This window comes from Rana temporaria, chromosome 6 (assembly GCF_905171775.1).
Source record: "Rana temporaria chromosome 6, aRanTem1.1, whole genome shotgun sequence".
In the NCBI taxonomy this organism is placed as follows: domain Eukaryota; kingdom Metazoa; phylum Chordata; class Amphibia; order Anura; family Ranidae; genus Rana; species Rana temporaria.
In genome coordinates this window covers 197,031,947-197,299,742 of record NC_053494.1, presented here as the reverse complement: position 1 = coordinate 197,299,742, position 267,796 = coordinate 197,031,947, and the positions used below count along the sequence as shown (strand labels likewise).

Sequence of the window (267,796 nt, the reverse complement as noted above, 5' to 3'; positions counted from 1 at the left end):
ACTCTAGACATCAGAGCTGCCCTAGGCTCTGGAAGGATCCCAACTATATTGGGATCCACACAGATGCCGGTGTGTCAGCTGACTTGGCCTCTCTGCTTGCAGTTTAGAGCTGGAGCCATATTGTTCCACTTCCTATGCGCTCCAGTGAGTGGTGGAGGGGCAAAGAAGAGAGCAGTAACTAAGTCACCACTAAGCGATCAATGGTTATGTGATCGCTCAGTTCTCAGGCTAAGAGTTGGTGGGGAACAGCTGCAGCATTGAGGAGTGTGTGTGTGTGTTTTTTTCTCCCTTTAACTCAAACTTCTTTTGAGGATCCCACTGTTGAGAGACCTGAAGCTAATTTTAGGGCAGCTTTCTCTTTAGTAGGTTCCACCTTGCAGCTAGAGCTGCCGTTGGTTTTATTTTGTCAAACTATGGCTGAATGGGTTAAATCCCTTAAACATGAACTGACAAATGCTGACGTTGACCCGCATATTGATCAGATGTCTTTAAATTTGAGCTGTTATTGCTTGCTGGAAACCTCCCACTTGCTGTCTTGCAATGGTTTCCTGCCAGTGCAATTGTGCAGGGCTCTGTAGTTAAAGTGCTTGACTGCAGAACCTCCTTCAATGAAGTGCCTATTCTGCCTTGCCTTCGAAGGACATCTTTGGGTCACTACTAATGGCGGCGATCAGCGATTTTTTTTTTTTTTTTTTTTTTTTTTTTTTTTTTTTTTTGTGACTGCGACATTATGGCGGACACTTCGGACAATTTTGACACATTTTTGGGACCATTGTCATTTTCACAGCAAAAATGCATTTAAAATGCATTGTTTATTGTGAAAATGACAATTGCAGTTTGGGAGTTAACCACAGGGGGCGCTGATGTGGTTTTCAACTGTAGGGGGGTGTGGCTGTAGGTGTGACGTCATCGATTGTGTCCCCCTATAAAAGGGTTTACACAATCGATGATGCCACCACAGTGAAGAACGGGGAAGCTGTGTTTACATACGGCTCTCCCCGTTAGTCAGCTCCGGGGACCGATCGCGGGACTCCAGCGGCGATCGGGTCCTCGAGACCCGCGGTCACGGAGCTTCAGACCGGGTCGCGGGAGCGCGCCCGCGACCCCACGGCTGGGCTTAAAGAACGTACATATACGTTGATGTGTCCAGCCGTGCCATTCTGCCGACGTATATCGGCGTGCAGTGGTGTTTAAGAGACACAGGTTCCACCCCTGTTTTAAGATCAGGTCCTTTGTACTGCTTTTGGTGCTTAACGGAGGCATGCTGGTTGTAAAGAGGGGGTCATCCTAGTGTTGTCTTGTGTTTGCTGGTGTCCAGTCTTCTAGTAGGAGACATTATAACCCTAGGGTTTGTCTTTTTGGATTCCACAAAAATGAATTTGCAGTGAATACACAGCAATCATGTTTTAAATAGAACTAGTATAATTATCTCATTATGCCTTTTTTTTTTTTTTTTTTTTTTTTATAGTAGACTTGGCACAGACACTCAAATTGTAACAGTAAGGGGCAGCACTCAGCAGTGTTGTCAGTCTAACATTTAAAAGTAAGCTTTCAGGATGTGAGATCATATGGGTAACTTTATTGGTGTGCTGCTTCCTCGTTCTCCAATCTTCAGTTTGGGATTGGGTCCTTAACCAAGTCATACGTATTGCTCAGGTGCAGTACAGAGAACTACATTTGGCAGGGTATCTTGGTTAGATATCACCCAGCAGGTAAAACAATACACAGTTCTGAGATTGCTTGCCTAGAGCTATTATAGTGTAGGAAGTGCGCTGGCAGAGTCTGCATCAATATCTACAGAACAGAAACAGACTTGGATGCTAAAAGTGTACTGAGTTTGTCTTAATGGATTTTTTTGTAGTTTCTGTTTAATCTGAATTTGCCAGATGAATAGTAAAGGGAAAGCCCTGACATGTGCAAGAGGATTCTGTGTTTTGTGGAAAACCACCATGAAATGCATAAAGCTGAACTCCAGCCAGGAAAAATACTTTTTTTTTTTTTCCCCCTCAACTGTTTCAGCAAGAGTTTTTTTTTATATGTATGTGTTTTTTTTTCCATCTAATCATTTAAAGACCTTCATTGACGTATCTTAATCCACATTCTCATGATCTTCCACTGCACCAGTTTTATTTAATGTGTTACCAAGTCCAAACTGTAAAATTAGTCTGTATATGCACTAAAGCATGCTTGTTATACTCGCTTTGCAACCTAATGCCGCGTACACACGATCGTTTTTTGTGATGAAATAAAACAACGTTTTAAAAAAAAGTCATTTAAAATGATCGTGTGTGGGCTTTACGTCGTTTTTTGTCTTCTAAAAAACGACCAAAAAAAAATTCGAACATGATTACATTTTTTGTGTCGTTTTTCAAAATGTAGTTTTTTGTGTCATAAAAAATGATCATGTGTGGGCTAAAACGACGTTTTTAAACACGCACATGCTCAGAAGCAAGTTATGACGCGAGCTTGAATGGAACAGAGTGCCGTCGTACGTAACTTCGCTACAGCATTTTGAAAAACCGATGGTGTGTAGGCAATGTTGTTTTTTTTAAATTAAGTTTGAATAACTTCGTTTTTTTTTTCATGAGAAAAAAAACAACGTTTTTTTACAAGATAAAAAAACGACCGTGTGTACGCAGCATTGGGGGTTAAGCCTCCACATTGTGTAAAAGGCTGTTTAAACCTGTCTTCTCAGGTACTCCAGATCTGATATGACAGAGCCTTTGGAGTCATTTTGCACACACTCAGTTTGGGGTGTATTGCTAGAGAGTTTTTTTTTTTGGTTCTTGGGAGGGTGCATATGATGAGCACAGGGCTAATTGCCACTGTCCAGACAGAGGGTCAGGGGTCATGCAGCTTTAAAGGACAGTCAGAGTAGATTGAAAATTCCGCCTACAAGCCTTAATTAGACACTGATAGAAGTCACGGGACTGCTGATGAGAAAAGGTATTTAGCAATTTATATCTACTAAAACAATTGCATTGCCGTGTACTGTGGAATACCAAATATAGTGAATGCAGGCTCCTAGGTTTAGTAAAACTTTAATGCAGTTTGTATCTGAATTTGATGTCATGCTTGCACTGTAATCCTTACTGGATAAACTGTGTGAGTGGCTGTTGGCTGAGAAAAGAGCAGCATCCATGTCCTCAGGATTGGAACTTGGGCACTGCCTGAATTCTCTTCCCACTGTGGTGAAGACTTAAGAAAACCAATGAGTCTTATGCCCCGTACACACGATCGGAATTTCTGATGGACTTTTTTCCCATCGGATTTTCCGATCGTGTGTAGCTCCATCGAAAATTCCAATTAATTCCATCGGAGTTTAGATATATTTAGATCGCTTTTGGCCGGGCAAAAGCCTGATCGCGTGTACGCGGCATTAGAAATTATTTTAAAGCAGTTATTCATTGCTTGGGAGCATATGAAGGGGCAAATATATTTTCTTGATCACCTAAGCTTAGCTTTAAATTGCATACAATAATCAGTAAAGAAAGGCTGAGTCCAAGACTGATCTTTAGAGGTCCGATCAAAATTAATTCAAGAAGGATCATGGGACAACTTTATTTTTTAACAGACTATGGTTATGTTCCCACACATTTCAAGGGTAATGCTCGTCTGTCTTTAGGGCTAATCAGAAGAAATCAAGTTGCGTATCTAAAAAATACAGATGCTGGGGCGGTAGTACAAGAAGGAACTGCTAGAATAGTTGTAAATGGCTTAAAGTGCACCTAGCCTTCAAGAGACTTTTGTCACATCAAAGTTGCCTAAAGTAAAAATCTGACTTGACGAGGGAAATATTTTTGCTGTTTGCCATTGACTTCATTCTAATTGTGATTTACTTTATTGTAAAGGTAGTTTAGCACCCTTCTTTCAGTAAGCCTGCAGTAATAAAATAACTGAAAATGAAGATTCACAATAATCATTCTATTTCATATTGCTGAGAAATACTTGAAACGTGGTTAAAAACTATATTTTCATCGTCTTTTATTCTTGACTTGAAAGAGCATTTTGTAGCAAAAAATAAATAAAAAAAAACATGTCAAACACTGTGTTGTATGTAAATGTATAATTATAGAGTCCAGCTACATTTATGAAATGCAAAAATATTATTTACTTGTAAAGTAACATTTGAAGTCTTCTGTTGACTGTTTGAAAAATGTAAATGTGTTGTTGTCCTTTGCCCTTTATGTACTGTCATTCATTCTTTTCCTGGTTGAAATTGTTATTTTTATTTCAAAATGAAAGCTATAATTGATGGTAAAGCATTTTTATTTTTTTATTAGCGTCAGTTGTGAGGCATTAAAAATGAAGCCATATTTACAATGTGTACTCGGCAGCATGCAGATTATGCTGCCACAATTCTCAATCCCAGGCTCCACATTTGCTTACTACACCACCTACCTTTTGAAATCTGACGCTTTAGATAAAATGTGATGGAATACCGTTTTAATGTTCAAAAATTTACTCCTTCAACCAGGAGTATAGAGCTGAAAGAAGCCTCTATATTTTTATACCCAGGTACAGTATGTGATACAGATTGTGGCTACAAGGAAAGGGGACCTTTGGTGCCAGATCTGGCCACAGAGACTCCTACGCGTAACCGAAACTCTTCTAGCCTCAACCAAAACTACTTTTTATAGTAGCCATGTTGGTGGTAGGGTCAGAGGTGAAGGTTAGGACATTGTCAACAAAGAGAGCTGTGCATATCTCCAGCCTGCCTATATGGACACCGCAAGGGTACTGCCTCAGACAGATATGTAAAGGTTCCAGTTCTAGATTGAACAATAGAGGGGATAATCGGCACCCTTCTCTAGTCCTTTTTAAAAAAGCCAGGTGTTCTCCAACAGCAAACCAGCAACAACAACCTTGTCCATCGGAGAAGAATACATGCTGTTAAGGTGAAGAAAAAGCCATCTTACTGAGGATCAAAGGGAGCCACTCAAAGCTAACATTATCATAGTTTTTTTTTTTGTCCAGGGTTATAATCGCATAATCCCACAACAGATTTGATTTGGCAGTTTATAGAAACATGAGGTTGATCAGATTAAAGTCAGCTGCAAAAAGCAATTTTATGACTGGGCAGCTCTTGTCATTTATGAGGAAAGTTGGAATGTAGAGGGGTGGCAGCCAGATTTAGTTGTCAGATATTACATTTGTATGTGTGTCTGGGGTGCTGGACATATACAGTACACATGCACAATATTTTTGAATCCACTTTAACCGGCTGTCAAAAATCCAGTGACATGGGGGGGGGGGGGGAGGCTGCTTTGTGGGCAGGTGCTTTGCGCCCCGCAGCACCTTGTCCCCATGTTGATTGGGACAAAGGCCTCTTCCTGACAAGCCTGGGCGGTGGTCTGCGGGCAGGGGCTTATCAGAATCTGGAAGCCCCCTTTAACAAGGCCCCTAGATCCCCCCCCCCCCCCCCAATGTGAATGAGTATGGTAAACATTGTACCCCTACTCATTCACTCAAAAATAAATGCAGTACAGTCCAAGTCCTTTATTAAAAATGAAGCATGTCCCCAGTCGTCCCTCTGGTGGTTCTCCCTCTGCTGATATCTTCTCCCGATGCTATCTCCTGCTGTTGTGTTAGCGCTGGTGTGTGCCATTTCTTATATAGCCATGCGGTGTGTCCATTTGGTGATGTCACAAGGGATGTCACCGTCCGGAGCATGATGGGACGGTGACGTCACAAGGGGTCAGGGTCTCTGCATGATGTCACTGGATGGCCATGCCTTATGTCTATATAAGAAGTGGTACACACAGGAGCTAATACAACAGCGGAAGCTAGCATCTGAAGAAGAACCTGAGGGAGAAGACCTAACCACAGAAAGACATGTTGGTGCTACGACGGGGGACATTCTTTTAAAAAAAAAAAAGGACTTTGTCAAAAACCTGTGTACTGTGTTTTTTATAAAAAAAAATTGACACATTTTTGGGTGAATGAGTAGGGGTACAATGTACCCCTACTCCTTCACATAGGGTGGGGGGCTGGGATGCCACTTGTTGAAGGTGGCTTCCAGATTCCAATAAGCCCCCTGCCCGCAGATCCTGATAACCACTGCCCAGGGTTGTCGGGAAGAGATCTTTGTCTCCATCAACATGGGGACAAGGTGCTTTGGGGTGGCGGGCGCAGAGCCCCCCCCCCCCCCTGCCCCAAAGCACTCACCTCCCCATGTTGAGAGCATGTGGCCTGTTATGGTTTAGGGGGAGGGCTGGGCTGCATGTTCGGATTGGTATGGAGTTTTGGGGGGAGGGGGGTTGCCCACACCATTTTTTTTTCTTGGCAGGTTTCCTTTCTCACAGCACAAATCACATTCCACAAGTCGGATCAGTTAAGATGATACAAGTTGGATGTGACTTATATTCAAATCTGTGGGCTGAAATCTTGTCCAAGTGCAGGTACAAGTCATATGGGTCTCATAGGGAACCATTGATTTATACATGTCATGTGACACGTGCTTCTAATGTCAGAGTGTGTGTTGCATTAGTTTGGAACTGGACAGGACAGTACAACCCCCCCCCCCCCCCCCCCAAATGATCTCTTTTTGGAAAGTAGACATTCCAAGGTATCTAGTAAGAGGCAGGGTGAGTTTTTTTTTAAGTTATTTTTTCACACAATTCTTTGCAATGTTCAACATGTCATTTTTTTTACACAAGTTTTTGTAAAATGTGGAATGAAAATAATTTTTTTAACACTTTTTGTACACATTTTTACGTCACTGACGCATGCTGATGAGGATCCACTGATAGGGTGGCACTGGTGAGCACTAATAGGGCACTGTAGTAGCACTGATGAGCATTGTAGGGCACTGATGTGGAACTGATGGGATTGTAGTGGCACTGATGAGCACTGTGGCCACTCCAAATCCAAGCCACTTGCGCTGATGCACTCCCTCCTCTCCTCACATGCTGTATCAGTGTGAAGAGAGGAGAGAGCTGAACTGGACACTACACCAATTTATTGACAAAGTGATTGCTCTCATTGGACGGAGTGATCAGATGGTAAAGGGCCATTGTGATTGGCCCTTTACCCTGATCTGTGATGCGTCTGCGGGACCCAGCCATCGCAGACACTTTTGGATGTATGACCCAGGGGGTGCGCGAGAAGTGGATGCACAGGAGGGCGTCAAAATCCAGATAAACCGCCTCCACAGGTCTACCTTTTATCTAGATCGCAGCTCTTTTCCTTGTAGAATGTTAACAGATTGGTTTGGCAAGAGTCCAGTCAGCTCTTTACTGTTGGTTGACAACGCTGCCTTTGTAATCCCAAGAAAGCATGATCAGCCCTATGAGTTCTGGACTACAGAACTCCTATCAATTGAATTTATAATAGGCTTACCTGTAGGTACAAGATAGGTTAGCAGCCAAAATGCTAACACCGAAATGTATAACTCATGAAATAACCGCACAGCCACAATAAGGAGATAATTGCCTCCCTCGGTTTCATTTTGTAGTGTTTTGAGCCCAAACGTCATTACCCTGGGATTACCAGGAACAGAACCTACCCAATTCCTCTGCTAGGCGTACTGAGCATCTGAGACCTATCATATTCATATCCATTTTAAAGCTAATTTCATTCTGGATGGTCATATGCATGTTGGCAGACTGTAACCTGTAGGTATTCAGATATATTAATACTTATAGAAAACTGTACCTGGGATACAGTATTATACACAGTGACATCTCAGGGCCACTCCTCTGCCACTTCATTGGTCAGATGGTCTCTGTCAACACCCCCTTGATACCAAAAGAAAAGTGGACGGCAAACACATTGGACAGCTCTTGTGGAACATCTGTCAAGTCATATGAGAGCCAATATATCACCTTGTTCATGAACTGAAGTCTTCTGAAACCAGGAAATGCAAGTACATTTTTTATCATTTTCAACTCCCCCTTTTCTTTATCGTACATCACGGGACACAGAGCGGCATATTCATTACTATATGGGTTATATGGAGTACCTTCAGGTGTTGACACTGGCAATCTTCAAACAGGAAATGCCCCTCCCTATATAACCCCCTCCCATAGGAGGAGTACCTCAGTTTTTACGCCAGTGTCTTAGGTGTTAGTCATGGTTTAGCTTGCCTCCGCATCCTTGGGATTAGGTGAGCTAACCGGTTCTGTCCAAAAAAGCCTCAGCGCTAAAGTGGTCAGTAACCGGACCCCAAACCCTTGGGGTATAGCCCATAATGCTTTTCTTTTTAGAGAGCTGGACCCTGGGCCCAGAACTTAGAAACCTTTGGGTGCCTAATGTTTCTGTTGCCAGAGTGCTATATGGGCCCAGGACAGTGGATCCTTCATAGGAACCCAGGGCCTGAAGGTCTAGACATCCCCACCGAGATGGGGGAAGATTGGGCCTCTTGCTTGGCAAAGTCCTGCGGCATGGAGCAGGTAAGTGAGGGGAAAACTTGCGGAACTTGGTTCTTAGCAGGTTTTTTCTGGGGGGTCACAGGGGACATGCCTAAAGTTATGCAGTGCATCTGGCAAACTAGTCACATATCATAAAGATAGGATGGCTCTATATGTATTATTCCCCATAATATGTGACCTCCCTTGTAGTGTTGGAAAAGCATTGAGTGGGGCCTGTGTGATATAAAAGTATATGTGTGTGTCAGAGAGCTATGCTTACCTGCAAGCCTCCAGGCGATGCTCCATTCAGTCTTCCTCCTCACGGCCTGCAAAGCAGGCAAAACGCTGATCTCCTCGTGGTTCCAGGCTGCAGTTTGCTGGAGCAGAGAGGTCCCTTCCTCCCAACCCCACCCCCCCCCTGTCGGGAGGGGCATTTCCTGTTTGAGATTGCTGGGGGGGAAGGGCGGGTCAGTGGCTTAAGGAAGGGGCGGCCCTTCCTTGTTTGTTCCATATAGCTCATTCAATACTTTGGAACAGGGGGAGGAAAGACCAGAACGGCAAGCACGGGGCGCCGAGGACACACAGTGGCCAGAAAGAATATTGCAGTCTTCAGAAAGACTGTTTTCAAGCCTAGGAATAGGCTGTTTCTTTTCCATCTCATAGTTTTTCTTGCAATACTACTCAGGGGGACAGAATGTTTTTTCTTTCCTAGATTTGAAAAAAAAAAAAAAAAAAAAAGGTGTCATCTAGGGGAGAGGAAGCATTTTTTATCCCCCAAACAGGTGTTTGGGCATTTAACTATTTATAAGTCCCAGGTACCAATAAGTAGCAGGTGCACCTCGGTATTGTACCATGGCATCAAAAAACAAGGGTACAAGAGGTGGGGATTTCCCCAGAGAGTCTGAGGTCTCGGACAAAGCTATGCCGCTGCTTTCCCCACAGGGAGCCTTGGGGCCATCGGGATCTGGGGCTGGAGCTGACGCGAGTCAGTCCAACCCTAAGATGGTCACGGAGAAGGTATTACTCACCTCTTTAAAAGAGATGCAGAAAAGCATGGGAAAAATGATAGCCGCAGCTATGCGGGGCAGTAAGCGGAATAGATCTCCGTCGCCCGAGCGCGGACCCTCAGAGGAGGAGGTCCTTTCCTCAGGGGAATTGGACGACCTCTTGGACAAGGACCAAGTAGGTTCAGGGATCGAGGATCCGGATACAGAGGAGTCTGGGGCAGTCTCCCTGAGGGAGAGCTGGTGGATTCAAGGATTGTCGGACTTGGTCCATAAGGCATTCAACTTGCCAGTACCAGATCTCCAGGTATCGACGGTTTCAGCTTTGGGCTCACTGAGGGCGCCTCAAAGCAATGCTGTGTTTCCGATCCATCCTCTATTAGAGGGAGTTTTTGTTCCAAGATTGGAACAAGCCAGATAAGATCTTCTTACCACCTAAAAGATTCTCTGTCCTATATCCTATGGAAGATAAATTTTCCAAAAGATGGGCTACTCCTGCAGTGGACGCAGCCATCTCATGTGTTAACAAATCGTTAACATGCCCTGTAGAAAACATACAGGTGTTCAAGGATCCAGTTGATAAGCGCTTGGAAGCACTACTTAACAACTCCTTCACTGCTGCAGGGGCAGTAGTACAGCCAGTTGTGGCCGCGATTGGGGTTGCTCAAGCATTATCGGATCAATTTAAGCAGATGCTTAAACTTATTCCTGCTCAGCAGGCAGAAGAATTTTCGGATGTCCCTAAGGCCATATGTTTTACGGTAGACGCAATCAAAGATTCTATCCAGCAAGCGTCACGTTTATCGTTATCCCTTATCCATATGAGAAAACTCTTATGGTTAAAAAGCTGGGAGGCTGAGCCCCCATGCAAGAAGCTCCTGGTAGGGTTCCCCTTCCATGGAGGACGACTCTTCGGAGAAGACCTAGATAAATACATTCAGACCATTTCAAACGGCAAGAGTACTCTCTTGCCAACTAAGAAGAAGGTTCAGGGGCCTGCGTTTAAACGACAGTATTCCCCTGGGCAGGGGCCCTCTAATACTAAGCAGTATCGACGGCCTCCTGCAAAAGCAAGCTTCGGCTTCAACAGCAGATCACAAGGACAGGCTGTTAGAGGCAAAAGGCAGTGGTTTCGCAAACCAGCAAAACCAGCCCCCAAGCCAACCTTATGAAGGGGCGCCCCCACCCACGAAGGTGGGGGGAAGGCTGCGACTCTTTTCAGAGATTTGGGAAGCCAGCATTCCCGACGAGTGGGTACGGTCTTCCGTGGCCACAGGCTACAAACTAGATTTCCTAAGGTTTCCTCCTCCTCATTTCCAGGAGTCGAGGATTCCAAACGATCCGGAGAAGGGAGCCGCATTAAGATCGGCATTAGATCATCTACTTTCCCAGGAAGTAATAGTAGAGGTACCAGTCCTGGAACAGGGGCTAGGTTTCTACTCCAACCTATTCATCATCCCGAAGTCCAATGGAGATGTCAGGCCAATTTTGGACCTAAAGATGGTAAATACATACCTAAAGATCCGCTCATTTCGGATGGAATCCGTGCGGTCAGCAGCTACCACACTCCAAAAGGACGACTTCATGGCGTCCATAGACATAAAGGATGCCTACCTTCATCTTCCAATTTATCAGCCACATCAAAGATATCTACGCTTCATGGTGGCTTCGCGTCACTTCCAATTCGTGGCGCTTCCCTTCGGGTTGGCTACGGCCCCCCGGGTGTTCACGAAGGTCCTAGCTCCAATCCTAGCCAAACTAAGGATCCAAGGGGTCACGATCCTAGCATACCTGGACGACCTCCTAGTCATAGATCACTCGTCTCCTGGCTTGGAGCGAGCAGTGGCCCTCACGGTCCAATACCTCGAGAGGTTCGGCTGGGTCCTAAATCGAGAAAAGTCAGCTTTCCTGCCCACAAGGCAGTTGGAATATCTCGGCATGAGATTAGACACAGAACAACAAAGAGTGTTTCTACCTCTGAGGAAGGTCAAAGCCATCAAGGAATTAATCCTACTGGTTCTAAGCAAGAAGGAACCGACTATTCGCTTATGTATGAGGTTACTAGGCAAGATGGTGGCCACATTCGAGGCGGTACCATACGCCCAGAGCCACACTCGCATCCTGCAGGCAGCCATCCTGTCAGCATGGAGCAGAAGGCCACAGGCCTTGGATATCCCGTTGCCGCTCTCATCAAGAGTCCGACAAAGTCTGTGTTGGTGGTTAGACCCTCAGAATCTACTGAAGGGGAAGTCTTTCAGCCCAGTGGCTTGGAAGATAGTGACCACAGACGCCAGCCTGACGGGCTGGGGAGCAATTTTGGATGGTTGCACTCGCCAAAGTACTTGGGCAACGCCAGAGAAGCAGTTGCCCATCAACATCTTGGAGCTCAGAGCTGTTCGACTAGCCCTCAGGGCTTGGACGTCAAAATTGCAGGGGTTCCCGGTGAGAATTCAATCAGACAATGCCACGGCCGTGGCATACATAAATCACCAAGGGGGAACCAGGAGTCAAGCCGCTCAGAGAGAGGTGAGCTTGATTCTCCTATGGGCAGAGGCTCATGTGCCCTGCATATCGGCAATATTCATTCCAGGAGTGGACAACTTTCAGGCGGACTTCTTAAGCCGCCAGACTCTATTGCCGGGGGAATGGTCTCTGCATCCACAAACCTTTCAAGCACTCTGCCAAAGATGGGGAGTGCCGGACGTGGATATCATGGCATCGAGACTCAACAAGAAGCTAAACAGGTTCATGTCCCGCTCAAGGGATCCGATGGCCTGCGGAACCGATGCGTTGGTTTGCCCTTGGCATCAGTTCAAACTTCTTTATGCGTTTCCCCCGCTCCAGTTACTACCCCGCCTGCTGCGCAGGATCCGGGTGGAGCACATACCAGTCATCCTGGTAGCTCCAGCATGGCCCAGAAGGGCATGGTACTCACTAATCTTAAGGATGGTAGTGGGAGACCCTTGGAATCTTCCTCTACGGCCAGACCTGCTATCGCAAGGTCCGATCCTCCACCCTGCCTTACGGCATCTAAATTTGACGGCCTGGAAGCTAAATCCCTGATTCTCAGGGGTAGAGGTCTGTCTCAGAAAGTAATCTCTACCCTAATCAGAGCCAGGAAACCGGTCTCTAGGGTGATTTATTACAGGGTCTGGAAGGCCTATGTAGGCTGGTGTGAGTCCAAGCGATGGCTTTCTCGCAAATTCACCATTGATAGAGTTTTAAGTTTTCTCCAGCTAGGAGTGGATAAAGGATTGGCATTAAGCACAATCAAAGGACAGATTTCTGCTCTGTCAGTGTGGTTTCAGCGGCCGCTGGCCACCCACTCGCTGGTTAAGACCTTCCTTCAAGGGGTCTTACGTATTAAACCTCCAGTTAAATCCCCGCTTTGCCCGTGGGATTTAAACCTTGTTCTGTCAAGTTTACAGAAACAACCGTTTGAGCCGTTGGCTGAAATTCCTTTGGTTTTACTGACAAGGAAGTTAGTATTTTTGGTCGCCATAGTTTCCGCAAGAAGAGTATCGGAACTGGCGGCCTTATCCTGTAAGGAACCATATCTTATTTTTCACAAGGACAGGGTCGTTCTCCGCCCTCATCCTTCCTTCCTACCGAAGGTTGTATCCAGTTTTCATTTGAACCAGGATTTGGTATTACCATCCTTCTTCCCTAAACCTACTTCCAGAAAGGAAGGGTTGCTGCATACCTTGGATATCGTCAGGGCCATGAAGGCCTATCTTAAAGCTACAAAGAAGATCCGGAAAACAGATGTGCTGTTCATATTACCGGATGGGCCCAAGAAGGGGCAGGCAGCTGCAAAGTCCACCATTTCTAGGTGGATTAAGCAATTAATCACTCAGGCCTACGGCTTGAAAGGGTTGCCTCCTCCAGTATCATTAAAGGCTCATTCTACTAGGGCCATGGGCGCCTCCTGGGCAGCACACCACCAGATCTCTATGGCTCAAGTTTGCAAGGCGGCAACCTGGTCTTCTGTCCACACGTTTACAAAATTCTACCAGTTGGACGTAAGAAGGAGGTCTGATACAGCCTTTGGGCAGGCAGTGCTGCAGGCTGCAGTTTGAGACCCTCGGATTCCGGGGGCTCCTCTTTTTTGAGTTAAATTTAAAATTTAAGATTATTTTTCTCAACTAAGTTGGATTTATTATGATTTGAGTATTTCTCTAAATTAAATCCTTTTGTCTTGGAGATGTTCTCCCTCCCCTCATTGTGAGCATTGCTTTGGGACATCCCATATAGTAATGAATATGCCGCTCTGTGTCCCGTGATGTACGATAAAGAAAAAGGGATTTTTAATACAGCTTACCTGTAAAATCCTTTTCTTGGAGTACATCACGGGACACAGAGCTCCCACCCCTCTTTTTTGGGGACCATTTTGGGAGGCATACTGCTTGCTACAAAACTGAGGTACTCCTCCTATGGGAGGGGGTTATATAGGGAGGGGCATTTCCTGTTTGAAGATTGCCAGTGTCAACACCTGAAGGTACTCCATATAACCCATATAGTAATGAATATGCCGCTCTGTGTCCCGTGATGTACTCCAAGAAAAGGATTTTACAGGTAAGCTGTATTAAAAATCCCTTTTTTTTTCCTCTGTTGTTTTATTGTCTCTTTTTGCTTCTTTGTAAAACCATTTTTCTGTAAATATTTTATTTTGCGCCATGTTTTACCTTTTTCATTATTAAACTATATTTTGAAGTGTTAAACTGTCTCTGCTGTCTCTATTGCCCTAACGTTAATTCAAAGAATCACAGTCTCTTGAAGAGTACAACTGTTGTATAAATCTGTGGTGACCGTTTGTGTTATAGACATTCATTTTAAAGTCCTAAGTTGCTATTAATACAAAAAAAGTACAGCGCTAAAAATATATGTAATCACCAAAAAAATATTGAAAAAATTAGTGAAAAAATGAATGAATAGTGAAAAGAGAACAATAGTTCAATAAAAGTCCAAAAAGATCATGTATTGAATAGTGATGTTGAAAGTAGAAATCCTCCACCATAAAGGACACCCGATAAATAAAGATGTAGTCTCCTTACCAGATGATAAGACCAGTATTGCAGCGGTCTTATAGGGCCCAGTGATATTTAAAAGTCCTCCCAAAGGACTAACTCAGATGCTGGAATAAATCTCATAAGCTAAGTGCGTGCCTCCAAGCATAGTCCCTTCAAGCTCCCATGTAATAAAAGACAATGTAAATCCGTAAACTATGCAGGGTTTAATAAGATGAAAAAGGCGCACTTACAGTGAGTAGAACACAAAACAGCGTGTGGACTAAATGGTTTTCGGAGTGGCGTCTCCTCTGTATTTTCCTCCGTCTGCTCACACTCCGTCGCTGTGTGTCTCCGGGTAGTGCGTGATGACGTCACAAGCTAGGCCACGCCTACGCGTTTCGTCACATACAGGACGTCGTCTGGGATTTTATATGGTAGCGCAGTGTTTTTTTCTCTACCACTAGTGGTCGAAAAAAATTGTTTCTAAGTTGCTATTGCTAATATTTGTGAAAGTTTCCTACTTCTCTGTATAAAAGTAGGTGGTCATCCAAACAAAAAAAACGAAAAATGTGTACACCCAACTGGCTACCTTCTCAAATTTATTTAGACATCAAAAATATATAAAAACGGCACATATACAAAAGTTCCAGTCACAGCTAATCCCATCTCCCCCTCACCCACCCACCAATTCCCCTACCCCCTAAACTAATGGATCGACTCGCCCGAACCTCCCCGAGGAGCTGACACCATGCAGCTGTACCGCTGACCCTTCACAAAGATGGAGATGCCCTAGTGACTACACTTGCAAAAATGGGTATGTTGAGCAGTGGGGACTCCAGTATCCACACAGGTGCCTGAATGGAGAGCGCTACACATTGGAAATGCTGTGGGTGAATGCAGTGCAACCTTCCAAACAGTTGAGCCTGGCAGATGAATCCACAATTAAATTAATGAGTTGAAGTCCCAGGGTGGCACCACCCATTAATTACCACTTCAGGTTCCCAGATTTTTTCGTTTTCTTTATTATAAAAGTAAGTGGTGGCAGTTTCAAGGGTTAAATGCTTAGTTAAATTAAAGGAACACTAAAGGTTCGTTTTTTATTAGATCAATTGATTGCTGTAAGCTAGAGCATTTAAATATCACTTACCTCATTTTTCCTTTTGACCTCCAAAATACAGTAATCCAGGTTTGAAAATGCCATTTCCTGTCTCTCCTCTTCTTGCTTTCCACCAGCATCTGAGCTGTTTTGCATGGTGGAAAGCAGAATGTGCTCACTCCCTCCCTATGACTACAGCCCTGCGTGAAGATGCTCTCTTATCCCTCACAGGCATGGAGGCTAAGCACAATGGGAACTGTAGTTCCCATTAGGCCGTGATGTAGCAAGAATGAATGCGCACCGCAAACCAGGAAGTCAGTGAGAAAAATTAATTCAGGAGTGACGGAGGTGAATAAAACAGCTCGATTTCAACAGGTATCAAACTAGTTATAGTGCAAAACATTACTTTTTACTTTATCAGCTACTGTCAGACTTTAAGAGAAAAATATTTTTGTCTTTACAACCCCTTTAAGCCGGCGATAATCGCTCTCAGACTGCTGGCACTTAGTGTCCCCGCGAGCTGTAACATCGTTGTGCAGGCTGAGGCTGAGTGTATCATTGTTGCATATTCACTGACATCATGGTGTGAGGTTGACCGGTCCTTTGTCACAAGTTGATGAGAAGAGCAAGGGTCTGACACTGCGTCCGCCGCATTCACCAATGCATTCACCAATGCTTGAATTACAAGGCACCATTTTCACATTTCCAAGGGTTTTTATTTTACCTTTATTTTCCTTGATTATTGGCCACCACACCATTATTTATTGGATGCTCTTTAGTTTCTCATTCCTAAAACTGGTATTCAGGGATAAATAAATGCCCCTGTTGAAGTGCATTGGGACAAAACGTGTCGACATTCGCTTTTCACCTCCCCACATTGCTTTTAGTTTGTGATCACATATTTTGTTTACATTTATGGATTGATGTTGGTATTTTAAATAAAACCCATCCATTTGGATCTACACCATATGGAGGCATCTTTTTATTTCCATATTCCTTTGGATGAGAGTGTCTGGCTTTTGGTGTTTACCACCATTCGAGTTCCAGCTTCATCTCTATCCGTGTGAGTTCCAGTGTTCGTTATTGGAGTTCAATGTTCTGGAACTCTATGCAAGATTGATTCACTGTCGCTGACATGTCCACATTTGGTATTTACCCCTTATATTTGGTGGAGGTCGCATCATCCCTGGTGCTATGTGTGCTGTCATTGCTGGTTCATCTTACCTCTGAATACCAATTCAATCATAAGGAGGGACTATTCCCATGTTCTAGCTTGTTTTGAACTTACTTCACAATACAGTAGAACCTCGGATTACGAGCATAATCCGTTCCAGGAGAATGCTCGTAATCCAAAGTACTCGCATATCAAAGCGAGTTTCCCCATTGAAGTCAATGGAAACGAAAATAATTTGTTCCGCATTAACTTCAATAGCATGCAATACCGCATGCGGTCAGAGGCGGGCACCGGAGAGCCTCGGAAATGTCCAAAAAGGCCAGAGGACACTTCAGCTGACCTCGTCAAACCTCGGAAAGACTTTGTTCCCTAGATTTGTCGAGCCTTTCCGTGCATTTCTGAACAGCGCCGATCGGCGGCGTTCGGCTCTGCTCACCGATTTGGCCTGAATCGTGCTCGTTTTGCAAGACAACACTCGCAAACCGAGTTACGTTTTTTTTTAAATACAGTGCTCGTATTGCGAAACGCTCGTTAATCGCGTTACTCGCAATCCGAGGTTCCACTGTATAATCCATCGTAGGATCAGACCTATGGTACTCTTAATTTAATTTTTTTATATTTTCCTTTTTTTTTTATATTCCTATTATCATTTGAATAGCACTATATCATTCCTCATACATGTTTTTCACTACTGCATGTTGTATCACATTATTATATACCGTATTTATCGCGGTATAACGCGCTCCCGCGTATACCGCGCACCCCTAAAGTGGCCCCCAATCCTGTGGAAAAAAAGTTTTTTTGTTTTTTTGTACTTACAGTTTTGGTGTCTTGCGCGGCATCCATCGGCGGCCTCGTCTGGTCCGGCGTCCTTCTGCGGCTTCGGGGGTCCTCTTCGGCGGGTCCGGCGTCCTTCTGCGGCGGGTCCGGTGTCCTCTTCGGCGGGTCCGGCGTCCTTCTGCGGCATCCTCGCGTCCTTCCCGCCACTAGTTTGAATACTGTGCCGGCATATACCGAGCGCAGTACACTCGTGAATCTTCGGGCAGGCTCGGCAACTGTCGCGCTGACGTCCTGTACGTACAGGACGTCAGTGCGAGAGGCGCCGAGACTGCCCGAAGATTCAAGAGTGTACTGCGCTCGGTATATCCCGGCGCAGTATTCAAACTCGTGGCGGGAAAGCGGGTATCGGCGTATATCGCGCACCCACGATTTTGCCCTGATTTTCAGGGCAAAATAGTGCGCGGTATTCGCCGATAAATACGGTAGTTCATCACCGTATGACATTTTTCCCTTTATATGGTTTATCACTTTAGCGCTGCATTTTGTTATACATCCTCTTCAAAAAAAAATTAAAAAAATTGGTTGGCTGCTTTTATCACTATTTGGGTTAGTGCAGTAATTTCATATTATTATGAATAAAAATAGAAAAGTAACCTTTCCCTCTCCAAACCCCTCTACCTGATTTTATATAAAAAAAAAATCTACCCAGAACACCAATTGCTTACCTGAAACTGCAGTTACATGACAAGCCGGATCCCAAGCCTTATGCCGCGTACACACGACCGTTATTCATGTCATGGAAAAAAACGACAGTTTCCTCTACGTGATTCCTTTCAAGCCTGCCTTGCATACACACATTCGTGAAAAAAAATGCTTGAGCAAAGCGCGGTGATGTACAACACATACGACCGGAACTATAAATGGGAAGTTCCATTCGAATGGCGCCACCCTTTGGGCTGCTTTTGCTGATTTCGTGTTACCGCGTGTTAGTAAAAGTTTGGTGAGAGACGATTCACGCTTTTCAGTCTGTTACAGCGTGACGAATGTCCTATCTCCATTACAAGCGCTAGTTTTACCAGAACAAGCGCTCCCGTCTCATAACTTGCTTCTGAGCATGCACGTTTTTTCCCCCCCTCGTTAAAGCGTACACACGCCCGTTTTTCACAACGAGAAAAAATAGAGCAGGTTCTAAGGGCCAGATTCAGGTACCTGCGCTGCGGCGTAACGTATCTCGTTTACGTTACATCGCCGCAAGTTTTCAGCGCAAGTGCTTGATTCACAAAGCACTTGCCTGTAAACTTGCGGCGGTGTAACGTAAATGCGTTCGACGCAAGCTCGCCTAATGTACCATTTAAATTAGGCGCGTTCCTGCACCAAACGTTCTGCGCATGCTCCGTTAGGAAATTTCCCGCCGTGCTTTGCGCGAAATTACGGCGCCCCGACGTGTTTTTTGAACACCGACGTGCGTTACGTCCTTTCGTATTCCCGGACGTCTTACGCAAAAAAAAATTATTTAAAATTCGACGCGGGAACGACGGCCATACTTTAACATGGCTGGTCTAAATCTAAGCCATGAAATATCAGGCGTAAGTTTGCGACGGGAAAAACCGACTAGCGACGACGTAAGAGAATGCGACGAACGCGCGTATCTTCGTGGATCGCCGTAAACAGCTAATTTGCATACCCATAAAACGACGCAAACTCCACCCAGCGGTCGCCGAAGTATTGCATCCTAAGATACGAAGCCGTACGCCTGTCGGATTTTAGCCAAATGCCGTCGTATCTTTGTTTGTGAATTACAAATAAAGATACGACGCGGCAAATTTGAAAGTACGCCGGAGTATCAGCAGATCGGCGTACTTTTTCTGTGAATCTGGCCCTAAATTTTTTACGACCATTTTTCTCGTCGAGAAAAATGCTCTGGAGCCTACACACGACCGTTTTTCACCACCAATTAAAAAAAATTGCATTTTTCTCGTCATGAAAAACGGTCATGTGTCATGCTGTTTTCTGGTCACGTGGACAATGCGCATTGGCTATTGGGAATCACGTGACAGCAGCATCTCATGAGTTTTTCTGGTTTCTAGAGGCATTTTGTTTAAAAGAGAAAAAAAACACAGATTGGTTGGGTGTTAACTTGTTTTGTCTTTTTTTTTTTTTTCTTTTAATTGAAGCTTTCACAGCAATATAGTGCATCTTCATTTACAGTATGTTTCTATATTATCACACGTCTTTAATTTAAAAACAAATTAGATTTCATTTGCTGGGGATATTACAAAATGTGTTTACCAGCAGAGCCAAGTGCTGGCTGCTTTTGTAAGGCTGTCATAAGATAATTGAAACCTTCTAAACGTTAATTAAAGCTGAGCTCCAGCCTGTAAGCTGGCTCTAGTCCATGCATAGACTTTAAAGTTGAACTCCAGCCTTGGCTTTAGTATTTCAGTGCTACAGGTTCCTTTCTTGTACCGAAATTATTTACTCTAATTTCACTGCACGCGTGAGCTTCTCACAATGTAGTCATATAGGGCCAGATTCATGTACATCCGCGGCGGCGTAACGTATCGTCTTTACGTTACACCGCCGCAAGTTTTCCTCGTAAGTGCTTGATTCACAAAGCACTTGAGTGTAAACTTGTGGCGGAGTAACGTAAAGACGTCCGGCGCAAGCCCGCCTAATTCAAATGGGGCGGGAACCATTTAAATTAGGCGCGCTCCCGCGCCGAACGTTCTGCGCATGCTCCGTTTGGAAATTTCCCGCCGTGCTTTGCGCGAAATTACGGTGCCCCGACGTGTTTTTTGAACGGCGACGTGCGTAACGTATTCCCGGACGTCATAGGAAAAAAATAATTGAAATTCGACGCGGGAACGACGGCCATACTTTAACATGGCTGGTCTAAAGTTAAGCCATGAAAAAGCAGGCTTAACTTTGCGACGGTAAAAAACGACTTGCGACGACGTAGCGCACGCGAGTACCTTCGTGGATCGCCGTAAAAGCTAATTTGCATACCCGACGCTGGAAAACGGCACAAACTCCACCCAGCGGCGGCCGAAGTATTGCAGCCTAAGATCCGAAGGCGTACGAAGCCGTAAGCCTGTCGGATCTTAGCCAAATGTCGTTGTATCTTGTTTGTGAATTACAAATAAAGATACGACGCGGCAAATTTGAAAATACGCCGGAGTATCAGTAGATACTCCGGCGTATTTCTTCTGTGAATCTGGCCCATAGAGCCTTTCTCCCCAATTTTTCTGTTTCTGGCCTTTTATTTGGATTTTAGTTTTTAACCACTTGACATCAAGTTACTGTAACTGACAATTGCACGTTTGTGTGACACTATACCCAAATAAAATGTCCATATTAGGTGATTTCATAAATAAATGGTATTGTCCCACCTAGGTGAAACCTATGTGAACACAGAAAAACCTGTAGGTATGCCCATAGATGGGGTGGACTCTGTGGTTGGTGTATGCAGAAGGTCTTGCATATCAGGGCCCCACAGGAAATCCATGTACTGAGGGATCACTACGTGTTTCGCTTACAGCTTCCTCAGGGGATCCTATTGGTACTAACAAATACAATGTGTCAGTACATATGTAGGTTATGCATCAAAAGCACAAACAATGTATATTGTATGTGTTCTTCATTGGACAATAGAGTTAATAAGGGTATTTGTATTAATGACATGGATACTTGCCCAGATTGCAGTAAAAAAAAACATGGAATGCCCAAACCCATGCCACAAGGAGAGACAGAGGAACAGCGCACAGACAGCTCCAGAACTATTTATTTCCCCCACCTATAGAGCTTTCTTTTGGTGGTATTCAGGGGCGGACTTGACAACTCATGGGGCCCCTGGGCAATAGAAGATAATGGGGCCCCTGGGCTTACAGATGGCTACCACGCCAGGAGGCAGTGCAGAGGTGGGGCAGCCTAAATCGCTGAATTTTCACATTAAAAGCATGTCGGTTTCGGACATATCAGGGACAGATGTAAAAAAAACATCCCTAGTTTTACTGAGCCTGGCAACCCTGATGGGGCCACCTAGTGGCATGGGGCCCTCGGGCAGTGCCCGAGTGACTCAATGATCAGTCCGCCCCTGGTGGTATTTGATCACCTCTGTGGTTTTTATTTTTTGTGCTAAAAACAAAAAGACTGACAATTTAAAAAAATATATATATACTTTCTGCTATAAAACATACAATTAAAAAATCAAATGTCTTCATCAATTTGATTCCAATATGTATTCTGCTACATATGTTTGGTAAAAAAATTACAATAAGCGTAATATCGATTGGTTTGCACAAACTATGGGATATATTTATGACATTTATATTTATATTTACTAGTAATGGCGGCAATCAGCAACTTCTTGCAGGACTCCAATATTTTGCGTTGGAAAATCAGACACTAACTGACACGTTTAACACTTTTTAGGGAACCAGTGACACTAATACAGTGATCAGTGCTAAAAAATATACACTGTCACTGTACTAATGACACTGGCTGGGAAGCGGATAACATCAGGGGCAATCAAAAGGTTTACTGTGTGCCTAGCCAGTGTTTTATTACAGTGTGGGGTGTGCTTTTACTAAGGGAAGTCATGGATCCATGTCCTTGCTTTGCATAGACACAGGATCCATGCCTTCCCTTCTGTCAGAACGGCAATCTGCCTTGTTTGCATAGGCAGACCGCCATTCTGCCTCTCTGCAGGATGAGCGAATGGTGCCGGCAGACATCGAGTTTGCCCGCCGATTGGTTCCCATTGTGTATAATTAGTGGAAATGAGCTACCGGCAGTGCGCATTTGTGCCCCCTACCTGAAAGTGCAGAATTGTGTGTGTGTGTGTGTGTGTATATATATTGTAAGGGGTTAGCTCGGTATCGGGATGTGTGACCCCGGGGATGGGTTCACTACACACTGAATTTATACAGAAAGGCAGTCAAAGACGGTTGAAAACAAAGATTTTGGTTTATTCTTCCATCTTGCTGGAAACAAGTGCAAGCATCCAAACAGCATAAACAAATCAAACCTATCTATGGAGTCTGGCACAGCCTAGTGCTGGGCAGACACTGCTGGTCCTACAGCAGAAAATAATAGTCTCTTTTTGATTTTTATCACACAGAAAAATCAACAGCACCTCACCTCTTCAGAAGTATTTGGCTCACTGCTCTCCTTCACTCAGAAAGCCTCAGGATGCAGCAATCAGTAGTAATCCTCTGGATTACTTATAGAGGCCTTAATTGTCTCATTCTGAACAGCTGAAGTTTTCCAACGCCTTTAAACCTTTCTGGCTACTTCTGCAGCCGACACCCGATAATAATTGGTGTATTGTCCAAACAAGGCAGAAATGTATCTCCCATCTGTGACAACACCCACGGACTTACCTGACTTCCTGTCACAATATTTAGCTTTTTTTTTTTCAAGGAATATCATTCTATTCATGATATTTATTCACCTTCAGGTTGTTTTTCTTTTTTTTGTTTTTGCTATTTAAACAGCATATATAAAAGATTTTCTTAGCTTTTCTTATAAAATGTTAAACTTTTTAAATAAATTTAGGCCAAAATGTATTCTGCTACATTTCTTTAGTAAAAATAACCCAAATTAGTGTATATCATTTAGTCTGTGTGAAACTTAGTCTACAAACTATGGTACTGTATATATATTTTAAAATTGATTAATCCTGATATAGTGATGACCTATTTCATTTCTTGAGGCCCTAAAATGCCAAGCCAGTACAACATACCTCCAAATTACCCCTTTTTAGACGGTATGTAGTAAGACTGGTGTGGAGGTGAGTTTTTTGAAGTTGCAATTTATTTGTCACATTTTATGGAAAATTAAGTAAAATGTGCTTTTTACAAAGTTGTCATTTGAACAAATTATTTCTTGCACACAGTATAGGCATTATCATAATTACACTCCAAAGCACAATATGCCTCCCGAGTATGGGGATACCACATGTGTAGACTTTTTCACAGCCTAGGTTCATAGAGGGGTCGAAAAATGAAGGGGCACCTTTGGGCTTTCAAGGAGCATAAATTGTGCATCTAATTTCTGGACTACCTATCACATTTTTGGAGGCCCTGGAGCACCAGGACAGTGGAACCTCCAACAAAATGACCCAATTTTGGAAAGCAAACACTCCAAGCTATTTTCTGAAAGGCATAATGAGTTTTTTGAAAACGTCATATTTTTTGCCACAAGTTATATAGTATATAAGTTGTAAACTGTTATACAAGAAATATACTCCTTAACTCTGTTTATTAAAGTGGAGGTTCACCCAAAAAAAATTTTCTAAGATTACATTCAGCATACTAATGACATGTAAAGTATGCTGGTATTTTTTTTTTCTCCGTACATACCGTGTAATTGTTATTTTCGCCAGGCTTCCGGGTTCTGATTACCGTATTTATCGCGGTATAACACGCTCCCATGTATACCGCGCACCCCTAAAGTTGCGCGGTATACGTGGGAGCTTACAGTTTTGGTGTCTTGCGCGGCGTCCATCGGCGGCCTCGTCGGGTCCGGCGTCCGTCTGAGGCTTCGGGTGTCCTCTTCGTCGTGTCCGGCGCCCTTCTGCGGCGTCCTCGCGTCCTCCCCGCTCGTTTCCCGAGGCGAGTTTGAATACACATACTGACATATACAGAGCGCAGTACACTCGTGTATTGTCGGGCAGGCTCGGCAGCTCTCGCGCCGACATCCTGTACGTCCAGGACGTGAGCGCGGAAGGAGCCGAGACTGCCCGACTATACCCGAGTGTACTGCGCTCGGTATATGTCGGCGCAGTATTCAAACTCGGCGCGGGAAAGCGGGTATAGGCGTATACCGCGCACCCACGATTTTGCCCTGATTTTCAGGGCAAAAAAGTGTGCGGTATACGCCGATAAATACGGTACTGCGGGACTGGGCGTTCCTATTGAAAGCTTAGCTGATTGACGTCTGGTGAAAATCTTCCCATGTCGCATACACCGCGCCTCACCAGTTTTCCGTAAATAGCCGACATGCGAGCCGGCGCTATACGGCGCCTGCGCCCGCAGTGTAGAGCTGACTGCGCAGGCGCCATATAGAGCCGACTCGCAGGTCGGCTATTTACGGAAAACTGGTGACACGTGGTGTATGCGACATGGGAAGATTTTCACCAGACGTCAATCAGCTAAGCTTTCAATAGGAACGCCCAGTCCTGCAGTAATCAGAACCCGGAAGCCTGGCGAAAATAACAATTACACGGTATGTACAGAGAAAAAAAAATACCAGCATACTTTCATGTCATTAGTATGCTGGATGTAATCTTAGAATTTCTTTTTTGGGTGAACCCCTGCTTTATGTGAAATATCACTCACATGAATCGGCAAAAAAAAAAGAAGCTTGGTAAATCAATGTTTCAAACCAGTAAGATGGCCGCACTCCGGGATGTAATGACTCGCATGTCAATGCTTTACCCTACATGTTTCGTCATCATAAAACGTCATCTGGTGTTTTCACTCCCCTGATGATGGCACAATGCATAGGGTGGAGCATTGTGGTGTGACATCATGTACCGGAGTAGAGCGTGGCAATTGTAGTGGTACCACAATGTTTTTATGCTGAGTGATATTTTACATAATAAACCGAGTTGACCAATTTTTCTACACTATGAGAGGGCCTTGCTTATTCCTTTGATTTATATTGTTTGGAGATTCACTGCCTCGTGTCATTCGATTGTCTTAATGCAGAGGCATCTAGAGTTGATGGTTTATGCTGTTGGATCGGGTCCTCTGAGAACCATTACCTTCTTTGGAGTATAACTTTGTGTTTTGACCACTTGTAATTAGGTGGTCAAAACCATCTGGTAAGAGGCTGTGTGTGCTTCCCTAAATGGTGGAGGATCTTTTTCCTGGCTATACCTGTATACATCATACTACTCACCAGTCACCACATGTGGATTGAGAACTGACTTTTTAGATATTTTATTCACTTTGGTGTGATTTCCTCATTTTATAATGTTTCATTAAGGAGCGCTACACCTTTCTTGTATAATAAAATATAAAGATGTAGAAATGTCTGCTCACCTGCTTACTCCTCAAGATACTAATATGGATTATAAAAGCTTTATTCTCCTTACATTAGTCCCCAGATTATGGTAACACAGAGGCAGGTCAGTTCTGATTCGTGGGTCACGGTTCTAATGGTAAACCTGCAACAGAAACAAGGCTTGGCTAAATATTTACTGCACTTGAGCAAGGTACAGACGGGGAGAAGAACGGGCAGAAGTCCAGCGTGCATGGGATGCAGAAGACAATAGTTTGGATTGTGGCGGTTGCTCCCGGAAAGGAGAATATGAATAAACACAGAAAATAAAAGAAACATGCAATGGGGCTTAAATTTGCTGCACACTTGTTTACAATTATTTACTATAACTATTCAGCTGAGGAAGGTTGGAGTTTTCTACCACTTTAAGCTGTACCGATTGTTTTGGCTGTACGGAAATGTAAACTATAAAATACCTCTGAGGCCCCGTACACACGTCCGAGGAACTCGACGGGCAAAACTCATCGTTTTGCTTGTCGAGTTCTGTGTAAAGCCGCTGAGGATCTCGGCGAGCCAACTTTCCTCATTGAACAACGAGGAAATAGAGAACATGTTCTCTATTTGGCTCGACGAGGAACTCGTCGGCTTCCTCGGCCGAAAGTGTACACACGGCCGGGTTTCTCGGCAGAATTCAGCTCCGATCGAGTTTCTGGCTGAATTTTGCCGAGAAACTCGGTCTTGTGTACGGGGCCTGACTTCTGCAATAGACTACTTAAGTGGCAAGGTGCATCAGTGCCGCTGAAAAGGAGCCTCTGCCATGGTTGCCTTCCTCTGTGGTCGAAACTGGAATCTGGTTGCTGCTCTTCCAACTCAACGTTGGGGTATAATTTTGAAGCCCTTGACTTGTTTTTCATTGCAGTCTGTGTTGTGTTTGCTGAAACTCTGTGTGGTCATCGGGACATGATATAAAGAGAAACCTCTGCAAAGGGGACACAGACAAATATATAAATGAATATGAAATTTGCTGTCAGGTTTTATGTTTGAGTGGGGTTCCAGCCGGGGAGATTTCCCATCATTTTCCACATGGTCACACAATAATCAAACAGATTCTCAACTTTCGGCTTTTCTATTTCTGTCCCCATGAGAAAACTAAAAGATAGGGGAAATATGGGGATGAATGCAATGAATACATTTTTTTTTTAGCTTGAGTTTGATTATATTCATCCATCTCCGCATCCATTTTACTGTGAATGTTCATAAGGTGCTAATACTGAAAACTGTGACATCAAGGCTTCCTGACCCTTTTCAACTTTTGTCCAGTTGCTCATTTTAATGACCTTGTATAACTTGAAAACTGTGAACTTGTTAATTCAGCAGATCTCATTAACGCTTTTCAAGTGGACACAAGAGCACCACAGTGACCCCGGTATGAGTATAAGTGCTGAACATGAGAGCTTTCAGCGCTTGTAGGCCAAATATGTATATTAATGAAGTATCATCACAGGTTACAGAGTTCCTTATTTTGGTTAATTATGTATCATCAAGCGGGACTGTACGAAAGTGTTTAACACTTTTCTTTCCAGGTACTGCCTCCAATTTTGCACCTTAGTCTACTATTTTTTCTATTTTTTACATGCACATTGCAGGCTTGAAACCTAGTAACCCCCCCCCCACAAACTCTGGGCATATGGAATTAAAAAAAATGATCTCTTTGTGCTGTACGTACCATCATAGTTGCATGAATGCTTATGCAAAAAGGTACCTTAAAATCATTATTGGTCCACCCCAACAAAACATAATGTCAAAAGATAAAAAATAAGACGAGGGAAGTGCTACCTAAGTGCAGTATTAATAGATGATAGTTTATTCGCAACAGATAAAAAACACAGGATACAAGGTATAAAATTGCTCGCCATGAAAGGCAGTATTCAATACGCGGGGCGTGTCCGCGGTGTCGCCGCGTCGATGACGCGGTGTCGCCGCGACAATGACGCAGCGACGTGGGCGGCCCGCCTTTAAAATGCTTCCACGCATGCGTCGAAGTCATTCGACGCATGCGAGGGACGGCGGGCGCCTGGACATGTACGGTAGGTCTGTACTGACGACCGTACATGTCCGAGCGGGCAGGATTCCAGCGGACTGTTTTAAAACAAGTCCAGGAATATTTGTCTGCTGGGAAAAGGCCCGGCGGGCAAATGTTTGCTGGAATTCGGCCCGCTCGCGCCCACACACGACCGAACATGTCTGCTGAAACTGGCCCGCGGACCAGTTTCAGCAGACATGTTTGGTCGTGAGTATGGGGCCTAAGAGGCCTCTAGAAGGAGACGGTTGCTCCAAGCTCGTAGTCTGACATTTTCAGCCCTCTTTCCTTTTCCAGTGACGTCACATCTGCCAGTGCATTCCATGCTTGTTTCCCTGGACTTCCTGGTCTCTACAGGGTGTCCAATCCACGTACATGATCTAGACTCCAGCAGTTCGAATCCCTTGTGGTGCCTGCAGGACAGAGCGGCCATTATTGCCTTTCATGATGAGTGATCTTATACCTTGTATCCTGTGAGTGTTTTTATCTGTTGGGAAAAAACTGTCTTCTATTAATACTGCTCTTAGGTGGCGGTTTCCCTTTTCTTCTTTTTTGTTTAACTCAGAGCTGGCCAAACTCTGAGGATAGTGGCTGCCGGGGCATTATGCTACATGCTACATTCTATAAGCACTATGGACTATGGGTATTATGTGTATCATGGACTTTAGGAACTAATACAGTCCGAGCTTTATGTACATCTTTTACAACTACCTTGACCACATACCCTCCGTGCGCCAAAATACTAGACATGGGCAGATTGGCAAAATTTCTTATGTTTCGGATAAATTTGTTATGTTACTAATTTTGTTTCGTCGACTTTGTTTAGTTTAGTTTTGTTTAATTTATTTTGCTGATTAATGTTTTCAGAAATTCCAAATTTTCTGAACTATTCTAAATAGGATCGGTTGCAAAAATTATCGACCGTTTTCAAGGCTTATTATGTAAATTAGTATGGGGAACATGGTACCCCTACCTATTCACCAAAAAAGTGAATAGACAGCACACAAGTTTTTGACAATTCTTTTATTTAAAAAAAACAAAACAATGTCCCCCAATGTAGATCCGTCTTCAATCATGTCGCCGGCTGCACCACTGTAATATATATATATATATATATATATATATATATATATATATATATATATATATATATATATATATATAGATATATATATATATAGATATATATATATATAGATATATATATATAGATATATATATATATATATAGATAAGTAAATTATAGAGCATACACATCTATGCAGTTATGTCCAATTGCATCTATATCCCTACATGAAGTTATAAAGAAGAATCCCCGAAACCGGGGATATATATATATATATATATATATATATATATATATATATTTGAACCATACCAGGCCACTTGCCCTCAACATGAGGAGGGTGCCCCCCAAAGCACCTTGTCCCCATGTTGATGGGGGCAAAAGCCTCTTCCCGACAACCCTGGCTATTGATTGTTGGGGTCTGTGGGCAGAGGGCATATCGGAATCTGGAAGCCCCCCTTAACAATGTGGCAAAGACTTTACAGTCATATACTCCTAGCTGATTCTCCTCTAGTTTTTCCTATGATGGGCACTGATAGGTGGCACTAATGGGCACTGACAGGCGGAACTGATTGGTGGCACTGATGGGCAGCACTGATGATGAGGTACTGACAGGTTTTACTGCTGGGCACTGACTGGCACTGTGGTGGGCACTAATTGGCACTGATATGGGCACTTATTGGCACTGTGATGGGCACTGTCATCCGTTTATTTGTGGGGCACTGACTGGCAGCTTATGGACACTTTTTAACAGGCAGGAAATGGTTAATAATGTTTGCATGTTCGCTAGAACTTTTTGCCAGTGTTCTGGTGCAAACTGAACCGGGGTGGGGGGTGTTGGGACTATCCCTACATTCACCCCTAGGGAGCAGCAGATGACATCTGCTTTTATCCGAGTCGATCTTGTCCGCAAAATCCAGATAGATGGAGTTCCTTTTTGGCATCCGTCCGTCCGGCGGATCGGATGAAAACGGCCGGGCGGACCATTTTTATTCAATCTCCCCATAGAAGAGAGCAGGACTGGGTTTGTCAACGTTCTGCTCAGTAAGCATAGACTGACCTCAATGGGGATCAGCGGAGATCTCCCCTGCTGCGCAAGCGTATCCCTCAGAATGGAGGGGCCTAAATGTTATGCAATGATTGCACAGACTTCATCCCTAGGTTTTGTTACTTTGTGAATGGTTTTCCAAATCTGGAAGACTGTAGGCCGTGTGTTCATATCAAAGGCAGGTCAGCAAATTTCCATTGACTTCAACAGAATAGTTTAGAACAGTAGTTCTCAACCCTGTCCTGAAGTACCCCCAGCAGGCCATGTTTTGGGAATTTCTCTTAGATAAAATAGCTGTCCAAAATACCAAGCCACTGACTCTGATTTAACCACTTAAGGACCGGACCAATATGCTGCTACATGACCCAAGGGGTTTTTACAATTCGGCACTGCGTCGCTTTAACAGACAATTGCGCGGTCGTGCGACGTGGCTCCCAAACAAAATTGGCGTCCTTTTTTCCCCACAAATAGAGCTTTCTTTTGGTGGTATTTGATCACCTCTGCGGTTTTTATTTTTTGCGCTATAAACAAAAATAGAGCGACAATTTTGAAAAAAATGCAATATTTTTTACTTTTTGCTATAATAAATATCCCCCAAAAACATATATAAATTTTTTTTTTTCCTCAGTTTAGGCCGATACGTATTCTTCTACCTATTTTTGGTAAAAAAATCGCAATAAGCTTTTATCGATTGGTTTGTGCAAAATTTATAGCGTTTACAAAATAGGGGATAGTTTAATTGCATTTTTATTAATTTTTTTTTTTACTACTAATGGCGGCGATCAGCGATTTTTTTTCGTGACTGCGACATTATGGCGGACACTTCGGACAATTTTGACACATTTTTGGGACAATTGTCATTTTCACAGCAAAAAATGCATTTAAATTGCATTGTTTATTGTGAAAATGACAGTTGCAGTTTGGGAGTTAACCACAGGGGGCGCTGTAGGATTTAGTTTTCACCTAGTGTGTGTTTACAACTGTAGGGGGGTGTGGCTGTAGGTCTGACGTCATCGATCTAGTCTCCCTATATAAGGGATCACTCGATCGATGCAGCGCCACAGTGAAGCACGGGGAAGCCGTGTTTACATACGGCTCTCCCCGTTCTTCAGCTCCGGGGAGAGATCGCGACGGAGCGGCTATAAACGAATAGCCGCGCCGTCGTCCCGGATCGCTCCCCGAGGGAATCCGACCGCCGCATTTAGCGGGCGGTGTCCCGATCGGACCCCCCACCCGCTAGAAGGCAGGGACGTACAGGTACGCCAATGTGCCTGTACGTGCCATTCTGCCGACGTATATATACATGCGGCGGTCGGGAAGGGGTTAAAGCCCCTGTGCAAGATAAAGGAAAACCTGCAAACATGACCTGTTGGGGGTACTTGAGGACAGGGTTGAGAACCCCTGGTTTAGAGGACAGTTTAGAGGCTCCTTTAGACTTCTGCTTTGTGATGCGTTGTATTTCTTTGGATGAAGCTTGTTTTATTGAAGTTCCTTTATATCGCAAGCAAAGCTCATCAAACAGCCTTTCCAAGTCAAAACGCTACATGAGCTTGGGGGATTTTCACTGTAGGTCTACTTTGCATTTCTGGGAGTGACAAATGTGTGTTTATCATAAGCACTGTCCTAGCCTTTCATACCCCTGCTCTTAGGCTGCCATTCCATGTGTCACTTGCTTATTAAAAGTCATTCATAGTGAAGAGCTGAGCATGGCCCGGCAGCCATGTTAACATGTGGCATTATGCACTTGTCCGACCAATAAAACAGCCCTTGGGTCTTAAATCTGTGCAGGAAATAAAGCAAGATGTCAAATTAACTGCACTAAAATAATGAGTTAGCATTAAATGCTCATTAAACATTGATGATAGTCATACTTTCAATTATCTTCATAAATAGTCTGAGTATTTGCATACATTTTAGTGCCTTGTACGAAAAAAAAATGTGCCTTTTTAGATTAGAAATGTGAATAAATATTTTAATGATGCGTGCATTGTAGTCTCTCACAAAACGGTTAGCGTAAAAAATGTTTAAAAACAGTGGGCTAGATTCAGGTAGGGGCACGCAATCTAACGGCGGCACAGCGTATCGTATATACGCTACGCCGCCGCAACTTACAGGAGCAAGTGCAGTATTCACAAAGCACTTGCTCCGTAAGTTGCGGCGGCGTAGCGTAAATGGGGCCGGCGTAAGCGCGCGTAATTCAAATGTGTAAGGGGGGGCGTGTTTTATGTTAATGTGTGTTGACCTGACGTGATTGACGTTTTGTACGAACGGCGCATGCGCCGTCCGTGTACATATCCCAGTGTGCATTGCTCCAAATGACGTCGCAAGGACGTCATTGGTTTCGACTTGAACGTAAATTACGTCCAGCCCTATTCGCGAACGATTAACGCAAACGACGTAAAAAATTCAAAAAACCAAGCGGGAACGACGTCCTTACTTAACATTGAGTGCGCCTCATAGAAGCAGGCACAACGTTACGCCGAAAAAGCCTTACGCAAACGACGTAAAAAATGAACGCCGGGTGCACGTACGTTTGTGAATCAGCGTATCTAGGTAATTTGCATACTCTCCGCCAAAAACTACGGGAGCGCCACCTAGCGGCCAGCGTGAGAATGCACCCTAAGATACGACGGTGTAAGAGACTTATGCCAGTCGTATCTTAGGCTAATGTCGGCGTATCTAGCTTTCTGAATACAGAAAGTAGATACACCGGCGCAGCTTAGAATTTACGCGGCGTATCTATGGATATGCCGGCGTAATTCTTTGCTGAATCTAGCCCAGTGACTTATTTATTCCTATAAGGAAGATGCATAATGGATAGATTCAGCTACATAAACTGGTAAACACCAGAGATCGGCCATGATCTTGAAAATCAATTTTTTCTCTTTTTTATAAACGGGCACCTTAGGCACCAAGCACAGCATTCCTGGAAGTGAGGAGGAGTGTAAACACACATGTAGATGTAGCACCCTGGTGTTTAGGCAGAGTTGATAATACATGTAATTTGTCAGGTATTAATCATCCTGGCTGATTGTTAGAAGATCCACTGATTCCTTCTCTAACTCTGGATTGCTGTACCTTTTTCTCTTCTGTCACTAGGTGGTGCTTGCTGGTGATATTAGATTGACAAGGGTGTAGCAACGTCAGACTATGTATGGATGGGGTGTCTCAGCCCCAGGAGGGGGTTTCTTTGGGGGTTTCTTTGGTCTGCTGGGAGAGCCTATTTATTTGGGTGGAGTCAGGTGATTGGGGTTCTGTGCCACCTGGACAGCTATCTGGGTGGACGTGTGTTATGTCTCACCGGGGCTGCTAGGCCAGAAGCCTGAGGCCTATCCCAGGGAAACCTGGCTGCTAGACTGCCTGAGGCCTATCCAGGGGCAAGAGAAGCAGCGTAGGGTTGGGATTGCAGGATTGGAGTCCAACCGAGTTGTGAAGGTTCCACTGGATGGGGGAACCAGTTGTGGTCGGAGGTAGAGGGGAAGCTGTCGCCACTAAGGGACCATCCACCTTACTACAGTGAGTAAGCTGGAGCCAGTACCAGAGCAGTCTTCTCACCAGCCGGGAGCGGTGAAGAAGGGGGAAATCTTCAGCAAGTGCCAAGCCAGGGACCCAGCAGGATAGCGGGGGTGACGCTTGAGGAGTATACAGCGTGCTAGCTTTGGAAGAGCTCAGGAGATTCAGTGGTGATTGGATCTGGAAGTCTAGTGAGAGACTGTGAGCTCAGTGAGTAAAAATCTACAGTGAGAGACTGTAGTGTAAGAGAAGAACTATTCTGTGTTGCCAAGAGTTTAATACAACTACCGTTAGTGAATGTTATACTATTTGTTGCCATAGGAGACGGCCAGGGCCGGACTTACCATTGGCCTTGACTGGGCTCAAGCCCAGGGGCCCCACCCAATAGGGGGCCCCCTTTAAAAAAAAAAAAAAAAATTTTTAGGGGTCCGGAGGTCCCCAGGGGCCCGGGGGCCCCCAGGGCCCTGGACAGCAACCCCCCCTTTTTTTATTTATTTTTTGTAAAAAAATGTTTTTTTTATATATTTTTTATTTATATATATATATATATATATATATAATATATATATATATATATGTGTATATATATATATATATGTGTGTATGTATATATATATATATATATATATATATATATATATATATATATATATATATATATATATATATATATATATATATATATATATATATATATATATATATTTTATTATTATTATTAAAGGGCCCAGGGGTCTCCAGGGCCCCCGGATGGCAACCCACCTTTTTTATTTTTTTATAAAAAAAATTACATTTTTTTTTATATATATATATATATATATTTTTTATTAAAGGGCTCAGAGGTCCCCAGGGCCCCATGTGGCAACCCCCCCTTTTTTATTTTTTTTATAAATGTTTATTTTTTTATTTTTGTTTATTTTTTTATTTTTTATTAAAAGGCCCAGAGGTCCCCAGGGCCCCGGATGGCTACATATATTTATATATATTTGTTTTCTTCTTTATTTCTTCTTTTTTTTGTAAAGGCCCCCCCGCTTCTCAATTTGCGGCAGCCCCCACGCTTCTCAATTTCAGGCGGCAGCACCCCCACCCCCCCTAGGTTCTCTGCTTCAGGGGGCCCATGCCTTAAGCTGTGCAAGGGGCCCCAAAATTCCTGATGGCGGCCCTGCGCATACCTCCCAACACGCACGGATTCTGTGGGACTTTCCCGCACAGACAGCTTCTTCCCGCAGTCCCGCAAAAGGGTTAAATTTCCCGCACTGCAAGAGGAGGCAGCACGGAAGCAGGAGGAACCGGAGCGGTGTGTGGAGGACTATGGCTGCTGAAGGGAAGAAAGCCGACAGCCGGGCTAATGACAGTCTGTGGCCCCGGCTGTTGGCACAGGTGAGAGGCACTCCCCCCTCAACAACTGCAAAATCCCCCCCCGCTCAACAACTTTAATGCGCTCCCCCCCGCTCAACAACTTCAATTCGCCCCCCCCCCCGCTCAACCAACTTCGATCCCCCCCAATTCTCGGCTCCAGGGGGCCCCTTCAACACTCAAGCCCAGGGGCCCCCACCACCCTAAGTCCTGCCCTGGAGACGGCGGTCCTACGTATACAGAACTAGTACCCTGGTATCCGGCTGGAGGCCTTCCCCTGTATAGCTGTTTACCTATAGAAGTCTCTGAGTCTGCCAATTATCATTGCATCTACTTAAAGTGGATCTCCCATGCCAAAACGTTTTTTTTTGAGGGGGGTAGTTAAACAGTTATTCTTAATGCATACATTAACTCACGTTTTGCGTGTTCATGGTCCGTCTATATGTGCTGCTGTCTCTAATAATAACTTATATTACGTCTCTTCAGCCGTTGCCATCTTCACTGTGGGCATTATGAATCCCACTAGCAGAGACTTCCTGGATGCGGTGATGCTGTAATCCCAGCATTAACCGCTCGATCTGTCCTGTAATGGAGAGATTTCAAATGCCCGCCCTCCTTCCATTGTTTACATTGCGCGTCACTTCCTGCTGGACGAAGTCGCGTGATGTTTCCTCTAACACGGGCCAAATATGATAACAAGGGAGCTATGACACAAGCTCCCAGAAGACACTGAGCGGGACAGGAAAGAACGGAAAACCCGTCGGAAACCCGATGTCTGCAGACCGGAAGCCTATCTTGTTTATAAGGTACAGTAAACGTTTTTTTTTAGATGCAAATATCGGATTAAGCATTGTTCAGGAGCATTATTAAGATTGAGATTATGTTTTATTTAGGGTGGAGCTCCGCTTTAAGGATGTCCTGGCCTTAAAGGGGTTGTAAAGGAAAAAAATGTTTTCATACTGGGAAATGTAGTTCTTACATGAATGAGTGATGAAAACCAGGAAGTGAATGAGAGAACAGAAACTAGAATGCCAGATGTGATATAGATGAAGGAATTTAATAGGTATTTACTCTTTTTTTAACAGAATCATTACACTATTCTGTCTGTCTACCTTGCAGACATTAATTTTAGGCAAAACATTTTTTTCCTTTACAACTCCTTTAACCCTCTCTCCCACAGTTTTGTTGAGAGACAATAAATCTCTTTTGCATTCAAAAAGTGTCTGGCGCCCATCACTCCATCTTGCATCACACCCACCATGCCTGGTAACCCACTCTGGAAAGACGGATGTTAGCTATCCCTAACTCTGGAGGTCACCATTGGGCCTTTAGAGGTACAGGACCTTTCTACATACTGTATATATCATGGATCTGCCTCAGCAGCAGTGGGAGTCAAGTATTATCTATGCCAAGAGGCCACCACCCCAAAAAAAAAGGATCAAAATCAAAGAGAAAAATCAGGGGGTGTTCAAGGGTGGCCTCTTGTTATTGACTTACACTCATAAAGTACATCAAAGCATTTTAAAAAGTATATCGAAATTGTATTATACAAAATTAAAAACATATGCAGTACATGGATAAATTCATCAAAGCATACGTGTATAGGTTCAATAATGCGTTTCGCGATAGAACACACGCTACAAATTTAGTATTCAGTTAGGTCAAAGTTCTTCATTCCAGGTGCTGTCATCAAAAGGCTAAGGTCAATAACATCCATAATAGTGGTCAGCTAGATAGACTTTTTAGTCTCTAACCCAGTGGTTCTCAACCTCACTAGCGCCGTGACCCTTGATACAATTTCCCAAGTTGTGGGGACCCCTAAAAGTAAAATTATTTGCGTGGCAAGACAAGTAATTTGTGCCCCTTAACCCACAGACATTTAGCGCTCCATAAGTCCCTTCCACTCATACAGTGTTAAAACCCCTTATGGTACATTTTAGGATGTACCACTCTTTCTCTTTGTTCTCCTTTCTTTCCCTTGCATCTCTCTCTCTCATAATTTCTCCCCCCCCCAATTCCTCTCTCTAGCCATCTTTCTTATTATTTCTCTCATTCTTTCTCTCCCTTCTATCTTGGTTCCTCCCCCTTTTTTTCTCTCCCTTCCATATATTCTCTATTTTTATTCCTTCTCTTACTTCTTGGTAGGGGGATGGGATGAGTGGCAATGCTGGGGGGTGTCTCGTAACAGTGACACCTATGCCGCAATCAGAGGATTGGGTCTCCTCCAGCCCCACCCACTTCACATTCCTCATCAGTCAGCTGACCTCTAGTCTCTGCCCCCCACCCATGCTGTGAACTGAATGGGCGGCTGCGAAGAGGCTGAGTGGGCGGCCGCAGGCTCCAGGAGCAGCCCAGCTGTGCAGTTACAAAAGGCTGGGAGAGTAGTGCGGGCTTCAGGAACAGCCCAGGATTCCGTGACCCCTGGAAAATCATCATTCGACCCCCGAGGGGGTCCCGACCCCCAGGTTGAGAACCACTGATCTAACCTGACGTTCAGTTAACTGGTGATGTATGAGGATAAGACCTGACGGGCAAAGCTCGGCCCTTGTGAGGGGAAGCGTAAGTGCGGATTTCCTATCCCTTGGATGATCTATCTAGCAGAACCATTTTGTGGATGTTATTGACCTTAACCTTTTGATGACACCACCTGGAATAAGGAATTTTGACCTAACTGGATACTAACCCGGTGGCAGGTGTTTAGTGTCTTAGCCTATTGGTGAGCTGTGTAGACCGACCCTTTCTTCCCCCGCTCTCTGATGCCTCCAGCCTGGTATGATTGGACTTCCTCCCTTGACTCCACTTGTTTTTAATTATGAGATCCTCTACTGGATAGCTGTTACAAGTGAACATGGCAATCTGAAGAAGCGGTGTTCAACCGTGAAACACATTATTGAACCTATGCACTTTATAGTAACTCTGTATGCTTTGATCAATTTATCCATGTAACAAGAGTTTCAATCACACAAGCAGGGAATTATATTAATATGGAAGATCTGTTTACCATCTGTGACCAGAAGACCTGCATGTTGCCATATTGCAATGAATTTTACCGAAAAGTACAGTGGCTGCAGCTTACAATATGGCTTGTGTAGTAATTGTGTATATATATTTTTTCTTATATATTTTTTCTTAAGTAACACCCTCTAGTGTGCGCTGCTAGAAGTGGGAGTAGGTAAAAGCATTTTTCTGGCCAGGGATAAACCTGAGTCATTAAATTGGATCAGGGTTATTAGAGGCCAGGGCTGGATGACTCATCCTGGCAGCTCTCTGGTGCCTCCTCCTTGTGTCTGGAATATTGGAGCATGTTCTGAAACTAGTGGGCGGAGGTGAGGATGAGCTGGTTGGGGGCCTAGCAGGGAGCTAAATAGACATGGGCCATGCCAGCAGGGGAGTTTGGGTTGAAGATGGAGGGAGGCTGTAGGCAACCCTTGAGGGACCCTTGCCGGGGAGGGGTTTTATCTTGGGCTGGGAGCTCAGGAAAGCTGTCCTGGAGGGATCCTACTACAGGAGGCAGTTGGAAGGATTTGTGCCGAAGAAACAGTGAGAAGGAGCAAGCAGAGACAGTGGGCCAGATTCATCAAGAGATATGACGGCGGATCTTGTTTATAGCGCAAAAAATAAAAATCGCAGAGATGATCAGATACCACAAAAAAAGCTCTATTTGTGGGAAAAAAAAATGCTAAAAATATAATTTGGGTACAGTGCTGTATGACCGCGCAATTGTCATTCAAAATGCGTCAGCGCTGAAAGCTGAAAATTGGTCTGGGCACGAAGGGGGATTAAGTGCCCAGTAATGAAGTGGTTAATAAATTATCTTGGCATAATGCACAAGGCTGGTGTGCCGTCATCTTTTTATCTTTATTGTGACTACCAGGATATCCTCTATCCAGGAGGGCAGCAAGGCCAAAGACACTATCCCTTGAGTCATTGGGAAAAAATTCATGAGATATATTGGAAAGTATCGGGAGTAGAGAGGAATCTAAATATAGAAATGTCAATATTTTCTTTGATTTCAGACTCAATAAAGAGTATAAAGAAGGATATTTTTCATCACATGACAACGGCTGCCAGAACAATAATAGCTCGTAAGTGTAGAGAGAATAAAAGCCCAAATATAGCAGATTGGATATGTGAAATTTACGAAATACAATATATGGAAAAAAACAGATGTAGCACTACCCTCGAAGGAGCTGCTGGTTGTTTTGGGTGGCACATTTACCTCATGGTCCCCCTGAATTCCTAGGGGTGAATGATGCGTATTGCATTAGGTAGAAGTAAAAGGAATGTCCGCAACAGGTGCTCTTTGCTGTGCTCTTTATTACCCAGCCAAGTAAAAAACAATAAACTTGTGGTGAGGAAAGTAAAGTTGATAAGAGAGAAGAACAGCAGATTCAGGCGTGATAATGGGGAAACAGTCCTGCTCCCAGGCGTAACACTTCTCTGCGCCACTCCTGCCTGAGTGGGTTTAGTGTACCCGGACATGCCTCTCTCACTGACCTGGCAGCCGGAGTATCACTCGGACATTTGTAGGATAAAGTCTCTGCCACAGACCCTCCTTGGTGAACTTGAACTTGAGGAAAAGTCTCTGCCACAGACCCTCCTTGGTGAACCTCAGGGAGACACTTCTGCCACAGACCCTCCTTGGTGAACCTCAGGGAGACACCTCTGCCACAGGCCCTCTCTGACTTGTAGTTACGGAGATGATCCTTCTTAGATAAATGACGCCTGGATCTCCTTCAACTTGTCGCCCAGGTACAGACTAACAGGTGATCAATCCTTCAGTGTCCGGCTACCTTGATCCCCGGTGGTTTGTCGAGGCCCTATTGGATCGCCAGCCTCTCAATGGCGCTCCTCAGACGGACTCCCCACCGAACAGCAATACAGCTTGGGATCCTCAAAGGTGGGAACCCAGTCGCTCACTGGGTTCCCGTCGCTGTTCAGATGCTTCGGGCCAACATGGTCCCTGAACCAGGAACACTGCGTGTCACGCACACCCCGGCCAGGTAGGCCATAACGCCAGGGTGCCGTGATGTGGTCACCCTAAAGGTGGGCGCCACACTCGAAGAAGAAGACCCAGAACCAATGGCGTCTGCCCCATAAATACCCCTCCCAGCATGTAAAGCAAGGCCAAACCCTCCCCATTGGCCGCTGGGAAAGAGCACCCAAACCTTGACCCCACCGCTGCCACCCGCAGCACCGGGGCTGGAAGAACACCTCAATGCAACAGAATAGCCTACAGCACAGCCAAGCCGAGACAGAGACCCTGTTTTGCACTTAACAATTTGGATCAGAGTTTAGCTACACTCTGATCTCCCCTAAACTCAACTAGCACCGGTACTATAAAGTACCCAGGCGCTACACAGATAAGAGAAGAAGGATATATAAAGAGTCAAATGCCAGAAATGTGGCAAAAATGGGAGGAGTTCCAGCTCTCAGAAGGAATACAAGAATATATATAAATGAAAATCAGGAGAAATACGAAATGTAAATGAAGTGGAAAATGGGAGAAAAATAAGGTGGAGTGGGGGAGGATTTTTTTTTTTTTTTTTCGGGGAGAGGATGAATGGAAATGGAAGATAATAGGAGTATATGCAGATAAATGATGAAAATTATTTTTGTATTAAGGATAAAGTAACTGGCAGATACTCATCAAGATTCTGTATATTGAATAACCAATGGGAACAATGTAAATTTTAAAGGAATTATGTATAAATGTAAAAGTTTTTGTATTTGGCAAAAAATCAATAAAAGTAATTTGAAAACAGGAGGGCAGCAAGGTCAAAGTCATTGATCACCCGGTCATCACACAAATGCGCAAGAGTGTTTGTTTGCTATTACTAAACTCCAGCTCACAGCCTGTGATTGACAGTCTCAGCTCTGTTTCTGTGTGCTGTGTGAAGGGGGGTGTGTCCCTTCCCTCCAATCAGCTCTCAGAGCTCTCCTCATCGAGCTCTGCAGAGTGGAATTTCAGCTCTCCGTCCCCTTTTTCCTGACAGCTCAGACAAGCTTTACAGGTTGCCTATTTCAACATGGCGAAGGTCATAATGGCGACCAGGACTGACTAAAGTGAAATAAACTGTATTGTGGTTAATTAACACAGATGACAGCCAACTGACACTGGTGACAGATCTCTGATCTTCATTTGAAAACTGGAATGTGTTCGAGGAGCTGTAGGAAGTGGGATTTGGTGCGAGATGTCAAGAAGCAATTTCCAATTGTCTTTATTTTTTGTGCAGAAAACTTGTTTTTGCTACAGTTTTTATTACTTTCATCCAAGTGGTAAAATATAAGCAAGCATCCATTGTTACCCCTGCTAGGACAGGAGGGCACCGGGCAGAATGACCGTTCCTGTAGTTCAGGACTTGTCGAATATCCTTGTTCTGTAATCTGCTGAGCTACGCAAATCTCCAGAAATGAACATAACTCATTCATTAAACATGCAATTAATATGGATTCCATCTTCTCATTGACTTTAACACCATACCATATTATCACACATCATTTACCTCCATCACTGAGCTGACAGATCCTTCTTTTGTTAAAATATATTATATCCGCTGTTCAGATCAAAGCGGATGAATGGTCAGTCATCAGCCTGGAATGATGGAGAATCTGAAGCGTGTTGTTATTACATTTAAAGAGTCATTGCACCCAAAAGGGTCATTATGGCCCTTGGGCTTCCCCAGTGGCGATACTCCTGCCATTGTTCCCATTCTTTATTTTTTATTTTTGGACACTTGTGTGTCCCTGCCTATCTTAAAGGGGTTGTAAAGGTTTGTTTTTTATTTTCTAAATAGGTTTCTTTAAAGTGGAGTTCCACCCATAAATATAACATTACATCAGTAGTTTTAAAAAAATTTCATTAGTCCTTTAAGAAAAATATTTTTTTTTTTAGATGCCTTCAAAGTGTTGTTGCTAGGCAGAATAGTTAATCTTCCCTCTTCCTGCACCTAGGTGCTTAAGCTTCCTAACCTACACCGCACAGACTCCTGGGAATGCAGTGGGTGTAACTTTCCAGGAGTCTGTGCACTCCCCAGTCTCGAAGAATCATGTGACTTGGACAGTACAGGTGCTGAAACCTGATCTGAAACCTATTACACTGCTTGTGCAGCACTGAGCATGTGCGAGATCTGCAAGGCTGAAATCCAGGAAGTCATACAGTCTGGCTTCATGATGCCCACACTTAAGATGGCCCCAGTCAATTTCTATTTTATAAAGTGTCTAAATGCTGTAACAACCTAACAAAACGGACCTTAGTTTACAGACTAACTTTACTAGGATACATTAAGCTTGTGTATTACAGGGGTATTTATATTTAAAAAGTGAAATTGTGGGCGGAACTCCGCTTTAAGCTAGTGCATTGTTGGTTCACTTACCTTTTCCTTCCATTTCCCTTCTAAATGTTTTTTTTTTCTTTGTCTGAATGTCCCACTTCCTGTTCCTCCTCAGTAAGCTTGCCCCCATTATCCGAGCCGTTCTGGCTGGGGGTTAGTCAGCATGCTCGCCCCCTCTACATCCCTGTGTTCACAGCATCTCCCTGCAGGGATGTAGTCCCAAGGGAGGGGGCGAGCACGCTAACCAACCCCCAGCCAGAACGGCTCGGATGATGGGGGCAAGCTTACCGAGGTGGAACAGGAAATGAGAAATTCAGACAAAGAAAAAAAAAAACATTTAGAAGGGAAATGGAAGGAAAAGGTAAGTGAACCTACAATGCACTAGCTTAAAGAAACCTATTTAGAAAATAAAAAAACGAACCTTTACAACCCCTTAAAGCTGTTCCTGCTTCTTCTGTTGCATTCTTCATAATTCAAAGTACACATCCAAAGGAGGCAGTGAGACCCAGGGCCGTCTTAATAGCATCTTGGGCCCCTGGGCAAAGTAATGCTCTGGGGCCCCTACAATGGAGACAGTGCAGGTAAACAGACATCAAGTAGGTAGAAGGTAGGGGATATCTAGGGTGAAGAGGGGTCAGAGTGCTGGGGGGATATCTGGGATGTAGAGGGGCAGACCGGGCTGCCCCAAAATTTTGGGGCAGCTCGGGCTCAAGGACCAGCTGCTTTGTGGAAAGGGCAGAGGCCCCCCATGCAGCTGGGGCCCCTGGGCAGTGCCCAGGTGTGCCCTCTCATTAAGACAGCCCTGGTAAGACCCATCCGTAATGACAGCAGATGAGCAGACCTGAGGACGCAAGCACAAAAATCTCGCCACCAGATACCCAAGAAGTGGAGTGGCTCATCTACGCATTGCTTTACATGTGTAAATACGCCCAACGTGCCAGATTCTCGTCCATCGGTGTATCTCTGCGGTGGCGTAACGTATCCGTTTTACGCTACGCCGCCGCAACTTAGACGGGCAAGTGCTGTATTCTGAAAGCACTTGCTCCGTAAGTTGCGGCGGCGTAGCGTAAATCGGCCGGTGTAAGCCCGCCTAATTCAAATTTGGATCAGGGGGGCGTGTTTTATGTAAATGTACTGTGTCCCGACGTGATTGAAGTTTTTCCTGAACGCGCATGCGCCGTCCGTGGAATTTCCCAGTGTGCATTGCTCCAAAGTACGCCGCAAGGACGTCATTGGTTTCGACGTGAACGTAAATGACGTCCAGCCCCATTCACGGACGACTTACGCAAACGACGTAACTTTTTCATATTTTGACACGGGAACGACGGCCATACTTAACATTGTTACGCCACACTTACGCCACCATATAGCAGGGGTAACTATACGCCGGGAAAAGCCTAATGTAAACGGCGTAACTTTACTGCGTCGGCCGGGCGTACGTTCGGGAATTTGCGTATCTAGCTAATTTGCATACTCGACGCGGAATTCGATGGAAGCGCCACCTAGCGGCCAGCGTAAATATGCAGTTACGATCCGATGGCGTAAGAGACTTAAGCCTGTCGGATCTAACTGATATCTATGCGTAACTGATTCTAAGAATCAGGCGCATAGATACGACGGCGCAACGCAGAGATACGACGGCATATCTGGAGATACGCCGTCGTATCTCGACTGAGAATCTGGCCCAACATGTCTAAATAAACGCTAGACGCATTTAGCATATATTCCAATTGTCAGAATAGATTCATATTGGCAATGGCCAATGGAATCCATGAATGCTCAAACGCAATTAAACACTTGTGCAACATGCGACTTTAGGTGTGCTTTTTAAGCTTTTTCTTGCCAGGAGTTAGGCTGCATTCACACCTGAGCGTTTTCAGCTCATAAAACGCTTGTAAAACGCCCAAAAAACACAAGCAAAATCCCATTCATTTCAAGGGCACCTGTTCACATCTAAGCGTTTTGTCACCTGAAGCAAAACGCCTGAAAACCGTCCTAATCTCACAAAAGAACATCATCTACTTTGGGGCAGATTACAGGTGTTTTTCTGCCTTTTACATTGGTGAGCTGAACAAAATCACGGCAAAAAAGCGGTAAAAACTCAAAACGCTCAGGTGTGAATGCAGCCTAAGGCTCCATGCACACTGAAGCTGATAAACTGCAGTTTATTGGCGTTTTGGCTTGTTTTTTTAAAGCCCATAAACTGAACTCTATGTTAGCCTATGTGCCCATGCACACCTGGGCGTTTTTTAGTGTTAATGAGCTTTGGAGTTTATTGGCTTTTTTCTGAACGCCTGAAATTTGCGTTCAAAGTGCCGTTTTTTGGCGGAAAAAAACGCTCAAAAATGCAAAACGCAGAAAAACGCTTAAAAACAAAGCTTTTATCAGCTTCAGTGTGCATGGAGCCTTAAAGCGGAGGTTCACCCAAAAATCCACTTTTTGACATTAGCTGTAGCATACTGCTAACATCTGCAGTATGCTGTTTTTTTTTTTTTTTTACTTGTACTTATCGTTATATGAGCCCTTGTTTTCCGGCTCCGAGCGGGGAATCCTGCGGGGAATGGGCGTTTCTAAGCGAAGAGGAGTTGATTGACGGCTGCTAAGGCACGTCTTGGCCTCTGTTTAATCTTCAACTGCCATGATGCTGCACATGTGATCAGTTATGACACCAGCCATTGGATGGTTTGACAGTTTGGTTGAGAGCACAACCAATGTGACAGTTAGCATTCCCGGCATGCCAGGAATGTAACTGCTTTTTCAAACTGTTAAATTGATGGGTTTACTTCCGCTTTAAGGATGCTGGAAAGTTCATTTTGAGGGTGAACCTCCGCTTTAAAGTCATTCAGAGGGGAAATTCAAACGCCCTGCATGCATGAGGCCTAAGGCTGCATTCACACTATAACGCAGCGTATTTTGCCGCGATTTGTAAACTTTTTTTTTTTTTACAAAACATTTACATTGATGTCTATGCCGAACGCCGAAAGCCGCCTGAAAAAAAGGGTCCGGGACTTGTTTTCAGGCATTCGGCGTTCGGCGTTCGGCGTGAGATGTGAACCATCTCATAGACATCAATGTAAATTCGCCCCTCCAGCGGCACGAGCGCCGGGCGTAAATACGCCTAGGTGTGAATGCAGCCTAAAAGTTCTGCGATTTTGTTTCTTTACCTTTTGTTTTGTTTTTGAAAATAACAATAATAATGATAATAATAATAATAATAATAATAATAATAATAATAATAATAATTTAATCACCCTTCATAATTAGACATTACAGTCTCTGAGTTTATATAATTATTACGATTTCTTGTGCATATATTTCTTGAAGCTGTACAGTGATGAAGACAAGTGAACAAACAGCTAAACAATACAGGGACATACAATGAAATAAAATGGAAAAGAAAAGGGCCCTGTAGGCATATAGGCGCAGAGCTTGGAGCGCTTCTCAGAAATGTTTCCCCATTTAACTGCTGATGAATTTATTCTGGATTCGTTACTCTCAAAGTGCAGATGTGCATATACCAACCAATCAGAACTTCGCTTTTTATTATCTATCAGGTACTCATAGACATTGGATGATCACTGTCTTTTAAGACCGTTGCGGAAATACGGTGTGACATAAAGTGCAATGACCGCCATTTTATTCTCTAGGGCAGTGATGGCGAACCTTGGCACCCCAGAGATTTTGGAACTACATTTCCCATGTAGCTCATTCACTCTGCAGTGTAGTTGAGCATCATGGGATAGTTCCAAACAGGGCGTCTTTAATGTTAATTGGACCCTGGACGAAAAATTTCTTGGGCCCCCCCCATGCAATTTTGCTCTCCACCTGCTCTGAGACATTCACAAAATATCAGCTAGACTTAAAATCAGTTTACTGTATCAGATCAGGCATTGATTGTATTTAGTTGCCACCAGAGGTTACAGCATATCATTACCACTTACTGACTGGTTGCTAAAGGTTACAGCACACATTACGGCTCACTGATTAGTTGCTAGAGGTTACAGCGCATGATTTCTTGTTGATTGGTTGCTAGAGTTTACTGTACTGTTTACTGTTAACATGATAGGTTAACCAGAGGACAACGGTCTGATGGACCGCTTTCATCAGTCAAAACCAATCGTGTGTGGGCCCCATAGGTTATTTAACCACTTGAGACCCGCGCTATTGACAAAAGACGTCAACAGCGCGGTTCTCAGGTGCCAACTGGACGTCTTTGGACGTCATTTGAAAGCATTACTCGCGCGCGCCACTGGGGGGCGCGCGGCGGGTAACCACTGTGCCGCCGCATCGCTGGGGAGCCGATGCGTGTACCTGGTGGCCGCGATATCCGCCGGGTACACGCGATCGTCGGTGACACAGCCGGTAACAGCAGGGACGTGGAGCTCTGTGTGTAAACACAGAGCTCCACGTGCTGTTAGAGGAGAGGAGACCGATCTGTGTCCCTTGTACATAGGGACACAGCATCGGTCACCTCCCCCAGTCACCCCCTCCCCCCACACAGTTAGAACTCACCCAGGCTACACATTTAACCCCTTCCTCACCCCCTAGTGTTAACCCCTTCCCTGCCAGTCACATTTATACAGTAATTAGTGCATTTTTATAGCACTGATCGCTGTATAAATGTGAATGGTCCCAAAAGTCGAAAGTGTCCGATACGTCCGCCGCAATATCGCAGTCCCAATAAAAATCGCAGATCGCCGCCATTACTAGTAAAAAAAAAAATAATGAAAAAAAATCATAATCCTGTTCCCCATTTTGTAGGCGCTATAACTTTTGCGCAAACCAGTCGCTTATTGCAATTTTTTTTTTTTTTACAAAAATACGTTGAACAATATGTATCGGCCTTAACTGAGAAAAAAAATAGTTTTTTTTAAAAAAAAATTGGGATATTTATTATAGCAACAAGTAAAAAAAAAATATATATTTTTTTTAAATTGTCGCTCTTTTTTTGTTTATAGCGCAAAAAATAAAAACCGCAGAGGTGATCAAATACCACCAAAATAAAGCTCTATTTGTGGGGAAAAAAGGACGCCAATTTTGTTTGGGAGCCACGTCGCACGACCGCGCAAATGTCAGTTAAAGCAACGCAGTGCTGGAAGCTGAAATTTTGCCTGGGCACGAAGGGGGTTTAGGTGCCCAGTAAGCAAGTGGTTAACCATCGGTTAAAAAAAAGCCAACTTGCTTTAAAATGAACCTATGGATTCCTAACCGATAGGTCAAAACCGATCGTTAGTAGGCATGTCCATCGGTTAAAAATCCACGCATGCTCAGAATCAAGTCGACGCATGCCTGTAAGCATTGAACTTCATTTTTTTCAGCACGTCGTTGTGTTTTACGTCACCGCGTTCTGACACGATCGGTTATTTAACCTGTAGGTGTGTAGGCGTGACGGACTATCAGTCAGCTTTATCGGTTAACCTATGACAATGGTCCTTCAGACCGTTCTCATCGGATGGACTGATTGTGTGTACAAGACTTTATACTGCTCACTGTTTGGTTGCTAGAGGTTACAGCACATCATCTCTTTACTGCATGATATACATATGAATGCCGCCTTTATTTAAATATGAATGCCGCCAGACTCAGCTATTTACATATGAATGATCCTGTTATTTACATATGAATGGGGGATATTTACATGTAAATACAGGTTTTTCAGGTGAGTCATCTGTACACAACAATAGGGAATTTCAAGGGAATTTAAAGGGAATTTAAACTGGGATAGTTGGAAAGTATGAGGCAGCTGCTTTGGGCCCCACAACAATGACAGGGCCCAGGGCAGCTTCCCCTTTTGCCTTGCCTTAAAGACGGCCCGGGTTCCAAAACATCTGGGGTGCCAAGGTTCGCCATCACTGCTCTAGGGTGTCTGAAAATGATATATATAATGTTTGGGGGTTCTAAGTAATTTTCTATCGAAAAAAAAAGAAGGAAATTATTTTAACTTGTAAACAACAAATCTCAAAAAGAGGCTCGGTCCAGAAGTGGTTAAATAAAAGAATAGAGGTGAGCACGCACTATGCCTCCTCTACAATAAAGGATTCCTATCTGCCTGCTTGCAATCTTTGTGACAATACAGAAAAAAAGCCTCATTACAAGATAATGGGACTTCAAAGGTGCCAGCAATGCAAAACACATAAAAATACTTAAAAGATACTTTATTGCTACATGTATCATTCATTAAAATCTGTCATAAAAGAACAATTACTCCCAACACTTCATATACATTTTATTGGAGCTTGGAGTCGGTGGACACCATTGAAGCAATTTTTGCTGATTGTGCAGGCGCCCTCCTCTGTAATTCATATCACGTCTCCTCTTGTTCATATCTATATCATGGTTACCAACTGCCAGTAAATTTACTGACAGTTTTAAAAAATCAATGATTTTTTTTACAACTGCCAGTAAATATGAGGGTCTGATAATTTCATGCCGTGTTGACTTTTTAAGTATAAATCATGCAAATTACAGTAAAACCTTGGTTTGAGAGTAACTTGGTTTGAGAGCGTTTTGCTAGATAAGCAAAATGTTTAAATAAAATTTGCCTTGATATACAAGCGATGTCTTGATATAAGAGTAGCGTCATGTCACAACTGAGTATAAAAAAGAAGAGAGGAGCCTCTCAGGCCTTGTACACACGATCGGACAAAACCGATGAGAATGGTCCGACGGACCGTTTTCATCGGTTCACCGCTGAAGTGGCCTGATGGTCTGATGTGCATACACACCCTCGTTCCAAAATCCGATCGGGTCAGAACGCGGTGACGTCAAACACACGACGTGCTGAATAAAATGAAGTTCAATGCTTCCAAGCATGCGTCGACTTGATTCTGAGCATGCGTGGGTTTTGAACCGATGCTTTCTGTACTAACCATCGGTTTGGACCGATCGGCAGCGGTCCATCGGTTCGGTTTTGAAGCATGTTTTAAAATTTTGGACCGAAGGAAAACAGACCGATGAGCTATACACACGGTCGGTTTGGTCCGATGAAACTGAACCTCTGTCCATTCTCATCGGTTTTGTCCGACCGTGTGTACGGGGCCTTAGTGTAGCAATATGGTTACAGTTAACCACTTAACCCCCGGACCATATTGCTGCCCAAAGACCAGAGCACTTTTTGCGATTCAGGACTGCGTCGCTTTAACTGACAATTGCACGGTCATGCATTGTTGTTCCTAAACAAAATTGGTGTCCTTTTTTCCCCACAAATAGAGCTTTCTTTTGGTGGTATTTGATCACCTCTGCGGTTTTTAGTTTTTGCGCTATAAACAAAAAAAGAGCGACAATTTTGAAAAAAATGAATATTTTTTACTTTTTGCTATAATAAATATCCCCCAAAAGTATATAAAAAAACATATTTTTTCCTCAGTTTAGGCCGATACGTATTCTTCTACATATTTTTCGGGGGAAAAAAATCGCAATAAGCGTTTATTGATTGGTTTGCGCAAAAGTTATAGCGTTTACAAAATAGGGGGTAATTTTATTGCAGTTTTATTAATATTTTTTTTTTACTAGTAATGGCGGCGATCAGCGGTTTTTTTTTCGGTACTGCGACATTATGGCGGACACTTCGGACACTTTTGACACATTTTTGGGACCATTGGCATTTTTATAGCGATCAGTGCTATAAAAATGCATTGAAATACTATAAAAATACCACTGACAGTGAAGGGGTTAACACTAGGGGGCGGGGAAGGGGTTAAGTATGTTCCCTGGGTGTGTTCTAACTGTAGGGGGGGTGGCCTCACTAGGGGAAACACTGATCTTCTGTTCATACATTGTATGTACAGAAGATCAGCATTTCTCCCCCTGACAGGACCGGGAGCTGTGTGTTTACACACACAGCTCCCGGTCCCCGCTCTGTAACGAGCGATCGCGTGTGCCCGGCGGCGATCGGGCATGCGCAGGGAGTCGGGGGCGAGCGGGGGGAGGCGCGCGCGCCCCTAGTGGCCTGCGCAAGAGCCGACGTTATATTACGTGCTCTCGCGCAGGGGAGCCGACTTCCGCCGTAAAACGACGGTGGGCGGTCGGCAAGCAGTTAATGAAGGTACAACATTTAGCAACTTATTGCTACACTTAGAGGCGCCTCTCTTCTCTTCTATACCCTGTAAAAAAATGCTTTGATATACAAGTGCTTTGGATTACAAGCATGTTTCTGAAACAAATTATGCTCGCAAACCAAGGTTTTACTGTACTTTGTTATAGGTGTTGTCAGTGTTTCCATATCATGTTCATACTGTTCAAATATTCACTGTGTTAGTTTTCAATAGGAGTTCTGTAATTTCTCAGGTTGTCAGTAAAAAAAAGTGTTCCGCCGGTAAATTTCCCATGTTTTGTCAGTAAAATAGGCTGCGGGAGGTTGGCAACCCTGATCTATATTGTTTTTTAAAAGTGGGTGAATCTCCCCCTTTGTCGCTTCCTGCAGTACACTTGTAGGTAGGTTACCTACAGGTACGCTAGTATAGTTGGTGGCTGGCCCAGGCTGGGGGGAAAGAGTTAACATTGGGCAACAGTGTGTAGAGACACGAGGCAACACTTTTCAGAGGGACTCTACTTTTATTACTACACACAGTGTCACGGCTCATCCCTAAGTCGAGGAACTGCCCTAATGTTCGATTCTCACATGACTGCAATCCCTGCCTGGCCCTGAGGTTTGATGAGTGCATGCACAGCGAAAAGGTACCCTCACGTGCTGGGCGAGTGGCCCTGTCCACACATTAGGGCCCCCTCTGCATTTTGTAAAAGGCTCTTCTAGGCTTGTGATCATTGACCCAGGGGGTGTCCCTGAATGGCAGTTTGTAAATGTGGTCACCCTAGCTACCAGTGACACGACAGTGATCACTGCTTCTGATGACAGGGAGCAGTAGATCAGTGTCCTGTCACTAGGCAGAACAGGGAAATGCCTTGTTTACACAGGCATCTCCCTGTTCTGCATCTCCGTGACACGATCACGGGACTCCAGTGGACATCGAGTCCGCGGGCACGGTCATGGAACTTGCGGTGGGGGCGCGCGCGCCCACTAGGCGGCAGATTTAAAGCAACACACCTGTACGTTGCTTTGCCTGCCCGCACCATTCTGCCAACGTACAGTACATCTACGTTGAGCATTCGGCAAGTGGTTAAAGAAACTGCATACCAACTCTCTCCGTTTATGGAGAATATGCACTGGATTGTTATGTCAAATGATACAGGTTATACTGTGCAAGCAACAAATGTGTGGGAGTAATTATCACCCCGTTCTTTTTACGATGATGGATTATAATGAATGATACATGTATCAATAAAGCATCTTTTAAGTATTGTGATATTTTTTGCATTGCTTGAAAGTCCTTTTATCTGTAATAAGTTTTTTTTTGTGTGTATACTCTGTTGGGGATGTGGTGTCCAAATCAGTCCTCATGTATAACTAATTCAAATCTTTGTGACAAGGCAGCTCATCAGCATACAATTTTTGCATCTACCGGGATGAATGAACTCAGAAGAAGACCAGGTGAAGATGTTGGTTCAAGCAAAGTTGCTTGCAGACATTGCATCGTTGGAGGAGAGGTGTGTATAGTTTTAATTTTCTGTTATATTTGTCCTCCCCTTAGACTCCAATGCACTTCACAGAAATGGCAAAATTTCACAGAAGTCTCCTGAAATTCGTAGGAATTTGGGGAAAGTGAAAACTTGGGTTGCTTCATCCTTAACCACTTGCTTACTGGGCACATAAACCCCCTTTGTTCCCAGGCGAAATTTCAGCTTTCGGCACTGCGTCGCTTTAACTGACATTTGCGCGGTCGTGCGACGTGGCTCCCAAATAAAATTGACGTCCTTTTTCCCCCACAAATAGAGCTTTATTTTGGTGGTATTTGATCACCTCTGCGGTTTTTATTTTTTGCGCTATAAACAAAAAAAGAGCGACAATTTTAAAAATATATATATATATTTTTTACTTGTTGCTATAATAAATATCCAATTTTTAAAAAAAAAAAAACGATTTTTTTTCTCAGTTAAGGCCGATACGTATTTTTCGACGTATTTTTGACTGGTTTGCGCAAAAGTTATAGCGCCTACAAAATGGGGAAAAGAATTATGATTTTTTTTTATTATTTTTTTTTACTAGTAATGGCGGCGATCTGCGATTTTTATTGAGCCTGCGATATTGCGGCGGACGTATCGGACACTTTTGACACAAATTTGGGACCATTCACATTTATACAGCGATCAGTGCTATAAAAATGCACTAATTACTGTATAAATGTGACTGGCAGGGAAGGGGTTAACACTAGGGGATGAGGACGGGGTTAAATGTGTATCCTGGGTGTGCTCTAACTGTGTGGGGGAGGGGGACTGACTGGGGGAGGTGACCGATGCTGTGTCCCTATGTACAAGAGATACAGATCGGTCTCCTCTCCTCTGACAGCACGTGGAGCTCTGTGTTTACACACAGAGCTCCACGTCCCTGCTGTGTTACCGACGATCGCGTGTACCCGACGGACATCGTGGCCGCCAGGTACACGCATCGGCTCTTCGGCGATGCGCCGGGACAGTGTTTACCTGCTGCGCGCCCCCCAGTGGCGCGCGTGGGTAATGCACATAAAAGGATGTCTAAAGACGTCCACTCGGCACTTGAGAACCGCGCTGTGGACGTCTTTTGTCTATAGCGCGGGTCTCAAAAGGGTTAAGGGGGTTGTAAAGGAATTTTTTTTTTTTTCATAATAAGCATCCTTTACCTGCAGACATTCCTCTTTTCACTTCCTCATTGTTTGTTTTTGCTCAGAAGTTGCTCTATTTCTTCTCTGTTCTGTTCACTTCCTGCTTGTCTGATTTTTACTGACCATCGTGATGGGAGGCTTTACTGCGGTGGTCAGTGATGTGCTCGCCCCCTCCTGGAAACTACATCTGTGCGGCAGGACGCTCTCTACGCGTGAGGCCGTGTACACACGACCGGTCCATCCGATGAGAATGGTCCGACGGAGCGTTTTCATCGGATCACCGCTGAAGCAGACTGATGGTCTGATGTGCGTACAAAAACCAATCGGGTCAGAACGCGGTGACGTAAAACACACGACGTGCTGAAAAAAACGAAGTTCAATGCTTCCAAGCATGCGTCGACTTGATTCTGAGAATGCGTGGGTTTTGAACCGATGCTTTTGTGTACTTTTGTGTACTAATCATCGGTTTTGACCGATGGTCAGCCGTCCATCGGTTCGATTTTAAAGCAAGTTCTCTCATTTTTGTCCGAAGGATAACAGACCGATGGGCCGTTCAGTCCGTTTTCATCCGTTTGGACCGGTCGTGTGTACGCGGCCTCAGAGACTTCAAGGAGGTGTGAATTACTGGGTGTGCCGCAATGCATACTGGGAAATGTAGTTTGTAACGGAACTATGTATTCTGCCTGGACATCTATAATCATCATGCAGTGAGGCATACAAAAGGTTAATTGAATTCTATTGATAAAGGAATGTGTCTGATCAGGTCATGTTAAATGTGGTTCGGGGCCGAAATGTCTAGATACTGATTAAGTGATTAACTCAAGGGGATGTCATCATTATTTTAAAGTATCTATTGAAGCCCCCCCCCCCCACTGTGTGAGGAGGGGGGGCGGAGAGTTTCATTGTTCCTGTAACAGCTTGTAACTAGATATAAACCAGCAGAATGTACCATTAAAGACAGTCTACTTGACCCTTCAAAACGTAGCCCCGTCTGGTTCTTGAAAGGGGATTCTATGGGACTATTATTCTGCTCCTTTTACAGCTGAACCGGACTCTCTCTCTCTGGATCTCGTGGATGGGGATATACCGGCGGTACTTGCATATCGCAACTTGCCAGGGAAAAGGACGTCTCCAACGGCTGATACCCTCTCACTACTTGGGTAGCCGTTACATAGTTCTTACATGAACGAGCACCGCAAACCAGGAAGTGAATGAGAGAACAGAAACTAGAATGCCGGAGGTGATATAGATGAAGAAATTTAATAGGTATTTACTTGTTTTTTTTAACAGAATCATTACACTATTCTGTCTGTCTACCTTGCAGACATTAATTTTAGGCAAAACATTTTTTTCCTTTACAACTCCTTTAAAGAACATGGGTCTCCAAAGTACGACCTGCTACAAGATTTTATCTGGCCCACAACTGATGTGCACAGTCTCAGTGGACTCTGCTAAAAAGGACTCAGATGAGAACTCTGATGTAAGGGGGTACAGTGATTGGGACCGTGATGTGAGGGGGACTCTGATGTAAGTGGGGATTCTGTTGGTGACCCTAATGTAAGAGGGGACTCTGTTTGGGGCCCTGATGTAAGGGGGACTTTAATAGGGACCCTGATGTAAGTGGGGACTCTGTTTGGAACCCGAATGTAAGGGGGAATTTAATGGAGACCCTGATGTAAGGGGGGCTGTAATGGGGACCCTGATTTAAAGGGGGGAATCTGTTTGGGGCCCTGATGTAAGGGGGACTGTAATGGGGACCCTTATGTAAAGGTGGGACTCCGTTGGGGACCCTGATATAAGGGGGGACTCTTTTGGGGACCCAGATCTAAGGGGGGTTGTAATGGGGACCCTAATGTAAAGGGGAGGGGGCTTCCATGAAAAAGGTGCAGACCAAATTTATATTTGTTGGCCCTTTTTTAATGGCTCAAGTTTTTTTGGAAGGTATTTGCTTTGTTTTACTGAAGTTCTTTCAGTTCTTTTCTTTTATTCTGGATCAAATAATGCTGATTACAAAAAATCTCCAAGCAAAACATAATAATTAGTCTATAAAAATGAATATTTTAAAAATATGTAATGTGGCCCTCATACTGAAAATTTGGAGACCCCTGTTATAGAAGAATGACCAATATCCAATGTCTTTGTGTACCACAACTTTTATTTGTTTAGTTGAGGCTATCTGCTGATCATTCAGTAGCATTTATAAATTATTTAACCTAAATAATTTTTTACTGTCTGGCTTTCAAAATTATTATGTCCCCGCTTCCCTTAAAAGCAATTATTATAAATAAGTAAGACTAATTTTTAAACATTAACCATTGATTATATTAGATAAGAGATACTTTCATTAGAACACCAAAGTATAAAGGAATTTCCATTTGCATCAGGCAAGTGATCATTGTCTGTGTTTTAGTCTTTTCATATATTTCTGTAAGCTTTATCACAACTTTAAGCACAAGTGCTCAATCCATGGGTCAGTACCCCAATCAGGGCTCCACAATCTGTTGTTTCAGGTGCCAGATTTGCAAAACCCTTAACTAACATATTTGGGTCCAGATCCACGTACCTCGGCGCATCTGTAAGTCCGGAGTAGCGTAGCTCAGATACACTACGCCGCCGTAACTTACAGCGTATTTTATGGCGGCGTAGTGTAACTGTGTCGGCGTAAGGGCACGCAATTCAAATGGATGAGATGGGGGCGTGTTTTATGGTAATTCCTATTGACCCCACGTAATTGACGTTTTTTTTGAACGGCGTCCGTGGGGGTATCCCAGTGCGCATGCTCGAAATTAACCCGCAACAAGCCAATGCTTTCGACGTGAACGTAATTCTACGCAAAGCGCCTATTCGCGAACGTTTTACACAAACGACGTACACAACGGAAAATTCTACGCTGGCCCGACGTCAATACTTAACATTGTGTACGCCTCATAGACCCAGGGGTAACGTTACCCCGAAAAAAGCCTTACGGAAACAACGTAAAAAAATACGTACGTTTGTGGATCGCCGTATCTAGCTCATTTGCAAACTCTACGCGGAAATCAACGGAAGTGCCACCTAGCGGCCAGCGTAAATATGCACCTAAGATCCGACGGCGTACTAAGACGTACGCCAGTCGGATCGAGCCCACCTTCAGTCATATCTTGTTTTGTGGATACAAAACAAAGATACGACGGGCATCGTAGAAATTACGCGGCGTATCAATAGATACGCCGGCGTAATTTCTTTGTGGATCTGGGCCTTGGGGTCTTGGAAATATGGCCACATTACCTAAATATTAGACATGTGCATTCGTTTTCGCCCGAATTTCAGGGATTTTCACGTTAATTTTAACAAACGATAACGAATGCGCAGAATCTGAAATCCAAAAGATCCGACATAAAAACGCTTTATTTTTGTTCGATATAGATAGAAGATTCGACATGACGGTGACAATAGTGATCTGTGTCTATCGAATCTGTGGTCAAATGTGCCTAACCTAACTATATTAGTCCAAGATTATTTGACATAGAGAAAAAAGATTCAACCTTATAGAGACATGAAGATTTGACGAAGCAGCTAAAAACATACGATCGCCGCGAGTGGACATTTATGGTCAAATGCTCCCCCCCAAGGCTATAGAAGAATTTTAATGTTGGTTGACTAGTAATAATAATTAATAAATATAATTATTACTAGTTATACAACATTAGAATTCTACTATAGCTTGTGGGCGGAGCATTCGACCGGAAATGTACGATTGCGGCGTCGTACAGTTTAGTTGCTTCGTCAAATCTTCTTAGAACATTCAACAGACACCATAAGCCTTCAATTAACAGATTCGACCTTAATTTAATATTACACACATTAGAGCCAGCATAGTAAGGGCATTTACATTCGGCATTTTTTTTTTTCTTTTCTCTGTACATACCTTTATATTCTAGAAAAAAGAGGATCACCGCTCCAGGTGGGTCGCTATGTAGAGTAGACTGACTCAGGATACCGTGGGTGCTGGCAATGCACTGACCATGCATGAGATACGAAGAGAGGAAATGGATAGCCGCACTCCAATAACCAAAAAGGTTGTCTTTTTATTCAAACGAACAACCAACGAACCACTAACCATGATTAAGCACTAGCTCAGTGCGAAACGCGTCAGGCTGTTCCCCTGTTCCTTTGCTGTGACCTTGTGAAGTGATGTATTTGCTGTTCGTTTGAATAAAAAGACAACCTTTTTGGTTATTGGAGTGCGGCTATCCATTTCCTCTCTTTGTATCTCACCTTTATATTCTGTTTTTGTCCAGGGCTTCCGATGACTACGGGACTGGGCGTTCCTATCCTTCCGTTGGATGATTGACGGCTTGTGAAACAGGTGACCTGTCGCACAATGCGCGTCACAAGATGTCGGGAAATAGCCGAGCTGCAAGTCGGCACTATACGGCGCCTGCGCAGTCAGCTCTACGCGGCAGGCGCCGTATAGTGTCGACTCGCAGCCTGGCTATTTCCGGAAATCTGGTGACGCGCGTTGTGCGACAGGGGACCTGTTTCACAAGCCGTCAATCATCGAACCGAAGGATAGGAACGCCCAGTCCCGGAGTCATCGCAACCCTGAGGCTGGGATAGGAACGCCCAGTCCCGCAGTCATCAGAACGTGGAAGCCCTGGACCAAATCAGAATATAAAGGTAAGTACGGAGAAAAAAAAACTGCCAAAAGTATATGCCCTTACTATGCTGCCTAAAAAATCGTTTTTAGGGTGAACCTCCACTTTAATTTGGATTTTTGGACGAATGCATTTTTTAACGAAACAAAATGAATAAAAACGAATTTCGGGAGTAACTAAAACTGAAATTCCGAAACAAAATATTTCAGTGTGCACATGTCTACTAAATATATTGCAGAAACTGACACGCCGTTTGGCTGCCCAACTTCCGAAAGATTGACTACCACCCAAAAGACTGACCACTGTGGCTTTTGTAGAAGCCTCTGCTCTCTGCACTGAATTGTGTTCCCTACATCAAAACTACAAAAACAATTCAACGTTACTAAACCAAAATGTATTATGCAATTCTAACACGGGTTACATGGACTCCGGGAAAAGAAAGATTATTTGTTGAAGCACAAAGTTTGTTTTATACATAAAGTCTTCCCTGACAATTGTTGATAGGGTACTCTAGTTTTATCAACACAAGTTCTTCAACCAGATGACAAATAGGGTGTCTCGCTATGGTAATTATAATCAGGACAAACTTTTTGCACAAGTTTATAGTCAATGCTGAAGAAAGCAATATATATGCAAATAACTTTAAAGGGCTTGGAACACAACCAGGATACGTGGCTCTGGGTTTGTTCTTGGTAACAGATTTTAGAAGGATCAAAGTTGCACAAAGCTGTCTTCTTGGCCCTGTCCGTTTTCTCATACTCAATCCGGCAATTGAAGGACTTGGCGTCTTTGCTCTCTAGGGTAGACTGAGCAGAAGGTTCAAACTCCACCACCTTGGAGGGTGGAACGAGACTCACAGAAACATTTCCGAGCCCTGTGGAGTTATGGCGAAAGTAAACGCTGAAGGTGCCATTTCCATGGTCTACGATTTTGCCCGTGATGAGCAGGTTCAACTTGACAGTTTTAATATTGGAGTGAAAATCCCCCCAGCCAAACATTTTTTTAAACTTTCCAGTTTTAACTATAGGCCTCCGTTTAGTTCGTACTAGGGACTCTTGGGCGTCGGTGATGTTGGCGAGCCAGTTCCAGAAGTGCTCTGTGGTGTCAAAGTAGGAGAGCTGGCCTTGCCGTTGGAGAGCCGATTGCTTGACAAACAGACGTAGAGGGCTGTGGACCCTGCTGTGGGCCACATTGTTTTCCAGATTCTCGGAAGTTCCCTTCTCCGACCACTTTAGTGCATCTGTTGCTTGCAGTATTTCTTTGTCACAAAGAATCTAATAATAATAATAAAAAAAAATGAAAAAATATTAAAAACATTAAAATGAAATTACAGCTTACATCGCCATTTTGAAACACGTATGTTGTAAGTGAAGCTAAAGTTATAAAAAAAAGGCACATTCACTCATATGTATGTATCATCAAACAAACGTTGATTGAATTTTTTTTTTTTCCGACATTGACTTATATTGCCAATTTGGCCATGGGTTTACAAGCCAAAAAGGGCACCTGACTTACTTTTTACAATGCACCACAGGGAAGGCATATGTGTAGCTCGAGACAAAACCAAAGAAAATTCCCAGCTCAATTGGTCAGCCAATCTCCTACCAACCAAATTATATTGTGATAAAAACAGGGATTTAGTTGGCACACGTTTGAAATACATGCGTACGCTGCAGAGCCGCTCCACTGGCACCCCCAATATGTCTTCAGTCCTACATTTATGAAAGCCTCCATAGTAGAAGCACATGCATTCTAATGGATGGATAGAGGGCAGGTGAGCCTGGAGGAAGCCCAACCCTCCTTAACCACTTCAGCCCCAGAAGGTTTCACCCCCTTAATGACCAGGCCATTTTTTGTGATATGGCACTGCATCACTTTAACCCCTTCCCGACCGCCGCATGTACATATACGTCGACAGAATGGCACGTACAGGCACATTGGCGTACCTGTACGTCCCTGCCTAGACGTGGGTCGGGGGTCCGATCGGGGCCCCTCCCGCGACTTGCGGCGGTCGGGTCCCCTTGGGGAGCGATCCGGGACGACGGCGCGGCTATTTGTTTATAGCCGCTCCGTCGCGATCGCTCCCCGGAGCTGAAGAACGGGGAGAGCTGTGTGTAAACACGGCTTCCCCGTGCTTCACTATGGCGCTGCATCGATCGAGTGATCCCTTTTATAGGGAGACTCGATCGATGACGTCATTCCTACAGCCACACCCCCCTACAGTTGTAAACACACACACAGTGTACACCAAATCCTACAGTGCCACCTGTGGTTAACTCCCAAACTGCAACTGTCATTTTCACAATAAAGAATTCAATTTAAATGCATTTTTTGCTGTGAAAATGACAATGGTCCCAAAAATGTGTCAAAATTGTCCAAAGTGTCCGCCATAATGTCGCAGTCACGAAAAAAATCACTGATCGCTGCCATTAGTAGTAAAAAAAAAAAAAAATTAATAAAAATGCAATAAAACTATCCCCTATTTTGTAAACGCTATAAATTTTGCGCAAACCAATCGATAAACGCTTATTGCGATTTTTTTTACCAAAAATAGGTGCAAGAATACGTATCGCCCTAAACTGAGGAAAACATTTTTTTTTATATATGTTTTTGGGGGATATTTATTACAGCAAAAAGTAAAAAAATATTGCATTTTTTTCAAAATTGTCGCTCTATTTTTGTTTATAGCGCAAAAAATAAAAACCGCCGAGGTGATCAAATACCACCAAAAGAAAGCTCTATTTGTGGGGAATAAAAGGACGCCAATTTTGTTTGGGAGCCACGTCGCACGACCGCGCAATTGTCTGTTAAAGCGACGCAGTCCCGAACTGTAAAAACACCTTGGGTCTTTAGGCAGCAATATGGTCCAGGGCTTAAGTGGTTAACTTAAAATTGCAATAAACGTATATTGATTGGTTTGCGCAAAAAAGTTATCAACGCAATAACTTTTTCGCAAACCAATCAATGGTAAACTATGGGAAAGATTAATTAGATTTTTTATGTTTTTACAGGGTAATGGCAGCGATTTGCGATATGTAGCGCGACGCCGACATTGCAGTGGACAAATCTGGCCCTAAGTGACACTTTTTGGGGACCAGTGACATTATTACACTGATCAATGTATAAATGACACTGGCAGGGAAGGGGTTAACACTAGGGGGCGATCAAGAGATTAACTGTGTTCCCTCAGTGTGTTCTAACTGTGTGGGGGCTCACTGGAACACCACAGAGATCGCTGTTCACAGTTTATTTGCCTATAGTAAATCTACCCCATTGTGTCAGTATGTTGTATTGTGCCATAGCATTAGCAATTGACACAGCTTGCGGAGTACACACTATGCTATTAATTTTTATTGGTACCCCATTGCATAAAAACACACACACACCTGACCCTCAGTGCACCACAACATATACAGTACATACTGTTTTTGTAATTGATACATACATTTACTGTATTATTTTTATGGATTTTGTGGGATATTGATGCTTTGTAATTGGTGGAAATAAAATCCTGTGTTTCACGATACTTTAAAAATGGGTGATTTTTGGGATGCCAGCATAATTTCCCAACAATAAAATAATTTTGTCTCATCAATTTAAAGGTCTTTAGTAAACCCAGAACCTGTAATCACTGCCAAGTCTTTGTCAGTAGAACCAACTTCCTCAAGAAGACAGTAAAAGCTTTCATTCATCATGTTATGCTTTCCCATCTAGAACGCTGCAAACCAATTTTTTTTTCCTTTTCCAGCCCCCCACCCAGGTAATTGCATATCTTCATGTCTATGTATTCAAAATGCCACAGTCAGGTGCTGCTTATCCTCTTTGTAATTCACAATTGGCTGTTATTTCTCCTTATAATGACTATGTACATGAACAACGGATTAAAGCTTAACTCCAGGTAAGAAGCTTGATTCACAGTTGCCGTTGCAGTGCATATACTGTATATGAACTGTGCCAAAGGATTTGCAATTCTGTTCAGCTAGTCTTAGAATTCAGACACCCCTGCCAGACAGCACAGCCAAGTCCTCAACCATCTGTCAGGGCTGGGCTCAGCCCTAGCTTCTCTGAGCTGGCTGCTCAGCTGTCGGCTAATTGCCAGCTCCTATCTCTCCACAGGGACTCACCTGTTGATGCTATCCTGCTCATCAGTCCTACCTACTTGAGGCTGGGTTCACACTAAATACTACACTACTTTCATCCTACTTTGCTCTGTGTTCAATGTTTCCCTATGAGAGCTGTCTTACTGGTCCTACACAAGTCGGTCCGACTTTGAAAATGCTCCCTGTACTACTTTTGGTCCTACATTGATCCTACTTCAGCCCATTGAATGTCATTGAAGTCGGACCAAAGTAGTATCCTGTTCATGAAAGTAGGATGGATGTAGGACCAATGTATGATAAATGTAGGACCAATGTAGCAGAGCAAAGTAGGATGAAAGTAGTGTAGTAGTGTGAACCCAGCCTCAGGCCCCATTCACATGAGGCGGACTCTGTCGCTACGGAGTCCACCTGCTCCCACCAGATCGGCGGGAGATCAGTCCGCAGATCTCCGCTGAGCCGGCAGATGACAAGCTCTTCTCTGCTCACTGAGCGGGGAGGGGCTTGTGCAGCGCCGCTGATTCCTATGGAGCGATCTGATGAAAACGGACAGCATGTCCGTTTTCATCAGATCTCACCCGATTCGATATGGATGGATATGGACGTTTTGCCTTACGTCTGATTTTGGCGGATCGGGTCGGATGTCAGCGGACATGTCTCCGCGGGCATGGAACGGCCGTTCAGGTCCGCCGTCAAAACTGACAGGCGGACCTGAATGGCCCGTCTGTGTGAATGGGGCCTAAGCCGTCCAGCTCAGATGATCTCTGCCTTGGTCAACATGAATGAATAACTTGTATAGCGCTACAAATGCAAACTAAATTGCCTCAACATCACAGAGACTATCTCCTGTGTCCCTGTTAAAGACTTGCTTGGCTGACATCCCTTCTGGCTCCTGATCCTGCTTGCTTTTCTACTACGTTCTTCTCTGGCTCCCTGAAGTTTGGCTTGTCTGACTATCCAGTCCGGTTCCTTAAGAGCCGGTTCACACAGGGGCGGCATGACTTCTGGGGCGACTCGGCCAGGCGACCTGAAGACGACTTCCAAGGCGACTTGCAAAATGACTTCTGTATAGAAGTCAATGCAAATCGCCCAGAGTCGCCCCCAAAGTAGTACAAGAACCTTTTTCTAAGTCGGAGCGACTTGCGTCGCTCCTATTAGAACGGTTCTATTCACTACAATGGGACGTGACTTGTCAGGCGGCTGCGTCGCCTGACGAGTCGCCCCAGTGTGAACCGGGTCTCACTCTGGCTATGTTTTGACTATGTTTACTCTGTTTATCTTTGTATTATTATTAACCCCTTCCATACAGGGCATTTTCACCCCCTTCCTGCCCAGACCAATTTTTTGTTTTCAGCGCTGTTGCACTTTGAATGACAATTGCGCGGTCATGCAACACTGTATCCAAATGAAATCTTCCCCCCCACAAATAGAGCTTTCGTTTGGTGGTATTTGATCATCTCTGCGTTTTTTTATTTTTTGCGCTATAAACAAAAGAAGAACGACAATTAAAAAAACAAAAAAAAAACACAAATATTTTTTTAATTTTTAAATAAAAAAATACCAATTTTTTTTTATTTTTTTTTTTCTTTAGTTTAGACCGATACATATTCTTCTACACATTTTTGGTAAAAAAAATCGCAATAAGTGTATATTGATTGGTTTGCGCAAAAGTTATAACATCTACAAAATAGGGAATAGATTTCTGGCATTTTTATTTATTATTTTTTTTTTTTACTAGTAATGGCAGCGATCTGCGATTTTTATTGTGACCGTGACATTGCGGCGGACACATGGGACACTTTTGACACGTTTTTGGTACCATTCACATTTATACAGTGATTAGTGCTATAAAACTGAATTGATTATTGTGTAAATGTGACTGGCAGGGTAGGGGTTAACACTAGGGGGGCGCTGAAAGGGGTTAATATGTTCCCTAAAATGTGTTCTAACTGTAGGGGGAGGGGACTCACAAGGGGAGGAGACCGATTTGTGTTCCTCTGTACTGGGAACACAGCATCGGTTTCCTCACCTCTGACAGGAGGTGGATCTGTGTGTTTACACACACAGATCCACACTTCTGCAGTGATCACCGGCAATCGCAGGTGCCCGGCGGACATTGCGGCCACCGGGCACGCGCGGCGGGTCACGGGCGGTGCCGCGCGCACGTCCTAGATTGCCGGGAAGAAAGGACGTCATATGATGTCCACCCGGATCGAGGGAGGGTTCCTGCCGGCGTCATTTTACAATGGCCTGGTAAGGAAGAGGTTAAACAAGTGTGATTTAACTGTACTTCTGTCTCGGTCTGATTCATGGTTTCTGACACCATCACTGCTGAAAGCCGATCTTCAGTGCGTCTGAGGCTGCGCCATAAACCAAAGACACTATTTACTCAATTTTTAATATTCAAAGCAAACTCACCCATCCATTCATGTCTCCAATCTCCATGCTTTATTTTGTTGAGAAATTACTTTGAACCCCCCCCCCCCCCCCCCTAGCATTTCTGGCTGTGGCCATCTTGAGTAAAGGCAAATGATTAATGTAGCATTAAAATTCCTGGAATCCATCGCCTTTAGATCAAGCTTTAATGCAGGAGAGTGTCCTAAGCTGAGAAAACCCCTCCCCCACTCCTCCCCTCCTGAAGACTCCGGGGATGTATGACATCATTTGCCTAGGCCTAGGTGTGTTTTCTTGGATGAAGGGTGTGAGTCCTTGGTAGGGTTGCCACCTCATCCCTTTAAAACTGAACACATATGAATTACACATGTTCTGTGGCTGATTAAGGTGGTTGTAAACCCTTTACAACCACTTTATATTACAGGTAAGCCTATATTAAGACTTACCTGTAGCTACCCCCAGATATCTTCTAAACCTACACAGTTTAGGAGATATCCCCTGTCCCCTGCATATGCCAAAGTCATCGGAAAATGCGCACTGGGGCAAACTAAAGCATATGCCGTTGCTTCATGCCGTGTGCCGTTACGTCATCACAATGCCGGAGCCTCAATACCTGGAAGTCACCCCCGGGAGAGATGTCGCCGCCGGAAGGGGGGACAATGACTGCTGCGAAGGGCTTTGAGGCTTCGTGCTCTCTATCTACAACGTAGAGATCTTCCTGACTCCCCTGTAGTCCAAGGGAGGGGGCGAGCACGACACTCCGCACCAGGAGTTACAGACAGAAGAACAGGAAGTGAGGATTTCTCAGAAGAAATAAGGACATTTAAAAGCAAAATGGAAGGATGAGGTAAGTGAAGGAGGATTGCACTAAGGTAAAGGTAGCTATTTAGGAAAAAAAATTGTACTTTTACAACCCCTTTAACCCAGTGGCGGCCCGTCCATAGGGACGCACGGGCGCCGCCCCCCCTCCCACAGTCACAAAAAAATAAAATAAAAAAGCGGGCCCTTTAAGAACTTTTATTCGGCTAAAATGTCATTTTGACATTTTAGCCGCAGTTCTGGCGGCCGTCTATAGAGGTCGCTGCAGCGCCACCCCCTCTCGCAAATAACACACATTCGTGCATAAATGCACAAATGTATGTTATTGTTGGTTGCCAGCGCTGCCTGGTCTATTCAGATAACCGGATGCGGGACGCCGGTTACCCGAATAGCGGCAGCTGGTTGGCTGAGGGGAACTGCCTATCAAAGCCAGCGGCTCTGATAGGCTTTTCTCCGGCTCTCAGCTGTCTATACTCTGAGCGCAGGCAATCTGCGCTCATTGTATAAGACAAACAGCCGTTTCAGCCAATCAGGTTCCCGGATTCTGGTTATCAGGAACCTGATTGGCTGAAGCTTCACCACAGCGGCAGAAGACATCGAGGGAGCACATGGAATCCTCAGGTAAGTGCTTTTTACAGGGAAAGGGGCACAGTGACATCATGGGGCACAGTGGTGACAAAGGGCACAGAGGTGACAATTGGCACAGTGGCATCATGGGGCACAGTTGTGAGTGAGAATGGGCACAGTGGCATCATGGGGCACAGTGGTGACAATGGGCACAGTGGCATCATGGGGCACAGTGGTGACAATTAAAGGGCACAGTGGTGACAATTGGCACAGTGGCAACAGTTGAGGGGCACAGTGGCTGCGTTTGATGGCATGGCACAGTGGTGACAATTGATGGCACTGTCACTGCGTTTGATGGTATGGCACAGTGGTGACAATTGATGGCACAGTTGCTGTGTTGCATGGCACAGTGGTGACAATTGATGGCACAGTGGCTGCGTTTGATGGCATGGCACAGTGGTGACAATTGATGGCACAGTGGTTGCGTTTGATGGCATGGCATAGTGGTGACAATTGATGGCACAGTGGCTGCGTTTGATGGCATGGCACAGTGGTGACAATTGATGGCACAGTGGCTGCGTTTGATGGCATGGCACAGTGGTGACAATTGATGGCACAGTTGCTGTTTGATGGCATGGCACAGTGGTGACAATTGATGGCACAGTTGCTGTGTTTGATGGCATGGCACAGTGGTGACAATTGATGGCACAGTTGCTGTGTTTGATGGCATGGCACAGTGGTGACAATTGATGGCACAGTGGCTGCGTTTGATGGCATGGCACAGTGGTGACAATTGATGGCACAGTGGCTGCGTTTGATGGCATGGCACAGTGGTGACAATTGATGGCACAGTTGCTGTTTGATGGCATGGCACAGTGGTGACAATTGATGGCACAGTGGCTGCGTTTGATGGCATGGCACAGTGGTGACAATTGATGGCACAGTTGCTGTGTTTGATGGCATTGCACAGTGGTGACAATTGATGGCACAGTGGCTGCATTTGGTGGCATGGCACAGTGGCTGTGTTTGATGGCACAGTGGCTGTATGTGATGGGCACAGTGAGGCTGCAATTTTTTTTTTTTTCGTTTGCGCCCCCCCAAAAATTTTGAGCACCAGCCGCCACTGCTTTAACCACTTAACCCCGGACCATATTGCTGGTCAAAGACCAGAGCACTTTTTGCGATTCGGCACTGCGTCGCTTTAACTGACAATTGCGCGGTCGGCTCCCAAACAAAATTGGCGTCCTTTTTTCCTCACAAATAGAGCTTTCTTTTGGTGGTATTTGATCACCTCTGCGGTTTTTAGTTTTTGCGATATAAACAAAAATAGAGCGACAATTTTGAAAAAAAATGATTTTTTACTTTTTGCTATAATAAATATCCCCCAAAAATATATAAAAAAAACTTTTTTTTCCTCAGTTTAGGCCGATACGTATTCTTCTACATATTTTTCGTAAAAAAAAAATCGCAATAATCGTTTTTTGATTGGTTTGCGCAAAAGTTTTAGCGTTTACAAAATAGGGGGTATTTTTATGTCATTTTTATTAATATTTTTTTTTACTAGTAATGACGGCGATCAGCGATTTCTTTTTTCCAGTACTGCGACATTATGGCGGACACTTCGGACACTTTTGACACATTTTTGGGACCATTGTCATTTTTATAGCGATCAGTGCTATAAAAATGCATTGGATTACTATAAAAATGCCACCGGCAGGGAAGGGGTTAACACTAGGGGGCGGGGAAGGGGTTAAGTATGTTCCCTGGGTGTGTTCTAACTGTAGGGGGGGTGGCCTCACTAGGGGAAATGACTGATCTTCTGTTTATACATTGTATGAACAGAAGATCAGGCATTTCTCCCCTGACAGGACCGGGAGCTGTGTGTTTACACACACAGCTCCCGGTCCCCGCTCTGTAACGAGCGATCGCGTGTGCCCAGCGGCGATCGTACCCGCCGGGGCATGCGCATGGGAGTCGGTCGCGCCCCTAGTGGCCTGCGCGAGAGCCGACGTATAGCTACGGGCTCTCGCGCAGTGGAGCCGACCTGCCGCCGTGTTGAATGTTGATCAGGGAAGAGGGGGGACAAAGGAAGATATTATATTCATACACTTTGTGTACATTAGAATTGACTATTATAAAAAAGCAGGGAGGCCATATCATGTGATACACCATTTGAGAAATAACCAGGATACCGTATTTGCCGTTGTATAAGACGACTGGGCGTATAAGACGACCCCCTATTTTTCCAGGAAAAATGTTGGTTTTGGGATATACTTGCCATATAAGACTACCCCCTTCCTACTAGTCTTTCTGGAAGCTGAGGGGTAGCCGGAACAGGCTTTTTACAAATCTCACTGTGCCATTACATTACATGCCCCCACTGTGCCATCACTTGCCCCCACTGTGCCATCACTTGCCTACACTGTGCCATCACTTGCCCCCACTGTGCCATCACTTGCCTCCACTGTGCCATCAATTGCCCCCACTGTGCCATCACTTGCCTACACTGTGCCATCACTTGCCCCCACTGTGCCATCACTTGCCCCCACTGTGCCATCACTTGCCTACACTGTGCCATCACTTGCCCCCACTGTGCCATCACTTGCCTCCACTGTGCCATCACTTGCCCCCACTGTACCATCACTTGCCTACACTGTGCCATCACTTGCCTACACTGTGCCATCACTTGCCCCCACTGTGCCATCACTTGCCCCCACTGTGCCATCACTTCCCCCCACTGTGCCATCACTTGCCCCCACTGTGCCGATCGGTCTCCTCTCCAGAGACAGGACGCTGTCTCTGTGTAAAACGGCAATGAGAGATGATCTCATATGTTTACATATGAGATCATCTCTCATTGGCCGCACAGATCGCATCGCAAACGGCCACTCTGATTGGCCGTTCGCGGTGATCTGTAATTGGCTCTGTCCAAGGGACACGGCCAACACAGAGTGTTCCCGCTGCGCGCTCTGGAGCGCGCGTGGGGAACGCGCAAAGGGGCGGACGTCAATTGACGTCCACTTGGATTTTCGGATCCGCGCTGTAGCCGTCATTTGACTATAGCGCGGATCCCAAGCGGTTAAATCATGGACGCTCGCAGCTCGGAGACTGTCACCGGCGTATAAGACGACCCCCGACTTTGGATGCATTTTTTTTGCATCCAAAAAGTCGTCTTATACGCCGGAAAATACGGTACTTACAACTGATCCAAATCTTTCGCAATTTTTTTTGGACTGCATAGAACAGGGAATTTTCCTTTAAGCACCGTTTTTCCTAAAACTATTAATGGCATTAACAGGGACAAAAAAAAAAAAAAAATGCTTTAGAAAGAAAAATGGCAGCACTTAATCTGTCCGAGCTGGCGAATCTCAAAGCATTCATCAAGACTTGAGTAATTTGTATCTTGGCCGAGCTTATGAATTTCACAAAAGCATCTACAGCCGCTAGATTCCCCGATATTATTGTCCCGCTGAATGTGCCGTCCTGCAAGATTAATAACATGAATTTGTTTTACATCAATTAAAGGGAGGAATTGACATTCTTTTGTTGGAGAAGGCTGGCAGATCTAACAATACACGTCGCGGCAGTTGAGACGCCAAAAAATAAAACATTAAACATTTTTTTTTTTTTTTGGTATTTCTTTCTTCTGTGAAGTTTTGATTATATTGATTTATTTTTTCCAGAATGATGGACATGTGCTGAGCTTGTGGTAATAAGGAAGGTTTTTTCAGTTTTCTAGATTTGTTTGCTGAGAACATTATATTGTGTGTTTTGTGTACGAGAATAGAACGTTCTACATCAATCTACTAATGACCGACTCATTAGTAGAATAGGGTGTCTGCTGTTCCTTAATCACTTCAATACCAGCCACTTTCCCCCCTCCTGCCCAGGACAATTTTCAGCTTTCAGCGCTGTTGCACTTTGAATGACAATTGCGCGGTAATGCTACACTGTACGCAAACTACATTTTTATAATTTTCTTCCCACAAATAGAGCTTTATTTTGGTGGTATTTGATCATTTGCGGTTTTAATCTTTTGCTAAACAAACTAAAAAAAGACCGTAATTTTTTCTTCTTTTCTGTTATAAAATGTTGTTTTCTCCTTCACTGACGGACACTGATGAGGAGGCACTAATATGCAGCACTGATAGGCAGCACTGATATGCAGAAATGATGGGCACTGATAGGTGGCACTGATGGGCACTGATAGGCGGCACTAATAGGTGGCACTGATAGGCAGCACTGATGGGCACTCATAGGTGGCACCGAGAGATGGCAGTGGATAGGCAGCACTGATGAGGAGCCACTGACAGGCATTACTGATGGGGCACTAATTGGCACTGTGGGCACTGACAGGTGTTACTGATGGGGCAAAGACTGGCAGCTGATGGGCACTGATTGGCAGCTGATGGGCACCTCTCATGGGGGCTGCGCTGATAATCAATGTGCTTATCAGTGCAGACTCCCCCTTTGATAGGAAGAGCTGCCGATTGGCTCTCCCTGTCAGCGTGAACCGAGGAAAGACGTTTAGCAGCAATTCGTCAATCATCGAACCGAAGGATAGGAACGCCCAGTCCCGCAGTCATTGGAACCCGGAAGCCCTGGACAAAATCAGGATATAAAGGTATGTACAGAGAAAAAAAAAATTACCTGGCAAAAGTAAATGTACTTAGTATCATTAGTATGCTACATCTGATTTAAAAAAAAAATTTTTTGGGTGAACCCCCGCTTTAATAACATGTCACAGGATGTACCCTTGTGGCTAACAGAGACCAGAGTGAAGGAAATACTAAATAAGCTTAACACAAATAAATCACCAGGACCAGATGGTTTACACCAAAGGCCCCGTACACACGAGAGGATTATCCGCTGGAAACGGTCCGTTCCCGCGGATAAATCCTCTGGCGGATTTTGATCTGATGGTTGTACTAACCATCAGATCGAAATCCGCCGCGGAATCCATCCGCGGTGACGTGTCGCGCCGTCGCCGCGATGATGACGCGGCGACATGCACGACGCTGGAAGATAAAGACTTCCACGCATGCGTCGAATCATTACGACGCTTGCGAGGGAGAGGAGCGGACGGATTGATCCGGTGAGTCTGTACAGACCACCGGATCAATCCGCTGGACAGGATTCCAGCGCATAGATTTCTTAGCATGCTAAGAAATTTATATCCGCTGGAAATCTGTCGGCTGGATTTTTTTCCGCCGATAAATGTCCGCTCGGACGTACACACCACCGGATCTATCCGCTGGAACTGATCCGGGGATAAATCCCAGCGGATAGATCCGGTGGTGTACACGAGGCCTTAGAGTTCTCAAAGAACTCAGTCGGGTTATAGCTAGACCATTGTTCCTAATCTCTGCAGACCGCATACTGACAGGAATTGTACCAGCTGATTGGAGAAGAGCCAATGTGGTACCAATACTCAAAAAAGGGCAGAGACATATTGCTGGAGATTTCAGGAATGTCAGCCTAACATCAATAGTAGGTAAATTATTGGAGGGGATGATAAGGAACGATATCCAATACATTTCTGAACAGCACAGCCATGCTGATCTCATTCGATCGTATGAGCGAGAGAGGAGCTTTTTAGATCTACGCTCCTGGCCCTTCTTTGTCGGCTTCCGTAAGCCCTGATTTGCCGCTCACAGCCGTTTGGTCTGATCCTGCCATGCCTGCACTTGTAAACTCTAATGCCCTGTACACACGATCGGTTCGTCTGATGAAAAACGGTTCATCGGTCCGTTTTCATCAGATGAACCGATCGTGTGTACAGGGCATTAGAGATACTAGTGATACCTCCACAATTGAATTCAGGAGGTGAATCCTTCCATCTTTGTAAACCATTGTTGAAGTTGGTGTCTGGCTTATCTGGGAATCCCCTCGCTCGTTTCTGCATTGATGCTGTGTACTATGACTTTTTAAAGGAACATTTACTTAATTAACTTATCAGCATGCTTTTTTTTTATTTAAACCCAAGAAGAAGGAATTACAGCTCTTCTTTGAAGTGCAGTGCGTTGACCAATCAGTAGCAGCTGTGTTTCTAGGTCGTTGTTCCACCTATTGTTTTATAAAATGTTATTGTGTTTTGACATTTTCTTTATGGAATAAAAACTATATATATTTTTTACTTTTCTGCTTCTTTCCTAACATCCTGTTTGTCTCTTACCTATATCATCCCTGGGGCATTCCCTTTGTACGGATAAAGGAATATTCATGAACTTTGTTTTATCTCATGGTTACTGTGAAATTGTGTGAATGCATCAATGCAGTGCATGTTATCTCAGTTTGCAGAGCTTGAATTTATTGAATGAGTTTACCAAAAATGTTTACCAAAAATGTAAATATTACAAAATATACGGCATCATGCTACATAACTAAGCTCCATTTCATGCTGAATAAACTAAATGATAAATGTATCTTAAATAGAAATCTTTAGATTGATTTTTACTCCAAAAGCATTTTATTAATAAAAATCTAAAAACATTGATTTAATAAAAAAAAAACGTATTTATCGGCGTATAAAATGCAATTTTCCCCCCTGAAAATATGGGGAAAATCGCGGGTGCGTGTTATACGCCAATAGTGCACCTTGGAAGGTAAGAAGGGGGATAACCACAGCCAGAATTCACGAGCCTCCATCTCCTGTTCGGCTCTCACGTCACACACACAGTCCCGCCTCCGCACTGGCATTGGACCAGTGTTCTGTCTATCACAGGAGCTGGTCCAATGCCGATGTTGGAGGCGGGACTGTGTGTGTCTGTGTGACTGCCAGTGCTGAGTGAGAGCCGAACAGGAGATGACGGCTCTGTGATTTCATGCTCTGTCCAGGCTGCATTGATGGCGAGGTTGCATTGAGGCTAAAAAGGGGCATTGATAAGCAGGGGTCAAGTCCTGGCGAAAAAGTGTGGGAACTCCCACCCAAGATCCACTCCCCCACCAAAAAAAAAAATGATACGCTCATATGCATAATTACTAAACCGCATGTTTCGTTTTTTCCGATCCACTGTACCTTAGTAATGCTTTGTTATTGACCACTTCCTGTATATGGATTCATCGGGTAGTGTGTGGGTATTCCGTCACTTCCTTGATGCCGCAATGTCTCCTGGGAGCTTTTGTCATTGCTCCCAGGAGACATTGCGGAGGTCTGCCGCGAGTTATCGCGGGATTTAGAAGGAAGCAAGTTCTTTCTAAATCCCGCGATAACTTGCGGCAGACCTCCGCATTGTCTCCTGGGAACAATGACAAAAGCTCCCAGGAGACATTGTGGCATCGAGGAAGTGACGGAATACCCGCCCACTACCCGATGAATCCATATACAGGAAGAAGCCAGTAACAAAGTATTACTAAGGTTCGCCTGCCCCTTACATTGACTCGAGCTGGGCATCGCCGCTTAGTGAAGGATTGGCTCAGGCCGCTCGGCTGCTCTCAGCTGCTCTAGTCCTGCAAAGGGAACTGAGGGCCAGATCCTCAAAAGAGATACACAGGCGGATCTGCTGTTCCGCCTGCGTATCCCTGTTTCTATCCTTGGAACTGATCCATAGAATAAGTTTCCAAGAGACAGAAGATCCGGCAGGTGTAATAGTTTTACACTGCCGGATCTTAAGATGCAGTACCGCGACTGCCGCTGGGGGCATTCATCGTCGAAATTACGTGTCGGGTATGCTAATGAGGAGTTACGTCGATCCTCAAAGCTTTTTCGCGTTCGCTACGTCGCCGCTACGTTAGTTTCCCGTCGCTTAGTTACACTTTTGTAAAGCAGCCCTACTTTTACACAGCAGGCGTACTGCTGTGTCAAGTATGGCCGTCCTTCCCGCGTCAAATTTTTACATTTTACGTCGATTGCGTAAGCCGTACGGGAATACGGAAATACGCTACACGCCGATCAAAAAATGACGTCACGTCGCGCAAAGCACATCAGGAAATTTGCGTCACAAGCATGCGCAGTACATCCGGCGCGGGAGCGCGCCTAATTTAAATGGGACTCGCCCCATTAGATTAGGAACGCCTTGCGCCGGACGGATTTGAGTTACACCGCCGCAAATTTCCAGGTAAGTGTGTTGTGGATCGATACCTAACTTAGGAAATTTGCGGCAGTGTAACTTAAATCTGTTAAGTTACGTTGCGCTGCGGGGCTGTGGATCTGGCCCTGAGTTCCCGCTGTGAAAAAAGTGCAGGAACTCCGTTCCCACGCGTTCCCGCAGGACTTGAGCCCTGTTGATAAGGCTGCATGATGAGATGGGCATTGATCAGGCCACATTGATCAGGCTGCATTGGTGAAATGTGCTGCAGATGGGCATTGATCAGGCTGCAGATGGGCACTGACCCTTATTTTAATTCAAAGTTGTTTAGTTAAAAAAGTTTTTTTACTGAAACTTCCCTCTTAAAATGTAGGTGCGTGTTATACGCCGATAAATACGGTAAATTAAAAAAATAAAAAATGTATTGATTTTTATCCACCCTGCCTTGCACGTGATTGGGCATTCTTTGCAAAGTGAAGGTTTCCTCATTTACTAAGCTCTGGAGCAAGTATATGCTCCAGTAAATGAACTCCAATGATGCCAGTGCTACTTGGACTCAAAGCAGCATACAAATTAATTCATAACCACTGCTATCAAATCTAAGACAAGAAAGAAAAAAAAACAACAACACTTGAACAGGATTAAATCTGAAATTTTATCCGCCACAGTGAAAGATATTGACCTTCCGGAAGGAAATCAAATTAATTAAAATTTCTCAGGAGCGGCCCCTGGTCTTTGCACCTGCATGGAAACGATCACATTTGCCTACTTTACAACTGGCTAATGATATTACTTCCCCGGCTCTGTCATTTGTGGTAAATAAATTTCCAGTGACAGGTTGCTTCAGCAAATAAGCCCAGGAATGATCGAAGCTTGCAAGCCGTTACATTTAGTGCTTGTGAATTAATCTCCAATGAAAGCCCTATCTCCGTACTTATTTAATAGTATTACTTGTCTTGCTGACAAAAGTGAATCACGGTATCTGCTGACGGCAGAATAGATTGCCGCTCGTGATTAGTGATGCAGTCTGCCCCGCAGTCATCTTGTTCCTGACCCTGCACCGTAACGCCGATCAATACAATTTTAAAATGACACAAGAGCTATGAAAGATGATGGAGGCAAAACATCTATCATAGTGTTAAAACTAAGTAATAATGTTTCCAGGTAGAAACTGACCAAAAAAAAACTTGAGGCAACAAACAAGTAAAATTAAAGTGGGCTTTTCACTGGAGGGGGACATTTTGGAAATTGGCATCCCCGGGCAGGAAGGGAAGCACGGTGGCTGAGCCGGATCGATCGTTTTCAATTCTGGAATATCGACGATTTTTGATGCAGTACTGTTTTGACTATACAGTTTCTGCACCAGAAAAGGTTAGTATGCTGGAGAAAGGGTTAAACTAAATGTATATTCTCTCTTGAGAAGAGGAGATTAAAGGGGGGATGTGATGGACATGTGTAATGATTCTGTTAAAAAAATAATAAATACCTATTAAATTCCTTTATCTATATCACCTCCGGCATTCTAGTTTCTGTTCTCTCATTCACTTCCTGGTTTGCGGCGCTCGTTCATGTAAGAACTACATTTTCCAGTATGCATTGCGGCACGCCCAGTAAATCACACCTCCTTGAAGTCTCTAAGGCCTCGTACACACGGACGGACTGTCCGCTGAAATTGGTCCGCCGGACCGTTTTCAGCGGACATGTCCGCCCGGAGGTTTCTGTCTGATGGTTGTACACACCATCAGACAGAAATCCGCGCGGACAGACAGCGCGGTGACGTGGCCGTGCCGTCGTTGCGACGATGACGCGGCGACGTGCGTGACCCTGGAAGGTCAATGCTTCCACGCATGCGTCGAATCACTTCGACGCATGCGAGGGATGGCGGCCGATCGGACATGCCCGGTGAGTCTGTACAGACAACCGAACATGTCCGACGGACAGGCTTCCAGCGGACATGTTTCTTAGCATGCTAAGAAACATTTGTCCGCTGGAAAACGGTCGGCTGGACAAATGTCCGCTGGAAACCTGTCCGGTCGGCCGTACACACGACTGAACATGTCTGCTGAAACTGGTCCGCGGACCAGTTTCAGCAGACATGTTCGGTCGTGTGTACGGGGCCTAACATGTAGAGAGCGTCCTGCCGCACAGATGTAGTTTCCAGGAGGGGGTGAGCACGTTACTGACCACCGCAGTAAAGCCTCCTGTTACGGTGGTCAGTAACAATCAGACAAGCAGGAAGTGAACAGAGAAGAAATAGAGCAACTTCTGAGCAAAAACGAACAATGAGGAAGTGAAAAGAGGAATGTCTGCAAGTAAAGGATGCTTATTATGAAAAAAAATGTTTTCCTTTACAACCCCTTTAAAGTGGATGTACAGTAAACCCACTCTCATCCTTTCTAAACTACTTCTAGTGCTGATCTATAAGGATATAGATGCCTCCTGCATGTATCCTTACCTGTCAAATGTCTCCCCTCTGTCTGTTATAAGAACCTGAAAAACTGCAGATTCTGTGGGTGGATCTGTTGTCTGGAGCTCGGTGGGTGGAGTTGTGATGTCAGTAGACTCCCGCCCACCTCTACACTCCCCTTGTCAACATGCACTAAACACAACACTAAATTCTGCTGTGATCACTAACATCCAGTCAAAATCCAGAAAAGTAACCACATGACTTCAAAAAAGGAGTGGGGGTGGGAATTAAAAAATAATGCATGTCTCCAGGCTAGTGCATGAGATATGTAAATAACCTGTCACTCACAGCAAGGGGGCGGAACAGACTAAGGGTTTTCTCTGTAAGTCAGTTTTATTTCACTGAACAATAAAAGAGGATTGCTCAGAGCTGGATTAACTCTGTGTAGCAAGACTGGGCACAGATGATAGGAAATCTTATACTGTACACTGTGACATAAAAAAAATATCTAACATTTTGGGTTTACATCCACTTTAACCACTTAAGGACTGGAAGAATTTCCCCCTTAATGACCAGGCCATTTTTTGCGATACGGGACTGCGTCGTTTTAACTGACAAATGCGCGGGTGTGCGACGTTGTACCCAAACAAGATTGGTGTCCTTTTTTTCCCCACAAATAGAGCATTCTTTTGGTGGTATTTGATCACCTCTGCGGTTTTTATTTTTTTCGCTATAAACAAAAAAAGAGCGACAATTTTGAAAAAAATAATAATGATATTTTATACTATTTGCTATAATAAATATCCCCCCCAAAAAAGTAAACAAATACATTTCATCATCAGTTTGGGCTGATATATATTCTTCTACATATTTTTGGTAAAAAAAAACGCAATAAGAGTATATTAATTGGTTTGGGCAAAAGTTATAGCGTCTACAAAATAGGAAATAGGGCATTTTTATTATTTATTTATTTTTGTACTAGCAATGGCGACGGTCTGCACATTTTTAGTGGGACTGCGACATTGCGGGAGACAGATCGGAGACACTTTCGACACATTTTTGGGACCATTGACATTTATACAGGGATCGGTGCTATAAAAATGCACTGATTACTGTGTAAATGTCACTGGTAGAGAAGGGGTTAACACTAGAAGGCTGGGTAACTGTAGCAGCCAGGAAATGAAAGCTCTAAAACCATAAGTGATAAAATCATGGTTGTTTCCAGGTTCCCAATGTTCACTGTATCTTGCTATTCTGGGCATTTACTGTGGAAGCTGGGGGATGGACATCCCTTATCACTACAGTAAAAGTGATTGGTTGGCTGTAGGGCCGCCAAAATCACTTTTACTATACAGCCGATCGCTGGCTCTAAAAAATGATACCAAGTTGCAGCATTTAGCTACTTGAATCCAGGACATTTGTATACGTTCTATGGACAGCAAGTGGTTAATCAGATAAATGTTATATATTACGGGGCAGATCCACATACATCTGCGCCGGGCGGAGCGTATCTGAGATACGCTACGCCGCCGTAACTTATCTTTTTTAGTTTGAATCCACAACGAATCCGCGCCATAAGTTATGGCGGTGTAGTGTATCTCTCGCGGCGTAAGGGCGCGGAATTCAAATGGCTGTGATGGGGGCGTGTTTTATGTTAATACATCGTGACCCGACGTAAACAAAGTTTTTTTTTAACTGCGCATGCGCCGCCCCTGGGGGTATCCCAGTGCGCATGCTCAAAATTAAACCGGAAACCAGCCAATGCTTACGACGGTGACGTCATTCTACGCAAATTCCTATTCACGAACGACTTACGCAAATGACGCAAAAAATTCTAAATTGTACGCGGGAAGGACGGCCATACTTAACATTGAGTACGCCACCATATAGCAGCTTTAACTATACGCCGGAAAAAGCTGAACGCAAACAACGGAAAAAAATGCGCCGGGCCGACATACGTTCGTGGATCGCCGTAAATAGCTAATTTGCATACTCAACGAGGATTTCGACGGAAAAGCCACCTGGCGGCCGCCGAAAAATTGCATCTAAGATCCAACGGCGTACGAAGACGTACGCCTGTTGGACCTAGCCGAGATGCCGTCGTATCTTGATTTGAGGATTCAAAACAAAGATACGCCGCGGGAATTTTGAAATTACGCCGGCGTATCAATAGAATTTCTTTGTGGATCTGCCCCTACATATTTACCATGTGCAGCCTGGAGCTGGTGCTGTAAAGTCTGCTGTTTGCAAGTGTCCTTGCTTTTATATTTAAAAGAGAGTGACATTTTATCCCTCTCTATTCAGAACACACAGTTGAATAATTGGTGCTGAGGCACACCCCCTCTGTATGAAATATCAATTAGAGAGAGAAAGCCTATAAGCAAGCAGTTTCTGCTGGGCTGTCCTAATAGCAGACCTAGAATACTACATGAAGACTGAGTCAAAAGAAGGAACCTAGGGCCAAATCCTCAAAAGAGATACGACGGAGTAACTGCTGTTCAACTTCAATTACACATGTCGGATCTTCGTCCTAACTATGGGAAACTGATTCTGTGGATCAGTTCCATAGTTAGGACCAGGGATACGACGGAGTAACAGCAGTTACTCCGTCGTATCCCTGGTCCTAACTATGGAACTGATCCACAGAATCAGTTTCCCATAGTTAGGCAGAAGATCCGACATGTGTAATTGAATTACACTGTCGGATCTTAGGATGCAGTACTGCATCCGCCGCTGGGGGCATTTCGCGTCGAAATGCCGCCTCGGGTATGCAAATTAGGACTTACGGAGATCCACAAAGCTTTTCAGCTTCGTTTTTTCTCCGTAAGTTTTATTTTGCATACGCAAAATTAGGGCTGCTTTTACAAGGTGTAAACTGTTTACACCTTGTAAAAACAGACCTTTCTTGCTCGCATCGCGATTTTTTTTAAATTAAATTTTTTTTTTTTGGCGCCGTATCTTTTTTTTACCCGACGCAACTTTATTGTCCCGTCGCAATCCACAAAGCCCGACGTAATGTAATTTCGCGCTATGCACGTCGGGAAAATTACGTCACGAGCATGCGCAGTACGGCCGGCGTGGGAGCGCGCCTCATTTAAATGGTAATCGCCCCCTGGAGAAGAGGAACGCCTTGCGCCGGCCGGATTTAAGTTACACCGCTCAAAATTTCTAGGTAAGTGCTTTGTGGATCGGGCACTTAGTTAGAGATTTTGCGGCGGTGTAACTAAAATGGAAAAATTTACGTTGCGCCAGGTTTTTGAGGATTAGGCCCCTTGTGTCAATATATATTTTTTAGACTATAATGATCTTATAAAATTGAGGTGCATATACTAGACAGCTGGAAACCTAAATGCACTTCCGGCGCCAATGGGCAGTAAATTACTTGACCCCAAGTGAGGAAAAGGATGTGAAATCAAGGGTGGTGGGATTATCAAAAGTGATTAAAATTGATAAAAATCCAGAGAAGCAGCTATTATAAAAATGGGTGAAGAACCCAAATAAAGATATAAAACAAAGTATCAGAATAGTTATGGAACCGTGGTTCAATGATATAAACAGCGCTATGAGATTGATAGTATCTAGCCCAAAATAAGAGCTTTAAATGAGAATGTAGGTGGTGTGCTAGGTGACCAAAAAGAGACCAGGTGTTAGTGCACCCTACACCCTATCTCTAGATTCACCAAGTAATGTGATGGCATCCCCCTCTGGGATGTGACCTTACCACAATATACAAGAGGACTGGCGTGTTAATGTCAGTACTCTCAGGCACACATTCCTCTATTCTCAGAGTCAGTCACGGTCATTCCATTGCAGGCACATAAAACAAAAAGAAAGTACTATATGGTGAAGTACCGCTTTAAGCAATGACCCACAGATAGTAAAGGAGAGTAAACCCCCTATGCAAATGCCCGTACAGAAATAACAAAGTAAATGAACCAAAAATGCAAGCCTGTGAACTCCTGCTGTCACCGCCGTTCTTTAGGCACAAGAGGCCGCCCAAGTGCTGGTAACGCTGGGGAACTGATGGTCAGCTGTGGAGCGCAGTAAGACTTCCGTGTTGCGCCGATGTAGCCACGCCCTGACGCGTTTCGTCACTTCCGACTTCGACTGAGGGCGTGGCTACATAGCGCCGTCATTATTCCTTTATTCCCCGACAACGACAGCTATTGGTTTTAAGAGCACACGCCCTCCGGCCACGATAGGTGCAACCGGACCGGGAGGAGGTGTTAATGCCGAGCTGTGCTGTTTGGGGCTAGTAGGGAAACGTAGACTCGATCGCTGCACATAGTTTAATTGAGCACTGTGTCTCCAAAAATTAAAGTTAAAAACTGGATGCATTGGCCATAAAATAGCCGGCAGAATCATCTGTAAATGATCCAAGCATTCCAAAGTACAATATAAAAAGCGTATGCAAAATGCAAACGAGTGAATTTAGACAAAACTGGGGAATTAGACACTGACAGCCAATCGTAGATAACCTGGGCGGGTGTTATGCAAATCAAACTACGGGCTGTCTTAAGGGTATCTAGAGACCGTGCTCCCTTCAGCCAATACACAAAGACTAGGGAGGGTCAGATTGATCAGCAGCATATTATTGCAAGCTCAAATCAACAATGCTATAAGACCCGGAGGTCCAGATACTCCGCCAAAGTAAAAAATTGAATGATTAATCTCACAGGTGGTCCTAGGGGATAATCATATTATCAATAAACAAACTATTATTATTAACGGACCAGAAGTGAGATGAAGTGAAAAAACGCTCAATATCTTTCACTGGAGCCTAAATTAACATGATAGCTGTATTATGCTAGACCCCGTAGAGCGTGCACCCATCATTAAGTTAATTTAATTCTCATATAGACAAAGCCATATTTATAAGTCCCGCGCTTAATTTTGTGAAAAAAGAGAGACTGTGAGCGTACTATGACTTCCATAATAATAGGTAATATGTGCGTGGATGATTCCATGATCAATTATCACACGTGTGACATGCATACTACCTAAACCATTAAACAATGGTTGACTTTATGGGGTCAATAAATAATTAATGATAAAATCATTGGATATGATATGGTAGTGATGGAATAGCTATGGATAATATAGCTGTAATAAAAATTGTAATAAAAATCACTATAGAATGAGATAAGATAGGTATAGCAGTGGGGACATACTGCAACAATGTATCAAATAAAATGTAATTGATAAAAAGTAATAAAAATTGTCAATTAAAAACTATCAACTAAAAATTAATAATTAATAGTTTAAAATGGCTAAAAGAGTGAGGGATGACGAAGCGGGTGTTAGTCAAAAACAGGCACTTTCTTGAAGCAGAAAAAACAGGACCAAACGGATAAGTAGTAAGGATATATCAATTACTATTGATAAAATATAAATAAAATATAAATAAAATATAATGTCGTTAAACGAGAGAGAGGAGGGGGGGAAAAAGAAAGCGAGCGAAGCAATCAACTTTCAAGATGCCCCTAGTAAAATTAATAGTATAGACGTCCCTATAAGATCTAGGAGTCGCTGATAAAACAGTTTATATCGAGTTCGACGTTCAGGCCTTTTGGCAATAGTGTTTCGGCAATGTAGATCCACTCCGTTTCTCGTTTTGAGAGTTCCCTAACTAAATTAGAGCCTCTCCAAGATGGCCTAATGTGGTCCACACCCCAAAATTTAAGGCCGGCTGGGTTTTGGTCATGATATTGTTTAAAGTGAAGAGAAACACTGTGATCCTTGTACCCCAACTTGATATTAGCGACGTGCTCAGCAATTCGCACCTTCAAGGCTCGTTTTGTTCTTCCAATGTACATCAACTTACATGGGCATTCTAACATGTAGACCACATGTGTGGTGTTGCAGGTAATAAAATCTTTTACACTGAATGTCATTCCATTTGATGTAGATATGAATGTTTCGATGGGGCCTCTGGATCTGTCAGCCTCTCTGCAGGGAAGACATTTTCGGCATGGGAAAAAACAGTCCTTATCCCAAAAGGAGGGGGGTTTCTTTGGAGCGTCAAGCACTTTCTTCACAATTTTATCGCCGATACTGACAGCTTTTCTATAAATAAACCCAGGGTTCGTGGGTAGGACTGTATTTAAAATCCTATCTAAGAACAAGACATGCCAATGGGTTTTAAAAATTCTCTCCACTTCTTTATATTGGCTGTGGTATCCTGAAATGAAACTCCACTCATGCACATTAATAGTATTCTTAGGCCTAGTAGTGAGAAGGCAGTTTGCTCTGGGTATCAGAGATAGATCTTTAATGATATTATTCAACTGAGTATCTTTGTAGCCTTTTTCCACGAATTTCTCTTTAAGAACCATAGCCTGGGAGATAAAATCAATATCGTTAGTGCAATTACGTTTCACCCTCATAAGTTGACCTTTCGGTATATTTCTGAGCCACATGGGGTGATGTCCACTATGTGTCGGGAGATAGCTGTTAGCATCAGTTGGTTTGAAATATACCTTTGTTCCTAATTTATTACCACTCCTAAAAATATTCAAGTCTAAAAAGTGAATGTCCTGTTGGTTATATTCACTAGTTAAAACTATATTACAGGTATTGGTATTAAGATACTTTAAAAACGTCTCCAACGTTAAAAGAGAGCCCCCCCATATAAAAAACAAATCGTCGATGTATCTTCGATAAAACAGTAACTCCTTGGGTCTTTTACTAAAAATAGTCTTATCCTCACATTCTGCCATGAATAGGTTAGCTATACTGGGGGCAAATTTGGCCCCCATGGCAACACCATTCTTCTGGGAGTAGAAACCTCCATCGTACCAAAAATAGTTGTGGCTTAAGCAAAAATCAAGGCAGTTACGTAGAAATATTTTTAAAGTATGTGTAATATCATCTCTGACACAAAGTGCCCAATTAAGCGCTAGAAGTGCGTCATCATGCTGTATCACTGTATATAGGGAAGACACATCCGCTGTAACTAAAAACACATCGTTTTGCTCCGACAACACTATTTCATCTAATTGAATGAGAAGGTCCTTTGTATCTTTAAGGTAAGCCTTAGTGACAATAACGCTTTTTTGTAGATAGTGATCCAAAAATTGGCCCAGACGTGACGTAACAGAGCCAATCCCATTTACTATGGGTCTACCAGGTGGGTTTTCTATGTCTTTGTGTATCTTAGGAAGCGTATAAATGGTAGGTATCCTACTGCTGCTAGGCAATAGATATTTTCTCTCTTTATTAGAAATGGCGTGTGAATGATGTCCAGCCTGTACTAAAATCTGTAGATTTCTTTCGTATTGTGTTGTAGGATCACTCTTTAATTTTGTGTAAGTGTCTGTATCTGACAACATCCCCATCATTTGATTATGATAAAAGTCTTTGGATAAGATCACTATGCCTCCACCTTTATCCGCTGGTCTAATTATGATATCATTCTTCATTTCCAATAGCTCAATTCCATCTCTTACATATCTTGGGTTAACATTCTTTCTAGGTTTTATGGGTTCTAGATCACGTAAGAGTAATCCCTTAAAAACTTCCAATGGTTGATTTGAGCCAAGGAGAGGGTTAAAAAGCGATTTATTCTTTAGACCGCTATCTGTTGGTGGTGCCGTTATTTTGCTATTAACCCAAGATATGTAAGAGATGGAATTGAGCTATTGGAAATGAAGAATGATATCATAATTAGACCAGCGGATAAAGGTGGAGGCATAGTGATCTTATCCAAAGACTTTTATCATAATCAAATGATGGGGATGTTGTCAGATACAGACACTTACACAAAATTAAAGAGTGATCCTACAACACAATACGAAAGAAATCTACAGATTTTAGTACAGGCTGGACATCATTCACACGCCATTTCTAATAAAGAGAGAAAATATCTATTGCCTAGCAGCAGTAGGATACCTACCATTTATACGCTTCCTAAGATACACAAAGACATAGAAAACCCACCTGGTAGACCCATAGTAAATGGGATTGGCTCTGTTACGTCACGTCTGGGCCAATTTTTGGATCACTATCTACAAAAAAGCGTTATTGTCACTAAGGCTTACCTTAAAGATACAAAGGACCTTCTCATTCAATTAGATGAAATAGTGTTGTCGGAGCAAAACGATGTGTTTTTAGTTACAGCGGATGTGTCTTCCCTATATACAGTGATACAGCATGATGACGCACTTCTAGCGCTTAATTGGGCACTTTGTGTCAGAGATGATATTACACATACTTTAAAAATATTTCTACGTAACTGCCTTGATTTTTGCTTAAGCCACAACTATTTTTGGTACGATGGAGGTTTCTACTCCCAGAAGAATGGTGTTGCCATGGGGGCCAAATTTGCCCCCAGTATAGCTAACCTATTCATGGCAGAATGGGAGGATAAGACTATTTTTAGTAAAAGACCCAAGGAGTTACTGTTTTATCGAAGATACATCGACGATTTGTTTTTTATATGGGGGGGCTCTCTTTTAACGTTGGAGACGTTTTTAAAGTATCTTAATACCAATACCTGTAATATAGTTTTAACTAGTGAATATAACCAACAGGACATTCACTTTTTAGACTTGAATATTTTTAGGAGTGGTAATAAATTAGGAACAAAGGTATATTTCAAACCAACTGATGCTAACAGCTATCTCCCGACACATAGTGGACATCACCCCATGTGGCTCAGAAATATACCGAAAGGTCAACTTATGAGGGTGAAACGTAATTGCACTAACGATATTGATTTTATCTCCCAGGCTATGGTTCTTAAAGAGAAATTCGTGGAAAAAGGCTACAAAGATACTCAGTTGAATAATATCATTAAAGATCTATCTCTGATACCCAGAGCAAACTGCCTTCTCACTACTAGGCCTAAGAATACTATTAATGTGCATGAGTGGAGTTTCATTTCAGGATACCACAGCCAATATAAAGAAGTGGAGAGAATTTTTAAAACCCATTGGCATGTCTTGTTCTTAGATAGGATTTTAAATACAGTCCTACCCACGAACCCTGGGTTTATTTATAGAAAAGCTGTCAGTATCGGCGATAAAATTGTGAAGAAAGTGCTTGACGCTCCAAAGAAACCCCCCTCCTTTTGGGATAAGGACTGTTTTTTCCCATGCCGAAAATGTCTTCCCTGCAGAGAGGCTGACAGATCCAGAGGCCCCATCGAAACATTCATATCTACATCAAATGGAATGACATTCAGTGTAAAAGATTTTATTACCTGCAACACCACACATGTGGTCTACATGTTAGAATGCCCATGTAAGTTGATGTACATTGGAAGAACAAAACGAGCCTTGAAGGTGCGAATTGCTGAGCACGTCGCTAATATCAAGTTGGGGTACAAGGATCACAGTGTTTCTCTTCACTTTAAACAATATCATGACCAAAACCCAGCCGGCCTTAAATTTTGGGGTGTGGACCACATTAGGCCATCTTGGAGAGGCTCTAATTTAGTTAGGGAACTCTCAAAACGAGAAACGGAGTGGATCTACATTGCCGAAACACTATTGCCAAAAGGCCTGAACGTCGAACTCGATATAAACTGTTTTATCAGCGACTCCTAGATCTTATAGGGACGTCTATACTATTAATTTTACTAGGGGCATCTTGAAAGTTGATTGCTTCGCTCGCTTTCTTTTTCCCCCCCTCCTCTCTCTCGTTTAACGACATTATATTTTATTTATATTTTATTTATATTTTATCAATAGTAATTGATATATCCTTACTACTTATCCGTTTGGTCCTGTTTTTTCTGCTTCAAGAAAGTGCCTGTTTTTGACTAACACCCGCTTCGTCATCCCTCACTCTTTTAGCCATTTTAAACTATTAATTATTAATTTTTAGTTGATAGTTTTTAATTGACAATTTTTATTACTTTTTATCAATTACATTTTATTTGATACATTGTTGCAGTATGTCCCCACTGCTATACCTATCTTATCTCATTCTATAGTGATTTTTATTACAATTTTTATTACAGCTATATTATCCATAGCTATTCCATCACTACCATATCATATCCAATGATTTTATCATTAATTATTTATTGACCCCATAAAGTCAACCATTGTTTAATGGTTTAGGTAGTATGCATGTCACACGTGTGATAATTGATCATGGAATCATCCACGCACATATTACCTATTATTATGGAAGTCATAGTACGCTCACAGTCTCTCTTTTTTCACAAAATTAAGCGCGGGACTTATAAATATGGCTTTGTCTATATGAGAATTAAATTAACTTAATGATGGGTGCACGCTCTACGGGGTCTAGCATAATACAGCTATCATGTTAATTTAGGCTCCAGTGAAAGATATTGAGCGTTTTTTCACTTCATCTCACTTCTGGTCCGTTAATAATAATAGTTTGTTTATTGATAATATGATTATCCCCTAGGACCACCTGTGAGATTAATCATTCAATTTTTTACTTTGGCGGAGTATCTGGACCTCCGGGTCTTATAGCATTGTTGATTTGAGCTTGCAATAATATGCTGCTGATCAATCTGACCCTCCCTAGTCTTTGTGTATTGGCTGAAGGGAGCACGGTCTCTAGATACCCTTAAGACAGCCCGTAGTTTGATTTGCATAACACCCGCCCAGGTTATCTACGATTGGCTGTCAGTGTCTAATTCCCCAGTTTTGTCTAAATTCACTCGTTTGCATTTTGCATACGCTTTTTATATTGTACTTTGGAATGCTTGGATCATTTACAGATGATTCTGCCGGCTATTTTATGGCCAATGCATCCAGTTTTTAACTTTAATTTTTGGAGACACAGTGCTCAATTAAACTATGTGCAGCGATCGAGTCTACGTTTCCCTACTAGCCCCAAACAGCACAGCTCGGCATTAACACCTCCTCCCGGTCCGGTTGCACCTATCGTGGCCGGAGGGCGTGTGCTCTTAAAACCAATAGCTGTCGTTGTCGGGGAATAAAGGAATAATGACGGCGCTATGTAGCCACGCCCTCAGTCGAAGTCGGAAGTGACGAAACGCGTCAGGGCGTGGCTACATCGGCGCAACACGGAAGTCTTACTGCGCTCCACAGCTGACCATCAGTTCCCCAGCGTTACCAGCACTTGGGCGGCCTCTTGTGCCTAAAGAACGGCGGTGACAGCAGGAGTTCACAGGCTTGCATTTTTGGTTCATTTACTTTGTTATTTCTGTACGGGCATTTGCATAGGGGGTTTACTCTCCTTTACTATCTGTGGGTCATTGCTTAAAGCGGTACTTCACCATATAGTACTTTCTTTTTGTTTTATGTGCCTGCAATGGAATGACCGTGACTGACTCTGAGAATAGAGGAATGTGTGCCTGAGAGTACTGACATTAACACGCCAGTCCTCTTGTATATTGTGGTAAGGTCACATCCCAGAGGGGGATGCCATCACATTACTTGGTGAATCTAGAGATAGGGTGTAGGGTGCACTAACACCTGGTCTCTTTTTGGTCACCTAGCACACCACCTACATTCTCATTTAAAGCTCTTATTTTGGGCTAGATACTATCAATCTCATAGCGCTGTTTATATCATTGAACCACGGTTCCATAACTATTCTGATACTTTGTTTTATATAATGATCTTATACAAATATTTACAAGAAGTAAAAAAAAAAAAATGTTAAAATAAAAAAGTCCAAAAAACAATTATAGTTTTTCTCAAGTCTATTTTTTAATACTAACTTGCTCCCTTGTAAACTAGCAGCAGTGTTGTCAGCCTGCCATTGGGGAGCCTTTTAAGTCTTTATCCCAACTGCAGTGTTATGGAGCCCAGAAAGTAGGTTGACAACGATGCTGTTAATTGTGAGATAGTGGCAAAGTGTTGAAAAGCCTTCAACAGGACGTGTTGTTACTGGCAGGTTTAAAATAAAAACTGATTTACAAAAAAAACAACTTGCCTAAGAACTCTGTATACAGTAAGGCATGATGTCAAAAATACTGTAAAATAGATTTTGGGTTACATACACTTTAAGGCAGTGTTACAGATTAGGATACGGTAGAGTTAGGGTCAGTGAAAGAAGGATAAAGGAAACCTGTATTGACAGAGATACACAGGCTGAATACAGAATAAAGTGCTAACTCCTACTTTAGATACCGGTATATACTGGAGTATAAGCCGACCCGACTATAAGCCGAGGCACCTAATTTTACCACAAAAAACTGGGAAAACGTATTGACTCGAGTATAAGCCTAGGGTGTCCATCTGCATGCCTCAATGTGCCTCATTTTGCCTCACTGTGTCCATGTCCATGCCTCACTGTGCCCATGCCTCACTGTGCCCATGCCTTACTGTGTCCATGACTAGACTGATGTTTAACATGGGGATCTATGGAAGGGGCGCCCGGATTTGAAAAATCGGTGCTCCCCAGCTGTAGGTCCCCCAGACAACAAACATTGCACACTTGTAGAGGAGAAATTGGGCTACATGTGTGCAAAGTGCCGGGTCCAGAAAATCTACAACCGGCCGGTACTGGGTCCCCAAAATTACCAGAGAAATTACTATTTAACATGGGAGTCTATGGAAGGGGTGCCCGGCTTTGAAAAATCGGTGATCCCCGACCGTAGGTCTCACGGACAACAAACTTTGCACACTTGTAGAGTTAGGCCTCGTACACACGATAGGTTAACCACAGGACAACGGTCTGATGGACCGTTTTCATCGGTCAAAACCGATCGTGTGTGGGCCCCATAGGTTATTTAACCATCAGTTAAAAAAAAAACAACTTGCTTTAAATTTAACCGATGGATTCCTAACCGATAGGAAAACCGATCGTTAGTAGGCACAACCATCGGTTAAAAATCCACGCATGCTCAGAATCAAGTCAACGCATGCTTGGAAGCATTGAACTTCATTTTTTTCAGCACGTCGTTGTGTTTTACGTCACTGCGTTCTGACACGATCGTTTCTTTAACCGATGGTCTGTAGGCGCGACGGACCGTCAGTCAGCTTCATCGGTTAACCGATGAAACCGATCTATTGGTCCGTTCTCATCGGATGGACTGATCGTGTGTACCAGGCTTAAGTGTGGGGCTGCATGTGTGCCAAGATTGGGATCCAGGGGACCTCTGGCCTGCTGGTATCGGGTCACAAAAATCTTGGAGATCAGGCGCAAAACAGTGACTCGAGGATAAGCCGAGGGGGGCATTTTCAGCACAAAAAAAGTGCTGAAAAACTCGGCTTATACTCAAGTATATACGGTACTTGTTACAGGTCAGTGAAAGTACTTACAATATATTGTAATACATTTCCATGACACTGTAATTATGAGAATGTATTTTTCCATAGATGTTCTTGGTTGACTCCTCCTAAAGAAGCGGCATTGGCGACAAAACTTGTCGAGGACTACGTCTGTCCCTACATCACTGTGTCTCTACATATCTGTGGGGCTTCAATATGTTTTTAAGTGTCAAACTAATATGAAATTTTTGCAACAATTACAATCCTGTTATAATTACCTTGTCTACTGTCCGGATACCAAGATAGTCCTTAACATCATTGGCGTCTGAGGGCAACATTTGGAGTAGCCCTTGAGTAATTGCTAATCCCCCTGGATTTTTTCCTGACCAAATACCTCTTCTATTGTACCAATGTCCAGTCTGTATATGTATGTTATACGTTAAAATAAAAACCTTTTGAAATAAAAAGAGTTAACGCCCAACTATAAGTTTGACACAACTCCTCCCCCTAGCTCTTCTGTTCCCCTTTCCGTTGGCTCTTTTTTCAGTATACATACCTATTTTTCTAGGTTTCTTCTTTCTGGTCTTATACTTCTCCTCCTTCTGGTGGTGGGTGATGCTTACTTCGGCACAAAATGGTGCTCATTTCGTGATTTGTGAGCACTGTTCTCTACAGGGGTACTATGAGTCTAGGCTTTTGTGATGATGCACCCCCAGAGGGTGTGCCCATGACATTCTGGGCTCATAGGAATGGGTTGAATGACATTGGCCAGTGGCAACAGCAATAGAGAACATAAAAAAAAAAGATCTGAATCTTAAAGCTGATCTTTTGGCAGCCCATGAAATGGTAGTAGTTTGTTCCTGTTGGAGATGTGGCTCGGCAGAGGGAAGCTATCTACACATTTGGTGGGTCTGTAAGGCCATACAGCCCCTCTGTTCGCAAGTCTTTGCCATATACAGTAGCCTATATGATCGGCCACTGACACCCTCCCCAGAGATAGCCTTACTGTCCATGCTTCCCGACTCCATAGCCTCCCAAAAATGCACCTTACTGTGCTTCTTCCTATCAGCCGCCAGATAAACTACTACCACCCTTATGGGTCAGTGGTCAATGACATCATGTGCATGCAAGAGATGCTGGCCCTTGATAATGACACCTTAGACAAATTTAAGATCCTATGGCTCACCTGGATCGATTATTCTACCTAGGACTCCCTGAAAACGTTGTTGGCACCCCATGGTCAACCCGGACACGCCTCCTGATTCCATCATGCAGGTTTGTTGCCCCAGGTCTGCCCAGTCCCCCTCTAACCCTGTCTCTTCCTCCCCTTTCTCCTCTCTTCTCTATTTTTCTTTCTTTCCCCTTCTCCCCATGTCTATATCTTTTCACCCCACAATCAGATGTTTTACTCCCCAATTCTATTGGTTCTCGCTGCTACATGTATAGTTTTTCACCGTCTGACCCTGGGAGACAGCGTGTGTTAGTACTTGCGCTGGAAATGTTTCCTACAGTGTACTGAGAGTGTGATTTTCATTGTATTGCCCTCTGTATTGAACATCTGAACGTTACTTATATTACCTTATTCTGTTAAATGCAATAAAAATATGTTTGACTCTAAATGTAGGTGATATGTACATTGTGCAGTCAGAGAGGCTGCGATTGTACAGCCCTTGAAGGAGAGCATCTTTGTGAGATTTCTGCTTATTCCTAACCCTCTAAATCAGGGTTACTGTGATGGGGGCAAATCTATTAATATTTTATTTTTTTGACTGAAGCTCAGGTTTAAAGTAAGGCCTCGTACACACGATAGGTTAAACAGAGGACAGCGGTCTGATGGACCGTTTTCATCGGTCAAAAACGATTGTGTGTGGGCCCCATAGGTTATTTAACGGTCGGTAAAAAAAAAAGCCAACTTGCTTTTAAATTTAACCGATGGATTCCTAACCGATAGGTCAAAACCGATCGTTAGTAGGCACAACCATCGGTTAAAAATCCATGCATGCTCAGAATCAAGTCGACGCATGCTTGGAAGCATTGAACTTCATTTTTTTCAGCACGTCGTTGTGTTTTACGTCACCGCGTTCTGACACGATCGTTTTTTTAACCAATGGTGTGTAGGCGTGACAGACCATCAGTCAGCTTCATCGGTTAACCGATAAAAACGGTCCATCAGACCGTTCTCATCGGATGGACTGATCGCGTGTACGCGGCTTAAAGGTAAATAAGGGAAAAGTGCACAGAACTCAATGTCTGGAAATGCGCTGATCCTCATCCTCACTACCTATTGTGCTGTTGTGTTTAGAATCTGGAATAAAGTAATTAACGTTTCTTCCGAAACTGGCAACGTGTGATCAAGAACACCCAAAATAACCATATAGACTCGAGTGATATGAAATAAAAGAAAAGATGGTCACTGTGCCAGCTATATTATCTCTCCAGATATGCTAACTGCGCGGAGACTCATTTTCATGCATAAAAAGCCACAAAATCTTCTGAACATATTGGGCTTAATGCACTAAAGAGCAAACAGCCTGAAATTGTGAAACTTTGGGGAATTCGGCAAAGTTTGAAGCATTAAAGCTGCGAGTTAAGTATAAAAGCCACTCATGGAGAGTTTACAGATGGCATCTGCTATTTTTAGATTTTTCAAACCAAAGGGTTTTTAGACCTACAATATAGTAAGGGAGAATGACACAAGATCTGTATCAAAAAGCTTATTCTTCTTTTTCATTCCCTCTCTATCTCCCCTTTGGCCTCCCTATTCTCCTCTATGGGGGTCATTTACTGCAGCAATTATTATCGCTCTTGGTAAAGTGAAGGTGTGTCTACTTCAGACGTACAGCTATGCACAGGACAGGTTCCTGGTTTTCTTTCCTGTCTTATAAGTGTTGAAATTAATATAATGTAGGTTTACTACATCAAAAGTGAAATTAATGCTTTAATAAATCAACCACTTTTGGTCTCTTCTTCCCTTCACTCCTTTCTTCATCTTCTCTACTTTCCTTTCTTCTCATGTTTCCTCCACTTCTCTCTCCCTCCTTTCCCCTTGCTTCTCATCTTCCATTTCCGTTCCCCTTTCCTTTCTCCTCTGCTTCTCTGTCCCCTTTCTGCTTTCTTCCCCTCTCTTCTTTACCCCCTCTTCTCCTTTGTTCTCTCCTTGGCTCTCTACTTTTCACTATTCTCTACGCCGGTATCTCTTACCACTCTACGTTCCACTATTCTCCCTTCCCCTTGCCTCCCTTTGGCTCTCCTCTTTTCCTTCCTTCCCTCTTCCCTCATCTCCATGCTCCACTCTTTTACCTCCTCTCCCCTTCTCCCCACCTACTGTCATCTACTTTGCCCTCCCTTCTCTCTCTCCCTCTTTCGCCTTGCTTCTCCTCTTGCCTCTCCTTTCTCCTCTGCTTTCATTCTACTCTTCTCTCCCCACTCTTGTCCCTTCTCCCCTCCTTGGTTCTCTTCTTTCCACTATTTTCCACCTCATCTCTTACCACTCTAGCTTCCACTTTTCTCCCGTCCCCACACTTGCCTTGGTCTCATTTATTTATTTTCTTCCCTTTTATCTAATCTTCATGATCCGCTCTTGTTTTCTTTTTGTCTTTCCCTCTCACCACCTACTGTCATCTACTTTGCCCTCCTCTTTCCTCTCCCCCCTGCTATCCCATCATCTCCCTGGTTCCCCCCCCCCCTTCTTCTACTCCTCTTTCGCCTCTTTCCCCCCTCTCTTCTCCTCCCCAATGCCCTATTCGTTCCTCTACTCTGCTCGTTCTTCTCTTCTTTCTCCTCTCTTTTTCTCTCCTTTCTCCTCTCTGGTCTCTTATCCTCTCCCATCTCCTCTCTCTTCTCTTCCCGTCTCCTCTCTCTTCCCCTCTCTCATCTCCTCTCTTCCCATTCCTCTTCCCTTCTCCTCTCTCGTCTATTCTCCTCTCTCTTCTCTTCTCCTCTACCGTCTCCTCTCTCTTCTCTTCCCCTCTCTCATCTCCTCTCTCTTCTCTTCCCATCTCTCTTCTCTTCTCCTCTCTCTTCTCTTCTCCTCTCTCGTCTCTTCCCCTCTCCTCTCTCTTCTCTTCTCTCTTCTCCTCACTCTTCTCTTCTCCTCACTCTTCTCTTCTCCTCTCTCTTCCCTTCTCTCTTCCCTTCTCCTCTCTATTCTTCAATTAAGAAAATCCTGGCTGCTCCCTATGCTGCAGTAATGCCAGAGACGACATGCAGGTGTCTCATTTTTCCTCTCTTCCCAATGATTATTTTTAGTCAATTTAAGTCAATAAACCCAGTTCGGTAAAATTTACACTTGTAATCTCTGCGTGTGCATTTTTTAAACACGTGCATAATTTCAAAGTGTGAAGACAGATGTAAGAATTAAAAAAGAAAATGCAGACAGTGCAAAAGTGCAGCATAAATCATCATTTTATCAGGGTTAATTAAATGTGATAACTTCCAATAAAAATGACACTTTTTAGCACTTCAACTATCAGACCTAGCTATAAACATCAAACTTACTTTTGCCAAGAAAGTGTAATAATGGTTGCATATTGTTACTAGCGCTGACTCCACAGTAAGCACAGAGGCTGCCGAGAATTTTTACTATCTGATAGGAGTTCTAGACACTGGCTCGTGTATACTTCCAGACAAAGAACCCCTTCTGACAAGTTCCAGAACTGCCAGACACCGCTGAGTGCAGTTTTTGCACATTTGCATTATTAAAAGGTAACTGTGAGTAAAGAAATATAGGAGCTGCCATTGGGAACTTGACTAGGAGCAAGCATGCTCACATCAGGTCTCAGGACAGTTGTTATTTGCTTTCTTGTTTCGTATCAGTGACTTAACAAAAAGCAGAGCAATTGAAGTGACAGCCCTGGAGCATGTACAAGATGACAGCCCTGGAGCATATACCTTTAAAAACAAGAAAGCAATTGCAAAATAATTTAAAGCAAACCTGTAGCCAGGCTATTGACTTGAATTATTAACATATACTTAAGAAGCAATAAATACATTTTAATAGAAATAATTGTGGACCTCTGTAGCTACAGGCACTATGGAGCAATTTGTCATGGATATGTAGTATGTCTGGCAGCTTACCTTTCTCTCCATGTGTTCATTAGGCCAGACTCTCTTATCTGGCTGCCTTTATCATCTCTCCTCCCTTTATGGCTCCACCCCAGGCCATCCCAGGAACTCTATATTAACCAGTTTACTGCAGGTCTGCTTTGCTGATCAACATTGTTTGTTAGCTTTGTGTTCCTGCTTGCCGTGTGCTACGTTATTTCTGTGTACCGATTTTGGCTTGTCTCAGACTACTCCTGTTTTCCTGTGACCCTGACCCTTGGCTTGTCCCTTGGTTATCCACGTCTGCCTGTTGCCCCGACCTCGGCTTATCCCTCACTATCTCTTGTGTCCTGAGTGGCTGCTTCCCCTCTCTCCCTACAAAGTGTGACCTAGGGGACTCCGGGGGCCAGGACCTGGATCCAGTTGCAGCGAAGGCCATCCTCACCACTAGAGGCTCTGGTGAACACCAGCTGGATCTTAGACTCCACGCCCTGGGGAATCTTGGGCTCAAGCCTCCTGTAGGGTCCCTGTTTGTGCCCCAGTGAACCTCTCTTCCATATCCTCTCTGTGGTCCATCCGCAGCAGTCTGCTATAGGGTTCACTACCTTGTGGTGCACCCCTGACTCCAATGGGGTGCACTTGTCATCTGGCCACAGGTGACCTGACACAATTGTTACCAAATTATTGTGGGATGTAATATGTTTGTTGATTATCTTACTGTTTAATTAGATTACTGTTAGTTGTTAGTTGGTAATTGGACTGGTATTTGAAGCTTGCATTGTAATGCTAATATCCTCATGAGGGGAATGTTCTCCTGTGTGGTATAAAGTATGTGTCTGAGTTTCAATAAAGTCACATACTTTGGTTCTATCCCAATATCTTGTTTGTGTACGATGCTTGGGGAAAAAGGGCTGGTATTAGCCCTCGGTCTGCCCGGAATGATTTGGAGGGCAAGAGGCACTGGTGTGGCGGAAGGAAGCACCCAAGCGGGGTGCCAAAGTGGTTCCGCCACACCAGTTTACCGCGACTTACCGATGGCTGCCTGCTTTAGCACTCAACATCACTCCGGTTACCCTTAGCAATGGCAACATAGCCTTTCCTCCTTCCATTACAGGTTCAACCTTTGTAATGCCTCTTCACTAACTTCTCTTCATCCCCATTCCAAGCCATGTTCTTTGATACACCATGCATGCACAACTTTATAAGAACTTTAGACCAGGCACTTCGTTGAAACTTCAGAACATTTCATTGAGCACTTCTGCAGTTACAAATCAGTATTTAACAGAGTCCCTTAACACATGACTCTAGTTCATTCTAACTTCAGGCTGCCCAGATTACACCTCATAAATAATGTGAAGTCTACTGAATAAAATCCATGAATTTGACTTCAGTACCCAAACTGGGTACCCATCAAGGGGGAAGTCCCCAAAAGTGAGAAAATAGTAACATGTGGCAGCAATCCTCCATACAATCTCCTATCCAAGGACCCAGCTACAGTATCTCACAAAAGTGAGTACACCCCTCACATTTTTATAAATATTTTTTTATATCTTTTCATGTGACAACACTGAAGAAATTACACTGTGCTACAATGTAAAGTAGTGAGTATACAGCTTGCATAACAGTGTAAACCGCTGGCAACAAAAGTGAGTACACCCCTAAGTGAAAATGTCCAAATTGGGCCCAAAGTGTCAATATTTTGTGTGGCCACCATAATTTTCCAGCACTGCCTTAACCCTCTAGGGCATGGAGTACACCAGAGCTTCACAGGTTGCCACTAGAGTTGGTGGACATTAGCAAAGTGTAATTTCTTCAGTGTTGTCACAGTGGTGTAGTGGCTAGCACTTTCACCTAGCAGCAATACTGGTCACTTGGTCAAATCCCGACCATCACACCATCTGTCTGGAGTTTGCATGTTCTCACTGTACCTGCATGGGTTTCCTCTGGATACCCCAGTTCCTTCCCACACTCCAAACACATGCTGATAGGTTCATCAGATCCTGTCTATAAATTGGCCCTAGTATGTGTATGTGTTTGTAAGCATGTTGGGATCCTACGGGGTAAATGGCCATGCTGTATCAAGATGGAACTCGGCACTCAAAATGAAAAGGTATAATAAAATGTGAGGGGTGTACTCACTTTTGTGAGATATTGTAGGTTGCCTCCCCTTGATTTTATAATCCACCAAAAGGGGGCAGGGCCACGGACACCCAGGAGTTAGCACATTAACCCCTTCTTGGATTCCGGGCAGCCAACTAGACAAACACTGAACATGTTAAATCAGTAAAAACAGTACAAAACTGACAACATGAAGTAGAACATGGTAAAGTATGAAGGCACCAGCCTACACACACAGCCATTCACTTCTATGGCCGGCTCTATATCCCCCCTGGCGGTATTCCCGAGTCTGGCTCAGGGTAAGATTTCTGTACCAAAAGCGGTATCCCCGAGCCAGACTTGGGATCGCCTCACAGCAGCCACAGACAAAGTTACTTACCTTGTCCCTGGATCCTGCGATGCCTCCCCGCTGTGTGAGCGAGCGGAGTCCTCGCTCAATTCACACAGTGTCCCTGTGTGCCGCCGATCTCCGTTCCCGCACGGGGGCGGAGATCGGCGCCAAATTCAAAAAAGTAAATAAACACATTACATACAGTATACTGTAATCTTATAGATTACAGTACTGTATGATATAAATACACACCCCCTTGTCCCTAGTGGTCTGCCCAGTGCCCTACATGTTCTTTTATATAATAAAAACTGTTCTTTCTCCCTGCAAACTGTAGATTGTCCATAGCAACCAAAAGTGTCCCTTTATGTCAAAAATGGTTTTAGAGCAGCTAGAAAACAGCGATAATAAATTATAATCACTTGCAGAATTGAGCGATAGCGATTTGTGGGGAAATTCGTCATAAAAAAATAAAAGCAATGACAGCGACAATTCTGCAACTGAGCAAATTTCAGTGATTTTGAGTTGATTACATTATTGAATAATTTTTATTGTAATTATATTATTATTTGTTATAATTATTTATAATTATTTATTATATTATAATTTATGATTTTGTTTTTCAAACTTTTTCATACCCGGGATGCCTACTAGACTCTTGTTTGGTCAGATTTAAGTGAGTTATTCCTAGGGATTACAGGCCTACAATAGAAAACGCCAAATTTCCATGCAAAATAATTGTACCGCTTTCAGCACCTAAAATCTGAAATAATCATACCGCCAGGGAGGATATTCCACCTATTGGTGCCTGTGCGAGGGTAAATACCAGGGAATTTTACACTTGGGCACTGTTGAGCTCCATGTCTATGAGGCCTTAGGAAGCATAGGTTCTCATAAAAGTGACTACTGTAGATGGTCAGGGTCAGAGGTCAAGTCCTGGGGATAAAAGTGTGGGAACTGCCACCCAAGATCCACTCCCCCACCCAAAAAAGAAAAAAATGATACGCTCATATGCATAATTACTAAACCGCATGTTTGTTTGTTTTTTCGATCCACTGTACCTTAGTAAGTTCTTTCTAAATCCGGGGATAACTTGCGGCAGACCTCCGCAATGTCTCCTGGGAACAATGACAAAAGCTCCCAGGAGACATTGCGGCATCGAGGAAGTGACGGAATACCCGCACACTACCCGATGAATCCATATACAGGAAGCGGCCAGTAACATAAAGGATTACTAAGGTTCGCCTGCCCCTGACAGTGACTCGAGCTGGGCATCGCCGCTTAGTGAAGGATTGGCTCGGGCGGCTTGGCTGCTCTCGGCTGCTCTAGTCCTGCAAATGGAACTGAGTTCCCGCTGTGAAAAAAGTGCAGGAACTCCGTTCCCACGCATTCCCGCAGGACTTGAGCCCTGGTCAGGGTGCACTACAACCATACCTGGACTGAAAACTTGGCAGCTAGGCTATGAATCCTAAAATTTCCTTTTCGATTGTAACTCGACGTAAAGTTCACACTCTTCCAACATCTCTTATATGCTACACGTTTCACAAACAAATTTGTACTAAAATGTCTATAAAATACGTTACGATCAGAGGCATATTTGTTCTGGTTTTAGTGATATTCAGTTCTGATATCAATGGCAAAAATGTGATAAAATAATTAATAATGTAATACATGAAACACAATAAAAAAATGAAGCCTTTGGTGAGCGCGGTCTGGGAATTCATTCAGCACAATAGCGGCGTAACAGCTGCAGACCGATAACTGCCAGGTAACTTGGAACGATGCAGCGCCACTTTATCTTCTAAGCTAATGTAAAAATAAGAGCTCCTGAGAGCAGGACGTCTGTACGCCGGCATGGATTGCCACTTAAGACCATTTTTTAAATAATGTCCTTCTGAAACTTTTGCCACCACTATAGTGTCTGATCATGGTTAAAGCTGAACATATAAAAAACAAACAATAATGCAGCTTTGTATTTATTAATAATTCTATAAATGTTCTTCTTGAATGCAATCAGTGTAAGCGCATGGATTTAACTTGATATTAGCCCTTTTGCAGTTCCTGCAGGGACTTTTAACCACTTAAGCCCCGGACCATATTGCTGGTCAAAGACCAGAGCACTTTTTGCGATTTGGCACTGCGTCGCTTTAACTGACAATTGTGCGGTCGTGCGACGTAGCTCCCAAACAAAATTGGCGTCCTTTTTTTCCCACAAATAGAGCTTTCTTCTGGTGGTATTTGATCACCTCCGCGGTTTTTAGTTTTTGCGCTATAAACAAAAATAGAGCGGCAATTTTGAAAAAAAAAGAATATTTTTTACTTTTTGCTATAATAAATTTCCCCCAAAAATATATAAACAATGTTTTTCCTCAGTTTAGACCGATACGTATTCTTCTACATATTTTTCGTAAAAAAAAAATCGCAATAAGCGTTTATTGATTGGTTTGCGCAAAAGTTATAGCGTTTACAAAATAGGGGGTATTTTTATGGCATTTTTATTAATATTTTTTTTTTACTAGTAATGGCGGCGATCAGCAAATTTTTTTTTCGGTACTGCGACATTATGGCGGACACTTCGGACACTTTTGACACAGTCCTAAAATGTTACTTTTTTCTTGTGTTTTAATTTACATAGGTGACAAAAGTGGCAGCTGGGGGTTGGGAGGAGGCAGGGAAGAGGGAGAGTGGGATAGGGGCCAAGCCGCTCCACCATGGGCCTCTGGCTTGTACTTGCCCCCTGGGCCAAAAGTTGCCAGTCAACCCCTGCTAGACAGCTGGGTTAATAGCAGCAGCAAATGTGACAGTTAGCATTCCCACCATGCCTTAAATTTAACAGTTTTTTTAAACTTAAATCAATGGGTTTAGTTCTGTTTTAAAGCCATAAAATCAGTGAGACAGACAGCCAACTAGGATCTTAAAGCAGAGTTCCACCCAAAAATGGAACTTACGCTTTTTGGAACCCTCCCCCCCTTTGGTGTCACATTTGACACCTTCCAGGGGGGAGGGGGAGCAGATACCTGTGTAATGCAGGTATTTTTCTCCCACTTCCGGGCATAGATACCCAAGCCACCCGCAGTTATCTACTCCACTTCCGCCCGCTGTTTTCTGGGAGACACACAGGTCCCAGAAGACAGCAGGGACCAGTGGGAAATCGGAGCGCGAGTTGCGCATGCGCTGCAGGGAACCAGGAAGTGATGCCCCAAGGCTTCACTTCCTGATTCCCTTACCTAAGATGGCGGCGCCACCACCTCAGAGCCGAGAGAGAGATCGGCTTCGGGTACAGACATTGGGGGCGTCCTGGACAGGTAGGGGTCCTTATTTTAAAAGTCAGCAGCTGCAGTATTTGTAGCTGCTGACTTTCAAAAAAATCCAGGGAGCTCCGCTTTAATAGAAGAGCTCATCTAATGGAAGCCTACATACAGTATATTTTTCTGTACTTGTCTCTAAAATGATGTGTGCTTCTTTTTATCAAAGTATTGCTGAGGCTTATTTAAGGTTCAGTAGATTTCAAGCCAGTGGTGGCCCGCCCATTAGGGGCACTCGAGCGCTGCCCCTCTCTATCCATGGCCACCACCCCCATGCTCTATCCACCGGCGCTATTTTAACAGAACTCCGCCACCGCCTATTCATGTGTCCGGCCCGTTTCAGGATCCCGGGCGCATAAATTACAACGGCGGGGGTGTTTTTTTTAAGCACCTGATTAGAGCACCTGATAGTGCGGACTCATGGTGCAGAGCACTGCGCCAGGAGCCCATCCAGGTGTTACAACAGCGAATGAATATTCATTATTGAAACACCGATCCTCAATCCAGGCCAATCAGAAGCAAGTCTGAGACCCGTTTTCTGATTGGCCGGAAAGAGAAGAGTCCCAACTGGCTGCCGAGGAGGATGAGGAGGGAGGAAACGAAAGCCGCCGCAATGCCCATGGAGAGCAGGGGAAGGGAAAGCAGTTGCTGCCGCCAAACAAGGGAAGCTGCCAGTGAAGCCCAGGAGGAGCGCTGCCCACCATGGGGTAAGTGCACCAGACTGACTGACTGGGGGGGTGTTACTGTTTGCTGCCCCCTAAAAAAAAAATTACCACCGACCTTTACTGTTTTAAACCTCCAAAGTCTATTGCCGCGTACACAGGGTCGTTTTTTGTGATGAAAAAAAACGACATTTTTAAAAACGTAATTTGTATGTCTTCTGAAAAACGACAAAAAAAAAATTCGAACATGCTTCAATTTTTTATGTAGTTTTTCAAAACGTCGTTTTTTGTGTCATAAAAAATGACCGTGTGTGGGCTAAAACGACGTTTAAAACGACCTTTTTTAAACCCGCGCATGCTCAGAAGCAAGTTATGACGCGAGCTTGAATGGAACAGAGTGCCGCCGTACGTGCTGAGCGTAACCGCGCTTTGCTAGAGCATTTTGAAAAAAACGATGGTGTGTAGGCAACATCGTTTTTTAAAATGAAAAAAAAATAAAAAATAGGGGAGCTGCGGTGGCTCAACGCGATTGGCACTGCGCTGACAAGCCATTCACCTCTGCAGCTAGAGGTTCGGATCCCGGTCTCGGCTACATGTGAATTGAGTTTGATGGTCTCAGCCCGGCTCCCGGTGGGTGTGCTATGCGAGGTAAGCCTGCGCTTAGTACGCCCACCCCCCTCCCACAAAAACCACCACACTTACACGCACTTGAAATTGGGTTAACATGCACGCACTTTGACCACGCGGTCTCTAAAAAAGAGAGGCGAAGGACTAACGGGGCTGGTTGAGCGGGCAAATCCTCTCACTCCCTTATAGGGAGTCCCTCTGCTCCGTTGGGCTTCAAAGCGGAGCAGGTAGGGCGGGCTGTGTGGGAGGACCCCCTCACACACCCGCCATTGCCACCCGGGGCATGGAGAAAGGTGGCAGATTGCCTCTGGGGGAGGCCTGCCTACTCCCAACTCCTACAGTCCGGCTCCTCTCTCGAGTACACACACAAAATACACAAATAAAGAAAAAAATCTTTAAAAAAAATAAAAAAAGTTTGAAATACGTCGTTTTTTTTTCATGAGAAAAAACTAAGTTTTTTTACAAGACTAAAAACGACCGTGTGTAACACTATTTTGGTGATGTAGCACTGCAATCAGAAAGCGTTTGCGATGTAACAATTCATTTTTTATGCTGATTACCTTCCTGTTTATCTGTAGTGGCTTTAGAATTGTCTCTAATTGCGGAAGAGTTGATCGCCGATGCCGGCCGCGGAGTTCACGCCTGTTCTTTGTCCGGCGGATTATTATTTGTAAAGTACGAGTCTTAAGGTCAGTCCTGAGGAAACCTTTCGAACAAATGCATAATAATAAGCTGTTATCTGCCAACAGATAATGATATCTTTTATGCAGCGTCTCCGCTCGCCTCCATTACAAGCCCTGACAGTGGGGGAATTTATTAGCACAAATATTATATCTGACAAAAATGGGCAAATGCAGCCATGCAGAGACAATACAAATTAGAGAACCAAGTTTGATTTGGCCTCCCAGATCTACGGGGAAAAAAAAGTTAAGTTGTGTATGTGTTTTAACCACTTAAGACCCGGACCAATATGCAGGTAAAGGACCAGGCCCCTTTTTGAGATTCGGCACTGCGTCGCTTTAACTGACAATTGCGCGGTCGTGCGACGTGGCTCCCAAATAAAATTGGCGTCCTTTTTTTCCCACAAATAGAGCTTTCTTTTGGTGGTATTTGATCACCTCTGCGTTTTTTTTTTTTTTTGCGCTATAAACAAAAATAGAGTGACATTTTTTAAAAAAATGCAATATTTTTTACTTTTTGCTATAATAAATATCCCCAAAAAAGATATAAAACATTTTTTTTCCCTCAGTTTAGGCCGATACGTAATCTTCTACCTATTTTTGGTAAAGAAAATCGCAATAAGCGTGTAATGATTAGTTTGCGCAAAATCTATAGCGTTTACAAAATAGGGGATAGTTTTATGGCATTTTTTTTAATATTTTTTTTTTTTACTACTAATGGCGGCGATCAGCAATTTTTTTTTCGTGACTGCGACATTATGGCTGACACATCGGACAATTTTGACACATTTTTGGGACCATTGTCATTTTCACAGCAAAAAGTGCTATACAAATGCATTGATTATTGTGAAAATGACAATTGCAGTTTAGGAGTTAACCACTAGGGGGCGCTGTAGGGGTTAAGTGTGACCTCATGGGTGTTTCTAACCGTAGGGGGCAGGGCTGGACTTGTGACATCACTGATCGTCTTTCCCTATATCAGGGAACAGACGATCAGTGACACTGCCACTGTGAAGAACGGGGAAGGTGTGTTTACACACACCTCTCCCCGTTCTTCAGCTCCTGTGACTGATTGCGGGACTCCGGCGGCGATCGGGTCCGCGGGTCTCGTGGCGGTGGTCACGGAGCTTCGGACCAGGTCGCGGGCGCGTGCCTGCGACGCGCATGTGCGACCCATGGCTGGGCACTTAAAGAGGACGTACAGGTACGTGATTGTGCCCAGCCGTGCCATTCTGCCAACATATATCGGTGTTAGGCGGTCCTTAAGTGGTTAAAAAGAATTAAAGTGGTAATAAAACCAAAAATAAAAATGTAATATATTGCAGCTTACCAATCATTAGATGTGATGGCTGCATTTATTAGCCTTTTTTTCTCCTTTATTTTTACTTGTTGGTCTGGCCACAAATAGCTGGATTCACGTAGGGCGGCGTATGTTTCAGCCGGCGTAGCGTATCGTATTTACGCTACGCCGCCGTAAGTTAGAGAGGCAAGTGCTGTATTCACAAAGCACTTGCGTCCTAAGTTACGGTGGCGTATCGTTAATGTGCCGGCCTAAGCCCGCCTAATTCAAATGAGGAACAGGGGCGTGTTTTATGCTAATGAATCGTGACCCGATGTGATTGACGTTTTTAACGAACGGCGCATGCGCCGTCCGTGGACATATCCCAGTGTGCATTGCTCCAAAGTACGCCGCAAGGACTTATTGGTTTTGACGTGAACATAAATTACGTCCAGCCCCATTCACGGACAACTAACGCAAACAACGTAAAATTTTCAAAATTCGACGCGGGAACGACGTCCATACTTAACATTGGCTAGGCCAGCTTTTTGGTGGAATAACTTTACGCCTGAAAACGCCTTACGTAAACGGCGTATCTTTACTGCGACGGGCAAGCGTACGTTCTTGAATAGGCGTATCTCGCTGATTTACGCATTCAAGGCGTAAATCAGCGTTCACGCCTCTAGCGGGCGGACAGACTAGAACTAGACAGCTAAGATACGACGGTGCAGGCAGTCGTATCTTAGCTACATTTAAGTGTATCTCAATATGAGAATACACTTAAATGTACGACGGCGCAGATTCAGAGTTACGACGGCGTATCTACTGATACGCCGGCTTAACTCTTCTGAATCTAGCTAAAAATCTTTTATATTTCAACGTCCTTTAACAGACCAAGCTTTCCAGCAAAAGTGGCAGTTAATAGAGTTGAAACTGTCAGGAAAGGGAAAAATTTGGGACTTTAGATGAGATGCGTGTTAGAAAAAAACAAATGGATTATACGACCATATAAATATGCATGGGACATGGTACATAGCAGATATGACGAGCTGATAGGCATACAATAGACATGTAGAAATTCCATTATTGCACATGCTTAATAAAATCCAGGGAAAAATGTATACAAACATGATTGAATAAAAAACTGCATTAATAAGCTTGACGCGTTTCGTGGATTTGGTTCCACTTCTTCAGAAGCAAATGCAGAATTCATGTCTATAAAAAATACATGCAAAATTACTCCAATGAATTAAATAAGGATGCAAGGAAAGGACACAACCAAAGCACCCCACAATTACTTACTTTACAGCTCTAAAAATGGTCATGGAATGCTAAAGCCTGATGGCTAAGGAGGCTGGAAAATACCCCCGCCGGGAGCTGAGGGGCGTAAAACTGCAGGCAGCCAAGGCGGAGAAAACCACGCTCAAGGATAGCAATGAAAAGCTGTCCAGCAAAAGTGGCAGTTAATAGAGTTGAAACTGTTGCTGTAACTGCTTTAACCACTTCCTGCCTGCCCCATTGCAGATTGATGTCCGCAATGTGGCTCAGTTATCCAGACAGGACCTCATATGACGTCCAGCAGGATAAGCCACGGGGGGCGTGCAGAGCAGCGATCGGTGGTGTGGTGTCACTCTGACACACTTCATCTCCCATCGTGGTAAAGAGCCTATGATGTAGGTGCCCTATGGGGCCTCTGTGTCATTTACCTGACCCTGAAAACGGGGGATCTCCTTGTGGCGGAGTGCCAGGTGTCCCTGAAGGTAGAAACAGGAAACATGAAGCCCAAATAAGCAGGGATTGCCGGCTGTGCCACAGATGAGATATGCAGGTGTGGAGATCTCTCTGCAGGTGGATACCAGCAGGCCCGGATTTCCCACAAGGCCACCGAGGCCAGGCCTCGGGGGGCGGCAGGGCACCAAGGGGCGGCAGTGGCATGGAGTACCCCGATGCCCGGAACATACAGTTAAGGGCGGTAAGTTGCTTTCTAGCAGGACTAAATGTAGTGTGGGGGAATCTGCTTGCTCCTTAACAAGTGATTGCTGCGATGTCGCCAAAATCACTTCTAAAATGTGTGCTGCCATCCATTCCCCCCACACACACATACCTCTCTCTGCTGGCTCTGTCTTCGGGAATCCGTCCTCCCCCGGCTGCCGAGTCTGTCTTCTGTCCCTGCCGCCGATGTACACAGTGAGAGGGGTGAGCTGCGCTCTTCCCATCTCAGCCGTGACAGGAGTTCTAGCACAGTGCTAGGACTCCTGTTTTGGAGGTAACAGGGTCAATAAAGAGAACCTGTCACCTCCAATTGCTATCACACAATTGGAGGTGACAAAGCAATACTGTAAAGTTAAGCGAAAAAAAATGATAAAAAAAAATAAATAAAAAAAAATAAGAAATAATAATAATAAAATTAAATAAAAAAGTAAAAGAAAAATAATATTAAAAAACAAAAAATTATACAAAAAAAAAGTAAAACGACAAGCTACAAATAAAAAAAGTGATAAAAAAGTAAAAGAAAAAAATAATAATATTTGAACTAAGTATGCCGCCCCTGCTATCCGGTTGCCATTCTCCGTTGATTTGGGGGGGCTGGTTCGGTTGGCAGGGAGGGGGTGCATTGCGGAACCTGGCCTTGGGGCGGCAGGGAGAGCAAATCCGGCCCTGGATACCAGACGAGGTGAGCAGTAGGACCCAAGAGAGATGATGGTTGTGTGGCCTGTAAACAGCAGGAAGCAGGTTGCAGTGGTAAGTGCAGCAGGCTGGATACAGCAGGTAAGTACTGCAAGCTGGAGCAACAGGCGAGTACTGCAAGTAGGTACAACAGGCTGGGTAAAGCATGTAGGCACCAAGACGGATCACAACAGGCAGGGCACAGCAGAAGGCGTAGTCAGGGACAATAGCAGAGGTCAGTAAGCCAGTGGTCAGCAGAGTCAGGAGATCAGAGACGTGGTCAAGCAAACCAAGGTCATACACAGGGCATGGGACAAGAGCAGATCTGTGGACAATCTGTGGTCAGAAAAGAGGGAGAGACAAGAGGTATCCAAAGACATGCCGGGTCGGTAACAGGTAATCAGAAGCATAAGCAAAACAAGGGAACAGGAAACTGAAGACCTGTCAGCAATGACCATGTGCAACAGTTGCTCTTTTAAAGGCCAGAGAGAGACAAAAAACAAGAATCCTTCTCTGCAGAAAGCTGGCAAGGGACAGGCATTTCTACTCAGGCTGTGGCTGCTTTCCAAAGAAATAGACTTTGCACGCATTCTGTTTTGATGCACCTAGAATTTACGTAGCTGACTTAAAGTCAGAGTTCAGTTGGTTTTCAATGAAACCTGCTGTTGTAAAAGGATTAACAAATTATTTTGAAATTATATTAGTGGTATGAAAAAAAAGAAAATATTCAAAAAATGAGGGGGTGGGGTGTGCGTGTATTTACATTTTTGCCTGGAACTCTGCTTTAAACTATTTGCATAAGCACAGATATGACAGGTTCTCCTCAAAAACCAACCTGTATGGCATGAAACACATCTCAACTAGATAACAATATGCACAGAGCTATAAAAAAAGGGCATTTAGGAACCGTGTCCGAACTCTGCTGTGTCTTGCGATATCTCTTCTTGCTGAGCTACCTGGGATGCTGGACAGTTTCCTGGACAATTCCTTAATTGAACATTGTTTTTCTTGAACCTTGAACTCTTTGCTCCTCCCATGAATTTCTTGATTTAAGCCATGTCTCTGCACTTGCTGTTTGCCAGATTTGTGTGCTCTCCACAGCCAATATCTGTCAGGTCACCTGAGTCCAGGTGACAGATGCACACCGTTGGAGTCAGGATTGCCCTGCTAAAGTAGTGGACCCTACGGCTGACTGCTCTAGGTGGGTCAGGAAGGCAGGTCCACTGGAGCACCAACACGCATCCCACTGGGAGCTAGAGCATAAGATTCCCCAGGGTGCGAAGTCTAAGCGCCAGCAGGTGTTAACCAGATCCTCTAGTGGTAAGGATGGACTGCGCTGCAACTGGCTCCAGTTCATGGTCTCCCAACTCACGCTCAAGGTAGGCTACAGAAGGATAGAGCGGAAGCAGTAGCCCAGAACAACACGGGATAGTCGGGAGATAAGCCAAAGGTCGGGGCTACTAGCAGACAAGGATAGGCAGAGAACACGCCAAAGGTCAGGGTAACAAACAGGCAGGGATAGTCAAAGAACAAGCCAAGATCGGTAACAGAAGTAGACATAGAGCACACGGCAAGCAGGAGACAGGAAACCAAACACACAATATTGCTCGGCAAGGCAGGCTTGGAGAACACGGCGGTTCCTGTTCAGGATAGGGTGGAGCCACGCTGAGGGAAGATTACTTAACCATGCAGGTGTGAGAGTGCAGGACCTAAGGTGGATACACAGACCAGGTAAAAGACAGACAGGGCATGAAAGAATTATTGCATATTCATGACAATCTTACCACTCCAGCTTCTGTCTGTATCACCGCTACCACTCATTACTGTCCTTTGGCTTGTTCCTCGTCTATGCTTCTGCTTGATCCCAATCTGCAATTGATTGCTACCAACCTTTGGCTTGTTTACTGACTATGCTTCTGCTTACCCCTATCTTCTATATTTGTTACTGGACCCCAGCTTGCTCACCCCCTTGTGGTGCAATCCTGAGGATCTTGACCTGATACTAAATAGCAGCAAAACCCACCTCCACCATCAGCAGCTCTAGTGAATAGACATGTGCAATTCGTTTAGTTTCTAATTCGTTTTTTTAACGAAAATTCGGAAATTTGTTAATTTCGAATTTTCGTTTTCACAAATTTTTTATTTCCGAATTTTCGGACTTCCGAAAATTTAGAATTTTTGAATTTTCGTATTTCTGAATTTTTAATTTCCGAATTTTCGTATTTCCGAATTTTTAAATTTCGGAATTTTCGTATTTCCGAATTTCGGAATTTTGGATTTTCGGAAATTCGCAAATACAAAAATGTTTCGTTTTTTTTATTTTAAAAATCCAGAATTTTAGAAATTTCGAATTTTTCATTTTTTATTTTCGAATTTTTCAATTTTAGAAATTTCAAAATTTTCATTTTTTTTTAAATTTTCGAATTTTTTATTTTCGAATTTTTTATTTTCGAATTTTTTATTTTCGATTTTCAAAATTTAGAATTTGATTTTTTCATTTTCAAATTTCGAAATTTTTCAATTTTCGAAATATCGAATTTTCGATTTTTTTTTCGAATTTTCAAATTTTTTTATTTCGTATTTCCGAATTTCGGAAAATCGGATTTTCGGAAATTCGGAAATTTTTCGTTTCTTTTTTAATCTTAGAAATTCCGAATTTTCGAAATTTTTCATTTTTTATTTTTGAATTTTAGAAATTTCGAATTTTTCATTTTTTTTTTTAATTTTCAAATTTTTCATTTTCGATTTTTCAAATTTCGAATTTTTCATTTTTCGAATTTTCAAAACTTAGAAATTTTTGAATTTTAGAAATTCCGAAATCCCGAATTTTCAAATTAAAACATTTTCGTACTTTTTCGTACTTTTTTATTTCATAATTACCCGAAATTTTCCGAATTTTTTTAATTTCCGAAAAAAATTTGTTTTCATTTTCTCATTTTTGAACATTTGGAATTCCGAATTTTCGAATTTCCCGAATGTACGAATTTCCCAATTTTCCCGAAAAAAGCAAAAAAACGAATAAAACATTTTTTTTGATTTCCCCGAATTTCCGAAAAAAAAAAAAAACGAATGAAACAAAAACGGAAATTTTTTTTTTTCGATTTCCCCGAATTTCCGAAAAAAAAAAAACGAAAATAACATAAACGAAAAAAAAAAAATTTTTGGGCAGTGCACATGTCTACTAGTGAACTCTGGTTAGTACTTAGATCCCGCACCTCAGGTGGACCCGTCATCCGCCAGGGTGATCTGATTTTGTAATTATCCAGCTGGTTGGTGAGAACTTCTCTACTGCTAAGCTACTGGCCTCTGAGCCTGATCCCTGACAGTTACAAGGACCTTATATAACAAGGACCACATTAATTAATATTAAATTGTTCACTTTCCTTAAAATTGTTGGCGCACAATAAGTCCCTTCTCCCGATCTCAGTGAATTGGGATCTACAAAAACGTCCACTCCCCAGTAAAATAGCTGCAGCCAGGACATGTCTGATGTAATGAACCCAGCTTTGAGAAATGATTTACAGCTCTCGCTCCTCATTTTATGACAAGCCAATTAAAGCAATCAATCACCATTATGATATCAGCTCTCCAGGAACTGAGGGAGTCGAAGGATCCGACATTTCAGAAGCCATTGTGTTCCTCTATCGAAGGCCGAGGGATTAACACATTAGGACCCCATGGTGACAGACTGAATTTTCCCAGTCATCATGCAAAGTGATGCCAGAAAATACTTCTATTTGTTTAATGTTTTTAGGTCCAACAGTAATGAAGCTACATCCTGCCATTGGAAGCCTGACATATTTTTATCTCTGTTTAGTCATGTAGCACATGTTATCATTTTTGACTGATTTTTGTTTGGATACTTTAAAATATACTTTTCTCTTAGTTAAAATTGTGCGATCTGCCCTCACACTACAGTGTTCTGTGCTGGCAGAGCTGAGTAGCAGCCACACCCTCATTACAATTTTTACTTATAGCGCAGAGAAATAGAGGGGGCGTGTCTGAAAAGGTCTGTGAGAATTACTGGGAGCCCTGGGTCTTTTCTGGTGACTATTGACCTGAATCTTTCTGACCCCAGATCTCATATTTAAGAGGACCTGTCATGCTTTTTTTCTATTACAAGGGATGATTACATTTCTTGTAATAGGAATAAAAGTGACCTATTTTTTATTTTTTAAAAAACAGTGTCAAAATAAAGAAAACAAAGTAAAATAAATAATACATTTTTTTTAAAGCGCCCCATCCCGACGAGCTCGCGTGCAGAAGCGAAAGCATATGTGAGCAGCACACATGTTCAAACCACACATGTGAGGTATTGCCGCGATCACTAGCACTAGACCTCCTCTGTATCTCAAAACATGCAACCTGTAGATTTTTTTAAACGTTGCCTATGGGGATTTTTATGGGTAAAAGTTTGTCGCCATTCCACGAGCGGGCGCAACATGAAGCGTGACATGTTGGGTATCAATTTACTCGGAGTAACATTATCTTTCACAATATAAAAAAAAATGGGCTAAGTTTACTGTTGTTTTATTTTTTATTTAAAAAAAAGTGCGCTTGTAAGACCGCTGCGCAAATACGGTGTGACAAAAAGTATTGCAACAACCGCCATTTTATTCTCCAGGGTGTTAGAAAAAAATAATGTTTGGGGGTTCTAAGTAATTTTCTAGCAAAAAAAATGTTTTTAACTTGTAAATACCAAATCTCAGAAAGAGGCTTGGTCCTTAAAGGGGTTGTAAAGGTAAATGTGTTTTCACCTTAATGCATCCTATGCATTAAGGTGAAAAAACATCCGACAATACCGCCCCCCCGAACCCCCGTTTTACTTACCTCACCCCTCGAAAGTCCTGCGCGCGTCCTCGTGATCCTCTTCGGTTCCCAGCCTGGCCATTGATTGGCTAGGCTGGACGGATTGATAGCAGCGCAGCCATTGGTTGGTGCTGCTGTCAATCACATCCGATGACACGGCGCGCCGGGGGCGGGGCCGAGTGATACAGTCGGCGGCTATGCCGCCGCTGTATCACGGGAGCGCGCCCGCAAAAGCTTTCCACCATAAAGGTGGAAAGCTTTTGCGAGGAGGAGCCGAGACAGCCGCCGAGAGACCCCAGAAGACAGGGTTCGGGGACACTCTGTGCAAAACGAGCTGCACAGTGGAGGTAAGTATAACATGTTTGTTATTTTTAAAAATAAATACATTTGCCTTTAGTGTTCCTTTAAGTGGTTAATGGATGTACCTGGTACATAACACATGAATGTGATAAGCATAAGCCTGTTGTGTGAATGGGGAATGTGTTTGATGCAGTAATAACATTTGTGTGTGGGATCCATAATATTGCAATGATTTGCAGATTGGTGTGGGATGCTTTCCAGCCACAAACCGAATACATGCTAGTAAATCAGATTACTCTTTTATTGATATGTATGATCAGGGGCGGACTGACCATTGAGGCTCTCGGGCACTGCCCGAGGGCCCCATGCCACTAGGGGGCCCCATCAGGGTTGCCAGGCTCAATAAAACCAGGGGGACAGTATGTCAAATTCTGTGTTTTTTTTACATCTGTCCCTGATATGTCCGAAACCGACATGCTTTTGATGTGAAAATCCCGAGATTTTAGCTGCCCTGCCTCTGCACTGCCTCCTGGCGTGGTGGCCATCTGTAAGCCCAGGGGCCCCATAATCTTCTATTGCCCGGGGGCCCCATGAGTTGTCAGTCTGCCCCTGTGTGTGATAGAGATGGGAGCTCGGTGGGGTGAAGGGGGTGGAGGGGCAGCATGTGATGTGAATGGATCTTTGTGCTATATAAAGTGCTGTGCTATCTATCAGTGATGCAGAAATACTGTAAATCAAAATAAATGTATTCCTTACTGTACATGAAAGATGTAGAATATTATTGGGGTCTCTTCCTAATGCAATTTACATCACTTTTATAAACCACAATATTGCCTGAATGGCAGCTCAAAGGTGCTTATCGATGCACAGAATGATGTAGACAAAATTGATTTTGCAGTAAAATTGAAGATTTTGTCACAAAATTGTAGATTTCCTTATTGTTTAATTTTCTCACCTGAGCTCATTGAGCTACTTTGGGTAAAAATTAAAAATGTTGTACTTGTACTCTTTTTTTATTTAACAAGAAAGTGTTTGGTCTTCAACCTGGCAATGCTTAACCACTTCAGCCCTGGAAGGACTTGCCCCCTTAATGACCAGGCCATTTGTTGCGATACAGCACTGCGTCGCTTTAACTGACAATTGCGCGGTCGTGCGGTACTGTAATCAATCTGTCTTGTGACAAGAGAAAGCTGAGAAAGCCACTGCTGTTGGGCACAAAGCTGGATCAAGATCGGACTCAGGTAATTATAAGGGGAGTCTGGGGGATCCTGGACACAGAAGGTTTTTACCTTGATGCAGAAAATGTGTTTGGGTAAAAAACTCTAATGCCGCATACAGACGATCGGACATTACGACAACAAAACCGTGGATACATTTCCGACGGATGTTGGCTCAAACTTGTCTTGCATACACACGGTCACACAAATGTTGTCGGAAATTCCGAATGTCAAAAACGCGGTGACCTACAGCACTACGATGAGCCGAGAAAAATTAAGTTCAATGATTCCGAGCATATGTAGGATTTTTATGCGTTGAATTGTGTACACAAGGTCGGACTTTCCGACAAGAACTTTTGTTGTTGGAAAAATTGAGAATCAGCTCTCAAACATTTGTTGTTGGAAATTCTGAAAGCAAATGTCCGATGAAGCCTACACATGATCGGATTTTCTGACAACAAGCTCACGTCGAACATTTGTTGTCAGAATGTCCAATCATGTGTACGCGGCATAAGGCTTTAGAACCACTCTAAGGTATGTAATAAAACAAGATTTTAGCTAAAATAAGCATTTTTATGATGGAAAAAGGTAGGAATTATGGAAAGTAAATATAATATAGCTTTAAGTATCTATATAATGGTGATTGTAGTATGTTGTGCATGGCTACATTGGTTACACAAGTAGGATTTAAGCATCAATCCAATCATTGAAGAGCACCATTATACTCATGCCACTACTTTGACTGTCAAAGGTCAATGCCATCATCTATGTATCTATTAATAAGCTTGATTAGAAAAGTACTTGCTCTTACTGTCACTGCTTTAAAGTGGTTGTTAACCCACCAGTGTATCTTTACATAATCCTCTCTGTTTATTAAAGGGGTTGTAAAGGTTCGTCTTTTATTTTCTAAATAGGTTCCTTTAAGCTAGTACATTGCTTGTTCACTTACCTTTTCCTTCAATTTCCCTTCTAAATGTTTTTTTTCTTTGTTTAAATTTCTCACTTCCTGTTTCTCCTCAGTAAGCTTTCCACCATCATCCGAGCGGTAGAAAGTCTTTTAGAACAGCTTACTGAACACCTTACTGAGGAGGAACAGGAAGTGAGAAATTCAGACAAAGAAAACAAAGAAAAAAAAATTTAGAAGGGAAATTTAAGGAAAAGGTAAGTGAACCAACAATGCACTAGCTTTAAGGAACCTCTTTAGAAAATAAAAAAACAAACCTTTACAACCCCTTTAATGTAATGGCCCCCTGTGACTGTGTTTTATAAAAATAATGCTGTATATACCTTGTTTACAGAGTGCTGATCTGCGCTCATTGACCCGCCGCCTATCTCCTCTCTCGTGCCTGACAGATGCAGTGGGCGGGGCCAGGGATTCCCCCGCTGACATCAGTCAGGAAGGGAGTAGGAGAGAGGCGGCCCCCGCCTGCTGCATCTGTTAAGCTAAGAGAGGAGAGAGAGGCGGTTCAATGAGTGCAGATCAGCACTCTGTAAACAAGCATTATTCTTATAAAGCACAGTCACAGGGGGCCATTACATAAAAAAAACAGAGGATTATATTAAAAAGAAACAGTAATTTGAGCAGCAAGACGGGAGGGGTCGGCGCGGACACGAAGCTGACAGGCAGAGAGGGGAGGGGGAGCTTTTGTGCCTTTGTTTCTCAATACAATACTATAACCGGCATGCAGCTGAAATGCAAAGTTTCTTTTTGAATAGTTAGGTGTGTGATATTTGGATTTCTGAGAGCGTGTGGCAGAGTAGAGAATCCCAAGCCTGCAGCCTACAAGTTTGGGATTAGGTATCTCCTGAAAGGGGGATTATATACATTGGGTAGTCTGCTGTTCTCAACCGTTGGCAGGATAAAAAAAAAAAAAAAAAAGCCTTCATTAGGTAGGTTCCTATCACTTTTATTTGTATTCCCATGATACAGTTGAGCACTGTCCATGATACTTTTTTTTTGCAATAACAGGACAAACTTTTGGAGTCTGCCCCCTTCTTCTAAGGTCCAAGCAGTAACGACAAACAAAGTATTTAGAAAAATGTTAAAGAGGAGCTAGTCTTCCAGAAGAATTTTAAATAGGCACATTTGTTCTTCTTAATTGTAATTTTTTCTACATTGGGTATTGTTATTAATACTAATGCCGCGTACACACCATCACTTTATGTGATGAAAAAAAACGACACTTTCTGTGAAGTAAAAAATTACGTTTTTGAAACTTCAATTTTCAAAGACGAAGTTGCCTACACACCATCGTTTTCTCACAATGATCTTGCAAAGTGAGGTTACGTTCCACCACGTTTTACCATTGAAGCTTGCTTCATAAGTAGCTTCTGGGCATGCGTGGATGAAAAAACGTCTTAGAAAACGAAGTTTTTTGCTACACACGGTCAATTTCTGTGAAGTAAAAAGTGCACTTTTGAAAAACGACACATAAAATTGAAGCATGCTTCAATTTTTTTTGGTCGTTTTTTACAAGACATAAAACGACGTTTTCCCCCACACACAGTCAATTAAAGTGACGTTTTTAAAAACGTCATTTTTTTTCATCACATAAAGTGATGGTGTGTACGCGGCATAATAGTATTTTAAATATTTAAATCCCTACCAGAACTGGTACTCTCGAACGGCTGGCGGCGTCCATGTCAGCTCCTAGCATCTGAAGCCGCAGCTGTTCTCTTCCTGTATTATGTGCGGCTGGCTACCCAGTATGAATATCCGATCTCTTGCATGCATGGTAACAACACTGTGCGGGGCACCGGAGGATGCCTGTTGACTCCAATATCCCAGGAGTCAATGGGAAACCAGAGATGACATACAGTACATCACTGTGGCAATGAGGACCCGGAAGTGGCGGAAATTTTGAATAAAAAAGCTACTTACAATTCCCATCGATTTTAGACAGAGGCAATAACTACTAATTATTATTATTATTATTATTATACAGGATTTATATAGCGCCAACAGTTTGCGCAGCGCTTTACATCAGGGAAGACAGTACAGTCACAATACAAATCAATACAGGAGGGATCAGAGGGCCCTGCTCGTTAGAGCTTACAATCTAGAAGGGAGGGTCAAGTGGAACAAAGGGTAGTTGGCTGTGGGGGATGATCAGATGGACTCAAATGAAAATACAGTTATGTGTGGGAAGGGTAGGCTTCTCTGAAGAGGAGGGTTTTCAGGGATTCTCTAAAAGCTGATAGAGAAGAAGATAGATGGATAGATTGGGGCAAGGAGTTCCATAGGCTTGGAGAGGCTCTAGAAAAGTCCTGGAGACGAGCATGGGAGGAGGTGATGAGAGAGCTAGAGAGTAGGAGGTCTTGAGAAGAACGAAGAGAACGATTAGGTTGGTATTTGGAGACTAGGTCAGTGATGTAGCTGGGGGCAGAGTTGTGGATGGCTTTGTAGGTAATTGTTAGTATTTTGAATTTAATTTGTTGGGTGAGCGGAAGCCAGTGGAGGGATTGACAGAGGGGAGTAGCAGAGACAGAGCGGTTGGTAAGGTGGATTAGTCTGGCAGCAGCATTCATGATGGACTGAAGGGGGATAGAGTATGCAGAGGTAAGCCAATGAGGAGGGAATTGCAGTAATCAAGGCGAGAGATGACCAGGGAGTGAATTAAGAGTTTTGTGGTGTCATTGGTTAGAAAGGGGCGTATTTTGGAGATGTTGCGGAGGTTGAGGCGGCAAGATTTGGACAGTGATTGAACGTGAGGCTTAAAGGAGAGTTCAGAGTCCAGGACTACTCCTAGGACCTTGACATGTGGGGATGGGCTGATAGTTGTACCATTAATTTTGACAGAGAGATCAGGGGAAGAGGCACGTGGGGAAGGAAAAATTATAAGTTCCGTTTTGGATAGATTGAGTTTGAGGAAGTGGTGCGACATCCAAACTGATATATCTGATAGTAAATTAGTGATACGTGAGGAGAATGAAGAAGTGAGTTGAGGGGTAGAGAAATAGATTTGAGTGTCATCAGCGTAAAGATGGTATTGGAAGCCGTGGGAGGCTATCAGCTGACCCAGGGAGGAAGTGTAGATAGAAAATAGGAGAGGTCCAAGAACAGAACCTTGGGGGACCCCAACAGAGAATGGAAGAGGAGAGGAGGAAGTAGAGTTGTAAGCAACGCTGAAGGTGCGGTTGTATAAGTAGGTGGAGAACCAGCGAAGAGTACAGTCACGGAGACCAAAATTATGGAGTTTTTTGAGGAGTGGGAGGTCAACCTAATAGGGACTAATAGGGACAGAGTCATTAGGTAGGGTTGAAGCTCCGCTTTAGGAATATATTTTTTTATCTATGAGAAGAGGTGGATGGGGTTTGTGCTGACTATCTGTATTGTTGGATACTAATGCCCCGTACACACGATCGAAAATTCCACCAGCAAAAGTCCAATGTGAGCTTTTAAACGTAAATTCCGATCGTGTGTACGCTCCATCGGACTTTTGCTGGTGAAATTTCCACCAGCAAAAGATTGAGAGCTGGTTCTCAAATTTTACGATCGTCTGTAGCAATTCCAATGCACAAAATTCCGACGCATGCTTGGAAACAATTCGATGCATTCTCGGAAGCATTGAACTTAATTTTCTCAACTCGTCGTAGTGTTGTACGTCACTGCGTTCTTGACGGACGAAAGTTCAGAGAACTTTTGTGTGACCGTGTGTATGCAAGCCAGGCTTAAGCGGAATACCGTCTGAAAAACCATCCAAGATTTTTCCAACGGAAAATCCGGTCGTGTGTACGAGGCATTAGAGTACCTTAGGAACAATTGCCAGGAATGCAAAAAGTACAAACTTTTACTGCAAAATATCCAACTTTTTGTGTGTCTGTATGATTCCCAGCTCAGACGACAGCACTACGTTGCAGGTGATTAACAGAAAGAATTATCTTCTCTTTCCTCCTCTGAGAATATAACTAATGAATCAGTAACAGCTGCTGGAGGTATTGTGTTATCAATTCACTACAATAAGCAACGACAGACATTCAAATTACAAAAATTAGAAGTGAGTTATGGAGAAAAAGGCCCCTAGTGATATGCTGTAATCATGAGCAATGGAGCCTTTCCGGATGACTTTGCTTGCATTAGTGATGTGGCTGTCAATAAAAAAAGTAATCATTGAGTAACGGTAAAGGGAATTTATGGGGGGGAACTTGGATTTTTTTTTTTTTTTTTACTTCAATTGTTAAAGGCTCAAGTGCTGGATTTCTAATTCCTGGAAATCGTTGTGTCAATTTGAGAGGGACAATGTATGATGAGAGTAAAGCTGTCTACAAAGGGCAGGTAATTTTTCTTATTATAGATCTTTCTACAGGAGCACGTTAGGTCGTTGGAGGAAGGAGGAGGATGAACTGAGGGCTCTGGTTGTCTCAAGGAACACAATAGTGATAAGGCAGGAAAATCCATCCCTGCCAATCAACTGTCCTTCCGTCACACTTGGCCAAGTAGCCTCAGCCAGTGTTGTGGATACTGTATGTGTAATGTGTTTTAACTTTTTTGAATTTGGCGCCGATCTCCACCCCCATGCGTCATAACATCGCAGGGAATGGAGCTCAGCGGCACTCGGCACTGTGTGAATCGAGCGAGGAGACAGCTCGATCACACAGCGGGGAGACATTGCAGGATCCAGGGGACAAGGTAAGTAGCTCCCTGCCTGTATCCTGCGATGCAATCCCAAGTCTGGCTCGGGGTTACCGCTATTGGTGCTGAAATTCCACCCCGAGCCAGACTCGGGAATACCGCTCAGGGGGTTAATAAAATATTTATGACAAGGAAAAGTCCACTAGTGTATTTAAGCAGCTGATGATGATCAAATACCACCAAAAAAATCTCTATTTGTGGGGAAAAATTTTGTTTGGGAGCCACGTCGCAATTGTCAGTTAAAGCGACGCAGTGCCGAATCGCAAAAAGAGGCAAGGTCCTTAACCTGCATAATGGTCCGGGTCTTAAGTGGTTAACTTATAAGCAGTAGCATTGGCTATCTTCAAGCATACAGGTAGAATTTTTTTTTCTCTTAAAAATTATGTTAAAATGTATGTGCAACTTTATGGGAGGAGTTTCTGTCCCAACTTTGTTAGTATTTTCACGCAGGGCCCTGAACACGGGCGATACGTTCTTTATGTAGATAACAGAAGTAATTTTTTATGAAAGCTCTTGGGGACCCACGTAATGAAATAACACATGCTGTTTTTTTTTTTATAAAACTAAAACAATAGGTTACTTTTTAAACCAGTTTGATAATGTGCCAAGATTAATTAGTGGGCAGCATGCTTGTGTTGCAACACACCACAAAGCACATGCTGTGCCTTCTGGTGTGCTTTGTTAAAAAATTAAATAAAGGGCTTTCACACAAGATTCCCACAACTTTCATCCAGAATTTATACATTTTCCAACTGAATCCAATTAGAAAAATTAAAGGGTCACTAAAGGAAAAAATTTATTTTGCTGAAATGACTGTTTACAGGGTATAGAGACATACAAGTTAACTGATTCCTTTTAAAAATGATTAAAAATAGATTAAATTCAATCATATAATGTGCCTACAGTTTCACTTTAGTTTTTAAACTGGTTTCATGTTTCTGTGAAGTAAAGAGACCCACAGAACAAAAACAAACAAATCCAGGGCAGTGTTTTGTTTTTAAAATGAATCTGATTGGTTCTGAGGAGTTTTAGACACACAGCTTGGACCACAGTGAAAAGCTGCCATGAGATTTTTCATAAGGAGCCAGACAAGCAGGAAGTGTGGAGATCACAGCAGAATTACAGCAACTTCAAAGCAAAAACGAATAATGAGGACATGAAACCAGTACTGCAGTAAGGTAAAGGAAGCTATTTAGCTAAAAAAAAAGAAATTCCTTTAGTGATCCTTTAATCTTGGATTGAAGTTGTGTGAATTGTGGGTGAAACTTTTATAAATAGACCCCGTAGTGTGAATGTGCGCGTTTTGGGAAATACGTAAGTGCAAAGATTTTCATAGAAAAAATGCTGTTTATTATCACTTGTGGTTTTGTAGAAATTTTCACACTGTAACATCTATATATTTATTTGCGGTTTCCTATATTGTGTCATTTTCTATTGTTATTGTTGTCATATTTTTATTGTTGTCATATTGTTCTATTATCTGGTTATAAATTTTAATCGTTTTGGTGAAAAGGATTTTTTGTATACTCAGTAAGGGAAGTATTTGTGTTAAATATGATACAAGTTATATTTGAAAAAAATAATAATAAGAAGAATATATATATACAGTTGAACCTCGGATTACGAGCATATTCCGTTCCAGGAGAATGCTCGTAATCCAAAGTATCGAGCATATCAAAGTGAGTTTTCCCATTGAAGTCAATGGAAACTAAAATAATTTGTTCCGCATTGACTTCAATGGGATGCAATACCGAATGTGGCCAGACGTGGGGGGGCACCAGAGAGCGCCAAAAACGTCTGAAAAGGCACTTTGGCTTGTTTCCTGCGCCCCGCACCTCAGGCCAAATGAGGTACTGCAGGCCAATATTCGACTTTTCTCGGCTCCTGCGCCCCCGTACCTCAGGCCAAATGAGGTACTACAGGCCTATTTTCGGCTCTGCTCGGCTTCTGTGCCCCCGTACCTCAGGCCAAATGAGTCTTGCGAGTTAACACTTGCAAACCGAGTCAAGTTCCCCCTGAAAAAAAGCCCTATATATATATATATATATATATATATATATATATATATATATATATATATATATATATATGTGTGGACATTGCATACACATGCTATTTAAGACCTTCTTTCTCATTCTTTGGTTGTATTTATTTTTTGAGACTCAATATTGGTTGTGTATTATACTTATGGATGATTTTGTGATTTTTAAGTACATTGATCCTGCAAAGGGGCCATCACTAACATTAACTTTCTCCTTTTTATTAAGATTACAGGGTCAACAGAAAATTGGTTATACACCAGTATAATTTTGTTTGAAATTTTTCATTTTAGGAGCGTTCATTTGATTTTCTAATTGTTAGTGGGGTAAAATTAACATTCGTTTTGGATCACAGAGAAAATCCAAAGGAGCAGATTGGAAATTTTTTCTCGAATGAACGAATATCTAACAGTGTATATGGGTTTTGTTCCAAAAAGTAACATTTCTTCCAAATTCAAATGTTAACATGTTAACATATTTTTAACATATTTTAACACGTTCAAACATATTTTTGAACAACAGTTATCAAGTCATCAAATGGACTCATTTTCATACATATATACACTAGTGTATGGCCAGCTTAACACAGGATCCCAACAGCACTATATTTTTTTAATAATAAAGCACATTTGTAATTGTTGTCTTTTAGACATTCTGGGAGTGATTTACTAAAACTGGAGTGTGCAGTTCTGTATATAAACCGATCATCTTTAAGGTTTTATTGTTAAAGCTTAATTGAACAAGCTGAAGTTAGAAGCTGATTGGCTACCATGCACAGTTACTGCACCAGATTTTGCATTTTTCAGTTTTAGTAAGTCAACCCCATAGACTCTGAATGAAACCTTAGAGGGGTTGTATAATAGAAGCAGGTAAGAGGGGATGAAGTCAATAATGCCTCGTTTCCACTGAGTGGATCGGTTCGGTACAGTTCGATTCGGTACGGTACGCTATTTTGGGTGTTTCCATTATGAAAGTGTGCCATAAAAACCGAACCATACCACACCATTGTGGGTCCTGCTTCACATGTGGGGCCATAGCAAATGGAACGGTTCGGTAGGGCGGAGCTACAATACATTCCACTGATTTGTGGACACACTAGGCATTTTTTCTAAACCCTGTATGGCCCCAGACGGTCCGACTTGCAGTGGAAATGCTCACCAGAATAGACCGGACCATTCTAACCGTTCCAAACTGTACCGACCCGAACCGTTCCGCTCAGTGGAAAACGAGGCATATGTGTATGTACTGTGTGTAAACAAGTTCATTTTTTTAACATAAGAACCTGCAAGATGTGTGAAAGAAGCCTAAATTCCATCTTCTAGAAGGATATAACTATACAGTATACAATATTGATATTTATCTGTCTCTAAAAAAAAGATATATACACACACACATATATATATATATATATATAACATTTTATTCTTCAATGAATTACTGTCTATAATCCCGATCATAATAAATAAAGAAAACATGTACAACACAACTAGTCAGAACTAAAATTTGGACTAAGATAATATGCAAAATGTCTATACAGTAGTACCTTGGATTATGAGTATAATTCCTTCCAGAAGAATGCTTGTAATCCAAAGCACTTGTATATCAAAGCGAGTTTCCCCATAGAAATCAATGCAAAGTCAGATAGTTCGTTCAACAGCCACTGCTTGTCTATGCAGTACTGCATGTGGCCTGAGGTTGGGGGCACCGGAGACACTTGGAAACACTCAGAGAAGCTTGGAGACCACTCTGAGACATTTTTGATACACTCTGAGACACCCGGAAACACTCCGTTCACGGGTGTTTCCGAGTGTCTCAGAGTGTATCCAAATGTCTCTGAGCGGGACTGAGTGTCTCCGAGCGTTACCGGCACCCCGGCACCTCCGACCAAATGTGGTACTGCACAGCCCAGAGGCTTGAATCCTGCTCTTCTTGCGAGACGACACTTGCAAACCGAATCAGGATTTAAAAAAAGAAACAGGTCGTATTGCAAAACGCTCAAGAACCACATTACTCTCGATCCGAGGTTTTACTGTATTTACTTATGTTAGTAGCATGATGTTTTACAATGGTATTTAGGTCTATTTTATAGAGTTGCGGCAGCGAGCTGCATGGTTGCATTTGACAGGTAAGTCAGCCATAATGTGCTAATCTGCAACGTATATCTGCAACACTACGGGGGGGGGGGGGGGGCATTTAAAAAAAAAAGTTGTTGGTGGCGTTTACTACCACTTTAAAATAAAGTTTGATTATGATCATCTACAATCTTTAGACCTCCACTAATAAATATATTGTGACAGTCCATAAATAGGTCTTGAAAATCAGACTATTCACTAGCTAAATTGGTCCTGACGATTATATAAAGCAAGTACAAGAACGTTATCCTGTAGCCATACACAGTGAATAATTTTCTTCTAATTAAGCCTTATTCATGACAAATTGTAGGGTTATGGAACCAGAAAATTACGTCATGTTTTGGCCTAAAAATACCAGACATGGTTTATATAAAGTAATTCTTGGCCAATTAACAATGTCCAATAATGTGGTTAAATGGAGTATCTGTCTTAAGACGCGAATGAAAGAGTGAATATGATACTATTTTCTAGACCAGTGGTTCTCAACCCTTCTAGTGCTATGATCCCTTGATAAAATTTCCCAAGTTGCAGGGACCCCTAACAGTAAAATTATTTTCGTAGCGTGGGTTGTCAGCACCCGAGGCAAGACAAGTAATTTGCTCCCCTAATCCACAGACATTTAGAGCTCCAAGAGTCCCTTCTATTAAAACCCCTTATGGTACATTTTAGGATCTCTTTCTCTTTGTTCTCCTTTCTTTCCCTTTTTTCTCTCTCCATGCTAATTAGTTTTTTTTCCTCATCCCTTTCTCTTGCCGTATTTCTTGTTCTTTCTCTTATTCTTTTTCCCCCTTTTTCTCTTTTTCTTTGTGCCTCCCCATTTTTTCCTCTCCCTTCCATGTATTCTCTATTTTTATTCCTTCTCTTACTCCTTGGCGGCAGGGGGGGATGTAATGAGTGGCATTGCTGGCGGGGAGTTGAGATGAGTGGCAGTGCTGGTGGGAAGTTGGGATGAGTGGCAGTGCTGGCGGGGGGTTTTCTAATCAGCTAACTTAGGTGCTCTTGATCAAGGTCATCTGCTGATCTGAGAACTGTATTGGGGACTTTTAATGTCACAGGTAGTGTTACTCACCGTGTCTCCGGTTTCACTGTGTCTCCTACTTTGTGGTGTCTCGTAGCAGTGACACCTATGATGAAATCAGGAGATGGGGTTTCCTCCAGCCCCTCCCAATTCACATTTCTCACTAGTTAGCTGACCTCTAATCTCTGCCCCCCAGCCATGCCGTGAACTGAATGGGCGGCTGCGAAGAGGCTGAGTGGGCAGCCACGGGCTCCAGGGACAGCCCAGCTGGGCAGCTACGAAAATTCTGGAAGAGAAACGTGGGCTTCAGGAACAGCCCAGGATTTGGTGACCCCTGGAAAATCATTATTCGACCCCCAGGTTGAGAACCACTGTTATAGACAAAAGTTAAAAATAAAAAATGACCCCATGCCTGAAATTTACCCATCCCACTTAAATTTCTAATAAAAATAAACGTATTAAATTAACTAAATGCTTACCTCAATCTCTGGTCACGTGGTCCAAAGAAGGACTTGACCACTTCATAGCAGCTGTAAATCAGCAGGGTCCTCACATGGTCAGGCCTAAGCACAATGTAAAGACTAAATTCACCTTTTCACAAAATAATGAAAATGTGAAATAACTCACAACACCCTTCCCTCCCCTTCCCTGCTTAACTTTCCTGCATCCTGGAAGGTAGAAAACATCAAAGCGCTTATCATTGGTCAGTGCAGTCACATGGCCGCTCTGATGAATAGTCACTTGCAATTGCCAGAATTATGATGCCGTGCAGCTCTTGCGGCTGTGTAGTGGAGTTTTCACCTGTCTGGACCATTATACCAGCTGGCATGGGTCATCACTGCAGGTAAGTGCAGTGGGGTCCATTAAGGGTGAAAAGGTGTTGTGAGCTATGGAGGTATCTTTTGTGAAAAGGTGAGTTTAATTTTTAGATGAATTTATCCCACTTCCCATCCAGTGACATACCTGTACACCGCTGGATAAGAAGGGTGATATCTCGGTCATCGCTGCAGCTGCAAGATATCATTTTTTCAGCAGGTGATTCCCTTCAAAATAAAAGTAATACTAGCAGCTATGGAGCCGCTGGATTACAGGTGGCGAAAAGGGATCCTACCTGTCACCCGCCACCAGGGCCGGACTTACCATTGGCCTTGACTGGGCTCAAGCCCAGGGGCCCCACCCAATAGGGGGCCCCCTTTAAAAAAAAAAAAAAAAAAAATTTTTTTTTTTTTTTTTTTTTTTTTTTTTAGGGGTCCGGAGGTCCCCAGAGGCCCCCAGGGCCCCGGACGGCAACCCCCCTTTTTTTTATTTATTTTTTGTAAAAAAATGTTTTTTTTTTATATATTTTTTATTTTTATATATATAATATATATATATATATATATATATATATATATATATTTTTTTTTTTTTTTTATTATTATTATTAAAGGGCCCAGGGGTCTCCAGGGCCCTGGATGGCAACCCCCCTTTTTTTTATTTATTTTTTGTAAAAAAATGTTTTTTTTATATATTTTTTATTTTTATATATATAATATATATATATATGTATATGTGTATATATATATATATATATATATATATATATATATATATATTTTTTTTTTTATTATTATTATTAAAGGGCCCAGGGGTCTCCAGGGCCCCGGATGGCAACCCCCCTTTTTTTTATTTATTTTTTGTAAAAAAATGTTTTTTTTATATATTTTTTATTTTTATATATATAATATATATATATATGTATATGTGTATATATATATATATATATATATATATATATATATATATATATATATATATATATTTTATTATTATTATTAAAGGGCCCAGGGGTCTCCAGGGCCCCCGGATGGCAACCCACCTTTTTTTTTTTTTTTTTATATATATATATTTTTTTTTTTATTAAAGGGCTCAGAGGTCCCCAGGGCCCCATGTGGCAACCCCCCCTTTTTTATTTTTTTTATAAATGTTTATTTTTGTTTATTTTTTTATTTTTTATTAAAAGGCCCAGAGGTTCCCAGGGGCCCAGAGGTCCCCAGGGCCCCCGGGTTTGGCAACCTCCCTTTTTTTATGTATTTTTTATAAATGTTTTTTTTTTTTTTATTATTAAAGGGCCCAGAGGTTTATTTTTTCTTTTTATTAAAAGGCCCAGAGGTCCCCAGTGCCCCGGATGGCTACATATATTTATATATATTTGTTTTCTTCTTTATTTCTTCTTTTTTTTGTAAAGGCCCCCCCGCTTCTCAATTTGCGGCAGCCCCCACGCTTCTCAATTTCAGGCGGCAGCACCCCCACCCCCCCTAGGTTCTCTGCTTCAGGGGGCCCATGCCTTAAGCTGTGCAAGGGGCCCCAAAATTCCTGATGGCGGCCCTGCGCATACCTCCAAACACGCACAGATTCTGTGGGACTTTCCCGCACAGACAGCTTCTTCCCGAAGGCCCGCAAAAGGGTTAATTTTCCCGCACTGCAAGAGGAGGCAGCACGGAAGCAGGAGGAACCGGAGTGGTGTGTGGAGGACTGTGGCTGCTGAAGGGAAGAAAGCAGAGAGCCGGGCTAATGACAGTCTGTGGCCCCGGCTGTTGGCACAGGTGAGAGGCACTCCCCCCCTCAACAACTGCAAAATCCCCCCCCGCTCAACAACTTTAATGCGCTCCCCCCCCGCTCAACAACTTCAATTCGCCCCCCCCCGCTCAACAACTTCGATCCCCCCCAATTCTCGGCTCCAGGGGGCCCCTTCAACACTCAAGCCCAGGGGCCCCCACCACCCTAAGTCCTGCCCTGCCCGCCACCAACTTTACTGGGCTCCCCCGAGCAATCTGGAGCCGGATATGGATGTGAGCAGTAGACATGTGCACACTGAAATATTTTGTTTCGTGATTTAGTTTTCATCTGAAAAATAAATTTATTTAGTTACTCTCAAAATTAGTTTTTATTTATTTAGTTTTTCGTAAAAAAAATGCATTCGTCCTAAAATCCAAATTAAGGTTGAATCTGTCATTGAAGGCTTATGGTGTCTGTCGAATGTTCTAAGGAAAAAAAAAAAGATTCGACAGAATCTTTAAAAAAAAAAAATTGACTCTTCATGTCGAATCTTCATGTCTCTCTATGTCGAATCTTCATGTCTCTCTATGTCGAATCTTCATGTCTCTCTATGTCGAATCTTCATGTCTCTCTATGTCGAATCTTCATGTGTCTCTATGTCGAATCTTCATGTCTCTCTATGTCGAATCTTTTCTCTCTATGTCGACTCTTCTTCATGTCTCTGTAATGTCAAATCTTTTCTCTCTATGTCAAATCTTTTCTCTTTATGTAGAATAATACTGGACTGATAGAGTTAATGTTAGGCACATTCGACCGCAACGAAAACGAAAATAAGGCATTTATTAATGTCGGATCTTTCGGTTTTCATTTTCTGTGCTTTCGTTAAGGGCTGTTAAAATGATAACGAAAATAACTGAAATTCGGACGAAAATGCATTCGGCGAAAACGAATGCACATGTCTAGTGATTAGCAGCATCCAGTTCCTGGGACTGGAACTGGATGCTGATGTTCCTCCCACTGTGTGACATCAGAAACCGGAAGCAATGAGGATTTTGTCACTTTTGGTTTTGGTTCTTAGTTTATCTGGCCAGTGCTGGCCAGTGCTGGCCAATGAAGCATCTGATCAGACTAATGTGTGTCTGATGGGCTGCAGATTCATAAAGATGACCTGTCATGGCCCATGCTACTGCAGGGGATTCTTATTCATCCATTGTGATAGCAATAAAGTTGAACAAAAAAAAACAATTAAAGTGTTACTAAACCCACAACAGTAAAACATGTCTGTATATGCAGTAAAACATGCTTGCTATACTCACTGTGGAACCTAAGGGGTTAATCTCATGTACAGTACTACGTCTTCCAGATCAGTGACTGACTCTGGCAGTCCACATACTGTATCCTAAAGTTGTATCGCCTGGACCCTGATGCACTGCGTCTTCCAGATCAGTGACTGACTCTGGCAGTCCACATACTGTATCCTAAAGTTGTATCGCCTGGACCCTGATGCACTGCGTCTCCCAGATCAGTGACTGACTCTGGCAGTCCACATATCCTAAAGTTGTATCGCCTGGATCCTGATGCACTGCGTCTTCCAGATCAGTGACTGACTCTGGCAGTCCACATATCCTAAAGTTGTATCGCATGGATCCTGATGCACTGCTTCTTCCAGATCAGTGACTGACTGTGGCAGTCCACATATCCTAAAGTTGTATTGCCTGGATCCTGATGCAGAACTTATTCCCTGAAATTTTTCCTCACCATTTGGAGATTGACAGGGTGCATCGTGCTTTAACGGCTTCAAGGGATGTGATAATAAAACATCACTTTTGCAGGATCAAGGAAAAAATCATGTCTGAGGCCAGGATCAAGGGAGATATTACCTTATTATGTCATACTATCCAAATATTTGCAGATATCTCTCAATTGACCATCCAGAAGAGACGATCACTGAAACCACTGCTGGCGCACCTAACCAATTGGCACATAAAATAGTGCTAATCTTTTCCCTTTCGTCTATCGGTTTCCACAAGGGCAAGACGCATTCTTTGGTCAAATTCCATGATGGGGAAGAGATTCTACTAGACCTTGGACTGGTCTCCTGAGATTTATCTTCTCTCTCCTCTCAACAAGCTAGGGATAGACCGATCTCACCCATATGGTCCCAACTAGGCCGCTCTTCATTCAAGATGCCCTCTCTAGCTGTGGGAGCATACAAATGATCCTGATTTGATGCTTGATTGTTTTGACCCAGAGTCAGCATCTTGCCTGACGAAACCCAGACCTGAAGGAAGTTTGCGGAACCCCCTTACAGTTGTTAGGAATCAAATCCGTTATTTTGCTTTTCTTTTTTTTTTACAAAATTGCACAATGTTTGTTATGTTGCTAACTTACGATATAGACATTTTTGCCTCACTTTTGGGCAGGGAAGTGCCTACTCTATAATTAGTTATAGTGTTAGGGGTTCGGGTCACTTTGGCTGGGGCGTGGCTGCCCAATTCATCCTTTCAGTCAGTATGGACAAACATCTGTTTATTTTGTATCCTGGATTCTCCCCTTCCCCTCACAGCTATATACTGAAAAGGTACTGGGGCACAAATGCATGCCACTTTTTGGTGAGCTTGTCTCTCTTTGACAGAGAGTGACAACTTCACGATACACTATGAGAACGTTGATTTCCCAGAGGCTAATGTTCTATGTTATGTTATACACAACTATGATGTTATCTTGTTTTTTGTCCATGGATTGGGCTCTAACTCACTACTTTTTCCCTCTTTCTTTCTGCCTCTTTACTTAAGTGCACCCTTTTCCTCAGATCCAGAGGTTCACCCTTGGAGTGATGGAATCTTGGATGTAAAGATGGAAAACTATAACAGGTTAGTACAGTCTATCAAACCATTATGTTGAGCAGTCAGTCAAACAAATGTGTAGTTTTAACCTACAATGTACAGGGTGTTAACTCCCCAACTAAAAGGGCAATAGCCTTCCAACAATACCATAAATGGAGCAGATATTGTGCTCTTACAGGAAACACATTTTTCTCCGAGACTCTGCACTTAAATACCTAAATGCCTGCTCTCCCACATGTTAGTTATTCAATGGTCCAGAGAAAAAATGGGGAGTTGATTTGGAGTGCCAAAAATGTCCCCTTTACCCCAGACATTGTATTTTAAGATAAAAAAGGGAGATGCAATATTGTTTTCGGGAAAATTCATAAACAAGTTATCTCCCTAGTTTCTTACTATGCCCCTAATATGGGACAGGTTAACTTCTTTGAGACGATGTTAGCGACATTGATACCACAAGCTATGGGTCAGATTCTAATAGGAGGAGACAGTAGCGAGCCCCTGGACCAATCCTTAGACAGGTCTAACCTACACATACCAGTTTTGAAACATGTTCCGAAGCAGGGCTTTTAAATTGATACCTGGAGAGACATCCACCCAACAACCAGGGATTACACACATTATTCCCAAGTACTTTAAACGTATTGCCGAAATCGATCATGTGTTTACTCTATCGCAAATGCTCCCCTCAATCAAATCGGCTAAAATACTGACTGCATCATGGTCGGATCACTCACCAGTACAAATCTCCCTATCAGATTTGGGGACTAAACCAGATCCCACTGCGTGGCACCTTAATGCCTCCTTGCTCAATGATCCTATTGTCTTTAATGAAATAGAAACAGCCATTCACCAATATTTTACCAAAAATGTTGTCACAGATACTTCCCCAAGCCACAATCTGTGGCAAGTTGGTTCAACTTGCATCTAGGAAACCAATGTATATACACACAAACAATACAAAAACAAGAAAATTATCTACGGTCAATTTTACGCAAACAAAAGAACAAACCCCAGTTACACCTGAGGCACAAAATCGATGCAGCACATAAGTGCTAAATCTTAGCCTTTCCACTAAAAAGAGAAGTACCTTCAATGGTCCAGGCATAGATTTCATACGATGGGAGACAAACCAACCACCCTGCTATCTAGAAAACACATCCCTCGTCCTTACAAGCCTGCCCTCCCAAAGCTACACTTGCGAGATGGCAAAGTGACTCCAAATCCACATTCGGAGGTTCAAGAATTTTGTGATTTACTCTACCCAAGGTGGCAAAAAATCACAGAGGTGATTGAGGGAGATTTCACTGAGGGGGAAATCTAAGCACCTGGCCCTGATGGATTTTTGGGTCACCATTATAGGTAAGTATTTCGAATTGCTGACACCTCATCTCTGCTCTTTTTTTAATGATTTGAAGAAAGGCTCTGCTTTGACCATGTAGGAAAATGCAATCTTTATCTATGTCAATCCTACCTTCCGATCTCACTTATTAATGTAGATGTCAAATTGATGACTAAAGTATTAACAGATCAAATTAATTATTTTCTGGATAGGTATGCCCATCTGGACCAGGTGGGGTTTGTGTCTAACCGTCAGACTCCCGATCAGACCCGACGACTAATAGATCTCATGTCAGCGGTGCAGTCTAACTGGGACAATTATGGACCAGGAAGGGTATGATGTTGTCCTTAGACCTTTGTAAGGCTTTTGACTTTTTATCATGGGACTATCTGTTTACTTAAAGGTTTACAGATTTGGGCCAAAGTGTTTGACAGTTTTGCTGACCCTTTATAGCATGCCCACTGCTAGGATACTGGTGAAGGGAAATAGCTCACATTAGGATGAATCTTTTGCCAAGGTTTGTATACCTATTGAGAACATTGCCTATCTCAATATGTATGCCAGATTTACACAAGTTCCAAAATAAGGTTTTTAAATTTATATGGGGGGAATAAGAAACCTTTAGTGAACAAACGTACCCTATATACGCCAAAGCTAAGAGGTGGCCTAGGAGTCATGGACATAGCTAAATACTTATCCACTTCCATTCTTTATTACCTCATACTACTTGGATGAAATTAGAATCCTCCTTACATTCCACAAAACCAATTAGCCATTTAATGTGACTGAAATCAAAAGACAGACAGGCCAGTAATGATGTGTGCCACATTATCCTTCTCATTACATTCGTGGGATAGATTAACGAAGCCTAATGCCCAGTATACACGACCGGTTTTCCTGTCGGAAAAAGTCAGATGAGAGCTTTTGGCCTGGGAATCCCGACCGTGTGTATGCTCCATCCAACAAGAAAACTGCCGTAAAAAAAGAGAGCAGGATCTCTTTTTTCCTATCAGGAAAAAATCCTAGCGGGAAAACCGTTTGTCTGTATGCAATTTCAACGCGGAAAAAAATGTGCATGCTCAGAATCAAGTCGACACATGCTCAGAAGCATTGAACTTAATTTTCTTGGCTCGTCGTAGTCTTTTACGTCACCACACCACGTCACCAGCCGTGGGGTCACGCGGGCGCGTGCACGTGACCCGGTCCAAAGCTCCGTGGCCGCGGGACTCGCGGACCCGAACGCCGCTGGAGTCCCGCGATCGGTCCCCGGAGCTGAAGAAAGGGGAGAGCTGTGTGTAAACACAGCTTCCCCGTTCTTCACTGTGGCGCTGTCATCGATCGTGTGTTCCCTTTTATAGGGAACCACAATCGATAACGTCACACCTACAGCCACACCCCCCTACAGTTAGAAACACAAATGAGGTCACACATAACCCCTTCAGCGCCCCCTTGTGGTTAACTCCCAAACTGCAATTGTCATTTTCACAGTAAACAATGCAATTTAAATGCATTTTTTGCTGTGAAAATGATAATGGTCCCAAAAATGTGTCAAAATTGTCCGAAGTGTCCGCCATAATGTCGCAGTCACGAAAAAAAATGCTGATCGCCGCCATTAGTAGTAAAAAAAATAAAAAAAATAAAAATGCAATAAAACTATCCCCTTTTTTGTAAACGCTATAAATTTTGCGCAAACCAATCGATAAACGCTTATTGCGATTTTTTTTAACAAAAATATGTAGAAGAATACGTAACGGCCTAAACTGAGGGAAACAACATTTTTTTTATATATTTTTAGGGGATATTTATTATAGCAAAAAGTAAAAAATATTGAATTTTGTTCAAAATTGTCGCTCTATTTTTGTTTATAGCGCAAACAATTAAAACCACAGAGGTGATCAAATACCACCACTTTTGTTAGCTCTATTTGTGGGGAAAAAAAGGACGCCAATTTTGTTTGGGAGCCACGTCGCACGACCGCGCAATTGTCAGTTAAAGCGACGCAGTGCCGAATCGCAAAAACTGGCCGGGTCCTTTAGCTGCCTAAGGGTCCGGGTCTTAAGTGGTTAAAGACACACGCTTTGCAGATGTTTTCCGCTGGCTTTATACAATACTAGAATCTACTAAAAGCCTTCAAAAAATGTAAGAGTCACTTTCTTGCAATATGGCAACCTTGAGGTGTTGTGTATATTGCGTGCATAAAGAACACCTCCAAAAATCTCATCCTTTAATTCTAGATTTCCAGATATATTTTGTCTTTAGAATCATGACGGGATTAGATGCCTTTAATTAAATGAGTTTTATAAAAATGCGGTGAAGCCTGGAGGTGGCAATGACTCCTGAACCAAAACAAATCTGTGTTCTGTATGCCAGAATTGACAATGGCCTGACATCCTCCGGCAAAGACCTAACAAAGACCATTGTTCAATGTGCCAATGTGACTGCTGAATCACGACCTTCGCCAGAGCAATAAAGCACTGAGAACATTTAAAGGGCTCTTTTACTTTACCTATTTCTCTAGCCAGTCCTTGGAAATGAAATGCTAAGGGTGCCATTTAGTGTTGGCTTCAGGTGTTCCCGCTTCCAAGCATATATTAAAGACACAAATGAAAGTGTTTACAAATCAATCATTAAGTTCAGCTAATATAGGTACCTAAATCTGACCTGGTATTAGCCTCTGTTAGGAACACTGACTGGGACAGGGGCAGGAATAGACATGTGCAGAGCGAAAAACCTGGTTTCGTTTTGATTCGTTATTTACATACATTTTTGTTAGTTCATTTAGTTAAATTTATTTAATTCATTTTCGGAATTCATTTTGTTTATTAAAATTCGAATCCAATTTTTTTCATTTCAATTCATTTTTTTCAAATTCTCAATTTCTTTTCTATTCTATTCCTTTCTATTCTGTTTAAATTCAAATTTATTCTATTTAAAATTTGAATTTCGAGATGGTTATATATTTTTTTCTCTATTCTATCCTATTGTTTTTTCTGTTCTATTCTATTATTTTCAATTCTACTCTATTATTTTCTATTCTGGTCAAATTCTAATTTATTCTATTTGAAATTCGAATTTCGGAATATGGTTATTTTTTTTTTTACCTCTATTCTATTCTATTGTTTTTCTCTTCTATTCTATTATTTTCTATTCTATTAGAATTCGAATTTGTTTTATTAAAATTGTGGGAATTGGCTTTGTTCTATTCAAATGTATTGTATATGAATTTGAATTTATTCTATTTGAAATTAGAATTTTTGAAGATGTTTATATTGTTTCTATTTTTCTCTATTCTATGTTTTTTTCTCTTCTATTCTATTATTTTCTATTCTATTCTATCATTTTCTATTCTATTAAAATTCTAATTGGTTTTATTCTATTATATTCTATGCTATGTGTTTTCTGTTCTATTCTTGTATTTTCTATTATATTCTTTTCCTTTCTATTCAGATTCTTCCCTGATGTAAAGCGCTGCGCAAACTGTTGGCGCTATATAAATCCTGTTTAATAATAATAATAATAATAATAATAATAATAATAATAATAATAATAATAATAATAATATTTGAATTTATTCTACTAAAAATTAGAATTTTGGAAGATGGTTATATTTTTTATTGATTTTTCTATTCTTTTGTATTCTTTTTATTTCTATGCTATTCCAATTCAAATGTATTCTATTTGAAATTTGAAATTCAGAAGATGGTTATATTCTTTCTATTTTATTATTTTATTTTATATTCTATTATATTCTGCTCTTTTATTTTATATTCCAATCTTTTATTTTATATTCTATTCCTTTATTTTGTATTCGGAAAATCGAATTCGAAAACATTTAGAATTTGTTTCAAATTCGATTTTAATTTCATCCAAAATGTTGTTTTGTTACAGAGGAACAGGACAGCGGAAATAATTGACACTTAGAGCTCGGGATTTAGACAAGCACGCTCTCAAACTTGCCCCTTATGCTGGTGGTAAGACACTATAGCTAGCTTCTGTGTTCTTCTGCTTTAGCAGCCCCCTTTCCCATAAGGCAAGCAGGCCTACGGTACACGGTTGCCCCCAGGACTTATACACAAGCCTATAGTGCCTGGCTACTACACCAGAGCAGGCACAAACTAAGCAAAGCAAGTAAGTACTTGCGGTTGTCAGACAGCCAGAGTGGTTCAATGTCATGGTAAAAGCCAGGCAAGGTTCAGGATAATTAGGGACAAATTCTTAGTCAAAAGGCAGGCAGCCTTCAGAGAGCAGTCGATATGCGATCCGAGGTCTTCAACAAGGGAATCCAATTTAGCAGAGCAGGACAGACAATCAGGGAGCTTGGAACACGTGTAACAAGTTCAATATCACAAGCATGAGACTGCAGGCTTGGCTGGCTTAAAGTGGAGGTTCACCCTAAAACAATTATATAACATTACATCCAGCATACTAACGACATGTACAGTATGCTGGTATTTATTTTTTTCGCCATACATACCGCTTAATTGTTATTTTCCCCCGGATTCCGGGTTCTGATTCACGCGGGACTGGGCGTTCCTATTGAGAGCTTAGATGATTGACGTCTGGTAAAAAACTTCCCATGGCGCATAAAGCGCGTCACCAGTTTTCCGTAAATAGCCGACCTGCGAGTTGGCTCTATATGGCGCCTGCGCAATCAGCTCTACACGGCAGGCGCAGGCGCTGTATAGCGCCAACTCGCAGGTCGGCTATTTACGGAAAACTGGTGACACGCCTTATGCTTCATGGGAAGTTTTTCACCAGACGTCAATCATCTAAGCTCTCAATAGGAACGCCCAGTCCCACGGGAATCAGAACCCGGAAGCCGGGGGGGAAATAACAATTAAGCGGTATGTACGGCGAAAAAAAAAAAAAAATATCAGCATACTGTACATGTCGGAGATATGCTGGATGTAATGTTATATACCGTATTTATCGGCGTATACCGTGCACTATTTTGCCCTGAAAATCAGGGCAAAATCGTGAGTGCGCGATATACGCCGATACCCGCTTTCCCGCCACGAGTTTGAATACTGCGCCGGCATATACCGAGCGCAGTACACTTGTGTATCTTCGGGCAGTCTCGGCACTTCTCGCACTGACGTCCTGAGCGTACAGGACGTCAGCGCGACAGTTGCCGAGCCTGCCCGAAGATACACGAGTGTACTGCGCTCGGTATATGCGGCGCAGTATTCAAACTCGTGGCGGGAAACGAGCGGGGAGGACGCGAGGACGCCGCAGAAGGACGCCGGACCCGCCGAAGAGGACACCCGACCCGCCGAAGACGGACGCCGGACCCGCCGAAGAGGACACTCGAAGCCGCAGAAGGACGCCAGACCTGACAAGGCCAAAGATGGACGCCACGCAAGACACCAAAACTGTAAGTACAAAAAAACAAAAAACTTTTTTTCCACAGAATTGGGGGCCACTTTAGGGGTGCGCGGTATACGCGGGAGGGCGTTATACCGCGATAAATACGGTAATTGTTTTAGGGTGAACCTCCACTTTAAATCAGGTTTGGTCTCCACCCAGAGACTGGCCACATCAGTCACCTTGCAGGTGGACAGATAGACAAGGAGAATGCTACAGCCAAAACCAGGATGCTGGAATGAGGAGCAGAAGCACGAGATACTCCTGACATACACACTATAGAGGGATCTGCTTTGTATATAATGTATGTCTAAAGGTTACAATCACATTAACACATAAGATAGTTTAAATCAAGCTGATTCCTTTCACGTTTTTATTTTCTGAAAAAACATATCGCCTGTAAAATGATGTGTAATATTTTGAAGCTGTGCGAATTTGGTTTTTGTATAACAAATTAGATAGACATTTGAAAAAAAAAAAAAAAATAAGAAAAGTCCCTGTCTGCTAGCTGAGGATGTAGTAGGATTCCTTGTCTAACGAGGCTGTGATAGAAGCAGGTATAAATTCAGAGAATTGATTTGTGCAGCGCTCGGCAGCATTCGCAGCAATAGATCGAACGAAGTGTACAGTACAAATATAGTAACAAATGAACCTGTTAGGACAATATGATCTCACAGCTCGGCGAGGTAATGGGGTGATTACTGTGCTCTGTCCTGCCAGGGTCAGGGGTCAGGCGGAGGGGAGAGAAATGGAAACTGCAACTAAATTCATCAGATGTCATTCAAATGTAGAAAGAGTACAGCAAGACATCTGATGGTGCCGGAGCTTCTGCTTTTCATCCAATACATGGTATACTGCACTGGTACACCCTAACGGCATACCCACAAAACTGGAAATGCTGCTAAAATGATTGATGTTCCGAATGATTAAAATCACGGAAACATAGAAAGGTGATGGCACAAAAAAACCAAGCCTACCCTATTTTATAGATACCCCGATCAGCCATAACTTTGACCACTGACAGGTTAAGTGAGTAACATTGATTATCTCATTACAATGCTATCTGAAAGTCAGTGGAATATATTAGGCACAAGTAAACATTATGTGGCAGATCCACATACATCTGCGTTGGGCGCAGCGTATCTAAGATACGCTACGCCGCTTTAACCTACTCTTAGTTGGTTTGAATCCTCAACGAATCCGCGCCATAAGTTACGGCGGAGTAGCGTATATCTCGCGGCGTAAGGGCGCGGAATTCAAATGGATCTAATGGGGGCGTGTTTTATGTTAATACGTCGTGACCCGACGTAAACAAAGTTTTTTTGGAACTGCGCATGCGCCGTCCCTGGGGGTATGCCAGTGCGCATGCTCGAAATTACACCGGAACCCGCCAATGCTTACAACGGTGACGTCATTCTATGCAAATTCCTAATCGCAAACGACTTACGTAAAAAATTCAAAATTGTACGCGGGAAGGACAGCCATACTTAACATTGAGTACGCCTCAGTATAGCAGCTTTAACTATACGCCGGTAAAAGCCGAACGGAAACGACGGAAAAAAAAGCGACGGGCCGACGTACGTTCGTGGATCGCCGTAAATAGCTCATTTGCATACTCGACGCGGATTATGCTGGAAACGCCACCTAGCGGCCGCCGAAAAATTGCATCTAAGATCCGACGGCGTACGAAGACGTACGCCTGTCGTATCTAGCCGAGATGCCGTTGTATCTTGTTTTGAGGATTCAAAACAAAGATACGACGCGGGAATTTTAAAATTACGCCGGCGTATCAATGGATACGCCGGCGTAATTTCTTTGTGGATCTGCCCCGTTGTCCCCAAAAGTTGATGTATTGAACAGTGGCCGCTGGTGGGTTCTTCTTTTGGGGGGGAGGCAAACAAACAACACCCCCACCCCCCCGCGGCAGCAATGAAACAACACCCCCCCCCCGTGGGCAGTCTGTTGGCACTTATCTGCTTGTGTGGCGGGGCTGTGGTGTCCTCTCCTCCAAGGAGTGTGGGCAGCGGCCACGGCGGCTCTTGTGTCTGCTCCTATAGCTTCCTCTGCCGCCGTGTGTCTCCTCTTCCGCCAAAGCGATAGGCATCCAATAGGTTTGCCTGACACTTTGGCCAATCGGGAAACAGGTCTCATAGACCTGCCTCCTGTTTGGTGGGGAGGAACTTTAGTGTGATAGTAGTGCAAATAAATTTGCTTATCGTCACACAACAGGGTGGGATCGGAACGCAATGCTCTGCTCTCCGACCCTTTTTGAAGCCTGTTGGAGCCTCTGGCTCTTAGCAGGTGCTTAAAAAACACACTACGCGGCACTGGAATCCATGGTTCGGCGGAACTGAAATGTAGATCAGGGGTCCGGATGCATGGATAGGGGAGGTGGCGTCCATACGCCCTCTAAAGATGAACATTGCAGTTTGTGGTGTATAGGGCTGGGTAGCCTTGTAATGGTCAGGGTATGGGAACTGGACCATGGAGCAATGGAAGAAGGTGGCCAGGCTGATGAGTCATGGTTTATTTTACATCATGTGAATGGCCAGGTGTGTATGTGTGTCATCTACCTGGGGTAGAGATGGCACCAGGATGCAGTATGGGAAGAAGACAAGCTGGCGGAGGCAGGGTGATGCTTTGGGCAATGTTCTGCTGAGAAACCTTGGGTGCGGCCATTCATGTGGATGTTACTTTGACACTTACCACCTACCTAAACAGTGCTGCTGACTAAGTACACCCCTTCATAATGCATCCTGCTACACTGCAAAAAATGGTTTAAAGGACAAGTACAGCTAAAGCTCGCTTGGCTGTACTTCTCGTTGTGCACTCCTGTGACCTATTTTCAGCCGACAGCGGGCAGAAGCCCGCTGTCGGCTGACGTCACAGAGCCAGGCTCGGCAAGATTGTGATAATGAAGTCAGGACCCGCCCACATCCCTGGACCAGTACCTGGCTCAGCCTCTCAGTGAGCGACTTAGAGCCTGAGACACCTGTTCCCGCCACCCTCCACCGCTTTCGGTGAAGGGTGGGGAGAGGGGGCAGAGCAGAGAGCTGTCATCAGCTCTCTGCTCAGGATGCTTTGTGATCAGTGGTGTTTGATCGCTCGGTTCTCAGTGTTAGAGACGGCGGGGGATAGATGTAGCATCCACCTAGGTAGGTATGATTCAGAAAAAAACAAAACCCCATAATTCTCTTTTAAGAATGGTTTGAGAAACACAGCAATGAATTGAGGTGTTGACTTGACCTCCAAATTCTCTAGATCTCAATCCAGTCAATCATCTGTGGGATGCGCATCCATGGAGGCCCCACCTTCCAACGTATGGTACTTAGGAAGTGGAATTGCGGTGAAACACGTTGGTAATACAGTACTGCCAACAGTAAGCACAGTCATGATTGATCTACTCAGCTATGAGGAAAGATTATCTACTTTGAATTTATTCTCTCTTTACCGGGGAGACATGATCACAGTGTTGCCAACCTACCAGATTCAAATTTACTGACACGACACCCAAAATGTTGCCAAGTTTTTACTGGCATTTTCATAAGTTACAAAATTACAGTTTTAAGTATACATTTTAGTGTTTAGGCTGCAAACAAGTACAATATGCAATTAGCAAAATGATTTAAGATAGATATTAAGGCAAAAAACATATTTCTTATTTTATTTTCGATATAGTAAGTAGGTAGCTCTGGGGCAGGACTCAAGAGGGCAAGAAATTAGAATGAATGGCACACACACATGAAATTGACTCTGAGGCCTCGTAGAGACGAGCGAATCTGTCCGATGAAAACGGTCAGCGGACTGTTTTCATCGGACATGTCCGCTGGGATCATTTTGTCTGATGGCTGTACACACCATCAGACCAAATTTCCCGCGGACAGACGACACGGTTACGACGCGGTGACGTGGCGGCGACGTGCGCGAACCCGGAAGTTCAATGCTTCCACGCATGCGTCGAATCACTTCGACGTCATGCGCGGGTTCTCGGGCCAGCGGACATGTCCGATGAGTCATACTGACCATCGGACATGTCCGGCGGACATGGTTCCAGCGGACATGTTTTTTAGCATGCTAATAAACAGTTGTCCGCTGGAAACCTGTCCGGTCGGCCTGAAAATTGTCCGGTCGGCCCTACACACGACCGAACATGTCTGCTGAAACTGGTCTGACGGACCAGTTTCAGCGGACATGTTCGGTCGTGTGTACGAGGCCTCACAGTGACACTGACAGCAATGTGTAGTAGCACAGATGATGATGACACCTCACCGACACGACACGTCCCCTCCTAAATCACAGTGACTTCTCCACGCCAGGTGTTTCTATCAGTCCACTCCAGTTCAAACAGACAGTCCCACTCCCGGCTTGACTTGCTCCCGTCCCGCAGACGCGCACACGAGGCTCCGGCTACTCCCCTCGGCTCCCTTGCACTATGACATCACACGACATTTTCAGGCACCTCCTCCACCAGACCCGCTCCCCTCCGTGGCTGCGTGAACACACTGTAGGAGGCTCCTGGATGGTCTCAGCTAGCTCATGTGGCTCAGTCGAGCATCAAAGCTAAATTTTTTACTGGCAACCTTTTCCTGTCACCAGCATTTACTGGCAGGAGAAAAGTGCAATTTTTTACTGTCTGCCAGTAAAAATACTGATGGTTGGAAACACTGCATGATCATTATGTATAAATACAGTGCCTTGAAAAAGTATTCATACCCCTTGAAATTTTTCACATTTTGGCATGCTGCAACTAAAAACGTAAATGTATTTTATTGGGATTTTATGTGTTAGGCCTCGTACACACGACCGAACATGTCCGCTGAAACTGGTCCGTCGGACCAGTTTCCGCGGACATGTTTGGTCGTGTGTAGGGCCGACCGGACAGTTTCCCGGCCTAGTGGACAGGTTTCCAGCGGACAAAAGTTTCTTAGCATGCTAAGAAACTTGTCCGCTGGAAGCCTGCCCGTCGGACATGTCCGATGGTCAGTACGACTCATCGGACATGTCCGCTGGCCCGAGAAGCCGCGCATGGCGTCAAAGTGATTCGACGCATGCGTTGAAGCATTGAACTTCCGGGTTTGCGGACGTGGCGGCGTCAACGTCACCGCCACGTCACCGCGCTGTCTGTCCGCGGGGATTTCGGTTTGATGGTGTGTACAACCATCAGACCGAAATCTCTGAGCGGACATGTCAGATGACAACGGTCCGAGGACCGTTTTCATCGGACATGTTCGCTCATCTGTACAAGGCCATAGACCAACACAAAGTAACACATAATTGTGAAGTGGAAGGAAAATGATAAATGGTTTTCAAAATGTTTTACATATAAATATGTGAAAAATGTGGGCGGCATTTGTATTTAGCCCCCCTGAGTCAATACTTTGTAGAACCACCTTTCGCTGCAATTACAGCTGCAAGTCTTTTCAGGGATGTCTCTATGAGCTTTGTACATCTAGAGAGTAACATTTTTGCCCATTCAACTTTGAAAATATCTCAAGCTCTGTCAGATTGGATGGAGAGCGTCTGTGAACAGCAATTTTCAAGTCTTGCCACAGATTCTCAATTGGATTTAGGTCTGGACTTTGACTGGGCCGTTCTAACACATGAATATGCTTTTAAATGGAAAAAGAAAATATGGACAGCCGCACTCCAAAAACCTTGATGGTTGTCTTTATTTAAAAAAGGAAAAATGCACTACAAGTCACAGCACACCACACGGAAGTAAAACATCTAACGCGTTTCGCTCTATAAATTAGTGCTTAATCATAGCTGATCTCAGCTATGATTAAGCACTAATTTATTGTGCGAAACGCGTGGAGACGTCACTTACGGCATGACCCTATTCATAAAACGGCACACTCAGTGCGCCTGCACCGTTGTCTACAGACATCGGTACAGTCTTTTTTTGCAAATATCTCCTAAACCGTGTAGGTTAAGGAGATATTGCAAGCACCCCTCATCCCTCCAGAACAAGAAGTGTGGGAAAATCCTCCTGTGGGGACACTTGTTCCTCTAACAACTCTCTAAGATGGAAATTATTGAAGGATTTCTTCAAATTGTCTGTTGCATCTCCATGACAAGAAGTAAAATCTACCCAAACAGCAAAATGAAATTTTAACCACTCCCTATATCTAAAACAACTATCAAAAATTTGGGCTTTACATACACATACAAAGGGCCAGATTCTCGTAGATCCGCGTATCTTTGCGTGGGCGTAACATATCCTTTTTTATGTTACGCCTCCGCAACTTAGACGGGCAAGTGCTGTATTCTCAAAGCACTTGCTCCGTAAGTTGCGGCGGCGTAGCGTAAATCAGCCGGCGTAAGCCCGCCTAATTCAAATTTGGAACAGGGGGGCATGTGTTATTTAAAACAACCATGACCCGACGTGATTGACGTTTTTCACGAACGGCGCATGCACCGTCCGTGGAAATCTCCCAGTGTGCATTGCTCCTAATACGCCGCAAGGACGTATTGGTTTTGACGTGAACATAAATTATGTCCAGCCCCATTCACGGACGAGTTATGCAAACAACGTAAAATTTTCAAATTTCGGCACGGGAACGACGGCCAAACTTAACATTGGTACGCTGCACTTACGCCTCATATAGCAGGGGTAAATTTACGCCGGGAAAAGCCTAACGTAAACGGCGTAACTGTACTGCGTCGGCCGGGCGTACGTTCGTGAATTTGCGTATCTAGCTGATTTACATATTTCGACGCGTAAAGCAGCGTACACGCCCCTAGCGGCCAGCGTAAATATGCAGTTACGATCCGACGGCGTAAGAGACGTACGCCTTTCGGATCTAAGGGAAATCTATGCGTAACTGATTCTAAGAATCAGGCGCATAGATACGACGGCGCAACTCTGGAGATACGCCGTCATATCTCGTTTGTTAATCTGGGACAAAGTTTCCGTTTAAGCTTTCTGAAATACAGTACTAATAATAAGCTAGCTTATTGTGTGATGGTAATTGCAGCAGAAAATGATGATGGTTGATTATGAAAGGTTGCAATTTCAACATCAATCCAGACCAGTCAGGGAGCCCTTTAATGCCCTGCACTGGCATCCTAAATCAGGGGTCCAAAAACGAGGCTACTGAACTCAGATGTAAGCTGTCTTTCACACTTAGGATCCGAAGAGACCTCCCACTCCAGAGGCTAATGCATCTAACATTTTCAATAATCAACTTTTTTTTTATCAGCAAATATCTGAAATTCTAGCAAGCCAGCATGAGACTTGTACTTGCTTTTGCCATCAAATGAAATTATTAAAGCGGAGGTTCACCCAAATAACATTTATATAAGACCAAATTCTTTATACCACCAGCATGTACAGTCGGCACTTTTTTTTTGTTTTTAGGCTGTACATACCTTATAATCTGTGGGGTAGATTCACGTTGGGCCGCGCAATGATACGGCCGCCGTAACTTACAGGAGCAAGTGCTGTATTCACAAAGCACTTGCTCCGTAAGTTGCGGCGGCGTAGCATAAAAGGGGCCGGCGTAAGCGCGCGTAATTCAAATGATCCGGTAGGGGGCGCGGATCATTTAAATTAGGCGCGTTCCCACGCCGAACGTACTGCGCATGCGCCGTCCCTAAAATTTCCCAACGTGCATTGCGGTAAATGACGTCGCAAGGACATCATTGGCTTCGATGTGAACGTAAATGGCGTCCAGCGCCATTCACGGACGACGTATGCAAACGACGTAAAATTTTTAAATCGCGACGTGGGAACGACATCCATACTTAATATTGGCTGCGCCTCCTAATAGCAGGAGCAACGTTACGACGAAAACGACTTACGCAAACGACGTAAAAAACTACCGCCGGGCGCAGGTACGTTTGTGAATCAGCGTAAGTATGTAATTTGCATACTCTAAGCTGAAAACTACGGGAGCGCCACCTAGCGGCCAGCGTGAGAATGCACCCTAAGATACGACGGCGTAAGAGACTTATGCCAGTCGTATCTTAGGCTAATGTCGGCGTATCTAGATTTCTGAATACAGAAAGTAGATACGCCGGCGCAGCTTAGCAATTACGCGGTGTATCTATGGATACGCCGGCGTAATTGTTCTGTGAATCTACCCCTATATTTTCAATCCGTCTTCCGGGTACTTCTCCCGCGGGAGTAGGCGTTTCCAAGCAGAGCCGCAATGTAATCTGGGCGTTCACCCAGATGATTGAGGTCTATCAGAAAATGTTCCACCCGGCGGATAAGGCCCCGCCCCCCGTATTGCATAGGAGCGTCACAGAGTTTCAGAAAGAAGCCGAACGGGTAAAGCTGCGAGTCGGCTCTATACGGTGCCTGCGCAGTCAGATTTACACGGCTCCTAGTCGGCGCGCAGGCGCAGTGTAGAGCCGAATCGCCCTTTTACATGTTCGGCTCCTTTTGGAAACTCCGTGACGCGCCAACGCAATACGGGGGGCGCGGCCTTATCCACCGGGGGGAACATTTAGCTGCACCTATTGTTAGCCGTGGCACGCTATGCGCACCGCATTACTACGCTCCGTGGGGCACCCAAAGGTGTCCCAGGCCACTAATGTGCTTGAAGAAAAGGTGGCAACCCTAAATAGACCCCTCCCTCAACAGTAGATCCCTTCCAGCAAAAATGTACCCCCCCAGCAACAATAGGTCTCACCAGCAACAATACACCCCCCGACCCCCAGCAGCCAGCATCAATAGACCCTCTAGCACACTCCAGCACCCCTTTCCATTGCATACATTCAGTGCTGGAGGCAGTGATGTATTATGGCCTAGGTCGACAAGGCCCAGGCCTAGGGTGGCACTTTGCGGGGGGCGGCAAAATCCCATCCCATCCTGCCCCCCTGTGCTCATCCCATCCTGTCCCCCTGTGTTCATCCCATCCTGTCCCCCTGTCCTCATCCCATCCTGTCCCCCTGTCCTCATCCCATCCTGTCCCCCTGTCCCCATCCCATCCTGTCCCTCTGTCCTCCTTCCATCCTGTCCCTCTGTGCTCATCCCACCCTGTCCCTCTGTCCTCATCCCACTCTGTCCTCACCCCATCCTGTCCCCCTGTGCTCATCCCATCCTGTCCCCCCTGTGCTCATCCCATCCTGTCCCCCCTGTGCTCATCCCATCCTGTCCCCCCTGTCCTCATCCTATCCTGTCCCCCCTGTCCTCATCCCATCCTGCCCCCCCTGTCCTCATTCTGTCCCCCCTGTCCTCATCCCATCCTGTCCCCCCTGTCCTCATCCCACCCTGTCCTCATCCCATCCTGTCCCTCTGTCCTCCCATGAAAATGACAGGGCGGGTCTTAAAAAGGAAGGGGTGCATCATATATAAAGTAGGGGGTGCGCAAGTTTTACCAGGCCTAGGGTGGCACAAAACCTAAATGCACCCCTGGCTGGAGGTGTCAGAACATTAGTGCACATTAAATGGAAGACAGATCCAAATTTCTAGAGATCATTTTATTGTTTGCTTTTTTCTTATTTTTATTATTATTCATCCAGTTCAGTGTTAAGGTCGTGTGTCAGTCAGCGAGGAGGTGATTTCCACATGTTTCACACATAAGTAACGTGTTCTAATCGTAGTAGAGTTTGAAATGTTGTTAATTTGCCAACGCTGCATACATAATGTCTCATCAAAAACTTTTTCTTTTTTTAAATGTCACCAACAGTAAACAGACTGTCACAAGATATAGGACAAACTCGTGGGTTCTTATATTACAGCCAAAGAGCAGCAAACTAATATGCAGAATTACCATGTATTTGTATGAGAAAGTCTCCTGTTCTCTTTCTATTGCCTCCTTTGTGTGAAATCCCTGATCTTCCTGCCAGTCCCTCTGCTTTCCTCTTAAAAACTGACCACACTAGGCATTAAAACTTTTCTTTTGCATTGATACATGTTTCCTGGGACAGGACCCAGGTTCCCAAACACTTTTTAGGACAATAAATTGCATATTAGCCTTTAAAATTAACACTTTAAATTTCTCCCATAGACTTTAACAGGGTGTTCCGCGGCTTTTCGAATTTGCCGCGAACACCCCTAATTGTTCGTTGTTCGCCGAACAGGCAATGTTCGACTCGAACTCGAAGCTCATCCCTAGCCAGAAGGAGGATCAGTGTAAAAATTCTGAATATTAATTTGCTATTATCACACAACTGGGTGGGCTCGGAGCTCGGTGCGAAATAAGGTGAAGCTGTGATCCCATTGAATATCAAACTATATGCATAAATACCACTCCCAGCAATTCTTACTCCCCGTGGCCCCCCAAATTGCCCCTCCCAACACTAATCCTCTCCCCCTCAATCTCCATGCAGTGCCCCCCACCTCACATGAAACCAAAGTGCCCAGGGCAGCGGCTCCCCCTGCCCCCCCCCCCGGTCTCGGCCCTGAACCAACCTCACTGTATGTAATTTGGTAAACCACAAAATATTCATGATAATGATGTGCGCCCTCCTCAGTATAATCCCATTACATATGAACCAGTTGTATACAATCATCATAGACAAGGTGACTTACAATTTAGGATCGGGATGGAAGGAAACGTATTTTCGGCTCTTCAATAAACTAGCCGCCTGCTTCCAGTATATTCAATTAACCTACAACGAAATCGCAGCCATAGGTCATGTCACTTTGATCTTATAAATAGAATTCTGCAATAGATTCCCTCTAAGGAACTGTCCCATCAGGTGTGAATATAGTTTACATAAACACATTACGGACAAGGTGATCGTCGTATTAATTCTCAGACGCTCCGAATCCTATCCGCGTACTTAGATTTTTATTTAATCTTAAGGCTTTTGCTGTGCAAGCAAAATTACATTCGAAGAAGGGCCAAATGCATTTAGCGGAGGGAAGGGGAAGAATTTATTTGGATGCGCAGACACTGCGGTCGCTGCAGATGTTGCAGGAGAATATAAAATGATTGTATATCAATGTGTGAGACAGCCAGCGTTATGGTACCCCGTGGATTTCCATCTCTCAGATGTTGCTCTGTTCCCTGGGCACCAATAAATACAAAATAATAGACAATAACTGGCCCTCTCCTGTCGGTGGGGCTGGAGCTATTCAGCATTCAGATAAAGATTTAGAAACAGCGCAGAAACTTTATCTCATACCGCTCTCCATGGATCGAGGAAATATGTTTTGTAATATTAGATAACATTAAAAAAAAAAAAATCTTTTTATCTAAACTTTGTTGTAACATAGTCATAAATAATAAAGGGCGATAATGGAAACCAGAGTACGTCTATAAATAGGTGAATTCAGAAAAATACTATGGCCCGGATTCACATACATTGGCGCTTATTTATGCCGGCGTAGCATATCGAATATACGCTACGCCGACGCAGTGCACAGAGGCAAGCACAGTATTCACAAAGCACTCGCCCCCAGTCGCTGTTAAAGATACGCTGAGTTTCCTCAGCGTAAGCCAGCGTAGGTGGAAGTGGGCGTGAGCCATGCTAATGAGGCGTGACCCCATGTAAATGAAGGACTGAGCGTCATAAAGTTACGAATAATGTACGGCGCATGCGCCGTCCCGTGGACGCATCCCAGTGCGCATGCTCAGAATCACGTCGAAACAACTGCCTAAGGTACGTCAAATCACTGCCTACGACATGAACGTAACCTACGCCCAGCCCTATTCACGTACTACGTAAATGACGTAAAATACGACGGCTTGTGTTCCCTGGTCCATACCTTTGCATGACTTGCGCCTCCTATATGGGGAATAACTTTACGCCGGATGTAGGACTTACGCAAAGTGCGTATATTATGCGCCGGGCGCAAGTACGTTCGTGAATCGGCGTATCTCCCTCATTTTCATAGGTGAATAGGAAATCATTGGGAGTACCACTTGCGGCCAGCGTAAATATGCGCCAACGATACGCCGGCATAGGAAAGTTACGTCGGTCGGATGAAGCCTATTTTCAGGCGTATCTAGTTTTGTGGGCACGGCGCATAGATACGACGGCGCATACTTAGGCCCCGTACACACCACCGGAGTGTGCGTAAGATAGACTATGCCGCCATAACTTACGGCGCAAATTCTTTCTGGATTCGAACCAAACAAAAGTAAGTTACGGCGGCGTAGCGTATCTCAGATACGCTGCGTCGGGGCAGATCTTTGTGGATCTGCCCCTATAACTTTTGCGCAAACCAATCAATATACGATTAGTGCGATTTTTTTTTACCAAAAATATGTAGAAGAATATGTATCGGCCTAAACTGAGGAAAAAAAAATGTTTTAAAAAAAAAAAATTGGTATATTTATTAAATAAAAAAAGTTAAAAAATGTGTTTCTTTTTTAATTTTCGCTCTTCTTTTGTTTATAGAGCAAAAAATAAAAACCGCAGAGATGATCAAATACCACCAAACGAAAACTCTATTTGTGGGGGGGGGGGAAACATAAAGATTTAGTTTGGGTACAGTGTTGCATGACCACACAATTGTCATTCAAAGTGCAACAGCGCTGAAAACTAAAAATTGTGGAAGGGGTTAAAGATGGATATCTGGGTAACGGCAGCAGCTGCTGCCACAACCGAGATATCCATATTTACTGTGAGCGGTCCTGTAAGCGATAACGGTGGTCTCCGCGGCTGATTCGCCGCGAGATCACCGTTATCGGCGGCGGGAGAGGTGGAGCCGTCGGTAGCGGCGGAGGCGATCGGTTCCTCTCCCCTGGTCGGCTGGGATACGAGTGAGGGCAAGATGGCCCCCAACCGTCCCCATAGCATAGCAGGGCGGAAGTGACGTCAAAACATCACTTCCGCCCATGCTTCTTAAAGCAATATTTTATTGTTGTCATTTCTTCAAATGACAACATTTTTTTTTTTTTTTGCATTTAAGTCTAAATATGAGATCTGAGGTCTTTTTGACCCCAGATCTCATATTTAAGAGGACCTGTCATGCTTTTTTCTATTACAAGGGATGTTTACATTCCTTATAATAGGAATAAAAGTGATCCATTTTTTTTTCTCAGTGTAAAAATGTATAAAATAAATAAGAAATAAAAAAAATATGTTTTTAAAGCGCCCCGACCCGACGAACTTGTGCGCAGAAGAGAACGCATACGTGAGTAGCGCCCGCATATGAAAACGGTGTTCAAACCAGACAAGTGAGCTTTCGCCGTGATCGTTAGAGCAAGAGCAATAATTCTAGCCCTAGACCTCCTCTGTAGCTCAAACGATGCAACATATAGAATTTTTTAAAACGTCGCCTATGGAGATTTTTAAGGGTAAAAGTTTGACGCCATTCCACGAGCAGGCGCAATTTTGAAGCGTGACATGTTGGGTATCATTTTACTCTGCGTAATATTATCTTTCACAACCTATAAAAAAATTGGGCTAATTTTACTGTTGTCTTATTTTTTAATTAAAAAAAGTGATTTTTTTTCAAAAAAGTGCGCTTGTAAGACCGCTGCGCAAATATGGTGTGACAAAAAGTATTGCAATGACCGCCATTTTATTCTCTAGGGTGTTAGAAAAAATATATATAATGTTTGGGGGTTTTAAGTAATTTTCTAGCAAAAAAAAATGTTTTAGTCTTGTAAACGTCAAATCTGAAAAACAGCCAAGGTCCTTAAGTGGTTAAAAAAAACATTGGAATCCATGCGTCCGACACCCTGCATGTAGATTAAGGGGCCAGACGCATAGATAGGGGGGGGGGGCGCCACTGCATCCTGCATTACAGGCCACCACTGATTGCAACCCATGTGAATATGTGAAAATCATGCCATCTGTGTCTCAGACACTTTTCATCTTAGTGGTGCCTGGACAGGAAGTTAGTTAAAATTCTAGCTAATTCTAAGAATTTTGAATTAAAAATAATTTTGTTTGAGATTTCTACTTGCTTGCAGGAGGCTAGGGGATAGTTATCCCTATAAGTAATCAAAAAAAAAAATCAATTGAAACCACAATAGGAAATCTGAGCAAACCAAAGGATCAGAAACCTTTGTGAGGCTCCAAAGGTTCTGATGAAGTAGTTTGTTCCTCGAAATGCGTAGACCACAATACAGACCTCAATATACTAGTGATTTGTATTGGTTTTTATAGTGTTTTTTTCCCAATAACGGTTTTATTTTGTAAAGTTTAGTAGCATTACAAACATAAAAAAAAAGGGTACAACATAACAACAAAAAAAAAGAAGAAATATCAGTACGTGATCGTGCCTGTCCAGAGTATGCACGGCACAGGGGAGGAGAAGGGGAAACACCCTCGGTCCCCAGCGTCGTGCCCTCCACTGCAGGCGGGGTCATCTCAGAAAAAAAAAAAAAAAGTCATGCGGCACAGAACAGGATAACAGTGGCATCGCAGTAAGTTGTACACTTCAATTACTTTTATGGTGTTTTGATATGCCCCTTTGGCAATTTTTTCATTGGAAATTTTATTGTAAGTCAGTGTGAGTTTTATATTCACCATCGGAGGTACAAGAAAAGACCCCGTTCTCTTTTTTTTTTTTACAATTTCTGATCCCTATAAGTAAACAAAAAAATCCACTGAAACCATGATAGAAAATCTGAGCAAACCAGAGGACCCGCAACTACATGCAGGAAGAGACCTCTTTTCATTAGTTGCCCTCTAAGTTTTAAAATATAAATGTTCAAGTCGACCTTTTACCATTCGCAAGGAATACGTGATTGAAAAGTAATTTTGTTTGGTGCTTTTATTGAAACAAGTTGTATTAGCGCTATAATTTAACTTTAAAGCATCTGACAGTTTGAGAAATTATACCTTTTTTAGCTTGTCATAAAATTTTCTGCACATATACTGTGAAATGAAAAGTTCAAAGTTTGCATAATGTCTAAAAGCCACAATATTGCTTCAACTTCAGTCCCGGAAAATGCAGTAATTGTACAGGGGGCATTTTTTCTAAATTGGAGCCATCTGTTAATCCTGATGTAGCCCTCAAGGGGGTTGGATAGAGCAGAAAAAGGTCTCATCACACTGAGTGTACATAACTGTACCCCCGTGGAGGAATGTGCTTACCCCCATGGGGATGCACAGGTTGTGATATAGCTCTATTACTGTGTGCAGAACTTATTCACTGTTCTTTTGCGTGCCAACAATGCCATTGGGCCCCAACATTAGTCGGTTGAAGTTCCCGGACTACAGACTGCTCATTACAGTTGTCACACATAGACCCATTACCATTACTTGGTTTAGAGTTACCTCTCAAGGGGACATTGCATTGCACTTGTTTGGTGCTGTACACCCACACCCACACAGATGTCACAAGGGGAGGAGCAGTGGCAGTGTCTGTGCAACCGTTGCATCCCAATAAACAATTTTGAAAAAAAAGCAATATTTTTTACTTTTTGCGATAATAAATATCCCCCAAAAATATATAAAAAGTTTAGGCCGATACGTATTCTTCTACATATTTTGACACCATTTTGGGACCATTGTCATTTTGTTGTAGTTTGCAAGAAACTGTTGACCCTTCCAAAAACCTTCTGAGCTGGTAACTTCCTGTGCTCTCTGCTTATGCTGATAGTTAAGCCTCGTACACACGATCAGTCCATCCGATGAGAACGGTCTGAAGGACCGTTCTCATAGGTTTACCGATGAAGCTGACTGATGGTCTGTCGCGCCTTCACACCATCAGTTAAAAAAACGATCGTGTCAGAACGCGGTGACCTAAAACACAACTGCGTGCTGAAAAAATGAAGTTCAATGCTTCCAAGCATGCGTTGACTTGATTCTGAGCATGCGTGGATTTTTAACCGATGGTTGTTCATTCCCCGACTTGTTCATTCCTCCTCCTGACCTTTGACCTTTGGGGGAGGTCCCTGTTCTAATTCCTGAGTCCTAGCCATATTCTTCAATGGGAACCCCTAACCCTAACCCTAACCCTAACCCCTAACGATTGGTTTTGACCTATCGGTTAGGAATCCATCGGTTGAATTCAAAGCAAGTTGGCTTTTTTTTAACCGATGGTTAAATAACCTATGGGGCCCACACACGATCGGTTTTGACCGATGAAAACGGTACATCAGACCGTTGTCCTCTGGTTAACCTATCGCATGTACGAGGCCTGACTGTTACTGTTTATATTGTTTTTGGTCATCTCTGAGCACTACAGAACTACACCTTTCTGTGTTATGGAGATTAGAGGAGGGGTGGAATTCTTTGTGTTACTAAACCCAGGACTCTGCATTCACTATATCTGGTCTCCCCAGTACACAGAACATGGAAATGCAATTATTTTAGTAAATATAAACTGCTAAATACCTTTTCTCATCAGCAGTATATAGCAGTCTTGTGACTTCTATCAATGTCTGGTTAAAGCTTGTAGGAGGAGTGTTCATTCTGCTCTGACTGTCCTATGAGGCTGCATGACTCCTGACCCTCTGTCTGGACAGTGCTAATTAGCCCTGTGCTGATCACATGTACCCTCCACAAAAAAACTCTCTGACAATACACACTAAACAGAGCATATGCAGAGTGCCCCCAAGGCTCTGTACTATCAGGAGATGGATTGGGGACTGTGGATGAAGGGGAGGATCAGAGAAGACAGGCTCAAACAGCCTTTTTACACAATGCAGAGGATTAACCCCTTAGGTTCCATAGTGAGTATAACAAACATGATTTACTGCATATACAGACTTTTGTGGGTTTAGTAACACTTTAAGTCCTATACTGTTTCTGTTGTTCATTGTATAATATGTGAGTGACCCTAGGACAGGAAGTATGTTACTGGCAAGATCACCAGGTGACAATGAAGGACAAAAAGCCTGAAAAAAAGACACCAATGCAGCCACTACATCTAAGAACTGGTAGGATACAATATATTACATTTGTGTTTCGTTTTTGATACACTTTAATATATTTACTTGACAATGAACATAGATATATAATATTTTACCGCACATTTTACTGCTCCTAAAGCCCCCTTCCCATTGAGGGAGCTTTTTTTAACACCCCAGTGTGAAAGGGGTCTTAGTGGCGCATTACCAGCGTTTTTCGGGCGCTGGCAGTGTGAAAGCGTTCTGAAAGCACTCAGGCTTTCACATTGGGATTGCAGATGAGGCTTCTTTCAGGCGCTTTACAGGCTTTTTTTTAACACCAATGTGCCCTGAAAAATGCCCCAGTGTGAAAGGGGTCTAAGGCTGGCCAAAGACCAGAGCACTTTTTGTGATTCAGCACTGCGTCGCTTTAACTGACAATTGCGCGGGCGTGCGATGTGGCTACAAAACAAAATTGATGTCCTTTTTTCCCCACAAATAGAGCTTTCTTTTGGTGGTATTTGATCACCTCTGTGGTTTTTATGTTTTGCGCTATAAACTATTTTGAAAAAACAGCAATTTTTTACTTTTTGCTATAATAAATATCCCCCAAAAATATATAAAAAGCCGATATGTATTCTTCTACATATTTTGACACCATTTTGGGACCATTGTCATTTTTACAGCGAGCAGTGCTATAAAAATGCACTGATTATTGTAAAAAATTACACTGGCAGTAAGGGGTTAACCCCTAGGGGCGCTGAAGGGGTTAAGTGTGTCTAAGGGAGTGCTTCTAACTGTAGGGGGGATGGGCTGCACATGCATAGGAGAAATCTAGCTTCTAAAAGCAATACATGTAACTAACATGCGTAATTGTTATATTTATGCTATAAAAATCACTAAAATAGCCATTGCATCACACATCTCCAAATTCCAGAGCCCAATATGCGAATACCACAATCTGGAGGAAACAATAAAAACATTTTTTTCGCTTGCAGTTACGCACTCGGCATTCGTTTGAACCCTATATACAGCCATTTACACAGTGACTAGTGTTGCTCACGAATATTCGTATTGCGAATATTCGGCTCGAATATGGCATATTCGAGTATTCGCGATATATTTCGAATTTCGCGGTGAATATTCGCAATTCCGAATATTCGCATTTTTTCAATTTTATTTTTAAAACAGATCACATCCTATCGACGTCTAAAAGCATTGCTGGTATGATTAGAGACCCTGGGCCGAGTAGCTAAGCTGAGGCGATCCTTTTATGTTGCCGAATATAAAAAAAAAAAAATTGCGAAATTTCGCTAATGCGAATGCGAAAATGATTGCGAATTTTCGATAACTGTGGTAGGAGAACTCTGATTGTCTCTGATGCAAAATGGGGGGCTTTGTGTATGTTTCTGTTATGAATATTTGTATGTTTGATATTATTTTTTTTTGTAAGAAGGAAAAAATTGCGCATACCTTAAAAAAAGGGGAGAATACAGCAGCAACTCAAAAATGTTATACAACATAAATTAATACAAGACAGAAAATGGAGTCGCTCTACAAGAATAAAAAATATGTCTAGTGACAATACATGTGGGCAAATTATAAAATAAGCAAGCGCAAATAACTTGTGAAATACACAGTGAAACAAATATATAAAGAAATATAGTCCCAATAATAGAAAAATAATCTTTCATAAAAATGTCTTTGATATGTGAAGTGAAAAAAAGTCCAAAGCATGCAGCATGAACGTGTTCAATCTTCAAGGTGTTTGATTGACAAACGGCTGTGACAGATGGATAGAGTAAAGAATCACCACCAATGCAAAACACTTTTTATTTTCTATTGTAAAATATCACGAATATTCTGAGCCAATCAGAGTGCTCCTTCCGCATTTGCCGAATATTCGCAATTATTTTGTATTGTAAAATATCACGAATATTCTGAGCCAATCAGAGTGCTCCTTCCACATTTGTCGAAATTTCGCAATTATTTTGTATTGTAAAATATCACGAATATTCTGAGCCAATCAGAGTGCTCCTTCCGAAATTTCACCATCAATATCGCATTCGCATTTTGCGAAATTTCGATACAATATCACGAATATTCTGAGCCAATCAGAGTGCAAAATATCACAAATATTCTGAGCCAATCAGAGTGCTCCTTCCGCTGTTGTCGAAAATTCGCAATTATTTTCGCATTCGCAATAGCGAAAATTAGCAATCATTTCATTTCGATAAAATATCACGAATATTCGAATTTAGCGAATATATCTCGAATATTCGACTATATATTCGAGATATATCGCGAAATCGAATATGGCGTATTCTGCTCAACACTAACAGTGACAAGGCCTACACACTCACACACCTTTTTGGTAAAGGTCCTTCAGTCTGGTGATGTAACTGCTCCTCTAGAAGTGGCAGCAGATAGTCCTCTGAGGACTACAGATGGTTTAGCTCATACATGAGCTTGGATTTATATTCTGAATGTTACAGTTTATAAAGTTGTGTCGCTTTTTAACAATAAAACTAATGCTGCGTACACACAATCATTTTTCGGCATGAAAAAAAAGTAGTTTTTCAAAAATGTCATTTAAAATGATGGTGTGTGGGCTTCACATAATTTTACAGGTTCTAAAAAACAACAAAAAAAAAATTCGAACATGCTGCATTTTTTAACGTCGTTTTAAATGATGTCGTTTTTCGGGTTGTAAAAAATGATCGTGTGTGGGCTAAAACGACATAAAAAACCTGCGCATACTCAGAAGCAAGTTATGAGACGGGAGCGCTCGTTCTGGTAAAACTACCGTTCATAATGGAGTAAGCACATTCATCACGCTGTAACAGACAAAAAAGCGCAAATCGTCTTTTACTAACACGGGATCAGCTAAAGCAGCCCAAAGACGAATGGAACTTCCCCTTTATAGTGCCGTCGTACGTGTTGTACGTCACCGCGCTTTGCTAGATCATTTTTAAAAACTATGGTGTGTGGGCAACATCGTTTTAATGATGAAGTTGGGAAAACTTTGTTTTTTAGACATGCTGAAAAATGATCGTGTGTACGCGGCATACGAGCAAAGCATGTCATTTTTCATAAACACTAACGTCACACTGGCTCACCCCACTCCTTGGGGAAACAACAGTGACACTTTTGTAATACAGCTCATTGATAAATGTCCCTCATTATGGTCTCTGATATCGGCTCAGAATATTTTCTGTGTTCCGTCAGATATGAGTACACCAGCTCAGCAATAAATCAAGCGAGTACGCCTTATTAGAAATAGCCAGGTCGGAATCTACAAAAAACAGCTTTGAATATACTGTAGTATGAAGCCTCTAGTGATTTGCCGATTCTGAAAGGTTAATGGTTTGCAGATCTTTTTAAAGTGGCCCTCCCGGGCAAACGGCTAAATACACAGCTAAGATACATATACGGGGGGCTGTTTTACCTACCAAAGGATTTGTATTTCTGTCTGATTCTGAGATTGACACAGCTCTGCTGTAGTTAAAGCGGAGTTCCGGCCACAATTTCACTTTTTAAATATAAATACCCCTGTAATACACAAGCTTAATGTATTCTAGTAAAGTTAGTCTGTAAACTAAGGTCCGTTTTGTTAGGTTGTTACAGCATTTAGACACTTTATAAAATAGAAATTGACTGGGGCCATCTTAAGTGTGGGCATCATGAAGCCAGACTGTATGACTTCCTGGATTTCAGCCTTGCAGATCTTGCACATGCTCAGTGCTGCACAAGCAGTGTCAGATCAGGTTTCAGCACCTGTGCTGTCCAAGTCACATGATTCTTTGAGACTGGGGAGTGCACAGACTCCTGTAAAGTTACACCCACTACATTCCCAGGAGTCTGTGCGGTGTAGGTTAGGAAGCATTAAGCACCTAGGTGCAGGAAGTGGGAAGATTAACTATTCTGCCTAGCAACAACACTTTGAAGGCATCTAAAAAAAAAAAAAAAATTTCGTCAAGGACTAATGACATTTTTTTAAAACTACTGATGTAATGTTATATTTATGGGTGGAACTCCACTTTAAAGCTGATGTTATGTTTCATGTAACTTTAAATAGTTTGGACAAAGTTGGTCCAAACAATCTGTTTGCTTTACTGGCTCTAAGGCTGCATTCACACCTGAGCGTTTTGTCGCCTGAAGCGCGACGCCCTAAAACGCTAGAGGTGAAAAAATACATTATTCTCTATGGAGATGGTTCACATCTCCACTACAAAACGGCTGACGCCGAAACGCCTGAAGCCCAAACAAGTTCTGGACCCTTTTTTGTCGCTCGAATTTGGGCGTTTGGGCGTTTTACATTGGTGACCCTAGACCTGTAAAAAATCGCGGTAAAAAACGCTGCGTTTTGTCACGGCAAATCGCGGTAAAAAAACCTGTGTTTTGTCGCAGTAAAAAACGCCGCAAAACGCTACGCTCAGGTGTGAATGCAGCCTAAGGACTGTATGTACTACTTGTAACTTCAGCTACACACAGTACACAGTGCTGGGTTTTCGGCTGTGAGACAGAGACTTCCCGTCTTACACCCAGAACAAAAAAAGAGTCTGCTGTGTTTGGCAATGACTTGTCTCGCTGAACTACCTGAGATGCTGGACAGTTCCTTAGGCCTCGTACACACGGCCGGACTTTCCGAGAAAAAAAGGCAGATGGGCTTTTTTTCTCGGAAAGTCCGACCGTGTGTAGCCTCATCTGACTTTTTTAGTCGGAAGTCCGACGGACCTTAGATAGAGATTCTGTTCTCTTTTTGTCCGTCGGACCTCCGACCGACTCACAGTGGATTTTTGCATGGTCAAAAGTCCGACCATGTGTGCGAGGTATTAGAGAGTTCCTTGGACAATTCCTTGAATGATCCTGCCTTGAACCTTGTTTGTCTTGAACCTTAACCACTTCAGACCCGCGCTATTGACAAAAGACGTCAACAGCGCGGCTCTCAAGTGCCAAGTGGACGGCTTTGGACGTCTTTTTAAAAGCATTACCCGCGCGCGCCACCCAGCGGGTAAACACTGTCCCGGCGCATTAATGAAGAGCCGATGAGTGTACCTGGCGGCCGCGATGTCCGCCGGGTACACGCGATCGGTGGTGACACAGCAGGTGACAGCAGGGACGTGGAGTTCTGTGTGTAAACACAAAGCTCCACGTGCTGTCAGAGGAGAGGAGACCGATCTGTGTCCCTTTACATAGAGACACAGCATCGGTCACCTCCCCCAGTCACCCCCTCCCCCCACACAGTTAGAACACACCCAGGCTACACATTTAACCCCTTCCTCACCACCTAGTGTTAACCCCTTCCCTGCCAGTCACATTTATACAGTAATTAGTGCATTTTTATAGCACTGATCGCAGTATAAATGTGAATAGTCCGAAATTTGTGTCAAAGGTGTCCGATATGTCCAATATCACAGTCCCAATAAAAATCGCAGATCGCCGCCATTACTAGTAAAAAAAAATAATAAAAAAAAATCATAATTCTGTCCCCTATTTTGTAGGCGCTATAACTTTTGCGCAAACCAGTCGCTTATTGCGATTTTTTTTTTTTTTTACAAAAATACGTATCGGCCTTAACTGAGAAAAAAAATAGTTTAAAAAAAATGGGATATTTATTATAGCAACAAGTAAAAAATATATATAATTTTTTTTAAATTGTCGCTCTTTTTTTGTTTGTAGCGCAAAAAATAAAAACCGCAGAGGTGATCAAATACCACCAAAAGAAAGCTCTATTTGTGGTGAAAAAAGGACGTCAATTTTGTTTGGGAGCCACATCGAAGGATCGCACAAATGTCAGTTAAAGCGACGCAGTGCCGGAAGCTGAAATTTCGCCTGGGCACGAAGTGGGTTTATGTGCCCAGTAAGCAAGTGGTTAAAGTGGATGTAAACCCAAATTTTTTATTTATTTTTTTGATGACACAATGTACAATATAAGATTTCCTATTATCTGTGCCCAGTCTTGCTACACAGAGTTAATCCAGCTCTGAGCAATCCTCTTTTATTGTTCAGTAAGATAAAACGGACTATAGGCTCATACACACGGTCGGACATCCGACAAACTTTCCCTTGGATTTTTGTCCGAAGTGAGTTGTCCAGTCACACCCATAGCATACACACACTCAGACTTTTCTAAAAACTTTTCTAAAAATTCCCCAACATCACGTGGTTTATCTGCTCTTTTCTTCTCTTTACCGCCACCCTTTGGTTAACTTCTGCTATTGTTGGTTGATTTTAACATTGGTTCTAAGCATGCGTATTTGCACTTTGCACGAAAGTCCTATGGCCTGTTGTACACACGGTCGGACTAGGCACCATCAGACTTTTGTTGTCGAAAAGTTTGTCCATTTGCAGACCAAACTTTTTGTCCGATGAAACCCAAAAAAGTTGGCCCGATGGAGCGTACACACGATCAGACAAAATTGAAAACGTGCAGATTTTGAAGTTTGTTGGCCGAAAGTCCGACTGTGTGTATATACTGGCCTTAACAGAGAAAAACCTTGGTCCCGTCCGCCCCCTTGCTCTGAGTGACAGGTTATTTACATAGCTCATGCACTAGCCTGGAGACAGGCATTATTTTTTAATTCCCACCCCCACTCCTTTTCTGAAGTCATGTGTTTACTTTTCTGGATTTTGACTGGATGTTATTGATCATAGCAGAATTTAGTGTAAGGAATACACAGGAAAAAATGCACGTTGACAAGGGGAGTGTAGAGGAGGGCGGGGAATCTACTGACATCACGACTCCACCCACAGAGCTCCAGAAAACAGATCCACCCACAGAAGCTGCAATTTTTCAGTTCTTATACCAGACAGAGGGGAGACATTTGACAGGTAAGGATACATGCAGGAGTCATGTGTATACTTATAGATCAGCACTAGAAGTAGTTTAGAAAGGATGAGAGTGGGTTTGCATCCACTTTAACCACTTAAGGACCCATTCACGCCGATATACGTCAGCAGAATGGCACGGCTGGGCACATCCACGTACATGTACGTGGCCCTTTAAGCCCAGCCGTAGGGTCGCGGGTGCGTGCACGCAACCCGGTCCGAAGCTCCGTGACCGTGGCTGCGGGACTCGCGGACCCGATTGCCTCGTTCTTCACTGTGGCGCCTTCATTGATCGTGTGTTCCCTTTTATAGGGAACCACAATCGATGACATCACACCTGCAGCCACACCCCCCTACAGTTAGAAACACAAATGAGGTCATACATAACCCCATCAGTGCCCCCCTGTGGTTAACTCCCAAACTGCAATTGTCATTTTCACAGTAAACAATGCATTTTAAATGCATTTTTTGCTGTGAAAATGACAATGGTCCCAAAAATGTGTCAAAATTGTCCGAAGTGTCCGCCATAATGTCGCAGTCACGAAAAAAATCACTGATCGCCGCCATTAGTAGTAAAAAAAAATAAAAATAATAAAAATGCAATAAAACTATCCCCTATTTTGTAAACGATATACATTTTGCGCAAACCAATCGATAAACGCTTATTGCGATTTTTTTTACCAAAAATAGGTAGAAGAATACGTATCGGCCTAAACTGAGGAAAAAAAATAATGTTTTATATATTTTTGGGGGATGTTTATTATAGAAAAAAGTAAAAAAATATAGTATTTTTTTCAAAATTGTCGCTCTATTTTTGTTTATAGCGCAAAAAATAAAAACCGCAGAGGTGATCAAATACCACCAAAAGAAAGCTCTATTTGTGGGAAAAAAAGGACGCCAATTTCCGAATCGCAAAAACTGTCCGGTCCTTTAGCTGCCTAAAGGTCCGGGTCTTAAGTGGTTAAACTCTTTGCCATATAGTGCCATATATAAGTTCAGCTTTAACCCAGATTATATGTGCTGCCTATGCCTATATTCACTTCTTACAATGTACAAATCATTACTAAAAAAGGATGTGACTGACTACATTCTCTCTGTTCACGCCTCTCAGTGACTTGACAGTGTTTTGCCACCTTCTTGTGGTGCCACGTTATACTTTTGCTCTATGTTATTAAACTTTATGTGCTTTTTTTTGCAGTACTGATTCCATGTGTTACACTGTTATTTTCTCCTTTTCCAACCATTACCTGTTTATAATGCACCAGCACATTCTTGCTAAAGCTAAACAACAAACAGATATATATAAAAAAAAAAACAATTTCCTCTAAATGTGTTAATTACATAAAACCATTAAAAGTAAATTAGCGTTTTGCCTTTTCTTAATTTGTTTGCATATTTGTTAGCGTTTTCTTCCATTGCATATCAGTGCTACTGCAGGCACTTCCTGCGGTACAAGAAAGTGGCATCCACCCCAACCCATATCTGGCCTTTTGCAGCAAGGTGCACATGGAAGGGCAACGCACATCACAAACAAACAAAAGATTTCCCAGCACACCTACCATCCAGCCTGCAAAATTGACCCTGTCTAACAGAGGGTTTGTTGCACACATTTGCAAATATAGGCGTAAGCCGCAGTGTCCACGCTAAGAGAGTATTTAACCACTTGAGAGCCGCACTATAGATGAAAGACGTCCACAGCGCGGCTCTCAAGTGTCGGGTGGACGTCTTTGGACAGTCACAGGGAGCTGTGACTCGGCTCGGGTGCCCCTATAGCAAGTTGATTGCTGGGGGGGGGGGGGGGGGCACTTGACAGGAGGGAGGGGCCAGGATCACAGAAGAGGGACCCGAGAAGAGAAGGATCCGGGCTGCTCTGTGAAAATCCACTTCAACAGAGCAGGTAAGTATAACATGTTTGTTATTTTTATAGGAAAAAAAAACGAGACTTTACAATCACTTTAAGCCCTGATGAAGGAGATGATGTCAAGCCCCCCTGAAATGTGTTGGCTACTGTACCCAACTAATAATTTTCAGCTTCCCAGTGAATGGGAACAAAAAAATTAATAAAAAATAAACTCAATGTGAGGGGAGAAATGTTCACTGATCCCTTTAACTGCATCATTACAATAATTCATGTAGGAGCCGGTGGTTCTCCTAATCCTTTTGGCTTGTACTGCGGTAACATTTTTTATGGACCGTTAAAAAAGCACTGCACTACCGCTACCCATGTACATCAGTCCGGCGCGGCCAGAAAGGATTAGGATGAGTGCCAGATCACTTCTGCTATATTTGTAAGCCACGGGTATCCTGTGCCAAGTTCTGGAACACAATGTGATCCAGCCGGACTGCCACTGTGAATGAAACGGGGAAAAACAATGGCGCCTAAATGGGCCTCACCATTGTCACTGTTGAACCGCTGATATAAAGTACTGTAAATTGATACAATTTCCATATAGAGATACATTAAACCTTTCACAAAGCTGCTCACATAGCATAATTAAATTGAAGATAGACCCACTTATGTATATTCCTACATACCATTATATGCTGAGACTTGAAGTGTGTTGGCAGCTGGCGATCTGCAGGTTGCCAAGGCCTGCCGTATATATTCTTACCCATCCCGTCTTTTAGTTTTTTGTGTTACATTCTCTCCGTTCCGGTTTGTATTCCTCCATTGCCATCTTTCTCTGTCTTGCGCTCATTTACCTTTTACTTCCCTCCTGTCCGCACTCACTTCCCCCATTCCTCCTCTCTATATGTTCCCATCTCTCTCCCTCTCTCTTTCTTCCCCTTAAGCCTCCGAGAATTCTCAGCTTGCTCCAGATGTTTCATTTTGAGATAGTGTTAGACATGGTGTAAATACGGGGATTAAGGCTATGTTATTCAAATGAATGTATGTGCCACCTGTCTCCAGGCTGACGCTCGTTCATTTGCAAAGCGATGCATGGGGGTGTTTGCCTCCTCTCTGTGGGGACAGTCTAATAGCGTTGAGACAGATGCGCTGTGCTGTTCATCTATTTGCATCATTGTGCGGTCCAGCGGTGCTGAATGTTCAATATTCCGCTATGACACCCGACACTCATATCAATCATATATAAATATAGAATTGTGCTAAAAACAAACAATATTGTAAAAAAAAAATGTAATTACCGTATTTATCGGCATATAACACGCACAGGCGTATAACACGCACCTTCATTTTAAGAGGGGATTGTCAGGAAAAAAAATTACATTTTAAATAAAGAACTTTGAAACACAAAAGGGTCAGTGCCCATAAATGCAGCATGACCAATGCCCATCTGCAGCCTCAAAATTGCCCATCAATGCAGCTTGATTAATGCCCATCTGCAGATCCACAATTGCCTATCAATGCAGCTTGATTGATGCCCATCTGCAGCCTCCCCATTGCCATTAATGCAGCCTGATCAATGCCCATCGGCATCCTGATCAATGCCCATCTGCAGCCTGATCAATGCCCACCTGCAGCCTCAACATTGCTCATCAATGCAGCTTGATCAATGCCTATCTGCAGCCTCACAATTGCCTATCAATGCAGCTTGATCAATGCCTATCTGCAGGCTCACAATTGCCCATCAATGCAGCTTAATCAATGCCCATCTGTAGCCTCACCATTGCCCATCAATGCAGCTTAATCAATGCCCATCTTTAGCCTCACAATTGACCATCAATGCATCTTGATTAATGCCCATCTGCAGCCTCCCCATTGCCATGAATGCAGCCTGATCAATGCCCGTCTCAGGGAGGGGGTGGGATGAGCGCCGTCAGATTACATACAGCGAGAATCTCACGTTTACTCGGCGGCCTCTTTAACCACTTAAGACCCGGACCTTTATGCAGGTAAAGGACCTGGCCAGTTTTTGCGATTCGGCACTGCGTCGCTTTAACTGACAATTGCGCGGTCGTGCGATGTGGCTCCCAAACAAAATTGCCGTCCTTTTTTTTCCACAAATAGAGCTTTCTTTGGGTGCTATTTAATCACCTCTGCGGTTTTTATTTTTTGCGCAATAAACAAAGATAGAGCGACAATTTTGAAAAAAAAACAATATTTTTTACTTTTTGCTATAATAAATATCCCCCAAAAATATATAAAAAAACTTTTTTTACCCTCAGTTTAGGCCGATACGTATTCTTCTACCTATTTTTGGTAAAGAAAATCGCAATAAGCGTTTATCGATTGGTTTGCGCACAATTTATAGCGTTTACAAAATAGTTGATAGTTTTTTTGCATTTTTATTAATAATTTTGTTTTACTACTAATGGCGGTGATTAGCGATTTTTTTCATGACTGCGACATTATGGCGGACACATCGGACAATTTTGACAAATTTTTGGAACCATTGTAATTTTCACAGCAAAAAATGCTATAAAAATGCATTGTTTACTGTGAAAATGACAATTGCAGTTTGGGAGTTAACCACTAGGGGGCGCTGTATAGGTTATGTGTGACCTCATATGTTTTTCTAACTGTAGGAGGGCGGGTCTGGACGTGTGACATCATTGATCGTGTTTCCCTATTTTATGTGAAGAACGGGGAAGCTGTGTTTACACACAGCTCTCCCCGTTCTTCAGCTCCGGGGACCGATCGCGGGACTCACAGAGATTCGGACCGGGTCGGAGGGGTGTGCCCGCGACCCACGGCTGGGAACTTAAAGAGGATGTACATGTACGTGCTTGTGCGTATATCTGCAGGAGGTGGTCCTTAAGTGGTTAATACAAAGTCCCACCTCCTGGACCAGCTTCTATGATAGACAGAACACTGGTCCAATGCCGGCCCAGGAGACGGGGCTTCCTATTACAGTGGCCGCTGAGTAAACAGGAGATTCTCGCTGTATGCAATCTGACAGCGCTCGTCCCGCCCCCCTCCCCGTTCGCTCCGAGGCAGCCCAAATTGCAGTATCAGCGTATAACACGCAGGCATTACTATGCAACCGAATTTGCAGGGTGAAAAAGTGAGTGTTATACGCCAATAAATACAGTAAATTAACAGTCCACATGTGATAGTAGATATTATAAACTTCTGGTGTCGATTTCCACCATCCACCACCTTGAAGTGATCTTGTGCATCAGTGCCTCCACCAAAAGCTGAAAAATAATGCTTACCAGCTCCTGTAGACACCTCATTACAAGGGGTTGTATACGTATGTGGCTTGAAACACCAGCCAAGGCCTTTCACGGAATCAGGTATCTCTCCTGCACTGGAACGCCGCTCGTCACCATTTGGTAAGTATAAAGTTTTCCAAAAAAACAAAGATGCTCCACATAGTGTAAAAAAATCTTTAAAGGTTTACTATGTTGTAAAATATTGCACTTACAGCATCAGCTGAACAAATGTGCCTAAAGTTTGATGTGTAGGCCAGCACACAAACAAACAAGCCCGTCCTTCCGGGACACTTGGGAAATTGGTGACCTCGGAGCATCGCTCCTCCCTTCACGTTTTGTCATAGGTTGACTTAGTCCAGGGTGCCCTATCTACTATCACATATGTACTGGTAATTTATTAAACATTTGGTTTTTTTTTTGTTTTTTTTACAATATTTTTATGTTTTTGTATTATGTTTATGTCTCATGGGAGAATTGCTGCTTATTTTTTATGTAAATTAGGTCTTTTTAGGGCAGTTTTTTTCACTTTTCTATTTACTCATATCAATTAATTGTCACTTCCTGAATAAAACAGGATGTGACTGAGAGATCTGGGTCTGGAATACTATCTTTATCTGCCTGATTGACCTCTTTTTAATTAAAGTGGTCCATTATTTGCGGTAAGGTGCCATCTATGAGCACTTTTGGTGGTCTTTCTTTATCTTGGTGAAGGTGGAAGATCCTCTGTCTATGGTTTTGAAGATTCATCACATATATATATGGACTCTATTTTTAGTTTTGGCATAATTATTCTTGTTTTCTTTTTGTGCACCACCACATTTTGAATTCCAACTATTATTGTGGTTTCTTAATATATATGGTCACTATTTATTCACATGTTATTGATTTATTCACTCATTTATACTTGATCATTTGATGCATACAATTTTTATTATCTATTTAGTGTACACACACTATCAGCTAGCGCCTCTAAATTTCACTCCACAAGTTTCTCCATTCCCGTTGAGGAAATAGAGAACATGCTCTCTTTTTGGCTCGTCAAGTTTCTCGACAGTTTCCTCAACGAAAATGTACACACGACCGGTTTTCTCGGCAAAACAATATCTCCCAGCAAGTTTCTTGCTGGTTTTTGCCGAGAAACTCGGTCGTGTGTACGAGGCTTTAGTTGAACTCTTGTCTTCTCTGCCACCAGCCACGACCCATCTTAACCCACTTCCATTTTCTGGGAACAAAACATATTCTTCATTCAGGGAATTACCCTGCTTCACCTTCCAAAAGACCCTCTCCTTCTAATCTTTGGATATTGGGACAAGCAACTCCTGACATGGTCTTCCAATGCTAAAAATCCACATAAAGATTGGATCCTAATCTGCCTTTTTTGCGGCTTGGAGATCAATTCTCAAAAATTGGACATTTTTCCTCTGTCCAAAAATTTCACAAATTAAACAAGAATTATTACTGCAGCTTTACAAGGAAAAAAATCAACACAGACTTTAACCATCCGGCCGCCCAAAAACGATTCTTCTCGTTGGGAGGATTTTGTAAATTCAACAATACCTCCAGACGTACTCAAGACTTTTCACAGCCCCTTTGTTTACTACAAGGATCTCCAATTGCGCTATGATAAGGATGACACCTCTTGAGCTCTCCCCCATCCCTTTTCTCACTAAAACCTCCAAGGATTTGACCAGGAAAAATTAATTTTCACCCGCACACCGATCAGCGAATAACCGACAACTTATTACTTTTGTTAGGACTGCAGGTTTAAATGCTGCATCTAAGAGAAATAGTTGCAGGCTCCCCCCTCCCTCCCCTCCCGCCTCCCTTCTTAGTTTTCCCCTCATAGTTTGGTAATCTTGCATAGGAGATCCATCCAGTTCTAAATTGTTCACGGTTATTTTTCTACTTGATCTACTGTTGTATGTCTAGAACTCTCTTTCATTGTGTCCCCCCGGGCATGGGTGATCATGGTGCAATGATTATATACTGTATTCATTTGTCTCCACCTTTTTACAGTGCTATGTACCCTGCACATCCTCACGTACTTACTTACTTATTTAACTATCTACTTATGTATTTTAAGGAATGTTTCTTCACACCCTACTGGTACATATCTTGTTAATATTTAACTTTTTTTTAAACAACAATCTGTTTAAATGTCAAAATGTCAATTTCTGGCGATATGGAGTTGTTCCTCCTGTCGCTCTCACCCAGTGGCGGCTGGTGCTCAACATTTTTGAAGGGACGCAAACAAATGAAAAAAACCCCCCCAAAAAAACATCAATTGCAGCCTCACTGTACCCATCAATTGCCCCCACTGTGCCCATCAAACGTGGCCACTGTGCCATAAAATTGTCGCCACTGTGCCATAAAATTGTCGCCACTGTGCCATGCCATCAAACGCAGCCACTGTGCCATGCCATCAAACGCAGCCACTGTGCCATCAATTGTCGCCACTGTGCCATGCCAAACGCAGCCACTGTGCCATCAATTGTCACCACTGTGCCATGCCATTGTCGCCACTGTGCCCATCAATTGTCGCCACTGTGCCATGCCAAACGCAGCCACTGTGCCATCAATTGTAGTCACTGTGCCATGCCAAATGCAGCCACTGTGCCATGTCATTGGCGCCACTGTGCCATGCTATTGACGCCACTGTGCCATGCCATTGTCGTCACTGTGCCCATCAATTGTCGCCACTGTGCCATGCCAAACGCAGCCACTGTGCCCATTAATTGTCTTCACTGTGCTATGCCATTGTCGCCACTGTGCCATGACATTGTGCCCCCTCAAAAACCGCCAGATTGCTTCCCCCCCCTGTCTCCCGGCACTTACCTTTCTCGGGTCAGCCATCCTCTCTCCACGCTCCCTCGATGTCTTCTCCCTAGTCCCGCCCTCGATGTCGCTTCAGCCAATCAGGTTACCGGTAACCAGAACCGGTGAACCTGATTGGCAGAGACGCCTGTCAGTCTTATCCAAGAAGCGCATCCCTAGTGCGCTCGTTGTATAAGCTTACGAGACCCGAGGGCTGTACTCGTAAAAGCCTATCAGAGCCGTTGGCTCTGATAGGCACTTCCGTACAGCCAACCAGCTGCCGTTATTCAGATGGCAGCGGCGATAATAACATAGATTCGTGCAATGCATGAATCTATGTTATTAGACTCAGTGGCGGTGAGAGCCAGAGGGGGCGGCGCTCCAGTGCCCTCTATGGACGAACCGCCACTGCTCTCACCATATATCTGTATAATAAATTCTTCAATAAATTCTTAAAAAAAAAAAAAGGACTGATGCTGCGTACACACAATCATTTTTCAGCATGAAAAAAAACGTAGTTTTTCAGCATGTCCAAAAAACTACGTTTCCCCAACTCCATCATTAAAACGACGTTGCCTACACACCATCGTTTTTAAAAAATGATCTAGCAAAATGCGGTGACGTACACCACGTACGACGGCACTTTAAAGGGGAAGTTCCATTCGCCTTGGGGCTACTTTTGCTGATTCCGTGTTAGTAAAAGACGATTTGCGCTTTTCTGTCTGTTACAGCGTGATGAATTTGCTTACTCCCAGGGGCGGACTGACCATTGGGACTCTCGGGCACTGCCCGAGGGCCCCATGCCACTAGGGGGCCCCATCAGGGTTGCCAGGCTAAATAAAACCAGGGACAGTATGTAAAAATCTGTGGTTTTTCTTTTACATCTGTTCTTGATATGTCCGAAACGGACATGCTTTTGATGTGAAATGCCTGAGATTTTAGCTGCCCCGCCTCTGTACTGCCTCCTGGCATGGTGGCCATCTGTAAACCCGGGGGCCCCATAATCTTTTATTGCCCGGGGGCCCCATGAGTTGTCAGTCCACCCCTGCTTACTCCATTATGAACTGTAGTTTTACCAGAACGAGCGCTCCTGTCTCATAACTTGCTTCTGAGCATGCGCGGGTTTTAGCCCACACACGATCATTTTTTACAACCCGAAAAAGGACATAGTTTAAAACGGCGTTAAAAAATGCAGCATGTTCGAATTTTTTTCTTTGTTGTTTTTCAGAACCTGAAAAATGATGTGAAGCCCACACACGATCATTTTAAATGAAGTTTTTGAAAAACTATGTTTTTTTAATGCCGAAAAATTATCGTGTGTACGCGGCATAAGGCCTATGTAAGAGGCTGAAATGCGTAAAATTGTATTATGTTTTGAGACATTGTGGTGCTGTATGTATTTCTCTTATATTGTACATTTGACTGGACAGCTCTAAGGAGCCATACACCTTTACTCTCCATACAAGAGACCATGAGGATCTGAACCATAGGGCAGACTCCTTTATGATCTACTGGTTATCCCTGGATACGCTGTTCTAACGACTAAAGTCTATTAACCCCTTTCTTACCAGACCATAGTACTATGACGCCGGCAGGAACCCTGCCTCCCTCCGGGTATACGTCAATAGACGTTCTTTCCTCCCGGCCATCTAGGGGCATGCGCCCGCCCGTGGCACCGCTTGTGACCCGGTGCGTGTGCCCGGCGGCCGCGATGTCTGCCGGGCACCCACGATTGTCCTCGATCACGGCAGGAGTGTGGATCTGTGTGTGTAAACACACAGATCCACCTCCTGTCAGAGGTGAGGAGACGAATGTGTGTTCCCAGTATAGAGGAACAGCGATCGGTTTCCTCCCCTTGTGAGTCCCCATCCCACTACAGTAAGAATCACTCCCAGGGAACATATTAACCCCTTCAGCGCCCCCTAGTGTTAACCCCTTCCCTGCCAGTCACATTTACACAGTAATTAGTGCAGTTTTATAGCACTAATCGCTGTATAAATGTGAATGGTTCAAAAAATGTGTCAAAAGTGTCCGATGTGTCCGCCACAATGTCACGGTCACAATAAAAATCGCAGATCGCCGCCATTACTAGTAAAAAAAAAAAAAAAAATATATATATATAAATGCCATACATCTATCCCCTATTTTGTAGACGGTATAACTTTTGCACAAACCAATCAATATACGCTTATTGCGTTTTTTTACCAAATAATATAAAAGAGAAGAGAGGCGCCTCCAAGTGCAGCAACATGATCACATCCAACGAAGGCACAACACCCAGAAAAAATAGGAGAGCAACTGCGCTAATATATTAAGTGGTAGAAAAAATCAATACTTATGAAGTGATGCTCAAATATGATAAAGTGAAGCTGCACCTTACTGGATATATAAAAACAGTGATAACATAAAGAAAAAAACAAGATGCGCTACACATAAGTGAAATGAAAATACCCAAAAAACGAATAAAATTAATTGTCTGTGGATAATGTGAAGAATATAAATGAAACGACAAGGTATCAAAAGTCCTTGATAAAAAACAGCAAATCCTTTCACCAGTGAATAAGAAAAGAAAAGTCCATGATGATCAAAAATAAAGTGACAATCCGATAGAAAGGACCCTCCACCAAACGAGTAATGAATCTGCTTACCAGATTCCCGGTGGTCTCTTAATTAAAAGAAGACCCCAGGTAGCGTGAAGACTAATACTGTAGAGAGTAAAGGCCTGTGTGGACAATCCGGATGTCGATCTCTGTTACACTCCCGTATTGGGGGATACGATGACCATACCACATAAAAAACACATAGAGGGCCACAATAGTGTAAATCCGTATAAAAAGTTTAATTAAAAGTAAAGACAAAAACACACTTACAAATTAGCAGTGTTTGAAAGGCTTGTCAAGCTGGAGCTCCGGCCGGAAGCAGACCAGACAACCCATCAATGGTGTGGAATAGGTGCAGTCAACGGGGGGTGATACCGATGTAGATGCACGTTCCGCCCGACCTGGTTTCGCGACAATTCGCTTCCTCTGGGGCACGGGCAACACACCGAATCACCCCCCTTAAAATAACAAAACGCCATATGGGAGGGACTGACGTCATGCGTGGGTAAACCAAGCCTCGTCCTAAAAGCAGAACCAGTGGTAGTGCGCATGCGCTAGCGGAACGGATGCCAAAAAACGCTATTGAGATGGCGTTAATGTCGTCCCATGCTCGTCCCGAGCCGGCGTGCTATAAAAACAATAAAATCCCGCAGCGCAAGGCAAAACTACTGCGGGAAACATAACCAATAGCATCGCTCCTGGAACGCAGGGCTCACTTCCGCGTCACATGGTCACTCGCGATCACGTGACAAATCAACGGCGTCACGCTGTGACCATACGGAGGACCCCTACGTGGCAATGCAGGCTAGAACCAAGCATTCTGTATATGAATGCGGGTCAAGCCTCGTTTTAGTATGAACTAGACCCAAGCGTGCAAGTCAATTGGTCAAAACACAACCAATTACACGGCTCCGTCGGGAGAAGGCTGGCTCAACCCTCTAGAAACGGAACAGAGCATAACGCCTGGGTGCTACGGAGCAAACCAATAACAATACTCGTCTTATTCGCAATTTGCAACACCCAGAAACCCACACGGTTGATGACCAAAACAGGCACATCCAAGTATGCAGGCACCCATGGCAAAGCCATCCACACAGACCATTCTGAGAGAGACGGCGGTGAGGAGGACGGTCCACGCAGACCACCACACTCCCACACCCAGAGGCACCACTCCCCTCCTCCATACTATGCAGCTCCTGCTGGATTTTGCTTCTAATCCCCTTAGGGGAGGCTGCCATTTGTGGATAGACATTTTATGGTTACACAACCTCACATTGCTATAATCTTTTCATATGGACTATAAACTGAAGGACTTATGAATAAATTGTTGTGGAACGAATCATTTGAGTTTCCATTATTTCATATGGGAAAATTAGCTGTGATATACAAGTGCTTTGGATTACAAGCATGTTTCCGGAACAAATTGTACTCGCAATCCAAGGTTTTACGATACCTGTAAAGCCTCATACACACGATCAGTCCATCCGATGAAAACGGTCTGAAGGACCGTTCTCATCGGTTAACCGATGAAGCTGACTGATGGCCACACACCATAGGTTAAATAACCAATCGTGTCAGAACGCGGTGAGGTAAAACACAAAGACGTGCTGAAAAAAACGAAGTTCAATGCTTCCAAGCATGCGTCCACTTGATTGTGAGCATGCGTGGATTTTTAACTGATGGTTGTGCCTACTAACGATCGCTTTTGACCGATCGGTTAGGAATCCATCGGTTAAATTTAAAGCGAAGTTCCGGCCACAATTTCACTTTTTAAATATAAATACCCCTGTAATACACAAGCTTAATGTATTCTAGTAAAGTTAGTCTGTAAACTAAGGTCCGTTTTGTTAGGTTGTTACAGCATTTTATAAAATAGAAATTGACTGGGGCCATCTTAAGTGTGGGCATCATGAAGCCAGACTGTATGACTTCCTGGATTTCAGCCTTTCAGATCTTGCACATGCTCAGTGCTGCACAAGCAGTGTCAGATGAGGTTTCAGCACCTGTGCTGTCCAAGTCACATGAGTCTTTGAGACTGGGGAGTGCACAGACTCCTGGAAAGTTACACCCACTACATTCCCAGGAGTCTGTGCGGTGTAGGTTAGGAAGCATTAAGCACCTAGGTGCAGGAAGTGGGAAGATTAACTATTCTGCCTAGCAACAACACTTTGAAGGCATCTAAAAAAAAAAAAAAAATTCGTAAAGGACTAATGACATTTTTTTAAAACTACTGATGTAATGTTATATTTATGGGTGGAACTCCACTTTAAAGCAAGTTGGCTTTTTTTAAACCGATGGTTAAATAACCTATGCGGCCCACACACGATCGGTTTTGACCGATGAAAACGGTCCATCAGACCGCTGTCCTCTGGTTAACCGATCGTGTGTACGAGGCCTAAGAGATAAAATATGGTGCATGCTAGAAAAATACAAACAAAAAAATAAACAGAATGCAAGAATTGTACTCAAAATGGAGCTTCAGGTATAAAAGGCTCAAAATTGTATTCCTTTGGTACTTTCAACTCCTAATTATTGGAAATCATTAAAATGTAAACTACTGTACACCTAACACAAATCTGATTAAATGAACACCCCTCCCCCCTCCAATCACAGCCGCCGACCGGCAAATGAAACGCTGTAGGTTGATGACTTAATAATTCAACCATGACATGATGTCCCCTAACAAACATCATATCTAGGTACACTAAAATGAAAGGTGCCAGATGTAGCTAAGCAGGATAGTAATTTAATTTATTGTCTTTGAAAAGAAAGTCAATTATCTGAAATAGCTTCTTTTTTTTTTTTCCTCCTTCTGAACATAAATTTTCATCTGATTAGAACATATTAAATGCCTCTCTTTTTACCTCCTATTTAACATTGCAAATGCGTTTTCACACCTACGGAAAGGAAAGGAGTACGATGTCAGACTGTCCTTTTTTGTTCCAACGGTTATATACATAATTAAGGCGATTTGTTTCAGCACTTTATAGAAACACATTCATCACAAGAAAGGGGAAAAAAATGTCATTTGGTAACATTCTGAAGTTTATTTTTTTTCAAAAACATTTTTTAATTTCCGTTTTTTATTTAGTTTTTGCTAAGCAACGATTTTCTAGGCATTTAAAAAAAAAAAATACGTTGACATTCGACCGCATTGTCCTAACTCTAGAAAAAAAATAAAACATATTTTTATGCCGTGCTGTACCTTGAACGAACTGAACCGAAACCAACTAGCATTCATTACGTGCAGCGAAAGACTGCGTTATGGCACTTTGTTCATCATTCTGACAGCACTCAAGATATCGGCCTGCGCGCCATCATTCCATCACAGAATGTTCCCAAAACAAAGAGCATATATCTTATGTTTAAATTATGCCTATCATTTATACGATCAAAAGGCAGAAAATATATTCACGGCTTATTGAAAACAAATGAATACCTGTTTCCTCTGTCACATTGAATGACCTTCTGGAGATTTTAGTGTAGGCATTCACGGAAAATTGTAGCTTAAGTACGCAGACGAGCATTTATAACAGTCTCCGTAGCGTTTCTATAGAAAGTTTTGCGATCAAGCTATTTGGAGGTCATGTGATTTATGAAAAAAACAGGACCTTTTTACTTTTTTGTTGTAATCACTTTTTATGTTAGGAGCTGTTTGTACTGTTGTCCCTGTAGATTATAAAAAAAATATGGAAAAATCGGTAATCTCTTGTCTGTTTTATGTGGCAAACACAAAAATGGGCTTGTATTTGTAGTGCAGGTTCAACACTGGGGGAGATTCACAAAGAGATACGACGGCGTATCTCCTGATACGCCGTCGTATCTCTGAGATCCGACGGTCAGATCTATGCGACTGATTCATAAGAATCAGTTACACATAGATCTCCCTTAGATCCGACAGGTGTAAGTGACTTACACCGTCGGATCTTAGGCTGCAATCTTCCGCTGGCCGCTAGGTGGCGTTTCGTGTTTTACTTGCGACGAATATGCAAATGAGGATTTCCGCCGATTCAGAAACGAACGCCCGCCCGTTGCTTTTTTTTTACGTTGTTTGCGTTCGGCTTTTTCTGGCGGATAGTTACCCCTGCTATATGAGGGGTAGCTAATGTTAAGTATGGCGGTCGTTCCCGCGCCGAGTTTTGAATTTTTACGTCGTTTGCGTAAGTCGGTCGCGAATACGGATGGACGTCATTTACGTTCACGCCGAAAACAATGATGTTCTAGAGACGTCATTTGGAGCATGCGCACTGGGAAAAATCGCGGCCTGCGCAGGCGCAGTAGGATCGGCGCGGGGACGCGCCTGATTTAAATAATACACTCCCCCTAGCCGCGGAATTTGAATTCCGCCGGGGGAGTTACGATCCGCCGGCGCAAATTTCGAGGTAAGTGCTTTGTGAATACTGTACTAGCCTCTCAAATTTGCGCCAGCGGATCGTAAATCAGATAGATAAGTGTAAGCTGAAGGATAAAAAATTAAGCATTTCAGGATTTCTTTTGCCTTTAAAGCGGAGGATCACACAAAAAGTGAACCTCCGCTTTTCGGATCCCTCCCCCCCCCCCTCCGGTGTCACATTTGGCACCTTTCAGGGGGGAGGGGGTGCAGATACCTGTCTGACACAGGTATTTGAACCACTTCCGGGTTCGGATCCCCGCGGGGAATCCAGCCTGTGACGTCACCCCCCCTGCTGTCTTCTGGGAAACACTGTTCCCAGGAGAGAGCGGGGACCAGTGACGGGGGGGAACAGCGATCCTCACGCATGCGCAGTAGGGAATCGGGCAGTGAAGCCGAAAGGCTTCACTGCCTGATTCCCTCACCGAGGATGGTGGTGGAAGCAGCCGAGGACCGAGCGATTGCTCAGCGATTGCGAAGCTCAGCGATTGCTCAGCCTCAGCCATCGCTAACATCAGTTTTTTGAAAGTTAGCGGCTGCCGTATTTGTAGCTGCTGGCTTTTAAAAAAATAATTTGTCCGAACCTCGGCTTTAAGTGAAATTATGAGAACATTTGCAATTGCAGTGCCTGCTGCTGGGGAAATCTGGTATTGCAACATGACCTGCAGCTATCTTTCTCAGTGGGAAATAATTAAATTTTGTAGTCAGACATCGGTATGTTAAATTGATGGCCTTCTGTAATTTATAAGGGGCTTTTGATAGTAGGACACACGCAAAGCCACTACACTAGACTTTTGCCAAGAAAATAAGTATAAAGAATACCGCACTAAAAAAATACAATACAAAAACATATAACATCAATTAATGAGCAGCCGCTAGGAAGTGAGATAAACACATATGAAAGATAAAAAGTTAATAAGCAAATAAGGGGAAAAAAAGGAAGCCAGCAGTACCTCGTGGGAAGACGATTGTTTAATGAGGTTTTCTAAAGTTTAAAGTTGCACCCCCTTGGCAAGCGGAGCAAGTTCCTTTTAATTTTTGGGTATATGATTGGCATACTTTCGTGACTGTGAGCGTGATTATCCTTGGTTTGCCTCCATTTTCCACATACCCTGAGTTGCTGCTCCTGAACCTTTTTGGAAAAAGGCCCTGGCTGGGTTTATAGCCACAAGCTTTTACAGCTTGCCTTCCGGTAAGCTTACACTTTATTTGGTGGAGGTGGACAAGTCTGGCATTGAGAAGAATCACTCAAACCCACTCCTGTGTGGTATATGGACTAACATATACCATATGGTGGTGTATACTGACCTATTCTCTATGGACTAATTGGACATTTTTTTATATATTCACTAGACATGTGCGGTTCGTTGAAATTCTGAAAATTTTTTCCTTATTCAGAAATTCAGATGTATCCAAATTAACGAATTACAATTAGTAATGGACTCAAACACATCCGAAATAAAGCATACACATTTCAGACAAATTTCAATAGTTTTCTAATTGAATCTGAATAGTTTTCTAATCGAATTTGAATTTAAATAGTTTTCAAATTAAATCAAATTAGAATTTCAGAAGAGAAAAAAATATAATAGAAAATAAAGGCATTGAAAAGAAAGGAATATAATACAATATAATAGAAAATAAAAGACTAGAATATAAAAGAGTAAAACAGAATAGAATAGAAAATAAGAATTAAAAAAAGGAATAGAATAGAAAATTAAAGAATAGAGAAAAACAGAACAAAATAAAAAAGAAAATAAAAGAACAGAATAATATAAAATAGAATGGAAAATAAAGGAAAAGGATAGAGTAGAATAAAAAAAATTGAATAACATAGAAAGAATATAAACATCTTCTGACCTCAACCTGACAGAAAACTTTTGGGATGAATTAGCTGCAAAGGGTGGGCAAATTCAATATTGAACCCTATGAACTAAGACTGGGATGCCATTAAAGTTCATGTAAATGCAGGTTTCCCAATACTTTTGACAATATAGTGTACTTGAGAATGAAGACAGCATAGATTATAGTGAAGCTGAAAGTCAGACCAAGCAGTGAAATAGCAATACCCAGAAAAAGAGATGCTGAAACCAAAGTTAGTTAGTACTAACCAAAGGCACCTGCAGGTAACAGGAATCCGGAGATGAGCCAAGAGCAGACAGTGAGAACAAGCTCAGTTGTAATGGGGGTCCAAGGATATCCAAGGACATAAAAAGAAGCCCTGCAGGTTAACCAACACTGGTTCCATGATGTGCTCTCAATTTAAACCCTACTGACTAAAGCCAGTTGTACAGCTTTATTATGCTGAATATCATCCAGAAAATGATGGGGGTTTGCATCATGATACATTAGGTAATACCTCTGGAATATTAGAGGTACCTGGTGCCTGGTCTGATGAGTATTAATTTCAGCTGCGGCATCCAGATGGTCGGGTCAGAATTTGGCGTAAACCACATGAAATCATGGATCTATCCTGCCTTGTATCAATGGTTCAGGCTGGTGGTGTAATCGTGTGGGGGATATTTTTTTGGCACACTTTGGGCCCCTTAGTACCAAATGAGCATCCTTTAAACTAGGGTTGTCCCGATACTACTTTTTTAAGACCGAGTACAAGTACCGATCCTTTTTTTCAAGTACTCGCCGATACCGAATACCAATACTTTTTTTTATGTCATGTGACAGTGGCACATGTGTCAGTTTTTTTATTCATTGCAATTTTTTTTTTTTTAGCCCTGTTGGGGGGCTTTGGTGAGATATCAGGGGTCTTAACAGACCTCAGACATCTCCCCTTTGAGACAGAAAAATGGACTAAGGACACAGATTCCCCAGTCCCTTTCTCAGCTGCACTGAAAATGAATGGACAGGAGACAGAGGCTCTTCTCCATTCATAAACTGAAACATTTGTAAACACAGGTTACGATGTTTCAGTTATATGAATGGACAGAGTCAGTGATCACTGACTCTGTTCATTTGGAAAAGGTAGGAGCCGGGTTTAGCGGCTCCTACCTCTGCTCTCCATCCTGAAAGAGGGGGCAGAGGAGGATACAAAGGGTGAAGTGGAGCGCAGAGGGGGACATGAAGGGCAACACCGAGCGAGGAGGGGGACAGCAGCAGCATGGAGGGGGGACATGGAGCGCGGAGGGGGAGAACAGAATAACGGAGGAGTACAGCAGCAGCACGGAGAGGGGACACAGAGCACGGAGGGGAGAGCAGAATAACGAAGGAGGATAGCGGCAGCACAGAGGGGGGACACAGAGCACGGAGGGGAGAGCAGAATAACGAAGGAGGATAGCAGCAGCACAGAGGGGGGACACAGAGCACGGAGGGGAGAGCAGAATAACGAAGGAGGATAGCAGCAGCACAGAGGGGGGACAGGGAGCACAGAGGGGGAGAGCAGAATAATGGAGGAGGACAGCAGCAGCACAGAGGAGGGACAGGGAGCGCGGAGGGGGAGAGCAAAATAACGGAGGAGGACAGCAGCAGCAGGGAGGGGGGACACGGAGCGCGGAGGGGGAGAGCAGAATAACGGAGGAGGACAGCAGCAGCACAGAGGGGAGACACGGAGCGTGGAGGGGGAGAGCAGAATAACAATAACGGAGGAGGACAGCAGCAGCACGGAGGGGGGACATGGAGCACGGAGGGGGAGAACAGAATAACGGAGGAGTACAGCAGCAGCACGGAGAGGGGACACAGAGCACGGAGGGGAGAGCAGAATAACGAAGGAGGATAGCGGCAGCACAGAGGGGGGACACAGAGCACGGAGGGGAGAGCAGAATAACGAAGGAGGATAGCAGCAGCACAGAGGGGGGACACAGAGCACGGAGGGGAGAGCAGAATAACGAAGGAGGATAGCAGCAGCACAGAGGGGGGACAGGGAGCACAGAGGGGGAGAGCAGAATAACGGAGGAGGACAGCAGCAGCACAGAGGGGGGACAGAGAGCGCAGAGGGGGAGAGCAGAATAACGGAGGAGGACAGCAGCAGCACAGAGGAGGGACAGGGAGCGCGGAGGGGGAGAGCAGAATAACGGAGGAGGACAGCAGCAGCACAGAGGGGAGACACGGAGCGTGGAGGGGGAGAGCAGAATAACAATAACGGAGGAGGACAGCAGCAGCACGGAGGGGGGACATGGTGCGCGAAGGGGGAGAGCAGCACGGATGGGGGAACTGGAGGAGGATACAGGGACAGGCAGTGGTGATCGGTGTGGCTTTGGGGGGAGTTACAAGCACCAATCACCGCTGTATAGATTTTACTAAAACAGCTGAAAAGGGGGGGGGGGGGGGGGTCCGGGGAGAAGCTGTAAGGCTTTATTGAAATCTATACAGGGAGATCGATGCTTGTAACTCCCCCCGCCGCACCGATCATCCCTGACTGCGCAGATATCGGGTGAAGCATTGGAGCATTTTCTCCGAATACAAGTACTCGGGGAAATGCTTGGTATCGGTACCGATACCGATACTAGTATCAGTATCGGGACAACCCAAGTTTAAACACCATGGCCTACCTGAGTATTGTTGCTGACCATGTCCATCCGTTTATGACTAAACGGAATCTTCTGATGGCTCCTTCCAGCAGGATAATGCTCCGTGTCACAAAGCCCCAATCATCTCACCACTGGACAATGAGATCACTGCACTCCAATGACCTCCACACTCACCACATCTCATCCAATAGAGCACCTTTGGGATGTGGCAACTGAGTGATGCTATCATGTCAATATGGACCAAAGTCTTGGAGGAATGTTTCCAACACCTTGTTGAATATATGCCATGGAGAATTAAGGCAGTTTTAAAGTCAAAAGGGGGTCCAATCCGATAATAGCAAGGTGCACCTAATAAAGTGGCCGGTGAGTGTGTTTATCTCAGCTTTCCTTAAAAGCCTCATACTTCTGTACAAAGCGTTTAAAGGATTATCTGACACAAAGGTGATATTTTCAGCTGCAGGTAGAATCTGGAAGACAAGCTAGTTACCAGTTCTGTTCGCACCCAACCTTTGTGTTCTTGCCCATGACATTGCAGTCCCATCGAAAAACAGGGCTGAATTTATGAGGAATGCCAATAGATTCAGCCTTGGCCAAACCTATTAATATGACACAGAAGTGTTCTCCGAAATATACACAAGTCTATGCAGAGGGCACAGCCGGGTCAATTCTTTTATGTGGGTAACATTTATAATCAAGTAGGAGCAGCAGAGAATGAGTAATTCACATTCAGTGTACTGATTATATTTCAGGAAACATCGCAAGGCCCGTAACATTAGACAGTCCACTCAGTTATCCCTAATCTTAAAAGTACTCAGATTATCTCACTGAAGACAGATTAAAGGGGTTGTAAAGGTTTGTTTTTTTATTTTATAAATAAATTCCTTTAAGCTAGTGCATTGTTGGTTCACTTACCTTTTCTTTCAATTTCCCTTCTAATAGGTGGATTCAGAAAGACCGCTGCATCTTTGAGGCGGCGTAGCGTATCGTATTTACGCTACGCCGCCTAAAATTAGATAGGCAAGTACTGTATTCACAAAGTACTTGCCTCCTAACTTACGGCGGCGTATCTTAATGTGGCCGGCGTAAGCGCGCCTAATTCAAATTAAGCCCTGGGGGGCGTGTTTTATGTTAATGGGGGGTGACCTGACGTGATTGACGCATGCACTGTCCGTGTACATATCCCAGTGTGCATTGCGGCAAAGTACGCCGCAAGGTCTTTTGGTTTCGACGTGGACGTAAATTACATCCAGCCCTATTCACGGACGACTTACGCAAACGACGTAAAATGTTCAAATTTCGACACGGGAACGATGGCCATACTTAACATTACTAGTCTAGCTATTTGATGGAATAACTTTACGCCTGAAAATGCCTTACGTAAGCGGCGTATCTCTACTGCGACGGGCGCACGTACGTTCGTGAATCGGCGTATCTATGCATTTACATATTCTACGCTGAACTCAACGGAAGCGCCACCTAGCGGCCAGCCTAAATATTGCACCCTAAGATACGACGGCGCAAGCCGTCGTATATTAGATAGGTTTAAGTGTACCTCAGTTTGAGAATACACTTAAACTTAGGACGGTGCAGATTCCGAGTTAGGTCGGCGTATCTGCTGATACACCGGCCTAACTCTTTCTGAATCCACCTATAAATGTTTTTTTCTTAGTCTGAATTTCTCACTTCCTGTTCCTCCTCGGTAAGCTTGCCCCCATCATCCGAGCCGTTCTGGCTGGGGGTTAGTCAGCGTGCTCGCCCCCTCCCTTGGGACTACATCCCTGCGGGGAGACGCTCAGCGTCAGATGCATTTACTGTGTGCATTATGCTTAAAAAAATGAGGCACTGGAACAGGAAAAGGTTTGACCGCACTCACAGGTGTGAAGCAAAAGTGAAGACTTTATTGCAGATAAAAATCATCAGGCAACATCGTAGACATCATGACATCAATGCAGACCTGGTAGAGATTAATGGCGTTCAAGAATTGGAATTCACTTAGTCATAATATTTAATTAATTAAACAAATGAGGACCTATTTTGCATGGACTTCCCATTCATTTTGCATTGCAGCTCACTGCTAGGGCAGCCATCACAAATGTTGGGCCCCCTTACACAGCGCTAGGCAGGCCCCCCCCTGGAGCAGCCCTCCTCTCTCCTGCCACGAGATGATAAGTGGAAAGTCAATTCAAGTCTTCTCTTCTAACAAAGTCAATTCAAGTCTTCTCTCCTGCCGCAAGTTGCTAAAGTCAGACGAAAAAAAAAATGGGGGGATCGTCTAAAACCCCACCCCCACCCTGCCGCAAGTTGCTAAAGGCGGGGGGGTTAGACGAAAAAAGAGAAAAAAACAGGGGCGGGGGTCGTCTAACCCCCCCTCCCACCCTGCCGCAAGTTGCTAAAGGCGGGGGGGTTAGACAAAAAAAACGAAAAAAAAAAAAACAGGGCCGGGGGTCGTCTAAACCCAAAGCCACAAATTTCTAAAGGTGGGGGGGGGGGTCAAACAGAAAAATAAATAAATAATAATAAAAAAACGGGGGGCGACCGGGCCCCTGGGGTCCATCAGGACCCTTACAGGTGTAATGCCTGTAGCCCCCTGATGGTGACCCTGCTCACTGCATTACGGTCTGAACGGGCCCAAAGCAAGTCCTCACATTTGATTCTACCCTCTTATCAAATAATTCTGGCCCGAGCAACCTGTCTTGCTCATTGAGAGATAGCAAAGATTCTACAAACAATGGTGTTCAGAAAACTTGGACGGTCCATTTACAGACTCATGAACTGATGTTTACACCTTACCAGCAAGTAACAATTGAAACAGTAGAGTGGTCAATGCCTTGCTGAAAAACCCAAATCTATCTGTCTACTCCTCACCTCACTCCTTCAGTCTCCTCTCGCATTACTAACTTATTAACTGACATCTCAGCATGGATGTCGCACCACTTCCTTAAATTAAATCTCTCTAAAACTGAGTTACTAATATTCCCCCCCACCCGTGCCCCCCTCCATCCTAGACTCTGACTTGTCATTTCAGCCTCAAGTCCAATCGTTGTCAAAAGTTTGTAGAATTCACCTTCGTAACATCTCTAAAATTCGCCCCTTTATATCAAATAAAACCACCAAACTCCCCATTCACTCCCTTGTTATCTCTCGCCTTGACTATTGCAACTCACTTCTTATTGGCCTGCCTCTCTATAGGCTATCCCCTCTTCAGTCTATTATGAATGCTGCTGCCAGACTTATCCACCTTACCAACCGCTCAGTATCTGCCAAACATCTCCTCCAATCCCTACACTGGCTTCCTATCACCCAGCGAATTAAATTCAAAATACTAACCATAACCTACAAAGTCATCCACAACTCTACCCCAAGCTACATCACCAATCTTGTCTCTAAACATATCCCAAGCCGTCCTCTCCGCTCTTCCCAAGACCTCCTACTGTCAAGCTCTCTTGTCTCTTCCTCCCATGCTCGTCTCCAGGATTTCTCCAGAGCCTTTCCCATCCTCTGGAACTCACTACCTCAACCTGTCCGGCTATCCCCTACTCTTGCTACCTTCAGGCGATCCCTGAAAACTCACCTCTTCAGGGAAGCCTATAACGTCTCCAACTAATCTTTTACCACTTCCATCAGCTCATTCCCCACAGTTACAACCTTTTGTACCACCTGCCCCACCCTATTAGATTGTAAGCTCTTCTGAGCAGGGCCCTCTTAATCCTCTTGTATTTTATTGTATTGTAACTGTATTGTCTCCCTTTATATTGTAAAGCACTGTGTAAACGGTTGGTGCTATATAAATCCTGTATAATAATAATAATAATAATAATAATAATAATAAGAGCCACAGCCTGAGTAGAAAAGCCTGTGCTTTAACAACAGAGAAGGAACTTTGCTTTCTGTGTGGTTTCTCTGCAGTATTCTGACACACCCCTTCCTGAGTCACAGCCTGTGCCCTCCATAAGCAGGAAGTATGAATTTTGATAATTGTAGAGCTATTGGACTGAAACAGAAGCGGAGACCATTGCTTCCACACAGAGAGCAAAGGTCCTTCCACACAGCATGCTGGCATTGGATTGGCTTTTCTACTCAGACTGTGTTTTTTTTCTAAAGAAAATTAAATTAAAGATTTTGCACACATTTTTGTTCTTCACCTACAATGTTTGTAACTGTTTTAACTGACAGTTTAGTTGATCTTTAAAGTAAAGCTGTCACCAATAGGCACTTGTAATAACTAGAACCTCCACTACTGTTATAATAGTGCAGATTTACCTGTCAGGGGAACATCTGTTTTTTTTATTATTCACTTGCATTCTCTTCCTGTCCTATTATAAAGGCATCCTATCTAATGCATGAACTGCTTGCAGATGTTATACACGCAAACAATGCAATATAACACATGTTTTATCAGAAATACATGAAAAAAAACTAAAGTTTTTTTGCTGGCAGCAACTTGCAAGTTTCAGGGTTACCAAGAGAGTAGAGTGAAAACTTACACAGCATCAACAACTCAACTTCAAACCAACAATGTTGCTCCATCACTGCTTCATTGTTGGTGACTCTGGTGAGTACATTTCTGCAGTGTTTTGGCAGGTAATGGAGCAACACTGTAGCAGGAGGTAAGTCTCTTTAAGGGCTCTTTCACACGGGAGGCCCGTTCAGGTTCGCCTGCCAGTTTTTTAGGCAGACCTGAACGGGCGCTCCGTGCTCCTCTATGGAGCCACGGATGTCAGCAGTGACATGCCCGCTGACATCCGACTCGCTCCGATCCGCCAAAGTGTGACGGAGGAAAAACCTACTTTTCCATCCGTCTGGCGGATCGGATCGGGTGAACACGGACAGATGGTCCGTGTTCATCCGATCCCCCTATTGGGGAGAGCGGAGAAAAAGACGGGGCGGTCCCAGCACAGTGTGCGGGGACCGCCCTGTCATCCGTCGGCTCAGCGGGGATCAACGGAGCGATCCCCACTGAGCAAGAGGAGGTTCACGGGGCGGATCATTACTGATCCGCCCCTTGTGAAAGGGGCCTAACAGTCCCGTTGCTGGTGAGCTGCCACCAAAGAAAGGATCGCTAATGTGGCATGGTTCTAACACTGGGATGACATTTCTTCTAAGGCCAGGAGAGAATACAAGTGAATAAAAGCAAAAATACTGATTCCTGAGAGATTATTCTTACATATGTTCGTTCCTGTCTGGTTTCTATAAATTATTTCTGTACTGCATATATCTTCAGGAAAAGAAAGCTTCAGAAAACAGGTATATCCATGCTTTCTCTACAGCACATACCTTTTAATCAGTTCATGGAAATGCATGTACACAAACACAAGCATAAAAGAGAAAAGCTTTGAAAAGAAGGCCATCCCATGTGACTTTGACCAGGCATTTGTGAGCAAGCCTTTGAAGTTATCTACATCCAAAGGGACACTGATGTGCTTGCTTTATATAACTTCATATCAGATTGTCCTCATGTTTGGAAGATACTCTTGGAAGATACCTTTGGAAGATACCCTAAAGTGGTTCTTCATAATAAGGGGAGCCCTACTTAAGTTGCACCCCCTGAAAAAATGCTTGGTGAAAGTAATAAAAAAAGAGATAAAAAAAGAAAAATGTAAAAAATACTCACCTTGCACCCCAGCCCCTAAATTGTTTATGCATGCAAAAATGCAATTCTGCAATGCAATACAGTATATACCGCTTAGCCAATCCCGGTGAGCGATGTATTCAAATGAATACAGAGCCTGCTCGGATTGGAGTAACAACCTCTGCCAATCCGAGCAGGCTACATACAGTAGACTGCTCGGATTGGCTTTGAGAGTCAGAGAGGCGTGGGCTGATGATGTTACAGCCTCTGCCAATCCAAGCAGGCTTTGAATGCATTAATAGAATACATCGCTTGCTGTGATTGGCTCCAGCAAGAAGGAAGAAGAATATGGCTCCAGCTCCAGCAAGAATGAAGATTATGTCTCCAGAAGGAAGAAATATGACGCGTCGGAAGGGGGGTCGTCTTATACGGTGAGTACAGGGGGTCGTCTTATACACCCGGTCACCTTATACACCGGCAAATACGGTACTCACAAACATAGGTTTAAATCCATGAAGTTAGCAAGAAAGTTTCCAACCGTAAAGATGGCCGACTTCCACGACGTGGCAATGTCATGTGACGTTACTAATTATTTATTTTGCCTAATGCTTTATTATTCAATGGTGCTGCAACTTATGGACCTTGCAGGAAGTAAGCAAAAATTGTGTGGCTTGGACCCTTTATGAGATCTCTCAGAAGACAGGAGAAGAAAGTCAAAAGGTAAAAGCCTATATCTGCTATCTTTTTATTTTATTTTGCTTGGCTATATTAAAGAAGCAATAATGCTTTAAATGTGCACTCCTTTATTTTCAGTTATTAATTGGAAAATGAAAACCTTTTAATGCTACATTTTCCCACGAGACTCCACACAGCGCAGACCGCAATGAATTGTTTATTTTCATCCAGTTCATTTGATAAATACATCTGATTTTCTTCTCTAATGCAGAAATGTCCTCTCTCGCTCTCTTCGAGTCTGCTAATGACTGTGATTAACAGTGTTTACAGTTAGTGAACACATCCTGGCTGAAGCAAAGTCGATAATGACCAGTGTTCCTGGCCATATTTTAAATTGTGAAGACCCCTTCTAGAAAGGTGAAAACATTAGAAGCCTCCACCGTTCTGCTCCCTCAGTTGAGAGTGAGAAGGTAATGATTAAAGTGAAAATCTACCTTTTGACTCCAGAAAACAGAAAATACTTCCATTCTGTGTAGTTTTTTTATTATTATTTTTTTAGCTTTATATGGTTGGGAAAAAATTGCCATAAGCCATTTTTTTTTTTTAAAGTGTATTTTGTGCGTGTACTCGAGAGAGAGGAGCCGGACTGCAGGAGTTGGGAGTAGGCAGGCCTCCCCCAGAGGCAATCTGCCATCTTTCTCCATGCCTCGGTTGGCAATGGCGGGTGTGTGAGGGGGTCCTCCCACACAGCCCGCCCTACCTGCTCCGCTTTGAAGCCCAACGGGGCAGAGGGACTCCCTATAAGGGAGTGAGATGATCTAGCCCGCTCAACCAGCCCCGTTAGTCCTTTGCCTTTCTTTTTAGAGACCGCGTGGTCAAAGTGCGTGCATGTTAACCCAATTTCGAGTGCGTGTAAGTGTGGTGGTTTTTGTGGGGGGGGGGGTGGGCGTACTGAGCGCAAGCTTACCTCGCATAGCACACCCACCGGGAGCCGGGCTGAGACCACCAAACTCAATTCACATGTAGCCGAGACCGGAACCCCTAGCTGCAGAGGTGAATGGCGTGTCAGCGCAGTGCCAATCGCGTTGAGCCACCGCAGCTCCTCCATAAGCCATTTAAATTCATTTTATGATTCGGCATAGAATTTGCACAGATTATAATATCTAATATTAGGTAGAGCATGGTGGGGTTGGAACTATCAATGTTTACGGCGACCATGGATTCCTGGATAATAGCGTGGGTCCTTTATTCACAGTTTTAGGCAAATTGTTATGCAGATTCACCCGAAATATATATTTTTTAACATAATACTGCAAAGACAGCAGTTTATAAGGATCACTAAGTGGGCTTTTTGATTTTCCAGTCCAGGGCTGTCTTTTCCATTGGGCGCGCTGGGCAGTTGCCCGGGGGCCCCACTTGCCTGGGGGGCCCCCCATCGGCTGCCCAGTGACCCCAGTAAAAAATGGTGGAGAGCGGCGGGTCAGAACTGTAGAACTGTATCGTGTCTACAGTCTCTGAGGGAGAGTCTGGAGAGGAGTCAAGAGTGGGAGCGTCGCCAGGATGGGGGTCATGGGAGAAGTCAGACACGAGGAGACTGTAGGATAAAACCAGAGCAGCCATGCTGGAGCCATCTGACTGAGCCTTGCATGTTGCACCTGAGAGGAGGTCAGTGATAGCACCGCCAGGCCAGTCTAAGGGGCAGGTGGTTGCTGATGTAAGGGGGGAGTAAATACAAAAATATTAGTGACCCCCCCCCTTTACCTTAGTAACACTCTACGGAAGGTGGTCTCTGGTCACCAGAGTGCCCCACACATCAGAGTTCCTGGTGTTCCCCTTTACATCAGAGTCTGCAGGATTCCCCCTTACAGTGCAAGGGGGAAATCAGTCTTAGGACCCTGATGTAAGTGGGAACTCTGATGTAAAGAGAAAGCAGTGGACTCTGATATAAGGTGGTCTCTGGTCACCAGAGCCCCCCTCCACATCAGAGTTCCCCATTACATCATGATCTGCAGCGTTCCCCTTTACATAAGAGTTCCCTTTCACTGTAAGGGGGAATCCTGCAGACTCTGATGTAAGAGGAAACTCTGAGCAGGCTGGGTTATAGTAACCTAACCTTCAATGTCAATGAAGACATTTGTAAAACTGTAATTTTAGGTACTTTTTTTGCAGTGCCGGTAAAAAAATGTGGTTCTGCCAGTAAATTTCATAATTTTTGTCAGTAAATTCTCGTGCGTGATTGTGTAGACAGGGCCGCAGTGCACTGTATTGCCCGGGGGCCTATAATGCTCTTAAGATGGCACTGTTCCAGTCCCTTCACTATAAAAGTAGGAGAGAGGGGCACAAAGTAGCCATAGTTTCAGTGTATGGGAAATGATAGGAAAAGCTAACAAACTGCCCAGTAGGAGATTGGGACCATTTAGGAAATGGTATTTTATTTTTCTAAAAGCTAGCTTTTGAAAGCGGAGGTTCACCCAAAAAACAAGTATATAACATTACATTCAGAATACCTCAAACATGTACATTATGCCGTTTTTTTTTTTTGGGGGGTGTACATATAGCATTATCGGTATTTTCCTCCTGGCTTCCGGGTACTCGCTCGGAGTGGGCGTTCCTGTGCAGTGTCGCAATGTCATCTGGGACTTCGCCCATATGATTGACGTGCCTGAGAAAAACTCCCCCCTCCGGCGGGTAAGGCGCGTCACGACTTTCCGAAAGTAGCCGAACCGCGAGTCGGCTCTATACGGCGCCTGCGCAGTCAGCTCTACATGGCTCCTAGTCGGTGCGCAGGCGCCGTATAGAGCCGAATCGCGGTTCGGCTACTTTCGGAAAGTCGTGACGCGCCTTATCCGCCAGGCACGTCAATCATATGGGCGAAGTCCCAGATGACATTGCGGCACTGCACAGGAACGCCCACTCCCAAGGGAGCGAGTACCCGGAAGCCGGGAGGAAAATACCGATAATACCGTATGTACACCCCCCCCAAAAAAAATAAACGGCATACTGTACATGTTTGAGGTATACTGAATGTAATGTTATATACTTGTTTTTTGGGTGAACCCCCGCTTTAAGCAATGAACCCCTTTGTTGCTTTTTTGTTCTTATTATTTTTGCCTTCCATTTTATTTTGTGCTTGATTCAAAGTTAGTTGTTCTTTTAACTGCTGCCACATCCTTAGCACATTTTATTTTTGCTTTAGGGCTTTTGTTTCAGGTGGATGGTATTTTGGGATTTCCCTTATTTGGGGGGTTATATGATTTAATATTTAACCTTTATTTTAGGTAAATTTTGTTTTTAAAGTTAGGCTTCCCTTGAAAAATTGTTTCAGGGGGTTATTATTTTTGGGATTTCCATCTCTTTTCTTTTTTCTTTTCCTGTTGAGATGACATTATTTTTATGTTTGGAGTGCTTGGCATTCATTTTTTGCTAAACATCTGTTCTTTAACCACTTCCACCCCAGAAGATTTTCCCCCTTAATGACCAGAGCATTTTTTGCGAAACGGCGCTACTTTGCTTTAACTAACAATTGCGTGATCGTGCGGCACTATTTTATTTTCCTTGCATGTGATTGGGTATTTTTTGCAATGTGAACCGTTACCTAATTTACTAAGCTCTGGAGCAACTGCCCTTGCAGCGTGCAACTGCACTTTGCAAAGTGCACAGTCTATTTTCCTTAAAGTGGAGTTTCACCCAAAAATTGAACTTCCACTTTTTGGATTCCTCTCCCCCCCCCCCCCTCTAATGTCACTTTTGGCACTCAGGGGGGAGCTGGGAGCAGATACCTGTGTAACACAGGTATTTGCTCCCACTTCCTGGCATAGATCACTGCAGTGATTGCGGTGACCTACGTCATGTCCGGGGCCTACACTGTCCTCCCCCACTGTCTTCTGGGAAACACACAGGTCCCAGAAGATAGCAGGGACCAGTGAGGATGAGCAGCGCAACTCACGCATGCACAGTAGGGAATCGGGAATTGAAGCTGCAAGCCTTCACTTCCTGATTCCCTCACAGAGAATGGCAGCGGGGGCAGCCGAGAGCGGAGCAATTGATCGGCTTCAGCTGCTGACATCGGGGGCACCCTGGACAGGTAAGTGTCCATTTATTAAAAGTCAGCTGCTGCAGTATATGTAGCTGCTGGCTTTTAATATTTTTTTTTAGGCGGACCTCCGCTTTAAGTAAATCAACCTTATCCTCTGATCTCCAACTGCCATAGTGCTGCACATGTGACCAGTTATGACTCCTATTTGATGGTATTACAGGTTAGTTTAGAGAACAAACAAATGTGACAGTTAGAATCCCAGGCATGTAGGGAATGTAACTATATTTTCGAAAACCATTAAATTGATAGGTTAAGTTCAGCTTTGAGTGAGTGAGAAACTTATATAGCTCAACACATGCAAACTGAATCGCCTCTGGGCGCTTAGTATCCTTTCCCTACTGTACTTTTGCCCTCAGAAAAGATGGGTTTTGAGTTTTTTTCTGAAGGCCAGGTGATTCACCTCCAATCGGATGCTGGTTGGTAGAGCGTTCCAAAGTCTAGGTCCTTGGATTCCAAATATTCGTTCTCCTTTGGACTTGTATCTGGCTTTGGGTATCTGGAGTAGATTTTGGTTGGTGGATCGCAGAACGCGATTGGGGTTGTGACATTTTAATTTTTCGCATAGATATTGGGGGGCATTTCCTTGAACACACTTATGTGTCAGACAGAGTGCCTTAAAAGTAATTCTGTCTTTTACTGGCAACCAATGAAGGGATTTTAGTGAAGGCAAGATTGATTCTCATGTTTTTTTCCCAGTCACGAGTCGAGCGGCTGTATTTTGAACGACTTGCAGACGAGTGATTTGGTATTTTGGGAGTCCGAGGTAGAGGGCATTTGCATAGTCGAGTCTGGAGTTGATAATTGTACCCACCACGACTGCTATGTCTTCTTTCGGGATAAAGGGAATGCGTCTACGTAACAGGCGCAGCAGATGGTGGGATCCGCTGACAACTGACCCTATTTGTGCATCCATTGTCATGTGGGTGTCAAAAATGACTCAGAGACTTTTGACTTTGGTGCTAGGGCTGATCGTTTGTCCCAAAATGGGCGGCGGTGTCCATATTGGTGCGGGAAGTCTCTTTCAGTTGGCGTGAAACAGGAGAAGTTCTGTTTTTGAGCCGTTGAGTTTAAAGTGGAGGTTCACCCGGAAATGACAATTTTTAAGATTAGATTCATGCTCATTTTGTCAAGGGGAATCGGGTATTTTTTTTTAAATCAAAGCCATACTTACCGTTTTAGAGATACATCTTCTCCGCCGCTTCCGGGTATGGGCTGCGGGACTGGGCGTTCCTTCTTGATTGACAGTCTTCCGACAGGCTTCCGACGGTCGCATCTATCGCGTCACGATTTTCCGAAAGTAGCCGAACGTCGGTGTGCAGGCGCCGTATAGAGCCGCACCGACGTTCGGCTTCTTTCGGCTACTCGTGACGCGATAGATGCGAACGTCGGAAGCCTGTCGGAAGACTGTCAATCAAGAAGGAACGCCCAGTCCCAAAGACCATACCCGGAAGCGGCGGAGAAGATCGCTCTCTAAAATGGTAAGTACTGCTTCATTTTCAAAAAAACTAGCCGATTCCCCTAGACAAAATGACCATGAATCTAATCTTAAAAATTTTTTTTAGGGTGAACTCCCGCTTTAACCCTCCTAGCGGTATTCCTGAGTCTGACTCGAGGTGAGATTTTCATACCAAAAGCAGTAACCCCGAGTCAGACTCGGGCTTGCCCTTGCTGCAGCAGCAGACAAAGTTACTTACCTTGTCCCTGGATCCAGCGATGCCACCGCGCTGTGTGAGCGAGCGGGACCTCGCTCGATTCACACAGCGTCCTCCTGTGCCGCCGATCTCCGTTCCCTGCGATGTTACGACGCACGGGAGCGGAGAACGGCGCCAAATTCAAAAACGTAAACAAACACATTACATACAGTATACTGTAATCTTATAGATTACAGTACTGTATGTAAAAAATACACACCCCCCTTGTCCCTAGTGGTCTGCCCAGTACCCTGCATGTACTTTTATATAATAAAAACTGTTCTTTCTGCCTGCAAACTGTAGATTGTCCATAGCAACCAAAAGTGTCCCTTTATGTCAAAAATAGTTTTAGAGCAGCTAGAAAACAGCGATAATAAATTATAATCACTTGCAGAATTGTGCGATAGCGATTTGTGGGGAAATTCGTCATAAAAAAAATAACTAATGACAGCGACAATTCTGCAACTGAGCAAATTTCAGTGATTTTGAGTTTATTACATTATTTAATAATTTTTATTTGAATTATATTATTATTTGTTATAATTATTTATAATTATTTATTATATTATAATTTATAATTTTGTTTTTAAAAAAATGTCATACCCGGGATGTCTATTAGACTCTTGTTTGGTCAGATTTAAGTGAGTTATTCCTAAGAATTACAGGCCTACAGTATAAAACGCCAAATTTCCTTGCAAATAATGGTACCGCTTTCAGCATCTTTTTTCTGAAAGAATCATACCGCCAGGGAGGTTAAGGTAACTCTCCGTCATCCAATTTTCTATCAAAGTAAGGCATTTCTGTAGTCCGAGATAATGATCCTTTAACTATGAAATGCTGTCATTTTTACAAACATAACAGTAAAAAGGTAAAAAAAACTATTAAAAACTTTGATTAGCAACTCATCTCCGAATGTTTTGCCAGAAGGCCAAAGAAAAAAAAAACAAGAAAAAAAAAAGAGTGCACATAATGTGTTATTACTGTATGCACATATACTGTAATCTTACAGAAATTCTTTCATGTCCTTGAAAAAGAGGTAACTTAGGCTTCTACCTTACGCAGTAAACCTGCCCAGACTCCATTTGTACATTTTCAAAACTCTGTCAACTTTGCAAGAAAAAAAGAAATCCTTTAGAATGTTACATTACTGTAGCTCGATTAACTCCAATTAAAAGTTGGATACAGTTGATCAAGGAAACGCAATACATCACGGTAAGTTGAGATAAAAGGCCCATTATACAGATATTATCAGATTAGCTGCGTTCCAGGCCATTACAGATCTGCTAATACATTAATTTGGATTTCATTTAATATGTCATTTAAATTTAATTTAACCGTTAGCTTATGGACAGCGTTTGTAAAATGATGTCGCTTTTGTCAGTAATCTATCAGTTTGAGGCATGACACGTCTTCACTTTTAGGTCAAACCCTCTTCCAACTGCTGGAGGTGCAAACTTCCCCCGTGACTCAGAGTTACAGAATCATTAGGCTGCCAGGCGTAATGTAGGAGTTTTACAGGAAATCTTTACTGACTGAATATAGAGTTTTCCCAATTATTATCTTCTCTTTCTGAAAATGCTAGGTGCCTGGCTGTCATGCCATTTTTTTGGAGGAGGGCGAAAAACAGTATGCCAAATCCCCCCTCCCCCAGTCAGTCGGTCAGTAGCACTTACCCCATTATTGGCGGCTTACCCTGCTCGGCATGTGGCGGCCTCCCGTTCTCCTGCTCTCCACGGGTCTTCATGGCGACGGCAGCTTCCGTTTCCTCCCTCCTCCTCGGTGGCCATTCGGGAGACTTCTCTTTTCGGCCAATCGGAAAACGGGTCTCACACTTGCTTCTGATTGGCTGGATTGAGGATCAGTGTTTCAACAGTGAATATTCATTCGCTGCTGTAACACATCTGGGTGGGCTCCGTTCCCATTCTCTACAAGCCACCCTATTTTGAAGCCTATTAGCGCCTCTGGCTCCAATCAGGTGCTTTAAAAAAAAGCCTGGCTGTTGTAATTCATGCGCCCGATGCCCTGAAAGGGGCTTGGACGCATGAATAGGGGGTGGCCCTGGCGGCCGTGGATAGATTAATGCTATGCATGAATCTATCTATTGCATATAGGGCAGGGGTGCCCAACCTTTTGAAGAGCAAGGGCCACTTAATCGACTTGGTAACCGGTCGCGGGCCACAATGAGCGGAGAGGGTGGATGGCAGCCCACTCGGCTCTATAGAGCCCACTCTACTCTCAGCACACCAAACTCGCAGGTAATAACAGTCTATGGCTCAGTGCAGGTAACCCACAGGTGCACTTCTCTGCACCTGTGGATCAGTTTGAAAGCAGCCCAGTAACCACGGCAGAGCAGATATGCCCATATATACACTGTGATTTTAGTAATAAACTTACCTTTAATAACAGTATTATATTCTATTTTATTCCATCCCAGAGCCGGAGGTCGCGGGCCACATCAGAGGGCTCTGCAGGCCACATGTGGCCCCCGGGCCACTGGTTGGGCACCCCTGATATAGGGGGTGGAGTGGAGGGAGGGGGCAGCAACCGGGCGCCCCTAATGGAAGGGCCGCTACTGAAACCCACATTGGTAGAATCAGTCTGTATATGCAGTAAAGCATGCTTTTTATACTCACCGTAGAACCTAAGGGGCTAATCATCTGCATTGTTTAAAAATGCTGTTTGATCCTGCCTGCTATGATCCTCCCCCTTTTCCACTGTCCCCAATTCATCTAGTGATAGAAACAGACCCTGGGAGGTACTTTTCACATGCTCAGTTTGGTGTTTATTGCTAGAGAGGTTTTTTTTCTTGGAAGAGTCGGACCACTTGGCCTTCAGGAGAAAGATTAAAACCCATCTCTTCTGAGGTTGAGGGGTTCCTTACCCATTTAAAATGGATACAGCGCCCAGAGGCGATTCAGTTTGCATGTGTTGTGCTTTACAAGTCTCTCACTCACTCACTCACTCAAGAGTGCATGTGATCACCACAGGGCCAATCAGCACTGTCCAGACAGAGGGTCAGGGGTCCTGCAGCCTCATAGGACAGTCAGAAGAGAATGAAAACTCCTCCTACAAGCTTTAACCAGACACTGATAGAAGTATGACAGGCAACTGTGAACAGTTCTGACCAGGACAACTGTCCACGTAGACTAGATTGTTGCAATGTCATTATTTATAAAACTGCCCAGACCAGTCTTAATGCTATGCTACCCATATAGCAATAACCCCTAAAGGAGCTGATTTTTATGGGATCTTCTCCTTTCCCTACTGGTAACCTTTGCTTTATCTTCACCCAAACACTCACCAATCCACCAATCGCAACAGGCAGGCAACCTTCGAGGCTCTTCTGGTGACCTGCCATTTATCCTTACCCAAATGTTCACTAGTTTATCAATGACAGACACATAGACAGACTTCAGTGCCTCCAATCTTCATGTGCAAAATGTACTAGTTACATTTTCTGGGGAGAGAGGGTTTGGGGCTCAGGATACCCCAAAACAGAAGCACAAATCTCTCAGCTTAGTAACATCTTCTAGTATCCCTTCTGCCTTTGCCGCAAGCTAATGTGAACTATTCAGGCTCAGAAAGGCAGCTACATTTAGGTATCTCTGCCACAGACCAAGTGAGGACTCTTCAGACCTCTCTTGAAGGCCAGTTGAGGAGTTTTAAGACTGGGCCGCTGGATCTACTCTCTCCCCAGGCAGTAGGCATGAAAGGCAAGGGTCCTCTGTATACAAATTCTATAGCCCCATGCACACGAGACGCTGCTAAACTCGAGTTTAGAGGCATTTGGGCATTTTTTTCAACTGCCCCTGAACACATTTAATGTTATCCTATGTGTCCATGCACACAATCACGTTTTTGGGCGTTTTAAAGCAGTTGGGTTTATGTCCGTTTTTTCAGACGCAAAATTTTGGGTTCAGAAGCGTTTTATTTTTGCATTTTAAACTTTGGGAGGGTCTACAATGTCTTTGAGATAAGCGCTGACAGCCGCAAACGCGGTAAAACGCTGCTAATCGCGGCAAAACGCCGCGCAATTCGCGGCAAAAACGGGCGTTTTAAACACCGGTTTTTGCCTTTGAAAACGTGAGTTTAGAGGTGTTTGTAATTGCTTCTCGTGCGCATGGAGCCTTAGAAGACAGAGCCTGGGAGGCAAAAGACACCCTTATACACTGATATCTTCTCTAGGGGATGCCTGGGAAGGAAGGACCCTTCTAGGCAATCTCCAAATATTTATCCTCTTCTCCAGCCTACCTTACTGGCATAAACTCCTCAGTGATTAGCCAGGGTAGAATAAATATTCATAGCCCCATACACTGTATCTTCTCGCTCTATCTACTGAAGAAAACTCTCTAGTTGCACGCAAAAGCAAACAAGGTCCTTGAGCTTAGGAGAAACCTAACAATCCAAGATAATAAAAACAGACTCTCATAGGATTATGTTGATCCCTTTGTTGTATAACAAAAAAGGTCACCCAGGGACGAGGTGATGCCTCCCCGCAATTGCCCGATGTCCTCTCCTCGCGGGTATTTTGTTCAATAGTCCAATGACTCCAGTTTGAAAGCAATCAATCAATTTAAAAAAGAGAGAAGAGGGAACCTCTCAAAGCGTAAAAATGTATTGTTTTAAAAAAAAAAAAAAATAATAATAATTACTGGGCAACAAACACAATAAAAAATGTCCATTCTGTATATACCCGTGCTTTACGAAATTCTTGACGTCTTTCGTCATTACCTGACGTCCTCAGAAGCTTCTGAGAATGTCACGTGATGCTGAAACGCGTCAAGTGAAACTCTATGTGAGTCACTTCTGGTCTAGGTGGAATGCACGTGGATATCCAGCGGCTTCCTGCATGATAAGACAGTCAGGGTATATACAGATTGTATGTTTTTTATTCAATAGAACAATACATTTTCACGCTATGAGAGGTTCCCTCTTCTCTCTTTTATAAATTGATTGATTGCTTTGATACTGGAATCATTGGACTATCAATCCAAATACCAATGAGGAGAGGACATCAGATAATTGCTGGGAGGCATTATCTAGTCCCTGGGTGAACAAAAAACAAGACTGACCTTTTTTGTTATACAACATTAATGGTCAATGCCATCCAGTCAGTGCGGACCTTCACCAGGGTGACATATCAGCACCAGAGGGCACTATTTTAGTGTTAAGGCACAAGCACTATTTATACTGTCATGAGGATGGACCTTCACTATGGATTTGGTAACTATTAACATCTGGGACTGATCACTTTAGGTATATACTTTATTGAGCACTTTATGTACATTATACGTATGATTGATCACATTTTTATCATTTGTTTTCATAATTTTGCAAGCGCTGTTTAGCAAATAAGGTACATTGGGGGATATTTTCTAAAACTGGGGCACTCAAAATCAGGTACAGCTGTGCATGGTAGCCAATCAGCTTTTAACAATAGCTTGTTCAATTAAGCTTTGACAATAAAACCTGGAAGCTGATTGGTTTCTGTGCAGAGCTGCACCAGATTGTGCACTCTCCAGTTTTAGTAAATAACCCCCAATGTGTTATTTGTGATTCAATACATTTTATTTTGGGATAGTTGGTGCACACTAGGAGATACAGTACATTGGCGCGAGTGCTTATCGAATATAATAAAAACAGACTGGCTACAGACTAAAGGCATGAGTTTTTTTACTGGATGTAAACCCTCCATACACCCAGTGAAGTGAACAGCCTCAGTCGATAGACAGGGATGAACCAAGACTCCCTACATAGGTTTTACATCCATATCTGCTGTCTTCACATTTATATACTGTTTAGAAAGTTCAGATCGTGTTAGGAGATTTTCTCTTCCTGTTTAACACAGAGTTAGATGTTTGGGCATACAGTCATGATAGCTAAAATTGCTGATTGGAGGAAAGTCACACACCCCCTCTCATCATAGGCAGAGACTCTCAGAGGTGTTTTGTAACAGGGCCAGCTCCCTGCTAATCTATTTTAGCAACCTCCCCTGACAGAAATTTCAGGCTGCTTTTATCTGATGTGTCAGACAACTTGTCAGGAGTTATCAGGCTGATAATAAAGGAACGGGTCAGGAGAGAGCTATGGGACTTAGCTCTTTGAAGAGAGATAACAAAACACTGCAGAAATATGTGCCCAGCTCAAATTTCATGAATTGGGTTTAAATCCACTTTAATGCATTCTACAGTCCTGACACCAACCGTAGTGGAGAATGGATCACCTAGTGCTAAGTTGAATACCGTATGTTAAACAACTGAGTAGCCAAGAGTTATCATCAGGGATTCTTTTTTTTTCTCTACATGCACTTTAATTTATTTTTCAAAACAACCGCTTTTAGACATGTACAGACTGAAATATTTTGTTTTGTTATTTCGTTTTCGTCCGGAAAATACATTTATTTTGTTACTCCCGAAAATCGTTTTGATTTATTTCGTTTTCGTTGGGAAAGTTTTCGTCCGAAAATCCGACGATTTTCAATGCTTTGTCGAATTTTCGTCGTTTAATTCCTACCTATTCAGTGAATAGGTAGGAATTAAACGACAAAAATTTGACAAAGCATCGAAAATCGTCGGATTTTCGTCGTTCAATTCCTACCTATTCACTGTAATACAGTGAATAGGTAGGAATTGAACGACGAAAATCCGACGATTTTCAAAGCTTTGTCGAATTTTCGACGTTTAATTCCTACCTATTCACTCTATTCACTGAATAGAGTGAATAGGTAGGAATTCAACGACGAAAATTCGACAAAGCATCGAAAATCGTTGGATCTGATCAGCGTCATGTCTTACCGCAACGAAAACGAAAATAAAGCATTTTTTATGTCGGATCTTTCGTTTTTTTCGTTTCTTGTGCTTTCGTTCGTTAAAACGGTAACGAAAATACCAGATTTTCGGACGAAAATGCATTCTAACGAAAACGAATGCACATGTCTAACCGCTTTCCACTTTTAAATTCCGGCAGAAACTGAGATTTGAAAGCTTGTGCTTCATCTATTCTGTGAAGTTGGGCTCCCTTCACTTTTCCGGTTGCACACAGAGAGACATTTCAGAAGAAGCCATGGTAATTCAGTAAAGTGGAAAACCTCACCAGCAGGAAGCCTACAGTTAATATTGGTGAGAAGTCCTCTGTACTCTGCTTGCCTTTTTTTGGCCACAGCTTCCAGAGGTCAGGCCTTCTTTAAAAGGCTTTGTAAGATTAGATAAAAGAAAGATGATAATATTACAACATATGTTCTTAATTCATTGAAGTGGACAAATGTTTACAAGTGTCCTGCACAACCTGGTAGGCTTGTAGCTGTAGATAAGGTTAATCAATTATTACCTTGCAAACCATCAAAGAATCTTCACGGACCTGGCAACTACAACCCAGCGGGGAAGGAAAGGCTCAAAACTGTGAGCAATGGTTTGTCATCTTCTATTTGGATCAGAGGGAATATGTTTTCATCTCTCATGAGATCCAAAATAATAGTGGGGTGTTGAGAGTTTTTTGTTTTGATAGTATGAGCTATGAACTCCACTGTATAAATACCCGCTGTTTTATTTGACAAAGGGAGGCAGAGCCCATGAAACTCATATCGGCCCCACCCTTCACCGACATCACAGGTTGGATTTACCAGCTGCCCTTTGTCTCATTGTGGCCCTCAGCTCACTTCCTCCCTCAAGTGAGTGCCCCTCTTTCTGAAGTTCAAAAGTTGGGAGTTATGCATGAGTTGAGTTGAGTTGAGTTGCATCTTGATATAGCGCGGTCATTTATCCCGTAGGATCCCGACGCTGCATGTTCTTAGTCTCTGTCTGTCTCCTACTGGATGACTTGTAGAACAGTCTCTGACTATTTCCTCTAGTAAGTCTTCAGTCTTTGCCTATCCTCTGGAGCATTACATAAAATAATTATTATATACGGCCCTTTGTAGCTATCAAGGGTCGCATTTGAAGCCCCCTATACCACGTGAGTTCACAACTGAACCAGACTATGCTATGTAGAATAATTATACATTGTAGCAAAGGTTTCACAGAAAAACAGAAACAGAATATGGAAAACATTGCACTTAATTAGTGTACTAACACGTAAAAGGCTGGGAACTGCTGACCTGGAGAAGTTACATTTAATTTAAGCTTTTTATTATAACACTTTATTATTTTCTATATGACAAAGAAATGATATCTCTCTATGTATCCTTCAGCTGCAGTTCACACTTTGTCATCAGAAACATAGGCTCTACTCACACTTTTTACTGATCTTCTAACAGAAATGTATTTTTATTGTTTAACAGCATAGTTAGGGAGCAAAAACTCTGGAATGTGGATTTTTTACATGAGAGTTCCAATATGGCTCCCAACTTGACCCGAATTCCTGAGTCAACCCTGAAGCTTCGTACACACGACCGAGGAACTCGACGGGCGAAACACATCGTTTTAGGCCTAGTACACACGAGAGGATCGATCCGCGGAAACGGTCCGGATGACGCGGCGACGTGCGCGACGCTGTGATAAAAAGACTTCCACGCATGCGTCGAATCATTACGACGCATGCGAGGGATGGATTCGGACGGATTGATCCGGTGAGTCTGTACAGACCAGCGGATCAATCCGTTGGACTGGATTCCAGCGGATCGATTTCTTAGCATGTTAAGAAATTTTGATCCGCTGGAAATCCATCGGCCCGAAAAATATCCGCTGGATCGTACACACCAGGGGATCTATCCGCTGAAACCGGTCCGCGGATAAATTCCAGCGGATAGATCCTCTCGTGTGTACGGGGCCTTAGGCTGTTGAGGAACTCGGCGAGCCAATTTTCTCCATTCCCGTCGAGGAAAAAGAGAACATGCTCTCTTTTTGGCTCGACGAGTTTCCTCGTCGAAAAATCCTCGGCAAAAAAAAAAAAAACAGCAAGTTTCTTGCTGGTTTTTGCTGAGAAACTCGGTCGTGTGTACGAGGCCTGAGACTAAAGCTGGCCATTACAATTTCCTTGCTCAATTTCCTTTAGATTTACCTTTAACTATGTAGTGCAAGGATCTGCCTGTTTGCATGTAAATTCAAAGTTTTTAGGTTCAACCTCATATTATATGGTTTTGAAAAATGTAAACAGAAAATTGTATACTGTATAGCCAGCTTTAGACCCCATACACATTATTAGATTTTCTGCAGCTTTTTGTATTCAGATTTACCAAAACCATGTAGTGCAAGGCCCTGCCTGATTGCATAGAAATTGAAACTGTACACACGATCAATCCAAACCGGTGAAAACGGACTGAAGTTCAGTTTCATCGGTTCACCGATGAAGCAGACTGATGGTCTGATGTGCCTACACACCATCAGTTCAAAAAACGATCGAGTGCAACGCGGTGACGTAAAACACAACGACGTGCAGAGAAAAAGGAAGTTCAATGTTTCCAAGCATGCGTCGACTTGATTCTGAGCATTTGGAACCAATGCTTTTGCGTACTAACCATCAGTTTTGACCGATCAGTTAGGTGTCCATCGGTCAAATTTTAAAGCAAGTTCTATTTTTTTGGACCGAAGGATAACTGACGGATGGCGCCCACACGCGGTCGGTTTGGACCATTGAAACGGACCTTCAGTTCGTTTTCATCAGTTTGGACTGATCGTGTGTACAGGGCCTTAAGGTTTGACCTCATATTACATGGTTTTGGTAAATCTTAAGACAAAACATCTGCAGAAAATCTAATAGTGTGTATAGGCTTTTAGTCTCTGCTTATAGGATTAATGCCTACTAAATTCAATGACTTCAAGGCGGTAGAGAGTGTGGGGTTTTCACTATTGGTCTACTTTCAAATTAACTAACCCAAACAGAAAATAGGAGACCATCATTGCTGATCTTCGTGCTTCAATAATGGAATTACTGACCAAGAGCAAGTGCATATAAGGAATACAGAGTTTTCCCTGACTCTATGATCTGCATGTTTGTTATGGATCTGTGACTCAGAAAGTACTGAAATTAGGGAGTCAACATAACAGACAGGCAGCTGGTATTTTCGAGGGAGGTCGCCTTTATTTCTCTATAATTGGGCTACTTTCACAGCTAGTATAAAGGAGATGAATAGATATTGTTAACAACTGGTCAGATGTTCATCATTATTTCTTATTTAGGCTTCACAAAGCTGGGTGCATTAGATGTCCCAGAATTCCATGACAATATTAAACATGTTTTTGTAGATGAATTACAGTGGAATCCCCTAGCTTCCTACTCCTGTGCTGAATGCCTGCCCTAATGCTTACTGAACACAGGAGGTCATTTGCTTGGCACAGGCACTATTTAGAGAACACTTTAAATTTTCTCAATGAACGAAAAGCATTCTCAGATTGGATGAAGTGCAGATTGTGATGTAACCGCACCCAGTGGCATAGCGTGGGGGGTGCAAGGGGGACATGGCCCCGGGCGCAACATTTGGGGGGATGAAATCCCGCACCAGTGTGTGTGTCACCCTCATCTCCATCCTCCTAATTTTCATTTTCCGTGACCGTGCACTCCGGCCGCCATGTTCAGCCTCAGGCCGGCCCCTGGCACCCTGTGATTGGGCGAAAGGGGTCACTAGTAGCGGGCGGGGCTGGCATTACTTGCCTTGCCCTGGGTGCTGACAACCCACACTACGCCACTGACCACACCATCTTTCCATCTTTTGCAGTCAGAGGACAATTTGAAAACATTGAGATAATGCAGTATCCTCTGAATGGCTCCCAGAATCCAGAAACCAGTGGTATTGACTGTATTATCAGTGCCTACTACAGTGATTTACAGTTTTCATGGGGATTTGCCAGGTATGGCACATGCATACTGTAGTTACCTTGGTCCAAGCTGGACCAATGTACCCATGCAAAAATAGCCATATCTGGAATTCAGCTTTAATTTACCCATGCATGCAAGGTGCTCATTATGCTTAGAGTGTATCTATAGCATATCAAACTGTTCTTTTTCTTCTTGAATAGGATAGTTTTGTTGCTGTTTATGTACCACTGGGGAAATTTATGTCTGAGGGATGTAGTAGAAAGTTAACAGAATTTTATAGTTAGAGGAATTCCATTGATAAACAGTTGTCCCTGGAACAGCTATCCCCGTAGGAAGATTTTCTCTTACCTCTTGCTCTGGGGACAACTCTAAAATGTTGGATATCTTCTCACTTTCCTCATCATGCAGTGGTGATCAGCACAAATAGAGGAGTTAATCTCCCCAATGGGGACACAGACAGCAATAAAACTGAGCATCTAACCTTCCTCAATCCATCCAAAAAATAACTAAATAAAAGGTTTTGCTTAGAGATAAACTTTATTAAATACTCACTTTGTCTAATGCCTGAGCTAATAAACACCCCATCAATTAGGTGAACTGGTCTGAGTTGTTCACTGACCAACTGGATAAGTACAGAAGTAGGTCTCCCTGTCGGGTGACATGGGCTCACCAGAGGCACAGAGTCTAAGCAATAACTGGTATTCACCAGAGCTCCTGATGGTGGAGGTGGGCTTTTCTATGTGTGAGTTTTTGGTCCTCAGGATAGCCCTACCAGGAGGTGAGTAAGCCGGAGTTCAATAGCTAATATAGCAGGTAGGGATAAAGCAGAAGTATAGTCAGTAACAAGCCAAAGGACGGTAACAAAAGTTTGCTGGTGGGGATCAAACAGAATCGTAGTCCAGGAACAAGCCCAAACAGGCCTGCTCGTTTTTGATCTGGAGGGCAGGGAGTGGTTAGTGTAGCAGTGGGTGTGACCACCTGTGCTTCAGTTCTTGGGAGCCTCCCCTGCTTCCAGGGAGAATGTTTTGGAAGAGCGGCAGGGCTGGGATCTGGTGTGACAGGGAGATCATGTGAGGAGCCCTGACCAATCCCCAATTGGAATTGGCAGGATGCAGGTCTCCTTCATAAGCTCAGGTCCTGCCCACTGGAGGGGAGTTGTCGGCTGGGAGACGTGGAGAATGTAGTGTTAGATCGCAGCAGGAGGCCCATCCCGATCTGGGGGGAGGTGGGCGCCTCAGCGGAGGAGCCTGGGAGCTGGGAGGGAGCCTCTTCTTTATATGGTCATGGAAGAGGTGTCCTGGAAGAGAGGGGCTGGAGAAGCAATTGGAACACATGTCCGATTAAGTTCTTCACCATGGACCCAGGGCAGGAGAAGGTCGGTGGGTGTGACACAGTGGATATCTGGGGGAGGCATGCCAGGGGAGCTGGGTGCAAGGCCAGAGGAGAGACTGTGGGGTTTTGTGTCAAATCGATGTAGCCCGTGGGTGCAGGATTTGCAAGTTGGGCTAGCTGGGATCAGTAGTCTACCAACTAACTCAAGCCGCTAATCACCTAGGCCGCAAGAAGGGGTACTGAAGGCTCCTGGCCTATTAACAAGCCAGCTAGTTCAGCAATTCAGTCAGCACCTGGGATTATTCAGAGTGATCCCTGGTGTAATAGGAAGATGATGGGGTGGAAAGACTAACATGTTACCATGTAACAGTGAAGTTTTGTGCAGGAGAGAAGTCCTGGAGGAGTTGATGCAGAGGTGGAGCAACAGGCTGCATGGGTTATGCAGGGGAAGTGACTGTGAATGTTATGCCTCATACACACGACCTGGTTTTCCTGTCATGAAAAAAACTAAATTTTTCCCAACGTGATTCCTCTCCAGCCTGCCTTGCATACAGACGTTCATGCCAAATCCTGCCAGGCCAAAGCGTGGTGACGTACAACACGTACAACGGAACTATAAAGGGGAAGTTCCAATCAAATAGAGCCACCCTTTGGGCTGTTTTTTTTGCTGATCCTCGTGTTAGTAAAAGTTTGGTGAGAGAAGATTCGCGCTTTTCAGCCTTGTGCCTTTCAGTCCGTTACAGCGTGACGAATGTACTATGGTTTTTTTTGCGATGAGAAAAAGACCGCCGGGAAAAAAGAGAGTTGCTTCTAATTTTTTTGCAGGCAGTTTTCTACGTCGGGAAAACGGCTATGGAGCATACACACAGCCAGTTTTCCCGACCAAAAGCAAACATGGCAGTTTTCCTGTCGGGAAAACCGGTCGTGTGTAAGAGGCATCTGAGTTCATCAGTTCTTCAAAGCTCAGTTCAATTTAACCAATTCTTAACCATGATGGTAAAGTATCTGTTCTATGGACATCCCATAACCCCTTTCCCCAACCAAGTTATATCCCCCAAATAAACAAAAACAAAACAAAGAAAAATTACAGTTCATTGTCTCCGAGAGTGATATATGGAGGTCTGGCAGCAGGGTGATATGGTGGATGTTAGTAAATAGTAGCAACCATCCGCTACATATATATAATATAAAACATAAGGCAGACCTTGTACAGTTTGTGGGAAGTCTAAGGGCCAGATTCTCGTCCAGCGGCGTATCTTTGCGGCGGCGTAACGTATTCGATTTACATTAGGCCTCCGCAACTTAGACGGGCAAGTGCTGTATTCTCAAAGCACTTGCTCCGTAAGTTGCGGTGGCGTAGAGTAAATCGGCCGGCGTAAGCCCGCCTAATTTAAATTTGGAACAGGGGGGCGTGTTTTATGTAAATGTTCTGTGACCCGTCAATGTTCTGATTGACGTTTTTCACGAACGGCGCATGCGCCGTCCGTGGAAATCTCCCAGCGTGCATTGCTCCTAATACGGCGCAAGGACGTATTGGTTTTGACGTGAACGTAAATTACGTCCAGCCCCATTCCTGGACGAGTTACGCAAAATACGTAAAATTTTCAAATTTCATCGCGGGAACGACGACCATACTTAACATTGGTACGCCGCACTTACACCACCATATAGCAGGGCTAACTATACGACGGCGTATCTGGAGATACGCCATCGTATCTCCACTGAGAATCTGGCGCCATATCTGTATTGCCCTGACAGAAGTCCTTGCCATATATGTAACTTTAGGACTTGGTTGATAAGAGAAGAGGGCTAATATAAAGAAAAAAAAAAGAAAATCAAATTAATTTAACAATTTATTTATATCCTATATTGGGCCCCTTGTATATATTTGTCTCTCTGAAACATTGAAAGTGTGATGGGAGAGTCTCCAAAAAAACGGAGTAGACTTGATGGGCCACTAAGTAGTCTTTTTCTTCCGTCATGCTTCTATGTTTCTATATCTCTATAAATGTCGGCATTACCAACAATTGTACTTTCAGGCAAAAATAAAACATATACGGTAGCAACAATTTTAAACTGTAGTACTATAATAAAACTTCCTCTACTTTTATGAAATAAAACATAAACCTTTACCAAAATATTGTTCAAATCACATAATATGAACAATAACTAAAACAAAGTCCAGAAAGCTAATGGATTGCATTATCTCGTTTACTTTGTGGACTTTTTTTTTTTAACCTATGGCATTGGATTATTTTAAAGTAATTTGAACAATATCTTGGTTAATGTTTATGTTATTATAGTCTGGTAGATTTCCTATTTTTTGTTATAGGTCTGAAGGGAATGTTTAGCCTTTTTATTGGTGACTTAATGTGAAAATAAAAATGTTTAATTTTTTTAAATGGGTCGAAAATTCATATTCACCCACATGTATTATGATTTCCCTTAAAAGCTGACCATTTGTGTGGCAATTTGGTAGTGTAAATCAACTTTTGATTCAATTATTTGTCACAATCTTGATTTATAGCAAGGAAATAATAATTTTTCAAATTTTGATACAAATTTTCATTGGATTGTGCATGTGAGGTTTTTAATCCTGGTTTATTTTTTAGGGATTGTGTTTATTTGCCCACGCTTAAGTTGGCTGTGGCAGTCAGGAGTGCCAGATCATGAACCTGGCTGGTGGGGGTAATGTTGCCCGCATTTGTGGGTGGACAATGTTTATGATGGTACCTGGTAGTTAGTACAGATACTTGGTGCTTGAGCCCCGAAAGACTGAGCAGGTGGGTTGGTTATAGTTTTAAGGTCTGATTAGAGCTAATGGTCTGGTATAATTAAATTAACGTGTTACTAAACCCACAACAGTAAAATCTGCCTGTATATGCAGTATAGCATGCTTGATAGGCCTCGTACACCCGACCGAGAAACTCGACATAATCCATCAAGAAAATTGGTGCGAGAGCTTTTTTGCCGAGGGAAACGGTCATGTGTACGTTTTTCGTCGAGGAAACCGTTGAGGAACTCGACGAGGAAAAAAGAGAACAAGTTCTCTTTTTCCTCGACGGGAGTCTCAATTTCCTCATCGTGTTCCTCGTCGGGCTGGTTTTTGACGAGAAACTCGAGCGTGTGTATGCTAAGAAACCCGCGCATGCTCAGAATAAAGTATGAGACGGGTGTAAAAGTAGCATTTGTAATGGAGATAACAAATTTTTCACGCTGTAACAGACTGAAAAGTGCAAATCGTCTCTTACCAAACTTTTACTTAACACTCAGTAACATGAGATTAGCAAAAGCAGCCCCAAGGGTTGTGCCAGTGGAATCGAACTTCACCTGCCATTGTATGTGTTGTACATCACCGCGCTTGAGAACGAGGAGATTTTGTCTTGACAGTGTGTACGCAAAGCAAGCTTGTCGAGTTCCTCCACAAGCCTAACAAGGAACTCGTCGAGGAAAGCGATGTGTCTTTTCCGACGAGTTCCTCGGTCATGTGTATGAAGCCTTATACTCACTGTGGAACTTAAGGGGTTAATCCTCTGCATTGTGTAAAAATGCTGTTTAATCCTGTATGCACAGATCCTCCCCCTATTGCACTGTCTATCTGGGGAAGGCCAGCTAACACAGGTAGAGTAGCCAAGCTGCACATGCTGAGTTCTGTCTTTTATGCTGGAGAGAACAGTTTCTTGTTCTCAGAAATAGCCATGTTACATGATATTGACATCACACATGTGGGCGTGTGTACAGGCTGCAGTGAAAATCTCCTCCTAACTAAACTCTCAGCACTGAAGAAACGGTACAGTTTATCATGTAACCGTGGTATACAGATCATCCAAAAAGTTATATAGTGGCAGTATTTTAATGTAAAAAGAAGATTTATAAGCTATGGGCACTGTGGGGGGGCAGATGAACTATTTTCATATTACTGGGTTTAGCAACACTTTAAAGGTTGTCATGTTCTATCATATTGCATTAGGGTGTGCACCCCAATACTTAAACAAACATGCTTTTCTCTGCAACCTTAGCTGCACGGGGAAGTGGATGAATGGGAGGTGCTCTATGCTGAGCAGCTTCCTGTTCATTCAAAAACGGAAGCATCGTAACCATAGTTAACGATGCTTCAGTTATGAATGGACACAGTAAGCGAGTGTATTTACTGTGTTCATTTAGAAAAGGAATGACATATTTTCATGCCCCTTCCCCTGCTCTCAATCCTGAAACATGCGGGGGGGGGGGAGAGGGAAGCCAGTAGCACCGCAGGGCCAACAAGAGGGGGGGCGGGGCAGTAGATGGACATCTGGCACCCCCCCTGCGCACTCCATTGTGTTTTATTTAAACCCAATTAAAGTTGCCCCAGCCATAATTTTCTACACTTTAATTCCTGGTTTTATGCATTTTCATGGATTAGTTGTTTTGTGGAGTACACAAACACATGTACTAAAGATGGCAATGTATTGCCTAGTTTCCAATTCTCACCAAACTGATTACTATCTGTTGCTTATGATACTAAAGGATAAAATCATTCATTCATAATAGACACTGTATACAGACATCATAGTCTCTGTCTACTATCTGTCGCTTATGATACTAAAGGATAAAATCATTCATTCATAATAGACACTGTATACAGGCATCATAATCTCTGTCTACTATCTGTCGCTTTTGATACTAAAGGATAAAATCATTCATTCATAATAGACACTGTATACAGGCATCATAGTCTCTTTCTACTATATGTCGCTTATGATACTAAAGGATAAAATCATTCATTCATAATAGACACTGTATACATACATCACTATCTTCATTCATCCTCCTGTTACTTGTAGTTCTACAGGATATAGCACATTTGAACCAGCAATCGTGGTGATTTCATCTGCATCTTGCCAATATAGGAAGAGTTTGTTTCTTAATTATTACAGCCAGTTAAGTCAAGTTGCTTTGCTCTGCTGTTCAGGAATTCTTCACTTGCAAATTTCACAAGGCTAGCTGAAGACCAAAGGACTGCAGGACTACTTGAAACCTCCCTACCCGCTGCAGGGATTTATTTTACTGTGCTCACTGAGCCTGAATTTACCTAGAACTCTCTGAAAGAACAGGATAAATTCTATTGTGTTGACTATTGTTGAAGATTTATGATATTTGCATTTATTATTTGCACCTGTTTGTTGAGGGACAGAAGGGAGAAGTCTGACACCGCTAAAAGCCATTCCTCTGCCATTCTGCTGTCTGTTTACATAATGCATAATTGTGAATAAGTACCATTTATATACAAATAATACTTGTATTTACCTGTTTGACCATCTGGGTGTCATTCTATATTGGGTGATATTCAGATTGGAGATACTATTCTAATGCATAAATCCAAGTGGTTTTCCTTCAATTGCCTTTATTTAACAAAGTAGACAAGTTCCTTGGTTTAACAGAGTGTGGTGTCCCTATTTAGTTGTTGTCAATCGTTGAAGTAAAAACAATGTCTGAACCCAGGGTGGCAGAGGACCTGCAGGGTTGACGAAACCAGTGGGGTACGGATTCTACCAGCAGCCCTCACGAGGGTAGCACTACAACAATGTCCTAGTAACAATTCAGGAGAGGATGATGCCTTCTCTGTGACGGAGGAAATAGTGAACCACACATGTACAGGAGTTTGAAAGCTCATTCCAGTTATGGTGGAGGGAGCAGTAATGGCTGGGAGTGTCTTAGCAACACCCTAGCAACAAGGCAGGACAGATGCGTCCCTGAGAGTTTTTCTTTTTTTTTTATCAGATTTTATTTTATTTGAAATGGTTTAAGAAACATAAACAAATACACAAGATCAAAATATGGTATTGACAAGTACTCCAATGTTTCTCTTCTCCCTCAGTTTCCCGCCCTCACTCACCTAATGTGACTCCAATACTAACGGAGAGGGGAAGTGGAGGGGCAAATATGAATGCTGTGGAGGCACCCGATGTCCTCCTTATCAATCAATGACATAATTAATTGCTTCTGGAAGGTTGTAATAGTGTAACTAAAAAGCAGACTTAATCCAACCGCTGGCTTGTATACATATTTTGGGCAATTTTTAGGCATTTTGCCAAGGCACCCCTGAAAAAACCTGAAGGCAGCCCTTAAGAAGCCTGAAGGGAGCCCTAAAGAAACCTGAAGGCCAGCCTAAAGAAGCCTGAAGGCAGCCCTGAAAAAAGCATAAAGGCAGCCCTGAAGAAGCATGAAGGCAGCCCTTAAGAAACCTGAGGGCACCCCTGAAGAAACCCGAGGGCACCCCTAAAGAAACCTGAAGGCAGCCCTGAAGAAGCCTGAGGGCACCTCTGAGGTAACCTGAAGGTAGCCATGAAGAAACCTGAGGGCACCTCTGAAGAAACCTGAAGGCAACCCAGGGTGCATGGGCACCCTGCTTAAAAAAGGCTGTTCTAACCAAGGTGACCAAATTTCATCAAACTTCCAGGCAGAAAGGGTTGGAGGGTGTGGGGAAGTCCACTTATGGGCAATTTGCCTACGGGACATGAACAGCACACGTAATAGTGATCCGAACTGAGAGTTTTCCAGACAGACTTTAGGATGTTCATAAATGGCCTTCACTTGTAGCAAGGACATTATCCAACAGGAAGGTTGTATTAGTGTAACTAAAAAGCAGACTTAATCCAACCGCTGGCTTGAATACACATTTTGGGCAATTTTTACCCATGAGAAAACCTGAAGGCAGCCCTGAAGAAGCCTGAAGGGAGCCCTGAAGAAACCTGAAGGCCAGCGAAAAGAAGCCTGAAGGCAGCCCTGAAAAAAATCTAAAGGCAGCCCTAAAGAAAACTGAAGCAGCCTTGAAGAAAACTGAAGGCAGCCCTAAAGAAAACTGAAGGCACCCCTGAAGAAACCTGAGGGCACCCCTGAAGAAACCTGACGGCAACCCAGGGTGCCTGGGCAGCCTGCTTAAAAATGATTGTTCTATCCAAGGTGACCAAATTGCACAAACTTCTTTAACAATTCCTGAGAAAAATGTCTCTCATAAGAAATACACCCATTGGGATCAAATATCCAGGGGGAAAGGGTTGGAGGGTGTGGGGAAGTCCACTTAAGGGCAATTCGGGGCATGAACTGCACACGTAACAAAGATCCGAACTGAGAGTTTTCTAGACAAACTTTAGGATGTTCATAAATGGCCTTCACTTGTAGCAAGGGCATTATCCAACTTTGGTCAAAGCTGCACAGTTGTTATCTACAGGCACCCCTTACCTGCATAGGCAGTCTTTTGGTTAAGGTGGACTAACCCTTTAAGGAGTGTTTACTAAAGGAGTAGAGCGATCACTTAGCCCGTTGACCTTTTATTTCAATCATGTTCAGGGAAATTCCTACTTTTTTATATTCCTCGACTGGATATTTGAAGTAAACAGAGGTCCATTTGTAAACCTTCTACTCCTTTAGTAAATCACGCCGTTCCTCTGTATACAGTAAAGTCAAGACTTGCAATAAGCGCCTTCGGTAAGAGATGAAATAAAGATCCCGCAGCCTCATGAGTACATAGCACAAGGTGATAACACGCTGTTTTAATGACCTATTCCGAAGAAAAAGGGAACGCGTGGCTAGTAGGGGGCTTGCCTCATATTATTTCACTTCTTCCTAACCACAGCAAATTAGATGTATGATGTAAGACGAGATCGGCAACTTTACCTTAATGAAACATTTCTCTTTATGAGAGCAAGGCTGACATGACACAGTGTCACCCCCACCGCGCTAATGTCCAGCATATAACACGCATCTCGTTGACATCCCTGACCTTTCGCGCTGGGCCGTCAGGTGGATGGAAACCATTAGCTGACGGATGAGGCCGAGTCTGCAAGTGTCTCTGAACCGATCAGGCAAGCGCAGGTTAAAAAACACCAAAAATCTATTGATATTCTGCCCACGGAGATTATTCATTGTCATTAATAATCTTCTGATAATTTACAACGAGCGCGTAAGAGATACCTTTTCATCAAATGCAGCCGCTAAATGCGGCGCTCGGGACTGACACCATATAATTGCAATTAGTGTAATTCAGTAGAAGATCGTACATTCGGACCGCTTGTAGTGGGTTATAAACAGCGACCTGTGCCCTCTGTATTATGGTATCACACTCAACATTTTTCAAGCTAAGGGCATCCGCTAAGCATGAAAATATAATTTTCTTTTACACATAAAAAGAGGCATTTTGAGCCTAAATTCACAGCTAATGCTTACATACTTTTAAAGGAAAGGTTTACAGGTAAATTATTTTCTTTTAGTCAATCCAAACAGAAAATATTGTATATAAATATTATATGTATATAAGCAATATTAAACCCAAAAGCAAACATTTATTATGTTTGCTTACCAATTCTTAGATGTAATGGCTGCATTTGTTTTCTTTTTTAACCAATTCATTACCGGGCATTTTCACCCCCTTCCTGCCCAGGCCAATTTTTAGCTTTCAGCACTGTCACGCTTTGAATGACAATTGCGCGGTCGTGCGACGTGGCTCCCAAACAAAATTGATGTCCTTTTTTTCCCACAAATAGAGTTTTCTTTTGGTGGTATTTGATCACCTCTGCAACGGAAGCCCCATAGTAAGTCTATGGGGTGATGTCAATCCCCATTCATTTCACAGCCGATGTTGGCTGTGTCCTCTGCAGAGTTTCTGCCGCTGGAGACCGGATCGGAACAGTATGTATACTGATTTCTTCTTTACAGGGCTAAATAGGTTAGTGTTAGATAATGGATGTCTGTAGATGCAGGGATTTCTTTGTTAGGGTGGACTCATCCTTTAAGGCAAAAAATGTTTAGGTATCAGCATCCCCCCTCACCCCCCCTCCTTTTAATTACCTGAGCCCTCGTTCGATCCAGCGCCGTGCACGTCTACAGCTCTTCTCTCCCCTACTTCCGGGTCTTGTTGGCTCCCAGTGCTGTCAATCAAAGCCAATAACGATGGGGCAAGGCCAAATCTTGCTGTCTGTGTCAATGGACCCTGTAGGGTTCAATATTGAGTTAGCCAACCCTTTGCAGCAATAACAGTTTCAACTCTTCTGGGAAGGCTGTCCATAAGGTTTAGGAGAGTGTCTGTGGGAATGTTTGACTATTCTTCCAGAAGAGCATTTGTGAGGTCAGGCACTGATGTGGTCACTAATTGCGGGCGCGCTCCCGTGATACAGCGAGCGGTCATAGCCACTCACTGTATCACTCGGCCCAGCCCCTCAGGCGCGCCGCGTCACTGAATGTGATTGACAGCAGCGCCAGCCATTGGCTGCGCTGCTCTCAATCCCATCCGCTCTAGCCAATCAGCGGCCAGGCTGAGCGGCAAAGAGGATCTCGGGACCGCGCGGGACTTTCGAGGGGTCAGGTAAGTATAACGGGGGCTCGGGGGGCGGCGTTATGAAATGTTTTTTCACCTTAATGCATTGATTGCATTAAGGTGAGAACATTTTTTCATTTACAACTCCTTTAAAAGTTCCCTTCACTGGAACTATGGGGCCAAAACGAACCCCTAAAAAACAACCCCACACCATAATCCCCCCTCCACCAAATGATTTGGACCAGTGCACAAAGCAAGGTCCATAAAGTCATGGATCAGCGAGTTTGGGGTGGAAAAACTTGACTGTCCTCAACCCGATAGAACACCTTTGGGATGAATTAGAGTGGAGACTGCGAGCCAGGCCTACATCAGTGCCTGACCTCACAATTGCGCTTCTGGAAGAATGGTCAAACATTCCCATAGACACACTCCTAAACCTTGTGGACAGCCTTCCCAGAAGAGGTGAAGCTGTTATAGCTGCAAAGGGCGAGCAAACTCAATATTGAACCCTACGGAGTAAGACTGGGATGCCATTAAAGTTCATGTGCGTGTAAAGGCAGGTGTCCCAATACTTTTGGTAATATAGTGTATATTTTGGTCATGCCCAGCCCTTCATCCCCACTGGCAGCAAGTCCATGCCATTGTGCAGAATTTTACAAATACTCAGGTCCCCTACGTGCCTGCTTTCTTTTTTTACACCACACTCCGAGAGTGTGGGAACAGCCTCTCCAAATGAGAGACAGTTGGGTGCTGTGTTTTTTTTTACGAGTTCAATATTCCTTCAAGAAAAAAGAATATTGAAACTAAGGAAGAACTAATGGGGTCCGCTCTGCCGTATCGCAGACAGAGCTGATTTAGCGTTTTTCACCCATCGCTAAACACAGTATGGCAATATTAATAAAATACATTATTAATCACAGCATAACATACTGTAGTTTTCCTGAACGCGATATGAAACATACGTTTCGCTTATGACAGGAAAGCTGAACGCAGGTCTCTTGAGGCAACTGCCTGCACATCATACTCATATCTTTACGTAGGTAACAATAAAAATATTCAAAAGATAGACACTGGACTTAGCCCACGCTTACAACGCGATGATTTTACACTTCACAAACCATCACTGCATTAATGATATGAATTAACTAGGTGTGGGTACATTATATCAATGTTCACTTTAGAAAAATATTTAAGAATTTATTGTGGATTTACTAAGTCACCAAAAACTCGATCAATCCAGAAGACCATTGCACTAAAAGCCTTCACAAATTAGTACATTTTCTGCATCAACAATGGCCCAAATCTCATGTGCAGATAAAATTCTCAGCAGGCCAATAATCAAAGTACACACAGTAAATATTCCTATGTAAGTCTCTATAGTAATGAAGTGCCTAGATTGGATGAAAGAGTTGGTGAGATTATGCAGGGTGGATGAGGAAGAGGCTACCTTTGAAATAAAAATACCACATAGACATTGATCTGAGTAGGTTCCTCAGGGGATGGTGCCCAAGAGTCATAGTGGGTGTGTCACTGTCCATGTCTTAAAGTGACACTGAACAATATCCCTTTTTTCCCAAAAATAATCCATACACATCCAACTATTTAATGGCCCTGTAATCTATTATTTTCATTAGTGTTTTATTGCCTCCTTGTCAGTGGCTTCTGGTGCTCAAAATTTCCGCAAAAGGAAAAAAAAATTGCAGCCTCACTGTGCCCATCAAATGCAGCCACTGTGCCATCAATTGTCACCAATGTGCCATGCCATCAAAGGCAGCCACTGTGCCATCAATTGTCACCACTGTTCCATGCCATCAAACGCAGCCACTGTGCCATCAATTTGCACCACTGTGCCATGCCATCAAATGCAGTCACTATGCCATGCCATCAAACGCAGCCACTGTGCCATCAATTCGCACCACTGTGCCATGCCATCAATTGCAGCCACTGTGCCATGCCATCAAACACAGCCACTGTGCCATCAATTGTCACCACTGTGCCAATTGTCACCACTGTGCCCTTTAATTGTCGCCACTGTGCCCTTTAATTGTCGCCGCTGTGCCCATTGATGCCACTGTGCCCTTTAATTGTCACCACTGTGCCCATTCATGCCGCTGTGCCAATTGTCCCCACTGTGCCCATTGTCCCCACTGTGCCTATTGTCGCCACTGTGCCCATTGATGTCACTGTGCCCTTTAATTGTCACCACTGTGCCCATTCATGCCACTGTGCCAATTGTCCCCATTGTCCCCACTGTGCCTATTGTCGCCACTGTAGAATAAAGTAAAGTGGGGAACCGCGCTTAGAGAACCAGTGAATGGAGATAAATGGCAAAGAGTGGGATGTGTGTATAAATACAAATCAGAGAATGTGGAATGTATATATATATATATAGAGGATGAGACTGCAGCCCCCCCGGTATGTAATCCCCTAGGGGACACAGAGAGAATATGTAGAAGGTGTAGGGGGTGGTGGCGCTGTCTCAGCTGGAGGCTAACCGTACCATAAATTAGTACTAAATGAACTTTTATCAGACCCTAATGGAGCTACCTCAAATAGGTCTGGGTGTGGAAAAAGGATAAAAGTGCCTCGGTGAAGTGCTCAGAGAGAACCCGAGCCCTATGCTAAATAGCAGAGTGATGTATTGAACAAAATATGACTAACAGTCAAAAGTGATGTAAAAAGTCATGAGTCCGTGATAGGACAAAAATACAATAAAGTGTAAATAAGAATATAAATATATAAATATATAAAGCGGCCTCACTGCATGCAATCAAAGCCGGTAACAACAATCAAAGTGCAATGGGCTATGTGTACACAGAGATTCCAGATCCACAGTCCAGTGAAATCATCTGAAGGTACACAGGAGTACCAAATACATAGTCCAGTGAAAAAATATATTAAAAAATATAAAATAAAAATTCCAATGAACGAAATATAAAGATTCCAGTGGACACAATAAATGTACTCAATAAAGTGTACAAAAAAGTGTACGAAAAATAAATTAGACTAAACAAAAAATATATTAATAGTCCATAAGTGTTATGCTATGTAAATACACAAAGTAGGCATAAAATAGTTCGTGACTATGTGCATCCAATCACAGTGTGTTCACGGTCTGCAATTCATGTGACTTCTCGCAGTGGTCCGGTGCTCCCCCTTTGGGCCCCCACTCACCAGAGGCACTCACCCCTGCAGGGGTAAAGTGCATGAAGTGATGATTTCCAGATACCTCGCCTTTTCGGTTTGTCCGGATATGTTTTGTTGGTGTAATCAATCCCGGGTCTGTTGATGTCCAACTTCCTCCAAAGGGAAAAAATAAAAAGGGACTTCTCATAGGGTAGTATTTCCAATCCAATTATCTCAGATAATGATATTACAAAGGTTCCTTCATATGATGGGAGCATGTTGCTCCAAAGATAGCCTTTATACACGATAATTGCCTACATAGCCTATGACCGATCCTGTTTATGTCATACCATCTAATGATGAGAAAGCCACCATGAATTTGCACCCCTTTTTACTCTTTCTTTACCTTATCTATAAGTTTTTTGATACACTCCACATATTCACATATGTTCTCCATTTGTGCTCCCACTTCTGGGTTTACAAACACACTTGTCCCAAGAGGCACTATCAATTAATGCCCTTTCTTCCTTGTACATAGTTTCTTTGGATTCACTATGAACGATTGCACACACGATGTCATCTATTATTACACATACGTCACGTATGTCCAAGTTGCCCATACATGCACATTAGAACAATGCTGTTTCCCTTAGGGGACAACCATGGGACTAGTTACACTCACCCTTTTGACCTGAGGATATGTGCAGTGTGCACATTCTCTTGATCCGAAGGTGTGTGGATTGTGCACAATCCCTTATGAGCAATGTTCCCTGTAGTGGACTTATTTCCCCCGCACGGACACATCTGTACAAAATGTCATGCACACATCTGCACATACTGTCACAGCATCTCCTATATTATGCCTGCTGCACTGATTCTAGGCATGACCCAGCCTGGATAACCACTCGTTGCCTATGGGATTCAATAGGAGACAAAGTCTATAGCAATATGTATTACTCTGTTAGTATGCTGTCGCACGGATCTGTATTGTTTATATGCTTACATCTGTTTGTTAGCTGGCGTCTACCATGGAAATTAGGAACACCCCGGGTCTCCAACTAAACAAGCCTAATTGGACGGGTGCTCACCAGCCTATTCTCTGATTGGCTCTCACCGCGTAGTGGGAGGGATCTTTCCATGGTGGCGTCTGCTATTTAAATCACTGTCAGCGGCATGCGTGTACCCGCTTCTGAAGACGTGAAAGATACGAAACGTACGTAGAGCGGACACACGCTAGCCGGCACGCACTTCCGGGACAACCAGTGGCTCACAGCTGATCACACGGTGGAACGCACGCCGCTCTTCAGGCTGGCGTGGATCGCCCTTACTGGTTACAAGTGTTGTGCTGAGAGGCTTGCTACGCTTATTAGCTGCCTATCTACTCTTATTTTTGCTTTTTATCATTTTTAAATCGGAATCCTTTTTCCCAGTTTAATGACTTTTTATAATTAATTTTTAATCTTGTATATACAATTCACCTTGGTACATGCCAGCATATGCGGCGGTACCATTAATAAAACTACTCCTGATTGGAAATACTACCCTATGAGAAGTCCCTTTTTATTTTTTCCCTTTGGAGGAAGTTGGACATCAACAGACCCGGGATTGATTACACCAACAAAACATATCCGGACAAACCGAAAAGGCGAGGTATCTGGAAATCATCACTTCATGCACTTTACCCCTGCAGGGGTGAGTGCCTCTGGTGAGTGGGGGCCCAAAGGGGGAGCACCGGACCACTGCGAGAAGTCACATGAATTGCAGACCGTGAACACACTGTGATTGGATGCACATAGTCACGAACTATTTTATGCCTACTTTGTGTATTTACATAGCATAACACTTATGGACTATTAATATATTTTTTGTTTAGTCTAATTTATTTTTCGTACACTTTTTTGTACACTTTATTGAGTACATTTATTGTGTCCACTGGAATCTTTATATTTCGTTCATTGGAATTTTTATTTTATATTTTTTAATATATTTTTTCACTGGACTATGTATTTGGTACTCCTGTGTACCTTCAGATGATTTCACTGGACTGTGGATCTGGAATCTCTGTGTACACATAGCCCATTGCACTTTGATTGTTGTTACCGGCTTTGATTGCATGCAGTGAGGCCGCTTTATATATTTATATATTTATATTCTTATTTACACTTTATTGTATTTTTGTCCTATCACGGACTCATGACTTTTTACATCACTTTTGACTGTTAGTCATATTTTGTTCAATACATCACTCTGCTATTTAGCATAGGGCTCGGGTTCTCTCTGAGCACTTCACCGAGGCACTTTTATCCTTTTTCCACACCCAGACCTATTTGAGGTAGCTCCATTAGGGTCTGATAAAAGTTCATTTAGTACTAATTTATGGTACGGTTAGCCTCCAGCTGAGACAGCGCCACCACCCCCTACACCTTCTACATATTGTCGCCACTGTGCCCATTGATGTCACTGTGCCCTTCGTCGCCGCTGTGCCCTGTAAAATGCCCCTCCCCCCCTGCCCGGCACTTACCTTTACTGGAGTCAGCCATCCACGTCCTAGACCCTCAATGTCTTCTCCCGCCCTCGATGACGCTTCGATGGCGCTTCAGCCAATCAGGTTACCGGTAGCCAGAACCGGCCAACCTGATTGGCTGAGACGCCTGTCAGTCTTATCCAAGGAACGCACCCCCCGTCCGCTTGCTCTGATAGCCACTTCAGTACAGCCAACCAGCTGCCGTTATTCAGATGGTCGGCGTTTATGTCTGGCCATCTGAATAGAACAGCGGCAGCGGCGACAATAACATAGATTCGTGCAATGCATGAATCTATGTTATTAGATTCAGTGGCGGTGAGAGCCAGAGGGGGCGGCGCTCCAGCGCTCCTCTATGAACGAACCGCCACTGCTCCTTGTAATGTTCGATGTAAGCTCCAGAACCTCTCCCTAATGAGCAGTGCATGCTAGTTGTGGTTATGTGTACTGCTCTGTTCACACTACAAATCCAATAGTCCATAGTTCCTAATCAGTCTTGGGAGCAAGAGACGGTGGCTATGTTTCTACGTATAGTAGGACCATAAAAAAAGAACGTGGCCACCCCCCAAGAGAAAGTCAGGTCACAGCAGCAAAAAAAAAAAAAAAGGATTTTTTTTTTTGAGATGGCTGAGAGCAATAGAAGGTAATTTTTGAGTTAAAAATACATTATATCACCAAAAGTTCTGGGACACCTGCCTTTACACGCACAATAACTTTAATGGCATCCCAGTCTTAGGCCTTGTACACACGACCGAGGAACTCGTCGTAAATGAAACATCGTTTTCCTCGACGAGTTCCTTGTTAGGCTTGTCGAGAATCTTGACAAGCTTTTTTTGCTCACACACTGTCAAGACAAAATCTCGTCATTCTCAAACACGGTGACGTACAACACATACAACGGCACTATAAAGGGGAACTTTGATTCCACTGGCGCCACCCTTGGGGCTGCTTTTACTAATCTCATGTTACTGCGTTAAGTTAAAGTTTGGTGAGAGACGATTCGCGCTTTTCAGTCTGTTACAGCGTGACGAATGTGCTATCTCCATTAAACCCTACTTTTACCGAAGGTGCGCTCCCGTCTCATACTTTATTCTGAGCATGCACAGGTTTCTAAGCATAAACACGAACATGTTTCTCATCGTAAACCAGCCCGACGAGAAACACGACGAGGAAATTGAGACTCCCGGCGAGGAAAAAGAGAGCATGTTCTCTTTTTTTCTCGTCAAGCTCCACGATAGTTTTCTCGATGAAAAACATACACACGACCGTTTTCCTCTGCAAAAATGCTCTGCCACCAAGTTTCTTGATGGATTCTGTAGAAGAAAACGGTTGTGTGTACGAGGCCTCAGCCGGTTCAATATTGAGTTGGTCCACCCGTTTCCGGATATAACACTTTCAACTCTTCTGGGAAGGCTGTCCACAAGGTTTAGGAGTGTGTCTATGGGAATGTCTGGCCATTCTTCCAGAAGCACATTTATGAGGTCAGGCCCTGATGTGGGCGAGAAGGCCTGGCTTGCAGTTTCCACTCTACTACATCCTAAAGTGTTCTATTGGGTTGAGGTCAGGACTCAAGTTCCTCCACCCCAAACTCACTTATCCATGTCTTAAAAGACCTTGCTTTGTGCACTGGTCCAACTGATGGTGTGGGGTTGTTTTTCAGGGGTTGAACTTGGCCCCTTAGTTCCAGTGAATAGAACTCTTGAGGCATCAGCATACCAAGACATTTTGGAAAATGTCATGCACCCAACTTTGTGGGAACAGTTTGGGGATGGCCCATTCCTGTTCCAACATGACTGGTTCACAAAGAGTCCTGACCTCAACCCTATAGAACACCTTTTGGATGAATTAGAGCACAGACTGCGAGCCAGGCCTTCTCGTCCAACATTAGTGCCCGACCTAACAAATGCGCTTCTGGAAGAATGGTCAAACATTCCCATAGACACATCCTAAACCTTGTGGACAGCCTTCCCAGAAGAGTTGAAGCTGTTATAGCTGCAAAGGGGGGGCCAACTCAATATTGAACCATACGGACTAAGACTGGGATGCCATTAACGTTCATGTGCGTGTAAAGGCAGATGTCCAAATACTTTTGAATATAGTGTACATAATTTAATTTTATTTTTTTAAAGCAGAGTTTAGTGTCACTTTCAGCTCTGTTTGGCTAAGTGCAAATGCTATACACATGGGCTGGATCACGGTCTGCAAAGATATTGTCTGCTGATGATGGGGTATGGCAACAATGTTGTAGAATCATGGATAAAGCAAGCCTAAACCCCATTGTTGTATTTTTCTCTACCTTTACTGGTATGGAAAGTTCTGTCGATCTTCTTATGCTGCGTACACACGACCGTTTTTCGGGATGTAAAAAATTTCATTTTTAATGGTCTAGAAAAAACAATGTTTTTTTCAACCCGATTGTTAAACCGGCCTTGCCTACACACGATTGTGAAAAAAAATGCTCTAGCAAAGCGCAATGACGAACAAAACATATGACGGCACTATAAAGGGGAAGTTCCATGCAGATGGCGCCACCCTTGGGGCTGCTTTTGCTGATTTCGTGTTAATAAAAGACGATTCGCGCTTTTCAGCCTGTTACAGCGTGATGAGTGTGCTTACTCCATTACGAACGCTAGTTTTACCAGAACGAGCGCTCCCGTCTCATAACTTGCTTCTGAGCATGTGCGTTTTTTTCACGTCGTTAAAGCCCCCACACGACCATTTTTGTACGACGTTAAAAACAGCAACGTTAAAAACGACGTGAAAAAATTAGAGCATGTTCTAATTTTTTAATGGCCATTTTTTATGTTGTAAAAAAATCCCCTCTGGAGCCCACACACGATCGTTTTTAATGACATAAAAAAAAAAGTAATTTTTTACAACCCGAAAAATGGTCGTGTGTACGCGGCATTAGACTACTTCTGGTTTTGATATTTGAAGAAGCTATTCAAATAGATGGTGATGCGCAGGCAAAACCGAAACGTCATATTCATACAATATATCCATAAATAAATTTGTACTGCTTTTTTTATATATTGCAATTAACTTTTGAGAAATTAATCTATCTGTGTATACATATCTCTACCAGAACAAAGGATAATTCCTGGTCTTTAGCTTTCTTATTCCATCTGATGAAGTGGACACTAATTCAAGGAACATGTTCGGAACAGTTGGAAGCACAACTACTTCTTATTCTTGACAATCCAAATCTATGAAACTTTCTATACTCTTCTTATTTCTTTAGTAGGACACAGATATTTTTTTAAATGTTTATTTTTTCACAATAATATACTATAAATAAATGAGGTTGTTTTTATATGAGAAATGTTTCTGAAGTGATAAGAACTATGGCCCGGATTCACAGACAGCGGCGCACATTTATGCCGCCGTAGCGTATCTCCTGTACGCTACGCCGATGCAGCGCAGAGGGGCAAGCATTGAATTCACAAAGCCAATGCTCCCAAAACTGCGCTGGGTTTCCAAGGCGTAAGTCGGCGTAAGTGGAAGTGGGCGTGAGCCATGCAAATGAGGCGTGACCCCATGCAAATGATGGGCCGAGCGCCAGACAGATACGTATAACGAATGGCGCATGCGCCGTCCCGTGGACGCATCCCAGTGCGCATGCTCACAATCACGTCGGAACAACTGCCTAAAATACGCCGGATCACTGCCTACGGCGTGAACGTAACCTACGCCTAGTCATATTCACGTCCAACGTAAACTACGTAAAATACGTCGGCTTGAGTTCCCTGGTGCAGACCTTTGCATGTCTGCTGCTGAGTTACACCTGCTTTATGGGGCTTAACTTTACGCCGGACGTACAACTTACGTGCACCAGTCGTAGCCTGCGTCGGGCGCACTTACATTTGTGAATCGCCGTATTTTCCTAATTTGCATATTTGAATACAAAATCAATGGGAGCGCCACATGCGTCCAGCGTAAATATGCGCCCACTCTACGCCGGCGTAGGCAAGTTACGCCGGCTGGATGAAGCCTATTTTTAGGCGTATCTTACTTTGTGGGTCCGGCGCACAGATACGACGGCGCATATTTGCACTTACTCGGCGTATCTGGAGATACGTTGGCGCAAGTGCTTTGTGATTCCGGGCCTATATATATATATATCTTGGATATAATGAAGATATTCTTCCAATATAAATAAAACCACGTTTTACAGAATGCCGTCAACACAGACAGTATCTTGGGGTGCGTATGTTTCTATTATGTACACCCCCACAGAGATAACCATGACAAATACATGGGAAATGCGCTCTTTTATGTTAAAGAACAATTAGCAATTCTCTGAGATCATATAGCAGAAGTGTATTCTGCAGAAGGATGCTATTAAGAAGGCGGAAACACATTTAAAAATACTTTACAAGTCTGCATGAGAAATTCGCTAACATACTCCACTAACAGCTACAGGGCCATTTTTATTTTATTTTACCAATAAATAACAACTAAACCTTTAGTAGCGATGTCCTTTAAATATGCAATGTATAGATCTACATGGGGGAGGGGGGGGGGGGGTTATTTGTAATAAAGGAATTGTCAAAAATGTGTTTTTAGTTTTTTTTGACACTCGACATTTTGTTTTGGTGAATGAGTAGGGGTACAATGCACCCCTAGTTTCGGACAGAGTGGAGATGGATTAGAACCCCTATGAATTTTTATTGCTGTCAGTGCCCCCGTTAGGGACATTCACCCTCTCTATGTGTCCTGTTTGCCATTATCATTGAAAGTGAAAGTAAAACGAAAATCCCACATTTTGGGTTGTCCCCAGAAAAGTAATAGAGGGGGAAATCTTTCAATGGGGGCACTAGTACTGGTGACCAGGGGGGTCCCCAATGAGTTTCCTTAATTTGCAGGGATTTCCTCTTATATCCTGTTTGGCTTTGGAACAGGAAATTAAGAGAAATTTTCACAATGCCCAACCACGATGCCCTAAAACCACTCCCCCTACAGACACCCTCCAAACCACATCAAATAGTGGGTGTGGTCAGCCAAATTTCATGAACAGTAGACGGGTCTTAAAGGTTATTAAATACCAGGATTGCATTACATACAGAGTGCAGAGTTCGGGGGGCGGGGGGGTTACACACATAGGGCTAGATTCAGGTAGAATTAGGCGGGCGTAGCGTATCTCAGATACACTACGCCGCCGTAAGTTTGAGCAGCAAGTCCTGTATTCACATAGAACTTGCGCTGAAACTTACGGCGGCGCAGTGTAACCGGGCCGGCGTAAGCCCGCCTAATTCAAAATAGGCTGGTTGGGGGCGTGTTCTATGTAAAATACTAGTGACCCTACGTATATGAAGTTTTTAATGAACGGCGCATGCACCGTTCGTGGACCTATCCCAGTGCGCATGCTCCAAATGACGTCGGCAAATCGTCATGCTTTCGACGTGAACGTAAATTACGGCCAGCCCCATTTACGGATGAGTTACGCAAACAACGTAAAATTTTTAAATTTCGATGCGGGAACGACAGCCATACTTAACATTGGCTGCGCCATGTATTTGGTGGAATAACTTTACGCCTGAAAACCCCTTACATAAACGCTGTATCTTTACTGCGACGGCCGGGCGTACGTTCGTGAATCGGCGTATCTAGCTGATTTACATATTCTAGGCGTAAATCAGCGTACACGCCCCTAGCGGCCAGAGTAAATATCTGAGCTGGGCCATGTGACAGCTGGATATCGATTAGGAAAAAGATACTTCGATTTTATTCTTTTAATATTTACTGAATGCATGCCAACTCACACAGAAAACAGGAGCTTTGCTGTGTCTTTCGGAAACGCGCTGCAAATGTGCATCATGCTTGTGTTGCCATGCATTCACATCTGCAAGTTTTCAAACGCACCGCAATCCACACAAAGCAGACATGCACGATATTGCAATATCCCGCTCCCATTGTGTTTAGCTGGTGCAGTGCATTGTGAAAACGTGCAGCAAATGCGTATTGCGATTGTGTCGCTATAATGGCATTCTAACCTTGATTGGGGGGTCATTAATAATTTGGCTGCAACATGTTTGCATTCCCCCTCTCTCTCTTTATGTTTATAGTGATACAGAATGTATATAGTACCAACAGTATGCATACCTCCCAACTTTTTGAGATGGGAATGAGGGACACCTATCAGCAAAAGTATGCAGGCATAGGACACACCCAGTGGCACACACCCTCAAAGTAGATTTTTTTTCTTTTTTTTTTACCACTACTATTCCTTTATATTGGCTTTTGGAATTTACAAATGCAGCAATTTAGAAATCAGGTGTGACAGCGCGGGCTGCCTTGGTGTATGGACGGGTGGCTCGGCGGCGAGTGAGAGTCAGAGAGTGGGTGGTCAGCTGGTCGGCTCTGTGGGTGAGCGGGCGGCTGGCCAATCAACAAGCCGGCGGCCGGGGGAGCAGAGAGATGACATCATCTCTCACCGCCTACCCTGCATCCCTGCAGTAACTTCCGCCCTCACTGTGCAGGCAGCAGAGATTACATCATCTCTCTGCTGCCTGACTCTGACAAGCAAAACACCACCTTAGCACGTGACAATCCGCAAGGTGTGGCAGGTGAGGTGGCAAGTGACAATCTGCATCTGGTGGCAGGCAAGTGGCATTCTGCAACTTGTGGCAGGTGACATGGCAAGTGACAATCCACAACATGTGGCAGGTGATGTGGCAAGTGACGACCCGCAACATGTGTCAGGTGATGTGGCAAGTGACAATCCGCAACTTGTGGCAGGTGGTGTGGCAAGCGACAATCTGGAACTTGTGGCAAGAGACAATCTGCAACTTGTGGCAGGTGACGTGGCATGTGACAATCTGCATCTGGTGGCAGGCAAGTGACATTAAGAAAATTGTGGCAAGTGATAATCCCTAACATGTGGTAGGTGATTTGGCAAGTGACAATCTGCAACTTGTGGCAGGTGGCGTGGCAAGCAACAATCTGGAACTTGACAATCCGCAAGGTGTGGCAGGTGATGTGGCAAGTGACAATCTGCATCTGGTGGCAGGCAAGTGGCATTCTGCAACTTGTGGCAGGTGACATGGCAAGTGACAATCCACAACATGTGGCAGGTGATGTGGCAAGTGACAACCCGCAACATGTGACATGTGATGTGGCAAGTGACTATCCGCAACTTGTGGCAGGTGGCATGGCTAGCGACAATCTGGAACTTGTGGCAAGAGACAATCTGCAACTTGTGGCAGGTGATGTGGCAAGTGACAATCTGCATCTGGTGGCAGGCAAGTGACATTAAGCAAATTGTGGCAAGTGATATTCCGCAACATGTGGCAGATGACATGGCAAGTGACAATCTGGAACGTGTGGCAAGTGATAATCCGCAACGTGTGGCAGGCGACGTGGCAAGTGACAATCCACAACATGTGGCAAGTGACAATCTGCATCTGGTGGCAGGCAAGTGACATTAAGCAAATTGTGGCAAGTGATAATCGGCAACATGTGGCAAGTGATGTGGCAAGTGACAATCTGCAACTTGTGGCAGGTGACGTGGCAAGTGACAATCTGCATCTGGTGGCAGGCAAGTGACATTCCGCAACTTGTGGCAAGTGACAATCCGCAACATGTGGCAGATGACATGGCAAGTGACAATCTGGAACATGTGGCAGGTGACGTGGCAAGTGACAATCTGCAACGTGTGGCAAGTGATAATCCACAACGTGTGGCAGGTGATGTGGTAAGTGACAATCTGCATCTGGTGGCAGGCAAGTGACATTAAGCAAATTGTGGCAAGTGATAATACGCAACATGTGGCAAGTGATGTGGCAAGTGACATTCCGCAACATGTGGCAGATGACATGGCAAGTGACAATCTGGATACCATAACAACCGTGGATCATTGAAGCGCTAACACCAGTCATTTCCCTGATAAATTGCCCCCAAAAAAATATTTTATGATAGTGCCCCTCCCGAGACTAGACTCTGGATCCACCCTGAACGATGGACAAATGAGGAGGAATGAGGGACAGAGGGACATCGCTCCAAATCAGGGACTGTCTCCCGAAATCAGTATGTATAGCTCTTTACAAAGTAAATAAAGTATAATTACAAAACAATTCCATAGAAGAGGATTAGTAGGCCCGGCTCCTCGTGGGAGCTTTCTGTATATATTCTACGTGATCCAGACATCATGTTTGGTACACTGTTGACTGTCTTCTTCTGTAAAACCCTAATTTACATACAATTAGACCTGAGTTTTTCACAGTTCAATTTGTTGCTTTTTTCGCTGTAATAATTAAAGCTTCACAGTTTGTAGATTTAATTAAAATGCACAGCGAAAGGTGAATACAACAGTCAAATCTTTTAAGGTAAAGCAAGGCAAAGTAAATCTATAGAACAAATTAGGCGTACATACATTAGGCATACATGAAATGCATCTATTTTCCTAGCTGGTGGCTGAGATCATCTGCAGAGGAGCGCTGACTGCTCAGAATTAATGGGAATACACAAGGGATACAGAAGAAAAAATACAAGGCTGTGAGCTTTTTCTTAAAGCGTATCTAAACTCAAAAACACAACAATTTTTTTATGTAGCATTTGTGATATTTTATGTTTTATGGAATGTATTTTGTCTAATCTATTTGTATTGTTGTAAATGGAAAAATAAAATAAAAAGAATATGATTAAAAAACAAAAACAAAACTGTAATATATTGCACTGTACCAGTTTCTTAGAGGCAGTGGTTGAATTTGTTTACTTTTTGGGGCTATTTTTTTTTTGTTTCTTTTTAAGAGCCGGTTCACACAGGGGTGACCTGGGATCCGACTTGAAGCCGCCCCAAGTCGTGTGGTTGAGAAAATCAATGGAAGTGAATGGAGCCATCTTAATACACACTACTGAAGTCGCTCCGACTTCAGAAAAGGTTCTTATACTACTTCAATCTGACTTCTAGGCAACTTGTAGGCAACCTGTACCCATTGATTTCAGTGGCGGCTGGTGCTCAAAATTTTTGGGGGGGGCGCAAACGAAAAAAAAAAAATTGCAGCCTCACTGTGCCCAACAAACGCAGCCACTGTGCCATTAATTGTCACCACTGTGCCATGCCATCAAACGCAGCCACTGTGCCATCAATTGTCACCACTGTGCCATGCCATCAAACGCAGCCACTGTGCCATCAATTGTCACCACTGTACCATGCCATCAAACGCAGCCACTGTGCCATGCCATCAAACACAGCCACTGTGCCATCAAGTGTCACCACTGTGCCCTTTAATTGTCACCGCTGTGCCCTTTAATTGTCGCCGCTGTGCCCTTTAATTGTCCCCACTGTGCCCATTGTCCCCACTGTGCCTATTGTCACCACTGTGCCCATTGATGTTGCCGCTGTGCCCTGTAAAGTGCCCCTTCCCCCTCCCGCCCGGCACTTACCTTTACTGGAGTCAGCCATCCACGTCCCTCGATGTCTTCTACCGCCCTCGATGACTGACAGGCGTCTCAGCCAATCAGGTTACCTGTAGCCAGAATCAGCCAACCTGATTGGCTGAGACGCCTGTCAGTCTTATCCAAGGAGCGCATCCCTAGTGCGTTCCTTGTATAAGCTTCCGGGAACCGAGGGCTGTACTCGGAAGAGCCTATCAGAGCCGTTGGCTCTGATAGGCACTTCCGTACAGCCAACCAGCTGCCGTTATTCATATGGCTGGACATGAGCGCCGACCATCTGAATAGAACAGCGGCAGCGGCGATAATAACATAGATTCGTGCAATGCATGAATCTATGTTATTAGACTCAGTGGCGGTGAGAGCCAGAGGGGGCGGCGCTCCAGCGCCCTCTATGGACGAACCGCCACTGATTGATTTCAATGGAAGTCGCCTCAGAAGTCGGATCACTGTCTTAACTGAAGCAACAATACAGGAAGATAACATACATTTCTCAGGCAAACCCCTCGCTCCCACAGAGCTGATTGTTGTTTGATTGGCCACCGGAAAGCCTCCTGTCCTGGAGGCGACTTGAAGTTGCCTTGTAAGTTGCCTCATGATTCATACTCAAGTCGTGTCCAAGTTGCCTCCCAAAGTCGTGCTGGAAGTTGTGTTGCCCCTGTGTGAACACACTTCCTGTCCCTTTGTGTCTACACTCATTTCACCATTGTATCTATGGGGGCAGCCATGGAGGCTGGATTTCAGACATATCACATATAACATTTTGGATTAATGTGATTACTAATTTACACAATAAAGCAGTGGTGGAACCACCAGCATACCTCCCAACTTTTTGAGATGGGAATGAGGGACACCTATTAGCAAAAGTATGTAGGTATAGGACACCCCTTATAGGAGAATTATACCAAAACATTATTAATTAAACCACCCATAAGTGATTTTTTTTTTTACCACTACTATTCCTTTAAACTGGCTTTTGAAATCTACAAATGCTGCAATTTAGAAATTGGATGGAAGGTTTAGCTCTGGGAAACACATTTTAAAAGATAAAGAGTTCCTTTTTACTATACATCTATATAGATCAGACCAAAATGAGGGACAGATGAGGAGGAATGAGGGACAGAGGGACTTTGTGTCAAATCAGGGACAGTCCCTCGAAATCAGGGACAGTTATGAACTATGCTACCAGGGTTGCAAATGTCGCACTTGCGACTGAGTCCCGGCATTCTGCCACTGTGGAGGGGCCCACAAGAGCCCATACTGTGGCTCCATGGCTGCAGTTGTAAGCAGAGAGTTTCTGGTACACTCTCTCAAAGGGGTGGTTCACCCTAAAAACTACATTTTCTTATTCCACTGCCCCCCCACATTACAATCCGATTAAGGCTCTTATTATTTTTTTCATGCTGTACATACCTTAGTACAGCATATTCACCCGTGCATCCGGGTTGCGAGTCCCGCGGGAGTGGGCGTTCCTCACATGTCGGTGATTGACGTTTTGCCCAAAAACGAGCTCCCCCCCGTCGCGTAAGCCGCGTCACGGTTGGCGAAAGGAGCCGAGCGGCGAGTCGCCGCTATACTGCGCATGCGCATCGCCGTTCGGCTCCTTTCGCCAATCGTGACGCGGCTTACGCGACGGGGGGGAGCTCGTTTTTGGGCAAAATGTCAATCACACACATGTGAGGAACGCCCACTCCCGCGGGACTCGCAACCCGGATGCACGGGTGAATATGCTGTACTAAGGTATGTACAGCATGAAAAAAATAATAAGAGCCTTAATCGTATTGTAATGTGGGGGGGCAGTGGAATAAGAAAATGTAGTTTTTAGGGTGAACCACCGCTTTAAGCCTCGTACACACGGCCAGTTTTCCCGACGGGGAAACTGCGAGGAGAGCTTTTGGCCGGGAATCCCGGCCATGTGTATGCTCCTCGCAGTATTTCAGATGGAAAAACTGCCCAAAAAAACGCCGGACAATAAAAGAGAACCAGCTCTCTTTTTTCCCGCCGGGAAAACCAGCGGACTTTTGCCCGGCGGTTTTTAGTAGTTTTCCTATAGGAAAAACTGCGATGGAGCATACACACTGCTGGGATTCCTGACCAAAATTTCTCCTTGCAAATTTCCTGTCGTATAAAACAGCCGTGTGTAGGGGGAAAGACTGACCGAGCAGGTTCTCGGCTTTCCCCTCGGGATTTCCGACGGGAACTTTTCCCATCGGAAATCCCACAGGTGTGTACGGGGCATTACACTGCCCAGACCCAGCACTGACATCGCTGTCCCCCCACACCTCGCTTCATTTTGCCTCGCCTCACACAGACGGGAGAGAATCCAGAACTGGATCTGCTCCTCCTCCTCCAAGCCCTCTCCCCTAAAATGGTTTGGCTTGAAGAAAAGGTGGCAACCCAACCCAAGACAGCAGGAAGGGGGCCTGCTGCAGAACGTGTGTAAGGGTCCCACTGCAGGACCATAATAAAGGGCCCTGTGATGGAAGTAAAGGGCTCCGAGATCAGTGAGATCAATGGTTTCTTGCAGCGGGGCTCTGAAGGTTCTAGTTACAGTGACCTCTGCAATAAAGATAAGGTTCTTTGTGCTTTTTGTTAATGACACGGGAAGCAGTGGCGGCTGGTGCTCAAAATTGTTGGGGGGGCGCAAACGAAAAAAATAAAAAATATTGCAGCCTTACTGTGCCCATCAATTGTCACCACTGTGCCATGCCATCAAATGCAGCCACTGTGCCATCAATTGTCACCACTGTGCCATGCCATCAAATGCAGCTACTGTGCCATCAATTATCACCACTGTGCCATGCCATCAAACGCAGCCACTGTGCCATCAATTATCACCACTGTGCCATGCCATCAAATGCAGTCACTATGCCATCAATTTGCACCACTGCGCCATACCATCAAACACAGTCACTGTGCCATGCCATCAAACACAGCCACTGTGCCATGCCATCAAATGCAGTCACTGTGCCATGCCATCAAACACAGCCACTGTGCCATCAATTGTCACCACTGTGCCATGCCATCAAACGCAGCCACTGTGCCCCTCAATTGTCGCCGCTGTGCCCTTTAATTGTCGCCACGTTGCCCATTGTTGCCACTGTGCATGTCACTGTGCCCTTTAATTGTTGCCACTGTGCCCATTGTCACCACTGTGCCCATTGTTGCCACTGTGCATGTCACTGTGCCCTTTAATTGTTGCCACTGTGCTCATTGTCACCACTGTGCCCATTGATGCCACTGTGCATGTCACTGTGCCCTTTAATTTTTGCCACTGTGCCCATTGTTGCCACTGTGCATGTCACTGTGCCCTTTAATTGTTGCCACTGTGCCCATTGTCACCACTGTGCCCTTTTCGTCACTGTGCCCTTTGTCACCACTGTGCCCTTTGTCGCCTCTGTGCCCATTGTCGCCGCTGTGCCCTGTAAAATTTAATAGAACTTACCTTTCTGCTTCCATGTCCCTCTATGTCTTCTCCCGCCCTCAATGACGCTTCAGCCTAACAGGTTACCGTAAACCAGAATAGGCAGATCTGATTGGCTGAGACGGCCTTCAGTCTTATCCAAGGAACGCACCGCACCCCCCGTTCGTTCTGAGGATAGACATCCGGGAGACGAGGGCTGTACTCGGAAGAGCCGCTGGCTCTGATAGGCACTTCTGCTCACCCAACCAGCTGCCGTTATTCAGGTAACCGGCTCCCTACAGTATGTCCGGCTATCTGAATAGACCAGCGGCAGCTGGCAACAATAACATACATTCATGCAATGCAATACATGAATGTATGTTATTTGCGAGAGGGGGGGTGGTGTTGCAGCGCCCTCTATAGACGGCCGCCATCACTGCAGTTAGTAAAAAGTAAAAACGACATTTTAAGCAAAATAAAAATTCTTAAAGGGCCCGTTTTTTTGTGTGACTACAGGAGGGGGGGCAGCCCCTATGGACGGGCCGCCACTCACAGGAAGTGACAAGGACACTAGACATGCACAATTCGTTTTGTTACAGGGTGGATACAATTTTATGAATTTTGAAAAAAAATAAGATTTTTTTTTTTTTTTTTTTATAAATCAGATTTTTTGATTTACAGTAAAGCCAATTTTTTTTTTGGATTTTTTTTATCAAATTTCTTTTAATAAAATGCTTTTGGAGCAATAATCCATCTAAAGATAATTCTATTCTTCTTTTTAAGCTACATTAATAATGTAGTTTATTCAGCATGAAATGTATCATGAGGCTGTATATTCTGCAATATTTACATTTTTGGTAAACTCATGCAATGAATCAAAGCTCTGCAAGCCGAGATAACATGCACTGCATTGATCCATTCACACAATTTCACAGTAACCATGAAATAAAACAAATTTCAGGAATATTCCTTTATCCCGTTGATTGGTAAATCTATGTACACTACAAACTGTATGATTGCATCGGTTCTGATATTGCTGTTTTATTAACCTGACATATTATTATTCTAAATAGGAAACCTTAATTTTGTTTGTAAATATTAAACATTCTAATTACCAGCAAGAATAAGTTCTTACATTTAAAGAGCACCTGTCATTTCAGATCCATCATGACAGCGCCTGATAGCGGGCATCCACCTGCTGCTGCCACGTCCCTCACCTTGTTGTGTCACTGCCGCATCACCAGCCATCCCATTAAAGTGAATGGGACTGTCGATGAGTCAACAGTGGGTCAGAGGAGGAGCCTCGGCCTGCCCTATACCACCCCAACCTGCCCTATACCACCATAACCTGCCCTACACCACCTATACTGCCCTAAAACCACCCTAACCTGCCCTTTACCACCCTAACCTACCCTATAACCACCTTAACCTGCCCTATACTACCCTAACCTGCCCTATACCACCCTAAACTTTCCTATACCACCTTAACCTGCCCTATAACCACCCTAACCTGCCCTATACCACCTCAGCCTGCCCTATGCCTTCCTAACCTGCCCTATACCACCTCAGCCTGCCCTATTCCATCCTAACCTGCCCTACAGTCCACAACTACATACACTATTGTCAAAAGTATTGGGACATCTGCCTTTACAAGCAGACCAGTCTTAGTCCGTAGGGTTCAATATTGAGTTGGCCCAGCTTTCGCAGCTACAACAGATACAACTCTTCTTGGAAGGCTGTCCACAAGGTTTAGGAGTGTGTCTATGGGAATGTTTGATCATTCTTCCAGAAGCGCATTTGTGAGGTCAGGCACTAATGTTGGATGACAAGGCTTGGCTCGCGATCTCCACTGGAATTCATCCCAAAGGTGTTCTATCGGGTTGAGGTCAAGCCAGTCAAGTTCCGACACCCCAAACTTCCATGTCTTTATGGACCTTGCTTTGTGCACTGTTCCCACAAAGTCACAAAAATGTCTTGGTATGCTGACGCCTTAAGAGTTCCCTTCACTGGAATTAAGGGGCCAAGCCCAACCCCTGAAAAATAACCCCACACCATAACCCCCCCCTCCACCAAATGATTTTGACTAGTGCACAAAGCAACGTCCATAAAAACATGGATGAGCAGGGATTCCATTAAATGGGATGGGGATGCCATTAAAGTTCATGTGCGTGTAAAGGCAGGCATTCCAATACTTTTGCCAATATTGACCCGGATTCACAGACACTGGCGCATATTTATGCCGCCGTAGCTTATCTCCTTTACTCTACGCCGACGCAGCGCAGAGAGGCAAGCACTGAATTCACAAAGCACTTCCTCCCAAATCTCCGCTGGGTTTCTCAGGCGTAAGTCGGCGTAAGTGGAAGTGGGCGTGAGCCATGCTAATGAGGCGTGACCCCATGCAAATAATGGCCCGAGCGCCAGACAGATACGTATCGCCAACTGCGCATGCGCCGTCCCGTGGGCGCATCTCAGTGCGCATGCTCACAATCACGTCGGAACAACTGCCTAAGATACGTCGGATCACTGCCTACGGCGTGAACGTAACCTACGCCTAGTCATATTCACGTCCTACGTAAACATCGTAAAATACGTCGGCTTGTGTTCCCTGGTGCAGCCCTTTGCATGGATGCTGCTGAGTTACACCTCCTTTATGGGGCATAACTTTACGCCGGACTTATGACTTTACGCGCACTGCGTCGGACGGACGGACGGACGTTCGTGAATCGGCATATCTCCCTCATTTGCATATGTGAATAGAAAATCAATGTGAGCGCCAAATACGTCCAGCGTAAATATGCGCCCACTCTACGTCGGCGTAGGCAAGTTACGTCGGTCGGATGAAGCCTATTTTCAGGCATATCTTAGTTTTGTGGGCTCGGCACACAGATACGACGGCGCATATTTGCACTTACGCGGCGTATCTCGAGATACGTCGGCGCAAGTGCTTTGTGAATCCGGGCCATAGTGTATAACATTACAACAAAGCACAACAAAGTTCAGGTTTACTACAAAAAAGGAGAGAGAGAGAGAGAGAGAGATATGATAGATAGATAAATAGATAGATAGATATATAGATAGATAGATAGATAGATAGATAGAGAGATATTAGGGTTGTCCCGATACCGATACCAGTATCGGTATTGGGACCGATACCGAGTATTTGCGGGAGTACTTGTACTCCCGCAAATACCCCTGATGCCTAAATAGAATACTTGACCAAACTACAACCCACCCACCCCGCCGCCGCAACAAATCTGTCCAATCCCGAGCAAGGGGGAGTGTCTATACGCGGCGCAGCGGGAACACTACAGCTATTCAAATGAAAGCTGTGATGTTCCCCGCACGCTGTTTAACCATGCGGCGGCGGCATCTAGGTATGGGGGGACATGGCTGGATATAGGGGGGACATGGCTGGATATAGGGGGGACATGGCTGGATATAGGGGGGACATGGCTGCATATAGGGGGGACATGGCTGGATTTATGGGGGACATGGCTGGATATAGGGGGGACATGGCTGCATATAGGGGGGACATGGCTGCATATAGGGGGGACATGGCTGCATATAGGGGGGACATGGCTGGATATAGGGGGGACATGGCTGAATATAGGGGGGACATGGCTGCATATAGGGAGGACAAGGCTGGATTTATGGGGGACATGGCTGGATATAGGGGGGACATGGCTGCATATAGGGGGGACATGGCTGGATATAGGGGGGACATGGCTGCATATAGGGGGGACATGGCTGCATATAGGGGGGACATGGCTGCATATGTGGGGGGACATGGCTGGATATATGGGGGACATTGCTGCATATGTGGGGGGACATGGCTGCATATGTGGGGGGACATTGCTGCATATGTGGGGGGACATGGCTGCATATGTGGGGGGACATGGCTGGATATATGGGGGACATTGCTGCATATGTGGGGGGACATGGCTGCATATGTGGGGGGACATTGATGCATATGTGGGGGACATGGCTGCATATGTGGGGGGACATGGCTGCATATGTGGGGGGACATGGCTGCATTTGTGGGGGGACATGGCTGCATTTGGGGACACATTTAAAAATAAGTATCGGTATTCGGTATCGGCGAGTACTTGAAAAAAAGTATCGGTACTTGTACTCGGTCCTAAAAAAGTGGTATCGGGACAACCCTAATAGATATCATGCAGAAAGATTGTACTAGTATGTATTACATTGGTACCATGTAGCTATAAATATGAATGCCATACATTGAATACTGCATCATAACTCGCCATGTGAAAATATGATACGCCATACAAGCCAGTCATATCATATGAAACGGGTACCGCTAAGTCCTTCTTTTTGAATGTTCCTGTTAAATCTAAGAGCATGTTCTTGTGTTCCGTGTGCAACTCATCCAGCAGCAGGGAGAATATCCAACAGTTATACGTAGAGAAGGTAAACAGGACCCTATTGTCCGGGATTCTGGCAGTATGAAAGAACTGTGCCTCTTATCGCCGGCATGCAGCTCTCTAATTCATTGCTTTGCTAAAGTGGCGGAGAGAGGAAAGAAGAAAAAAAAAAAATAATATATAAAAAAAAAGACAGAGCTACATAGCGAGCACAATCCAGAGAAGGATTAATATTTGACACACGCTTTTCTCAGAAACTAATCAATCAACTGGTGTAGTCGTAGGAGAAATCGCTTCTTAAAGAGGCTGTTTAATCTCTTCAAGGTTTACTTCATTCCTGTATTTATTTATATCTCCGTCCGGCTCTGTAAGTGTGACTACAACATTAGGATACGAAGCGGCGGGGTACCGGCGAAACTTTGACAATGTGCTGTTTTTAAGATAGTCCGTTGGGGCACTTTTTGCAAAGCTCATGCAAATGAAATCCCTTATGTGGCAATTTAATTGTGTTTCTGCGGCTGGACTCTACTCATAATCTGACTTACGGGATGTATACAAAAAAGATTAAATGTGTGTATGGGTGTATATGTGAGTACGGTTATATGGGGGTTATTTACTAAAACTGTGGAGTGCAAAAATCTGGTGCAGCTCCGCATAGAAACCAATCAGCTTCCAGGTTTCATTGCCAAAGCTTAAAGTGGTTGTAAACTCAACCACACAACTTGCACCTACAGGTAAGCCTAGATTAACCACTTGAGCCCCGGGTCATTGTAAAATGACGGCTTCACGGTGGCTCTGAAAATCCAACAGGACGTCATATGACGTCCTGGATTCCTCCAGCCACTGGCGGGCGCGCAAGCGTTCCTACGGCGGCGCGCGCGCTCCCCGGCGCGTCCCCGAGATGCCGATGCGCGTGCCTGGCGGTCGCGATGTCCGCCAGGTACCCGCGATCGGTAATGACAGAGCAGGGACGTGGAGCTCTGTGTGTAAACACAGAGCTCCACGTCCTGTCAGGGGAGAGAGGAGACCGATCTGTGTCCCTTGTACATAGGGACACAGCATCGGTCACCTCCCCCAGTCACCCCCCTCCCCCCACAGTTAGAACACAATACAGGTACACATTTAACCCCTTCCTCACCCCCTAGTGTTAAACCCTTGAATGCCAGTCACATTTATACAGTAATTAGTGCATATTTATAGCACTGATCGCTGTATAAATGTGAATGATGCCAAAAATGTGTCAAAATTGTCCGATACGTCTGCCATAATGTCGCAGTCCCAATAAAAAAATCGCAGATCGCCGCCATTACTAGTAAAAAAAAAAAAAAAATTAATAATAATAATAATAATTCTGTCCCATATTTTGTAAGCGCTTATTGCGTTTTTTTTTTTTTACCAAAAATATGTAGAAGAATACGTATCGACCTAAACTGAGAATTTTTTTTTTTTTTTTAATTGGGCTATTTATTATAGCAACAAGTAAAAAATATTGAATTTTTTTTCAAAATTGTTGATTTTTTTGTTTATAGCGCAAAAAATAAAAACAGCAGAGGTGATCAAATACCACCAAAATAAACCTCTATTTGTGGGGAAAAAAGGACGCCAATTTTGTTTGGGAGCCATGTCGCACTACCGCGCAATTGTCAGTTAAAGCGACGCAGTGCGGAATCGCAAAAAGGGGCAAGGTCCTTAACCTGCATAATGGTCCGCGTCTTAAGTGGTTAAGCTAATGGAAAATTCCCATGCAAACAGAAAATTCTCTTGCAAAGTCAACAGGTTATTTTCCTTTAGTAACTCATCCTCAGAGAGCCAGTCCTAATTTCCTCTGAACTATCTATCTATCTAGGGATGGGGTTTGGGTTTGCTACTACCAAAAGTTCCCTTGAAAGGTTTCTGGGCCAGAAACAAGGAAACACCTATAATGCAGAGTATAGCCTTTGCCCCTTGTCAATTGAGTTACAAGAGTCAATGTTATGGAATGGATAACCCAGCCTCTTATTTATAAAAGAATGTGCTAACAGCCGCCATATTGTCAGCGTGTTGGGCCTGTTAGGCAGAGCTGGCAGTTCTGTGTAGGGAGAGATACTGCTTTTATTTTCCAATTCTTTTATTTATTATTTTATTTTAGCATTGGTAAGTGACCCCCATGGCAGTGCCCATCTTTCCATGCCTATCGTACTGTTTATTAGTCAGAACTGAATCACACAATTGCCCTCTTCCCCCACCCCATAGATCTCAATGAGGTTTGCTGCAAAGTTCGCAAACTTTGAACTTTGAGCATGGTTCGTAAAACTGTTCAAACATATTTTTTATGGATGAACTGGATGGACTTGTGTCTTTTTTTCAACCTGACTAACTATGTTCATCAATTGAACCCAGGAAGATTCCCTCACTGTCTATCCATCGTTCATCTGTCTGTCTATCATAGTTTCACAGTTCTTCCTAAACTGTTTGAAAAACGTTATACTTTCTAGGGGTTGAAACATCCTAAATATGAAGCTCTACAGCTGATCAATAAGAGGGGGAATTGCCAAAGATCAACATAAATGCAATTTTCTTTACATTATTTGCATTGTTTAATGTCAGTGTGAGCTTCCATGGATGCTTAACCACTACAGATCCGCGCTATCGTCAAAAGACGTCTGCAGCGCGGACCTGAAGTGCAGAGTGGACGTCTTTAGACGTCCTATTGTTTACATTACCCGCGCTGCTGGGGGGCGCGCAGCGGGTAAACACTGTCCCGGCGCATCGCTGGGAAGCCGATGCGTGTACCTGGCGGCCGCGATGTCCGCCGGGTACACGCGATCATCGGTAACACAGCAGGGACGTGGAGCTCTGTGTGTAAACACAAAGCTCCACGTGCTGTCAGAGGAGAGGAGACCGATCTGTGTCCCTTGTACATAGGGAAACAGCATCGGTCACCTCCCCCAGTCACCCCCCTCCCCCCACACAGTTAGAACACACCCAGGGAATACATTTAACCCCTTCCTCACCCCCTAGTGTTAACCCCTTCCCTACCAGTCACATTTATACAGTAATTAGTGCATTTTTATAGCACTGATCGCTGTATAAATGTGAATGGTCCCAAAAGTGTCCGATATGTCCGCCGCAATATCGCAGGCCTGACAAAAAAAATCGCAGATCGCCGCCATTACTAGTACAAAATAAAAAATAAATCATAAATCTATCCCCTATTTTGTAGGCGCTATAACTTTTGCGCAAACCAATCAATAAACGCTTATTGCAATTTTTTTTAACAAAAATATGTAGAAGAATATGTATCGGCCTAAACCGAGGAAAAAAATAAATATATATATTTTTTTAAAAATGGGATATTATTATAACAAAAAGTAAAAAATATTGTGTTTTTTTTTTTTAATTTTCTGTCTTTTTCTGTTTATAGCGCAAAAAATAAAAATCGCAGAGATAATCAAATACCACCAAAAGAAAGCTCTATGTTTGGGGGGAAAAAAAAAAATATAATTTGGGTACAGTGTTGTATGACCGCGCAATTGTCATTCAAAATGCGTCAGCGCTGAAAGCTGAAAATTGGTCTGGGCACGAAGGGGGTTTAAGTGCCCAGTAATGAAGTGGTTAAAGGCAAATCAATCAGCAGAGCCTAAAGGAGCCTGGGGGTTTTACAAAACTTTCCGTATGTCCACTATCAGGCAGCCATCTTTGGTGGTAGACCATTGGGGCACTATATATAAAGGGAAATAAAGCCTGCCTCAAATAGATCATCCATTTCGGGTTTTTCCCCCTGATATGGCCATTTGAATGGTGAGAAAAGGGGTGGAGTCTATATAGAGGGATATTAGTCATGTCTGCCTAGCGCTAAAGAAACAAATACTGGGCCGGATTCAGATAGGAGATACGACGGCGTATCTCCGGATACGCCGTTGTATCTCTGAGTGCGGGCCGTCGTATCTATGCGACTGATTCAGAGAATCAGTTACGCATAGATTTCCCTAAGATCCGACCGGCGTAAGTGTCTTACACCGTCGTATCTTAGGATGCATATTTACACTGGCCGCTAGTTGGCGCTTCCGTATAGTTACGCGATGAATATGCTAATTAGGTAGATACGCCGATTCAGAAACTTACGTCCGGCCGGCGCATCTTTTTACGTCGTTTACGTTAGGCTTTTTCCGGCGTAAAGTTACCCCTGCTATATGAGGGGTATCCTATGTTAAGTATGGCCGTCGTTCCCGCGTAGAATTTTTAAAAATTGGTCGTTTGCGTAAGTCGTCCGTGAATGGGGCTGGACGTCATTTACGTTCACGTCAAAACCAATACGTCCTTGCGGCGTACTTTGGAGCAATGCACACTGGGAAATTCCATGGATGACGCATGCGCCGTTCGTGAAAAACGTCAAATACGTAGGGTCACAGTTAATTTACATAAAACACGCCCACATCATCCCCATTTGAATTAGGCAGGCTTACACCGCCACACATACGTTACACCGCCGTAACTAAGGGCGCAAGTTGTTTCTGCATACGGAACTTGCGCCCTAAGTTACGCCCGCCCATAGATAGAGCATTCTATCTGAATCCAGCCCACTGTCTTCACTGGTAGGCCACAATTGACCAAATCTTCTTAATTTGCCAATAGCCATTAGTGAGTAGAAATATATTATTAATTAGTTATAATTAACTAATGACATGAGGGCATATATATATAAAAATACAAAGAAAAAATCTAGAGGTCATGCTCATAGTGACCAATCAGGGTTTCCCTTTTATTGCCTGTAAAATATAGAACTGGAATGGGATTAGACACTATAAACAAGTTCTACACTTTCGCACACTACCTCTTTTTTCCCCAGTTTTAAAGCATACTGTATGAGTTTTTTGTTTAATGAATATCAGCAACACATAGGACCATTCCAACAGCCTACTTTCCTAAAATGCTTCAAATGAATGTCCCTAATGCAAGCACATTAGTTCACTATAGTATGATCATCTAGATGCCATTAGTGTGGATGATACCACAAAGATAGTATCACCAATACCATCCCTGATGGTATCAGAACCAGAGCTTTTTTTCTCAGAAAATAGGTGCAGGAACTCGACCACGACCCCATTCAGATTTCACAAACAGTAGAATGGTCTTAAAAGGGGCATTAAATACCAGGATTGCATTACATACAGAGTGCAGAGTTCAGGGGGGTTACACACAGAGTGCAGAGCTGTCACTTGTAAACACATAAACCAGACTTCTGTGTTTACAAGTGATTGTGGTGAGCAGGCACCAAAGGGTCTGAGCCAGAGGTGGTGGAACTGAGTTCCCCCAAGTTCCCCCTGAAAAAAAGCCCTGATCAGAACCAAGCACCCCGGTTCCACAAAGCAAGAGACCTCCCCACTAAGCCACCACGTCTCCAAGGACAAGAACTTTATGATTATTACTATTAATTCATAGTATTTAGTATTTACAGAAAAAAAACAGTAGACATAAAAACCCAACAGACAACTGTTTTACAAGACCAAAATAGCAAATACAGACACAACGCTTGATGTTAATTAAAGATTTGAAAACAGATCATAAATGTAGACTGTATAACGTCTTTTTTTATTAAATCAAAGAGAAGGGTACCACCACCAGCCAATCAAAATTATTTTGTTCCTCTGACTTTAATAATGTGAAACCTGATTAGCTGCAGTGCGTTTCTTCATATTGCACAAAGCCATTGTTGCTCGTGGGATCTTAATAAATACACCTGATAATTCTAATATGACATATACATCTTGCATCATTTTATCTTTTAATCCAATACAGATAAATATCAAATTCCGTACTTGCTGACAACTTTTCTTGTTATATTGTGTCACATCCAGATATAAGGCCAGATACACGAGTACGGCATTAAATAATTAACTAACAATTTTTTTATTAATTCTTTCATGTTCCTTATAACAGTGGGCTCGCCAATTGTGACGTTTGATTTTTTTGTATTTATTTTCCTTATTTAGTATTATTATCCTCAAACCAGACAGAAAATGAAATGCCCACCACAGGTCTCCATAATGTTACCAGACATACTACATGATGTCCAACTTCTGTAGTGAAAATCACATTTATAAAATGAATCAACAAGCTTTCTAAGTACATCTCAGCAGAAGTCAAACAAAAATTTCAAAATTGAAAAAATTCAAAACTTGCACAACTTTATTACACCTAAACCATATTGCAATGCACTACATAGCATTACTCAGTTTTAGTGAGTTAACAGAAGCAGCGTTAACCCTCAGGTTAGCAAATTACATCTATCCATTTATAGAGAAAAACTATATGCTGCAGCAGAAGACTTGTAAACATGGGGGGGGTATATATAAAATATTAAGGAAAAATATACACTATATAGCTATAGATATATAGATCTATATCTATCAATCTATCTATCTATCTATCTATCTATCTATCTATCTATCTATCTATCTATCTATCTATCTATATAGCTATGTATAGCTATATATATATATAAATATATAGCAGTAGACTTGTAAAAATGTGGGGGTATATATAAAATATTAGGGAAAATATACAATATATATCTATATATCTATATATATATATCTATCTATATATATATCTATCTATATATATATATATATCTATCTATATATCTATCTATATATATATATATATATATATATATATATATATATATATATATATATATATATATATATATATATATATATATATATATATATATATATATATATATATATATATGAAAAATAAATAAAAATAATAATGCAAATATATATATATATAGATATATATCTATATATAGATAATAATAATAATAATAATAATAATAATAATAATAAATATAAATATATATATATATATATATATATATATATATATATATATATATATATATATATATATTTAAAAAATCCCCTAAATCTGAAGGAAGTGAGTTCAGATTCAGTACTATCCATCACTTAAATGGCATTCATGCATCTCAAATTCATACAAGTGGTAAAAATATTTTTGATAAATATATTTGATACAAAATGAATTACATACTAAATATTGGAATATATGGAATATTTACAAAGTTAAAGCCATATTTTTAATATCAATTATTTAACATATTGGTCTGTTGGTATTATTTCCCCTTTTACGTTAGGGGCTGCATTATTCTTCATATGAATTTTTTAAAGTCAAGTAAGATTTTTTTTTTTTTTTAAAGTGTCAATTGAACAAGTTTCATTTTTTTTTTTAAAACAGGCAATAATAAAACTTACCAAATGAAGAAGACACTTGACCAGCAGAAGAGAAAATAGATGTAGCTCCATTTTTTGCAGTCAGGAGTCTCCTAGATAAATTCTTTAATCTTCATTCTTTACCATAATGACGTTTAATGGGACTCGTTATAAGACACTTATCACGACAACCTAAAAACAAACGCAACACTTGTAACTAGAAAGTAATAATATATGAAACGATCCTCTGGCGTGCAAAATACAGAGGTCTCGCTAAAAAAGCATGCAGAATCTCTAAAATGTAATTACCATGTTCTTGGGATTATGATTCATTTCTGCTTCCAGTTCCAATACAAAAGCGGAAGGTGTAAAAGATTCCTTTGTCAGTGGCAAGAATAAAATTCATCCAACGTCAGCTTTCCAACTTTTCCCCCAAAAAAACTAAAGGTTTTTTTATTTTTTATTATTATTATCTGTTTTGCTAGCTAAAAAGATTCATTGTCAGGGTATTTTCAGGCTCTTTTTAAAGGGTGTTTCCAAAAAGGTGGGCTCTTTTCAGCAGGATGAGACCTAGAGAAGCAGCTGGGTTATAGCAGAGTATTAGAAGAACAGGATTTAGCTCTTGCATCCAGTCTCACTCTAATGGCTAGGCACACCTCCAAGCTTGTAACTGGCAGCAGGCTGGTCCTCTGTGCAGAGCGGTGCTGGGGACTTGGATGCTACATAGATCCAGAGAGTGTCACATCTGACTACAGAGCTGCACAGTCTGACTGCTGCTTTGCTATGCACTTCTCACTTTTTAATTCCCCTCTTAGTCCATGCTGGAGTCTACTGATTAACTGGCATGTGCGGACTGGAGCTGCGCTGTCTGGAGCATCGTGCTCCTGGCAAGGCTGTGATTGGACAACCAGCTCTGCTATGCCTCAGATTGACCAGCTATTGATTTATAGATTTGGCTACCTTGTATTTAAAAAGAAAGAAAAAAGTAACACGAGTTTAAAAAATTAAATCAATAGGGACATTGAATTCATTTTATATACCGTATTTATCGGGGTATTGCGCGCTCTGGCGTATGGCGCGCACCCCTAAAGTGGACCTGCATTCCTGTGGAAAAAATATTTTTGTACTTACAGTTTTGGTGTCTTGCGCGGCGTCCATCGGCGGCCTCGTCGGGTCCGGCGTCCGTCTGCGGCTTCGGGTGTCCTCTTCGTCGGGTCCGGCGTCCTTCTGCGGCGTCCTCCCCGCTTGTTTCCCGCGCCAAGTTTGAATACTGCGCCGGCATATACTGAGCGCAGTACACTCGTGTATAATCGGGCAGGCTCGGCTACTCTCGCGCTCACGTCCTGTACGTCCAGGACGTGAGCGCGAGAGGAGCCGAGACTGCCCAACTATACACGAGTGTACTGCGCTCGGTATATGCCGGAGCAGTATTCAAACTCGGCGTGGGAAAGCAGGTATCAGCGTATATCGCGCACCCACGATTTTGCCCTGATTTTCAGGGCAAAAAAGTGCGTGGTATACGCCAATACGGTATATATATCTATAGATATATCTATAGATATATATAGACAGGGCTTTTTATTCAGCTGAAAGTTGGTGGAACTCAGTTTCACCACCTCTGGCTCAGGCTCTCTGCCTACCACTATCACCTGTAAACACAGAAGTCACCTACTGTACAGTAGAGGTACTAGAGCTGGATGGGTGCATCAGCTTAATACAGCAACAAAGGTAAGATATGTGGACGATGCTGAAGCTTTTAAGGAAGGGGGGTTGCATAGAGAGGTCAGAGCTGAAGATGGGTGAAAGTAGGATGCAGAGGTAAGTGGCTGTGGAAGAAGGCTGAACTCTGCACTCTCTTTGTAGTGCACCCCCGAACTCTGCACTGTATGTAATGCACTCCTGGTGTTTAATGCCCCTTAAGACCCTCCCACTGTTAGTGAAATCTAACCACACTATTAAAGCAGAGTTCCACCCTAAAAACAAAGGGGCAGATCCACAGACAGAGTACGCCGGCGTATCTACTGATACGCCGGTGTACTTTCAAATTACCCGCGTCGTATCTTTGGTTTGAATCCTCAAACCAAGATACGACGGCATCTGGGTTAGATCTGACAGGTATACGTCCTCGTACGCCTTTCGGATCTAAGATGCAATACTTTGGCGTCCGCTGGGTGGCGTTCACGTCGTTTTCCGCGTCGGGTATGCAAATTAGCTATTTCCGTCGATCCACGAACGTACGAGCGGCCGGCGCATTTTTTTACGGCGTCGCTAGTCGGCTTTTTCCGGCGTATAGTTAAAGCTGGTGTTTTGCGGCGTATAGTTAGATTTTCCATGTTAAGTATGGCTGTCGTTCCCGCATCGAAATTTGAATTTATTTTTTTGGCGCAAGTCGTCCGTGAGTCAGGATGGACGTAATTCACGTCTAAGTTAAAAAAATGACGTTGTTGCGACGTCATTTAGCGCAATGCACGGCGGGAAATTTAGAAACGGAGCATGTTGCCTGAGGGCCCGACGTCCTCTAGTGTGCTCTGTGCTCACTGCCAAACACTGTGGAGCTCAATTGGCATTTTCCATTAAACACCAGAATTGGCAGGTCCGCCACTGGTGCCCCATGCTTTTCACAGATGAGAGCAGGTTCACCCTGAGCATATGTGAAAGACGTGGATCTAGAGAAGCCGCGGAGAACTTTATGCTGCCTGTAACATCGTTCAGCATGACCGGTTTGGTGGTGGGTCAGTGATGGTCTGGGGAGGCATAGCCATGGAGGGACGCACAGACCTCTACAGGCTACACAATGGCACCCTGACTGCCATTAGGTATCGAGATGAAATCCTTGGACCCATTGTCAGACCCTACGCTGGTGCAGTGGGTCCTGGGTTCCTCCTGGTGCATGACAATGCCCGGCCTCATGTGGTGAGAGCATGCAGCTAGTTCCTGGAGGATGAAGAAATTTATACCATTGAATAGTCCCCCACGCTCACCTGACCTAAATCCAAAAGAACACCTCTGGGACATTATATTTTGGTCCATCCGGTGCCGCCAGGTTGCACCTCAGTCTGTTCAGGACCTCAGGGATGCTCTGGTCCAGATGTGGGAGGAAATACCCCAGGGCACCATCCATCGTCTCATTAGGAGCATGCCCGGATGTTGTCAGGCATGCATACAAGCACTTGGGGGTCATACAAACTACTGAGGACCATTTTGAGTTGTTGTAATGAAATTTCAGCAAAATAGACTAGCTTGCTGCATAATTTTTTACTTTGATTTTCGGGGTGTCTTTGAATTCAGCCCTCTGTAGGTGGATAATTTTCATTTCCATCAAATAATGTGCCATCCTTTAAATCCTACCACATTACCCAGTCCATATCAGTATAGATATTCAGCATGAGATTTTTGCCTGTTGAGATCTGATATGTTTTCAAAGTGTTCCTTTAATATTTTTGAGCAGTGTATATGTGTTATCGGCTGCCTCCATTCATTTCAATGGCAGCGCACCGTTACTGCACCTATAGAATTTCCGGCTCATTAGTGAAGCATGGTTCGCATAGCTCCCAACTGTCCCCAATTTCGAGAGACTGATTTGGAGCAATGTCCCTCTGTCTCTCTTTTCTCCTCATTTGTCCCTCATTTTGGTCTGATCTATAGAGTTGTATATAAAATGCACTTTGTATCATTCAAAATGTGTTTCCCAGTGCTAAACCTTTCATCCGATTTCTTAATTGCTGCATTTGTCAATTTTAAAAGTCAATATAAATGAATATTAGAGGTAAAAAAAAGCACTTGTGGATTTAATTAACCTTTTTTTTTGGTTATGTCCCCTTTAAGGGGTGTGGCAGGGTGTGTGTTCTATGCCTACATACATTTGCTAGTAGGTGTCCTTCATTCCCATCTCAAAATGTTGGAAGGAAGGGCAGTGGAGGTTCCTGTATCCCAGAATGCACTAGGAATGAATAGAGAACTAGGATAGATCAGCTCCTCCCACTTCCTGTTTGTACAGCGCAGAGGTGGAGATAAGCTTTTTGTGTCGGCAAAGTGCCAGTGCCAGCAAGTGACCACACCATAAAGTATTGGTTTATGGAAATGATGGTGCCAGCAAGTGTCATGATGTTAACCCTTTCATGCTTAAAATCCATATTTTTTGCTAGAAAAATACTTATAACCCCCTAGCATTATATATAACATATATTGAGCGGTCGTGCAACGTTGCACCCAAACAAAATTGACGTCCTTTTCCCCCCCCCACAAATAGAGCTTTCTTTTGGTGGTATTTGATCAACAATTTAGAAAAAAAAACAATATTTTTTTCCTTTTTGCTATAATAAATATCCCCCAAAAATATATATAAAACATGTTTTTTCCTCAGTTTAGGCCGATACGTATTCTTCTACCTATTTTTGGTAAAAGAAAACGCAATAAGCATTTATTGATTGGTTTGCGCAAAAGTTATAGCGTCTACAAAATAGGAGATAGTTTTATGGAATTTTTTTTTTACTACTGTAGTAATGGCGGTGATCTGCGATTTTTATCATGACTGTGACTTTTGACACCATTTTGGGACCATTGTCATTTATACAGCAATCAGTACTATAAAAAATGCACTGATTACTGTAAAAATGACACTGGCATTGAAGGGGTAAACATTTAGGGGGCGCTGAAGGGGTTAAGTGTGACCTAGGGAGTGCTTCTAACTGTTAGGGGGCGTGGCTTGCCATGACACGTCACTGATCGCTGTTCCCGATGACAGGGAACAGACGATCAGTGACATGTCACTAGGAAGAACGGAAAGATGTTGTGTTTACACTGATCACGGGACACCGGCGGACATCGAGTACGCGGGTTCCGCAGGCACGGTCACGGTCTCGGAGCTCACTGGTGGCGCCCGCGCGAACACACGGCCAGCAAATTAAAGGGGACGTATATATATACGCCCACTTGCCCAGCTGTGCCATTCTATCAACGTAAATCTGCGTGCGGCGGTCCTTAAGCGGTTAATGTACAAATCCAGACTTCAGATCCTGACTTTGGGCTTGGTTCTTGCCAATCCGGCCAACCGGACCTTACTATAGTCAGTCCATTACAGAATTTGACCTTAATTGCAGTCTGTGAGGCATGGGAGGGCAGGCCAAGGCATCAAAGTCAAACTTACCACATGTTAAGCAAAAGATTTTGGTTAAATCATTTTTTTTTTCAAAATCATAAAAATTGTGGTATTTAATGCAAGAGTGAGCATATACAGTATGGGTATTGATTATAATCACATTATGGATGTATTTCCCATAATTTTTTTTATATATATATATATATATATATATATGGACCTTTTTATTCTATGAAGAGCTTTGTATATTTAAGGGAGACTTTTTAACCACTAGAGGGCCGCGCTATAGACGAAAGACGTCCACAGCGCGGCTCTCAAGTGCCGAGTGGACGTCTTTAGACGTCCTATTGTTGTCATTCCCTGTGCGCGCCGCTGGGGGCGCGCAGCGGGGAAACAACGTGCCCGGCGCATCGCTCGGGAGCCGATGTGAGTGCCTGGCGGCCGTGATGTCCGCCAGACACCCGCGATCGTCGGTGACAGCAGGGACGTGGAGCTCTGTGTGTAAACACAGAGCTCCACGTGCTGTCAGGGAGAGAGGAGACCGATCTGTGTCCCTTTACATAGGGACACAGCATCGGTCACCTCCCCCAGTCAGTCCCCCTCCCCCCACACAGTAAGAACACACCTAGGGAATACATTTAACCCCTTCCTCACCCCCTAGTGTTAACCCCTTCACTGCCAGTCACATTTATACAGTAATTAGTGCATTTTTATAGCACTGATCGCTGTATAAATGTGAATGGTCCCAAAATTGTGTCAAAAGTGTCCGATACGTCCGCCGCAATATCGCAGGCCTGACAAAAAATCGCAAATCGCCGCCATTACTAGTAAAAAAAAATAATAATTATAAATCTATCCCCTATTTTGTAGGCGCTATAACTTTTGCGCAAACCAATCAATATACGCTTATTGCGATTTTTTTAAACAAAAATATGTAGAAGAATACGTATCGGCCTAAACCGAGGGAAATTTTTATTTTTTTAAAAAAAAATTGGGATATTATTATAACAAAAAGTAAAAAATATTGTGTTTTTTTTCAAAATTTTCTGTTTTTTTTATGTTTATAGCGCAAAAAATAAAAATCGCAGAGGTGATCAAATACCACCAAAAGAAAGCTCTATTTGTGGGAAAAAAATTATAGAAATATAATTTGGGTACAGTGTTGTATGACCGCGCAATTGTCATTCAAAATGGGTCAGCGCTGAAAGCTGAAAATTGGTCTGGGCACGAAGGGGGTTTAAGTGCCCAGTAATGAAGTGGTTAAGGGCTCTAATGGATTTATATCTCTCTATTCTTTATCTTGGGACCACATGATGAATAACGGTTGGCACAGTCCCTAATGCAGGATGAGCTACAAATGTGTCTAGATCTATTTTAGGTGCCTCCTGCCTTTCAATTCAATGAATAGATGTGAGTCCTTAAGGCAAACGTAAGAATAATGTCTGTAGAAGGGGGAAGGGTTGACCAAAGTAACTGATCTCAGCCCTGGAGGCGACCAAGCATTTGACATGTATTTTATCATTGCAGCTTCCACCAGTCTCCATCGCTGGATGAGCTTTTGAGAGTAAACTCCAGTTTTGCTGAAAATTGATTTGTGCAGAACTCCAGGCAATTATGGTAATTTTAGGAACTTGGTTATATGTCTCATATGCACTATATTGCCAAAAGTGTAGGGAGTCGGCACGCCTGCCTTTACACGCACATAAACTTTAATGGCATCCCAGTCTTAGTCCGTAGGGTTCAATATTGAGTTGGCCCACCCTATAACAGCTTCAACACTTCTGTGAAGGCTGTCCACAAGGTTTAGGAGTGTGTCTATGGGAATGTTTGATCATTCTTCCAGAAGTGCATTTGTGAGGTCAGGCACTGCTTTTGAACCAGAAGGCCTGGCTCGCAGTCTCCGCTCTAATTCATCCCAAAGGCGTTCTATCGGGTTAAGGTCATTTTTTTATGTCTGGTGCCAAGTGGTCTCAGTGTACGTCAGGCAGGCTCTGTCCGGCTCAGGGCCCCCACTACACGTCTCCTATACTAACACAGGAGGCTGTTTGGAGGGGCTGGAAGTCTTACCTTCTTTTGCTTTTATGCTATGATCAATCATGCTACTACTCGGGTTCTAGTCTGTGAGTATTATTCTGTTGAACTCACTCTTTTGCTAATTGTAATATTAAATATGACTGATATATACAAATAATATGTTCATATTAATGTGATACCATTCTTTTTTTCCTAGACCACACCATTATCACATTGCAGAGATTTTCCCTGAGGAAGGAATATTAGAACTCTGATGCCGCGTACACACGATCATTTTTCGGCATGAAAGAAAACTTTGTTTTTCAGCATGTCCAAAAAACGATGTTTTTCCAACTTCATCATTAAAAACGACGTTGCCCACACACCATCGTTTTTCAAAAATGATGAACAAAACGCAGTGACGTACAACACGTACGACGGCACTCTGAAGGGGAAGTTCTATTCGCCTTTGGGCTGCTTTAGCTGATTCCGTGTTAGTAAAAGACAATTCGCGCTTTTTTGTCTGTTACAGCGTGATGAATGTGCTTACTCCATTATGAACGGTAATTTTACCAGAACGAGCGCTCCCGTCTCATAACTTGCTTCTGAACATGCGAGGGTTTAAAACGTTGTTTTAGCCCACACACGATCATTTTTTACAACCCGAAAAACTACATTTTTTAAAACGACGTTAAAAAACGCAGCATGTTCGATTTTTATTTTTGTCGTTTTTCAGAAACTGAAAAACGATGTGCAGCCCACACACAATCATTTTAAATGACGTTTTTAAAAACGATGTTTTCTTTCATGCCGCAAAATTTTTTAGGTGGTACTGGTAACTCAAATTCTTTATTTTCTCAGCAACAAAAGTGCCCATGGAAATTATTTTCTCTAGTTGGAGCTAATAGATTGTAATTCTTATTCTGCTATCTTTAGGTATACACTGAATCTGCAGATATGTAAATACTGATATACCTGCAAGGAAATCCATCCAACTTTGATAGTAAGGTACCTTCCCACTTCAGAGACAATTTAATATTGTAGAAAAACTTGACATTTCTGCTGAACTATGACTACAGTGCCACCTGGTGGCAAAAATTAGGTACTACATACAGTATATCTGTTTTGATGTTAAGCCAATCACTTAAAATACATACACTTTTATTCTCATTAGCTATTGAACCTCTAGTAGAAAGTATACATTCTAATCCTGATATCAGCGGTATTAAAATAGGTAAATTTGAACACAAGATAGGACTTTTTGCAGATGATAGAATTCTTTCACTGACAAATCTGAATACATCCTTATTTGCTGTTCAAAATATACTAGAATGTTATGGTAATGTGTCCTACTACAAGGTCTACCACCACAAATGTTATGGAAGAAAGAAGACTGCCGCTCAAGGTGAGTGCAATAAGCAATCAATGTCCTCTCAGAAACCGTGGGTGCTGGCAATGCACGAGGCAAAAAGTGGGAGAAAGGGTATATGGACAGCCGCACACCAAAAATAACCGTAGAAGGTAGCCTTTATTGGTGGAAAAGGATAAAAGCACTACAAAACACAGCAAGCAGTTGGATATACCGTGTTTCCACAAAAGTAAGACCTACCCGAAAATAAGCCCTAGCGTTATTTTTCAGGAGGGCTGCAATATAAGCCCTACCCCGAAAATAAGCCCTAGTTTAAAATGCATGTACAATCCTATAATCCTCCCTTTTACAGTAGTATATAATGTACAATGTGTGTGTTTCTATAATATAATCGCGGGGAAGAGAGCTCTGGCGGGTCACAGAAGCGCAGAGCAGCGCTGTAATGAAGGTATTTGGCACAATAATATTACAGAAACACACACATTGTACATTATATAATACTGTAATAGAGTAACACGGTATATAGCTGACGCGTTATGCACTGAGGTCTAGTGCTTAGTCATAGCTATGACTAAGCACTAGATCTCAGTGCGAAACGCGTCAACTATATACTGTGTATTTTTGAGCGTTTTTAAACATCTGGCTCTTTTACAGCTCAAGGCTGGAGCTTCAGAACACACTGGTCCTGTTTTTTTTTTTGCAGCTTAAAAACGGCTCAGCCATCTACAGCTCAAAAACATCATGGTGGGCATGAGGCCATAGACTAACATGGAGAGCCGTTTTTAAGCTGCAAAAAAAGTTCAGAAAGTGGCTGTAAAAACGTCCATGGAAATGAAGCCTTAGCGGCGCACAGCAATTTTTTTACTGGTATAAACTATACATATATTTAGCAATTAAATAGCATTTCTAATCATATGAAGTTAATCACAAGAGTCCCCCTTTACATCAGAGTCCACAGAATTCCCCTTTTACATCTGAATCCGCAGAGTTCCCTTACACTGTAAGGGGGGACTATGCAGACTCTGATGTAAGGGAGAACTCTGGGGACTCTGACAAAGGGGATGCTCTGGGAACCCTGATTTAAGGGGGGACACTGTGGCCCTTGGAGTAAAGGGGAGCTCTGAAGTAAGGGGTGCTCTGAGAACATTGATTTACCTTAGTGTGCTCTCTCAGAGGCAGGAGAGAGAAGGGGGAGGGGGGGTGAGAGACTTCTGTCACAGATAGGGATGGATGGTGAGCTCACTCACCCCTTGACAGTCAGCACCTCTCATCCAGATGTATTTGAGGCTGCTGGACTTAAAATTTCTGGCCCCAACTTTCCTTTTTCTGAGGCACAGTTCCGGGGACTGGCGTGTGGGCAGACACAGAGGAGGCGGGGATTGTTAGTGCTGGATTTTGGGCAGTATGAAAAGAGTGTAACAGATACTCTTGGCTATTACAACTGTAGCCAGCAACCCTGCTGGGAGGCCAGAGTCCAGTCTGAATAGTGTGTCCGGGTTTCAGGCAGTTTGAAACCCGGACACATGATTACAAACCCGAACTGTCTGGGTGAATCCCAGACAGGTGGCAACCCTGTCTCCATGCCACCCCCCTATGTGCCATGGATAGATTCATGCATAGCATCCACCCCTTATTCATGCGCCGGCCCATTTCAGGGCACCAGGCACAAAAATTACAGCAGCCAAGTTTTTTTTGAAGCACCTGATTAGAGCCAGAGGCTCTAATAGGCTTCAAAATAGGATGGGCTTGGGTCACAGCGAATGCAAACTGAGCCCACCCAGGTGTGTTACAACAGCGAATTAATATTCGCTGTCGAAACATTATTCCTCAATCCGGACAATCAGAAGCGGGTGTGAGACCTGTTTTCCGATTGGCCAAAAAGAGAAGACTCTGAGGAGGAGGGAGGAAACGGAAGCTGCCGCTGCGATGACCTCTGGAGAGCAGGAGAATGGGAGGCCGCCGAGCAGAGGAAGCCGGCACCAAGCAGGGGAAGCCGCCGGTGATGGGGTAGGTGCTACCGACCAGGGAAGGGGATTTATACTGTTTGCCGCCCCCCCCCCCCCCCCCAAAAAAAAATGATGCCGGCCGCCACTGGTTGCAATGTCTGTAAGAGTACTAGATTATTGTAAAATTAGAATGTCAACAGGCGAATGGTTCACTAAAGGATACAGCTTATATAAATACCGACCTATCCATATTAAGTACATAGGGCCAGATTCAGATACAATGGCGTATCTTTTGGCCGGCGTAGCGCATCCCATTTGCACTACGCCGACGTAACATAGTGAGGCAAGTACAGTATTCACAAAGCACTTGCTCCGTAAGTTACGTCGGCGTAGCGCAAATGGGCCGGCGTAACCCCGCCTAATTCAAAGTAGGCATGTAGGGGGCGGGCTACATTTAAATTAACCCTGACCCCATGTAAATGAGGGGCGTTCGTACGGCGCATGCGCACGCATGCTCAGAATCACGTTGCAAATACTCCCTACGTAACGACGTTGGCTCAATTCTTTCGACGTGAACATAACCTACGCCCAGCCCCATTCACGTACACTTACGCAAACGACGTAAAATACGACGGCTGTTCCGTCGTCCATACCTTGCATGGGCTGCGCCATCTTTTTGGTGGTTTATCTTTACGCCGGCGTATGTCTTGCGTAAATGGCGTATCTTACTGCGATGGGCGTACGTACGCTCGTGAATCGGCGTATCTTGCTCATTTATGTATTCGACGCGTAAATCCACGTACACGCCCCTAGCAGGCCAGCGTAAATATGCACATAAGATACAACGGCGTAGGAGACTTACGTCGGTCGTATCTTGGCCAAATTTAAGCGTATCTGGTTTCCAAAATACGCTTAAAGATACGACGACGCGCATTTGGACTTACGGCGGCGTATCTACTGATACGCGTCGTAAGTCTTTCTGAATCCAGCTAATAGTACTTAATAAATTTAGCAAAAGTACCCACCTGAAAGATCTAGATCCTAATAAGGATATTGATATCCCCACTGAAATATGGCAATACCTTACACTACAAAAAAAAAAACAGATGAAGAAAGGGAATACTATTATTCTATAGCCTTTGAGCAGCTCCCCATATAGAATATAAAAACCCCAACCTGACCAAATGGGAAAAAGATCTCTCAATTATTGTTACAAAAGAACAATGGAAGAAATCTATATGGATTACTAACAAAGCCTCCTCTGGCACCGACCATTGGGACAATTCACAAAAAATACTAAACAGGTGGTACCATCCGCATCCCCTATATGTTGGAGCCTGGTGTAATGAACAAATAGGTACCGTATATACTCGAGTATAACCGTCTCGAATATAAGCCGAGGCACCTAATTTTACCACAGAAAAATGGGAAAACGTATTGACTCGAGTATAAACCTAGGGTGTCCATCTGCATGCCTCACTGTGCCTCACTTTGCCTTACTGTGTCCATGTGCATGCCTCACTGTGCCCATGCCTCACTGTGTCCATGCCTCACTGTGCCCATGCCTCACTGTGTCCATGCCTCACTGTGTCCATGCTTCACTGTGCCCATGCCTTACTGTGTCCATGCCTCACTGTGTCCATGTCTCACTGTGCCGCTGCCTCACTGTGTCCATGCCTCACTGTGTCCACGCCTCACTGGGTCCATGCCTCACTGTGCCCATGCCTCACTGTGCCCATGCCTCACTGTGCCCATGACTAGACTGACATTTTAACATGGGAGTCTATGGAACAGCTACATGTGTGCCAAGTTTGGGGTCCAGAGGACCTACGACCGACCGGTAGCGGGTCCCCAAATTCATCGGAGAAATTACCATTTAACATGGGAGTCTAAGGAAGGGGTACCCGGCTTTGAAAAAATCGCTGCTCCCCGGCCGTAGGTCTCCTGGTCAACAAACTTTGCACACTTGTAGAGGAAGAGTGGGGCTACATGTGTGCCAAGTTTGGGGCCCAGAGGACCTACGGCCGGCCGTTATCTGGTACCCAAATTCCGGTAGATCAGGCGCAAAAAGGTGACTCGAGTATAAGCCGAGGGGGGCATTTTCAGCACAAGAAAATGTGCTGAAAAACCCGGCTTATACTCGAGTATATACGGTAACCTTTATTATACCTTATGGTCATGTAAAAACCTACTCAGTATTTTGAAAGTTCTTCTCCTCCTTAATAACTACCCTTAGAGCGTGTACACACGATTGGTCCATCCGATGAGAATGGTCTGATGGACCGCTTTCATCGGTCCAAACCAATCGTGTGTGAGCCCCATCGGTTAGTTGACCTTCGGTCAAAAAAATAGGAACTTGCTTTAAAATTGAACCGATGGACACCTAACCGATAGGTGAAAACTGATCGTTAGTATGCAAAAGCATCGGTTAAAAACCTGCGCATGCTCAGAATCAAGTCAAGTCAACGCATGCTTCGAAGCATTGAACTTCGTTTTTTTCAGCACTTCGTTGTGTTTTAATTCACCGCGTTCTGACACGATCGGTTAATTAACCGATGGTGTGTAGGTGCGATGGACCATCAGTCAGCTTCATCGGTTAACCAATGACAACGGTCCTTCGGACCGTTCTCATTGGATGGAGTGATCGTATGTATGAGGCCTAACTGGCAACTTATTAAAACGAACTCCCAATATGGCACTACTAGGAATAAATCTTGAAAAGTATCCATTAAACTATAGAACAATTATAGTACATATACTAATAGCGGCAAGACTTACTATAACTAGCCTATGAAAATCTAAAGAAACTCCTAACATAACAAATGTTATGATCAGACTCAGGCTCCATTCACATCTATGCGACAACGGCGTACGCGGCGTATTTTGCCCGCGAGTGTGAAACTTTTTTTTTTTTACAAAGCATTCCCATTGCTGTCAATGGGCGAACGCCAATGTCGCCTGAAAAAATGGGTCCGGGACTTTTTTTCAGGCGACAGGCGTTCGGCGTCTATGAGATGTGAACCATCTCCATAGACAGCAATGGGAATTCTCCCCTCTAGCGGCAGAAGCGTCCGGCGTCGGGCTAAATAATCCACTAAATATTTAAAAAACTGTGAACCTGATGGTGACAACAGTATTCTGATATAGTGATTCCAGTACAACATCAATGTTTTTTCTTCTTCTTTCTTCCATGTTAATGATAAGATCTTGGGGGTTAAACTCTGCCTACAGATAGGTCCCGTTAGGGGTAGGCGGAAATTTACTAACAAGAATTTGGACACTACCTTGTATGTTTCGTCTTGTTCCTTGGTCTTTAATAAATGTGTAATACTGTACCAGACAATATTACATTGTGGTACAGAAATATCTTATGCTATAACTGTTGAAATGTATCAATACATATAATAAAATACATACACTTTGACATGGTATTGGATTTTAAAGGTCATTATCATCTTTCATTAACAAAATACCTTGTGAACCTGCCATGAGGATTCTTCTTTAACCACTTCCATACTGGGCACTTAAACACCCCTCCTGCCCAGAGCAATTTTCAGCTTTCAGCGCTGTCACAATTTGAATGACAATTACTCAGTCATGCAACACTGTACCCAAATTATTTTTTTGTCCTTTTTTTCCCACAAATAGAGCTTTCTTTTGGTGGTATTTGATCACCTCTGGGTTTTTTATTTTTTGCGCTATTAATGAAAAAAGACCGAAAATTTGGAAAAAAAAATGATTTTTTCTTAGTTTCTGTGATAACATTTTGCAAATTATTAATATTTCTTCATAAATTTTGGCCACAATTTATACTGCTACATGTCTTTGATAAAAATAACCCAAAATTTTTGGAAATTATTTGGTCTGTGTGAAAGTTTTAGAGTCTACAAGCTATAGTGCAAATCATAAAAAATTGTCACATCTGATCACACCTGATGTACTGAAGGCCTATCTCATTTCTTGGGACCCTAACAAGCCAGGAAAGTACAAATGCCCCCAAAATAACCCCTTTTTGGAAAGTAGACATTCCAAGGTATTTATTAAGAGGCATGGTGAGTTATTTGAAGTTGTGTTTTTTTCCCACAATTCTTTGCAAAATTAAGATTTTTATTTTTCATTTAAAACATTTCTCAAAATTGTCATTGTAATAGCTTATTTCTCTCACATGGCATGTGCATACCACAAATGACACCCCAAAATACATTCTGCTACTCCTCCTGAGTAAAACGATACCCCATGTGTGAGACTTTTTCACTGCCTGGCCACATACGGAGGCCCAACATGCAGGAAGCGCCATCAGGGGTTTTAGGAGCATAAATTGCACATCTAACTAGTTGACTACCTATTACACTTTTGAAGGCCCTGGAACACCAGGACAATGGAATTACCCACAAAGTGACCCCATTTTGGAAAGCTAATACCCCAACGTATAATCTATGAGGCATAATGAGTCTTTTGAACGGTTTATTTTTTTCCAGCAGTTTTTGGAAAATGTGGAAAAAAAATGAAAACGCATTTTTTTTACACAAAGTTGTCCATTGATAAGATATTTCCAACACATAGCATGTACATACCACAAATGACACCCCAAAATACATTCTGCTACTCCTCCTGAGTAAAACGATACCCCATGTGTGAGACTTTTTCACTGCCTGGCCACATACGGAGGCCCAACATGCAGGAAGCGCCATCAGGGGTTTTAGGAGCATAAATTGCACATCTAACTAGTTGACTACCTATTACACTTTTGAAGGCCCTGGAACACCAGGACAATGGAATTACCCACAAAGTGACCCCATTTTGGAAAGCTAATACCCCAACGTATAATCTATGAGGCATAATGAGTCTTTTGAACGGTTTATTTTTTTCCAGCAGTTTTTGGAAAATGTGGAAAAAAAATGAAAACGCATTTTTTTTACACAAAGTTGTCCATTGATAAGATATTTCCAACACATAGCATGTACATACCACAAATGACACCCCAAAATACATTCTGCTACTCCTCCTGAGTAAAACGATACCCCATGTGTGAGACTTTTTCACTGCCTGGCCACATACGGAGGCCCAACATGCAGGAAGCGCCATCAGGGGTTTTAGGAGCATAAATTGCACATCTAACTAGTTGACTACCTATTACACTTTTGAAGGCCCTGGAACACCAGGACAATGGAATTACCCACAAAGTGACCCCATTTTGGAAAGCTAATACCCCAACGTATAATCTATGAGGCATAATGAGTCTTTTGAACGGTTTATTTTTTTCCAGCAGTTTTTGGAAAATATGGAAAAAAAATGAAAACGCATTTTTTTTACACAAAGTTGTCCATTGATAAGATATTTCCAACACATAGCATGTACATAGCAAAAATTACACCCCAAAATACATTCTGCTACTCCTCCTGAGTAAAATGATACCCCATGTGTGAGACGTTTTCACTGCCTGGCCACATACGGAGGCCCAACATGCAGGAAGCGCCATCAGGGGTTTTAGGAGCATACATTGCACATCTAACTAGTTGACTACCTATTACACTTTTGAAGGCCCTGGAACACCAGGACAATGGAATTACCCACAAAATGACCCCATTTTGGAAAGCGAACACCCCAACGTATAATCTATGAGGCATAATGAGTCTTTTGAATGGTTCATTTTTTTCCAGAAGTTTTTGGAACATGTGGAAGAAAAATGAAAACGCATTTTTTTTACACAAAGTTGTATGTTTCTAAGATATTTCCAACACATAGCATTTAGATAGCAAAAATTACACCCCAAAATACATTCTGCTACTCCTCCTGAGTACAACAATACCACATGTGTGAGACTTCTACATAGCCTGACCACATACAGAGATCCAACATGCAAGGAACACCGTCAGGTGTTTCAGAGACACATAGTATGCACATACCAAGAATTACACCTCAAAATACATTATGCTGAGCAAAGCGTAAACAAAAGATTACCTGTGGTAATAGTAGCGCAGTTCTACAGCAGGATAGCACTGGTCCAGGCAGCAGGCAGGGACTTGGTCAGCAACGTCCAGGCAGGGATACTGTCCCGTCAGGGTTAGTGCAGGTGGTCAGTTCATGCAACAGGCAGAGGCATGATGGCATAGGTCCTACAGGCAGCAGGCATAAGTAGGGCCTCGTTCAGGACAGAATGGGGACAGGGGTAGAGGCTTCTCCCACCCAAATCTCTTTGAAGCCTCCGGGCAACCAGACCCTAATCTAGGATGAGAAAACAAAAAAGTTTTCTTCATCCAGAAAAACTTTTCTGGCGCCCCTCACATATGTGAGACCCCTGTGTTCCCACTAGTTCAGTAGCAGGGTACAAGATCAGTCCATGAGGCAGGCAAAAACATGGTCAAACAGTCCGAGGTCAGTTCCAGATCAGGCAGAGGCAGTACAGAATCGTTAGGCAGAAGAATGGTCGAAAAAACAGTCCAGGGTCAATTCCAAATCGGGCAGAGGCATTACAAAATCGTTAGGCAGAATCGTGGTCAAAAAACAAGCCGGGGTCAGTTCCATATCGGGCAGAGGTATTACAAAATCATTAGGCAGAATCGTGGTCAAAAAACAAGCCGGGGTCAGTTACAGAGCAGGCGGTGGCATAAGGGGTGTGAAGGTGTGTGAAGGCAGGAACGGAGGATTAATACTTTAGTTTGGTGTGGTAACGGCGAAAACAGTTAATTATACAGAGGCCTGGTTGGGAAGGACAATCCACACAATGGAAAGATGTGTCTCGTCTGACTCCATCACTGGCGCATACCTTGCATTTTTTTTGACGTCGTCGGCCTGTTTCTGTGGGAGGGATTTTATCGGGAAAATGACGTTCGGCGAGACGACTTAAAACATCAGATCGGATGGTTTGGGGTGGGCCGTTCGGGAAAATAAGGGCAGTGATAAGGTCCTCTTGGTAGCCAAGGAACTGTTTGGGGTTTTGGGTGGAGTTGCTGTAAATTACATAAGAATTGTATATGGCCAATTGAAAAAAATAAATGGCAACTTTTTTGTACCAATGGTACGTTCTTCTTGTAGCAAGATAGGGTTCAAGCATCTGGTCGTTGAAGTCGACCCCCCCCATAAACAAATTATAGTCCTGGATGCAAGTGGGCTTTCGGATGGTGGTGCCACGCCTTCTGCGGGTTTCAACGACGGTATCATTATGGATGGAAGATAGCATGTACACGTCTCTTCTGTCCTTCCACTTCACCGCCAGAACCGCATTGTTACGCAGACTTGCTGATTCTCCTCTTTTCAGCGTTGTGTTCACCAGGCTTTGAGGAAAGCCTTTCCTATTGTTTCTGACGGTGCCACATGCTGGCGTCTGCTTCCGGTGCAGGTTGTGGAACAGGGGAAGAGAGGTGTAGAAATTATCTACGTATAGATGATAGCCTTTTTCCAATAGGGGGTTAATGAGTTCCCAAACAATTTTGCCACTTGATCCCAAGTAGTCTGGGCAATTAGGGGGATTGAGCTGGGTGTCCTTGCCTTCGTATACTCTGTAGGCATACAGGTATCCTGTGACTCGGTCACACAATTTGTAGACCTTCACGCCATAGCGGGCTCTTTTGCTGGGGATGAATTGCTTTATTTGTAGTCTGCCACTAAATTTAACAAGCGATTCATCCACACAGATGTGTTGGTCCGGGGTATATAATTGGGGGAATTTTTCTGAAAAATAATTCAGTAAGGGCCGAATTTTGAAAAGTCTGTCATGTTCTGGATGATTTCGGGGATGGCTCTGGGTATTGTCGTTGAAATGTAGGAATCTCATTATGGCAAAGTATCGGGATCTGGGCATTACGCTGGAAAAGATGGGCATGTGGTAGATCGGGTTTTTGGACCAAAAGGCACGGTAAGTGTTTTTTGGGTTGAGTCCCATACAAAATGTTAGGCCTAAAAAAATTTTAAACTCCTCCACCGTAAGGTCTCTCCACTGGAAGGGACGGGCATGGTATGACGTGGGATTATTTTCAATAAATTGCTGTGCAAATCGGTTGCACTGGGCCACAATTTCGGATAGCATGTCCTCTGTAAACATGAGGTTAAAATAATTGATTGGTGAAAAATTCTCTGTGTCCACTTGGATTCCTGGCTGGGCCGTGAAAGGGGGAATGTTGGCTTCTCCTGAATTAGGAGGAAGCCACAAGGGGTTCTGAAGGGCATAGGGAAGGCTGGCATGGGTCCTGGAAGTTTGTTGCCGAGGCACTGCGGTGCTGGCGGATGGCCCTGCAGTGCTGGCGGATGGCCCTGCAGTGCTGGCGGATGGCACTGCGGTGCTGGTGGATGGCACTGCCTCCTCACTAGAACGCCTTCGTTTAGCCGGCCGGCTATCTTCCTCCTCTGAGTCACTCAGTGTTCCGCTACTGAGGGCGGGCTCATAATTGACGTCCAACTCAGAATTTGAATTTGAAAGGGACTCTGAAAGAGAGAGCTCCCCGTTGCTCTCGTCGGGGGCAGAAATGATTTGGAATGCCTCCTGAAGGGAATAGGACCTTTTGGACCTTTTGGACATGGTTGCTGATGCAACTGCACAGGTGTGTGCTAAGCCTTCACTGATGGGCACTGATGAGGTGGAGAAGATCGGCACTGATGAGGTGGAGCAGATGGGCACTGATTGGCGGAGCAGATGGGCACTGATGAGACGGCACAGATGTGCACTGATAATGCTGCACAGATGTGCACTTATAATGCTACACAGATGGGCACTGATTGGCACAGGTGGGCACTGAGGTGGCACTGATGTGGCGGCACAGGTGGGCACTGATGTGGCGGCACAGGTGGGCACTGATGTGGCGGAACAGGTGGGCACTGATTGGCAGCACAGGTAGGCACTGATAATGCTGCACAGATGTGCACTAATAATGCTGAACAGATGTGCACTGATAATGCTGCACAAATGGGCACTGATTGGCACAGGTGGGCACTGATGTAGCGGCACAGGTGGGCACTGATGTGGCGGCACATGTGGGCACTGATGTGGCGGCACAGGTGGGCACTGATGTGGCGGCACAGATGTGCACTAATTGGCGGCACAGATGTGCACTGATTGGCGGCACAGGTAGGAACTGATTTGGCGGCACAGGTGGGCACTGATGTGGCGGCACAGGTGGGCACTGATGTGGCGGCACAGGTGGGCACTGATGTGGCGGCACAGGTGGGCACTGATGTGGCGGCACAGATGTGCACTGATTGGCGGCACAGGTAGGAACTGATTGGCGGCACAGGTAGAAACTGATTGGCGGCACAGGTGGGCACTGATGTGGCGGCACAGGTGGGCACTGTTGTGGCGGCACAGGTGGGCACTGATGTGGCGGCACAGGTGGGCACTGATGTGGCGGCACAGGTGGGCACTGATGTGGCGGCACAGGTGGGCACTGATGTGGCGGCACAGGTAGGAACTGATTGGCGGCACAGGTGGGCACTGATGTGGCGGCACAGGTGGGCACTGATGTGGCGGCACAGGTGGGCACTGATGTGGCGGCACAGGTGGGCACTGATGTGGCGGCACAGATGGGAACTGATTGGCGGCACAGGTGGGAACTGATTGGCGGCACAGGTAGCAACTGATTGGCAGCACAGGTAGCAACTGATTGGCGGCACAGGTGGGCACTGATTGGCACTGATGAGGTGGCAAAGGGATGGCACTGTATGTTCAACACGGATGGCACTGGGATGGCACTGGGATGGCACTGGGATGGCACAGGGATGGGCACTGGGATGGCACTGGGATGGGCACTGGGATGGGCACTGTAAACGGGCACTTTTCACAGTAATCACAGTAATCAGACCTTCTCTCTCCTCACACGCGCTGTCTGTGTGAGGAGGGAGAGGCGGCAATGAGAGATGATCTCATATGTTTACATTTGAGATCATCTCTCATTGGCCACACAGATCGCATCGCAAACGGCCACTCTGATTGGCCGTTTGCGGCGATCTGTAATTGGCTGTGTCCAGGGGACACGGCCAACACAGAATTTCCCCGCAGCGCGGGGAACGAACAAACAGGAGGATGTCAAATGACGTCCTCTTGGATTTTGAGGCCCGCGCTGAAGCCGTCATTCGGCTATAGCGCGGGCCGGAAGAGGTTAAAGGGGTTGTAAAGCTTCCTGTTTTTTCACCTTAATGCATACTATGCATTAAGGTGAAAAAATAGCTTGCAGTGCCGAGCCCCCGTTTTACTTACCTGAGCCCCGAATTTTCGAGGGCGCAATCCTGCTTCGTTCTCCCCATGGCTGATCGGCTCTTCATTGGATAGATTGATAGCAGCACAGCCATTGGCTCCCATTGCTGGTAATTAAATCCAATGACGCAGCCACCGGGGGGCGGGCCGAGTCATAAAATTGGCGATTGTATGACACGGAGGCACGCCCACAAGGCAACATCCTCGGGAGAGAGCTTCCCAGAGGGGGTTAGCTCTTGTGGGGAGGAGCCGCGAGAGCCACTGTGGGACCCCAGAAGAGGACGATCGGGGCCACTCCTTTCAAAATGAACTGCACAGTGGAGGTAAGTATAACATGTTTGTTATTTTAAAAAAAAAAGTGAACATTTAGTGTCACTTTAAAGTGACTGTAAACCCAACCAGAAAACTTGCATCTACAGGTAAGCCTAGATTAAGGCTTACCTGTACAGGTAGGTGGAAGAAATATCTCCTAAACCTCCATGGTTTAGGAGATATTTACAGTAATTGCAGGCACCGATGTCTACGGCACATGCGGTCCATAGACAACGGCGCAGGGCGCACTGAAAGTGCAGTTTTTCTGAATGGCATAACCTGGGTTAATGCCGTATTCCCGCATCATCGCCGCTCCTCGCAGATACAGGAAGTATCTGCGAGGGGACATGGCGGCAGCGGCAGGGAACAAGGAGGACTTCGGGGGCTTCGATTTCAGGTAAGTGCCACATAATGAGCTAGTATGCTATGCAGGTTTTCTTCCCCCCGTTTTTCGTGGGGGGGTGGCTTACTTCGTCTTTAAGTACTTCCTCGGTGATAACACTCTGTCTCTGTTTTAATTGCTCTCCTGCTTTGTTAATCTTTCACACGGGCTCCTGATAGTTAGCTGTGATTGCCCAGAGCCGCAATGACGTCACTTACACGCATCCACGTGGGAGCCGCCAGTAACGGTGCGTCAGCTGAAGCAACGGGACGAACGAGCCGTTGCTTCAGTGCGCATGTGCCGATGATGTTTGGAACATGCTGATACAGGGAATATTTCCTAAAACGTGCAGGTCCCGGGTGCATTCAGGACCACTTTCAGGAACACATGAAGAGGTCCTGGACCGAGGCACGAGAGAGCAAGGAGAGGATGACAGTGGGAGAGAGCACTGCTAAGAGTCTCCAGGGAGGACAACTGGTTGCAGCCAGGAGGGCTGGTGAGTGGGACACAGTCAGGAGGACTGGGGAGGCAAGCATGAGAGGACCTGGAGCTTGCAGTTTGAGATGGGTGCAGAACCAGAAAAGTGGACTGTGATGGAAGGGACAGTGGAAAGAGTCAGCTGCAGACAAGATTGCTGGCCAGGCCTGAAGAGGGCTTACTGGGATCAGTAGGCATTGTAGGGCAGCTAGCACAAGGACTTTTCTGCTACACCATTGGGGCCCACGGTCCCAGCCTGCAAAGGGCATTTGCTGAGGCTTGGCTGAGTCAGTGTCAGGCCGAACTAACAAATAGTGCTAGCTGTTACTGGGGAACCAAGTGAAGTGCTGGAGGTGACTAGGGATAACAGTCTGCAGCACGTGATGTGCTGGAGGAGTGAGGAGTGATGAGCTTCAATCAAGTTGGTGCAAGAGGAAGCCAAAGGAGTATGTACAGGGAGTGTACATAGTGGTCCCAAGACCAATTGCTGTTATATTGATCTATGCTGGGCATCCCATATCTCTGTTTCAGTTCACTGACTGATTTATGTCTTGGAGTGCCTTAGAGTGAATGCATGGCTGGGCAGGGTGAAAGACGGACCACAATTCTCAGTAGCCCCTACAGGGGTACTGCTACACTAGGCTTTGATATCTGAAAAAAGTCAATACCTGGTGAAGGTATTATTATAAAATAAAAGAGAAGTGCAATATTGTTTTCAACATTTCAGCGTATCTAATAAAGTTCTTTGTATGTAATATCAATCTGCAAACCCTCAGCAGCCAATTAACCTTCAACTTTTTGACTACAGAAAGAAGAAATGTGTTTAGCAGGTTTCTAAACTTTACAAATAATAAAAAATAATTTTTTGAAGATCATTGCTGATAACTTTGTAGCAGTGCAGTCTGAATATGAAAAGAGTGACATCTACAGGCGGAAAGTAAATTAGCACGTTGTTTCATCTGGTTTGTTGCCCAGTGTGTTTGTAACCAATGAAAAGTACAGGTACATTCATTGTGATCTGCAAAATATTGTTAGCACTGGTGGAGAGGGGTCCATACTCTTAGGTGAAGCCTAGGCACATCTGCCTGTCAAGTTGTTCATTTGATCACTGGCATTATTATTATAATTATATATAAAAAAAAACATCCTTGGTGATAAGGGCAAATACGAAATGAAGAATTCAAATTTAGAATGCTCATATGCATGTATGTAGAAGGGAGCAGCACAGGTGCTCTATGAGAACCAATCGGGTGAATCATTGGGAAAACCCCCAAATGGTAATTGCAATTCTAGCAAATTATACTGAAGCACTAAGGGATTTTTTTTTTTCATTCTTTGCTTTCTATTTCCTTCTATTTGCTCTCCTCTAATCCCATATAATCCTCCATATCTTGCCTTCCACCCCTATTCTTCTTATATCCACCCTCTTTTCCCTATCTGTCCTGTATCCCTCTTCCTTTTTTCTCCTGCCCTCTAACTTTCTTCTCTTCCTCACCTGACCTCTAAACCCAAGAGCTCCTGCTCTCTAACCCTCTGCCCTTACTCTCTATTGCTATAACCTCCTTGATCCTTCTCTCCTGCCCTCTAATCGCCTTCCCTTCCTCTCCTGCCCTCTAATCGCCTTCCCTTCCTCTCCTGCCCTCTAATCGCCTTCCCTTCCTCTCCTGCCCTCTAATCGCCTTCCCTTCCTCTCCTGCCCTCTAATCGCCTTCCCTTCCTCTCCTGCCCTCTAATCGCCTTCCCTTCCTCTCCTGCCCTCTAACTCCCAACTCCCTTTTTTTTCTACTCCTCTACCACCCTTTCCTTACCTCTCCTGTCCACTCACTCTCTTTCTTCTTCTTTATCGACATACACACTCACACCTATTTGTTCACCACATTCTCACACATTTTTCTCAACCCCTCCCCCCCCCCCTCATTCCCATCACAGTATGATGTTCATTTTACCAGTACAAAATCTTTGGTTTTGGTATACTTCCATCCACACCTTTGCAATACTAGCATTGGTGCATTAAGATTTAGTAACATATTCTATTCCAATACTTACCTCCTACATATGCCCATGTTTATGATCCTATTAGATCGTTACATGTGGTCGGGGTCATAGCCTAATGGATGTTATCTATGCTATGCACATGATTAGTACTTACATTATTACTCATATTAAATTAAACTAAATATTCAATCAATACAGGTGTCTTCAGGTCGTCTCCTCCCCCCTATGGTCCACACTTGTGACTCCTTGTAAGCCTGGTTTGGTGGGTTCCCGTCAAGCGGAACGGGGGTTCTCTTGTTATGGGGGTCTTCGGATCATTTTTACTTCTCAGCAACCATCTCTGATTACATGTTAATTCATTAACCCTTGAGTGGTAAATATAATTTCAACAATATCCTCTTAGCAGATGTTAAACATTTTTGTTAGAGGGATGTAACTTTAATAATTTTTCTAATTATATCTATCAGAGTACATTCCCCTGAAGAAGACCGTGACAGTTTAGGTCGAAACGCGTCGGGGTACTCATACGGAAACCAATTGAACTACGATGTAACATGTATTGTATTGTTGTTGATTTTTGCCACTGTTATTCCTTTATTCATGTATAATCAGAGTGTACTATTATCTACACTTTTTTTACAAATGCTCCAACTATGTTGTACATTTTATTGTAATTCAATGTTGAAACCAAGTAAAGATTTTAACTTCAATATTATCCAACCACTCTTATTTATTGAGAACATCATGCCGCTAAAACCCCCCACTGGGGGACCATCCCATTTTTGTTTTTGCATTTTCGGGGTGCGCGGCACACGGACTCCGCATATGCGTTTTTCCTTGTTTCACTCCCTTTCTTGTTTCCCTCCTCTCTCCACCTGCCCTCTAAATCCCTTACCTTCCTCTCCTCTCTCTGAATGTCTTCCCACCCTTTCGTTTTTTCTCCCCACCTACCCTCTAAACCAGTGGTTCTCAACCTTGTTAGTGTCGTGACCCCTTGATAACATTTCCCAAGTTGTGGGGACCCCTAACAGTTAAAAAATTTTGTACAGTGGGTTGTCAGCACCCAAGGCAAGAAGTAATGTGCGCCCCTAACCCATGGACATTTAGCGCTCCCTGAGTCCCTTCCACTCGTACAGTATTGAAACCCCTTATGGTACATTTTAGGATGTACCACTTTTTCTCTTCTCCTTTGTTTCCCTTTTATCTCTCTATGCTAATTTCTTGTTTTTTTCCCCTCGTCCCTCTCTTTAGCCTTCTTTCCTGTTCTTTCTATTATTTTTTCTCTCCCTTTTTCTTTGTTCCTCCCCCTCTTTTCCTCTCCTTTCCATGTATCCTCTATTTTTTTCCTTCTCTTACTCCTTGGTGAGAGGGTGGTAAGTTGAGATGAGTGACAATGTTGGGGGGGGGGACTTCTTTGGTGCTCTTGATCAAGGTCATCTGCTGATCTGAGAACTGTAGTGGGGACTTTTAATGGCAAATATAATCACAAGTAGTGTTACTCACTTTGTCTCCGGCTTAACTGAGTCTCCGACTTTGTGGTGTCTCGTAGCAGTGACACCTATGCCAAAATCAAGAGATAGGGTCTCCTCCAGCCCCTCCCACTTCACATTCCTCACCAGTTAGCTGACCTCTAGTCTCTGCCCCCCAGCCTTGCCATTAACTCAATGGGTGGCTGTGAAAAGGCTGAGTGGCCAGCTGCTAGCTCCAGGGCCAGCCCTGCTGGGTAGCCGCAAAAAAGGCTGGGAGAGTGGTGCAGGCTTCAGGAAAAGCTCAGGAATTTAGTGACCCCTGGCAAATCACCATTCGACACCCAGGTTGAGAACCACTGCCCTAAACCCTTCCCTTCCTTTCCTGCCCTCTAGCCTGCTTCTCTACTTCCCTTGCCCTCTAACCTCCTTTCCCTTCCTCTCTTGCCTCTAAACCTATGACCTTTCTGTCCTGTCCCCTAGCCACCTTCCTTTTTGCTTCTGCACTCTAAACTCCTTTCTCTTTTTCTTCCACACTTCTAACCCCCTTCCCCTATTTTCCTGCCCTGTAATACCCTTCTCTTCTTCTGCTTTTCTTCTCCTGACCTTTAACTCCCTTCTTCTTTCCTCCTCGCTCCACCTGCCCTGTAACTTTTATACCTTCCTCTCCACTCCCAAAATGTCTTCTCACTCCCTTTCTTTTTTTACTCCCCAGCTACCCTCTAAACCTGTTCCTTCATTTCCTGCCCTCAAACTCCTTTTTTTTCTTCCCTTGCCCTCTAATCCCCTTTTCCTTCCACTCCTATCCTCTAACCCCATGACCCTCCTTTCCTGCCCCCTAACCACCTTCCCTTTTACTCCTGCCCTCTTAACCCTGTTCATTTCTTCTCCCAAACTTCCAATTCCATTTTCTTCTACTTTTGCAATGTAGTACCTTTCTCCTCTTTTTCTGCTTTTCTTCTCCTGCCATCCTATCCCATTCCCTTCCTCTCCTAACCCTTAACTCCCTTCCACTTCTTCACCTCTCCTGTCCACTCACCCCATCCCTCTTTCATTCCTCACTCCACCTGCCCTCCAACTCCCTTACCTACCTCTCATCTCCACAAAGGAGTCTTCTGACCTCTGCCTTTCTTTTTTTTCTCCCCACCTACACTCTAAACTTGTTCTTTCTTTTCCTGCACTCTAACTCCCTTCCCTTCTTCCCTTACCCCCCTTTCCTTTCTCCCTTGCCCTCTGAACCCATGACCTTTCTTTCCTGTCCCCTAACCACCTTTCTTTCCCCCTCTGCACTCTTAAACCTTTTCTCCTTTTCTCCCAACACTTCTATTTCCCTTCTCCATTTCTCCTGCCCAGTAATACCCTTCTCTGCTTCTTCAGCTTTTCTTCTCCTGCCCTCTAACCCCTTCCCTACCTCACATGACTTTAACTTCCATCTTCCCGCTCCAATCTACTCACCCTTATCCCTCTCTCTCTCCTTGCTCCACCTGCCCTCTAACACTTTTACCTACCTTCCTCCAAATGTCTCTTTTTTCAACTACCTTTCTAAACCTTTCACTTCCTTTCCTTCCCTCTAACTCCTTTGTCTTCTTCCATTGCCCTCTAATCCACT

At 43.6% G+C, this 267,796-nt stretch overlaps 1 protein-coding gene across 1 annotated transcript; it reads right to left on the bottom strand.

Annotated features, from left to right (window-relative positions):
* Positions 1-57,524: 57,524 nt before the first annotated feature.
* NXPH2 (neurexophilin 2) lies at positions 57,525-241,353 on the bottom strand. The gene is made up of 3 exons (XM_040358045.1): positions 241,256-241,353; positions 240,989-241,138; positions 57,525-58,423 (listed from the first exon to the last, which is right to left on the bottom strand). Exons 2-3 carry the CDS (start codon positions 241,037-241,039, stop codon positions 57,683-57,685), a joined length of 792 nt encoding a protein of 263 aa, XP_040213979.1. The 5' UTR covers positions 241,040-241,138; positions 241,256-241,353; the 3' UTR covers positions 57,525-57,682.
* Between the last annotated feature and the right edge of the window lie 26,443 nt (positions 241,354-267,796).

Bases quoted from the DNA above. Each gene is read 5' to 3' on its own strand.
- NXPH2 (XM_040358045.1), bottom strand. From the start codon at position 241,039: ATGGAGCTACATCTATTTTCTCTTCTGCTGGTCAAGTGTCTTCTTCAT. The intron at 58,424-240,988 runs GTAAGTTTTATT...TATTATTATTAG, and splicing joins TCAAGTGTCTTCTTCATTTG to ATTCTTTGTGACAAAGAAAT.